This window comes from Pelophylax lessonae (genome assembly GCF_965119305.1).
Source record: "Pelophylax lessonae genome assembly, chromosome: 4".
NCBI classification, from domain to species: Eukaryota; Metazoa; Chordata; class Amphibia; order Anura; family Ranidae; genus Pelophylax; species Pelophylax lessonae.
Genome location: NC_138771.1, coordinates 315,083,094 through 315,371,451, shown reverse-complemented (window position 1 = coordinate 315,371,451; position 288,358 = coordinate 315,083,094). Strand labels below are relative to the sequence as shown.

At 44.5% G+C, this 288,358-nt stretch overlaps 3 protein-coding genes across 4 annotated transcripts in view; 1 reads left to right on the top strand and 2 right to left on the bottom strand.

Annotated features, from left to right (window-relative positions):
• PRELID1 (PRELI domain containing 1) overlaps positions 1-7,599 on the bottom strand; it is a 13,839-nt gene extending 6,240 nt beyond the window's left edge. Inside the window, exons 1-3 of the mRNA XM_082253573.1 lie at positions 7,466-7,599; positions 4,635-4,866; positions 434-659 (exon numbers count right to left, since the gene is read on the bottom strand). Coding sequence (XP_082109699.1) covers positions 434-659; positions 4,635-4,726 — 318 coding nt within the window. The 5' untranslated portion in view covers positions 4,727-4,866; positions 7,466-7,599. The remainder of the gene's footprint in view (positions 1-433; positions 660-4,634; positions 4,867-7,465) is intronic.
• A 150-nt stretch (positions 7,600-7,749) lies between these two features.
• LOC309554269 (ras-related protein Rab-24-like) lies at positions 7,750-58,336 on the top strand. 2 transcript variants are annotated; one of them, XM_082255912.1, is made up of 9 exons: positions 7,750-7,863; positions 7,988-8,169; positions 11,481-11,549; positions 26,978-27,056; positions 28,619-28,686; positions 28,763-28,862; positions 33,270-33,320; positions 55,464-55,526; positions 57,552-58,336. In XM_082255912.1, the coding sequence occupies exons 2-9, from the start codon at positions 8,053-8,055 to the stop codon at positions 57,614-57,616; spliced, it is 612 nt and encodes a 203-aa protein (XP_082112038.1). In that variant the 5' UTR covers positions 7,750-7,863; positions 7,988-8,052; the 3' UTR covers positions 57,617-58,336. The 2 variants fall into 2 exon arrangements, with proteins under 2 accessions (XP_082112038.1, XP_082112039.1); XM_082255913.1 differs by having other exon boundaries at positions 7,815-7,900.
• A 15,210-nt stretch (positions 58,337-73,546) lies between these two features.
• On the bottom strand, positions 73,547-221,433 carry NSD1 (nuclear receptor binding SET domain protein 1). Its single transcript, XM_082256085.1, has 23 exons — positions 221,251-221,433; positions 219,536-220,461; positions 187,674-187,800; positions 180,124-180,293; positions 175,541-177,473; positions 147,936-148,060; positions 144,040-144,229; positions 135,083-135,204; positions 120,599-120,653; positions 120,085-120,191; positions 118,373-118,510; positions 104,247-104,370; positions 103,377-103,577; positions 98,374-98,553; positions 97,406-97,562; positions 97,113-97,318; positions 96,915-97,027; positions 95,607-95,876; positions 95,201-95,317; positions 84,222-84,363; positions 81,536-81,642; positions 80,240-80,429; positions 73,547-75,265 (listed from the first exon to the last, which is right to left on the bottom strand). Exons 2-23 carry the CDS (start codon positions 220,442-220,444, stop codon positions 73,854-73,856), a joined length of 7,095 nt encoding a protein of 2,364 aa, XP_082112211.1. The 5' UTR covers positions 220,445-220,461; positions 221,251-221,433; the 3' UTR covers positions 73,547-73,853.
• Between the last annotated feature and the right edge of the window lie 66,925 nt (positions 221,434-288,358).

Genomic DNA, 288,358 nt, shown 5'->3' with positions numbered 1-288,358 from the left:
TGCTAAATGTTGTACCTTCATTAAATGTAACCATATTGCTACACTTAGAAGCGCCCCTCTTCTCTTTTATACTCTGTAGCTCCTGCTGGATTTTGCTTCTAATCCCCTTGTGGAGGCGCCATTTGTGGATGGACATTTTAGGATGACACAACCTATCACATTGCTATAATCTTTGTATATAGACTATAAACTGAAAGACTTATGAATAAATGGTTGTGGAACGGATCATCTGAGTTTCCATTATTTCTTATGGGAAAATTTGCTTTGATATAAGAGTGCTTTGGATTACAAGCATGTTTCCGGAACGAATTATGCTCGCAATCCAAGGTTTTATTGTATATATTTTTTTTTGTGCAAATAAAGAGCTCCTAAAACACACTAGTCCAAGCAGCAGCGATGACTGCAAGACCAAATAAACCCTGTCCTTGCTTACCATGACTGTGCTGTGGTTTATGTTCCAGGTATAGGTTGTCATGGTTCTCTTGTGAAGGTCGATTATGGAGTCTTCTAAAATGTACACAGCATGGGCCACATTGGCTGGGAGGAAGCGCTCTGCCCAACGTGGCAGGCGGTTGGTCTTCGTTAATAGCCTCCTGGTTAAAAGCTTCTGGTCACTGGTTACCTCACGGTACAGAATGTCTTCAGTCAGGACATGTTTGCTTTAGGACCAAGAGAAGAAGAAGAAGAAAAAAAAAAAAAAAAATAAATAAAAGCTATAATCTGTAGGAACAGAACATACAACGTATATTTTAAAAACGAAATATCTGTGGAGATTTAAAATACATGTAAAAGATTTTATAAATATATACCAAAAAAAAAAAAAAAAAATGAAAAAAAGGTCACCAAAAGAAATGATAGTTTCCCCCATAAAAGAATATAGGCACTTTCTGCTATACATACACATTCATATATTTTCCAAAAGAGAGGGATTACAGCATGGGAGCAGTATTTATTGCATAATAAAGTAAAATTTCAGGTTTCAAGTAATTTTAAATACACTAGATCGATCGTTTGGGTCAAGCTGGCACAAACATTTTCCATTAGGAAACAATGTGGCTGCTGTGTGCACTGTACTATACTGTAGTAGTCTTCGCTACATACAGTAAGTGACAATGTGTTCCGCAGTACAGGGGACATCCTGTCTGCTGCAAAAAAAAGGGGGGGAGGAGCAACCTGAATGCTTCTCCACCATTCAGAGGACTTTTATTTATATCATTGTATACAAGACTTCTTTTCATTTGTGAAGTGGAGTGTCATTCGCTCGGCTTTCCAGCTCAGCCAACTAGAGGGAACCTTGTTCTGACTAATACAAAAAACATTGCATCTACTGAATGGTGGAGAAGTGGGCAGGCTGGTTATGTATTTCCGTTAGCAAATGTGAAGTCAAGTCACCCAAGCTGCTGCTGATCACATGCCTGATTAAGAGGTCCTGTGAGGCTCCGAAACGTTGCGGTTACGATGTGATCGCTGAATAAAACTTTGGACCCATTTTTTGAAGACTCATGGTGTGCTAGGGACATTCCTCGTTCAAATTTCTGCTGGAACACAGTACAGCATAACTAATGCCATTACAGTAGATTGTAGCATATACAGTGGCTGCATCGCAGTTTGGTGCAAACACACTATTTAAAGTGACATAATCAGCTGGATCGTAAAAGAATTCCAGGTTTCCTTTTGCATTTAGGGAGCAATAAACACCTCTTTCTATGCTGCATTACCTCTTTTTTAAATGTGTTTTTTTTTTTTATTTGGTGGTTACAAGGAATCCAGCTAGTTGCATGCATGGACTACTGTTTTCTACTTGAAAAAGAGCAGGGATTTCCCCCCAAAACCTATACTGACTATTCTGTGTAAAATGTATAAGCTTACTCCTTTTCAGGCTGCTCTGGTCCAGTGATTCCCTGTGTCAGTCAGGGATGAGGAGAGAGCACTTTACAATGGCTAGTAAAGCCTGGAGTGGGGACGTCAACTATAGACTCCTATAGCTCATCTGTTGTCGGCACTCCTTCCTCTCCCCTGCGGTCACTGCTGACTGACACAGGAGAGCCAGATCATGTAACTGGAGCAGAGTGGCCTGAACCCCCCGTTAGACTTACCGTTAACGGTATTTCTATGAATCTTCCAGGACAGCTACCTGGAGAGACGATGGGCTCCGCCCTTAACAGGAAACCCAAATCAGACATCATTTAAAAGGCCATCCCTTTCTTCTGACCCTCAGTTGTTTTGAAGATCAAGTAAACCTCAACCAATGTGTACCAGGCAGAGGAATAACAGAACCATTCAAAATCACCACCAAGGTAAATAAGGCGACCAGTGCATAAAAGAATAGGGTGGGAATCTAGACCCTGTCCTGGAAGATTCATGGAAATACCATTACCGGTAAGTCTAACGGGGTTTTCCCCCGTTATATACCTTAGGGAGGGATGACAGCCTGTAAAAAAACTTTCCTTCCAAAAGGAGAGGTCCTGGCTGGAGAGCAGCTGGACTCTGTAATGCTTGATAAACACATGAGAGGAGGACCAGACAGCAGCCTTGGATATTTCTTCCTATGATGCGCCTGCGCTTTCTGCCCATAATGTGGCCAAAGACCTTGTGGAATGAGACCAAACTCTGGTAGGAGGGGCCTGACCTAAAGACCTGTAAGCTTCTTCAATCCATCTGGAGATTGAGCCTCTGGAGGCCTTGGTCCCTTTTTTACAACAGTTGAGATGATTTCCTGAAACCGGTAAACAACGCAGAACACATCTTCTCATATCCAAAAAGCTAAACCTCTCCTCCAAATTTCTGGGGGAGGAACAAAACCTAGGAAGACTATGTCCTCAGATCTGTGAAAACCAGAAGAGACTTTGGGTAAGTACAAAGGGTCAGGTCTAATTACTACCCCATCATCTAAAATTCTTAGGAAAGGGTCTTTTACAAGAGGGATTCCAAATCCGAAATCCTTCTCCCTGAAGTGATGGCTAAAAGAAAGGTAGTCTTTAAAGTAACCAATCTTAAAGAAGCCTCATCCAATGGTTCAAAAGGAGCTCTGGTAAGAGCATTTAAAAACTAAAGACAAGTCCCAAGGGGGAATCTGTTTAATCAATCTGGGAGTTCGTCTAGCTCTTGCTAAGAGAAATCTTTTAATCAATGGCTCTTCAGCTAGCCTGATCTCCAAGAAAAGCGAAAGGGCAGCCATCTGAACTCTAAGTGTACTAACAGAAAGGCCTTTTTCTACCTCCTCCTGTAAATAAAAATCCAGTATACAAGGGATAGCAAAAGGGAGTCAAATCCGACTTTCTTCTGCCAGGAAACAAAAGTCTTCCAAACCCTACTGTAAATCTTTCTTGTAAGCAACTTACGGCTGTCCAGAGTTGTACTAATAACCCTTTCTGAACACCCCTTTAGTTGTAAAAGGCACTGCTCAGCCTCCAGGCCATCAAAAGGTAAATGTGAGGGTCTGGATGGAATACTGGTCCCTGTTGGAGAAGGTCCCTTCGATCCCGCAGGGACCAGGGGGGGAGCTATTGAAAGCTTTTTCAGAGCGGAAAACCCAACTCCTCCTGGGCCACCAAGGAGCAATCAGGATTACCTCTGCTTGTTCCTGGACAATCTTTTGGACCACCAGTGGTAACAGATGAAAGGGTGGAAAGGCATAAGCCATACTAAACTTCCATGGGTAAGTCAGTGCATCCATCTCCCTTTCTAGAGAGAAGAAAGCCGGAAGCCGCTTCTTAAACCCAGGACCCTGCATTAACTATATCTGGTCTCATACAGTACACAGAACATGAAAATGCAATTGTTTTAGTAAATATAAACTGCTAAATACTTTTTATCAGCAGTATATAGCAGTCTTATGATATCTATCAGTGTCTGGTTAAAGCTATTAGGAGGAGTTTTCATTCTCCTGTGACTGCCCTAGGAGGCTGCAGGACCCCTGTTCCTCTCTATGGATAGTGCTAATCACATTGGGGGGGGGGGGGGGGGGGGGAGGAGAAACACACCACTCCAGCGATACACATCAAACTGAGCATGTGCAGAGTGCCCCCAAGGCTCTGTACTATCAGCAGATGGTTTGGGGACTGTGAAAGGGGAGGATAAGAGAAGACAGGATCAAGCAGCTATTTTACACAATGTGCAGGATTAACTGCTTAGGTTCCACGGTGAATCACAAGTCATGCTTTCCTGCATAAACAGATTTTACGGTTGTGGGTTTAGGAACACTTAAAAAAGTAAATAAATAAATTTAAAAAAAAACACACTAGTGAGGTGGTTTTTAGGAATTCTACTTTAATCTTCGCTGCTGTGATTTATTCACGTGGTAGCAATAAATTGAGCTCCTTTGTGCTGTTTTTTTGTTTACTTTTGGTTGTCACTAGGGCATTAACTGGCAGTGTACCCAATCCTTTGCCAACGGTGCTGTTCTCCCATTTAGTATATTATATACACACACAAATTTATAAATAATTTAGACTATTCCTAAATTAAAAAAGGGAAATAGTATGTACATGGTTTTGTGAAATGGTGAACTGTATGCTGAGTTGTTATACATTTATTAAAAAGGGGAATAGGAAATACTGGGTGTGGAAGACCAAAGCTTCCCTTTTCACTTCCAGCTTACAGAAAATAGTTTATATATAATAGAAAGAGCTTACCTGTATGGGTTTGGGTAGCGTTGCCAAAAAGCAGTGAATACTTGGTCCCAGGAGCTCTTCAGCTCATTCAAGCCTAGAAAATACTTCACCATTGTTCCCAAAAGAATCACTGCATCAAACTAGATGGACTCAGGAAACCATCGGAGGACGGCAGTGATGGGGTGTAGAGGTCACCTGGAGAAACTGTCTGGATCCAGCGTGAAGCCGGAGTGCCTCTGTCCTGGTGGAGGGACTGCAAAGGAAATATGAACACACCTGTGCGTTAAACTAGACATTTCTGTATCTTTTATATCAAACCACAGCTCAAAACAGAACAGTGTGATGCATACAACACCTTAGTAAGCCACTTCATCTGTCATTTGTGATAATAGCACTTTACTCTATAGCAGGGATCCTGAAAAACTACGGCCCTCCAGCTGTTGCGGAACTACACATCCCATGAGGTATTGTAAAAAACTCTTGACATTAACAGGCATGATGGGAATTGTAGTTCCTGAACAACTGGAGGGCCGTAGTTTGAAGACCCTTGCTCTATAGTGTACATGTACAAACTATAACAATCATGAACAGCAATACAATGTGACTTTTTTGAACATAGAGCAGCTCTTTTCAAACAGCAGAGAACCGATTGTAATATGTCTCCTATAGGAAAGCACAATGAAAACGGGCTGTAATTACCTATCTAATCAAAAATCAAACCCAACATTTTCAACCTTTCGGTAATAAAAACACCGGTGTACACAGTGTACAAAGGAAGCGGGGGGGGGGGGGGGGGAGCACATATCTACTACCCAAAGCAGTGCGATTGATGATCATATGAATTAGAACAACTTTTTTCACCCTGAGGTGCCTTGAAGTTTCTTCAGTGGTGCCTTACCAAATTGCCTTAAAAATTGTATACAAGTCAGCAGGTGGATAAAGCCTTCCTTATAGTTACACAAAGCCACAGGTTTTCATTGTGCACTATTACGACTTTCTATCTGCGAACCTCCTAACGACCAATGGCAAAGCCCCATTGTTTTACCCTCCTTTGCCCCTCTCCACCAGCTTTGGGGGGGGGGGGGGGTCACATTACAGGAGTGATGGAGAAAAACTGAGGAGGAAGAGAAATATTGGAAAACTGGTCAGTATCAGTTTGCTTTGGAAGAATAAATCCCCTCCAACGTTGGGTGTCCTACATGTGTGGATGTTGCTGCATTATGTAAAACTATTAGAATCGTTTTTACATTTTGTAATAGGGAGCCTCGACTGAAAAAAGGTTGGGAAACACTGAATTAGGACATCGTCATTAGATGAGAATATGAATTAGAACAACGTTTTTCAACTAGGGTAATTGTATTCAAGCCAGCAGGTGGATGAAGCCTTCCTTATAGTTACAGAAAGCCACAGGTTTTCATTGTGCACCAATACGACTTTCCATCTACCGAACAATAGCATCATCAGTTGATAAGGAGGATGATAATCGCCTGCATAGCATCATTGTTTCACCCACCTTTGCCTCTCTCCATCAGCTTTGGAGGTCACATTAGCGGAATGATGGAGAGAAATATTGGAATACTAGTCAGTACCAGTTTGCAAAATTGTATTTGATTTGGAACAATGAATCACCTCCAACGTTGGGTGTCCTACGTGTGTGGATATTGCTGCGTTATGTAAAACTATTAGAATGTTTTTTTGTAATGGGGTGCCTCATCAAGTTCCATAATTTTAAAGGGTGTCTTGACTGAAAAAGGTTGAAAAACACTGAATTAGGACATCGTCATCGCTAGAGGATCGTCTATGAATTAGGTCATCGCCGCTAGAGGATCGTCTATGAATTAGGTCATCGCCGCTAGAGGATCGTCTATGAATTAGGTCATCGCCGCTAGAGGATCGTCTATGAATTAGGTCATCGTCGCTAGAGGATCGTCTATGAATTAGGTCATCGTCGCTAGAGGATCGTCTATGAATTAGGTCATCGTCGCTAGAGGATCGTCTATGAATTAGGTCATCGTCGCTAGAGGATCGTCTATGAATTAGGTCATCGTCGCTAGAGGATCGTCTATGAATTAGGTCATCGTCGCTAGAGGATCGTCTATGAATTAGGTCATCGTCGCTAGAGGATCGTCTATGAATTAGGTCATCGTCGCTAGAGGATCGTCTATGAATTAGGTCATCGTCGCTAGAGGATCGTCTATGAATTAGGACATCGTCGCTAGAGGATCGTCTATGAATTAGGACATCGTCGCTAGAGGATCGTCTATGAATTAGGACATCGTCGCTAGAGGATCGTCTATGAATTAGGACATCGTCGCTAGAGGATCGTCTATGAATTAGGACATCGTCGCTAGAGGATCGTCTATGAATTAGGACATCGTCGCTAGTGGATCACATGAATTTGGACGTCGTCACTAGATGATCACATGAATTCCTCATATTTCTTTGGATGAGTACACAGATTAAGTGCTCCCCCGGAACTCATACAGGCCAGGGATAGGTCCAGATAGAATATATTGCTGTGATGAGTGGCCTCTATCTCAGCACACTGGAGGAGACGATGGGAAAGCACAGAGCAAATTCCATGAATACAGTATAATATATTCCCAGGAGACACAGCTGCATGGTAAATGCACCGAACAATGCCCACCATGCTCAGCTGAGCCATCCCACTATTATATACAGTCGGTATGGCAGGTTCTCTTTACTCCCTGCCATTGCCCTTGAAGTGTGTCAGGCCAGCTGCTAATAGAGCACTCCTAAATGACTGAGCACATTTCCTCATGCAGTACAATGCGAAGTGTCCGTAATAAAATAGCACAGTACATTCAGACTCATCCCACCCCCCGCCTTACCCGCTCCATGCAAGGAGTCAGCTCTTTCCAGCCGCCATGAGGATGGTACAGGACGCCCCTAACTTCCGGCAGCAAGCGTAACTTCGCATGTCACGCGACAAGGGCTTAGCTGCCATTTCCGGAGTCACGTTCAGCAACATCCCCCCCATCCCTTGCTGCGACCCAGGTCAAGGGCGGGGCTAGACTGAGAGGGCGGTGATAGGTGCTAGAATGGGCTTGGCTTATAATGGGATAGGCGTGCTCCAGACTGGGAAGGGAGGGCGCTAGACAAATAAACACTGACTTAATGCGCTGGGTGTGGCCAGGAGCCGCTGGGCGGTGTCAGCGTAGAACAGTGACAGGCCAGAGGTGGCCTGGGGGAGTGAGAGAACGACGGATATCATGACAGAGACTTACGGGTGAGCAATGCCCGGCGGAGGAGCTGTGTGTGTACAGGTGACAGGCCGCTGACCCCACTCACCTAATACCACGTGAGCCGCCTGTCACCTTCCTCTATGACTCTGTGTGTGCTTTGTCTGCCAGGTGACGTTACCACTGCTGGCATATCATCGTCTTATCCCGGCCAGTACTAGGAGCCGTACACAACCATGAGCGGCCAGAAGGTGGACTGCAAGGTGGTGATGCTGGGGAAAGAGTCTGTGGGCAAGACCAGCCTGGTGGAGAGATATGTCCATCACCGCTTCCTGCAGGGGCCCTATCAGAATGTGAGTGATCAGATCCTGTCTTCTCCTACGTCCTCCTCTCCTACGTCCTCTTCTCCTGTCCTCTCCAACATCCTCCTCTCCAACATCCTCTTTTCCTGTCCTCTTCTCCTGTCCTCTCCTACTTCCTCCTCTCCTACGTCCTCCCCTACATCCTCTCCTACATCCTCCTCTCCTACATCCTCTTCTCCTACATCCTCCTCTCCTGTCCTCTCCTACGTCCTCCTCTCCTGTCCTCTCCTACGTCCTCTTCTCCTACGTCCTCCTCTCCTGTCCTCTCCTACGTCCTCCTCTCCTGTCCTCTCCTACGTCCTCCTCTCCTGTCCTCTCCTACGTCCTCCTCTCCTGTCCTCTCCTACGTCCTCCTCTCCTGTCCTCTCCTACGTCCTCCTCTCCTGTCCTCTCCTACATCCTCCTCTCCTGCCCTCTCCTACATCCTCCTCTCCTGCCCTCTCCTACATCCTCTTCTCCTACATCCTCCTCTCCTGTCCTCTCCTACATCCTCCTCTCCTGTCCTCTCCTACGTCCTCTTCTCCTACGTCCTCTTCTCCTACGTCCTCCTCTCCTACGTCCTCCTCTCCTACGTCCTCCTCTCCTACGTCCTCCTCTCCTACGTCCTCCTCTCCTACGTCCTCCTCTCCTACGTCCTCCTCTCCTGTCCTCTCCTACATCCTCCTCTCCTACGTCCTCCTCTCCTGTCCTCTCCTACGTCCTCCTCTCCTGTCCTCTCCTACATCCTCCTCTCCTACGTCCTCCTCTCCTACGTCCTCTTCTCCTACGTCCTCTTCTCCTACGTCCTCTTCTCCTACGTCCTCTTCTCCTACGTCCTCTTCTCCTACGTCCTCTTCTCCTACATCCTCCTCTCCTACGTCCTCCTCTCCTGTCCTCTCCTACATCCTCCTCTCCTGTCCTCCTCTCCTGCCCTCTCCTACATCCTCCTCTCCTGCCCTCTCCTACATCCTCTTCTCCTACATCCTCCTCTCCTACATCCTCCTCTCCTACATCCTCTTCTCCTACATCCTCTTCTCCTACGTCCTCTTCTCCTACGTCCTCTTCTCCTACGTCCTCTTCTCCTACGTCCTCTTCTCCTACGTCCTCCTCTCCTACGTCCTCCTCTCCTACGTCCTCCTCTCCTACGTCCTCCTCTCCTGTCCTCTCCTACATCCTCCTCTCCTGTCCTCTCCTACGTCCTCCTCTCCTGTCCTCTCCTACGTCCTCCTCTCCTGTCCTCTCCTACGTCCTCCTCTCCTGTCCTCTCCTACGTCCTCCTCTCCTGTCCTCTCTTACGTCCTCCTCTCCTGTCCTCTCCTACGTCCTCCTCTCCTGTCCTCTCCTACGTCCTCCTCTCCTCTCCTACGTCCTCCTCTCCTCTCCTACGTCCTCCTCTCCTCTCCTACGTCCTCCTCTCCTCTCCTACGTCCTCCTCTCCTCTCCTACGTCCTCCTCTCCTCTCCTACGTCCTCCTCTCCTCTCCTACGTCCTCCTCTCCTCTCCTACGTCCTCCTCTCCTCTCCTACGTCCTCCTCTCCTCTCCTCTCCTACGTCCTCCTCTCCTCTCCTCTCCTACGTCCTCCTCTCCTGTCCTCTCCTACATCCTCCTCTCCTACATCCTCCTCTCCTACATCCTCCTCTCCTACATCCTCTTCTCCTACATCCTCTTCTCCTACATCCTCTTCTCCTGCATCCTCTTCTCCTGTCCTCTCCAACATCCTCCTCTCCAACATCCTCCTTTTCCTGTCCTCTCCTACGTCCTCTTCTCCTACGTCCTCTTCTCCTACGTCCTCTTCTCCTACGTCCTCTTCTCCTACGTCCTCCTCTCCTACGTCCTCTTCACCCTCTTCTCCTACATCCTCCTCTCCTGTCCTCTCCAACATCCTCCTCTCCAACATCCTCTTTTCCTGTCCTCTCCTACATCCTCTTCTCCTACATCCTCTTCTCCTACATCCTCTTCTCCTACATCCTCTTCTCCTACATCCTCTTCTCCTACATCCTCCTCTCCTGTCCTCTCCAAAATCCTCCTCTCCAACATCCTCCTCTCCTGTCCTCTCCAACATCCTCCTCTCCTGTCCTCTCTTACGTCCTCATCTCTTACGTCCTCATCTCTTACGTCCTCATCTCTTACGTCCTCCTCTCCCACGTCCTCCTCTCCCACGTCCTCCTCTCCCACGTCCTCCTCTCCCACGTCCTCCTCTCCCACGTCCTCCTCTCCCACGTCCTCCTCTCCCACGTCCTCCTCTCCCACGTCCTCCTCTCCCACGCCCTCCTCTCCCACGTCCTCCTCTCTTGCCATCACTGTCTGAACCCACAGGTTGAATGAAAACAGAGCTCTGCTTAAGTGTGACTGCTCAGAATTGCAGATCCATTGACAGAAAACGTTGTATATATTTCAGCTGTATATTTTATACCTGGAGTAGAGCTATAAGGTAAACCTGTAATGAGAAAACAAGCTACCATCACTAAAGCAGGCCATGGGATGTGTTTCCTTTGTTCAACCAGTGGGTTGAATGGAAAAAAACAGATATTCGATTACCCCATCAACCTTCTGGTTAAAGGGAGAAGCCCTCCCGGGGAGCTATTGTTTTCTGACAGCGAGGAGATTCCCCACCACCACAATACAAAGATCAGTGTTGCCGGCTATAGCTGGCGGCACTGATTGAGTGAAAGAAGCCAGCAGGCTGGTTGTACAGAAGTCCATCGAGAGATTGATCTAATGTACAGCCAGTTTGCCCATAGATTGAAATTGGGTTAGTCCCTCTGCACCAGCTGAATTTCAATCAATCTATGACTGGCTTTACTTCTCCTTCTGAAAATGCAATTCTGTCTTTCTGATTCTCTTTCTTCCCTACAAATATTCTGATGTTTCAGATCTCTGTACTTGCTGCTTTATTGTGGCAAAGAACAGTTAGGAAAACATCCTTGCTGCCACCATCCCTTTCTCTCTGTAGCTGCCAGGTATATTGATGAGTGTAGGATATGGTCTCGTTCTCTGAATGTCCTGGACTCTTCCTGTTGATAAAAGTCTCTGTATCCAGGGTGCTGGTAATTTGTGTAACTGCATTAAACATTATGTTTAGCTGAGATTTTATATTATTGTTAAATACGTCATATAAAATGTTTTGTGAAATCAGTTTTTACAGTGTGGCATTGTATGTCAGTACAGAGCTTTAGATTTATTTGTCTTTTCACCTTTGTGTCTTACACTTGTTTCACATCTTCTTCTTTGAAAACAAAGTATTGGTTGCTATCAGGAAGAAATCATTTGCTTATTACATAGCATATTAACCTTGTCTTGGACTATTTCTGCTTTGTTTTAGACTATTGGTGCAGCCTTTGTTGCCAAATCCATGAATGTGGGAGGTCGTGCAGTGACACTTGGAATATGGGTATGTGGTAATGCTGGTTTTTAATTTTGTAACAATGTTACAAGTTTACCCAATTGGTAAAGCAATAGGAATTTTTATACTTTTCTCCTATGCAACCTCTTTCAGTTGACTGCTGGGCTGCCTTTCTGGTCTGTCAGATAAGCAGCCAACAGCCACATGAAGGCACTCACATGGCAGGCTGACAACACTCGGAGGCTTAAGCTGGATACACACTATCCAACTTTTGTTGGTAGATTTCCTTCAGATTTACCTTTTCTATGTAGTGCAAGGGCCTGCCAGATTGCATACAAATTGAAAGTGTTTAGGTTTGACCTCATATTATATGGTTTTGGTAAGTCTAAAGGAAAAAGTCTTCAGAAAATCTTATAGTGTGTATGGCCCATTAGTGTTGTCAGCCTGCAACAGCAAGTGCTGTTACTGGCAATATCTACCAGGTAAAAAAAAAGTTAGCAACAGATTAAAAAAAATAAAAATTAGCTTGAAGTGAATCTGTGTTCAGATCAGGTGCACTTAGCTAGTTGGCGCCCGCGCTATAGCTGGGAGGGCGTACATTGACATCCTCCCATGCATGAGCGGCCTGCGCGCTCCCTGCAGAGCGGCCCGGCTCAGTCTGTGATCAGCGATTCCATGTGACTCGCCTGCTCACAGATCAGAGTAAGGGGCGGTTCCACCCCCTTACCACGTGATCAGCTGTCAGCCAATGACAGCTGATCATGTAAAGTAAACAGCAGCCGGCGATCAGTTTTTATTTATTTTTCTCCTCACACTGTCAGGCTGCATTCACATGTCAGCGTATTGATCGCGGGCAGAATCGCCGCGATTCTGCCTGCGATCCAGGAAATCATTGCAAATCGCAGGACGCCTGTGCGTTGCCTGTGATTTGCAATAGCACCCCAAACGCTGGGCGATGTTGCCGCGATTTCCGCCTGCCGAATCGCGGTAACATCGCACAAAAAAAAAATTGCGGGACGCATTACGCTCCAAAGAAGCTCTTGTACTTTTTTGGGCGTAATGCGTCCCGCAATTTTTGCGTGATGTTACCGCGATTCGGCAGGCGGAAATCGCGGCAACATCGCCCAGCGTTTGGGGTGCTATTGCAAATCACGGGCAACGCACTGGCGTCCTGCGATTTGCAATGATTTCCGGATGGCGGGCGGAATCGGGGCGATTCTGCCCGCGATCAATACGCTGACATGTGAATGCAGCCTTAGTGCGAGGAGTAAAAAAAAAAAAACAATCGCCGGCTGCTGCCAGAGGGACATTGGTCCTAAAGAGGAAAGGAATTATTTGTGCCCACCAATGTCACCCACTAGTGCCATCTGCCAGTGCCACCTATCAATGCACCTGTGCCAATTAGTGCCCCATCATAAGTGTCGCCTATCATTGCCCATAAGTGCCGCCTATTAGTGCCCTTCATTGCCACCTTATCAGTGCAGCCTAGCAGTGCTTATCAGGGCCCATCAGTTCCGCCTCATCAGCGCACATCAATGAAGGAGAAAAATTACCTGTTTGCAAAATGTTATAACCAACTATAAAAACTGTTTTTTTTTTTTTTTTCTTTTCAAAATGTTCGGTTTTCTTTGTTTGTTCAGCAAAAAATAAAAACCCCAGTGGTGATTAAATACCACCAAAAGGAAGCTCTATTTGTTTGAAAAAAATGATAAAAATTAAATTTGGGTACAGTCTTGCAAGACTGCGCAATTGTCATTCAAAGTGCAACAGCGCTGAAAGCTGAAAATTGGTCTGGTCAGGAAGGGGGTTTAGGTGCCCTGTAGGCAAGTGGTTAAGTAATTACATAGTCTGAACAAGTAGCAAAAGCACTGAAAAATAAGCCCTTATTCACCTCTGTAGCTCTGGACATTGTTGAGCAATTCATTTTCAAACTTCAGAACAGAATACCATAACATGGCGTGTGATTCCCTTGCAGTGCCTGCAAATGCACTAAGTTTGCAATCTGCAGTTTGGGGTGCCGCCAATCAGCTGAGCCATAAGGCAGTAGTGCTTATACAGCTGACAGCTAACAAATAAGCAATTTTCTAAGGTCAGTCTTCAGTTCAGGTCTAAGATCTGCAGTTTAACCCCTTCATGCCTAAGCCTTTTTCTGACATGTTGCCTACAAGTTAAAATCCGTATTTTTCGTTAGAAAATTACTTAGGACCCCCAAACATATTCTACTATTTATTTTTAGCAGAGACCCTAGAGAATAAAATGGTGATCGTTGCAATATTTTTTTGTCACGCAGTATTTGGGAAAAATACATTTAATGAATAAAAAAACAAAATGGTAATGTTCTCCCAATTTATGTTTGTGTAATGTGAAAGACGATGTTACCCTGAGTAAATAGATACCTATTATGTCATTCTTGTGTGTGGAATAGCAACAAACTACGATACTTTTAAAATCTCCATAGGCGACGATTTAAACATTTCTACAGGTTACCAGTTTAGAGTCTTGTGCTAGAATTATTGATCTTGCTGTAACTATTGTTACTCACGTGTGGTTTGAACACTGTTTACATTTGCGGTTGCGACTTACGTATGCGTTCGCTTCTGCGTGCAAGCACAGAGGTATGGGGGAGCTTTAAATTTTATTTTAATTTTACACTGTCCCTTTTTGGAAAAAATAAATAAAAATCGAATCACTTTTATTGCTGTCACAAGGAATGTAAACATCCCTTGTGACAGTATTAGGCAGTGACAGGTACTCTTTATGGAGGGATCAGTGACAGGTACTCTTTATGGAGGGATCTACAAGACCCCCAAGTCCCTTCTATGCGCATAAAGCATTTAAAACGCAAAGTTTGCTGTCATTTTTATAAATCTGGTGCCTTCAGGTCCTCTGTAAACCAGGTTACTAACTTGGAGACCCGATCAAAGCTGATTCAGGCTTCGTTCGGGTCTTTGGCCAGCCGGCGGACTAGCCTGCTGGTCGCTCGGGCCTCCCAGTGGGACAGGAGAGCTCAGGCAAGCTGCGTCCTCCCGCTGTTTGGGATAACAGCCGAGTGGCTTCTTGGCTGCATCGGTTGTTGTCCCAAGAAAGCCGACTACCATCTCTAAAAAAAACGGTACCAGGGTGATGCTTGCAGCTGCAGACATCACCCCGGTACAACCTCTTCAAGCTGAGGCCCTATATTTGCATACAGTTGGCGTAAAGGGGTTAATCGATCATCATCTCCTGAGTTTTTGATCTTTAGAAAACACTATATACCAATAATGCGAGATCACCGCTCAAAGTGTAAGTGCTGCACGCCTTGTATAGCATCAAAGATAGAGGTGTTCGCCTCCGAGATCAGCAGGAAAGAAATAGATGAATGGCTGCACACTCTGGATCTATGTCAAACTCTATTGTAGTATATCAAAAAAATAAAATCATGACATCACAGCGACCACCAGGAGATAAAAAGTTATCGTGTTTCACACAGGTAACCGGAGTGCAAGACCATCATCCATTCTTCTTTTTTTTTTTTTCTGCAGAAAACACTAATAGAATACTCAGTAGCTCAACAAAAACACATAGCTTCTGCTTTGTAGTTGAAAGGGGAAATCCAGTAAAACTATCCATGACATCAGGAGGATTTACGGTGTGCTCTGAGGATCTTGGAAAAAGCAAAGTTGATCCACAGTAAAAAGTCACTGTATAGTGATCTATTGCTTGCTAGTAACTGCAAGAAATAAATCGCCATTATCTGTGACCATTTCTGCAAAGGTCTATGGGGAGATCTTGTTAAGGGAGGAAAAAAAACAAATCAATAAGCACAGCCTCTGCTCCAACAACAAGAAAACCACCAATTCTGCTGCACAATGTATCCCCTCTCCTATCTCCACTAGAAATTCTGCTCACTGCTATATACCCTTTTCTGGCAAACTTTTCAATGAAAAACAGGGATTTTTTTTTTTTTTTTAGTTTACACATATTGCAATACATGTCTAACCACTTCAATACCGGGTAGTTTTACCCCCTTCCTGCCCAGGCCAATTTTCAGCTTTCAACGCTGTCGCACTTTGAATGACAATTGCGTGGTCATGCAACACTGTACCCAAACTAAATTTTGTTCACACAACTAGAGCTTTATTTAAATACTGCACCATCATTTAACTTTGTGTGGGGACACTGACTGGTGACAGTATGGGGAAAAAAAATTTATTTAGATTTTTTTTTTTTTTTTCTCTTTCGTTCATTGACAGACACAGTTCTTCTTCCTCTTAACCAGGGTTATACTGCCCCCTACAGGAGTAGGACACTAGGCAGAGAAAAAGCTTGAACACGCCTATGGGGCAGTCCCTGGGGGGATATACTCTCACTTCCTGCTATAGGTATTCAGTTTATTTCTGCCTAGTTAGGAGTAAGGACCTAGTTCCTTTCTGGGTTCTCTGGTCCTGGCTTTTTTTTCTTTTTACAGTACATAGAATTTTTTTTCCTCCTTCCAATCAAGTGCTGGACTGGGCGACGAACTGGATAATATAGATCCTTAGGGTCCCCCCAGTCCGGCCAGCGAGCGTGTGCAGACTGCAACTCCGTGCTAGGTCGGCAGCGAAATAGCCCCACTGGACATGGCTGGCCTGCAAGTTAAACGTCTTGTGAGGGCGCACACGAACTGGCTTCGGCCTAAGAGGCAGCGTTCCTCCTGGTCGACCGCACCTTACATTACAATGGAGCAGTGTCCTGTCTGTAATGGTTCCCACCCTGTAGCTGTCACCCCCCCCCCCCACTACCCCTGGAAGGTTTTGGGGTTGACGTGGCCCACTCCCTGGGATAGTCAGTCCCCCTGGGTTCCCATACTCTCCCCCCCCCCCCCCCCCCCAGCCCCTCTAAAATTTTGGTCACTTTGGGCTAGGCCATGTGGTTAGCGTGGCACCTCCCTTGGAAGGGGTAGTGCTGTGGGGGTGTTTTTTTTTTTTTTTTTTTTTTGACAGCCTTGCCGCCATTATTGTGTGGGACACCTGCCCTGTTTTAGTGAGAGTACCCTGCCTGCGCTTTCGTTCAGACAGTGAAGATGCTTCCCCTGCTCCTCTAGCCGCTCTTAAATAGGCGCTTGTGGATATACTGTTTGTTTCAGTGCGTGAAACTTTAAAAATGGAGGTTGAGGCCAATGCCGCGTCAGAGGCACCGGTTCCTTTTGGCACCGACATGCCCTCCAAAAGGAACCGGTGCCTCTGACGTGTTGGGTTGTCCAAAACGCAGTGGTTGCTAAGCGTTTTTTTTTACTTATCTACTCGGGGGCTTTGTGCCTCCTGGGCCACCTGTCATCCGTTGTCAGTGATGCAGGTTTGCAGGCGGCTACCTGGTCATCTGTACATACATTCACAAAGTTCTATAAAGTGGACGTGTTAGCATCTGCGGATACTTCTTTTGGCCACAAAGTTTTTCAGGCTGCTGTTTACAGGACTTGTCCTCTTTGAGGGTGTTTTTTTCAGGTGAGCTCCAGTTGTTGACAGTTGAGCTGACAAGTTACCTGGTTGGCTATGTTTAGCCTTGGAAGTTTGTTTTATTTCTTGCTGTTCCCACCTCTCATGTTTGACACTGCTTTGGGACATCCCTACGGTCAAGAAGATGAAGAGCTGTGTCCGTCAGTGAACGAAAGAGGAAATTAGATTTTAGTCTTAATGTAAAATCCATTTCTCTGATGTTCATTGACGGACACAGCACCCACCCCTCTATGGAGTTTGCTTTTTTTCCTTCTGACACTGCTTGTTACAAAACTGAATACCTATAGCAGGAAGTGGGAGTTTACCCCCCAGGGTAGAGCTGCACGATTAATCGTATGAAAATCGCGATCTCGATTCACCCCCCCTGACGATCTAAACCTGAAATTTGCTCTTCTTTGCATAGCTGCATAGCAGAGAGAACAGCTGTGGGAAAAAAAAAAAAAAGCTTCCCGGCAAACGCCTATCAGCAAAGTCTCCCAGTAACTATAAACAAAAATGATTACATTGTATCTTTCCTCCTGCAAACGCCTATCAGCATTAGTCTCCCAGTAACTATAAACAAAAATGATTACATTGTATCTTTTCCTTCCCTCTGCCAGGGAGAAAGGAAGTTTAACCTCTTAAAGACTGGACCTTTCTCTGACACTTGTTGCTTGCAAGTTAAAATCAGTTGTTTTTTTTTGCTAGAAAAGTACTTAGAACCCCCAAATATTTTATATATTTTTTATAGCAGAGACCCTACAGAATAAAATGGCGATTGTTGTAATATTTTATGTCACACTGTATTTGCGCAGCAGTCTTTCAAACGCAATTAATAGACTTTAACCGCTTGCCGACCGCCGCAAGTAGATTTACTGCGGCGGTCAGCCCCTGCCAGGCAGAGTGACGTTAATTAACGTCACTAGCCTGGGAGGGTCTGGGGAGCGAGCGCGCGCCCGCGGAGGCGCGCTCCCGCGCGGTCACGGACCCCCCCGCGCGTGTGACCAGTGGACCCGATGTCCGCCAGTCACTCCGCGATCGGCGGGGGAGAAGGAGAATGTCAGGCAGCTTGTGTAAACAAGCCGCCTGTCATTCTCCTCGCTGTAAAGACACTGATCACATGGATCTACTATGTAGATCCGTTGATCAGTGTCCTTACAGCTCAAGCCACAGCCAATCACAGTAGAAAGCACGCCCCTAGGGACACACACAGCCCCTCCCTCCCAAATAAAGTTAACCCCTTCACTACCAGTGTATTTTTACAGTAACAGTGCATATGTATAACACTGATTACTGTAGAAATGTCACTGGTAACCCCAAAAGTGTCAAAAATGTCAGTCAAGGGTCCGATCTGTCCGCCGCAATGTCGCAGTACCGCAAAAAAAAATCGCAGATCGCTGCCATTACACGTTAAAAAATAAAACAACTAAAATGAGAAAAAATTTTCCCTTTGTTAGTAAACGCGATAACTTTTGCGCAAACCAATAAAAATATGCTTTTTGCGATTTTTTTTTTTTTTTTTTTTTTTTTTTTTTACCAAACATAGGTAGGATAAAACATATTGGCTGAAAATGTTAAAAAATTTAGATTTTTACATTTTTTTTTTGGGGAATTTCATATAAAAAAATGTGAAAAATATTGCTATTTTTGCAAAATTGTCGCTCTTTTTTTGTTTATAGCGCGTGATCAAAAAAATCGCACAGGTGATCAAATACCACCAAAAGAAAGCTCTGTTTGTGGGAAAAAAAGGACGCCAAATTAGTTTAGGTACAGCGTCGCACGACCGCGCAATTGTCCGTTAAAGTCACGCAGCGCCGAATCGCAAAATACCCCCTGGTCTTTTAGCAGGAAAATCCTCCGGGGCTTAAGTGGTTAATGAATAAAAAAAAAAACGTAACAATAAAGTTATCCCAATTTTTTTTTTGTTACACAGAGAATCGTGAGAGAATCGTGATCTTTATTCCAAGCTAAAAAATCGTGATTCTCATTTTGGCCAGAATCGTGCAGCTCTACCCCAGGGACTGCCTCATAGGCGTGTTCAAGCTTTTTCTCTGCCTAGTGTCCTACTCCTGTAGGGGCAGTATAACCCTACGGTCAAAAAGATGAGCTATGTCTGTCAATGAACATCAGAGAAATGGATTTTACTTTCAGACAAAAATCCCATTTATAACACACTGTAACCAGAGCAATATAATGTTATCGTATTAACATTGTACTATGGGAAAGTGATCAGCAGTTATTTTTTTATTTACACATTATGCTTGCTTATAGCTGTGAATTACATTGCTTAAAGCACGCATTTTACTGAATGAAACTGATTTTCAGTTTGTTTTGTTGTGATTAGCTGTGATTGGTCAAAGCTAATCACATGGTACAGATGGGCTGTGATTGGTCCTGTCTGTATCATGAGATCATATTGACCAATTACAGCTAGCAACACAATGTCATGTGACCTGCTGTGATTGATCAGTGGTCACATGGCACTGGAATGGAGCCGATACACTAATCAGTCATCGGCTGTGTCTGGTGGACACAGCCAGTGACAGATTGCAACGCTGATGAATTTTCATGGCATCCCAGTCTTAGTCCGTAGGGTTCAATATTGTGTTGGCCCACCCATTGCAGCTAGAACCGCTTCAGCTATTCTGGGAAGGGTGTCCACAAGGTTTAGGAGTGTGTCAATCAAGTTCCTCCACTCCAAACTCGCTCCTCCATGTCTTTATGGACCTTGTTTGTGCACTGGTGCGCTGTCATGTTGGAACAGGAAGGGGCCATCCCCAAACTGTTCGCTCAGAGTTGGGAACCTTTAATTTTCTAAAATGTCTTGGTATGCTGATGCCTTAAGAGTTCACTTCATTGAACTAAGAGGCAAAGCCCAACCCCTGAAAACAACCGCACACCATATTCCCCCTCCACCAAATGATTTGGACCAGTGCACAAAGCAAAGTCCATAAAGACATTGATGAGTGATTTTGGGGTGGAGGAACTTGACTGGCCTGCACAGAGTCCTGACCTCCAACCTGATAGAACACCTTTGTGATGAACTAGAGTGGACACTGCAAGCCAGGCCTTCTTGTCCACATCAGTGCCTGACCTCACAAATACGCTTCTGGAAGAATGATCAAACATTCCCATAAACACACTCCTAAACCTTGTGGACATCCTTCCCAGAAGAGTTGAAGATGTTATAGCTGCAAAGGGTGGCCAACTCCTTATTGAACCCTACGGACTAAGACTGGGATGCCATTAACCACTTCAATACAGGGCAATTTCACCTCCTTCCTGCCCAGGCCAATTTTTAGCTTTTAGCGCTGTTGCATTTTGAATGACAATTGTGCGGTCATGCAACACTGTACCTACACCAAATTGATGTCATTTTCCCCCCACAAATAGAGCTTTCTTTTGGTGGTATTTGATCACCGCAAGGTTTTTTCTTTTTTGCTAAACAAATAAAAAAAAAGACGAAAAGTTTTAAAAAAAACGTTTTTTTGTTTTATACAATTTTGGAAATATTTTTTCCTGCACTGAGGAGGCACTGATGGGGTGGCACTGATGGGTGGCACTGATATGCGGCACTTATAGGCGGCACTGATAGGCACTGATATGTGGCACTGATAGGTAACACTGATATGCAGCATTGGTGGGCACTGATAGGTGGCACTGGGCACTGATAGGCGGCATTGATGTGCACTGATAGGTGGCACTGATAGGCAGCACTAATGGGCACTGATAGGTGGCACTGGTGGGCACTGATCGGCACTGATTGGCACCATTGGGCACTGATAGGCGTCACTGGTGGGAAATAATGGGCACTGGTGGGCGGCACTGATAGATGGCAATGAAGGGCACTGGTGGGCAGCACTGATGGGGAGGGCACTGGGGGGATCCCTGAGCCCTGATTGCCATCCCTGGGGTCATGGGTGGGCATCCCTGGGGTCATGGGTGGGCATCCCTGGTGGTTCTAGTGGCACCCCCCCCCCGAGGGTCTGCACTGGTAATCAATGATCCGATTAGCAGTGCAGACCCCCCCCCCTGTCAGGAGAGCCGCAGATCGGCACTCCTTTACTCGTGCCTGTCAGGCACGTACTGAGGAAAGTCGATCAACGGCTCTTCCTGTTTTCTATGTGACCAGCCGTGATTGGACACGGCTGGCCACATGGTAAAGAGCCTACGTCAGTAGATCGGAGATGCGGGGAGTCAGACTGACACGCCGCGTCATCATCATATGACGTCCGGTCAGGATAATGCAACCACATTCTCGCCGTCATTTGCCTATAGGGCGGGCGGGAAGTGGTTAAAGTTCTTGTGTGTAAATTTAGGCGTCCCAATACTTTTGGTAATATAGAATGTGCATGGGCATAAGCTGTTGGGATTTGAGCACAGGTATATCTTGTTCCTCAGCTGTCTCCATCTACTGCACACTGTACTGTACTATAGCAATTTATTCCAAAAACATACTGTTTTGGAACAGGTTTACTTTTGCATCTGTCTGTCTATCCATCTATCTTTAACAAGCATACACAATGTCATTTATAGTTTTTGCATATATCTTGAATATTCTAAATCGCATAAGCCTGCATGAAATTTTTCTTAAAACAGCTCTGTTGCTAAAATAAATGTGTGAAATATGTAAAGTAGATTTTTGAAAAAACATAACTAAACTGTACAACTCCCAATCAGTCTCTCAGACCCACACTGACAACTATCGGTTTTATCTTTTTTAATCTTCCTAATATTTCACAACTTCTCTTTAACATGTTAGGACTCCCTTTTTACTACCTGAGAAGTTTAGCTCCCTATAAAACAAATGAAAACTATTTTAGTCAAATAAATTACGATTAAAACTAAGGCAATTCAGATCACTAAAACGAAATCAAAATTTGTCAAATTAACACTGCCCCCCCAGTCCCTGTTATACTTTCCTCCAGGGATGCTGAGTTGTCTGGACCCTGGCAGCAGGTCCAGTGGTCTGGGGTTATAAAGTCCCTGCTGTTCTCCCTCTTCCGTGCAGTGCTTCTGAAAGAGAGACCAGAGCAATTCACTGTGCCGGCGCTGATCAATCTGAATTGCTCTGGTCTGTCCCAAAAGAATATTCACCTAGATCTTAGCAATCTGACTCAATACAAAGATTGGTCATTTGACTCATAAGGACCAAGTGGGATTCATACCCACAAGACAAGCCAGTGAAAATGTACATAAACCTACCTTATTGATCCATGCAGCCAAGGCTAGGCAACTTCAGTCTATGTTTCTCACTTGTATGGGAGGCCCTAGACTCTGTGTCATGGCCATACCTGTTTTATGTCTTAGCGGAATGGGAGTTTTGGCCCAAATTCTGCAGATTGGTAGCAGCATTATACTTTTCTCCCTCTGCCTATCTACGTTACTCTGGCTTTAAATTTGCTTCCTGTCTGATCCAAAGAGGAACAACACAGGATTGCCCTTTGTCTTTCCTCCTATTCACTCTTGCTACTGAGCTGCTAGCAATCCTAATACTTGGCAACCAATATAAAGGCCTATTAAAAATGATGTTCTCCCAATCTCTGCCCTCATAACCACAAAACTCAACCAGCGTAAAACTTCAGACAACTTTGCTAAACTCTCTGAAGTTTGCCAAAGTGCACTAAGACTAGTAAGTGCCGGTATATTTTTAAAAATTTTCTGGAGATTTAGGGGTCCCAAAAATAGCTAAAGATTATTCAGCTTCCAGTTGGTGCAACTAATTTTCGCACAACGACACCACTTTGGGTAGATCTAGGATCCTTGGATATTGATCCTGTTAATTTAATAGTCTCTTATGGTTCCTACCAAACACTAGTCCTAATTTATCAAACTCCTTCACTACCCATTTAATTATAATTGTGGCGTAGCATAAAATTCCCCTGGTAGTCTTTTTTCTCAACCTAGTTACCCCTACATTCCTTCTTGTCTGACCCTTTCTTTGTTCTGGGTTGGGTCTACTGGTCTTTTTACGGTTGGCAAAGTATAGGAATATACCATCTTTCTTATTAATATGGTAACAAGGAAGTTAAACTTTCGGTGTCAGTGCGTGAAACTTTAAAAATGGAGGTTGAGGCTGATGCCGCGTGTCACGTACCTGGTAGGTAGAGCCTGAATGTGCAGAGGAAGGCCTCTCTTACACCTCTGACTCGGAGCCCCTGATAGAGTAAACAGGAGGCGCAGAGTGCAGAGTCGCATGAGTGCCGGTGGACGTGCAGGCTGCAGGACTGCTGGTAGCGTAGAGTTCCAGAAGGTGGCAGGTGTCCTGGGAGTAGTTGGACCAATGCAGCAACTAGGAAGCCTCGGGGAGTACTGGAAGGTAAGCAGAGTCAGACAAGACACGTCCTACACAGAGAGGTCAGATCAGGTACAAGTGGAGAGACTGGAGAATGGTCAAAGAACAGGCTGGGGTCGGTGCAGGCAGAGAACTGGAGTAGTCAGAGGCAAGCCGGGTCAAGATTTCAGGAACAACACAGGTAACAGGACTGGCACGGAACGTTGTAGACAAGACAGCACTGATCCTGGGAGCAGATCCAGCCTAAATAGCCCTTTTGGCGCCTAAACTGTCATGAGATGCCCCGCGCACATTAGCGTGCGCATGCGCACTCAAATTTGCATCCCATGCGCCAATTAGGGCGCGCTAACACGTTGGCGTTAGCTAAGTGCACTACTTCCTTGGGAGGTTCGAGGGGCGGGACCTTTCCTGCGGTTGCCAACTTGTCTTCTGGCAGGACCTTCCTGACACCGCGTCAGAGGCACCGGTTCCTTTTGGCACCGACAGGCCCTCCAAAAGGAACCGGTGCCTCTGACATGTTGGGTTATCCAAAATGCAGTGGTTGCTAAGTGTTTTTGCTTATCTACTTGGGCGCTTAGTGCCTCCTGGGCACTCTTCGGGACGAGCTGAATATAAACAATGATGAAAATATCAGCGCTCCTCCCTAACTGCTAGCAGCTGAACACTAAAACAGGCACAGAAACAAACCTGAGTGACAAAGATATAAAAACAATAGGCAGTGCAGCGCTCTCTGAAAAACTAAATAAAATAAACAACAGTAAAACCAATGACACATGCACAGTCCATAGGAAAGAAACTAATGCAGGATCAGATAAAAGGTGTGATATTCCTTAAGTGCAAGAGTTCCCAATGTATTCCAAAGGAGCCAGGTGCAGACAGCCAGAAGAACACCACACACTCCCTCCACCTTTCAGAGTGGCCTCTCACCTTAATGAATATAATACGGGCATTGCACACTTGAACAGATCACTGGCTCCGACCTCTTATTAATCCTCTCACTGGTCAAACGATGGAAAAGGCAATCTCCCGTTCAACATAAGCCTGCTCCACTTAAAAGCTAAACACTCCTGTATGTCTCCCCAATGAAAGGGTAAGGAAGGAAAGAGATGCCAGGATAGTGTAATAAAGTCTTTAATCAGGCTAAAAACATATAACAGAGTGGCCTCTTACTTGAATGGATGGACATCGGGCATAAAACAGCAAACAGACCGGGACAGCGAGACAAACTCGGTGTCACTCGGTCTCCTCCGTGCCAGCAGGTGACGTCAGACGCTATGGTTCCTCCTCCCTCCGCACGCGTATCGCCTCCGTGGGTGGAGGCTTCGTCAGCGATGAAGAGGATTGGTCCAACGTCACCATATCTTGAGCCGGTATTTTTTTCTAGTTCCGGAGTTAGGGTAACTATAGGAACGTTTCAGAAATGACCGGCCAATCAGATTAGGGGGTGTGTCTATTTATATGGTGACGTTGGACCAATCCTCTTCATCGCTGACTAAGCCTCCACCCACGGAGGCGATACGCGTGCGGAGGGAGGAGGAACCTTAGCATCTGACGTCACCCGCTGGCACTGAGGAGACCGAGTGACACCGAGTTTGTCTCGCTGTCCCGGTCTGTTTGCTGTTTTATGCCCGATGTCCATCCATTCAAGTAAGAGGCCACTCTGTTATATGTTTTTAGCCTGATTAAAGACTTTATTACACTATCCTGGCATCTCTTTCCTTCCTTACCCTTTCATTGGGGAGACATACAGGAGTGTTTAGCTTTTAAGTGGAGCAGGCTTATGTTGAACGGGAGATTGCCTTTTCCATTGTTTGACCAGTGAGAGGATTAATAAGAGGTCGGAGCCAGTGATCTGTTCAAGTGTGCAATGCCCGTATTATATTCATTAAGGTGAGAGGCCACTCTGAAAGGTGGAGGGAGTGTGTGGTGTTCTTCTGGCTGTCTGCACCTGGCTCCTTTGGAATACATTGGGAACTCTTGCACTTAAGGAATATCACACCTTTTATCTGATCCTGCATTAGTTTCTTTCCTATGGACTCTTCGGGACGAATATTCTTTGCCTCACCATAAAACTTTGTTATTTTTAAGTTAAACATTATATAATGCAGATTACTTGGCCAGATTTGAATGTCCCTAATTCTATTACATCTTTTGAAACCAAATGTCTGAATGACCCATATTCTGGGGGTTTGATATCTCTTCTTTAGGCCATATTGCTCAAAACTGGCTTTTTGCTACCCAGTTTTATTACAAAATGGACAGAGGAACTGAAAGTAATCCTAGGAACCAGGGTACTGGAAACAAATATGACAAACCACCAAGTCATGTTCCAGTAATGTCTACACGTATGCGAGACTATAAGCTACTTTCAAAAAGGTATCGCCTCCCATTCTGCGTATTTGAATTTATAAAGACCAGAAGAAAAAATAACCGTGCGCTAAACAGTGCTTTTTCAAAGTGTAATTAAGACAGCAGCCCTCACAAACATTTGCTTAAACATAAATTCAAATTAATACGCAAGTGTGTAGCGCTGTCACTGTTAACAAAGCAATACATTTGTGAAAAATTCATACAGTAAACCCCCGCACCATCGCGGTTCAGTTTTTGCAGTCCCGGTATATTGCGTTTTTTTTTGTAATGTTATTTTACTATATAAATCATTAAAAATGAAATATTTTTGTGTTTTCCATTGCTCTTGCTATGTCTCTCAGTATCTTTTATGTGTTTAAATGAGTTTCTATTGTTTTAAAAGTGTGTTTAAAGACCTTAAAATGCTTTTACACGTACAGTGACAGTAAAAAAAACATGCCTACAATGCATTTTAATAGGGTTTTTCTATTTCGCGGATTTTCACTTTTCGCGGCTGGGTCCGGAACGTAACCCCCGCAATGGAGGGGGGTTTACTGTACCAATAAATGAGTGTTAAAAAAAAAAAAAAAACACCCACAAATATACATATAAACAAACCAGCAAATAAATCAATAAAAACATGAATGTCAATGAATTAAATCAAGTGCAAGAGAGTGCACCAAATAAATAAGTGTCAGAAAGCCCTTTTATAAAGTAAGAGACTGGAAATCCACCAGAAGAAAAAAGTCTATTCACAAACAAAAGTGTATCAACCTTCCTTCACTGCACCTATTCAGTGTACTAGCCACCACTTAAAACATCTGCTTACCAGAAAATTAGACCTCAAACACAGGGTCTAACAGCGCTTTATAGGAGAAATCCCCGCGGATGGATGGTGGGTGATGGATTTCTAGCAACCCTTCCTGCGCTCACCCCACTTCGGTCCATTTTCGCTCAGGTCACAAATGATACACACTGGAAAGAAGAGGTAGGGAGATTGCTATGGTGCAGTAACTAAAAACACACTTTATTTAAAACAGACATATTCCCATAAGGACAATAGTATTTCACAATATCCAATGAACACTCTGGCGGGCGTGTTAGACTCATTTCATCTAAAAGGATGTCTTTACTGGGCTTACTATTCAACATTAGTCAAGTCATCAAATGTACTGAGAATTTTGTATGAATATTCTTACGAAGTTTCATACAAACATTTAATTTGAAAATCTACTAGTGTTTGGCTAGCTTTATACAGATTTGTTCTATAGAATATCTGAAGGTTTTGCAGCAATAAGTAAATATTTATTGCAGTTGAATAAAGTGGGTACTTCCTGCTTTGATGGGACATTCCTGATTGTCTTTATTTTTCTCTTTAGGATACTGCAGGCTCGGAGCGATATGAAGCCATGAGTCGTATCTATTACCGGGGTGCCAAAGCTGCAATTGTTTGCTATGGTAAGAATTTTTTTTTTTTTTTTCAGTTTTTAATTTTTTTCTTTTTGTTAATTTTTTTTACTGTGCCCTGTATAGAAACCCTCCTCTTTTTGGGTACAGTAGTATTTGGAAAGCATTTTCATTTGGTGCATTTGCTTTAAGTGGGCCATTCATTAATTGCCTGCAGGTCAAAGGGGAAAAAAAAAAACGATTACTCCATACACACTATGTAGCGCAGATTGATGAATCCCCCACTATTACTTATTGTATTTTAACAGCCGGCCCTACTGGCAGTCAATATACCCAAACAGCGGCTGCTTCTGAATGGGTGCAGCTGCTTTTTACCCAACTTCTTTTTTTTGCCTGGCCCTTTGATTTTTCAATTGAGGGATGTTGAGCGGAGGTGGATGATGTTCACACTGAAATAATTTTGTCTGGTTCTCCAGAAACCAGCCCAAATTCGTAGTGTATGGTGTTTAGTGATAATTAATCACTATTGTCATGCACATTGCACTGCAGTTACTTTTCAACAAACACATCCAAATAGAACATGTGCATGTACACCAGCTGACCTAATAAAAAAAGCCCTTTACCTGCTTTGCTTGCACTGCCATCATGATTAGCATTGAAAGACCTCAGATTTGAGGACCAGCAGCATCCAGATAACTGTACAGACTGGGAGTATTGCAGCATTGTAGAGAATGAAATTGGAACTACAAAATGTAACAAAATGTATTTTTACAATTGGTTAGAGTGAGGATAGGCTAGAGCACATGTGTCAAACACAAGGCCCGCGGGCCGAATCCGGCCCATCAGGCCATTTTATTAGGCCCTTGCCCCCAGGGCTTTTTTTTACACCCAGAACATTGCAGAACTGTTACGCCACCACCGGTTCTCACCCTCTGTTCCCCACTCGCCACTGTCACTTCACTTCACACCAAATCCTTTTGAGTTTACAACAACGCTTTCCTCTCAGCGGCTCTCACAGATCCTTGCCTGCCCGGGGGTTCATGGCAGGGAATAGGGAGATGCAGGTGCAATGAGGAATGGGGCATCACATGATCTCCATCTGTGTCTGGTGGTGTACTAGAGCCGGGCTGAGTAGGTGAGATCCGAGGAACCTTTTTTGGGGTTGAGGGGGGAATGAGGGCTGTGGAGGAAAATGTGTGCAGAGATGAGGGAGAGTTCAGATCCAGGGAAGAGTGAAAGTAAGATGCGGACAGCCTGTAGAAGAGTTGAACCCTGCACACTAAGCATAGCACTCTGTGACGTTACCCGACTGTGAACTTTAGCCCACTGTTGGCTGAATCTGGGTCACAGGAGTGAGGAACTAAGTGCACTCCTGTGACCCAGAGGAGAAGTATGTTCAAAAGCACTTTGGCCATACTCCTATTTTTTAATAATCATTTACATGTATACAGTAAGTGAGTTTAGCATTCTGGAGTTTGTGCTATGTTTTGTCTTTACAGGCCATCATTAGCAGTGTTGTGATCACCTCTGCAGCAATATGTCTATGCCATTCTAAGGTTTATATGTGTGTAAGTACATTGACCACATACTAATCAGTTTTTCATATGTCACAGATATCACAGACCCCAGTAGTTTTGAAAGAGTGAAATTTTGGGTGAATGAACTGCAGAATTTTGAAGAGGTTTGTATACATAAACTCTGCTAAATATAATATAAAAATGCCCCTGTGGTCCTAATAGTTTTTTTTCTGTTACCAGCATTGTCAGATTTACATTTGTGGCACAAAGACCGACCTAATTGAGATTGACAAGAATAGACGACAGGTTGATTTCCACGATGTGCAAGATTACGCGGATGGTAAGATTTTAACATTTGGCATGTTCTGATTTTTAACAATAGCTATACTAGAAAAAAATCTTTCTGTTCAATTTGATATACATTAAAAATCTTTGGTAAAATACTATGCACTGGGTGGGATGTAATTAAAACCCAGAATCTTAGCCAGTTGCACATATACCCAAAGTTAAAGCGTATCGAAACCCAAAAACAAAAATATTCTATTGCAGCTTAACAATTCTAAAATGTTTTCATAACCTGGTGGTCCAGCCCGTAACACACTTCTTATCTAAAGGTATTACAGTTTGTCTCAACACTAATGGCCGGAATACACGATTAGAATATCGCCCGATCATTCGACCACCGACTAATGAAAAAGTGTTCGTTGGTCGAAAACGTTGCCAACATACATGGGCCGAATATCGCCCGACCGTTGACCGCCGACCATCGAAACAGTGTTCAGCCTGATGATCTACAAATTGCAAATGAACGACCTTAACACCAACGTATAGAATCTCGTTCATTCGCAAACGAGACGACAGAATTTTTCATTTTTTTCAAACGGTAATTTTCGTTCACAATTTTCTTATCGTGTATTCCAGCCATAAGTTCCAATTTTGCTGGATAGCTTGGTCTGTTAAAGAAAGTTGAATAAAATAGACTTACTGACTGGATCACAAGGTGAAAATAAAGAGGGGGTGCCTAACATGAAAAGTATTAAAGCCATCATATTTAAGGATTAGCTAGTGTCAGTTTGTTTACTTCTTCCTGTTGGATTTAGATATGCTTGTAGTTGACATGAACATTAGAGTGCATCTAAACCCAAGATTAAAATACATCTTAACTGCAGCTTACCAATCCTTGGATGTGGTGTCGAGTATTTTTTTGCTTTTTATATCTAGGCTTTTTCACATAGTGGACTAGCCAGTAAGTCTGTTATGTCTCAACTTTCTTTAACAGACCAAACAGTCCAGCAAAAGTGTCAGAGGGTTGAAACAAACCATTTAACACTCACAGAAGTGCTCACAATGGTCAGCAGTTCTTCATTTATGTAAACCGTTTATCTCAAAAGGAAAAAAAAATGCTATACCAGCTTAAAAAGTATTGGCTGCTGTTCTAATTTGATAGTCAAGTCCCTGTAAATCTGCTAGAGCATCTAATGCTACCCTTTCCCTGGGTTGGCAATGATGGGTTCTCCTCCAAGTGTGGTACATTTATCCATTTTATCCTCTGTATATACACTGGGGAAGTGAGTGTAGCCACCCTAAGACAGGAAAGGTATTACTGACTGGATCCCTAGGTGAAAATAGAGGGAAAAAAAAGACTGGTAAACTGTATAGTATATTGTTTTTGGGTTTAGATATACTTTAGAAAGAAAGATGATAGATCAATGTAAAGCGATAACAAAACTATAAGCATTCTGAACTACTGTATGTGAGTGGTTTCAACCTCCATCCTCAAGTATCTCCAACAGGCCATGTTTTTGGAATTCCCCTAAGATAAAATAGCTACCAATCCATTGGCATTGATTTTAAATCAAAAAATATATAGTATAATAAATTCTATGTTTGAGGTAAAAGGCTTATGGTCCCATACATTGCTTCTGAAGTGGTAGCCTACATTGAGTGAGTGAGTGAGTGTGGAGTGTATCTGGTCCTGGGAGCTGCAGTGGATGACTTAGGCTCGGGTCACACTTATGCGATGCGGGAAGGCTGCGAATTCGCAGCCTGTTCCCGCATCGCAAACGCACCCTTGGCAATTCACACTGCCATATGCGATACGCTGGGGGTGTCAATGTAATCTTAACGACACCCCCAGTTTGATCACATATCGCAGTGCGATCTTACAGTTCGCACAGGATCGGATTGCACAAGTGTGAACCACTGTGCGATCCGATCCTGATGCGGCTCAAAAAAAGGGTCCCGTGCGTCTTTGCTGCGGGTGCAGTGCGAATTTAGCCATACAGAGTGTATGGCTGAATTCGCACCGCACACCCGATCGCATATAATGGAGCAGTGCGCTCCGATATAATATGCGATCGCCGCAGCCGCACATATGTGAACCGGCACTTGGTGTGCATCTGGCCCAGCTGCTGATCTATCCAGCCTTGGCTTTATACATGCAGTCATTGACCTCTCTATAATTTGAGGGTCAACCTCATTTGGATTGCCCCTCTTTCCGTGGTGGTGACGTGTGCACTTTATTTCACAACAGTTGGTGTGGGGATTTCCTTTAACATCTGTGCCATCTTCAATGTGTGGACTTTATACAGTGCTATATCAGGACTTTGTTTATCTAGTTAGCGCTGCCCCCCCTGTTTTTATATTTGTATTGTGGGTGTGTGATCAAGCCTGTTGGTGCTGGCTGCCAACTTTATTTTTCTTTAACTAACCGCAGATATTTAATTAGTTTTTTTATATTGATTTTAAATGAACCTCTGCAAGGTGAAGAAAATCCTGAAAACATGACCTGTTGAGGGTACCTGAGGACTGAGTTTGGGAAACACTGTCCAGACCATTTACTGTTCTGTTACAGAACAGGCATTGGCTTTGCAAAGTGTTTGAAAAGCTTCAATTACAGTAAACATTTGCTTGTTTTTTTTACACCCTTATGAACAAGCCTTGTTCTATCAAGTATGAAGTCACACTGTAAAACTGGATTCCCTGCTACTTCCTGCTTTACAACAAGGCCAGGGACCAGAAAAGCAACATAGAGAAAGCCAATCGGTGCCTCTGCCTTTCACTTTTCTTTCATTTATTCAGCTTGTGTTGTGATCCGTGTGCCCTTGGCCACACACCTACAGATATTTTTACAGTATAGAAAGATGGATATTATCCATATCTCTTGACCTAAAAAAAAATTATATAATATTTTTCGTTCCTTGACAGACAGTTGGGTTATCCTGCCCCTTACATGAGTAGGACACTAGACAGGAAAATAAACTTGACTACGCCTATAGGGCAGTCCCTGGGGGTATACACCCACTCTCAGCTATAGGCATTCAGTTTTTTTTCTGCCTAGTCAGGAGTAAGGACACAGTTCCTTGCTGGGATCTCTGGTCCTGGCAATTTTTTTCATTTTTTAGATTTAACTTTTTTCCTATCTTTGTTATTCTGTTCCTGAGAGGCTCTTCAATCAACTGCCGGACTGGGCGACGGACTGGATAATCTAGATACAGAGGGTCCCCCCAGTCTAGCCAGCAAGCACGCGCAGGCCTCAGCTTCGCGCTAGGTCGGCTGCGACATAGCATCACTGGACGGGGGCTGGCCTGCAAGTTAAACGTCTCGCGAGGGCGCATATGACCTGGCCTTGGCCTGAGTCGTAGCGTTCCTCCTTGCCGACAGCCCCCCCATTCTGATGGAGCGGTGGTCTGTCAGGAGCGGTGCCCACTCTGTTCCTGGTATGGTAAGTAGCTGTCCCCCCTCTACCCCTGGAGTGTTTTATGGTAGATGTGGGCCCTTCCCTGGGATGGTGGAACCCCCGGGTTCCCCTCGTCGCCCCACCCTTCTAAAATTTCGGTGGTCACTGAGGTTTTGACCTCAAAAAGGGTTGGATGCTTCTGCTGCAAACATTTCCAGATGGATCAGACAGACGGTGATTCAATGCTATTAAATTAAGGCTCAGGTTACTCCTTTCCCTGTGAAGGCGCACTCTACCTGGGTGATTCGTGCCTCCTGGGCCTTCCGTCATCAGGCTTCAGGGCTGCAGGTTTGCAAGGTGGCCACCTGGTCGTCTGCGCACACTTTCACAAAGTTGAGGTTGATGTGCTGGCATCTGTGGATGCCTCCTTTGGCCGCAAGGTTTTGCAGGCTGCTGTTTAGAGGAGTTGATCCTCTTTGAGGGTGTATTGTTTGTTTTTTTCAGGTGAGCTCCAGTTGTTTATGGTTGAGCTCCATGTTACTTGGTTGGCTACGGTTTAGCCTTGGGAATTTTTTCTTGCTGTTCCCACCCCTCATGTTTGACACTGCTTTGGGACGTCCCCACTGTCAAGAAGATAAGGAGCTGTGTCCGTCAATGAACGAAAGAGAAAATGGGATTTTTGACTTGCCGTAAAATCCATTTCTCTGATGATCATTGACAGACACTGCACCCACCCCTCTGACACTGCTTGTAAAAAAAAAAAAAAAAACGGAATTCTTATAACTGAGAGTGGGGGTATACCCCTGGGACTGCCCCATAGGTGTAGTCCAGTAGTGTCCTACTCCTGTAGGGGCAGTATAACCCAACTGTCAAGAAGATAAAGAGCTGTGTCTGTCAATGAACATCAGAGAAATGGATTTTAGGGGAAGTCAAAAATCCCATTATTTTATTTTATTTTTTTTATTTTTTTGTGTGCAAGGTCAAAACCTCTTAAACCTTCTGGATGTTACTTAGTATGCTTTGTCTTATGCTGCAGGAGTTCTAATAATGTTTTATCTCTCTCTGCAGAGATTAAAGGTCACCTTTGTGAGACATCTAGTAAAACAGGACACAGTGTGGGTAAGGACATGTTGTTTTATCATCAGCACTTTATCTATGGTACTTTTAAAGTGTAAGTTCACCTGTTTAGAAAAGAAAAGGTGAACTAACACTCTACACTAGGGTTTCTAAACTGGGTTTTTTGGAACCCTAGGGTTTCTCCAGAGGTTGCTAGGGGTTCCTTAAACAATGAAAACTTTCTATCTCTCAGGTAAGTTCCCACTGACACCATTGATCTTTATAGCTATCTGTAAGGATATAATTCTTCTTACCACCAATGTAAGGAGCATTCTTCCCACTGACCATCACATTAATGTATCGTTAGTTGGAAAGTTATTTCAAGGGGTCCTTGTTGAGAAAGTCCTGCTCTACACCCTAAATTCACCCGACACCCCCACTCCCCGCTGTATTTGCCTCCATGGCTATTGAGCTGTCAGTGCCTTGGTCTTCTCCCCCCTTCTTTCTGCAGTGCTTCTTAGGCTGATTGGAGCAATTCTGATTGGTCCGTGCTGGCACAGAGAATTGCTCTGATCTGTCCCAGAAGCCCTGCAGAAACCAGGGGGAGAAGAGCAGTGATTTCAAATCCCTGGACCACTATATCAGCTGCATAGGAACAGAAAGCTCATCACCAACAGAGGCAAGTGCAATGGGAGTGGGGGAATGAGGAATGCGTAGTGTTAGTTTAACCTTTTTCATTTTTTCCTGAAAAAGTGAACTAACCCTTTTAAAGGAACAGTTTACTTAAATTAGATTTCTAGGAATTACTGCACTACTTTTTTTTTTTTTTACTCTAACCACAGTGGCATTGTGGGAGTTCCTGTTAGTGACTAGTGCACACTCCTTGTCTGGATGGATGGAGCACTGAGTGGAAAAAAAAAATCTGGCTAAGCAATGGCACAGCTGTTGGCAAACAGTTTCCTGTGTGTGCAAGCCTTCTCATGTTTAACCACTTGTCTACTGGAGTAGTCATTAAATTTTTGCACATGTTAAAATCTGCATTTATTTTTTTTTTACTAGAAATTACTTTAAGCCCTTAAACAATTTTAGATTTTTTGAAAGCAGAGACCGTGAAGAATAAAATGTGGTAGTTACAATTTTTTATTTCACAGCTATTTTATCAAATTATTATTTTCAGGAAAAATAAATGAATTTTAGTGCAAACACAATATTATACCCAACTGTTTGATAAAATATAAAACATGAGGTTTAGTTGAGTACATAGATACAGAACATGTCAAGCTTTATATTTGCTTGGGCTGGTGAGATTGCGAAAAAATTATGGTACCCCAAATTCCTTTTACAGGTTTTCAGTTTAGAGTTAACTAAGAATTATGGCCCAGAATTATTGCTCTCACCCTGTGCTTTGCGGCAAAACGTCTAATTTGTGGCCCAATTTATGTAGAATTCTACATGCTCACCCTACGCAGCCCGGTTTGAGTGTGTACAGGGGTGCTTTTTTTAATTTTTTTTTTTTTTTTTTTTATTAGGAATTTTTTGTTTTTATGTGCAATAGTGATGAGTTTTGTGTTTATGTGCAATAGTGAGGAGTTTAGAGTATTGTTATTTGTTTGATAAACATTTTTTTATTCTACTAGTCCTATGCTTTCAGATAATGTTTAGGGGTCTTTTACCAAAAAAAAGGTGAAATATTGCAAAAATGGTTTGGTCACCCTTGGTTAAAAGTAGACCTTGGGACCTGGAAATAAAAAGGGTTAAAGACTAGGTTTACCTTTAGTGTGAAATATAATAAATGCACATGTCTTTGCAAGTTAAAAAAATGTGAATTTATTATTTATTTTTCTAAGAAGCCTGCAGAGCATTGCATCCACATCCAGTGGATGGCAGGTACAATGTCCAGTTCTTGCATACACTTCATACAGCAATCTGCTCATACCTTTTGTACAGGCAGACAGTTACTGAGCTGCAAGAAGTATCAAAGGACTATGAGAGCACTGATCAGTGCGCTTGTAGTCCATTGAGAACATCCAAGTCCATCTGCCACACTGACTGATGGGACTTTCTCTATCGTTCATTGATGGTTGCAGTTCTCTGATGCATATCAGTAGGATAATGCCGCCCCCTACAGGAGTAGGACACTAGGCAGAAAGAATTTCTGGCTATGCTTATGGGCAGTCCCTGGGGGTATACCCTCTCTCTTCCTGCATAGGATGTCAGTTTTAATCTGCCTAGTCAGCAGTAAGGACCTAGTTCCTTGCTGGGATCTTGGTGCTGGCATAGAAATCATTTTTTTATGTAGATTTTATTTATTATTTTTTTTTTTTAGCTAGTCTTTTTTTTTTTTTTTCTCGAACGTTTTTTTCTTGTGAGATCTTCAAGCAATTATGCCGGGCTGGATCCCTATATCCAGTGGTCACCCCAGTCTGGCCAGTGAGCGCATGCAGGCCTTAGCTCCGCGCTGGGTAGGCCGCGACATAGTCCCACTGGATAGGGACTGGCCCTGTGAGTTAATCGCCAGGATGCACACGACCGGGTCTAGGCTTATGTCGCAGCGTTCCTATTTGGCTGACAGCTCCCCCACTCCGGTGGGGAGATGGCACCCGCCTGTGTTCCCGGTATGGTGAGTAAACATCCCCCCTCCCTGGCGGATTTTGGGGTGGATGTGGGCCCTCTCCCTGGGATGGTCGGACACTCACACTCCTGGGTTCCCTCGGTCCTGTCGTAACCCCTTTTGAGGAGTCTCTGGTGAAGAAGTGGTCGGTGCCACCTTAGGTGGATCCCCCGTTCTCCAGACCTAACAAGGCTACCGTTCTTCCGGTAAAAGATTCCTTGTCCTTTAAGGACCTAGAGGATAGAAGGGTGGAGGCTGTGACCCGCAACATATACGCTATGGCGGGGACTGCACTACGGCCTGCTTTTGCAGCAGTCCTTGTCACCCAAATGGTGACTGAATAAGCGAAGCTGCTACGCCGTAACGTGGAGGGGAAAGCCCGTCCCTTCTGAATTTGGGGAACTGTTGGACCAGATGGTGCAGGGGCTGCAATTTGCTTGCGATGCTGCACTGGACATTGCTTCACTGTTAGTTTGCCTGTCGTTTTCGGTGGTGGTCATGAGGCATATGCTCTGGCTGAAGTGTTGGACTGTGGATCAGGCTTCTAAGAAGGCCTTGACGAAACTCCCCTTTCAGGGGGACCGTCTGTTTGGGGCTACCCTGGGCGACATTATTTAAGGTGTTACGGGGGGTAAGAGTATCTTTTTTTTTTCTCCCGCAGTCTTCCAAGGGTAGGGACTCTCGCCGTAGGCCGGGTCCATCCTTTTCGGCTCACAAAAAGTATTCTCGTTCCTTGGGGGCAGCCGATAAGGCGAAGCCCTTCAAGGCTCCCTCGGGTGGTTCCAAGCGTTCCTGGTCTGGAAAACAGAAGTCCGGTTCCGCCAGACCTGCGGACAAGGCCCTGTCAGCCTGAAGGTGTGCCCTCACCCGTGACTGGGGTGGGGGGATGCTTTTGCCGGTTCTCGGACTTGTGGCTGGCCCGGATCCCAGACAAATGGGTCCGGGAGGTTGTGCGGTCCGGATACAAGATCAAGTTTCAATCCGATCCTCCGGTCACGTTTTTCCCTTTTAATGTCCACCTATCCCCGGATCGCTTGCGAGCGCTCTATGGGGCAGTGCAGGACTTGCTATATATAACAGGGAGTGATAGTGTCTGTTCCACAAGCGGAAAGCTTTCACAGGTTTTATTCCAACCTGTTCACAGTTCCCAAGAAGGAGGGCAAGGTGCGTCCGATCCTGGACCTAAAGGCACTGAATGTGTTCCTGTGTGCTCAAAAGTTCAAGATGGAAACTATTTGCTTGGTGGTGGCTTCCCTATATCAGGGGGACTTCCTGGCCTCAAGACATCAAGGATGCCTACCTTCACATTCCAATCTGTGCTGCTCACCAACAGTTTTGCCGTGGGAGAGGATCACTATTAGTTTGTGGCATTACCCTTAGGTCTCACCTCCACTCGGGTCTTCACAAAGGTGTTGGCCCACGGTCCTGGTGCTGTTAGGAAAGCATGAGATATCGGTCCTGGGTTACCTGGACGATCTGATTCTCCATGTGGAGTCCCCCAAGTTGCTGACGAAAAACTTGGGGGTCACCATGAGCACTCTGGAGGAGTTCTGTTGGATTGTGAACCTTTAAAAGTCGTCTCTGACCCCTTCCATGAGACTGGTCTATCTCGGCCTGACTTTGGACTTGTCCATTGCCAGGGTGTTTCTTCCTCCGGAAAAACTCAAGAAGCTCCAGCCAGCGGTTCATTTGTTGAGTCCGACGACTGGCCGTGCCTTCGGACCTGTATGAGAGTAGTGGGACTGATAGTGTCCTCCTTCGAGGTGGTCCCATTCGCTCAGTTCCACACGCAGGTTCTTCAAAGGGAAATTCTTCTCAAGTGGAACAAACACCCCAATTCTCTGGATACTCGGATTCTGTTAAGCCACAGGACCAGAGAGTCCCTGGTCTGGTGGCTTTGGTCCCCGATGCTTCAATCGGGGAAGTCCTTTCTCCCTATATACTGGACAATTGTCACCATGGATACGAGTCGGGGGGGGGGGGGAGTCCTCAATCAGGACTCAGCTCAGAGAGTCTTGTCCCTGGAGGAATCTCGATTGCCGATCAGTGTCCTGGAGCTGAGAGTGATCCGGCTATGACTGACTGGACAATCCTCCAGACGGTCGGTCCAGTGCGCATTCAGTCGGACAATGCCACGCCCGTGGCTTACGTCAATCACCAAGGGGGCACCAAGAGTGTCCTTGCGGCCCTGGAAGTGGCAGACATTCTACGTTGGGCGGAGCGCCATGTTCCAGCTCTCTCCGCAGTCCACATTCTGGGAGTGGAAAATTGGCAGGTGGGTTACCTCAGCCGCCAGGCCTTGAATGCAGAGGAGTGGTCCCTGCATCCGGAGGTGTTTAAACAGTTGTGCCTTCGCTGGGGCACTTTGGACGAGGATCTGTTGGTGTCTCGAATCAACAGGAAAGTACAGAGGTTTGTGGCCCGCTCTCTGGACCCTCTGGCAGATGCGCTGGTGGCTCCCTGGGGCCAGTACCGGCTGATGTATGCCTTTCCTCCTCTCAAGTTGCTGTCAAGACTTCTTCGCAGGATAGAGGCGGAAGGGATTCCGGTCATTCTTGTGGCTCCGGACTGGCCTCATCGCGCTTAGTACGCCGACCTGGTCAGGCTTGTAGCAGACGCCCCATGGAGACTTCCTCTCAGGGAGGATCTACTATCTACTTTCTCAGGGGCCAATCTTCCATCCTGCTTTACAGTCGCTGGCTTTGACGGCTTGGCTGTTGAAAGCCAGGTGCTGAGGGACAGGGGTTTATCTGCTTCAGTGATTCCCACTCTGCTTAAAGCAAGGAAGGCAACCTCCAGGAAGATTTATCATCGTACGTGGAGGTTGTACATTGCGTGGTGTGAGTCCCTTGGGACCCACCCTCGTTCCTGTTCGGAAGCTCGGATCTTGGCTTTCCTTCAACGGGGAGTTGATCAAAAGTTGGCCTTGAGTACTATCAAGGGTAAGGTCTCGGCCTTGGCTATTTTCTTCCAGAGACCATTGGCCGAGCATTTTCTGGTGCGTAGCTTCATCCAGGGGGTGCGACACTTGGTACCTCCGGTGCGACCTCCGCTACCGCCATGGGACCTTAATTTGGTGCTGTCGGTTCTCCAGAGGCCTCCCTCCCTCTGAGAATATTCAGGAGGTTCCCCTGCTTACCTTGTCCCAGAAGGTGGCTATCACTTCTGCGTGCAGGGTGTTGGAACTGGCGGCGCTGTCCTGTCGTTCTCCCTATCCGGTGGTTCACAGGGACAAGGTGGTACTTCAGCCGGATCTTTCTTTCCTGCCGAAGGTGGTTTCCAGTTTTCACTTGAATGAGGACATCGTGTTACCTTCCTTGTGCTCTAAGCCTAAACATCCTAAGGAATTTGCTCTGCATACCCTGGATGTTTGGGCAATCAGGGAGTATTTGGCGTCTACCCAGTCTTTTCACCAGTCTGACTCGCTCTTTGTGCTCACGGATGGCCCGAAGAAAGGGCTGCCTGCGTCTGCTGCGACTATTTCCAGATGGATCAGACAGACAGTAGTGCAGGCTTATTCCATTAAGGGTCGGGTTCCACCTTTCCCTGTCAAGGCGCACTCTACTTGGGCGCTTAGTGCTTCCTGGGCTTTTCGCCATCAGGCGTCAGTGCTTCAGGTGTGCAAGGCGGTGACTTGGTCGTCTGTTCACACCTTTACCAAATTTTATAAGGTGGATGTGATGGCATCTGCTGTTCCCACCCCTCCTTTGGGTACTGCTTTGGGACGTCCCTACTGATATGCATCAGAGGACTGCGTCCGTCAATGAACGATCGAGAAAACTGGATTTTTGACTTACTGTAAAATCCTTTTCTCTTAGGTTCATTGACGGACGCAGTACCCACCCCTCAAATTTTTTGCGTGGGTTGGTGTACTTTTTTTCTGACACTGCTTTGATACAAAACTGACATCCTATGCAGGAAGAGAGAGGGTATACCCCCAGGGACTGCCCATAGGCGTAGCCAGAAATTCTTTCTGCCTAGTGTCCTACTCCTGTAGGGGGCAGTATTACCCTACTGATATGCATCAGAGGACTGCATCTGTCAATGAACCTAAGAGAAAAGGATTTTAGGGTAAAAAAACTAGTTTTTCTTCATTTACAAATGTGATCGCAACTGTGGGGGAGAAGAACCTCCCACCTGCTGTCATGGGGGTGAGGACTGGTGATAAGCAACATGGTAAACCTTTAATATGTACCCCAATTTTATGGTGAAATATAAAAGCCAAGGTTGCACCGAGTAAATTGATACCTAACATGTCAAACCTTAAAGATGTCAGTACCCTATATTTTCCATAGGTGCTGCTTTAAAAGCCCCCTTCGGTCATCAGTTTGGTGTTATGAAGGAGATCTGGTGTTAGAATTATTGCTCTCATTCCGGCGTCCTCAGCAATATGGAACGTGTATCGCAATCAAAGTTTTCAGCCATAGGTGCCCCACTGCGCGTGTTTGCATTTGTACGTATAAAGGGAGGGGGGGGGGGCATGGTGTGCTTGAGTGGAACTTTAATATTTTACAATTAAAAATCAAATTTTTTTTATTCACTTTTTTTTCCCCATCAAATAGGGGACAGGTTCTCTTTAATGAGACATCCAGGGTCTAAAAGACCCTGCATGTTTTCTATGTGCTCCAGTGAATGTAATGCAATGCACATGGTACTGCATTACATTCTTTCCAATCCTTCATTGCCGGGGGGGAACTGTGAATGGGGACCCAGAAGTGAAAACTAGAAGGGGTGGAGAGTGGACGTGTCCGCTCTCCTTCCTCCCTGCACCTGCTATGCTGGTCCTGTGCCCCAGCACGAAACTTCTGGTGGCAATGACGACCTGAGGTTTGTCGAGCCCAGGAAAAGGGTATTCTTTTTTTTTTTTCCACTACCAGCAGGCCAAAGGTGGGGGGTTTAGGTTTAGTGGAATATCAGGGCTCTGAACAGTGGCAAGTCTCAACAGCAGGAGGGTTGACTTTTTTTTTTTTTTAATGAATTGCTATGATTAGCAGCTTGTCAGCCACCGATCATAGCTATTCATTTAATTAGCAAAGTCAGAAAGACCATTCGGATAGATGTTAATGGTCAACCATGAGCTTCTAACAGAGTGGGTAAGACATACGGACCTGGCCGGCTGCACTCTGTCCTGTGCCACCATGTGCCTTATGTCGGTGGCAACGAAAAGGTCTAAAAGGTATACTAAAGCGAACTTTTCACTACTAGAAAGCAAGAAATATCTCTATATGTTATACATTTTAAATGATTGAGGAATTAGTAGCTGTTTGGGATTTGTTCCTCTCACTTCCTCATCTGTTCACTTGACTTTAAAAAATATGCAGATAAACCTGTTAAGACTACGCGAGGAGGTCAAAGCTCACAGAGGTTGGCACTAACTAACTAACCACTCTTCCTGTTATGTGAAGGAAATGCTGATCAGTTATAAAGTAGTAGTTCTACTAATATGGGACATAGAATTTTGTATTTATAGAAATCAAAAGCCGGCACACGATCACTCCTTCTTATGAAATGTTATTTTGCACTGAAGCAGTTCCAACATCTTGGAAATGCTAACACGCTTCGGCCTAAGCCTTCCTCATAGCATACCAAACTAAGGAACCAGTAGAGCAGTTCTAAGACTTTTTGATATAATACTGCATTGTGTGAAGGAGAAACATCTTGCAATTTTCTAAAAGACTTCATGTTCACCTGTTATGAGAGCAATTTTGGACTATTATGCTGACCCTTAGGCGTCCATGTTCTGTAGAAAGTACATAGCTCGGGAAAGTCTCCCACTCTCTCTCTGGTTTTCTGACTCAGTCTACAAGCTAAAGTGTCAGTTTGATAGCAGGGCAGCTAGCAATTTCAGGAGAAGCCAGGAACAGCAGCCTCCATGTTTTTTGTCATGACGTGTCCTTTTACCTCTTAAGTTGGGTCAAAGCTAAGTAATTTAAATTAGAATTCTCAGTGGATTCAAAGAAAAGGCAGTTAGATGCAGTTATGAATTCATGTAAAAATATACAGGCATTTGAACAGGTAAACCTACGGATAAAATGCATATATGGGAGCAGGGGTGTTTTCTGGGTTGCAAATGATAAAATGGGAATGTTTCTAATTGCGCTAAATATTGGGCATTTCTTAACCCTTTTGCTGCTAGGGCTATTTTTGCCATTTTGTTTTTTTTCTTTTGCACACATGGCGTCAATTATTTTAGGCCTGAAGAATATGTAATTTTCTAAAACATTATATATTTTCTGAAAGCAGATACCCTAGGCCTAGAGAATAATATAGTGGTAGTTCTAATTTTTTATATTACACGATATTACCGCAAAGGTCTAGGAATTTCAAAATTTCAGTAGAAAAAAAAAAAAAGCCTAAAGGGCACACAAACGCAACAACTTACCAAATTCCTTTGGTAAAATGTACAGAGTAAATAGATACCAAACATGTCAAACCTTAGCCAAACCCAGCGTGGAAGCAATCGGGCGGCAGCGCAGATAACTGAATGCTTTCACTTGACAGGCAGGTAAATGTGTGGGAAAAAAAAAATCCACGCTGTCAGGTTCGTACAATGTACGGATCTGGCAGTTAAAGGGAGATAGTTACATAGGGGTTTATTTACTAAAGCTAGAGAGGGAAAAATTTAAAAATTTGTCACAGTTTTGCAGATAAACCAATCATCTTCCAGGTTTTATTGCTAAAGCTTAATTAAACAAGCTGAGGTTAGAAGCTGATTGGTTTTTATGCAGAATTGTGACTAATTTTTCCCTCTCTAGCTTTAGTAAACAAACCCCATAGAGTCTTGAGTTTATTTACATAGTATACAGTGACAAAAAGTTTTGAGACTGACAATTTCCTAATTTTCCCAAAAGTCTGCTGCTTCAGTGTTTTTAAATCTTTTTGTCAGATGTTACTTTGTTAAACTGAAGTATAATTACAAGCAAGCATTTCATAAGTCGCACAGGCTTTTGACAATTACATTAAGTTTTATGCAAAGAGTCAATATTTGAATTGTTGACCCTTCTTTTTTTTAAGAATTCTCTGCAATTTGCCCTGGCATGCTGCCAATCAACTTCTGGGCCACATCCTGACTAATGGCAGCCCTATCTTACATATTCAATGCTTGGAGTTCGTCAGAATGTGTGGCTCTTGAGGATTGACCACAGGTTCTCGTTGGGATTAAGGTCCAAGGAGTTTCCTAGCCGTGGACCCAAAATTTCAATTCATTATTAGTTTTGCCTTAGGGCAAGATGCTTCATCATGCTGGAAAAGGCATTGTTCCTCACCAAACTCTTCTTGGATGGTTGGAAGAAGTTGCTGTTGCAGGATGTTTTTGTACCATTCTTTATTCATGGCTGTGTTTTTAGACAAAATTGTGAGCCCACTCCCTTGGCTGAGAAGAAACCCCACACATGAATGGTCTCAGGATGCTTTACTGTTGGCATGACACAGGACTGATGGTAGCGCTCACCTTTTCTTCTCCGTTTTTTTTCCTGGATGCCCTAAACAATCAAAGGGTATTCATCAGAGAAAATTACTTTTTACCCCAGTACTCAGCAGTCTAGTGCCTGTACCTTTTGCAGAATATCAGTCTGTCCCTGATGTTTTTCCTGGAGAGAAGTTCCTTCTTGACAACAGCTCATCATCAAAAAGTCTTCACTTAATTGTGCAGATGCACTCACACCCATCTGCTGCCATTCCTGAGCAAGCTCTGCACTGGTGGTGCCCTGATCCCGCAACTGCATCAACTGTAGGAAATGGTCTGGTCGCTTGCTGGACTTTCATGGGCACCCTGAAGCCTTCTTTCCAAAATGCAGTAAAAATGTTTTTCATGGCAAAGAGAGACTTTGATCACTCATAACATTCTGGAGTGTGTATATATAATATTATATATATATATATACAAATTACCATCATAAAAATGGAGGCAGCAACTTTAAAGTTATTATTTGTGTCAATCTCAAAACTTTTGGCCATGGCTGTAGAATGAGAGTGTTTAATAGGGAATGTACAGCACAGTATGTGTGGAGGAACAAAGGAGGGGCCAGGCCACAACACTAGACATTGGGGCAGTGCTGTGATTGGCCCACCAAATGCAACCCCCCTCTTCCCGGCATTGACATGTTTCTGGGGGAAAAGAAACAGTGTTTCCCCACATTTGTTGTGCAGTGTTTGGGACTACAGTGGTCCCCACTTGCAAACAGGGAGGATACACCACCGTGTGGGAGCTATTATACCTGTTAAAGGATCTGTATGTTGTCTGTCCAGTCTGGAGATAATGACAACTAAATAGTGACAACTCCAGCTAATGTGAAGAGAGACTTGTTCCATTTATCAGAAAAGACTTTAAAAAAAAAGATACAGCAGTTATTTTTTTTTTCTTTTTGTAGGTAAACTCTAGTCATCTTATCAGCCTTTCCTTTAAAACATTCACTACACCAATATATAATATTGGTGGCCTGTCAGATTTTTATTTTTTCACTTGAATTTCGGGCTACTTAATCCCTGCTGTAGTGCACATTAGCTCCCAGGTTACATACAGTGGCAAGAAAAACCGGATTTTTGTAAGACCATACCGTAAAATCCTTTTCTCTGGAGTTCGACAGGCGCAACTCCATCTTTTTAGACCAATGGGTTATGCTCCTCCAATCAGGAATAGGCACTAGGCAGGAAAAACATTTAACCACTCCTATGGGGCTGTCCCTGCAGGCATAACCCAACACACTCTGCTATCAGCAAGCAGCTTAGTTGCAAGTAGTGTTAAGAATACAAAAAAAACCCCATTCACTCAGAAGTAGAGGGGCGGTTGCTGAGTCTGTCGAACTTCAGAGCAAGGGATTTTACGGTAAGTTCTTACAAAAATCCAGTTTTCTCTATCGTTCATCGACAGACGCAGCTCTATCTTCTTTAGACCAATAGGATGTTCCAAAACAGTATAATCTTGAGGAGGTGGGAAGATATCACAAGAAGATGTAATTCCCTGAAGGTTAAACCTAGCCAATCAGGTAACATGGAGCTCAATCAGGAACAACTGGAGCTCACCTTGAAAAAACATACACCCTCAAAGAGAAACAAAAAAATATTCTCTTTAAACAGCAGCCTGCAAAACCTTGCGGCCAAAGGAAGCATCGGAAGATGCCAACTTTGTAGAATTTTGTGAACGTATGCAAAGACGACCAAGTTCCCGCCTTGCAAGATTGCAGCACTAACGCCTGATGGCAAAAAGCTCAAGAGGCACTCCGCGCTCTAGTAGAATGCGCCTTCACTGGGAAAGGAGGAACCTGACCCTTCAGTGAATAAGCCTGTACCACCGTCTGTCTGTCAATTTTTTTTTTTTTTTTTTTTCGAGGTCCTTCGGTAAGAACAAAAAGTTTCTGATTTTCTAAAATACTTAGTGACCTCCAGTAAACCCTGATTGCCTGCACCACAGCCAAAGAATGCAATGCCATTTCCTTGGAATGCTTGGGCTTAGGACAAAGTGAAGGCAGGACAATCTCTTCATTGAAATGAAATTTAGAAACCACCTGAGGAAGAAATTACCGATTTAGGTCAGAGTATCACTTTATCTCTGTGAACCCCCAGATAAGGTGAACGGCAGGACCACTTTGCCAATTCAGATACTCTGCAGGCAGAAGTAATAGCCACCAAAAAGGCAACCTTCTGAGACAAGGCAGGCAGAGTAATCTTTCCAATGTTCTCAAAGGGAGATTTTTGAAGAACAGATAATACCAAATTCAGATCCCATGGAGGTAACGGGGATCGCCTTGGGGGAGCCATATGGTGAATCCCCTGAATAAAAGTGCGAATCGGGGCATGCGTAGCTAAGGGGCATTGGAAAAACACAGCCAGAGCCGACGCTTGGCCTTTGATATTGACCAAAGCTGTTCAACACCTTTTGAAGGAAAGTCAAAACCCTAGTAACCGAGAACAAGTGAGGGTGCACCTTCAATGATTCACACCATGAAAAGTAAGATTTTTCATGCACAATGATAGATCTTCCTGGAAGTAGACTTCCTGGCCTTCAGTAGTGTAGGAATCACTGAATCAGAAAACCTCTATCCTTCAATACCTGGCTTTCAACAGCCATGCCGTTAAAGCCATTGACTGTAAAGCAGGATGGAAGATCGGTCCTTGAGACAGCAAATCTTCCCTGAGAGGAAGTCTCCAGGGAGCATCAGCAACCAACTTTATCAAATCTGCGTACCAAGACCAGCGAGGCCAGTCTAGGGCCACCAGAATGACCGGAATCCCTTCCACTTCTATCCTGTGAAGAAGCTTCGGCAGAAGTTTTAGTGGAGGGAACGCATTGATCAGCCGATACCGACTCCAAAGAGCCATCAGTGCGTCTGTGGCGTCAGCCAGAGGATCCCGAGACCTGGCTACAAACCTCTGAACCTTCTTGTTGAGTCGAGAAGCAAACAGTTCAACGTCGGGTGTCCCCCACCGGACACACAGGAGATGAAAACACCTCTGGGTGTAGGGACCAATCCCCCCCTGATCCAACACCTGACGACTCAGGTAATCCGCTTGCCAGTTCTCCACACCTGGGATGTGCATAGCAGAGAGGGCTGGAACAAACTTTTCCTCCCAATCCAGGATTTCGGCCACCTCGCGGGCCGCCAAGACACTCTTGATGCCCCCATGATGATTGGATGTAAGCCACGGCCGTGGCATTGTCTGATTTGAATCCGGACCGGACAATCTTGCTGACTATTTGTCCAGGGGCTCCGGCAAAGCTTTATCGCTCTGAGCTCAAAAATATTTTATTGGAAGTTTTGGACTTTTCTACTGTCCATGACCCTTGGGCACAGAACTTCCCCAGCCTGACAGGCTGGCGTCTGTGGTTACCACCGTCCAATACAACAAAAGTGAAGACTTTGTCCTGGCGTAGTGCTAACGAGTGAAGCCACCATAGAAGAGCAGTCTGCGTGTTGTGACTCAACCGAATCAAAGCGTCCTAGGACTTTGGATCTTTGTTCCATTTGACGAGAATCTCCCTTTGTAAGGGTCTCGTGTGACACTGAGCAAACTGACCTGCCTCGAAGGTTGACACCATCAGACCCAAGGCCACACAGAGGACAGATTGCTTGCCAACCGCAAACGGATTGCCCCCTGTAACCTTGGTAAAGACCCTAAGGGGTAGAGGCGAGACCAAAGGGTAATGCTACAAATTGATAATGCTCCTCTCCTACAGCAAAGCAAAGAAAACGCTGGTGTCCAGCGTAGATGGGGACATGTAGATTTGCGTCCTTGATATCTATAGAGGCCAAAAATTCTCCTTGGTGTAGAGACACCACTACCGTTCGAATGGATTCCATTCAAAATGTCTGTACCTGGGTTCACCTTGAGGTCCAGAATTGGATGTACTTTGCCTACTTTTCTGGGCACAGTAAACAGGTTTGAAAAGAATCCCTGAAAGCATTCCCGAGAGGGAACCGTCACTATCACCCCTTGCTCCTGCGTGCCGAAGGCATGAAGAGGCCGCCAGTGTGCTGAAAAATAAGGGCCCGTCTATTACGCGGTGACTCGCCCTCAGCAGGTTCCAACAAGGACCCAAATAGGCGGTCCCCCATAAAGGGGAGATCTGTAGATCCTTTTTAGAAGCCTGGTCCCCAGACCAGCTTTTTAGCCACACCAAGTGTGGTTACCATTATTGCGTTTAGAACAGTGCCACTGACGTGTGACAATTTTGTCACAGTAGGCGGGAAAAGGGAGTAACCCTTGCCGCCTTTAGGGAATCCGCGGGCTCCGAGGGAACCGACGCCCCATGTTAAAATTTTCTGCATCCATACAATCAGTGCATCCTCCAGTGCTCTTGCATGCGCATGTGCACTAAAAAAAGGAATCATCCTCACTGCAGAGCACCCGAAGTGCGTGGACGCAGACCCATTAGAGTCGCTATATGCTAAACTCACCCTGGGAGCATACCAAGCAGGGTAGGTCGCTGAAGGCAGTCCGCAAGGAGATGCTGGCTAAAGACCATAAATGACATAAGAGGACACAACCCCCTATAAAGGGGAAGAGGGGGCCAGACGTGACAGACGCGCAGGCAGAGTACCCTCACAGAACAATGTTCCCACAGCGCCCCCCGGTTTAAGGGGGGGTGCCAGACAGTCCATATGTCCACCCCCCTGAGGAGGAGGAGGGGCAGGGCAAGGGCGGATGCCCATCTGCTGCTCTATCACCCTGGTCAGCAGCTCGGTCAGCCAGCCTCGGGCAGGCCCCAAAGCCGCGGCCTAAATTTGGGGCCCAATCCGATCGCGGGTCCGCCGTCAGCTCTTATCACTTTGATCAGCCGCTTGGACAGCCTGACATGGTACCCGGACAGCCGTGAGAAGGCCGCAAGCTGCGGCCTCAATTTTCAGCCCAATCTGGCCGCGTGAGTCGATCCGTCGGCATCCGCGGGTCAGCTCAGTCAGGCACTTTGGACAGCCAGGCATGGTACCTGGACCGCGAGTAGGCTTGCAAGCCGTGGCCTAAATTTTTGGCCTGATCCGCCTGTGTGAGGTGATTTGTCGGCATCCTCCGGTCAGCCCAGTCAGGCACTTCGAATAGCCTGGCATGGTACCCGGACAGCTGCGAGTAGGCCGCAAGTTGCGGCCTCAATTTTTGGCCCGATCCAGATATGTGAGGTGCAGACCCGTGGATGAAGAAACAGCCACTAAAGCCTATAACCGCTGCAGGGAGCCCAAAAGACATCTGCCCCAGTAACTAATCCCCAGGGGGCCAGGAACTTGCTCAAGACCCCCTGTGCAATCTGGTCAGCAACAACCGCATCCATCCCCCCCTTACTGGATCAAGTGGCAAAGCCAGCTCCTACCTAACCCCTGGGGGGGGGGGGGGCGTGGGGGTAGGATGGAGCCAAAAGACCACCATGACTGTTAATGAATGGAATGGGATCAAATGGGAATGGAAGAGAACCCGGGGGTCTGACCATCCCAAGGAGGGGTCCACGTCCACCCCAAGACCGTCAGAGGTTTTGGGGGGACAATCTACTCACCATACCAGGTGGGCGCCACAACGAAACAGAACACCTCCCACCCGGGATAGGGGTGCTGTCAGCCAGGGGGAAGCTGCGACTCAGGGTGTTCCAGGTCATCGCATCCCAGCGAGACGGTCCACTCGCAGGCTCGTCCCCATCCGTTGGGGCACAGTTGTGGCGAGGCCTAGTTCTGGACTATAACTTACTCATGCTCGCTGGCCAGGCTGGGAGACCTTAAGGATCTGGAAACCACAGCCGGCTGTTGCTTGTAGTTCCTCCTGGATCTTGGTCTTTCAGGAACTAACTTGTGTAAACACTAAAAAATACCAACTAACACAAATTTCCCTGTTTAAAAACTAAGACCGAAGTCCCAGCAGGGAGCTAGGTCCTATTCCTAAAATTAAGCAGAAACAAACTGTTTGCTGATAGCAGAGTGTGTGTGTGGGGGGGTATGCCTGCAGGGACAGCCCCATAGGCATGGTTAAACTTTTTTCCTGCCTAGTGCCTATTCCTGATTGGAGGAGCATAACCCATTGGTCTGAAGAAGATGGAGCTGCGTCTATCGATGAACGATAGAGAAAAGGTTATGAACCCCCTGAAATTAATTGGTTTTCTGCAGTAATTTGCCATCAAATGTGATCTGATCCTCCTTGAATTTGTGACAATAGACACGCACAATATGCTTAACTTTTGTTGTTCGATTTCCTTTAGATTTACCTTCAATTATGCAGTTCAAGGACCTGCCTGACTGCATACAAATTGAATGTGTTTAGGTTTAACCTCCATATTATATGGTTTTGGTAAATCTAAAGAAAATTGTATAGTGTGTATCGAGCTGTAAGCTGACAACCAACAACTCTAATGTCCTGTGTCTTGAACACACCCAATAAACATTGAAAAAGATTGAGGAATAAAGTTAGTGAACCCATAGCCTAATTACTTTTAATAAAAGCTAATTGGTGGTGTTGGTAGTTTGCACACATGGAGAAAAAAAAAACAAACCAACACATACTTGCCTGGGGTTATATAGGTACATAGTCTGGTTGAAAAAAAAAAAAGTCCACCCAGTTCATGCCACGGTGAGGGGAAAAAAAGAAAAACACTTCCATCTACATAATCCTATACCCATGGCTGATCCAGAGGAAGGCAAAAACAAACCCTGCAAAGCATGATCCAATTTGCTCCTTCCTGATTCCCCAAGAGGCAATCTAAAATACCCAGGATGAACTTTACCTACAAATAATAGTATCCAGGTATATTTTGTGCAGAATCTAGGCCTTAAAAAAAAAAATGCCCCCTTGCCCTCTGTGATGACCTGAAAGTAAGTAACTCCCCACCAAGTTCACTATATGGTAGGGCTGCAACTAACGATTAATTTGTCTGTCGACTAATCTATCGATTATTTTTACGATTAGTCGACTAATCTAACGATTATTTAAATTTTTTGTTTTTTTGCTTAATCTAGTGTTCTTTCTTTGATTAGTTAAATAATCCTTTGAATAACTTTACAAAAAATTATACGTACAACTTCTAATATAATATTTCAACTTTTATTAAAGTTTTTCCAAAAAATACTTCAGTGTGGTTGAAGTTTCAGTGGCAAAAATAAAATGTAAACAACACTTTAACATCAGGCAGGAATAATGCCATTAATTCAAAACCAAAAGCATTCAAAATGCCATATAAATTATAAAGCACTGCAGTGCTCAACAACACTAACTTGTGCAACTGTGCAAAAATACAAGAGACACATAAAGTGCCAAACACTTTAGGGCATCAGGCATGAAAAATGCCATATCTGCCTAACACTTTAACTTCTTTAAACTACAAGTCAGCTCTCTGCCTTCAGGTAATCTTTTGCTGTATTGGCCATTATTTTTGGCCATTACTTTTGCACAGTGTTGAGCAGTGCTTTTGTTGGACTAGTTGGCTCCTTTAAAACTTGGTTACTTTTTAGGTATGTTTTCCATATACAGTGTTTGACCAGTATTTTTTTGGTGTGTGTGTTACTTGTAAATGTAAAACATACCTAAAAACTAACAGTTTTAAAGGAGCCAAGTCCAACAAAAAGCAAGCACCGCTCAACACTGTGCAAATTATAATGGCCAATACTGAGGAAAGATTACCTGAAGGCAGCCAACAGCCATCTTGTAGTTTAAAGAAGTCCAACAATACAACCCAAGAGAGTGCAATAGGTACAGGTTGGGGGCCTGTACCTATAATATAGCATTGCAATGGAGGAAGGTTAGCATATCGACATGCTCTGCAGTTAGGCTTGCTCTTTTTTAGTCACAATGTTGCCAGCAACTGAGAAAAGCCTTTCAGATGGGGTTGATGTTGCAGGCACACACAAGTAACTCTTTGCCAGCATGGCCAAGATGGGAAACCTCCCTTCATTTTCCTTCCACCATTTCAGTGGATTGTCTTCCTTTGGAATGGCCTGCTCACTAAAGTACATGTGTATCTCATTCCTCACAACTTCACTGTGAATTTCTGGATCTTGGATGTGACCAGTGTCATCCTCACCATTACTGTGGTGTTCATCTGAATCTGAACCGAGCAAAGAGTCCAACATAGACACTTGCCTCTTTTCTGAAAGTTTCATGTCTGGACTCATTGCACTGGCTGACTGAACCTGTTCCTCACATTGACGTTGATGTGTTTGCTCTTCCTCATATCTTCTTTTCTCTTCAAGAGCAAGAGCTTGGACCTTGAGGTGAACTTTTAAACTATCCTCTGCTGCCAGGAATTTTAGCTTGCGGAATCTGGGGTCCAGGGCTGCTGCAATAAGACATATATTTTCTCCTCCGTCATCTCTGAATTTAGTTTCCCTCTCCCATCTTGTGGTCATCTCCTGTGCAGCAACATTTTGGAAAGCCTTGACTGCCGCTATCTCGCAAATTGTGCTCTGTATGGATTTCTGGAGGCCTTTTACCAAAGGAGGTAGAGCGGAACCAGTCACATAGGACTCTCCACTCAAGAAAACAGTAGCACACTCAAAAGGCTTCAAGACTTGTTCCACTTCCTCAAGTAAGCTCCACTGATAATGTTTTAAATCCAGGAAGCGCTTCCCTCGTGGTGTGACATCAGGATCGGAAAGTGTGGCAGTCACAGGCCACCTCTGTTCAAGCAGGCGACTGATCATGTGTAAAGTACTGTTCCATCTTACAGATACATCATTTATTAGTGCATGATCAGGGGTACCCATTTGTTGTTGCTTTGCTTTAAGCTTTGTAGTGGCCAGCTCACTTTTTTTAAAATGTTCCACAAGGCACTTCGCAGCCCTCAGTGTCTTGCTGATCTGGGGATCCCTCAGGGCATGGTTGACAACTAGCTGCAATGTATGACCAGCACACCTGAGAGAAGAGATGCCAGGATGCTTTTCTTCCAAAATACACAGAGCAGCGACAACATTTGAAGCATTATCATGAACAACTGCAATTACATTGGCCATGGATATCTCAAACTTCTCAGCTGCTTTTTCCACCCAGTTAGCAATGTTTTCAGCTGTGTGGCGATCTTCAAGTGGCATAGTGGTCAGATTGTAGGATGTAAGCTTCCAGTCTTCATTAATGAAGTGGCATGTGACACCCAAGTATGCCTCTGTGGCAATACTGGTCCATGCGTCTGTGGTGAGAGCTATTTTGGATTTGACATCTTTGATTGACGCTTTCAATCTTTCAAAATTCTCCTCATATTTCCTCTCCATCAGCTTCGTGAAATGGGACCTGGAGGGAAGTGTGTATCCTGGGTAAAATGTGCTGATCATCTCACGAAATCCTTGACCGTCTACAATAGAAAGAGGTCTCATATCTTTTACAATCATGTTGAGTATGCTATTGGTAAGTGTAATGGCCACTTGGGGTGTGCAAGCAGTGACATCCTTTTTATGAAAGTAGAAATCTTGTACACAGCTTTGCCTCTTCCTGAGGAAAAACAACAATAATAATAATAATAATTAATAACATTACCAATTTACACATCTATGAATGCTCAGCCTCAACGCTAACAATATTAATTGTATTTTTTCTAGTAGAATTTTGAGATATCCATGGCCAATGTTGTAATTAATAATGCTGCAGAGTGCAGTCACAGTCAAAATAGCTCTCAGGTGTGCTGGTGGTCATGGTCAGATCATTGCACTTGTTGTCAATCATGACCTGAGGGATCCACAAGACAGACACTGAGGGCTGCAAATGCAAAATGCCTTGTAGTCCATTTAAGAAAAGTGAGCTGGCCCGGCCTAAGCAATCATCAGCTAGCAATGCATTAATTATATTGTTGAAATTAGTAGTACTAGTACTTACAAAGATGGCTCGTCCTTTGTGGTCAGTGCGCCAGGATGCTTTCTTCTGAGGTGCTCATGCATAGCAGTTGTGCTGCCGTGGTATGCCATTTCACTTTTGCAAAGGGAACAGAGGACCATTTTCTTTGGCCTCTGCTGAAAGTATTCCCATACCCTTGATGACCGTGATCGGGCTCTCGCTGTCTTTTGTGCTGGTGGTGTGCTGCTGGAACTGCTGCTGGAAGCCTTTTGTACTCTGCGGCTGGACGTGGAACCGCTGCTGCTGCTGGCTTTTTCTCCCCCAGGATCAGATGTCGCCATTACCGCTGCTGTTCCGCTATTTTAATGCAACTCGCGCGAGATGCGTGTGACGCCACGTGCTGACGCGTCGACGCTTTTTTCGCACGTCGACGATTTTTTGTAGTCGACTACGTCGACGCGTCGTGGCAGCCCTACTATATGGACCCCTTATATATATTTGTACATGTTGATCATATCCCCCTTGATCTCTTCTTCTCCAGAGAGAATATATTTCAGTTCCTCTAATTCCTTGCTCCCCCCCCCCTCCCCAGTATGTATGATGCATTCAGGTGGATGCAATATCACCCCCCCTCTACAACAAGAACTAAGTGATCAAAGACTGCTGATTGCTCAGTTCTCAGGCTTTGGTGAGCAGAGGGCTTGTGACTAAGTCATCGGCTCTCTGGTCTGCCCCTAAAGCGCTCACTAGAGCACTGGGCTCTGTAGGGGAAGGGAGCAGCTGGCTCCGCCTCTCAGCAGCATGCTTGAGAGGCTGAGTCAGCTGCTGGTCAGGCATCTGGGGGGGATTAAAGTTGGGATCGCTACAAAGTCTAGACGGGGTGACGTCAACCAACAGTGGTTTTTATAGCCCACTGTTGGCTGAATACGGGTCGTAGGAGTGCAGAGCAAAGTGCAATCCTGTTATCCCAAGGAGAAGTATGGCTAAAAAGCGGCCCTGAATTTGGAGCTACTTAGAGTGCTAAAGGACATTTAGATATTAGGGTTGCTGTTCATAAGAAGCATCTGCTAATGTTACCCATGTCTCTCAAAAAGGAGCACTCTCAAGACCTATGATCAAGTGTAGTTGATCTGCATAAGGCTGGAAAGGGATGAAAAGCAATCTCAAAGTGTTTAGGCATCCATTATTCAACAGACAAATTATCTATAAATGGTGATAGTTTAGTACTGTGGCTACTCTTCCTAAAAGTGGGTGCTCAGCCAAGATGAATCCCAAGGCACAACCCAGAATCCTCAATGAGGGAAAAAGGGCACAGCATACCAACATCAAAACATTATCCCAATGGTGAAGTGTGGTGGAGAGAACATCATGATTAAGGCTTGCTTTTCTGCCTCAAGACCTGGACCACTTACCATCATCCAAGGGAAAATTACTTCCCAAGTTTACCAAAATAATCTACATGAACATGTCGGGGTGGCGGTCCGCTCATTGAAGCATAGAATTTGACTGATGCAGCAGGACAATGACCCTAAGCATTAAAGTGAATCCACCACAGACTGGTTTCAGAAAAAGAAAATGCATCCATACCATAACCCATGAGGATGCAGACATCCCACAAATGTGTCTAAGCTGAAGCAGTTTTGTAAAGCAAAATGGCCAAAAATCTCTCCTGAACGTTGTGCAGATCTGATCCAGGACTACCGAAAGTGCTTGCTCAAAGTCACTGCTGCCAAATGAGATTTGACCATCTTTTAACTCCAAGGTTTCTGTTACTTTTTCTTTCAGCACTATGAATGTTGAATGGATGTGTTCAATAAAGAGACGAGTACCTAGAATGATTTGTGTTATCAACTTAAGCACATCGTGTTTGCCTATTTTTGTGATTTAGGTCACGGTGTTTAGATCCCATTTTATGGAAAATTACAGCAGAAAACCACCAGTTCCAAGGGTGTCACATACTTTCTTTTGCCATTGTACCAGCAGGAGGAGTAAGCTGAATTAATGTCTCTTTCCTGTCCAGTCAGCAGCCCAAACTGTGCTGGTCAAGAACCAGGCTGTACTCTTTGATATACAAGATTTACAAATCCGGCAGGTAGAACACTTCCCTTTTACAATTCTGCATTATAAGGTTTTTAGTGCTAGGTCGTCAAAATGCTGAGGATTGGTTAAAATGGGGGAAAAAAAATAAAATTTAGATTTTCCATTTAGCAAACATTTTATTGCATCTGCTGCCTTTTTGCATTCTGTACACTTTAGGACAGACTAGAGTTCTGTATTTGTATACAGTTAGTAAAAAACTTTTGTGATTGCACTGCTCTTCTCTTACATCTGCATTTTGTGTGTGTTTTTTTTTTTTTTTTTTAAACCAGATGAACTGTTTCAGAAGGTTGCAGAAGACTTTGTGAACTACAGCAGTTTTCAAGTTCATACAGGTAGGTTAAACAGTGAAATATTTCCCATATCAAGTGCCTCTAAGGCAGATGGAGTATCAAAGTTTAGTGGACAAATCGAGACTTTAGTGAAGGTCCTGGAGAAGTTAACCTGATCCTAGGTCAGCATTTCTCAACTTTTTTTTTTTTTTTAAGAGGTTGTAAACTCAAAAAAAAAAAAAAAACCCTGTAAGACAAAGGCATAATGAGCTGGTATGCATCGCATACTAGCTTATTATGAAATACTTACCTCGGTTCACACTACCGCAACCAGAAGGTGGCCCCATGAAGGACCGACTTTTTAGTTTGACTTTGAAGAGAATTAAATGATAGGCGACTTTGTCTGTGGGGAATGCCTGGCTAATCTTTTTCTTCTTCCTGGAAAGTCTGATCAGTCGCTTGAAAATAGATAAGGATCTGACTTAGAGGCGACTCCCATTGAAGTCTATGTGCACAAGTCGGATAGAGGTCGCCTTGAAGCAGTACAGGAACCTTTTCTGAAGTCGGAGCGACTTCAGTGGTGCATATTAAGACGGCTCTTATTCATTTACATTAAATTTGTAATGACAAGAGACTTGGACGACTTGAGGGCACACAAGTCGGAGTAGTGTGAACCGGCTCTTAAATGAAGCCCCTGCAGTGCCGCCCACTCAGCAGTGACACGGCCGACATGTTCGGCCGTCCTGCTTCCTGGTTTGTGTCCTCCGGCCATCTGATTGGCCGGAGGCACGTTGACGTTCACGGCACAGGGCTCTGAAGGAACAGCACAGGTGGCCGTTCCTTCAGCGTGCATGCACCGATGACGTCATCGGCTGCATGAAAAGTAAATATCTCCTAAACGGTGCAAGTTTAGGAGATGTATACAGTACCTATAGGTAATTCTATAATAAGGCTTACCTATAGGTACAAGTGATGAGTGTGTTTACAACCTCTTAAAGTAAAGGCACCCTTTAGAATTGTGAACTTTCTTGGTGCGCATCAGGAGGTACATCCAGGCACACATGAATTTCTTTTTTTTTTTTTTTTTTTTTTTTGCGTTTCAGTGCGTCACATTTTTTTTAATGGGCTTAAGAATTATTGGCACCTGCCTGGGTCTGCAAAAGGTAGCACATTTTTGTGCTGTGCAGGAAAACATGCAGTTTTAACTGCATTACTGCACTGCAGCTAGTGTGAACATGCCCTAAAATATAGGCACTGTTCAGTGTTCTGTAGTCGTCTCCCACTGTAGGGAAGCAGCAGTCTCATTGTAGAGGTCTGACTGGCCTCTTACTCAATCAGACCTATAACCATATTGGTTTGCAGATCACAGTGCAAACTGTAAAATGGTGTAGGAATCTTATCGCATAGGTGTGAACACCCATGTGATCTGATTTCAGTGTGAACCAAAAAAGGGTCCTGTATAATTTTGGTGCAAATGCGATGAGATTTCAACCATACATTTTGTATGGCTGAAATTGCATCGCACAGACATTGCATGTGATCTGCACAGCAATATAGTGCGAATCACATGCCATGTCTGGCATTGCATTAGTGTGAACCTGCACTTAAACTGTAAGACTTTTACACACTTTTTTTTTTTTTTTGATATGCCTGAAATGTATTTAGTTGGTTTAAACTTAAATTGTAACTAAAAGATAATATACTTCTTATCTAAAAGTCCAGGTCCCATGCGCTGGCATCTTCTCCCTAGGTATTTCCATTGGCTTACAGAGGATGATGTAATTAGTGTGCATGCGCAGAAGTCAGTCATCATAGCACACAGAGGCCGTGCTGGTGATGTGAGCTGCATATGCACAGCTCAGTTTACATGCTACAGCGGACTGAAAGCAGTGTCGTAGGTGTATTTTTTTTTTTTTTTACAGAAGAGACAGTGCAAGTCTCTTCTGCAATCGCAGCATACCTGCTTGCAGTCTTTAGTAAAATGACATCAGTTCCTCTTACAGTTCAATTGGGCTTTCATTTAAACTAGACCTCAGTTTTCTTGTAAACCATTTTAACAATCTTCTACATTGTTCCCCACCTGCACAGAGCCTAAAGGAGTGGACTTGACACAAAAGAGAGATGTTACTTCATATGCCTGCTGCCATCACTAGAGAAGAAATATGCCTGTGGCCTGAACATCTTCCTTCTCTTGGACTGTCTGTGCTATATTTTGTTTTTCCTCCTTACAAGCATTGACAAGGACTTATGCTCATTGGTTTGAAGATGTCATGCCTGTTTTTGGGAATGATTACCTTCCAGGTATTCTCTATATGCGACAGATGCACAATAACTGATATAGCATAAAAGTGACAGCAAGCACGAAGGAACTGCTGAAATAAACATGGATGTGCTTCCCTGGCATTATTCCAAAGTAAAATCCCTTTCCTCATTTAAGTAGTAGTGGGTTATGAAGGATTTCACACTGCAAAAGTGGTTCATACACTTGGTTCCAAAAGGAACCGCTTGTTAATATTAAAAAAAAAACTTATTTTTTTGAGGAATGCTTTTCCTTTATCGGAGAGAAAATAAACTAGTTATAAAGCCCTACAGTTCAGTGGGAGACCTTCCATTGCACACATTATCAGCTTGCACTCTTCTGTACATAAATGCAGTATGCCTAAAATGTTGTGACTACTGAACTGCAGCATTCACCAGTGACTCAAACACTAGCTACGCTACAGTAGCACTAAATACAATGTTTTTAAACTTGTAAACCTGCTAAGCTACCCCAGTCATGACATCTCATTTTTACAGTTCTATGTGAAGAAGGTATTTTTAAACTATGATCTGTTGATTTATTTTGTTCAGAAATAAAATCAACTTAGTAAGAATTTTTTGTGTTGACTCATTTTAAGTGTGGTCTTCAACTGTAATGTTTTATTTTTAGTCGCACTGCTTAACAGGCTATCATCAACTTTTATTTAAAAAAATGCACAATTTTGGATACTGGATATAGGGTACAATGCCAGGCTCCTGCAGACTCTTCCTTCAGCTCCCTGGCCACAGCTTTAAGTGGGGCGCTTTCACATAAGCATTGAAAATAGGCAGCTGGGTAATGTTTTCAACACTTCCCAAACACGCTTATCAATGGGACTCAAAATTATTACAATAGAGAGCGGATGGAGGTGTTCATACTGCAGCATTACCGGTGTGGCCAGGCCTGCAGTTTACGCTTTGCGACTGCCTCCACACACTTTTGTTGAAACGCAGCTTAATGCAGTAGTAAACCACTGTTTTTTGTTTAAACCTGCAAGGCAGTTATAATGTGCTAGTATGCATCACATACTAGCACATTATTTGAAACTTACCCTAAAACGAAGCCCTCCAGCAGTACACTGACAGTGCTTCCATCTTCACCCAGTCTTCTTTCCAGGTTGGCAGGCTTCATTCCTTTTGACTGGAAGGGTGCAGGAACCACTCTTTGCAGTAAATGATTCTGAAGAAACAGCCCATTTAGGTGATTTTTATGGTACCTATAGGTATGCCCTATTTATATGTGGCAGACATTTAAAGAATGGTCAGATTACTTTGCTTGGTAATCCTTCTGTGTGAGCTATAAAAAGCTTATGTAATACTTGTAACCAAAAGTGTGAAAATAAAACCTATCTGTATAGAACCACACAGTCAGTCAGCATCCATTAGTACCGTCATAGTCTCAAGACAGGAAATACCACATTTGCATACCATAAACCTACATAGCAGAATTTGTCACATTTTGTTTTGTGAAAGCTGTACTGAAGGAAATACAGGGGTTGCCAGTGCTGACCTCCTAAGAATACAAATTGTCGAACTGTCCATCTTAAGTACTTTCCAGGTCATTGATATGAAGAAAAAATAAAAGCATACAGATAAAGGCAAAGTGAGGTAAACTCCTGCTCAGCATACTTGTTTCAGGCCAGTTCTTAGTGGTTTAAGTAAAACTAAAGGCAAAATATTTTTCCCATTTTGGAGTAAGGAAGCGTTATAACCAAATCGGGTGTTTTTTTTTTTTTTTTGCCTTTAGCACCCCCATAGTAGAGATTTCCATTCACTTCCCATTGCCAAAACAAGGAAGAGGCAATCCCTTCAAAATTAGAGGAGCCCAGATTATCGACAGAACTAACATACCTATTGGAATATTTCCTTTAAAATTACTGTTCTCTGGACAATTGAAAATATGGGATTTTTGACTTACTGTAAAATCCATTTCTCTGATGTTCATTGACCGACCCAGCACCCACCCCTCTGCAGAGTTGTAATTCCTCTGACACTCCTTGTAACAAACCAAGTACCTATAGCACAGAGAGGGTATATGCCCCCTGGGACTTTTTTTTTTTTTTTTTTTCCTTCTCCCCCTCTGCCTAGTGTTCTATTCCTGTAGGTGGCAGTATAACCCAATGGTTAAGAAGAGCAGGTGCTGTGTCTGTCCAATAACATCAGATGGATTTTATAGTAATGCCCCATACACACGTGCAGATTGTCTGCAGACTTACCAAAACCATGAGGTCAAACCTAAACACTTTCAATTTGTATGCAATCCGGCAGGCCCTTGCACTACATAGAAAAGGTAAGTCTGCAGATAATCTGCACATGTGTATGGGGCATTAGTCAAAAATCCCATTTTTTTTCCCCTTTCCTTCATTGACGGACACAGCTCCTGATCTTCCTAACCATTGGGATGTCCCCAAACTAGTGTCAAACATGGGGGGGTGGGAACAGCCAAAAATAAATGCCCAAGGCTAACTATAGGCAACCAGGAGCTCAACAAAAACAATACACCCTCAAAGAGGACCAGATCCTCTAAACAGCAGCCTGCAAAACCTTGCAGCCAAAGGAAGCATCCACAGATGCCAACACATCCACTTTATAGAACCTTGTGAAAGTGTGTACCGACAACAAGGTGGCCGACTTGCAAAACCTATGTCCCTGATGATAGAAGGCCCAGGAGGCACTGAGCGCAGTAGATTGCACCTTAACAGGGAAAGGAGGAAGCTAACCCTTGATGGAATAGGCCTGAATCCCCGTCTGTCTGATCCATCTGGAAATGGTGGCAGGGGAAGCAGACAACCCTTTCTGAGGCCCAGCCATAAGCACAAATAGCGAGTCTGTGTAAAAGACTTCATAGCTGCCAGGCACACCCTAATCTCCAAGGCATACAAAGCAATTTCCTTTGGATGTTTTGGCCTGGGACACAGGGAAGGCAACACAATGTCTTCATTCAAATGAAAATCAGAGACAACCTGAGGAAGCATGAAGACCCACCTCCTCACTGTGAACCACCAAGTAAGGAGAACGAGAGGGTAACGCCGCCAATTCCGACACCTTGTGCGCAGAGGTGAAAGCCCACAAAAAGGCCACCTGCTGGAACAGCAGCGTAAGCAGGGGAATCTCCCAAAGATTCTCAAAAGGAGGCTTCTGGAGTACTGAGAGCACCAAATTAAGGTCCAAAGGAGGCTCAGAGACTGCACGGGAGGGGTCAAAGTGCTTAAAAGCAGAGTTCCAGCCTCAAAATCCACTTTGCACCATCCGCTTGCTCAGTGTCACCTAAAAAAACAAATGGATAGTCCCAATTCTTTTTTTAATTACTTACCTTGATATTGAAGAAAATATACTTACCTTTCTTCCACTTCCTCCCTCTGCAGCCACAGCCCGCGCCGTCACTTCCTGCTTGCATTGATTCCTGGGAGCTGAACGTCATAACTCCCAGGAATTAATGCACCTGCACTGGCCCTGCTCGTCAGTTCCGGTGCAGGTGCATCATTCCCTGCTAAACAGCTTCTGGGTATGCCCAGAAGCTGTGCGGGGATGACGCGCCTGCCCCGGAAGTGACGAGCGGAGCTGGTGCAGTGTATTGTATTGTAGGACCGAAGAGGACGCGCTGGCTTCAGTTGCCCACACCTGAGATGGCAGCGCTGGAGAAGAAATTTTCAAGGTAAGTATTTCTTCTAAAAAGGTAAGTGCGACCAGGGACAGTTCAGAGGCTATCCATTGTGGAATGCACTAGCTCTGACTGTCCCGGGGGGTATTTTTAGTGAAAAAACATATCCAAAGCCGGAACTCCACTTTCACTTCCTGAAGAAAAGTACACACAAAAGGAGTATGTGGCCAAGGGCTGTTGAAAGAAGACCACTAAAGCAGACACCTGACCCTTGATAGTACTCAGGCCAGTTTCTGCTCAAACCCCCGTTGAAGGAAGGTCAAGATCTGAAAAAGAGCGAGGATGAACCCTAAAGACTCACACCACGCAATGTATGTCTTCCACGTATGTTATATCTTCCTAGAAGTAGATTTCCTAGCTTTTAACAGCATTGGAATCAACGACTCCGAAAAACCTTTATCCATCAGCACCGGGCATTCAACAGCCAAGCCTTCAAAGCCAGCGACTGTAAAGCAGGATGGAAAATTGGTCCTTGGGAAAGCAGATCCTCCCTGAGAGGAAGCTTCCAGGGAAAGCAGATCCTCCCTGAGAGGAAGCTTCCAAGGAAAGTCGGCAACCAGCCACACCAGATCGGCATATCAAGCCCAGCGAGGCCAGTCTTGGGCCACTAAGATGACCAGAATTCCATGTGCCTCGATCCTGCATAGAAGTCTTGGTAGAAACTTGAGATCAGACGATACTTACCTCAACGGGGTCACCAGTGCATCCGTGACATTAGCTAGAGGATCCCATGACCAAGCCACAAACCTCTGCATCTTTCTGTTAACCTGAGACGCCAACAGATCCACCTCAGGGATGCCCCCACTGGAGACACAAATGATGAAACCCCTCCCAATGAAGGGACCACACCCCTTGGGCCAACATCTGCCGACTAAGGTAATCCGCTTGCCAGTTTTCCACCCCCGGGGCTGTGTATGGCAGAGAGGGCTGGCATGAACCTTTCTGACCACCTTAGAATCCTGGCTACCAGCAGGACGTTTCTTGTGCCCCCCCGGTGATTGACATAAGCGACGGCCATGGCATTGTCCAATTGAATGCACACTGGACATCCCTGAAGACGATCCGTTCAATGTTCCAGACGCAGTCTGATCGCTTACAGTACCAAGACATTGGACACTGGAAGAGTCCAGCCTACCGATCAGACTCCGGAGCAGAAATTTTGCTGAGGACGCCTCCCCAGCCAGACCGGCTGGCATCCGTAAGGAGCACTGTCCAATACAAGGGGAGGAAGGATTTGCCCAGCTGATGTGCCAAAGAACTAAGCCACTATATCAGGCACGCTTTCATTCCCTGGTTTAGCTGGATCTGATTGTCCAGAGACTGTGGATTCTTGTCCCATTTGGCCATATTCTCCCTGTGCAGGGACCTCGTATGAAACTGTGCAAACCGAACCGCCTCGAAGGTAGACCCCATCAGGCCCAGCACCCGCATGCAAGGCCGGAGGGATTACTATCTGCTGGACAGTAAGAGACAAATTACAGGCTGGAGTTTGTTCAGAGGAAGGAGCATTCTGGCAGAGTCCAGAGTCAGGCCCAGATAGTCCAGCTTTGTGGACGGAACCAGGCCCAGATAGTCCAGCTTTGTGAACAGAACCTGAGCAGATTTCTGATAATTCACAATCCAGCCAAACACCCTCAAGCTCGTATGGCGAGTTCCAGGTTTTCCACTAGAGCAGTAGGAGACAACTCACAGAAAGAGGTCGTCCAAGTTGCCCAGTACGGTGATCCCCCATTGGTGTAACAATGCTAGCACTTTCATTTAGACCTATGGAGCAGAAGCGAGACCAAAGGGTAACACCCCAAACTGATAATGCTCCTCTCCCACAGCAAAGTGGAGGAAGCGCTGGAGACCAACACCTATTGGAATATGAAGTTAAGCGTCCTTGATGTTGATGGAGGCAAGAAAAAATCCCCTCTGATACAGGGAAGTTACCACCGTGCGAACGGACTCCATTCTTAACTTCTGTACCTGCACAAAGCAGTTCAGGACCCTGAGGTCCAGAATTGGATGCACATTGCCTTCCTTCCTGGGGACTGTAAACAGGTTTGAGTAAAAACCCCTGAAAACGTTCTGAAGTCAGAACCAGGACCATCCCCCTTTAAAGTAAAAGGTCTTGCACTGCCCCAAAAAGAGCCTGTAAGTGGACCGGGGACAGGTGCACGTTGGAAGTAATGGTAAGAACGAAACTAGATCTTTGAGCCTGACCAAATGACCTCGTGGACCCACCTGACTTGAACCAGGGGAATCCACAGGCCTGAGAACCAGCAAAGACATCTCCCCCACCCCAGATACAGGTGAGGGCGCACCTTCATGCTGAGGGGGCTTTGTCCGGGGGCTCTGTAAAAGCCTGCTCTTGACTTGCTTGACCAAGTTTGCTTAGATCCTCCAGAGGCCCCGAACAGCTCCAATCCCTTGTCAGTCGACCCTAAGAGACTAAAAAAAAAAAAAAAAAAAAACTTCTTATGAACCGAGAAGCAGGGCCCACGTCTACGATGAGGGCCCTTGCCCTTAGTAGTCTGCGGAAGAAAGGTACTCTTCCCCCCGTAAGACCTTTATCGTCATCCAGGGTAGCACCAAATAGGCAATCTCCTTGAAAGAAATGATCAGTCAAGGCCTTTTTAGAAGTCTGGTCCACAGACCAGCATTTGAGCCAAAAGACACGCCGAAGGACCACTGCTGAAAGAGAGCCGAGCCAATAGGGGAGCCACAACCAAAAATACATCACAGCTAAACTGCAGCCCCTGGAGCAGCTGGTCTGCCAGCTCATCAAAGGCAGGGGGAGCTACACCCCTCCAGGTCAAGGCACAAAAGCCTAGCCCATTCAGTCAGAGTGTGCGACACTAGGGCAATGGTGTATATCGGCCTCAGTGCCAAACCAGCCAGAGTGTACATATCGCAGGCCACAGCCTCTGCCTTCCTGTCAGCCAGGGACTCTTCAACCAGAGTCATGAAGGCCTTGTTCAATCTGGAAAACAGGAGGGTCCACCACCAGTGGAACAGTCCACTTCTTAAAAAGGGACTCCTCATAGGGGTATCTCTTGCAAAATCACTTCGGGACCCCAAGGGGACACTTTGGTCATCCTCAATATTTAGGGACAATGCTGTGAAAATATGAGGGGGAAAGGGAACCTCTTTTCCACTCTGGGTGGCTTCAGCTGCGTCCTCCATCTTTAAGGTCTTACACACAGCTACAAACAGTGCGTTAGCTAGCGCCTTTTCATACGCGGTTGCAGAAGTGGAGGACTCCTTCACTATCTGAGGATTCAGGGCACATGGTCGCAGACCCCAGCAGGGTGATCCACGTCCGCAGTGGCTTAATCAGATTTAGAATCTGATGAGGTGGGGGGGGGGGGCACATTTTGCCAGCCCATCGCCCAAAAGCCACCTTCACCCGGGACACCAAGGATTTCAGGACTGCCGTCGATAGATGGATGGGACCCGGAAGCCCCGGAAACCTCAGAGCGGGGATCAGGTGGGGTGATGTGCTCTAAAGACTCCATGAGTCACCAGGGGGACCCCACAAAAAAAAAGTAAAAAAACACTGCTAAGGGACAACCCCCACTGTTCTAGCAGCCCATCCGGTTCCCAGCCACAGAGCACCACTCCATCCACAGGAAAAAAAAATGGATTTTTGTAAAATCTTACCGTAAAATCCTTTTCTCTTAGCTCATTGACAGACGTAGTCCTCGGTGATACACCACCTTCGGGTTATGTTGCCTCCACAGGAGCAGGACTAGACAGGAAATTAAAAAGCTCTGGCCACACCCTAGGGGCAGTCCCAGAGGGTATATCCTCTCTCTCTCTGCCTCAGCAAATCAGTTATGTGAAAAAGCAGTCTTTAGAGATTTTAACCCAACCCAACTCAAAAACAGAGGGGCGGGGACTACGTCTGTCAATGAGCTAAGAGAAAAGGATTTTACGGTAAGATTTTACAAAAATCCATTTTTCTCTAGCGCTCATTGACAGACGTAGTCCTCAGTGATACACCACCTTCGGGATGTCCCAGAGCAGTATCACAAATGAGGGGTGGGAAAATGGAAATCAAATCCCAATCTAGAAGGCCCAACCGGTGCCAACTAGAAGTTTACAATGCTCATCCTTAATGATGAGACTCAACAAAAAAGAGAAAAAATGTTTTTTTTTTTTTTTCAAACAGAAAAAAACCCTCGAGGTAGACCACCGATCTCCTCAAATTGCAGCCTGCAAAACCTTGCGGCCAAATGAGGCATCCGCCGATGCCGTCACATCAATTTTATAGAATTTTGTAAAGGTATGTACCGACGACCAGGTGGCCGCCTTACATACCTGGACCACTGACGCCTGATGGCGAAAGGCCCAGGAAGTACTGAGCGCTCGAGTGGAGTGCGCCCTAACAGGGAACGGAGGACTCTGACCCTTAATAGAATAAGCCTGTACCACCGTTTGTCTAATCCATTTGGCAATGGTCGCGGCAGATGCAGGCAAACCCTTTCTGGGGCCATCCGTGATCACAAAAAGTGAATCCGTCTTACGGAATGATTCCGTAGCTTTCAGGTATACCCTGATTGCCCGAACCACATCTAAGGAATGCAACGCATGTTCCCGATGATGCTTGGGCTGAGGACACAAGGAAGGTAGTACAATATCTTCATTCAGATGAAAATCTGAAACCACCTTAGGAAGAAAGGATGGCTTAGGATGAAGTACTACCTTATCCCTATGAATCACTAGGTATGGGGACTGGCATGATAATGCAGCCAGTTCTGACACCCTGCGAGCAGAAGTAATAGCCACCAAGAAGGCCACCTTCTGGGATAAAGTAAGCAAGGGAATCTCCCTGATGTTTTCAAAGGGAGGTTTCTGTAGAACCGACAAGACCAAATTAAGATCCCAGGGCGGTAAGGGCGCGCGGACTGGAGGAGCCAGGTGCCGCACCCCCTGGATGAAATTCCGCACCAAGGACTTGGTAGCTAAAGGTTTCTGAAAGAAGATTGCTAATGCTGAAACTTGACCCTTGATGGTGCTCAAGGCTAGCTTCTGCTCAACCCCTTGTTGCAAAAAGGCCAATATTCGAGTCACCGAATAGGTACGTGGAGGAAATCCTAAAGATTCGCACCACGCAATATAAGTCTTCCATGTGTGATAATAGACCTTGCTGGAAGTCGCTTTCCTTGCTTTAATAAGGGTAGGAATGACTGAAGTAGACAAACCTCTGTCCTTCAGTACTTGGGTCTCAATGGCCAGGCCATTAAACCCAGCGACTGTAAAGCATGATGGTAAATTGGTCCTTGAGACCACAGACACTCCCTGAGACGAAGTTCCCACGGAACGTCTGCGACTAGCATGTCCAAGTCGGCCAGGCCGGCTTGAGGAGGCCAGCCTAGAATTTCTAGGACCACTGGCACTGATAGAATCTGAACCAGGCGTCCCTAGAGGTATCTGGCCCCGACCATCCGAGAAAGTCTGGTCGTTTTCTGTTCCCACACATTTATCAGATACCTGATTGTTATCAGGAAGGGTGATCTTTTCTGGTTGAACCTCAGGGACCGAAGTCACCCGACTAGAGGCTACTTGGCCTATCTGGTCAACCAGATCCGATTCCTGTGAGGTATAGGGACTAATCTTAGGAAAAGGTAAAGGAAAAGATCTATTCAGGGAACGGTAACTACCGCTTCCTGTAGTACTTAAATGTTGGAAGGGAAGAATCGCACCGGTAGTAGTGGTTGAGGCTCGATCTAATGTCCTGAATACTGGTGAAAACGTCCCCTGGATCACCTCAAACATGGCCGCCCCCATGCTGGAGACACGAGGCTACGCCAAAATGGCGGCTCGTGCGATCCAGCAAAAAAAATGGCGGCCTGTACTGAATAGCGGTGTGCTGCAGGGCACACAACACTCTCTCTGCATGGGGATTTGGCGTGGTTGGCGGTACCGGCCCTGGCGGACCGCATGGCCATTCGGGAGGCCTGCTAATAGCTGGAGATCTGATTAGGAAGGCAGTCTACATGTCCGTGGCTTCTGACTGGTAGGTAGCTTATTCTTATCACCGTAAGATTCCCAGAATGCCACAGATTGTATACATGTTAAAAAGATTATAATTAGATTGTTAGCTCCCAAACCAAGCCTCCTGGCTTTTTGCACATAAAATCACACTCAAAGTAGGATGATCTGTGTCATTTATAGGATAGAGAGGGACTCTATCTTACCATACAGAGAGGGGCCCGCGTTCACCACAAGACCCGTCAGGGGAAAAGGGGGAACATACTACTCACCATACCGGAACCAGGCGGGCACCAACTCCTGACAGTACCCCTCTCCACCGGGGCGGGAGGGCTGTCGACCGATATGGACGCCGTGACTCATGGTCTTTGGCGTTTCAGCGAGACGTTTAACTCGCGGGGTCAGTCCTTTAATGGGACTTTGTCGCGGCCGACCCAGCGCGGAGCTATGGCCTGCACGCGCTCGTAGGCTGAACTGGGGTGACCACCGGATCTAAACATCCAGCCCGTCGCCCAGTTCAGCTTTCTTGCTTGAAGATCTCACAGAAACACTGGAGAAAAAAAGCTGTCTAAAAAATCCTTTAAGAAAAAAATCTTGCCAGGACCTAAGATCCCAGCAAGGTATCTAGGTCCTTACTCCTAACTAGACAGAAAATAACTGATTTGCTGAGGCAGAGAGAGAGAGGATATACCCTCTGGGACTGCCCCTAGGGTGTGGCCAGAGCTTTTTAATTTCCTGTCTAGTCCTGCTCCTGTGGAGGCAACATAACCCGAAGGTGGTGTATCACCGAGGACTACGTCTGTCAATGAGCGCTAGAGAAAAAAGCTTTACCTTGAGAGTTCACACATACTGCAGCCACAGCTAACAGCAAGGGGTCCAGTGCGAATTGGGCCCCTTTCCAAATGTGGACTGCGGCTGCCCTGGAGATATGAGCCCATTGAGAGCCGGTCACACACTCCTGTCATGCAAATTGGATGCGGGTAAACCCACATCCAATTCGCATAAGTGTGAACCCAGCCTTAGTTATATTTAAAATACTGAATCTTTTTAGATATTTTCTTTTACTGAATATTTCCTTAAAAGAAAACATACTGAGAGAATATGAAGGCTCCTATTTCTGAATTTCTTCTCCCTCTCTGAAATGCTAGGTCCCTGGCTTCATAACTTTTGGAGGTATTAAGATCAAGCATGCAGATCACAAAGCCAGAAATCCTGATCTGCACAATTTCTCAAGGTCATTGAATAAAAAAAAAAAAAAAAAAAAGTGCTAAAAAGGAAAAAAAAGTCAGCAACTGAAACCTTCATACTCCTTCACTACAGTTTTTACTTAAAAACAGGGCAAGACTTAGAAATGAAGGTGTCCGAAACAAGAATTTCTGGTGCTCACCAGCATCCAAAGTGCCGATAGCCTCTCTAATTATTATATAAAGGGGAGGGGGAGGAAAAGGGGAGGAAAAGGGGGAGGGGGAGGAAAAGGGGGAGGGGGAGGAAAAGGGGGAGGGGGATTGGGAAAGATAAACTGGCCACATCTCATATAAAGTCCCAAATATTTTTTGAACACTATGTGTTCTATACTTTACATAGCCTAATTATTTGGCAACAGGCAGCACAACAAAAAGCACCCTGAGGCATCAAGGGCCAGTAGTGGGTAAACCATGCCAGATTCTCACCAATGGTTTTTGAACTGTTAACTGCCCTCATTGCCATAGCAACCACAACCCTCTACCCCTCACATACACCTCTGGAGACATAAAAGTATAATCACTGTATTTTCTGGCGTATAAGACTACTTTTGAACCTCAAAAAAATCCCCCAAAAATGGGGGGTCGTCTTATACGCCGAGTATAATATCTCCAAGGTAACCTAAGTATAAGTATTACTGGTAGATGAAAGTTAAGGGGGTCGTCTTATACGCCCAGTCGTCTTATACGCCGGAAAATACGGTATTAGTTCTTTCTTTACCCTTTATCACAAGCTCCAGCCTTTCAATGCTAGAGTCACCCAGGCCAGCCTCCTCCGTAACACACATCAAGATTATATACACTCCCAAGCAGAATTTGTTCAGAAGAAGTAAAACCCAGTCAAGCTCCATACTCCTATGCATGTTTTCTAGCTCTTTAGTAATGCATCTTCAACGACCAACACAGCAGACACTGTAAACATATTCGGTAAAGATCACTAGAAAAATGTGGAGCCTGTCACTACTGCTGACTTTGTTCCTGGAAAAGTTAGCAGCCTGGATGTCATGCATGTCATTCAGCGAGTGGACTAAACTCCCAATTCACATACATATTTTAGGTGACTCAAAGTACTTTGTTCTTTTTCATTTCTACACATCAAAACCAGGGCTGCTACGATCACTACAGGTTACAGCACAATTTGTTTTCTTTATTTCTACAGAATGCATGTGTTTCCTGCCAACTTTAGGCTATGTACAAGTCTTTATTTTCGTCTTGGCTAGCAAAAGCCAGTCTGAAGAACATCAATGTTCGCAAGCCCTCACATGCTTAACCACTTCAATACCAGACACATTCACCCCTTTCCTGCACAGGCCAATTTTCAAATTTCAGGGCTGTTGCACTTTGAATGACAATTGCACTATCAAGTAACACTTTTCCCATGTAAAATTTTTATCATTTTAGATAGAGCTTTCTTTTGGTGGTATTTAATCACCACTGGGTTTTTTATTTTTTGCTAAACAAATGAAAAAGACCAAAAATTTTGAAGAAAAACATTTCTTAGCAATCTGCAATCTTGCAAATAAGTAATTTTTCTTCTTCACTGATGGGCTTCACTGATGATCAGTGCCCTGATTATCAGTGTAAACAATGCACTTACTGTGCTCAGACATCAAATCTCCTTTCTGGGTGAGGAAAGCAATACCAATAACCGACAAGTCTGTTTACATTTGACCAGCGGTGATTGGACACAGCTGATCACATGGTAAAGGACTGCTGTGATTGGCCCTTTACCGTAATCTGTGATCAGCTGTGTCCAACTGTTATACCTGTAGAACATTTGGGCCCCCCCCCCCGAAACAAGGCTGAGAAACTCCCGGTTAGCAATAAAAAATAAAATAAAAGCCAGTTTACTTTGATTATAAAAACATGATTTTTAATGATTTGCGCTTGTACCTGTGCACTTTCCTAATGATTTCTACTTTCCTGTACACATGTAAACACAAACAAACCTGTAAAATTGTGGTTAAAAGACCACAAACAAAAATCTAAAAAATGCACATACGGACTCATGTGACCCCTTATTGAGAGCTAGCAGTAACCTATTGCAGAAGTATATCAGTGATCAGTTAGCAAAACTGGAATCTGAATGGAGCACCCTTCGCTGTTGGACACTTCGGACAGAAAGGTGATTTCCACTGTTTATTTGAAATTGGAACATTTCTTTAAAGTGAAGATACTGTAGTGTAATGAGATACAAGTCTTCCTCCAAATGGATTACCTGCCGCAGGCTGCAATAATCCATTTTCTTCAGCCACACAAACACAAATCAGTACAAACAGGAGGCAAGAGTAAATTTAAACTTTACAGTATTGTGTTTTCTTCTATTTACAAAGAATTACAGTACATATTCAGAGAAGGGGCATGACCACCTTCTGCTAGTGACAGGAAATGCAAGAACCTAGTTACACAGAAAAATAAAAAGGTACAAAAAAAAAATGAATAGTGTGAGAAAACTTTTAACATCATACATGCCGCCATCCCAGCAAATTGACAGAACTGTATCCCATATCCAGTCAGCTATGCTCAACTTCCATTTACACAGCTGGATGGTGTAGGTGGTCAGTGAGGAACTTCAAGAGATGGGTAGCACCAGTGAACGTGGAGTGATGGACATGGTGGTACACTGAGCCGGTTAGTTTGAGAGTTCAGTCCTTAAATCCATGACAGTATTCATCTCTCAAGCCAAATAGGGTATGCAGAAATACAGACTGGAATATTCAGATGGCAGGGACCATGGAATGTCTTCAGTGCCTGGATGTGTGGTATCTGGATGTATGGTACTGTAGGATTAATCACCGGTATAATCACAAGTAAAGTCAGTCAACACAACTTTTCTGCTAAGAGCTATGTATACTTATCTCTATAAAGTTAGCCAACCCATAAGGGATCTCTTATGCGTACTTGTCACAATTTTTGCTGCATGATAAAGAATGCAAACTAAAATAGATGCAATTAGCATAGCTATGAGACTTTCTTTTTTTTAAAAAACTTCAAGCTGACTTCACAGAAGTAATGATTTTACACTAGAATTCTGAGTCACTTGACAAGACTCCAGTCTCAAACCATTGACATGCTCTCAGACTAAGACAACAGACAAGATATCGCCTACACACAGCAAAGCACACACATACACTGAACAATGGGAACCCACACCACCTACATGACTGAATTGTGATCAGTGGTTATAGCTTATCTAACAGCTCTGCTGGGGGCAAGAGGTGGACACGTCAATGGTTGAAACAAAAAAAAAAAACACACACTGTGTGAGCAATGCAACTAAATTGGGGGGGGGGGGGGGGGAATAGAAAAAGAAAAAAAAAAAAAAAAAACACAAAAACATGAAACGAAAGCCCTGTCAATTCATGCACTTAATAAGGGTTTAAAATTGTAAGTCTACTTTATTTCAAAAATAATAAAGTGAGTCCTTTGTGCTCTGACCCATATTACTAAACAAACATATAAAAAGTTCACAGAACTAAAAGGGCAGAACAATGGAAAAAAAAAAAGTAAAGACTTAGCTCATGTCATGGAGGCACTGGTACAAACACCAACACCATGACTCACAAAGGTGGTTTAAAAACAGAATACAGTAAAAACACGAAGCACAGCTGCCGATAGCACCATGGTTCCCAGCTTAACATTGCTCAGATTCAACAAAGGCAGATGTAAGTTTAATGTGCAGAAAGGAGGTTGACACAGCACAATGTGCACTTTGAACTGGGGCTGGCCCAGTCATTGGCTACTGCCAAAAATGCCTGTAAAAGCAGACAAGTTATTTTTTCCCATTTCTCTAGACAGCTTCCCTAGCGCTCTATTAAACATGTCATATGGTCTCTTACATACAGCCTTGAGAAATCCATTGGCTTAGTATCACCAGCCTACTTAAAATCTGTCACAAAGTGTGTACTTCATTCAACTGTAATGATGGGAGAGAAAAATAAACTGCAAGTAACTGGATGTCACACCAAAACAAGGGATTTAAATCAATACGCAGTTGGAAGGCTCGACCTGCATTATATTTAATACTGAAAGATTATCCTTTCAGTTAAAAGGTTCCCACACCTTGTTGCAAAATGCCCATCCAATGAAACAATTCCCTCCTTCTAAGCTTCACCCACCCATTCCAACCATTGCAAAGGGTCTCATTTTAACTGCTTCTCAATCAATTCACTTAATCGTATCTGCAGAATATGCAGGCTGAAAGACAGACCTATTTGATTGGCATTGCAATGCCTGGAAGGGCTGAGAAGCAAAGTCATGAGCTGAAGTGCACATTATAAGAGAAGCTCCACACACAAATAGTAGGGATTTAACTCGCCAACATTCTTCCATAGCTGAAAAATTATATTTGGCTGGAGCTACTGGAAAACCCAATTACCCAGGCTATAGTTTCTTCTATCCCCTATGTATTTTATTGTTCACTACTAGTTTAAAGTAAAAATCAGGCAACCTTTGTTAAAAGGCAGAAAAAGGATGATTTCTGCCCAGTTCAATAGAAGGACTCGTGTTAATGCTTAATACTGCAGTCCCATACTTCAAATGATCCAAATAAATGTAACTAAGCATTAACAGTAAAAGTATGCCTTACACAACATCCAATTTTTGTAAAGTAAGAAAATCAGGCATGCAGTGACAGATCAAGAAGAGACCAATACTACTCAGCAAACAATGGAATCCTCACCCACAGAGCACACATCCAATTTTGAGGTCCCATTGGCATTAAAAGTTTCCTACAAATCCTCAAAAACACTACACATCATTGTAATAAGGCACCTCTCTATTTCTCTGCTGCCAAGCTCCAGACTATTGTTTGTAGACTCAAAACATTGCCAGAAGTGCCTTATTGCTGCTTTTTTTTTTTTTTTTTAATAGGCTACAGCCTTTTTAAAGGACAACAGTTGTCATTTCACAAATACATAAATCCTTATTGGTGACAAGAATTGAGCAGTTCGCTCTCAGCGATGTAACGACCAAGTCTAACTGCAAAACGTCATCAGCTAAAAGCAAATCAAAAAATGTAACAGTCTGCATGCTGTGTTTACAGTGCAATAACACTGCATCTATTTTCTATACAGCCATGGCAGCTGAATCCACACAATGCTTTGCACTTTTCGATACGTGATGAGGCACAAGTTCAATTTGAAGTTCTACATGTCACTTCTTTTCAGGTGCAGTGCACACAGCAAGACCTTGAGAAGCCCTAGATGGGGTTTACGCCTGGCACTCTGTAGAAAGTTCCTGCTCAGCAGAAACACCTGCCCCTTGTTGATCAGAGAGAGACGTTTCTTCAATGCAGTCTTTAGATGGCAAATATTCATCTTCTGAATGGTTGTCAGGTACTAGAATAAATGTTTTGCCAGATGCAGAGCGAAGCCTCTCTTTGGCAATCCTAGTTTGGTCTTTTGAAGTAGTGGGGGGTGTTTGTCTACAATTTACACTCTTCTCTAACTGTTCTGAGCTTTCAAATTTCTCTTCTGTTGCTGCCGTAGACAATTTTCCTTCAAGGGTGCTTCGTTTCTCCTGAGATATATGAATGGGCGATCTCTGAGAAGAAGTCTTAGACTGCTTTTTGCGGTCCAAACCATTGTGAAGATCATTAGCACGCCCAGGCCTCTCTTTCATTAAACGAGTGCTCGCTTTTTGGCAGGGAACTTTAGGCTCCTGTTTAGATGTGACCGGGGTCAATTTTTTCTGCAAAGGAGTATTACATTTATCTACAGAGGTATTCAGGAGTAGTGTCTTAGGAGGTGGAGGTCGTCGGTCAAGCTGGTTTTTTTTCACATAATCAGATTTGCCAGCTAGGACTTTGTCATCAGCCAAAACAGGTTTGCCTGCAACAGCCTGGTGTTTTACAGCAGCAGTCAAATACACCTTCCCGGCCTCTGCTGGTAACTTTCCAGCTGAAGCCAACACAACTTTCCCTGCGTGTTTTCCTGTAGGTGATAGCAGCACTCTACCAACTTGTGAAGAATTCTTTCCTACAGGGGCTAGCAGTACCTTCCCAGCAGACAGACTTTTCTTTCCAATAGAGGCCAGCAAAAGCTTCCCAGTAGATAAAGATTTTTTCCCCAAAGAGGCCAACAGCACTTTTCCAGGGGGCAACGCCTTTTGTGCAGGAGAGGCTAGAAACAGCTTTCTACCAGTGGACGACTTCTGGCCTGCAGAGGTCAAAAGTATTTTGCCAGCAGACAGAGACATTTTATCAGAACACCCAACTAAAACCTTTCCAGGAGGCTTGGTATTTTCCTCTAGAGCCAGGAATACAGGTTCTTGATTACCAGTTAAAGAAGGACTCAGCAACACTTTTGTTAGTTTGCTTTTCTTCTCGACTAAGGAAGGGCTTTTTTCCTTGGCACTGTCTTCTGCAGCTTTTGTGGCAGAAGGTGGCTGGATAGGATCGCTCTTTTTGCTAGAAGGGGATTTCGATTCACGAATTTCACCAGGCTCCAAAGGATTAGGCCCACATGGGTCATGCTCAGTGCAGGATAATCGTCCGTCAAGCTTGGAGATGAATAGCATGCCCTCACGGTGACCTTTGCAAAAGGAGCTGGGGCACATCTCACAGAAAGAAGCTGCCTCTTTGCTACACACATCACATTGATGCCACGGACATTCCCACTTGCCTATTAAAAAAAGAAAAAGAAATCTGTCATCAACAAGTTTATAAAAGGTTGTGTGCACCTAAATAAAAGTTAATTGAAGGGTACCTGAAACTATAGATGGAGCAGATATACTGTAGATTGCCAAACAAACCCCATACAGTGCAAAAGCTTTAACTGAAACTGTAATTAAAGCAGATCTTCACCCTCATGAGACACTTCCCTCCTTCCCACCCCTCCACTAGCAGAAAAAAGTGTTTATATAAAAAAAAAAAAAAAAAAAAGCAAAAAAGCGTGGCCCTGCCCCCTTGCACACTCCTCCCTTTGGATTCTGGAATATGCACGTTGCATATACCAGGAAGCAAAGCCCCTCATTCAGAAAGGAGGAGGGTGGGCATGCCTAGTGCTGCATTATCAGGAGGTGTGTCGGCTGAACCAGAAAGAGCTGGTGGGCGTCTTGATGATGCACTCATTAATATGGTGGCGTGGGAACGAGGGGTGGTAGACGACAAGAGGATCTAAGTAGGAAATCACTGGATCCTCTGGGTGGGTAAGTATCGACAACCGATTTAGGAAAACATGATATTTATGCGCCAGCACATAGATAGTAGTGATCTGTCACATTCGTCGCTCATCCTAATTTCTTCCTCAGTTTAAAAGGGTCATACCCCACCTTTTGAAACGCCAACACCATCTAAATACAACTGGCTTTTGTATTCTTACTAGAATCTGTGTCCTTTTTGAATTTGTTCCAGATCAGTGCAGTAATCCAGTATGGAACAACTCATGCTCTTTGTATCTGTGCAGGAGTTTGCCATAATAAAGACCCTTAAGAGCCAGTTCACATTAGCGCGACTTGTCAGCCTGACAAGCCGCGCTCCCTCGCGGTCCATTGACCGCTACAGGACCCATTCTAATAGGAGCAACACAAGTCACTCCGACTTAGAAAAAGGGTCCTGTACTATTTTGGGGCGACCTCAGAGCGACTTGCATAGACTTCCATTATGTGAAGTCCCTGCAAGTCGTGGTGGCAATGTAATGCACAAGTCGCCCCTGAAGTAGTAAGGAGTCGTGTCGCCTCAGTGTGAACCAGAAGTTAATTTTTATTCCAGTCACTATAAGGTTAGGAATTGTGTGTCAAGGTAGTCGATTGTCTAAGATCATGGCGGGAGGTGTTCAAGGTTGTAAAATGTAATTATACCAGAGTGGTTTCAATAGATTTCTGTCGCAATAATATATATATATATTTTTTTTTATGTAAAGAGTATAATAGACTACAAAGAACAATGTACAGGCAGTGATTGAAAGAACAGTACAGGCAAATCAGTTGCATAAGATATAACGGGTACAGTTAGAATTACCTCCAATACCTTTACAGTTTACAAACATCAGATTATTTCTTAGTAGAGCTAGAAACCTTTATTCATTGGTCACCACATAACCACATAAGTACAAAGAAAAGATCAGGTTATAGAGATAGAAGAAAAAGATGGAGAGGAGGTAGCTGTAGGGAGAAGTAGATTGAAGTAGGGAGGGGAGATGTCAACACATTTTCCATTTATCCAGTGTTAGGTTACGTTTACATATATGCAGGTGCAGAAATGCGTGTAAGTCGCACATACTCCCTCACCCACAGGCAAACCTTGTTGCTATTTAGCAGATGCACACTGCTGCCATTAATTCTTAATGGCATTCCCACGCATGAAAGCGCAGCACATTTTTGGACCATGCAATTTCAATGTGGCTGCAATTTAGAAAAAATGTGCATAGAACTTTTTTTCTGTTTCCTACAGGTACAGCAGCCCCTTTAAATGAATGGGCTGTGCTTGCGCAAACACGAGTTGCAACAATTGCATAGGTGTGAACCTAGCCTTAAGGTTGGCAATGTCAATTTTCATGCTTTTTGCCAAAGTATGCTTGGCCACAGTAAAAATAGAACTTAAAAAGTTTAAATTGTTGGTTACTACAGCCCCCTTTTCTGTTGATCCACATATGGAAGAAATACTGGGCGCTGTTCTATCATTAGCAAAGATCAGTAAATAATATAAATCATCCACTGAGGATTATGTAGATCTAGGCGCATTGGCTTAAAGACCAGGCCTATTTCTGACATTTGTTGCTTACAAGTTAAAAAATCTGACTATTATTTTTGCTATAAAATATCTTAGAACCCTCAAACATTATATATATTTTATCAGAGACTTTGAAGAATAAAATGGTGGTCCTTGCACTATTTTATGTCACACAGTAATTGTGTAGCGGTCTTTCAAATGCAATTTTGTTTTGGAAAAAAATACACTTCACTGAATTAAAAAAAAAAATAAAAAAACAGTAAAGTTAGCCCAATTTCTTTTTACATTGTGAAAGATGATGTTATGCCAATCAAACAGATACCCAACATGTCACACTTTAAAATTGCATGCACTCTTGGAATGGCGACAAACGACGGTACTTAAAAATCTCCATAGGCGAAATTACCAGTATAGTTACAGAGGAGGACTTTTGCTAGAAGTATTGCTCTCGCTCGAACGATCGCAGCGATACCTCATGTGCGATTTGAGCGCTGCTTACATTTTGCAGGCACAACTTGTGTATGCGTTTTCTTTGGTGCGCGAGCATGCACACTTTAAAAAAGAAAAACACATCCCTTGTGACAGTAATAGGCAGTGACAGGTACTCTTTATGGAGGGATCAGGGGTCTAAAAGACCCCAAACCCCTCCTCCGCACTTCAAAGTATTCAAAACGCCTAAATCGTTTCTCTTTTAAATCGCCACTGTTGGCTTCCGAGCAAACCGGAAGGGACATCGCTTCTGGGTTACTACAATCAGAGATCTGATCGAAGCCAGAACTGTGCCAGCTTTTCGCTCGGGTCTCCTGGTGTGGGACAGGAGACCCGAGCAGAGTGGCAGAAGATTGGGGAACGTCCCTCCTGCTGCTTGTGATAAGGGCCGAGCAGCTGCTTAGCCACATCGGTTGTTATCACATGAAAGCCGACCGTTTGCTCTAAAAACATTACCGGAGTGATGCCTCTAGCTGCAGGCATCACCCCAGTACAAAACAGCAAAAAGCGTATTTGGTGAGAACCAAAGAAAGTCCCAAAAAGTGATAATGAGGGTTCAAAACCATAAGTATAATAGGTGAATAGTCCAAATAAATTCTTCAGATCCAACACCACCAGGGAAGTGTAGGTAGAAGGACGACACGAAGTGAAACTAATGGAGGGCAGCTTACCAGAACACTTTGGTCATTCAAATTAATGAAATGACCTCGCCAAGCCTTTTAATCAATAGGATGTAATCCAGCCCAAACAAGGAAAGCAGGCAATGAAAGAGGAAGCTCCGGTCTCCACAGTAAGTATGTTCGTTAGTGGTCACATATACATGGAGATATAGGATAAAAGAACATAGCGTGATAAATGTTTCGATTGCACCTTACAGTATCACGCTATGTTCTTTTATCATATATCTCCATATATATGTGATCACTAACGAACATACTTACTGTGGAGAGCGGAGCTTCCTCTTTCATTGCCTGCTTTCCCTGTTTGGGCTGGATTACATCCTATTGATTAAAAGGCTTGGCGAGGTCATTTCATTAATTTGAATGACCACAGTGTTCTGGTAAGCTGCCCTCCCTTAGTTGCACTTCGTGGTGTCCTACCTACACTTCCCTGGTGGTGTTGGATCTGAAGAATTTATTTGGACTATTCACCTATTATACTTATGGTTTTGAACCCTCATCATCACTTTTTGGGACTTTCTTTGGTTCTCACCAAATATTTATAACAGTTATTTGCACGTTTTTTATGCCATGTAATTTAATTTTTCATTTGTGGTTTTTTATATTCAGGCATATTTTTTACATTTATGATTAGCGCTACACTTTTTGCTGTTTTATATTTTTGGATCTTTGTTTGTGGGTCTTGTGTATGCAGCTTTTCCCGTTTGCATATTTAGTTTAGCGCAGAAATTTTTCTAAATTTTTTCTTGATCACCCCAGTACAACCACTTCCTTAAAATGACGTACAGGTACGTGATATTGCGGAAAGTGGTTAAAGAAAAGGCGTTAAAATTTAAAAATGTGGTGAAGCTTTTCATTTGGAGGTAAGTAAAGATTTCCAATAGTGATAGCTTGTGGGTTTTTGTAGAATTTCAAAGCTAAGGATTCCATTAGAAGTAAACAGATCGTAAATCTGTCTCAAGCCAGTTGGTTTCACTGATTTTCTTACCTCCTGTGATCTTGGACAATGAATTAACTGCCTTGGCGCAGGCAAATTATAGATTTTTAGTACAGGTTAAAATTTAAAAGCACACCTGAAAACCTTAAACGTTATAAAACCTGTCTCAGCATTAAAGGAGATGTACCGCCAAAGCTTGTTTGGCTGTACATCTCCTACGGATCACAGGAGTGCAGATCGTTCTGCACTCCTGTAACACGTTTTCAGCAGAGAGCTGACTGAAGTCCACTCTATGCTGATGTCACAGATGTCGGTCCAGGCACCGCATCATCATGAGCTCGGGATCCCCCAGGTGCCTGGATCAACACCCAGTTCAGTCTCTCAGTGAGCCGCTAAGAGCCTGAGCTGGCCGCTCCCCATCCCTCCACAGCTCAGCGCTCCAATGAGCGAGGAGGAGGCAGAGCAGAGAGCTGCTGACTGACAGCAGCTCTCTGCTCGGGAAGCCGTCAGAACCGAGCGATCGAAGGTTAGCGATCACTCGGTTCGCAGTGCAGAGGCGCCGGGGGACAGATGCAGCGCCAAACTAATGCTACATCCACCTAGGTAAGTATAACTAGGAGAAAAAATGTAATACTATAAATCTCTTTAGACAGACACCTAGTGGTGTCCTCCATCTGACTTTCCTCTCGCCATTTGTGTTATGCCTATCCACCATCTCAGAGAGTATGGCAATCACTGACATTTTTCCCCCCACAGTGAAGTAACTTTAATACTTTATATGCAAGCATCAATACAATACCTTTCAGCAATGTTTACTTACCAGCAGGCCTACGTGTTAAACTTAAGCAGTCAGCATGATAAACCTTGGGGCAACCTGGTCTTTTGCAAGTAATAAGCTGTCCTCCATCTCCACAACTGAAACATTCATCTTCATGCTCCTTAACCACCTCAGTCTTTGTGCGCTTCACATACTTTCTCCTGGCCCGGTCTTCAGAAGACACTGGCTGGTTCTTAAATACAACAAAAACAAATAGGCAAGTCAGTCAGCTTTTGTCACTATGGTAAAGTTAGCTTTACAGAAAAGATACAGAGGGCCCACGACTGCAAAAAAAAACGGAAAAACTAAATATTACTAGAATTCTGATAACTGAATTAAAACAAAGTGTATAAAGAATGGAGAACCTTGGTAGGATGTCTTGTCTTCCACCCATATATTTAAAGTAGAACTAAAAGCAAAACTTTTCTTTTTCAATTTTGGATAGAGTAAGTGAGGGTTATAACCCGACAGTTTCTTTTTGCCATCTGTTTCCCATAGGGGAGATTTCTCTTTTTTCCTGTCCCAAAGCCAAAACCAGAAGTGAGAGGAATCCTGGGGTGTCACGAGAACTAGTGTCCCCATTGGAAGGTTTCCTCTCTATTATGATTCTGATGTCAACCCAAACTTTAAGATTCTTTTTTACTTTTGAGAATGTTAAATAGGACAAATAAGGAAGGTGAATCTTCCCAACAGGTACAAAGTTTTGCCTTTAAATTTTTTTTTTTCCCCCCCAAACAGTGAGTTTATTGAAAACTTTAGTGCAGTACAATTAAAATAGCTCAGTAAAAGAAACTGAACAAGTACAACAATACACATAGTGTACAGTAAATAAAGATTGGGAAGGGCAACAGACAAAATGCAGGTATACAGAGTACAACCGGTTAGTGCTAGCCAATATAGGTCGGTAGTGGTGCATGAAGATAAACAAAGACAGAAACCATGTAAGGCGGGCAGCGTTCAGAACAAACTTATACATTAGTGTCTGGACAACTCATCCACCTGTCCCAAATTTTATCGAACTTGGCGGGACATCCCCTGTGTTTATAGAGCAATTTGTGAAAAGGGAATAATGGCCTTTAATTACATTTTAACTGCACATGCAATTCATCTACATAGCAAGTGACCAAACAATAATTGCTCGCTCTCTCAGACAGCTGGACATGCGACTTGTAATAAAAGTTATCAATCTAACTAAAGTGTGTTGCATGTGTGAATAACAGATTTGATAAGTAATGGGGGATGGGGGTGACCCATACAATTATGCCATTCCCTTGCACGCCAAAATTAAAACACACACACCTTTGGTCTGACTCCTAGAAAACCACTGCAGTTTGGTGCACCACATTTACACACGGTCTTTCCGTTTCCCAGACATTCCAAGTTATAGTTGAATGTTAATTCTGTTCCTGAAAACAAAAGGCAAGAAAGAATTAGAAATTGGGAATTTTGACATCTCTGTAAATTTCTCATCTTTGAGTACAGCACAGGACTTGTATTTACAGATCATGTTACCTACACGCCTTGCAATAAGTGTCAAAGTAACCACCTAACACAGGATCCAATGTCCATACCAAACACTACATGTTGTCTCCACACAGTTTGGTCCAGGTACAGTCCCCAAGGTACACACTGATGGTAACGGATACAAAAACGGCTAAATAGCATGAGGGTAGTATAGAGTCAGATCTTGAGAAAAGCTTTAGAGAAAAACTAAAACCATTTAAAAAAGAAAAATACTTCTACAGAACATGCCTATCACCCAAGGATACTAGCAAAAAAAAAAAAAACGCAGTCTCTCAGTGTGCGCGGGATTTTATTGCTAGGGGGTCACCCTAACCTGTGCCCTACATATTTCCCATGGTCAATAAATACAAGACCCATGTCCTGTATTGTAAGATTAACCTAGGCCATTTACTGTTTTATTTGCATTTTTTATTTTATAGCATATTACTTTGTTTTAGTTTTCCCACCATTTTTAAATGTACGCAAAATGATTCAACGAAAACCATGCACCCCATCAGGTCTTTTAGAAACAAAAAAACAAAACAAAAAAAGCATTCTCTGCAAAATGTGCAACTTATATTATTATCAGGATACCCTGCTTACCCAACACACAGTTAACAGACATTTTAGTCAAATGCAAAGTTGAAGTTGAACCTGCTTATATTTTGCATTTACTGGTTTTTCTTTTCCCTTGACTACAGGCTAATGAAATGTGAGGAGAGGACATTTAGTAAGCTGTTCCAAAAGTGTGTACTTTGTATCCAAAATATTATTCCCCACAGGATGCAAGTGGGATAGCATCTATAAGTCTATGAAAATGTTATAGTGTTACTAATGTAAATTTAGAGGGGGTTTATATAAATTTGGAAGTTATAATAGGCCCTTAATGTATATGGATGTTTCGCTACAGCAGAATCTGAACGAATTTGTTTTTTCTTTAAAGCTGGTGTTTAATCTGCTTATATTTTTTTGCCTTCTATGCTCACCTCCCTTTTCCTGATCAACATGCTAATGAACTTTTTAAATAAAACCTTTCCATTTTCACTATATAAAACTTATATTGGATCCAGTGAAGCCACCACTGGGGCTCTATGCTTCTCTGTACAACACATATCATGGCTGGAAGGAGGGGCTGGCAGTGCGTTGTATACATAGCTTCTTAAAATGAAGCACATCGTCTGAGTGCTCCTTTCAAGAGACCTTAGCCCGCGTGCAAGTCGCGAGATGGCTCCTGGGAAAAAATCTGCAAATATCAAAATGCCACATTGCACTCCAAGGTACACTGCATTTGTATACAGATTGCATTAGGTAATGTCCATGTGATACTCACAGGGGCCTACCCAGAGCATTTGGCACCCCTGGCGTATCCTATATCTGGCACCCCCCCCCCCCCCACACACACACACTAGGCGGGCAAGCAGCGACAAAGTGACGACACATGTAGTGCCTCCACTCACTGTGGCTCGGAACCTGGAAAAATCTTCCTCCCTCTGCTCCCCTGGGTGGCCAGGACCCTCTTCGTCCTCTGCAAAAATGGCACTGACCCAAGAATTGTCACCGGGCAGCCGGCGCCAGACAGAAATACATGTAACTGGCAGTGGCACACTATGTGCTACTGGCAGTGATGTCACTAGGGTTGGGGTCATCTGGTGCAGTAAACCATGTCCCCCCCCCCCCTGTATGTAGTGACAATGATCACTGCTCAGTCACTTACAGCATAGCAGGTGATGAAGATTCCTGGGCTGCTGTGTTTTCTCCTCCTTCTCCTTTAGATGCGGGATCAGCCTGAGGGAAGGAGTCTGTAGGAGTGGAGGAGGCAGCCACACCCCGACCCCGCCCCACCAACTCTGGCTGCCTCAGGAGATAGTGAACATCCCTCGACAGCCTAACTTGCTCAGAAGACAGGGGAGTGTTACTGACAGCCTCCCCCACACTGCTGGACTCGCTGCTGAGCCAATTGACTTTTTTAAAACGCTGCAATGACAGGGAAAGTGTAGGGGCCCCACATGCACCAGGGGGTGCCCGCTCATTAGGGTGGCCCTGCCTGACAACCCCCCCCCCCCCAGTGTGTGACACCCGGGGTGGACCACCCCCCTGCAGCCCCCTTGGTACGGCACTAGCTACTCGGACTTCAATCCAATTAAAAAAAGCAAGGGAGAATGTGGGGTTATGTGTTCCTTCCTTCCGAACTACTCTATTACTGTGGCAATCTGATGATCGAGCACAGCAAGTGCTGGGTCACTTTATGGAATTACTTGTAAAATTAACTTTGCTATACTGGCAAAGTGAAGATTTACAACTATCTATGGCTGACCACATGTAAAGACGACTTGATTATCATTAGGGAGGATAAGCTTTTATCCATAGTGAGAAAAATCACAAAGTTTTAGGGATAACTGAAATAAAAAAAAAAAAAAAAAAAAAAGTAGTATTATTAGGAACTCAACAAAGAAAACAGCTATGCAAAATTCCATTTTCTTACCAGCTTTAATGTCACACAAGGCAAAAAGTCCAACTCGAGTGTCACCATTAACAGTCCATTTTTGAGTCTCGCAGTTTGGCTGACAGCAGTGGTTCATGAAGCGTGCAAAATTACCCTTTGGCCCAGCATCAATGATACGGTCCTAAAACAAGGTGTACACAAAGTAAGCATGCAGACATATATCATCTTTTCTTTTAAGATTTTCTCCTCCAAGTTTACTTTTCAAGTTTTCCTGGCTGTGCAGACACTCCCTGTTCTATGTCTCCCCACTGTGCTCCCAGGCTCATGGAGTCCCAGATGAATCTCCTGTATGTGTATGCTCCTGCCCTATACTACAACTCTACGTGCAGCCACTGCGAATTTAGCACAAACAGGATGCATAAGAGGGACACGGACACCAGTGACCAAGAAACCAGGTGATAAACCGGTCCTTATGACAGAAAATCTGGGCAATCTGGGAGGGCCTGCGGAGAGTGTGCAAGGAGTCTGACGAGGTCAGAATACTACGTCTCCCTGGGATAATTGAATGAGAATCACCAGAATGCCAACCATTTCGATCCTGCGGAGCAGGGGAGGTAAAATTTAAGAGGAAAAGCTTTGATTCACATTTATGCAATCCTACAGTTACCAGAGCATCCACTGAGAAGGCTTGAGGATCCCTGGACCTGGAGTTAACCTGCTCAGTTTGTGGTTAAACCCAGAAGTCAGGTGGATAACATCAGGTGTCCCCCACCTATGATAGAGGTCTTGAAACACCTTTGGGTGAAGTGACCATTAATGGGATAACAATCACTCTCAGCTCTTGGATACTGATCAGGAGACAAACTTTCTCCAGGGACAAAGTCCATCGCGGACGTTTCTGATTGAGGGAAGGATTTCCCTGGAATCCAGTGCTGGATTCAAAATCGCCCAGACTAGACAAGTTTGGTTTTGTGGGCCTAGCATAAGCATTGATCCAGAGGCTAAGCCTGCTTGTCCCACACTGCCAGAATGTTGAGTTGCAAGGGTCCGCAGAGAAATTGGGCTTGTGTAACTACTTAAAAAAAAAAAAAATCCTTTAAAAAACATGAGCACTCAAACAAAAAGGTGGGCTTTTGCTCTGTGCAAGAAAAAGCTCAGACAATCTGTATACAGAACCAGAGACTACAAGTAATGTGGAGGCTCAAGCACTGACTTCTGAAGATCTAGGGCCCACCCAAACCTATGTAGGGTCTGCTTGTTCGGACTGTCTGTTGGACATTGGGATTGGGGTTCCTGGGTCATCGGCACTAGCCAATGTCTGTTGGACATTGGCTAGTGCTGATGGCCCAGGAACATAGGGACATGCCAGAAAACATTACTGATATCCACAGAGGTCAGAAGAACTGACAGAGGGAAGCAATGACTGACCTGTCAGATTTCATGTTGAATGTTTTACCCAGAGGAAGCTGTTGAGCATCTTCCGATCCAGTATGAGGCAGATGCCTCCTTTGGCCTTGGGGATAGTGAACAGGTTTAATTAGAAACCTTTGAACATTTCTCTTTACGGGGCAATGGCAATGACCCCATGAGAAAGGAGCTGTGCTGAAGCAGCCTAGAGGCCCCCCAATCTCTGCAGGGACATCAGCATGTTTGACAACACACTGTGGGGTGGAGGCAGAGACCAAAATTCCAGCTTATAGCCTCTAGATATAAAGTTCTGGACCCAAATGTCTGAAATTTTACTGGGTACAGATGGCCAAAAAGGGCAACAGGCATCCTTCGGCTGGAGGGGCTCCCCACCATCCTGAAGATGACTTGCTTGCAGATTAGGGTTCAACTCTGTCAAAAGGTCCAGTACTTCAGTACAAAACTGAATTCCAGGCTTTGCCTTAGAGGGTTGAGAGAAAAGACAGGGACTTTTCCAGAAGTAGAGAGAGTTTACCAGACAGAGGTTATGCCTCCTTTTTATGTAGCAAAGGGGGACACGTTACTCCAGAGACCTATTAGATAAAGTTGTCTAGGGATATATTAAAGAGGCGTTCCCCATCCAAAGGCATATGCAAGAAGCATTTCTTATAAGGTAAAATCCCAAAATATTTGGGGTTTAGTATAGCGCTTGCTGATAAAAAAAACCAGGGATGGACAACTGCTTGTCAATATCCTAGGTTAAAAAATGGTAGGCAAATATGTGGAGTGATTCTGAATGGATAATAGTGGGTAATATATCACAATATAAATATAAATAAATATATAAATCACAATAAAACCAAAAAAGTGAGTTTGAGTGCGAAATAGTGCCAAAATTGTAGTCCAGGTAAAAAGTTCATATGTGACTTGGGTGAATATACAGATAAAACTCGAGTGCCAAATATAGGAAAAAGTGCAGGTGCTCTGTCCTCCAATAGTCCAAATGCTGGAACTTGTGGTGTCAACTGTGAGGAATAATGGGGGGTATGCACTCACCAGAAGTAGTGGGTCTTAGATACCATACAGTATTAAGACCTAATGAGCCTTATGGCCACCTAGGCCGGGTAGGTAACTGCTGGGCTTTGTGGTCCCATACGATCCCGAATCCATCTATTGGATGGCCTGGATCCTCAGAGTCCGATCAGGGCATAAAGTAAAAAAGTTCCCAATAGTGCAGTACCGTTAAAGTATTCTTTAATGAAGTATTGCAGGTTCACAGTATATAAAATCATGAAAAAACGAGAGAAATGTCAACCAAAATGGTGCCTGCGAGTGGAGAGTGGTAACTACCGGCTTGCGTTCCACCTAGGCTCCCGTGACGTGCAGCGTGCGTTCCACCTTACGTGCGTTTTGTCAGTGCGTATGACGTCTTCAGAGGTGGAGCAGCACACTGACTCGGGACCTTAAATGTGGTAGTCGCCGCCCCTCACTCCTCCCAAACCAGGAAGTCTGCATGTTTGAAGCGTCCTTTGTTGCCGGGCAACATATATGGAGAGGAAAACATTGCAGAGACTCCATGGTGGGGATTAATCATAGCGTTTAAAAGCGGCTAAAAATAAATAAATATGTTGGCATCTGAATACATAGCGAGCAAGTTTAAACTGAAAATCCATGATCCTAAATATTGAATATAATCCATATACAGTACGAATAAATACAACAATGGTTATTATAAAGTGCAAATAGTGAAAATAAGAGGTGAAGTATAAATGAATAAATAAGTACAAATTGGTAAGTTAAAGCGGTTGTAAACCCGAGAATTAAAAAAAAAAAAAAAAAAACCTGCAAGACAAAGGCACAATGAGCTAGTATGCATCGCATACTAGCTCATTATGTATTACTTACCTTAGAACGAAGCCCCGACACGGACCCCCGGACATGGCTGCGGGCGCTGCCATGATCCCTCTGCGTCTCTTCCGGGTTCGGTGGCTCCGGCGCTGTGATTGGCCGGAGCCGCGATGACGTCACTAACGCGCATGCGCGCGGGAGTGATTTTCCGGCAAGGAAAACTGAAGGTCCCCCCGGACCTTCAGAGCGCATGCGCCGCTCGCGTGAGCGGCTGCATGCACTGCAAATATCTCCTAAACCGTGCCGGTTTAGGAGATATTAATTGTACCTACAGGTAAGCCTTATTATAGGCTTACCTGTAGGTAAAAGTGTCAAAAAGCGGGATACTACCGCTTTAATAAATTGTGATAAATTATTAGGGACAACGTGGTATAATAGTGGACTAAAATGATAACTATATATATGTGCTGATTCTAAATAAAATTGTATTAATAAAAATATTAGTTTGATAAAAATATGTATATATGGTAAAGATTTCATATTTGTATTTCATGAGGACATAAATTAATTATGATAAGAAACTCGCCCAACAAAATGTCAATAAAAATATAGTATATGTGAAGTATATAACATTTATAATAATTTATAATAGAATTGTTTATAGTAAATATATTATACGATGTAGGTAGAGAAGAATGGCATCAAAAAGGGTGAGATCTATCTAGCCTACTCTTAACCGGCTTGACGTGCCTGCGGATGGGACGGTGCGAACTCCCACTCTTCACTTTTCTGTTTTTTCCTTCCTCCTCCCTCTCTCCTTTTCCTTCCTCCCTTTCTCTCTCTCCCTTTCTCCCCTCTCTTGCATCTCTTCCCCTCCCTCCCTGACTTAGGGCATTGTGTTTGCCCTATCCCTACCATTAAATCATAAAATGCCACTAGGTGTGCTCCAAACAAAGGGTGGGGGATGGTCCCGGGGTCTTCTCCGCATATGGTAGGGGTTTTGGTGGGCCCCCTTGCCGGCCGAGTGATAGATGCCGGTGGGGACTCCTATCCCCCTCCACTTGGGCGGGTGGCGCTGGACTTCCCTCCACACAAACTCTTGTTTACAGCAATGTTGCACATGAATGAATATGTACGAAAGATAAGACGACATTCGAACCCAGGTTGCAATATATGTTTATGCTTTGCGATAGTATGTTTTACACGAGGTTGTTCCCTGTACAATGTAGTCCACATTTCTACTACCATCATGCAAATGTTTGTAGCATTGTTATTCCTTATTGTTCATGGCATACCTTTAAAAAAAGAATTAAAAAAAAAAAAAAAAAAGGGTGAGATCTTTAAGAACATAGAAGTATGAATTATGGATCTGAAATAAAGCAATTCAGATCCATGTCTATGTTCATTCTGAATGGCTGTAACGTGGATAATTCGTATATCCACCTGGACTCATTTTGGGATACAGCCAGTCTCGTATTTTTACCTCTCCAGTTGAGTTCCATTTTATCAATCCCACACACAGAGGAGGGTTGGATCCCTATTGTGTGCTATTCTGAAATGGTTAGATACACTATGGTTTTTAAAACCCTTTTTAATATTATCAATATGTTCGCCTATCCTTACCCCAAGTTTTCTAGTTGTACGACCCACATACTGAAGCCCACATGGGCACATGAGCAGGTAGGTCACGTGGGTACTGTCACAGGTAATACATTTTTTGATATTGTAGATCTTTTTTGTGGTATTGGATTTGAAATTAACTGTTTTACGTTTTCGACTTTATCATTTTACACGTCTTGCATCTGCCACAGGAGAAGAAACCTTTTAGATCAAAAAAGGTTGTTAGTTTTTTGGGGGGTCAGGTAAATTCTTTACTACAAGGTCCCTCAAGTTTCGTCCTATTCTATAAATAAATTTGGGGCGAGTCGGTAATACATCCTTGAGTTTGTCATTCCTTAGTAATATGGGCCAGTGTTTGAGTATGATGTGTTCGACTTCCTTGTATCCAGTATTGAATTGTGTGATGAATGTGAGCGTAATCTTCGTTATTTTGTGCTTCTTTTCTAGTAATTGTACTCTGTCCATGTTTTTAACTTCTTCCTTGACTTTGCTTAATGTGCTGTGTTTATAACCCTTTTCTCGGAATCTTTGAATTAAAATGTCACTTTGTAGTTCAAAATCTTCTTGTGTTTTACAATTTCTCCTCATATGCATAATCTGTCCTTTAGCCACTTTACTACGAGAGCATTTCGCTGTCTTACGTCTGGGCCACTTTTTGCGATTCGGCGCTGTGCGACTTTAACTGACAATTGCGCGGTCATGCGACGCCGTACCCAAACGAAATTTACGTCCTTTTTTTCCCATAAACAGAGCTTTCTTTTGGTGGTATTTGATCACCTGTGCGATTTTTACTTTTTGCGCTATAAACAAAAAAAAAGCGTTTATTTTGAAAAAATAATATTTTTAACATTTTTTTATATGAAATTCCCCCCAAAAAATATGTAAAAACCAATTTTTTTTTAATATTTGGCCAATTTGTTTTTTGCTACCCATGTTTGGTAAAAAAAAAAAAAAAAAATCGCAATAAGCGTATTTTGATTGGTTTGCGCAAAAGTTATTGCGTTTACTAACTAAGGAAAAGATTTTTGTCATTTTTGGTGTTTTTTTTAAACGAGTAATGGCGGCAATCTGCGTTTTTTTTTGCGGGACTGCGACATTGCGGCGGACAGATCGGACCCTTGACTGACATTTTTGACACTTTTGGGGGTACCAGTGACATTACTGCAGTAATCAGTGCTATAAATATGCACTGTTACTGTAAAAATGACACTGGCAGGGAAGGGGTTAATTTTATTGGAGAGGGAGGGGTTAATGTATGCCTGGTGCTTACTGACGTGTGGGGAGGGAGGTGACTGTGTGAGACAGGGACAGATCGGATGTCCAGCTATGCTGAACACTCCGATCTGTCACTCCCTGTCACTGAGGAGATCCGCCCGCTCTGTTTACACAGGCGGGCGGATCTCCAAACTGGATTCCCCGACGATCGCCGCTGCTCCTCCCCTGGCCCGACTCCCGCTGTGAATGAAAACAGCGGGAGCGCCGCCTACAGGGGGAGGAGTCTGGCGACGTAGGTCTACGTCGCCAGACCTACAAGAGCCACTTTGCCGCAGTAGTACTACGGTACTCAGCGGTAAAGTGGTTAGGGATTCCTTTTATCCAATTAGGATGATGACAGCTGTGAGTAGGGATGTAGCCATGTAGTGGGCTTGAAATAGGTTTTTGTATAAAGTCCATCTTCTTTTTGGGATATAGTGAAATCCAGGAAATTGATTTCCTGTTTATTCCAGGAGCCTGTAAATTTGATTTGATATTTGTTGATATTGATTTCTTGTAAAAAATGTTTTCAGGGATTCCTCAGTTCCTTTCCAAACAATGAATATGTCATCTATAAATCTTTTGTACATCTTCAGCTCTTATCTTTTTTCCAAAAATGTCCTCACTCTCCCATTTGATTAAGGAATAAGTTAGCTACGCTCGGAGCATAACGTGCGCCCATGGCTACTCCTTTGTGCTGGCGGTAATAGGATCTTTGATGCCAAAAATAGTTTTTTTACATAAAATTGAAAAATAATCCCCTAACCAGATACAGAAATAGACTAAAAAAGCATCTGAAAAAGGCACATAAAAAAGGTATATTAAATAATAAAGAATTCAAATATCTTCTTCCAGAGGCACCAAGGCTGCCAATTATATACCAACTCCCAAAAATACATAAAAATGCTGAAAAACCACCCGGACGACCAATAATCAGTGGAATAAACTCCCTTTTTTCTCGGTTAGGTGAGTATCTTGACACTTACCTCCAACCTATGGTGGAAACCTACCCATCACATTTGAAGGATAGTAGGCATTTGATTAATTTATTGGACTCCACACAATGGGATGGGGAAGTTATCCTTGTCACTATAGATGTAGAATCCCTCTACACTAACATTTTTCAGGAGGATGCATTGTCAGCTATTGAATGGGCCTTAAACGATCAATCACAGATGGGAAAAGAACAGAAGACATTCATCCTCAAAATGCTGAAAATGGCAATGAAGAAAAACTATTTTTGGCATCAAGGATCCTATTACCGCCAGCACAAAGGAGTAGCCATGGGCGCACGTTCTGCTCCGAGCGTAGCTAACTTATTCCTTAAGCAAATGGGAGAGTGAGGACATTTTTGGAAAAAAGATAAAGCTGAAGATGTACAAAAGATTTATAGATGACATATTCATAGTTTGGAAAGGAACTGAGGAATCCCTGAAAACATTTTTACAATAAATCCATACCAACAAATATCAAATCAAATTTACAGGCTCCTGGAATAAACAGGAAATCAATTTCCTGGATTTCACTATATCCCAAAAAGAAGATGGACTTTATACAAAAACCTATTTCAAGCCCACAGATAGGAATGGCTACATCCCTACTCACAGCTGTCATCATCCTAATTGGATAAAAGGAATCCCTAAAGGACAGATTATGCGTATGAGGAGAAATTGCAAAACACAAGAAGATTTTGAACTACAAAGTGACATTTTAATTAAAAGATTCAGAGAAAAGGGTTATAAACACAGCACATTAAGCAAAGTCAAGGAAGAAGTTAAAAACATGGATAGAGTACAATTACTAGAAAAGAAGCCCAAAAAAACGGAAGATTACGCTCTCACATTCATCACACAATTCAACACTATATACAAGGAAGTCGAACACATCATACTCAAACACTGGCCCATATTACTAAGGGATGATAAACTCAAGGATGTGTTACCGACTCGCCCCAAATTTATTTATAGAAGAGGACGAAACTTGAGGGACCTTCTCCTGTGGCAGATGCAAGACGTTTAAAATGATAAAAAAGTCGAAAACGTAAAACAGTTAATTTCAAATCCAATACCACAAAAAAGATCTACAATATCAAAAAACGTATTACCTGTGACAGTACCCACATGACCTACCTGCTCATGTGCCCATGTGGGCTTCAGTATGTGGGTCGTACAACTAGAAAACTTAGGGTAAAGATAGGCGAACATATTGATAATATTAAAAAGTGTTTTAAAAACCAGTGTGTATCTAACCATTTCAGAATAGCACACAATAGGGATCCCACCCTCCTCTGTGTGTGGGATTGATAAAATAGAACCCAACTGGAGAGGTAAAAATAGGAGACTGGCTGTATCCCAAAATGAGTCCAGGTGGATATATACGAATTATCCACGTTACAGCCATTCGGAATGAACATAGACATGGATCTGAATTGCTTTATTTCAGATCCATAATTCCTACTTCTATGTTCTTACAGATCTCACCCTTTTTGATGCCATTCTTCTCTACCTACATTGCATAATATATTTACTATAAACAATTCTATTATAAATTATTATAAATTTTATATACTTCACATATACTATATTTTTATTGACATTTTGTTGGGCGAGTTTCTTATCATAATTAATTTATGTCCTCATGAAATACAAATATGAAATCATATATCAATACATATTTTTATCAAACTAATATTTTTATTAATAAAATTTTATTTAGAATCAGTACATATATATATTTATCATTTTAGTCCACTATTATACCACGTTGTCCCTAAAAATGTATCACAATTTATTAACTTACCAATTTGTACTTATTTATTAATTTATACTTCACCTCTTATTTTCACTATTTGCACTTTATAATAACCATTGTTGTATTTATTTATTAGTACTGTATATGGATTATATTCAATATTTAGGATCATGGATTGTCAGTTTAAACTTGCTCGCTATGTATTCAGATGCCAACATATTTATTTATTTTAGCTGCTTTTAAACGCTATGATTAATCCCCACCACGGAGTTTCTGCAATGTTTTCCTCTCCATATATATAGTGCCCGGCAACAGAGGACGCTTCAAACATGCAGACTTCCTGGTTTGGGAGGAGTGAGGGGCGGCGACTACCACATTTAAGGTCCCGAGTCAGTGTGCTGCTCTACCTCTGAAGACGTCATACACACTGACGAAACGCGCGTAAGGTGGAACGCACGCTGCACGTCACGGGAGCCTGGGTGGAACGCAAGCCGGTAGTTACCGCTCTCCACTCGCAGGCACAATTTTAGTTGACTTTGCTCTTGTTTTTTCATGATTTTATATACTGTAAATACTTCAATTAAAGAATTAAAGAATACTTTAACGGTACTGCACTATTGGGAGCTTTTTTACTTTATGCCCTGATTGGACCCTGAGGATCCAGGCCATCCAGGAGAGGGATTCCAGATCGTATGGGACAACAAAGCCCAGCAGTTACCTACCCGGCCTAGGTGGCCATAAGGCTCATTAGGTCTTAATACTGTATGGTATCTAAGACCCACTACTTCTGGTGAGTGCATACCTCCCATTATTCCTCACGGTTGACACCACAAGTACCAGCATTTGGACTATTGGAGGACACAGCACAGAGCACCTGCACTTTTTCCTATATATGGCACTCGAGTTTTATCTGTATATTCACCCAAGTCACATATGAACTTTTTACCTGGACTACAATTTTGGCACTATTTTGCACTCAAACGCACTTTTTTGGTTTATTGTGATTTATATTTATATTGTGATATATTACCCACTATCATCCAATCAGAATCACTCCACACATTTGCCTACCATTTTTTAACCTAGGATATTGACAAGCAGTTGTCCATCCCTGGTTTGTTTTTATTAGCAAGCGCTATACTAAACCCCAAATATTTTGGGATTTTACCTTTTATCTACCTCATATCCTATAGCAGCTGCTATCATTTTTTCCCCTCCTCCACGCATATTCATATAATTATATTTATTTACTCACCCCCCCCCCCCCCCCAATAGGACATCCATAGGCCCGAGGGATATACACACCCAATTTTGGAGTATATTTATTTCTTTAAGAAGCATTTCTTGCACTGATGCCCTGCAGACCAACATTTGAGCAAAAAGGAACCTCTGCACGGTGTACTGAAAGCTGGCAATCTACGGATATTTTACTTAAAATGTCTGCTAGCCTATCAACACAGTATAGCAGGGCCACAAGCATGAGTTTCAGTTGTTGGGAGGATAGAAGGATTTATTAGGGTAGATTCAGGATCCAGAGACATATCCTTGGACCAGACAGCTAAGGTCTGGCAGATTGATATGGCAGCAATGGTCAGCCCTGCAAGGTAAGATAATGCCTTAGGAAAGGGCTTCCAGCCAATTATACACAGGGTTTTTAAACACCAGATTCCCTCCATAGCATAGTCTTGATAACGCAAGAAATGTCAGAGTCTGCTACAGGGACAGCCCACTTTGGAGTTATTTCTGTGGATAGAGAGATGAACTGAGAGCATGTGAGTGAACTTTTGCAACTTCTGTTTTCTGGGTCAGCTAACATGGTTGGAATTTTTTACATAAATACACTAGGCAGTCTTCACAGCTTTGTTGGCCAGTGTCCATTCTCTTGATATCAGCAGCACACCCAAATGTTCCTGAGTTAACTCATCCAGTGTTCCTTGTTGTATGATTAATAATTGACATTTTTGGGTTTAGACACACTTTAAGAAGTCTATTCCAACCTTCTGACCTAGAGGAGGTTCTGGTTGACAATGGAGCTCTACAGAACAATGTATTATAGTGGAATGTTGCAAATGTCAGTTGTTTAAACTAGGAAGGGAAAATTTAGAAAGATGGACAGTCTTTCAAGTTGTAAACATTACCTTGTCTAGGGTTAGCATGTAGAAATTTGAGATATCATGCTCCTGAGCATAGTGGATGCGAGCTCGACATTCCTCTTCATCAATCATTTCTCCCACATATTCATTAACAAATTCACCCTAAAATAGAAACAAGCATAAAAAAGTGGAATTTGACTGATCACTGTATCTTCAAACGCAAGAAACCATTACATATTCCCCAGGAAATTTTAAAGTTGAGATTTACAGAATAATCACACTTGCTCAGAGATTTACAGAATAAACATAACTCTCACCTTGAGCAGTTTCTGAATCCTACAAGTATTAAAATATGGAAGGGTGTCACCAGACTGCACCCTCCTATAAAAACAGAAGAATCTTCATTCCAGAATAATCCAACACCACCAGCCACTTTGAAAAACAAGCTCACCTTTTTAATATCAGTTTTGCAGCGTAATCCCCAGCCTCGGCTCAGAGTTCGGAAGATCTCCACATCTGGGTACTGGCGTTTGGAGAAAGCCTGATTCTGGCAGCCCTCACCAGCTGGGCAAACTGAAGGATGGCATTCGTATAGCAGCATGCGGTTAATGCATTCAGAGTCCTGGCCACACGGGTGATCATCTGCTGCCTTGCAGTTGCAACGAGGGATTTCTGACAGATCAGCTGTAAGGATTTGAACCTTCCCAACTGGCCTGTTTACCTGCCAACGAGAGTAAACCAAGTTATATTGATATTGGTAAAAGATTTCAACTTAAAAAGTGTACATCAGGGGAAAAAAGCATCAGATATGCAGTACATTTTCAATTAATGTACATGCCCCCCATGATATCCCTTTAAAGATCCTACAACTAGAGAAAAATACCTGTTATCTGTGAGACATGCTTCTAAATCCTGTTGGGGGATGACAACACACAGCATGTGGACAGAGTGGTGCTAGCACTTCCAGTTGTCCATTGCAACTACCAAACTTCTCAAATCCCCTCATTTTTCCATGTCTACAACATAGACTCCAAATATTTTGTAGTCCAAGATAAGAATTAGACTTGTTGAGAACACAGGACAGCTCTGCATATTCGACATAATCAACAGGTATTTGAAATGTTTTAAATAGTATACTGAACAGACCAAAAGGCAGCACAAAACAGAAGCTTATTGTTAGGGTTGCATACATAAATAATATGTTCAACATGTGTTACTGTTACAAAAATATTGTATTCATAGTTTGTAATCGTATTTGAACTTGGGGAAAAACAAAACTTGCTCATTACATACACAAAAGGATTCCTGTAATTTTCAGCAATGCTCCCTATGTTGATTTTTTAGCCAAATCTTTCAAATTTTAGCAGAAAGAATCACACCAGGGCTGAAAGAACACGCTTGCCTTTGAGCAGGCATAAAAGTATATGCTATTCCCATTATTGGCTAGCCCCTAAACATATTTTTCAGATGGCTTTAGTTTACTACTAGGGCCTTACATTTCCTGAGCACCCTTACTGGCAACTAAAGCACTCTCACAAGACAGGTGAGGGCATCCTAGTCTAAAGACAGAAGCAAATCCCTAAGTAATTCAAAATCTGCGTCCCAGGAGGATGTCCATGGGCACCCTCCTGGAACAAAAGAGCCGCGCTGCAGTCTTTTGGCTATGGCGCGGTAATGCAGTGGTTAAAAGTTATGTAAAGCGCTAAGAAAGAAAATTTTAGGATAATCAAAAATACATTCAAAGGAGATAAGTACTTACTTTAATGTGCTTATATGGTGGAGGCTTTTTGTCGTTTTTCTTTTCCTCTTGTAGCTGCCTCATCTCTTTCTGTGCTTTTAGTTCTTCAAACCTCTCTGCAGCTTCCATTAGCCCTACATAAAATCAAAATCAATTAGAAGGCAAGGAATGTACATCAGGTGTCACTGTATACAAACCATGAGAAATCATCTGAGATACCCTTTTTGTAGACGGCATCCACCCCTTTGCTCATTTTATCTTTGTTGAGGGCATCTCCTTCCATATATGGAAACACTCTGGCCTGGTGTGTCCACAAATAATCCTTTGACCCAAAAAATAAAACCGGAAACTCTCCAATATCATGCTTCATCTTCATAATGTTTGTAGGAATGCTCTTTGGATGACACACCTCAGCTGGCCACCACCTAATAAGGAACAGAAAACATCTGGTTACCAAATCCTACATGACAAATGAAAAGAATGGTTTGCCTATTCCCATTCAATTTCTTTACCTGTATCTCCCAACTTTGACCCACACCACTTCCTTATAATGAGGCTTTTTGCCAGCTTTACAGTCATTGCAGAACCAATTGCCCTCTGGCATTTCGATGTTAAGACACTCACGGTGAAAAGCAGCTGGACAAGATTCACAACAAAGGAGACTTCCACCTAATGAAAAGGCAAGAAGAAAATTAAAAAAAAAAAAAAAAAAAAAAAAAAAAGCTCCAAATGAGCTAATGTAACTCCTAACTTGCCCAAATATCCCCTCGTTTTGTACAGACAATTCAGTGAGAAGAATAGAATCAGGAGTCCTTCACAATGCAAAAAGCGCAGAACTGCCTGTCTTATAATTGACTTGTTACCAAGAAAAACACCTTCTCCTAGTAACTACTAGTTAATGGTTAGTCATAGACAATTCTTTTTGTAGAGCCTTTCTGGGCAATGCATCCCATGTACCAGCATTTATTCTCCTAAAGACATTAGCAAAAAAATAAAAAATGCTGGTTGTGGGTGGACCATGGGACTGGCCTGTTTTTTTCCTTGTAATGTCCACTACTTTTGTAGGCAGCAGTATACCTCAGTTGACTAAAGAATCCTCTGCCCCTTAATAGATGGAAAGAAATTAAGGTTGTTTAGCCCATACTAATAAGCCAGTAAATATAAATCTACCTAAGAAGGTTAGAATTCTGACATGTTTAGAGGACCTGGCCGAGATTCCAACTATGTATGGACAGGCTGAATGCCCCAAGTTGATCAATCAACTTGGGTAAAACCTGTCAGCAAGGATTTTACATGCGATTATCGCTAGCGGTTTGTATAAACGCTAGCAATAATCACTGTCTTCTCCCGGCAGGGACAGCTTCTCCTGCCAACTCTGTCCGTGTTGGTTGGGCAAATTTCTTTCCATTTACGACCTGCCTTACTGAGAATACATATTTCACTGTTACTATAGAATAAGATGACAGAATTAGGTATTTACCTTCAGAGCACACAAAGCACCAGCTAACATTGATATGCTCATGGTTCTTGCATCCTCTACGTGGAGTAAAGTGGTTGGGGCAAATAATGCTATTAGAAGCAAGGGTAACTGTTCCTGCAGCCAGACAAAAGTCGTTGGCATGATATGCAACCGGGCAACGAATACATCTCATCAACCGACCTGTTGTGAAAGAATAAACTTCAATTAGGTCTTGATTACAGTTCAATATGAGGTTTGCATGGAAAAAAAGCACACACATTTACAGAAAGCTCAGACCCCCCCCCCCTTTTTTTTTCCATCAGGATTACTAAATTGAATCTGCAAAGACCAGCACAAATGATTTGTCACCTTCTCAAACAGAACCAGTTATGAATATGTAAAAATCGAAAGACGTATTGAAGGCCAAGAAAAAATAAAACAAGTGTTCTGAAATACTAACACTTTCCAATAACATTGAGAAAGCACTGCAAACTGTATAGATTTCTGGCAGAATCAACGTTTTATTTTTTCCCCCCCATTTATTAACCTCCCTAGCGGTATGATTCTGTCAGGAATTCTGTTCCAAAAGCGGTACAATTCTTTCCATGGAAATTTGGCGTTATGTATTAAAGGCCTACAATTCTTAGTAATTACTGACTTAAAACTTACCAAAACAAGACTCTAGTACACATCCCAGATGTAATGAATTTGAAACACAAACACATGAATTATAATCCAATCAATAATAGAATTTTATTCAAGAAGGCAAGGAAAAATAATGAAATTTGTCAAAGAAATTCAATACACATCCTGAGTGTGAAAAAGTTTAAAGCAGGGCACTAGACAAAGTCCGACATTGCAATCTGGGCAAAAGTACCGTGTTTCCTTTCGGACTTTTCTTCCATTGCCATCCTTTTTAGAACTACAGACGACGCACATCCTGGTAGGCGCCAACTTTTTTGGGGTGGGCGGTACAAAGTCCACAAAATGACGGCCTGTCAGGCGCTCTGGATTGCCAACATCAACAGCACGTCGTCCGGGTCTGTTTGCAGATACTGATGATGGTGTCGGGTGGTTGATGAAAATCTGCTCAGCCACCTTCCAGACAAAGTCCGAATGAACGAGCGGTATGGCAGTGTTGGCTTTGTAAAGAATATAGGCGTTCCAGAGGCACTGTTCTAGGAGATGCCTAAAAATCTTTTTATAATACTTTTTTTGTTGCTTCCGCATCGCCGGGTAAAAGGTCATTGCCTGATCGGCTCGATCAACACCTCCCATCGTGTGATTGTAGTCGATCACGACTTGCGGCCTCAGCATATCTGCTCCCTGTTTTGTGCGGACCATGGCAGTGGTGGTGTTGTGCATGGTGCTCATGAGACACACGTCCTTTTTGTCTCGCCACCGCATTGCCATCATTTTACCCTTTTGAAAGGCAACCATCTCTCCTTTTTTTAGCTTTTTCTTGCTAAACATGGATGGCATGTCCCGCCGGTTTGGCCTAACAGTGCCATACACATCTGTTTTGTTTCGGATCAAAACTTCAAATAGTTCCGGAGAGGTATAAAAGTTATCTGTTGTAACACAATATCCCTGGTTCAAAAGGGGGTCCAGCAGTGAAAGGACAGAGGATGTGGCCATCCCATAGCCGCTGTACTTGGGATCGAACTTTGTACCTTTCCCGGTATAAATTACAGCATTCCATATGTATCCTGTGGACGACTCACAGAGCATGTAAGATTTGATCCCGAACTCTCGCTCTCTCCGCGCTCTTTTCGATGCAATATATTGGATCCAGCTCAGGCGTCCCTTGTAGGCCATGAGACTTTCGTCCACACAAACATCCCTGTCTGGCACATAGGTCTGCTGGAAGTTTTTAACGATCGTTTGGTACACCTCCCAGATTTTCTTGAGTTTGGGCGCAGGATGCGTGGCCTCATCAAACTCCTCGTTGTTTGCAAAATGCAAATTTTTCATAATCAGAGAAAATCGGTACTCGGACATCACTGTGCCAAAAAATGGAGTGGCCAGCATTTTATTCGTGGTCCAATACCATTTTTGGAGTGGTTTTCCCACCACCCCCTGAAGGATGATGAGTCCTAGAAACTTCCAGATGTCCTCGCTACTGACTGGTTCCCATTTTCTGGAACGGGAAAATTTGGCGCGCAGCGTAGCGCACTGCTGCTCCTGGTAACGATTGGTTTCAGCGACTATCTTTAGAATTACCTCCTCCGTTAGGAATAACTTGAGGTACGCCAGGGGGTTGTCTCTCTCCACGTCAACCTTTATCCCCGGAGAACCAGTGAAAGGGAATCTCGGGGGCGCTGCCTGGTCCGCGTCGCTGTCCAAAGGGCACCAAGTGCGCACATCACCTAGGTCAGGTGCGGGATCATCGGCGTCACTTTCGGGATCCGTGTCGGTGCCAGAGTCAGATGACAGATCTCCGCACGACTCACTGTCGCTCTGTTCTGCGAGCAGCTCCGTGACGCTGCCGCTGTCGCAGTCGCTCAGCTCATCCAAAAGCGCATATGCGGGACAGCGCTTTTTTGATGCCATTTTCCAATTATTTTTATTCACGCAAAGGACAATGGCAAGGGGGCACTGAGAGGGCACTGTGTCTTTTACCACTTTTAGCAAAGTGATACAGTGTAATCCTCTCAGATTACACTGTATCACCTCCCTTTTATATGTTTGTGTTTTGGTGTTACTTTAATTTTTACTCCCAGTTCCGCTCCCATGCAGCATTGCTGCTGCAGGGAACGGAACCAGGAAGTCCTCCTACCGACAGACGAGCGGCGGAGATCTCACTGGCGGTCACAGCAATGAGAGCTCATCGCTGGATCGCCAGGATAAGGTAAGAGAAGCTCCGCTGCGCTGTCTGCACGCTCTGCCATTCACCCCGAGCGTGACTCGGGGATACCGCTAATAGCAGAAAATTCCTACCCCGAGTCACGCTCGGGGATACCGCTAAGGCGGTTAAACAGATAACTGAACTTCAATTTGTATATTTACCAGACAAAAAGGAGAGCAAACAAGGAGTTCATGGTTATGGTTTCTACATAATTTAATCTCAACTGTCCCTGATCTGTATATACCAGCCATTTCCAATATTTTTTTTTTTTTTTTTTTTTTAGCAAAGAAACTCTTCAAAAAAAACGTTCCTATCTGAAGGAACAGCTCACAGTAGTGTGATGGTCACAGGGAAGAATGGTCCTTACATTAGTGGTCAGTAGAGAGAACCCCTTACAGAAAAAAAAAAAAGCTGGTGTCAGTGGTTTCCCACCTGAGAAGCAGAAAATGCTCTTGGCCCAAGGAACCTCTAGGAACCTCTTAGCCCTCATGCACACTGGGCGTCAGAAAAAACAAGCTGCAGAGCCACTTCTAACACCAGGAAAAAGCAGCTGTAAAAACGTGCTTTTAATAGCTTTTACCATTTGCGTTATTGCACGTTTGGCCACGTCGCTTTTGCAAGCGTTTTTTCTGCCTCCATTCAAAATTAATGGTTCCCTATGGAAGCCTATTGATTTGAATGGAAGGGGCACCGCAACTCGGATGATCTAACTTGCGCTGTGAGAATCTTGAGTGGGAACTTTACGCCAAAATGGGGAAAAAAACGGCGTGGAGTCCCCCCCCCCCCCCCCCCCCAGGTTCCAAACAAGGCCCTTCGGGTCTGGTATGAAATTTGAGGGTAGCCCCACGACGAAAAAACAGCGTGGGGTCCCCCCCAAAATCCATACCAAACCCTTATCCGAGCATGCAGCCCAGGAAAGGGGAGGGGACGAGCGAGCGGCCCCACCCCCCCTGGACCATACCAGGTCACACGCCCTCAACATGGGGGGTGTGGGTGCTTTGGGGCAGGGAGGGCTCTGCACCCCCCCACCCCAAAGCACCTTGCCCCCATGTTGATGAGGACAAGGGCCTCTTCCCCGACAACCCTGGCCGGTGGTTGTGGGGGTCTACAGGCAGGGGGCTCATCGGAATCTGGAAGCCCCCTTTAACAAGGGGGCCCCCCAGATCCCGGACCCCCTCCCTATGTGAATGGGGTAAATTGTACCCCTACCCATTCACCCCATAAAAGGCAGTGTATGTAAATAATGACAGGAGACGTTTTGAAAAGTTTATTAAAAATCTTCATCCGCTCTTCTGGTCCTCTTCTTCCTCTGGTCCTCCTCCGACGCTGTCCCGGTGATTATGCCGGTCTCCAGTCTCTGCAGCTTATTATATAGCCATTAGGAACGTGGCCTCCCGGTGACGTCACCGGGAGGACCCGCCCCCTTATGTCACAGACGAAGAAGAAAAAAAAACGCATAACATGGCTTAACGCACGTTAAGCAACGTTATTCAGCCTTTAGCAGCGTCAGACGTTTTTACAGCTTGACGATGCCGCTGCAGAACGCACTGGTCTTTTTTTTTTTTTTTTTTGCAGCTATTAAACGCCTATGCCACTTGGAGCTCCTAAAAGCTCTATGTGTGCATGAGGCCATAGAATAACATGGATGGGCATTCTGCAGCCGCAAAAAAAAAAAAAGTCTGACGCTGCGCAGCTGCAAAAACGTCCTGTGTGCATGGGGCCTTAGGGTTCCATGGATCCTTGGTTGAGAAAGGCAGGCATATACACTCAACAAAAACACACTCACAACTGTTACAATGTTTTTAATCAATGAAACCTGCAATTACGGTTTCAAGCTTCATTCATGCTGGAGCTCCTGTCAGTGATCTGAAAACAGAGGGAGATTTAGTAAAACTGGTGTACACAATCTAGTGCAGCTGTGCATGGTAGCCAATCAGATACTAACTTCAGGTTGTTTAATTAAGCTTTGACCATAAAACCTAGAAGCTCATAGGCTTCTATGCAGAACTGCATCAGATTTTGCACTCTCCAGTTTTAGTAAATAACCCCCATAGTGTGGATTTTGCTGTCAAGCTGGGGCAAAGTATACTTAACGTCTTTAAATGGTTAAGGTTACTGGTACTAATTTTAATCAGCAATTGAGAATCTCTCAGCATTACTTACAGTCCTGACTTACCCTTAGAAGATGATGGGTTGCTGGGATTGTTGGAATGGCAGGTGATGCAGACATGCAAGGAACAGCGGAAACCTTTACTAAGCTGTAAAGTGGGGGGATAATTAAAAGCACAGCTTTCATGATAATATTTCCCACACAAAGCTAGAGAACAACGTTTCACCCCAGAATCAGAGGTCTTGCACACAAAGCATGAATGGACACCTAGAACAAGAAGAAATTAATTCATTTAGGTAGCCAAGTGAACATTGACAGAATACGGTATGTGAGATACAATCAGCGCTACCCTTCACTATCCAAATACTGTGCTAATATTTCAATATACTCTTTCTTTAATTCTATAAAATTACTGCTGTACACTCCTAGTGATTCAACCACAATACAAATAAATATTTTTACAGTGCAGCACAACCAAAAATCACCACAAAAAGAAATAGAATAAAAAATAATAAAATAAAAAATTGTGTCTTTAATTAAAATCCTTTATAACCAACAATACATAAAACTACCCCCCAAAACACAGAGTCCATGTGTTTTTTTTTTTAATTATATTTTTTATTCTATTACTTTTTATGGAGATTTTTGGTTGCGCTGCACTGGAAGAAAATTTATATTGACAGAATACAGATTATCAGCATATTTGTAATTTAGAACACTGGTAATAATTTGGTGAGCTAGTTTAAATTGGATCCTCTATCTTAATCTTCCCACTTTTAATAGTGCTCACTTATACCATGTATGGCCATGCAGTATATTGTTTCATGTAATTTGCAGTATGAAAAGCCGGGATTAAGAGTTGTAGCATTTTCACTTTGGACATATGGGACACAGAAACTCGCCTTGCCGAATGTTACAGAACAATCCTACACTTACCTGAAGAACACCCAGTACAGATGAACTTTCCCCGAGGCATGCCACTCAAACCAAGGCACTCCAAGTGAAATGCTCCACAACACTGGGCCTGACACAGAAGCAGTTCCCCTGGCTTTTCGCAGACCTGTGAGGGTAGAGATGAAAAATACTCCATTATCTATGGGAAAAGCTGTCGACCACATGAAACAAATGTATTTCCACTTTTAAACTCAAGTATTCATAACCAACAGTAGCAGGAAGGCTACTGCCACAATACAGACAAATACACACACTAAACAGACCCATTATCAAAGAAATAATGCATCAACTGTGGCTACAGGGAGTACAAAATGTCCCAGAACCAGTGGGAGTAAACAATTTCTCATTGTTGGTGTCAGTGTGAGGAATCGTACCCAATCGTTGCTGTCATTAGGCCCCATTGTTGGTATCCTAGGGAAGTACTGTGCCCCATCAATGTCATTAGGAGGAATTGGACTCTTTATTGGTGTCAGTGAATAAAATAATGTCCCAAGGGCCGGATAAAAGCAAACAAAGGGCCACAGTTTGGAGACAAATACAGGAATCCCTGGAGGAGGGCCACAGTAAAGGACGTCACCCGCTGCTATCCCATCCAGCTGACAGAGGATCAGCGCTTCAGTATATGGATTGTTTGGGTTGCCGTTATCCAAGAGGATCGCATTGTGAGTGCATTTTTTAAATAAATGTTATGGTTTTACTCACAGTGAGCACTTTGATCCTTTTTGTTTATCTATGCACATGGATTGAGCCAACTCCCGGGAGTCTAATATCTCGCCGAGAGGACAGGAGGTTCTGCTTGTCCGGTTACACAAGAGTTCCTTCACACAGATGCTGGGATTAAGCGGAGGGTTTGAGAACTTTCCACTGCTACACCTCATGTATTTCCCTATCTTGGGACAAAAGCATCTAGGACCTGCTGGTAATACCCCCATTAAAGTGAGGCTAGCGCAATAATTGTCCTGTTGGTGAAGGGGATCATCACCTGAAGTGGATTCTTTCTAGTTTCTTCCCTCACTTATGTAGCACCCTCCTAGATAGGTGCTAGGGAAAGTATAATTTTTGCTCTGCCTGCTCATCGGGGGGAGCCTGATCAATAGGACTGTTGCATGTGTCCATGTGTGATTCACCTGGTTTGAGGGAGTGTCCCCATTGTATCCAATAGGGGAGCCTGTTGGACAGTGGGGGAAACCCAGCCAGTGACACACAGGCTTTTGTAACTATCTCAGTGGGTTGGCACAAGCAGTGGTGCATTTTAGGATACGTTCTAAAAGCCAAGGGCACATGTGACAGGGTGTCTTTGGGTAGGAAGCCAGGTCCCAGGAGGAGGGTGACGGCCGTCTCTCCTCCTGTCAGTATGGAAGATGGTCACAGGCAGTCGGCCTGGTGAATTAGAGGTGTGGTGCTGAACCGGAAGGTCCAGTGGATGCTGACAAGGTAGTGGAAGGCAGAAGCAACCCAAAGAAAAACAGTGACCGTGAGTACCAGGAAGCTTGCCAGGGGTCTGCCCAGGAAGGGGACCACTCCAGTAGAGTGTCAGTGGACAGGAGGTCAGCACACACAGCAAGAGAGAAAGGGGGTGCCAAGTTAGACCCTGAAGAGTAACCTAAACAGTTCAGATTCTTCACTTCAGTGGCAAAGTGAAGCAGCAGCCTTGCCACACAAACTAGTTAGTTGTCCTCAGGATTGTGCATAGTTCTAGCTGAAGTATCCCACTCATCCCTTCTCCTATCCCAATTTCAAATAAAACACAAAAAACAAATCCCCTGGACTGTTCATCGACTGAGCCAAAGATTTAAAGTGATAAGTTTAACAGACTGTTGCTATGGGTAACCCAGGGGAATCCAATCTCAGCAGCTCCCTAGGGGGCAGTGCTGCACTTATTTTTTGGAACTGTACCTGTTTAACAAGGGACTTTTAGGCTTTGCTTATATTGGTGTTTGAAACTGTCCAAAGTTTGGAGACCACTGACCTAGAGATTGCAACAAAATCCTTAAAGAAATTCTACACTTTCCTCTGTCTACAAGGAGATTTTGTTTTTATTTTTCCAGTGCCTTATTGAGGGGATCTCTCCTCACTTCCTGTTCTGTCAGATACCCATTACATAAACAGTAAGTGAAAAGAAATCTACCAAGCTGGGGCAAACTTCCAGTTGATAAATGTTGGCTTGACTGGGGCTTTATTGCTTGTGTCTCAGGGTCCAATTGGTTTTCAGCAGTTTCATTTATTTTACTTTCATGTTAATGGGTCATAGGGAGGGCACAAAACTGACCAAAATGCATCACAGTTTCCCTTCAACAAACCAAAAAACAGTTTGCCTTCAACAGTTTTCTCAAATAAAAAAAAATAAAAAATGTTTACAAAGTTTACCCTCTAGAATTGCATATATTTAGGTACTCATCCAGATAGAAATCAAATAAGGTATGCACACTCTAAACATGGGCAGACTGTTAAATCAATGACATTATCTAGCTCTTATTTGCAAGGAATTTTCTACAGCCTCAAATTTAGGTGATCCTTCCACGGCTTTTTGGAAATTGCCTTCAAGGAAAAATACTCCTCTTTAAAGTGGAACTTCACTTTTCCAATCAACATTCATTTTAATCCTTGTGCTGCTAGCATTAGTAAATAGATAGGAAAGTATAGAATTCTTAAAGTAAGGGCAAATTAATTCCAGGAAGTAAATGCTACATGAATCCTTTGCCCTTACGCAAGATGGCCACGTCCAGAAAGGCTAGGGGATTGTTTTTCAAAATGGATGGATGCAGGAGTTTGCTTTAAATAATAAAAAGGAATTAAATAGTGTTTTGGTTAGTGGCGTTTAGATGGAGAGAAGATCCATTTTAAGTACAAATATGTTCATTAGATCAGTATCATTTAAAATTTTAATGTAAGCAAATATTTTCTTTAGAATTTTATTTCAGTGTATAGTTCGTATTTATGCATACAAGTCAGCCTTATTTAGTATATCTTAATGCAAGGAGATCAGATATTTATGACTAGCGGAATCACTTTAGTAGGCAGCAAGAATGCATTTTATACTTGCCAACCAGAGAGAAGCCTACAATCAGTAAAATATCAAAATGTATGATGTATCATCTTCTATGCTGCCAAATTTCTTCTGTGTACAAAACCCAAAATTCAGTATCTCAGAAAATTAGAATATTGCATTACATAAGACCAATACAAAAAAGGATTTTTAATAATACAGAAATGTTGGCTTACTGAACAGTATGTCCATGTACAGTATAGTATGCACTCAATACTTGGTCGGAGCTCCTTTTGCATGAATTAGTGCATCAATGCGGCCTGGCATGAAGGTGATCAGCCTGTGGCACTGCTGAGGTGTTATGAAAGCCCAGGTTGCTTTGACAGTGGCCTTTAGCTCCTCTGCATTGTTGGGTCTAGCATCTTTCATCTCCCTCTTGACCATATCCCACAGATTCTCTATGGGGTTTAGGTTAGGAGAGTTTTATAGCCAATCAAGAACAGTAATACCATGATCATTAAACCAGGTATTTGTACTTCTGGCAGTGTGGGCAGGTGCCAAGTCCTGCTGGAAAATGACAACTCCATAAAGCTGGTCAGCAGAGGGTAGCATGGAGTGCTCTAGAATTTCCATGTAGAGGGCTGCGCTTTATAAAAAACACAATTGACCAGCACCGGCTGATGACATGGCTCCACAAACCATCATGGCCTGTGGAAACTTCACACTGGACCTCATGCAACTTGGATTCTGTGCCTCTCCACTCTTCCTCCAGACTCTGGGACGTTGATTTCCAAATTAAATGCAAAATGTATTTCGCCTGAAAAGACGACTTTGGACCACTAAACAGTCCAGTCCTTTTTCTTCTTAGCCCAGGTAAGACATTGTCCTTCAACGTCCCGGATTCAGGAGTGCCTTGATGCAAGAAACCTAACAGTTGAAGCCCATGTCCTGGATACGTCAATGTGGTGGCTCTTGAAGCACTGACACCAGCCTTAGTCCACTCCTTGTAAATCTCCTCCTAAATTATTGTAAGACCCTTGCTTCACAATCCACAAAGGCTGCGGTTATCACTGTTGCTTGTGCACCTTTTTCTACCATGGTTTTTCCTTCCTTCAACTTTCCATTAAAATTCTTGGATGCAGCACTCTGAATAGCCAGCTTCTTTAGCAATGACCTTTTGTAACCTACCCTCCCCTTGAGGTGTCAATGACTGTCTTCTGGAGAACTGTCAAATCAGCAGTCTTCCCCCCATGATTGTGTAACCTACTGAACCAGACAGAGACCAGTTAATGGCTCAGGAAACCTTTACAGGTGTTAAGTTAATTAGCTGATTAGAGTATGAGACCATAAGTCTACAATACTGAACTTTTGTACAATATTAAAATTTTCTGATGCACTGAATTTTGGGTTTTCACTAGCTGTAGGCCTATTTATCAAAATTAAAAGAAAGAAATGCTTGAAATATATCACTCTGTGTGTAATGAATCTTTTGATTATTTCACTTTTAATAGGTTTCACTTTTTGAATTAAGGGTTGCCAACTCATCCTTTTAAACCCGAACACACATGAATTACACAGGGTTCTGAGGCCATTTTAAAGCAGATAAGGCACCGAGTTTAAATTACAACCTTAATTAGCCACAGAACCTGCATAATTAATGTGTGTTTAGGTTTAAAGGGATGAGGTGTCTCATTACCAAGGTGTCACACAAGAAACCTCTCATGATTGGTAAAAGCAAAGAGCTCTCTCAAGAAGTTTGCAACCCTATTGTTGCAAAACATACTGATGGCATTGTTACAGAAGGATTTCTAAACTTCTGAATGTTCCAGTGAGCACTGTTAGGGCCATAACACAGAAGTGGAAAGAACATAAATTTCACCATAAACCGGCCATGACCAGGTGCTCCTAACAAGATTTCTGACAGGAGTGAAAAAAACAATCAGAAGATTTGTCTAAGAGCCAAGGACCACTCGTGGGGAGCTTCAGAAAGACTTGGAATTAGCAGGTACAAGTAATGCACTCAACCGCCATGACCTGCATGCACGCTCACCACACAAGACTCCAAAGCTGAAGAAAAGGCATGGTGAAGCTGGTTTAAAGTTTGCTACACAATATTTAGACAAGCCTGTGAAATACTGGGAGAATATAGTCTGGTCAGATGAGACCAAAATTTAACTCTTTGGATGCCATAATACACACCATGTTTGAAGGTCAAATGGCACTGCACATCACCCCAATAACACCATACAATAGTGAAGTTTGGAGGTGGGGACATCATGGTGTGGGGCTGTTTTTCAGCATACAATACTACCAAACTTCATGTCATTGAAGGAAGGATGAATGGAAAAATATACAGAGACATCCTTGATAAAATTCTGCTGCCATCTACCAGGATGATGAAGATGAAACGAGGGTGGACATTTCAGCAAGACAATAATACCAAGTAGAAGTGGACCAAATCGAAATTTTGGTGCCGGAAATGAAATTGAAGGGAGCACTTGGCCAAAAACCGAAAATGACAGTTTTAAAAAATAAATGGATTTTTGTAAAATCTTACCGTAAAATCCTTTTCTCTTAAGCTCATTGACAGATGCAGTCCTCTTGATTAATATCAAATTGGGTTATACTGCCCTCTACAGGAGTAGGACACTAGGCAGAAGGAAAACGTTCTGGCCACACCTTAGGGGCAGTCCCAGAGGGTAAATCCTCTCTCTCTGCTACAGGATGTTAGTTATGTCACAAAGCAGTGTCAGAGAATTTAACCCAACTCAAAAGTAGAGGGGCGGGTACTGCGTCTGTCAATGAGCTTAAGAGAAAAGGATTTTACGGTAAGATTTTACAAAAATCCATTTTTCTCTGTTGCTCATTGACAGACGCAGTCCTCTTGATTAATATCAAATGGGGACGTCCCAAAGCAGTGCCACAAATGAGGGGTGGGATAACAGAAAACAAAATCCAATCTAGAAGGCCCAACCGGTGCCAACTAGAAGTTTTAAAGGCTCATCAGACAAAAGGATGAGACTCAACTGAAAACCCAACAGAAAAAAACCCTCGAGGTAGACCAACGGTCTCCTCAAATTTCGGCCTGCAGAACCTTGCGGCCAAAAGAGGCATCCGACGATGCCATCACATCAACTTTATAAAATTTTGTAAAGGTATGAACCGACGACCAGGTAGCCGCCTTGCAAACCTGGAACACTCGACGCCTGATGGCGGAAGGCCCAGGAAGCACTAAGCGCCCGAGTGGAGTGCGCCTTAACAGGGAACGGAGGATTCCGACCCTTAATAGAATAAGCCTGTACCACCGTCTGTCTGATCCATCTGGAGATAGTCGCGGCAGATGCAGGCAACCCCTTTTTGGGGCCATTCGTGATCACAAAAAGTGAATCCGTCTTACGAAACGAATCCGTAGTTTTCAAGTATACCCTGATTGCCCGAACCACATCAAAGGAATGTAACGCAAACTCCCGAGGATGACTGGGCTTAGGACACAGGGAAGGCAATACAATGTCCTCATTCAGATGAAACTCAAACCACTTTAGGAAGGAAGGATGGATTCGGACGAAGAACCACCTTATCCCTATGAACCACCAGATATGGGGAACGACAAGATAATGCGGCCAGTTCTGACACCCTGCCTGCAGAAGTAATGGCCACCAAGAAGGCCACCTTCTGGGATAACGTAAGCAAGGGAATCTCCCTGATATTTTCAAAGGGATGTTTCTGAAGAACCGACAACACCAAAGATCCCAGGGCGGTAAGGGCGCGCACACTGGCGGAGTCAGGTGCCACACCCCCTGGATGAAATTCCGCACCAAGGAATGAGTAGCCAAAGGTTTCTGAAAGAAGATTGCTAACGCTGAAACCTGACCCTTGATAGTACTCAAGGACAGTTTCTGCTCAACCCCCTGTTGCAGAAAAGCCAAGATTCGGGTCACCGAATAGGCACGTGGAGGAAATCCAAGGGATTCACACTACGCAATATAAGACTTCCATGTGCGATGATAGACTTTTCTGGAAGTCGCTTTCCTTGCTTTAATTAGAGTAGGAATAACTGAAGCTGACAATCCCTTGTCCTTCAGCACCTGGGTCTCAATAGCCCGGCCGTTAAAGCCAGCAATTGTAAAGCAGGATGGAAGATTGGTCCCTGAGACCGCAGATCCTGAAGTGAACTGATGAGCTGAAGTCTCCAAGGAGCGTCCGCGACCAGCCTCACTAAGTCGGCGTACCAGGCTCGACGAGGTCAGTCCGGAGTTACCAGGATAACTGGGATTCTGGGAAGTTTCGGCAGTAACTTGAGAGGATGGAAGGTATACAGTAGCTGATACTGCCCCCACGGGGCGTCCAGCGCGTCTGCTGCGTCCGCTCGAGGATCTCGGGAGCGGGCTACAAACCTCCACACCTTCCTGTTGAGCCGAACTGCCAACAGATCCACCTCCGGGGTGCCCCAATGAAGGCACAGCTGGTGAAATACCTCTGGATGAGCGGAGAGAGCCGGAACAAACCGTTCCGTCCAACGAAGGATGCTGGCCACTTCGATGGCCACCAGGACACTCTTGGTGCCCCCTTGGTGATTGACATAGGCCACGGCCGTGGCCTTGTCCGACTGGATCCAAACCGGGCTGCCCTGAAGCTGCTCGGTCCAGTAAATCAGACAAAGTCTGATCGCTCTCAGTTCCAGAGAACCTGGATTCTATCGGAAGAAATGACTTCTCCTGGCTAAGCATCAGAGACCGAAGCCACCAGACCAGAGACTCCCTGGTCCGGTCGCTCCACCAGATCCGATTGTCCAGAGAATCGGGATTCCGATTCCATTTGAAAAGAATCTCCTTTTGGAGAATTCGGGTATGAGACTGGGCATACGGTACTGCCTCTAAGAACGCCACCATCAGTCCCAGGATCCTCATGCAAGTCCGAAGGGAAGACCAGTTGACGGACAGTAACATCCGAATCGTTCACTGAATCTTCCCGGAGCTTCTCCGTAAGGAGACACACCCTTGCCAAGGATGTCTCCAAAGTTAGGCCCACCTATGTTCAGATGGACTCCATCTTGAATTCTTGTACCCGGACAAAATGATTGAGTGCTCTTAAGTCCAGAATTGGACGCACCTTGCCCTCTTCTCTGGGTATTGTGGATAGGTTCGAATAGAACCCCTGAAAACGTTCTGCTCAAGGAACGGGAGCTACCACTCCCTGTTGCATCAAGTCCATTACTGCCCCCCGCAAAGCTTTTAAGCGACCCGGGGATAGTTGAATGTTGGAAGGGAAGAATCGCACCGGTGGAAGTGATCGAAACTCGATCTTGTATCCCGACCGTATGGCCTCGCGAACCCCTTTGTCCGGGATTCTGGAAAGCCATGGATCCGGAAACCGGTGAAGACGTCCCCCCACCCCAGAGATGGGTGGGGGCGCACCTTCAGGCTGTATTGGTCTTATCTTCAGGTTTAGCTGAGCCAGACTTTTGCTTACCCGACCAGCGCCCTTTGAAACCCCCTGAAGGGGCTTTGGAGGGCTTCCCCTTATCGCTCGCCCCAGCGGAACAAACAAACTTTTTATGAGTGGAAAAGGAAGGTCCTCGCCTGTTACGAGGTCCTTTACCCTTAGCAGTCTGTGGCAAAAAAGTGCTCTTGCCCCCAGTGAGATCCTTTATAATCTCATCCAAGGTGGCCCCAAACAGGTGATCCCCTTGAAAAGGAAGATTAGCCAAAGCTTTTTTGAAACCTTGATCCGCCGACCAGCACTTTAACCACAATACGCGTCTGAGGACCACTGCTGAAACAGATGCACGCCCTAGTAAGGGAGTGGCGTCCAGGGCGGCGTCACAGATGAACTGTAGCCCTTGTATAATCTGCTCCAGCAAATCTGATGTTGCCGGGGGGGATACTTCTCCCCTTTATGTCACGGCGTAACAATTTGGTCCATTCTGTCAATGTTTGTGAAACTAAACCAATGGCAACCACTGGCCTAAATGTTGACCCTATCAGGGAAAAAATGGAGCGGGATTCCGCTTCCACTTTTCGATCCACCGGATCCCTAAAGGACGGAGCGTCCTCCAACGGGATAACAGTGGCTTTATTTAGTCTGGAAATCGGTGAGTCCACCACTGGTGGTACCGTCCATTTTTTAAGGAGGGATTCCTCAAACGGATAGCGCCTAGCAATGCGTTTGGAAATAGCAGGGGTTTCGTTTCGGACGATCCCATTCTTCTTTAATTAGATTACCAAAACATTTGGGCAAGGGAAAAACCTTCGCCATTTTAGTAGGCTTGCTGGTACCAAAAGGGAATTTCAATGTCAGCTACCTCTGCTGGTGTAACCTCAAGACTTAAGGTTTCCCGGACAGACATGACTAGTGCGTCCACCAACGCTTCTTCTTGCGCTATAGCGGAGGCAGAAACGTCCTCCTCACTGTCTGAGGAGACCGTACCCGGGACCGCAGCCCCAGAAGAGGGACCTGCAGCTGCAGTGACCAGCTCCGAATCCGTATCTGAAGTGTCAGATGAAATAGGGGTAGGCGGGGGTCGCTTTCTTGACCCCCGTCCCTGACAGGCCACCTCCACCCGGGATACCAAAGACTCCAAAACTGCTGATAATGCATCAATCATAAGTGGGGCACTGGAGGGTCCTGCGGCCACCTCGAGGGGATCAGGTGGGGATACATGTGTGGCAGGGTCCATGATTAATCCCAGACACTTGCCAGCAACCAAAAAATAATTGCAAAGAAAAAAACTTTTTTTTTTTTTTTGTAATCCCCCAGCGCAACAGCGCCCCTCAGTGTTACCTGCTTTGGACCCCACAGAGAGAGAGAGAGAGACCCCAAGGCTCACCACCTGATGCACAGAAGTTTCTATCAACTTGCTCTCAGCGCTGTCTCTTACAGACAGGAAGTCTTTTGGATCGTTTTCCCGGGTAAAGGAGGCGGCTCCGCCCCTTTACACGCCTTCCGGCGCCTCCCATGCTACTCCTCGAGGTAGCTGGTAATCTCCAAAATGGCCGCCCCCCATGCTGGAGACACGAGGCTACGCCAAGATGGCGGCCGCGCGCGACCTGCGGATGGCGGTAGTCTAGGCACAGGCATCGGCCTGTATTGCAACCTTATGTATAAGGTAGGATGCTATCACCCTCTTACATGGCCATCCTTAACAGTAATGCCAGCCACTGACTTCAGTCATGGTCCCTTTACAGTGTCCCTCATACAGTGACTTCCGATAGTCAGCTCCCAAACCAAGCCTCCTGGTTCTTATTCACTAAATCACCCTCAAGAGGGGGATCTGCGACACCTGTTATAGGATAGAGGGGGGATCCAGGATCATGAGGATCCGATCATCCCAGGGAGGGGCCCGCGTCCACCCACAAACCCGTCAGGGGGAGAGGGGGAACATTAAACTCACCATACTGGAACAGGCGGGCGCCAACTCCTGACAGAACCCCTCTCCGCCGAGGTGGGGGGCTGTCGACCAATACGGACACCGTGACTGTTTCCAACTGGTCGTCGGCGTCCCGGGGAGACGTTTAACTCGCAGGGTCAGTCCCCGTCCAGTGGGACTATGTCGCGGCCGACCCAGCGCGGAGCTAGGGCCTGCACGCGCTCATAGGCTGACTGGGGTGACCACTGGATCTCAACATCCAGCCCTTCGCCCAGTTTCAGCATACTTGCTTGAAGATCTCACAGGAACAACTGGAGAAAAAAGCTACCTAAAAAAGAAAAAAAATTTCTAAAAAATCCTGCCAGGACCAAAGATCCCAGCAAGGAACTTAGGTCCTTACTCTTAACTAGACAGAAAAAAACTAACATCCTGTAGCAGAGAGGATATACCCTCTGGGACTGCCCCTAAGGTGTGGCCAGAACGTTTTCCTTCTGCCTAGTGTCCTACTCCTGTAGAGGGCAGTATAACCCAATTTGATATTAATCAAGAGAACTGCCTCTGTCAATGAGCAACAGAGAAATTTATATTTTTATATATAAATGTATTATATTCGACTTTTTAATTATCACCACCAATTTAAATAAATATGAATTTATCGTTGGCCATTATTGGCACCATTAGCGCAAGAAAAGCTTAAATGTATCCCTTTAAATTCTATGTATGTCTCCATACTGGTCCGCTGCGCTTCCATTGTGGTGTTAAAAATCCTGCTCTCTGAATTTTTGGTCTGAAAAAATAAAAAAAACCCACAAGAAAAAAAAAAAAAAAAAAAAAAAAAAAAAAAAAAAAACCACACCTCCCCATTTAAATTAATTGAAAAACGCAGCAAGAACGCATCATTAACGCACCCATGTTGAGTTCTTGATGCGGTTTTTGAGTCGCATGACCTATGAAAAGCACACCTTAAGCGCAAATCATGGTAAAATCAGTGCAAAATTGCCACAAATTAGTGGCAAAATCACTGCAAATTCATGACAAAATCACATGTGTTTGACGACATTATTTGCACCTTTCTCTCTTTCTTTTAGGTCGAATGCCGATAACACCATTTTCGACCAATATGCGTCGGCGGCTGAAATTTCAGTGCATCTCTAATCCCAAACCAAGGAAACTCTCAACTGGTTTCAAAGAAAGAAAATAAAGCTGCTAGAATGGCCCAACCAATCACCTGACTTGAATACAATAGAAAATCTATGGAAAGAATTAAAACCAGAATTCATAGAAGAAGCCCAGGGAACCTTCAAGATTTGAAGAATGTGTAGAAGAATGGGCCAAAAATCACACCTGAGCAATGCATGCGACTAGGTTTCTCCATACAGGAGGCATCTTGAAGCTGTAATTACCAACAAAGGATTTTGTAAGATGTATTAAATACGTTTCAGTTAGCGGGTTCAATACTTTTTCCCTGTGTAATTACATTTTATTACACATAACTCAATTTCTGAACGTATTTGTTTTGGTTTCTTTGTATGTATAGATTACATGGGTTGTTACCGACATGTAGTGAACATTTCATGTCAATAGCATCTTTAGAAATATAATTACCTACAAAAATGGTGACATGTTCAATACTTATTTTACCTGCTGCGCATATATATACACACACATTATATATATATATATATATATATATATATATATATATATATATATATATATATATATATATATATATATATATATATAATGTATATGTGTATATATATATACATATACACACACACACATATATACATTATATATATATTATATATACACACACACACACACACACACACACACACACAGTGCCTTGCCAACTTTGTGACCTTTTGCCACATTTCAGGCTTCAAACATAAAGATATAAAACTGTAATTTTTTGTGAAGAATCAACAAGTGGGGCACAATCATGAAGTGGAACGAAATTTATTGGATATTTCAAACTTTGTTAACAAATAAAAAACTGAAAAATTGGGCGTGCAAAATTATTCAGCCCCTTTACTTTCAGTGCAGCAAACTCTCTCCAGAAGTTCAGTGAGGATCTCTGAATGATCCAATGTTGACCTAAATGACTAATGATGATAAATAGAATCCACCTGTGTGTAATCAAGTCTCCGTATAAATGCACCTGCACTGTGATAGTCTCAGAGGTCCGTTTAAAGCGCAGAGAGCATCATGAAGAACAAGGAACACACCAGGCAGGTCCGAGATACTGTTGTGGAGAAGTTTAAAGCCGGATTTAGATACAAAAAGATTTCCCAAGCTTTAAACATCCCAAGGAGCACTGTGCAAGCGATAATATTGAAATGGAAGGACAATCAGACCACTGCAAATCTACGAAGACCTGGCCGTCCCTCTAAACTTTCAGCTCATACAAGGAGAAGACTGATCAGAGATGCAGCCATAGTCACTCTGGATGAACTGCAGAGATCTACAGCTGAGGTGGGAGACTCTGTCCATAGGACAACAATCAGTCGTATACTGCACAAATCTGGCCTTTATGGAAGAGTGGCAAGAAGAAAGCCATTTCTTAAAGATATCCATAAAAAGTGTAATTTAAAGTTTGCCACAAGCCACCTGGGAGACACACCAAACATGTGGAAGAAGGTGCTCTGGTCAGATGAAACCAAAATCAAACTTTTTGGCAACAATGCAAAACGTTATGTTTGGCGTAAAAGCAACACAGCTCATCACCCTGAACACACCATCCCCACTGTCAAACATGGTGGTGGCAGCATCATGGTTTGGGCCTGCATTTCTTCAGTAGGGACAAGGAAAATGGGTAAAATTGATGGGAAGATGGATGGAGCCAAATACAGGACCATTATGGAAGAAAACCTGATGGAGTCTGCAAAAGACCCGAGACTGGGACGGAAATTTGTCTTCCAACAAGACAATGATCCAAAACATAAAGCAAAATCTACAATGGAATGGTTCACAAATAAACATATCCAGGTGTTACAATGGCCAAGTCAAAGTCCAGACCTGAATTCAAGCGAGAATCTGTGGAAAGAACTGAAAACTGCTGTTCACAAACCCTCTCCATCCAACCTCACTGAGCTCAAGCTGTTTTGCAAGGAGGAATGGGCAAAAATTTCAGTCTCTCGATGTGCAAAACTGATAGAGACATACCCCAAGCGACTTACAGCTATAATCGCAGCAAAAGGTGGCGCTACAAAGTATTAACTTAAGGGGGCTGAATAATTTTGCACGCCCAATTTTTCAGTTTTTTATTTGTTAAAAAAGTTTGAAATATCCAATAAATTTCGTTCCACTTCATGATTGTGTTCTATATATATATATATATATATATATATATATATATATATATGCGCAGCGGGTAAAATAAGTATTGAACATGTCACCATTTTTGTAGGTAATTATAATATTTCTAAAGATGCTATTGACATGAAATGTTCACTACATGTCGGTAACAACCCATGTAATCTATACATACAAAGAAACCAAAACAAATACGTTCAGAAATTAAGTTATGTGTAATAACATAATATTATGTGTAATATATCTATCTATCTCCAAAATATTTAACGACAATCCCATAAAATGTGAACTAAACATCTTTCAGATGACCTTAGGAACAACTTAAACCAAACCCTCAAAATGCATTATAGCTTCTCTAAATTGATGTAGAATAAGATGTACTATAGTAAAACTAGGCATAGCTTCTTAGGGTTTACTCAGGGCTTTAACAGTTACCTGGCACACATTCTCTTTCATGGCTGCTCCCCCTCCACCTCGTTCAAAGCTCTTCTTAGAAGATCCTCCATGCTCTTGATACAGTCCCTCCTCAGCAGTGTCACTGGGACTGACTGCACCGATATCATTATTTTCACCCTACACAGAAACCCCACACGATTTAAACCGCAGCATCACATTGTTATTTAAAGCAGTAATTACACATGCAGTTTTTTTTAACTCCAGGATCTGGCATAAGTTAAAAAAATAAAAATAAATAATGCCTAGACCAAAGTTATCAGCATCAGTTAATTTGACAATAGCCAATTAGCCCACATAAATAAATACTTAATACCTGGAGTTCATGCAATTAAGATTTTTAAAGCTGGTTACATTAGTTCAGCTTGGACCAAAATATGCAAATGTTCACACCAATTTGACTGCGGGGAAAGCCATTACTCACTGTAGTAGCTAGTACTACTAGAGTGATCAATGTGATCTTCCAGATTCTGTGCTTTGAAGCCTCACCACTTACGGTATATACTCAAGTATAAGTCGACCCGAATATAAGCCGAGACCCCTAATTTTACCACAAAAAAGTGGGAAAACTTATTGACTGGAGTAAAAGCCTAGGGTGGGAAATGCAGCAGCTACTGGACACAACTGGACCACCACGAGACACAAAACAGGGGCTGCGGGCATGGTACAGGTCGTGGTACAGGCATGGCACAGGTCGTGGTACAGGCATGGCACAGGTCGTGGCACAGGCCAGGGTACAGGCATGGCACAGTAGGTACAGGCATGGCACAGTAGGTACAGGCATGGCACAGGAGATGCAGAGCTGCGGGCATGGTACAGGAGAATGTCCTGTACCATGCCCGCAGCACTGCATGAGGAAATGCAGGGGCTGCGGAGGAGTCTCACTTACCTGTCGGTGAGGCGCCTTCGATTTAAAAATCACGCCGCCGGACGCCAATACGTCACTGCAAATGCGATGTCGATGCTCGAGAAAGCCCGAACACGTTTGGCTCTTCCCGGGCATGCGGCACATGCGCAGTGACACGTCGGTGCCGAGCAGCGCCATTTTTAAAAACACAGTGAAGCCAGTGACTCGAGTATAAGCCGAGGGGGGCATTTTCAGCATGAAAAAACATACTTAAAAACTCGGCTTATACTCGAGTATATACGGTAATACTAACAAGGTGTAACTTGATCAGCACCATTACAGTTCACAGAACAATATTTTTTCAGTGAATACAAGGCATTCTCTGGTTGGATGACGTGGAGTGGTGGGGTAATGGCATCACAATCGCCACCTCATCCAGAGAAAGCCTTCCCTTCACTCAAAAAATACAGGGTGTTCTGTAAATGGCTGTGGTGCCAAGCGGCACAGGACCCGAAAATTTGTTATCGCTGTAGTAGTGGCAACTATTATGATTATTGTTAGCTTCCACAGATGTCCATCAGGTATGAAATATGCATAGTTACATTTTTAAAGCTGGATCAATGTAAATATACAATTAAAATCAGATATATATATATATATATATATATATAAAAACTTTTCTTTGTGTACCCAATACATTTTCTGCCCATGTTATTAAAGTGGACAAAAACGTCAAATGCATTTTTGGCAATTTTACACTTACAAAAAGGTGTGCGTGTATGATGGGTACTTAACCCACTATACGTATGTACACAAGATAGGGAAAAAAAAAAAAAAAATTGGTTACCTCAGAATTTGAAGATTCCCTAGAGGACAGGTGTTTTTCCTTCTTGATCCTGCTAGCAAGCCTTAACCGTTTTCGCCTCTTCCTATTTTCAGATAGCTTACGGGTTGCTGGGTGGGGGAAGAAAAAAATTTTTTTTTTTTTTTTTTTTATGTTTGAGTTTGATTATAGACCCATAAGCAGTGCAATGCAGTGTCTAACTGGAACAAAGCCTGAGCCCCCACAGCTTTGTATTCCTAAAAATCTTGCATTAGTGCAGATAACTTGTAATCCCTCCATTGTTGAAGTCTTACAAAATTCCATCTCTGACAGCTGTTAAACAGGTATAGATGAACATTCAGCCTGAAGTTCTGGAGGTATTACATGCATCCACAATTTAGAAAAGAATTACTTAGCATACATTGTAAAAAAAAAATCCATATGTTCAGGACACCCCAGAATTATTCTTTTGTACATGTCAGTTTTATCCCAATGAATAAATTACAACAAAGACCATAAAATGTTATTATGACCTTACTTTTTCGATACCGGATACGTTTCAGAGGTTTCTTCACAGGCAAAACAATAGCAGGCTGAAATAAAAGAAGCACAAAGATGCGATCGATCAAGAAAATCGTACATGGGTCAAAATGCATGAAGGTAACGGATTTATAGTTTTAAATCAATCAGTTTTTCTGCAGTCGTTAACAAGTACATGCTGATACAAGGAGTTCTCCTGGCAGAGTTTGATATATCGGACTCAAAGTATACAACCTCCTATAGCCTACACATATATAGATGTACGCTGTAGCCAAAAGTGGGCTGTACAACTTTCAGTAAAATTTCCTTCAGTGAAGTCTAAGAGAAAGTGTATTAACAGATACAGCTACCCTGTCTAGAAGCTTTATGGGAAGGTGAAAACATGAATCTGACACGTCACTGAAGGTATCAAAACCCATTTATGTATAGTTTTACCCAGCTTTTACAAAGAGGGCCCAAATGTAACATTCAATAACACTAACTCTTGCATTTGGGGAGCCCCTCTTGTTGGCCCACTCTGCCCTGTACAGCATTAGGCATACATTTTTTACCACTTTGCATCCTGGGCAATTTGGTAATTTTTTGCATAAAAATTTTAAAAATAGCGGGGGGGTTTTTTTCAGCTAGAAAAGTATCTAAAACCCCCAAAAGATACTTTCAGAAAACATAGACCCTATATAATGAAAAAGTGGCAGTTGCAATTTTTTATGTTGCATGATATTGGCAAAATTGTTTATCAAAAGCATATTATTTTCAGTAAAAAGATATACTAAAATGAACTTTAATGCATACAAACACAATGTAATACCCATTTTTTGGTAAAATATAAAAGGGACTGTGTAAAGTAAACAGATACTAAGCATTAAAGTTAATTATGAATGATGTCTCTAGAATTTTTGTTCTTTCGCAGCCATTCTTGGCAATCTCACGTGTAATGCTGAAAAGTAATGCTGAAAAACTGGGCACCGCTGAGGAAAAAACTATTTTTGTCTTACCGTAAAATTGTTCTCTCTTCATTGACAGACGCAGCTCCATATAATTCTTGACCATTGGTTATGCTGCCCCCTACAGGAGTAGAACACTAGGCAGGAAAAAGCAGCTTTACCATGCCTATGGGGCCGTCCCTGCAGACATACACCCACACTCTCTGCTAGAGGCTTCAGTTTCGTTGCAAGCAGTGTTTAGAGGAAAAACCTCAACCCACTCAAGATAGAGGGGTGGGTACTGCATCTGTCAATGAACTTCAGAGAAAAGGATTTTACAGTAAGACAAAAAAACAGTTTTCTCTAACGTTCATTGACAGACGCAGCTCCATATAATTCTTGACCATTGGGACGTCCCAAAGCAGTATTTGCATGTAGGGTGGGAAAACAACGCAGAAAAAGAACGCAATTCCCAACAAGGCTAAAACTTTAGCCAATCTGAGAATATAGAGCTCAACCAGGAACAACAGGAGCTCCCCTGGACAAACACCATCAAAGAGACCAAGTCTCTTTCAAACAGCAGCCTGCAAAACCTTGTGGCCATAAGAAGCATCCGAGCATACCAACACATCTACTTAATAAAATTTTGTGAACGTGTGCAGAGACGACCAAGTTGCCGCCTTGCAAACTTGTAGCACTGACGCCTTATGGCAAAAAGCCCAAGAACTCAGCGCCCTAGTAGAATGCGCCTTCACAGGGAAAGGTGGAACCTGACCCGTCATTCAATAAGCCAGAACCACCGTCTGCCTGATCCACCTAGAAATGGTCACAGCATACGCAGCCAATCCCTTTCTAGGTCCTTCCTTAAGGACAAAAGGGGAATTCGATTTCCTGAAAAATTCAGTAAACGCCAGGTAAACCCTAATCGCCCAAACCACATCCAAAGAATGCAAAGCAATTTCCTTAGGATGCTTGTGCTTAGGACATAAAGAAGGCAGCACAATGTCTTAATTTAGATGGAAATCAGAAACCACCTTAAAGAGGTTGTAAACTCAAACATTTTTTTTCTTTTTTAACCTGAAAGAAAAAAAAAAAAACACAATGAGCTAGTATGCATCGCATACTAGCTCATTATGAAATACTTGCCTTATAACGAGCCCCCGCCGTGCCGCCCGCTTACCTCTGACAGGCGACATGTTCAGTCGCCCGTCTTCCGGGATCGCGGCATCCGGCCATCTGATTGGCCGGAGCCATGGTGACGTCACTCCCACGTGCGGAAGCCAGCGGCCGTTCCTTCAGAGCGCATGCGCCAGTGATGTCACTGGCTGAATGTAAGGTAAATATCTCCTAAATGGTACATGTTTAGGAGATATTTACAGTACCTATAGGAAAGCCTTATCATAGGCTTACCTATAGGTAAAAGTTGCAGAGGAGGGTTTACTTCCTCTTTAAGAAGAAACGACTGACTAGGTCGAAATACCACTTTATCTCTGTGGACCATCAAATAAGGCGAACGGCAGGAAAGCGCAGGCAATTCATATACTCTGAAAGCAGAAGTAATAGCCACCAAAAAGGCAACCTTCTGAGACAGTGTAAGCAGAGTAATCTCCCCAACGTTCTCAAAAGGAGGTTTTTGAAGAACAGACAGACAATACCAAATTCAGATCCCACGGAGGTTAACAGGGATCACCTCGGAGGGGCCACACGACAGGCCCCTTAGATAAAAGTGTGAATCAACGCATTCGCGAGGCTAAAGGACGTTGGAAAAAACACAGCCAAGGCCGACACTTGGCCTTTATTAGTAGCCAAGGCCAACCTCTTTGACACCTCTTTAAAGGAAAGCCAAGATCCTAGCCACCAAAAAAAGGTGAAGATGCACCTTCATGGATTCACACCATAAAATGTACGATTTCCACGTACGATAGATCTTCCTGAAAGACTTCCTGGCCCTTGAGACATCAGATCTTCCCTGAGAGGATCGGCCCTTGAGACATCATATCTTCCCTGAGAGAAGTCTCCAAGGAGCATCGGCAACCAATCTTACCAGATCTGCGTACCAAGACCGGCAAGGCCAGTCTGGAGCCAACAGAATGACTGGAATCCCCTCCACCTCTATTCTGCGCAGAAGTCTCGGAAGGAGTTTCAGCGGTGGAAACGCATATATCAGCCGATAATGACCCCAAGGAGCAACCAGTGCATCTATGGCATCGGCTAGGGGATCCCGTGTGACCTGGCTACAAACCTTTGAACCTTCTTGCTGAGAGGCCAGCAGGTCGACATCGGGTGTCCCCCCACCGAGCACACAGGAGATGACACACCCCTGGGTGTAGAGACCATTCCCCCTGATCCAACCCCTTACGGCTCAGGTAATCTGCCTGCCAGTGGTCCACATCTGGGATATGTACCGTGGAAAGAGCCGGAACAAAATTCTCTGCCACCTCCCGGGCCGCTAGGACACTCTTGGTGCCCCCTTGATGATTGATGTAAGCCACGGCCGTAGCATTGTCCGATTGAACCCTGACAACCTTGTAGACAATTTGTCCAGTGACAAAGGCAAAGCTTTATTGCCCTGAGTTCCAGAACCTTAAAATCAGTAGTCTGGACTCTTCCACTGTCCAAGACCCCTGGGCACACAGCTTTCCCAGCACTCCTCCCCAGCTGGACACGCTTGTGTCCGTGGTGACCACGGTCCAAAACAATGGAAGGAAAGACTTGTCCTAGCGCAATGCCCACGAGCGAAGCCACCATAGAAGAGCAGTCTTTGTGTTGTGACTCAACCGAATCACAGAATCCAACGACTTTGGATCTTTGTTCCATTTAACCAGAATTTCCCTCTGCAATGACCTGGTGTGGAACCTATACAAATGGGACCGCCTCGAAGGTCGACACCATCAGGCCTAGGACTCTCATGCAAGTTCGCAGAGAGGACTGCTTGCTGGACAATTGCAGGACAACAAACAAATCGCCCCCTGCAACTTCTGCAGCTTGTCCAGGGGGAAAAAAAAAACCTTTGCTGAAGCGGAATCCAGGCAGACGCAGGTAGACCAGTCTTGAGGACGGTACTAGGGCTAATTTTGCAAAATTGATGGTCCAGCCGAACTCTTGCAGAGTCCTTATAGTGATTGCCAAATCCCCCAACAGAGCTGAATGAGGATCTGCTCTTAACAGGAGATCGTCCAGGTACCCCAGGACTGCATTCCCCTTCTGACGTAGAAGTGCCAATATCGAAACCAACACTTTTGTGAAGACCCTGGGAGCAGAGGCGAGACCAAAGGGTAACGGCACAAATTGAAATTGCTCCTCTCCCACAGCAAAGCAAAGGAAGGGCTAGAATCGAGCGTAGATAGGGATGTGTAGATATGCGTCCTTGAGATCGATAGAGGCCAACAGGTCTCCCTGATGTAGGGACGCCACCACCATGCAATTAGACTCCATTCGAAACTTCTGTACCCGCACAAAGTGGTTCGGAGCTTTGAGATCCAGGATTGGAAGCACTTTGCCACCCTCCCTGGCCACAGTAAACAGGTTTGAATAAAACCCCTGAAAACGTTCCCGAGAGGGAACCGGCACAATCACTCCCTGTAAAAGCAGATCTTGCACCGCCTCTCGTAAGTCGGTTAACCGATCTGGAGATAGGCGGAGGTTGGATGGGAAGAACCTGTCTGATGGTCGGGACTTGAATTCAATCTTGTAACCCGATTGGATTAGTTTGTGAACCCATTTGTCCTAAATCAAAGAAGTCCATGTTTCCGGAAAGAAGCGAAGATGTCCCCCTCCACCCCAGAAACGGGTGAGGGCGCCCCTTCATGCAGTCCACAGATACGGATTGGCCTGTTCTCAGCTTACCCGACCAGGTCTTCTGGGGGCTTAGCTCCTAAATGGTTTAGCTCTTTTGTTCTGCGACCCGGAGGTACGAAAGGGACGCCTATGAGCAGTAAATAAAGGTTCCCGTCTATAACGCGGTGCCTTGCCCTTGGTGGATTGGGGAAGAGTGCTCTTCCCACCCGTAAGGTCTTTGATCAACTCATCCAGGGAGGATCCAAACAACCTGTCCCCCATAAAGGGAAGGTCAGAAAGAGCCTTTTTGGAAGCCTGGTCTGCAGATCAGCTTGTTAGCCACACAATGCCTCCAATAGCAACCCCCAACGCAGAAACTCTGGCTACCAGTGGAACCGCATCCAGCGACGCATCACATATATATATATACAGAAGCGCTTGGACCATTTGGTCCGTTAGCTCTATTAGGCCCGACGAGAGCTGCTCCATTTCCAAGTCACCTTTCAGCAACTTTGCCCAGTCCGTTATGGTCTGTGACACCAAAGTGATCACAAAGACCGATTTCAGTATTGAGCCCGCTATCACATGCAAATGGCGGGACAGAGACTCAATCCATCTATCCACGGGGTCTGTAAATACCGGGGACTCCTCCACCGGAACCAAATTAGACTTGTTTAGTCTGGAAACCGGATCATCCACCTTTGGTGGTACAGTCCATCTAGCGGATACCGCGTCCGCGAAGGGGTAGCACCTTTTAAAGTGCTTAGGCACCACTAACATTTGTTTGATGCGTCCCACTGTTCATTGACTATGTTGTCAAAAAGTTCCAGACAGGGAAAAACCTTGCCGACTTCTGGGATTTGTGGGTGCCAAAAGAAACGTGCGTCCCTGACGCTGTAGGATCATCCGCCATTTTTAGGGGTTTACCGCACTGACACCAAGTGCCTCCTCTAGCGCGCTTTCCGACGAGGATACATCCTCCTCGCCATCAGAATGCGAAGACGCAGATCCACCAGGATGGCATGTGTCCGCGGCAATCATATCTACCTCAGAATCGTTGGATACTAGAAAGGCAGGGGAAGGCATAGGGCGCTTTCTACTAGTGGTATTTTTTAAAACGAAATCCACTTTTGACACCAGGTTTTCCAAATACAAACAGGGGCTGCAACCCGGAGGGACCTGCAAGCGCGCTGAGGGGGTCTGTGGGTGAGATTTGGTCCTGGGACTATATATATATATATATATATATATATATATATATATATATATATATATATATATATACACATACACACACACATACATACATACATACATATACACACACAGTGCCTTGCGAAAGTATTTGGCCCCCTTTAACTTTGCGACCTTTTGCCACATTTCAGGCTTCAAACAAAGATATAAAACAAATTTTTTGTGAAGAATCAACAAGTGGGACACAATCATGAAGTGGAACGAAATTTATTGGATATTTCAAACTTTGTTAACAAATAAAAAACTGAAAAATTGGGCGTACAAAATTATTCAGCCCCTTTACTTTCAGTGCAGCAAACTCTCTCCAGAAGTTCAGTGAGGATCTCTGAATGATCCAATGTTGACCTAAATGACTGATGATAAATAGAATCCACCTGTGTAATCAAGTCTCCGTATAAATGCACCTGCACTGTGATAGTCTCAGAGGTCCGTTTAAAGCGCACAGAGCATCATGAAGAACAAGGAACACACCAGGCAGGTCCGAGATACTGTTGTGGAGAAGTTTAAAGCCGGATTTGGATACAAAAAGATTTCCCAAGCTTTAAACATCCCAAGGAGCACTGTGCAAGCGATAATATTGAAATGGAAGGAGTATCCGACCACTGCAAATCTACGAAGACCTGGCCGTCCCTCTAAAATTTCAGCTCATACAAGGAGAAGACTGATCAGAGATGCAGCCAAGAGGCCCATGATCACTCTGGATGAACTGCAGAGATCTACAGCTGAGGTGGGAGACTCTGTCCATAGGACAACAATCAGTCGTATACTGCACAAATCTGGCCTTTATGGAAGAGTGGCAAGAAGAAAGCCATTTCTTAAAGATATCCATAAAAAGTATTGTTTAAAGTGTGCCACAAGCCACCTGGGAGACACACCAAACATGTGGAAGAAGGTGCTCTGGTCAGATGAAACCAAAATCGAACTTTTTGGCAACAATGCAAAACGTTATGTTTGCCGTAAAAGCAACACAGCTCATCACCCTGAACACGCCACCCCCACTGTCAAACATGGTGGTGGCAGCATCATGGTTTGGGCCTGCTTTTCTTCAGCAGGGACAGGGAAGATGGTTAAAATTGATGGGAAGATGGATGGAGCCAAATACCATTCTGGAAGAAAACCTGATGGAGTCTGCAAAAGACCTGAGACTGGGACAGAGATTTGTCTTCCAACAAGACAATGATCCAAAACATAAAGCAAAATCTACAATGGAATGGTTCACAAATAAACATATCCAGGTGTTAGAATGGCCAAGTCAAAGTACAGACCTGAATCCAATCGAGAATCTGTGGAAAGAACTGAAAACTGCTGTTCACAAACGCTCTCCATCCAACCTCACTGAGCTCGAGCTGTTTTGCAAGGAGGAATGCGCAAAAATTTCAGTCTCTCGATGTGCAAAACTGATGGAGATGTACCCCAAGCGACTTACAGCTGTAATCGCAGCAAAAGGTGGCGCTACAAAGTATTAACTTAAGGGGGCTGAATAATTTTGCACGCCCAATTTTTCAGTTATTTGTTAAAAAAGTTTGAAATATCCAATAAATTTCGTTCCACTTCATGATTGTGTCCCACTTGTTGTTGATTCTTCACAAAAAATTACAGTTTTATATCTTTATGTTTGAAGCCTGAAATGTGACAAAAGGTCGCAAAGTTCAAGGGGGCCAAATACTTTCGCAAGGCACTGTGTGTATATGTATATATATATATATATATATATATGTATATGTATATATATATATATATATATATATATATATATATATATATATATATATATATATATATATATATATATATATATACACACACACACACATATATACATATATATACACACACATACATATATACACACACACTTAATACAAAAAACTGTCACTAAGGAAAAACTGCAAAAAACGCGATCAGCACCGCTGCACCACAAGTCCCAGCCTAGCACAGCATGCAGCAGGGTGAATGAGAAATACCTACAGGGACCCCAGTAACATACCATCAAAATGATGATCGAGGGATATAGAAATATTCTGTGCAGAAAGAAAAAAACGATCTGACACAGGAACAGGGACTACCTGGGTCATGTCTAGTCACCCTAGCTTCTCTCCCTGCTGTCCAGCGATCGTGGACCCCAGAAAATGGCTGCCCCATGCATTCCTATGGTGGAACTACCAAAACATGGCCGCCCATGCAAATCAATGGGAACATTTTTGACCCCCAGGGGGGTAATTAGACAGTGGCATCAGGGCGGTCCCCAGGAGGGGCCCGCAACAGGAAAAACCTCCCCCCCCCCCCGCAACGGCCACAATACATCTGCCACCTTGAGGTAGGAACCTGCTTGTGGGGAATGTGGGGGGGGGGGGTTTGGGGGGAAGCCTAAGGGCCGGCCTGGTATTACCGAGAGGCCAGGGGAAAAAGGTCTGAGACTGCTGCTGAATACCGCCATCTGAGATGCGATGTCTAATCTCCAGCAGGCTCAGAGCTGAATAGTGAAAATAATGGGATTTTTAACTTACTGTAAAATCAATTTCTCTGTTGTTTATTGATGGATACAGTGGGTTCTATTGCCGCCTACAGGAGTAGGACACTAGGCAGAAAAAAAGAACTCAACTATGCCTGTGGGTAGTCCCAGGAAGTATACTCTCCCTCGTTGCTATAGGTACTCCGTTTTGTTACAAGCAGTGTCAGAAAAATTACAACTCCATAGAGGGGCGGGTGCTGTAGCCTGTCAATGAACATCAGAGAAATAGATTTTATGGCAAGTCAAAAAAAAATGATGGACAAAGCTTCTTAGGATTCTTGACCCATGGCACGTCCCAAAGCAGTGTCAAACATGAGGGGTGGGAACAGCAAAAAAATTCCCAGGGCTAAACCATAGCCAACCAGGTCACAGGAGCTCAACAAAAAACAACTGGAACCCACCTGAACAATACTCCCCCAAAGAGGGAACAGACCCCCTTCTAATCAGCAGCCTGCAAAACCTTGCGGCCAAAAGCAGCATCTTCAGAGGCCAACACATCCACTTTAGAGAATTCTGTGAAAGTGTGCAGCGAAGCCCAAGTGGCGGAAAGCCCAAGAAGCACTAAGGATTTGAGTACAGTGCGCCTTTACAGGGAAAGGAGGAACCGGATTCTTAATCGAATAGGCCACAGTCTGTCTGATCCATCTCAAAATGGTCGCAGAAGAAGCAGACAGTCCTTTTCGAGGCCCATCTGTGAGCACAAATAGGGACTCCGACTTCCGAAAAGACTCCGTAGCCGCCAGGTACACCCAAATCACCCGAACCACATCCAGGGCATGCAACGCAATTTCTTTAGGATGTTTTGGCCTGGGACACAGGGAAGGCAACACAATGTCTTAAATTTAAAGGGAAATCAGAGACCACTTTTGGAAGGAGCAACGGACAGGGGTGAAGAACCACCTCATCTTTGTGAACCAACAAGTAAGGGGTGCGACAAGATAACGTCGCCATTTCCGACAACCTGCGAGCAGAGGTGGTCGCCACCAGAAAGGCCACCTTCTGGGACAGTGTAAGCAGAGGAATCTCCCAAATATTTTCAAAGGAAGGCTTCTGGAGGACTGAAAGCACGAAGTTCAGATCCCAAGGCGGTAGGGGAGACAGCACCGGTGTAGTCAAAATGTTCAACCCCCTAAATAAAAAAAAAAAAAAAGGTACGCCAATTTCTGCTCAACCCCCCCTGTTGAAGGAGGGTCAAGACCTGAGCCCTTGAGAAAGAGCGAGGGTGAAAACCAACCGACTCACACCACAAAATGTACGGTTTCCACGTATGATAGTAGGATCATCCTAGATATAGACTTCCTAGGTTTCAGCAGTGTCCGAATCACAGACTGAAGTAAATCTCTATCCTTCAGCATCTGGCTTTCAACAGCCAAGCCTTCAAAGCCAGTAACTGTAAAGCAGGATGGAAGATTGGCCCTTGGGACAACAGATCCTCCCTGAGAGGAAGTCTCCAAGGGACTACGGCGACCAGCTTCACCAGGTCAATGTACCAAGATCGGCGAGGCCAGTCCGGGGCCACTAGAATAACCGGAATACTTTTTGCCTTGATCCTGCGCAAGAGCCTCGGCAGAAGCTTGAGAGGTGGAAAGGCGTAGATCAGACGATACTGGCCCCACCAGCGTGTCTGTGGCATCTGCCAGAGGATCCCTGACTGTGCCACAAACCTCTGAACTTTTATGTTGAGTTGAGATGACAGCAGATCCACCTCGGGGGTACCCCACCGGAGGCATATCTGATGAAACACGTCTGGGTGATGGGACCACTTCCCTTGGTCCAATGCCTGCCGACTGAAATAATCCGCTTGCCAGTTTTCCACCCCTGGAATGTGTACGGTGGAGAGGGCCAGAACAATGCGCTCTGCACACCGTAGAATGCTGGCTACCTCCAGAACTGCCAACACACTTCTTGTTCCACCCTGGTGATTGATATAAGCCACATTGACCGACTGAATCCATACTCCATATGACGTCCAGGACCTTAAGTGGGGATATCTAAATAATACCTGCAGCTGCAGGCATCAGATATTTTTTTCTACCAGCAATTCCTTGCACCATAAGAACAATCATAGTGGCTGTTAAACCGCTTGATTATTTTTACAGGCGGCGGGGACATCCGCCCCCCCCCCCCCCCCACCGCACTCGGTGCGTCTACCGGCTCGCCCATGCGATTGGTGAGCCGGAGAAGGAATCTGCCGGCGCTTGAAGTACACTATAGAGTCTGCCGAGGACCAGATGGTCCCCCCCCAGCAGTCTCTATGACTCCGATTCCCTGGCGCGACGTGACGACATCACGCCCAGCCTGGCAGTTATCAATACTGCCGTGAGCTTGGCTGGATAGCCGAGATAGCCTGAAATAAACAAACAAAAAAAAAAAAACCTCTATCCTGTAGGAGAGATCTGAGGTTTTATTGACCCCAGATCTCCCCATAAAGAGGACCTTTCATGCACTATTCCTATTACAAGGGATATTTACATTCCCTGTAACAGGAATAAAAGAAAGGGAAAGTGTAAAAAAAAAAAAAAAAGTTTTAAAGTGCCCCCGTCCCCGGGTGCTCGCATGCAGAAGCGACCGCATGAGTACGTCGCTAACACATATGTAAATGGCGTTCAAACCATACATGTGAGGTATGGCCGCAAACAGAGTGAGCGCAACAATTCTAGCCCAAGACCTCCTCTAACTCTAAACTGGTAACCTGTCCAAATTTGAAAGCGTTGCCTATGGAGATTTTTAAGTACCGAAGTTAGGCGTCATTCCACGAGCGTGCGCAATTTCAGAGTGTGACATGTTAGGCATCTATTTACTCGGAATAACATCATCTTTCACATTATACATAAAAATTGGACTAACTTTAGGGTTTTGTTTTTTGTTTGGTCCTTAAAGGCCGGCAATTCCTCATCCAGGATCATGGTCGCCTAATTTAAACTGGAAACTGGGGGGTCCGCCACCGGTGGAACAGTGCACTTTTTAAGGAGCAACTCTTGAAAGGGATGCCTTTGAACTAGGGATAGACCGATATGGTTTTTTCAGGGCCGGTTCTGATATTTTGGAAACAACGTATCGGTATATTTTTTTACACAAATCTGGTACTGAACATGTTCATTTTTGTTTAATGCTTAATGGCTGGCTTGCTGGCACCCTGGGGTGGGTGGCTGGCTCCCTGTGTTGGGTTGCTGGCATCCTGTGCTGGATGGCTGGCTGGTACAGGGCCTGTGGGTGGCTGGCTGTCAGGCACCCTGAGGTGGGTGGCTGGCTTGCCCTGGGCCTGTGGGTGGCAGGCTGGTTGGTACAGGGCCTGTGGGTGGCAGGCTGGTTGGTACAGGGCCTGTGGGTGGCAGGCTGGTTGGTACAGGGCCTGTGGGTGGCAGGCTGGTTGGTACAGGGCCACTCTTGCCACAAATCTGTCAAAAGAGGAGGGAAAAGGAAACCCCTTTGCCGCCCTAGACGGCTTGTGAGTGCCAAAGGGGACCAGCGCCTCCGCTTCAGCTGCATCCTCTATTTTTAAAGTTTCACGTACAGACAGACACTGTGTCCAACAGCACCTTTTCGTGCGCAGCTACAGGAGTGGAGGAAACATCCTCACTATCTAAAAAGTCAGGGCGCGTGGCTGCAGACCCACAGGGTGGGCCACGTCCGCGGCGGCCAAATCAGATTCAGGATCTGAGAAGACAGATGTGGCAGGGGAAGGCGGAGGGGGTTTTTTTCTAGACCGCCACCCAAAAGCCACCTCCACCCGGGACACACAAAAGACTCCAGGACCGCCGTCAGTGCATCAATGGATGGTTGGGACCCGAAGGGCCCGCAGCCTCTGAGAGGGGGTCAGGTGGGCAAACGTGCTCCAAATACTTCATGAGTAAATAAGGGGACCCCCACAAAAAGTGTCAAACACTGCTAAGGGACACCCCCACTGCGCTGGTAACACCACCCGCTGGCGGCCAGCAACAGAAACCTCAAGATCCTGTAGCAGAGAGAGGGAGGACCCCATCAGACTCACTATCCCAGCAGACAGACGCCGCCAGCACCAGGATTAACTGCACTCCACGTGCAGCACACAGGGAAAGAAGAGACACAGGAGTCCGCACCAGAGGGGCTCCCACAGCCGAAATCGCTACACAGAGGCTCCTCTGTAAGGGCCACTGCCGATTCCAATGCCGGACTAATGAAAAATGGCCGCTGACCTGTACACAATATAGGCCACAAGCAAATGGCGGTCCCCCGCAGCTCCATGAGGCTCCCAGGGACCCAGAAGGGATCCCTGGGGCCCAGGAAAGGGCATCAGAAGGAAGGGGGGGCCAGGCAGGAGCCCCCACCAGGTACTGCCCCCCCCCCCATCAACTGATAGCCCAGTCATCAGCAGCGCACCCCCCCCCACCAGTACAGCACCAGCCCCAAAACGCCACACTACGGGGGGGCTAGATGACCCACAGGGACCACCAGAAGACAGGGGGGTCTAACGGGAAGGAGGGGAAGCAGAACCCTCCGGAGGGGGTGAAGCTACGGATCTTACTGGGAACCAGGTGGGCACAGCTCCAGACAGAACCCCTCGCCATCAAAATGGGGGGCTGTCGGCCAGGAGGAACGCTGTGACGCAAGCGGAGGGCTGGTCGTATGTGATCTTGCGAGGCGTTTAACTCGCAGGCCCGCCCCGTGGGGCTATGTTACAGCTGACCTAGCGCGGAGCTGCAGTCTGCATGTGCTCGCTGGCCAGACTGGGGTAACCACTGGATCTAGATTATCCAGACTGTTGACCAGTCTGGCAGTTGATTGTAGATCTCACAGGAAAAATAAGGGGAGAGAAAAAAAGCTACCTTTAAAAAGAAAAAAATAGCCAGGACCAGAGATCCCAGCAAGGAACTAGGTTCTTACTCCTTACATACTAGACTGAAAAAAAACTGAGTACCTATAGCAGGGAGAGAGTATACCTCCTAGGACTGTCCATAGGCATAATCAAGTACTTTTTAGTGTCTTCCTAGTGTCCTAATTCTGTAGGGGGCAGTATAACCCACTGGTCAAGAATCCTAAGGAGCTGTGTCCGTCAACGAATGAAAAAGAAATTCCCCTTTCTTTCTCCTATGGTAGCTACAGTACATAAAAGTTATGTAGGGAAATAAGGAACAGAGTAGCTGGGCCTGCACAGACCGCAATTACACTCCCCAATAGCGGAAAGGGGTATGACGTGCCAAAAGGGAGGGGAGGGAGGGGTTGGGACTGTGGTTGTGCAAGGAAAAAAACTCTTCCTGAATTGGTTGATTTTTCCTAGCAGGTTCAAAATTACATTACACAAACTTATGGAGAGAGAAAACACCCCCAAAAATGAAATCCAAATAGGATTTTTTTTTTTTTTTTTTTTTTTTTTTACTCACTGTAGAGCCCCTCGATAGATAAATAAAAAAATTTGTTGCTTTTAGCTGCAATTTTTTACATTTACTGATAGGGTCTCTATAAACCAAGCACCAGAAGTACCAGAAGTACATTAGCCTTCGCTTTTTATTGGGCATCATGCCTAATAGTTGACAGTTTCCTAAGAAAACCATTTGGTAGCAAGCAAAATCAGAGCAAATTAATTAGAAAAACTATTGAACAAAGAGAAAGATTAAGCAACTGACATAGCAGCCATCACAAAAAGCTTTGTCACAATTCCATTTCTTAAGCTGGCTATAAATGGGTAGAATTTCGGATGAAAAGAACCTTCTAGGAAAGCTTGTTTGCTTTTATAACCATTAGTGGGTCAAATCCACATTCATTTTCGACCGCAGTGACAAGAAAATTTGAAGGACCAGGCTGGACAATTCTTTTAGAACAAACACATTACTAACAGTTTGTGTGGTTTTTGTTCAGCAAATTAGTTCATTCCAAAAACAAATGTTAAAAGCAAATGAAAATCTTTCGAACGAAATTCAAATGTTCCGAGAATTTGCGCCTGAATTTTTCCGAGACTTTCCGAAGAATTTTTGGTTAGAAATTCTATCCATCTATGGCCAGCTTTAGTCTAGGCAGTTAAACAGTTAAAGAAAATCACCTTAGCTTTAGGACAAATAGTCTCTTCCTCCTCTTCCTCTTTAATACCAAATTGTGCATCCAGGTCATCAAAGTCACACATTCTTGGAATAAGTTTACTTTTGCGTCTATTTCCACAGTTTGCTTTCATTTACAAAGAGAAAATAGTTTCATTAATAATGCATGTAGAATAGAAGCAATATCACAATCAGGATTACATTGTTAAATGGTGCAAGCAGATCAGAAGCAATTGTGTAACCTTGTGCTCCATTTTAAAATGTATGAAAATAAACATTTGGCCTCAAAGCACAAACAACTGCCTACTCTGTTTTATTGCCATCTATGTTCCTAAGAGATTGCTTTACTTCATGTCTTAGTGACCACTAACACTGGTACAAGAGAACTAGGGGGAAAAAAAAAAAAGTTTTCCGTACTTCTCTTTTCTGACTGTTTTTCACTAGTTTTGCATTTGTCTAGGGTCAGTGTCACTAACCTGGTAGCATGAGGCGATACCAGGACCCTATAGAGATTGCACAGGCAGTCCAACTCCTGCAGGATGGCACATCAATATGAGCCATTGCCAGGTTTGCTGTGTCTCCCAGCACACTCTCAAGGGAATGGAGGGGATTCCAAAAGACAGGCAGTTATTCTAGGAGAGCTGGACAGGGCCATAGAAGGTCCTTTACCCATCAGTGGAAACGGTATCTGCTCCTTTGTGCGAGGAGGAACAGGATGAGCACTGCCAGAGCACTACAAAATGACCTCCAGCAGGCCACTGGTGTGAATGTCTCTGACCAAACAATCAGAAACAGACTTCATGAGGGTGGCCGGAGGGCCCGACGTCCTCTAGTGGGCCCTGTGCTCACTGCCTGGCTCCGTAGAGCTCAAATGGCATTTGCCATGGAACACTAGAATTGGAAGGTCTGCCACTGGCACCTTGTGCTTTTCACAGATGAGAGCAGGTTCATTCTGAACACATGTGACAGACGTGAAAGGGTCTGGAGAAGCCGTGGAGAATGTTATGCTGCCTGTAACATCATTCAGCATGACTTGTTTGGTAGTGATGGTCTGGGGAGGCATATCCATGGAGGGACGCAAAGACCTCCACATGCTGGACAATGGCACCCTGACTGCCATTAGGTATCAGGATGAAATCCTTGGACCCACTGTCGGACCCTACGCTGGTGCATGACAATGCCTAGCCTCATGTGGCAAGAGTATGCAGTCAGTTCCTGTAGGATGAAGGAATGGATACCATTGAATGACCCCCCCCCCCCCATGCTCATCTGACCTAAATCCAATAGAACACCTCTGGGACAATATGTTTCAGTCCATCTGAGGCCGCCAGGTTGCACCTCAGTCTGTTCAGAAGCTTAGTAATGCCCTGGTCCACATCTGAGAGGAAATACCCAGGTAGATACATATTCGCCAGCACACCATGGATCTTGCAAAAGCAGTCCTAAAGCTTTATTGCAAAAAGGATCACATCACTGTTTTTTTTTTTTTAGGTGATCCTTTTAGCAATAAACACAGAGCCAGTGTCCAGCTGGTGATCGCTTCAGCACCCAATATATATGTACCTATATACCAGGAAGGTGTGCGATAGGAATATGAACTTTAAAAGGAAATACCCAAGGACGCCATCTGCCGTCTCGTTAGGAGCATGCCCAGACGTGGTTAGGCATGCATACAAGCATGTGGGGGCCATACAAATTACTGAGTACCATTTAGAATTGCTGCAATGAAAATTCAGCAAAATGGACCAGCCTTATGCATCATACTTAAGAGGATTGGGTGCTGCGTCTGTCAAACTGCAGAAAAAAGGATTTTACGGTAAGTCAAAAATCCAGTTTTCTCTATCGTTTATTGATAGACACAGCTCCATACCTTCTTGACCCTTGGGATGTCCCAAAGCAGTATTTGCATGAGGGGTGGTAAAAACCAAAACAATGCAAAAAAGAACCTAATTCCCCAAGGCTAAACTTAGTCAACCAGGTAACATGGAGCTAAAATTCTCTTTTAGACAGCAGCCTACAAAACCTTATGTGCAAAAGAGGCATCCGAAGATGCCAACACATCTACTTGTAGAATTTTGTGAATGTGTGCACTGACGACCAAGTTGCCGCATTGCAAACTTGCAGCACTGACACCTGGAGGCGAAAAGCTCAGGAAGCACTCAGCGCTCTAGTAGAACGTGCCTTCATAGGGAAAGGTGGAACCTGACCCTGCAGCGAATAAGCCTGAACTACCGTTTGTCTGATCCATCTGGATATTGTCACAGCCAATCCTTTACGAGATCCTTCGGTAAGGACAAATCGAGCATCTGATTTTCTGAACAACTTCGTAGACGCCAGGTAAACTCTAATTGCCCGCACAACATCCAAAGAATGCAATGCCATTTCCTTGGAATGCTTGGGCTTAGGACAAAGTGTAGGCAGCACAATGTCTTCATTCCACCACATTAGGAAGAAACGGCTGATTAGGTCGGAGTATCACTTTATTTCTGTGGACCACCAGATAAGGTGAGTGGCAGGACAGCGCCGCCAATTCAGATACTCCGCGGGCAGAAGTAATAGCCACCAAAAAGGCAACCTTCTGAGACAAGCCAAGCAGAGAATCTCTCCAATGTTCTCAAAGGGAGGTTTTTGAAGAACAGATAATAGCAAATTTAGATCACACGGAGGTAACGGGGATCGCCTCCGGGGAGCTATATGGCAAACCCCCTGAATAAAAGTGCAAATCAACGCATGCGTAGCTAAAGGGCGTTGGAAAAACACAGCCAGAGCCGACACTTGGCCTTTGATAGTGACCAAAGCCAACAGCTGTTCAACACCTTTTTGAAGAAAAGTCAGAACCCTAGCCACCAAGAACAAGCGAGGATGCACCTTCAATGATTCACACCATGAAATGTACTATATTCATGTACGATGATAGATCTTCCTGGAAGTAGACTTCCTGGCCTTCTGTAATGTAGGAATCACTGAATCAGAAAGACTTCTATCCTTCAATACCTGGCTTTCAACACCCACGCCCTTAAAGCCAGCGACTGTAGCCTGTAAAGCAGGATGGAAGATCGGTCCTTGAGACAGCAGATCTTCCCTGAGAAGAAGTCTTCAGGGAGCATCGGCGACCAACCTTATCCGGTCTGCGTACCAAGACCGGCAAAGCCAGTCTTGAAACACCGGAACCCCTTCCACTTCTATCCTGCAAAGAAGCCTCAGCAGAAGTTTTAGCGGAGGGAATGCATAAATCAGCCGATATTGACTCCAAGGAGCCGCCAGTGCATCTGTGGTGTCGACCAGAGGATCCCAAGACCTGGCTACGAACCTCTGAACCTTCTTGTTTAGTCGAGAAGCAAACCGGTCGACTTTGGGTGTCCAGACACACAGGAGATGAAACACCTCCGGGTGTAGGGACCACTCCCCCTGATCCAACACCTGAAAAGTCAGGTAATCCTCCTGCCAGTTCTCCACACCTGGTAGGTGTACAACAGAGAGGGCTGGGGAAAAAAACATTTCGCCCAATCCAGGATCTCAGCCACCTTCCGGGCCGCCAAGACAATCTTGGTGCCCCCATGATGATTGATGTAAGCCACGGCTGTGGCATTGTCCGATTGAAGACAGACCGGACAATCTTGCAGACGATTTGTTCAGTGGCTCAGGCAAAGCTTTATCGCTCTGAGCTCCAAAATATTTTAAATCAGTAGTATGCACTCTTCGACAGGCTGGTGTCCGTGGGTACCACCGTCCAATACAACAGAAGGAAGGAGTTGCCTTGCGTATTGCTAACGAGTGAAGCCACCATAGTAGAGCAGTTTTTGTGTTGTGACGCAACCGTATCAAAGCACTTTGGATCTGTGTTCCATTTGACAAGAATCTCCCTTTGTAAGGGTCTCATGTGGTACTGAGCAAACAACCGCCTAGAAGGTTGATACCATCAGACCCAAAACCCGCAGAGAGGACAGATTGCTTGCCAACAGCAAACGGATCGCCCCCTGCAACTTGTGAAGCTTGTCTGGAAGAAGAAAGACCCTCGCCAAAGCGGAATCCAGGCCCAGATAATCCAGTCTTAATGAAGGTATCAGGGCAGATTTTTTAAAATTGATGTTCCAACCGAACGCTTAAAGATCCGTACAGTGATCGTCAAGTCGCCCAACAGAGCTGAATGAGAGACCACCTTCAATAGGAGATTGTCCAGGTATCCCAGTAATGAAATCCCCTGTTGCGCAGTAATGCCAACACCGGAGCCAGCACCTTGGGAAAGACCCTAGGGGGCGGAGGCGAGACCAAAGGGTAACGCTACAAATTGATAATGCTCATCTCCTACAGCGAAGCGAAGAAAACGCTGGTGTCCAGCATAGATAGGGACGTGTAGATATGCGTCATTAATATTTAAAGAGGCCAAAAAGTCTCCTTGGTGTGGAGAGGTCACTACCGTTCGAATGGATTGCATTTGAAACTTCTGTACCCGCACAAATCGGTTCAGAGCCTTGAGGTCCAGAATTGGACGTACTTTGCCTTTTCTGGGCACAGTAAACCGGTTTGAAATAGAATCCCTGAAATCGTTCCCGAGAGGGAGGAGAAGGAAAAAAGCTTGGGACTTTACATGAGACATAATAGAGAAGTCTCCATTCCTGGATCAATATGAAAAGTAAGGAGAAGTCCCAAGCTTTTTTCCTTCTCCTCCATGACCATAGGGATGGAGGCATGCATGGTCGTTATATTACATAGGACTCCACACCATTATTCTATATTTTTTTACATGTTAACAGTTAGCTGCACTGCTGGGGCGCCCCTGTCTGGTTCAGGAGCTGCGATGCGCTTAAGTGCATTCCCATTTCCTCCTCGTTGGGCACCCTGTTGGGTGGGGGCGGATCTGCCATGATCACATCGGCGCCACGCCCTACCTCTGACGCCCACGGCATCCTCCTGCCGGTGTTTGTCTCCATCATATAAGCTGACATAGGGGAGGTGCACAACCTCTCCGAGCAGCACGGGCTGCTCATTTGAGGCTGCTCCTGCCCCACTTTGTCATGCCTGCGTGACCCTAGGCGGGACTTTTGGACTGCTCAAAGCTCATTCGGTCTCCATGCTACACCAGCCAGTCCTTCTGGCGTCTTGCACAGTACATATGCTGGGTTATGGTTTCCTGCTGAGGTAATCCACCTTTTTTTCAGCCATTCTTGTTCAGTTTAGCACAGCACATTGGTGTCTACCTTTTATCACCTTTCTTTTTCCACTGGCGGGGAGGAGCCCATTAATGCAGGTTTATACTTATATTGCCTGCTCTTATACTTGCATTCACTTTCACCTATTTTTATTTATCCCTTCACTACTTCCCACTCCATATATATATATATATATATATATATATATATATATATACATACACACACACATATATACACATATATACATACACATACATATATATATATATACATACACTTTCGCCCTTTTATTTTTCTTACCATTTCCTTTTATATATGGGGTCCCTTCAATAACTATTATATGGATTATATGAGCTGTTATAATTCATTGCTACCTCTCTGTTATCTATTTACTATTAGTCCTACTGCTGGGGCCCATCCCTCACTATCGTTATTTACCCATCTCTTCCCCTTTCTTTTTGGATGTGCCTGAATGCGCTCTTGGCTCATATCCTCAGTCCCCACACTACAGCTCCCGTTGCAGACCTTATGGGGGTCCCTGTCTGTGTGACGGGTTACCGTCTCATATACAGTGGCTATGCAAGTACTTTATAGGGGAGGATCACGTGTCCCCTCCCTGGTTATGCCCCCCCCCCAGTGTGTGGACCTATCAGTTACTCTAATATGTTCTTTTGTAGATCTACGATGCATTCTCCCTGAAGAAGTGATGATTATCACGAAACGCATAGGGCTTCACGATGCATCTGAATTTTATTATACTATACCATTTTTACCACGATGGCACACTTTTATGCTTTATGATATGGATGTATAAACAGCATTAGAATTTATCATTGGAATATGTTATGTCTCTGCTATTACTCAATGGGCTCTCACTATGTATCCCAATTTTTATACATTGTACTATTTTGCTTTGATTGTCTACTGTTTTGCTGTGTGTTATGCATGTGTTACTGCATATGGATGTTACCATCGGTATATGTTTTGTACCGGTTACTATTTTAAAAACATATGGTTTTAAACCATGACCAGTTTTTCAGACGCCATCTTGCCTCAATTAAAGTTCCAGAGAGGGAACTGTCACAATCACCCCATGCTCCTGCTTGCCAAAGGCACAAAGGGGCCGCCTGTGTGCTGAAAAATAAGGGCCCCGTCTATTATGCGGTGACTTGCCCTTAGCGGATTCCAAAAAAACCCCCCAAATAAGCGGTCCCCCCATAAAGGGGAGATCTGCAGAGCCTTTTTAGAAGCCTGATCCGCAGACCAGCTTTTTAGCCACACCATGTGTGGTTACCATTATTGCGTTTAAAACAACGCCACTGATGCACAACAAATTTTGTCAAAGTAGGCGGTAAAAGGGAGTACCTTTGCCACCATTAGGGGATCTGCTGGCCCTAAAGGAACCAGGCGACCCCCATTTTAAAATTTTCTGCTTCGATACAATCAGTGCATCCACCAGCGCCCTCGCATGCGTATGTGTAGGAAAAAAGGAATCATCCTCACTGCAAAGCACCCGAAGTGCGTGAACGCAGACCCAATAGAGTAGCTAAATTCTAAGCTCACTCAGAGCATAACAAGCAGGGGAGGTCGCCGACCTTGGTCCCTCAAAGAGACACCGGCTAAAGACCATAAATAACATAAGAGGACATAGCCCCCAGCCGTGACTCAAGACATGCAGGAGTATCCCCCCACAACAATGTTCCCACGGCGCCCACCGGTTCAAGGGGGGTGCCAGGCAGTCCATGCGTCCACCCCCCTGAGGAGGGGGTGGGGGGGGCAAGCCCCTCCCCGGTCAATTTTCGGCCCAATCCGGCCACGTGAGGCGATCCTTCGGCACCTGCCGGTCAGCTCAGTCAGGCATTTCAGACAGCTTGACGTGCTACCCAGACAGCTGCGAGTAGGCTGCAGGCCGCAGCCTCAATTTTCAGCCTGAACCGGCCGTGTGAGGCGATCCGTTGGCATCCCCTGGTCAGCTCGGTCAGGCACTTCAGACAGCTTGACGTGGTACCCAGACAGCTTGATATAATGCCCGGACAGCTTCACATGGTACCCGGACAGCTGTGAGTAGGCCGAAAAGCCACAGCCTCAATTTACGGCCTGATCCAGCCACGTGAGGCACAGACCCGCGGATGAAGAAACATCCGCTCCCCCTCAAGCCTTTAACTGCCGCAGGGAGCCCAAAAGACATCCCTTCGCCAGTTACTAATCCCCAGGGGGCTGGGAACCTGCTCAAAGACCCCCTGTGTGCGATCTGGACAGCCCAGTCAGCAACAACCGCATCCATGCCCCCTTACTGGAGCAAGGGGCGGGCGTGGGGGAAGGTTGGGGCCAAAAGATCACCGTGACTGTTCGAGAGGCTGGGGGAATGGAAGGGAACCCGGGGGTTCGACCATCCCAAGGAGGGGCCCACGTCCATCCCGAGACTGCAAGAACTATGGGGGGGGGCACTACTCACCATACCAACGACATCAGGTGGGCGCTACTCTGGATAGACTACCTCGAGGTGGGGGTGCTGACGGCCAAGGGCTATGCTGCGACTCAGGCCAAACCAGGTCGTTACCATCCCAGCGAGGCATTTCACTCGCGGGCCAGCCCCCGTCCTTTAGGGCTCTGTCGTGGCGAAGATTAGCGCTGGACTATAACCTGCACACACACGCTGGCCCGGCTGGGAGACCTTGAGGATCTAGCATGTCCAGTCCAAAACCCAGTCCGGCTGTTGATTGCAGTTCTCTCAGGAACATAACTAGCTAAAAAATTAAATTTTTAACAAAGGTTCCCTTTAAAATAAAAAAGACAAACTAAGACCGAAGTCGAGTCGGGAACTAGGTCCTACTCCTAAACTAGGCAGAAAAACTGAGGACTATAGCAGAGTGAGTGGGTGTATGCCTGCAGGGACTGCCCCATAGGCGTGGTAAAGCTTTTTCCCTGCCTAGTGTCTTGCTCCTGTAGGGGGCAGAAGACCCAATGGTCAAGAAGATATTGAGCTGCGTCAGTCATCGAATGATAGAAAAACCTATGTTCCTGAGAGGGTTTGGGAACACAAGGACTCTAGGAGCCTATTCACAAGGGCACGGATGCCTGCAGAGCATGCAAGAAGAGCTTATGTATGCGTCTAGAGCTGCCCAGAGCCATGCGCAAGCAGCCTATGTTAAGTCACTGGAGACGCAGTTGATATATGGACTCGTTTGCACATCCAAGTTTGACAAGTACACAGGGACAGGTGCAGAATAGAATGCAGACAGCGTGCATCCCTGTCAAATCTAGATTTGTGGGAGAGTGCATTCAGACAATGATTCTTTAATGACTAATAGTGCCCATACACTAGACGAAAAATCAAATCGAAAATCTGTCATTTGGACAGTTCGCTCGTTTTCGGCCAGTTAATAGGGACAAATCGGTTTTGAACGTTTTTGAGCCAAAAAAAAAAAAAGAAGAGTGGCAAGTTTGGAAAATGTCTGCCTAACAATAAATTGAAAGGTTAATGCGTTTCTCGTCCAAACTGTTTTCACTAGGCATATGTGACAAAAATAAAAAAACTGATTTAAGTCCATTGAAAGATTTAGCGATCAAAATTCAGTCATTAGATTGTGGCAAATTAATTTGCTCTCATGGACGAGATTTTGCTATTTGAAAACAAGTTTGAATGATTTTTCGTATTGTGTATGGCCAGCATATCATAAGCTGACTGTACATCGTCCCCCACTGCTCAAGGTGCATAAATAAACTGCTCATGCATGCTGTAACTGCATTTGCACCTGAATGAGCGTGAGCCCTTAACCATCATCAGAATATTCATGAATAATCTTCACCTGGTTTTGCTGGAGTAGTGCTGCCACTAGATTCTTCAATAGGTTCAGTTTTTATGGTGACCTGGGTAGCCATTCCTGAAAACTTTCCATCTTCTGCAACCTCATTTGAATGTTTAGTGGTATTATCAGCAGGCTCACTCCCGATTTTATTACTGTGACCCAGCTTGGCTTTCTCTTTGGTGGGTGCATGCTGCCATAAAAACACATTTGAAAAACAGAATTAGTAAGCGAATGTGCAACACAAACACTGCCTCAAATACAAGCAGGAAGAAGGGTCTGAATTAAAATAGCTAAAACGGTTTGTTCCTTTAGTGCCAGTTCACATTAGTGCGATCACAGAGATCGCATGTAATTCGGAGTGCACTGCTCCTAAATTACATGCGATCTCTGTGCGGTGCAAATTTCAGCCATACAGTTTGTATGGCTGAATTCGCACCGCAATCGCACTAAACACGCACATGACCCTTTTTTTATCCGCAGTAGAATCTGATCGCATGGTGGTTCGACTAGTGCGATCCGATTCTGTGCGAACTTGCAGATCGCACTGCAATATGCGATCTCAACTAGGGGTGTCGTTAACTTTTAATTGACACCCCCTGCGTATCGCATATGGCAGTGTGAACTGCCAGAGGTGCGGATACGATGCGGGAACATGCTGCATATTCGCAGCGTTCCTGCATCGCAGAAGTGTGAACCGGGACTCATACAAGATTAAAATGCTACGCAAACTAGATATTTTTTAAATACCTGATATATATTTATACCTGAGCCTCTGTCTTACCAACAGCATACGCTAACAGGTACACAAAAAAATAAATAAATAAATAAACCGAACTGGGGACAGTGAAAAAGCACAAACAGCTCAAGGAGGCTCCTGAAGAATATTACACCCAAAGTTGGAATTCGATGAGACCTGAACATCCAGCTAGTAAAACTTAGAGAATGTGTAAAACGGAAGACCAGGTGGAAGCTTTGCAAGTCTAGGAAGCCGTAACCCAATTCTGAAGAGTTAAAAAGGCACCTACAGATCTAGTGGAGAGTGTCTCAACAAGCACCCTATTCTTGAGGCCATAAGCTTAAATAATGGTCTTCCTGAGCCACCAAAATATGGTTGAATGAGAAGTTGGTTCACCCTTATGAGGACCAATGGCAGAGTGTCTATTTTTAAGAAAGCAGTAGTTGCAAGGTAGGCTCACAGCATAAACTACATTCTGGTAAGGAAAGGAAATCTCCCTTAACAGGGGAAGGAAGAACAACCACCTGGCGGCAGGCAAAGACTAGGTTAGGTAGGAAGGAAGTTCTGGGCTGCAACAACACCTTGTGAATGGCCAGAAAAGGATTCTTTAAGTTTACAAGATAAGGCTGTTTAGAGATGCCTGTCCCTCAGGACCTAGGCTTCAACAGCCATGCTGTTAAAGCCAGTGACCGTGACGCAAGATAAAGCAGTCTTTGGGACAAAAGATTCAAGCATTCTGGAAGAGCACGCATAGCGTGCACCAAGAGTCTTATCAGGTTGGAGTAGCACATGTATGTCACGGCCTTCCTGTTTGACTGAATCCAAATCGGATAAGCTTCCAACCAGAGGTCCAGCACTGCATGGACAACCAAACTGCCTGAACACAGAAGGTTGATTCAAACAGGAGATTCCGTCGATATCCAGGACCCCTGCACTGAGGGTCCCCAGGACAACTCAGCTCAAAGAGGCTAGCAACAAAATATATATTTTTCCCCCCTGGAGACTTTTGAAGGCTATTTATAGCATACATTGTGTCAACTCCCAAAGAAATGGTAGAGAGGCCATTTGTATATTATCTTAAAAGTCCCCAAGGGGAAAAATATATGTTGCTAGTATTATATGGGCTGTTGGTAATTAGTGGAGTGCTCTACATTTCTGTTACAGCCTAAGAGGTTAGCATCCTTCCTGTGGATCTTCCAGAAATCAGGAACCAGTTATTTGATGCCAGATAAATCGGTTTGTCCAAGGATAAGATAAGCTTAGACACAGGCTAGTACTGGGGCCAGCACCTTGATAAACAACCGATGTCCAGAAGATAGGTCGAATAGCAGGATCAAACTTGAACGGGAGAGGAAATGCAGCAAAGCACAGGAGTCACTGCTGTTCTGGAAACATAGGACATGCAGGTATAGCCAAAGAGGTCACAACATCTCCCTGATAAGAGGAGGCTATGACAGACTGGTGAATTCAGTTCAGAATATCTAGCCATGTGATGGCGCTGACCAATCAGAGTCCATCTTGTCCGTCCTGGCAGTGCAGGATGGAAGAGAGAGGAAACAGCTGGAACTTCAATTTCCCGAACGATGGGAGCAGCTGCGGGAGCCCTGACAGCTAAGGATTGCCAGTGGTAAGTACAGAGGGGACAGGGGGATGGTGAGTGAGGAGGGTCACGCGTTTGGTTATCTTTAAAGTTTTTCTGTAAAGGTGAACTTACCCTTTAAGCCGGGGAGTAATGGCCCACAACTCCCCAGGGGTAACATCCATTAAGGACCTCTGTGGCAGGAGGATCACAGGCTATGGGCAGATCAGAGATAGATTTTGCAGAGGAAGCAGTGAAGTGCTCTTTTGGCTTTCACAGTCAAGAGTCTACAATCAAAGCAATAATTTTGCCAATAAAATCATGCATTAGAGTCCTTTCACACCGAGGAGTTTTTCAAGCACTTTGGCGTTCAACAAAGCGCCTGTAAAGCTCACAAAAATTGCTTCCCATTAAAATCAATGAATGCTTTCACTGGGGCGGTGCACTAGCAGTGTGGTGAAATAAATGCAGCATCTTTGGAGAGCTAAAAAAAAGTTCCTCAAAAGTGCATCTATATTAAAAATGAATGGGAAGCACCTGAAAAGCGCCTCAAAATGTTTTTTGGAGAAGTTTTTGAGTCACGTCCATTAAAAAGCATACCGTAAATGCCTGAAAAGTGCCGCAAAAGCGATCAGAGTTTTATGAGCAGTTTAGAAGCGCCTCAGTGTGAAAGTGCTATTACTGTAGCGAAATTGTCCTGGGATATGACCAAGAAGGGGGCAATGCCTGACTGAACTAAAGACTCAGCGGACAGCAGGGACTCAAATAGAGGACAACATTCCAGACTGTCAGGCTGTTCAGTGGATGCACTGCAGGCAATACTGTGCATCCACTGGAGTTAGTGGACTGTGAGCTGGAGGGACTGCTCCCCATGCGCCCGGGTTCTGATAGGTCCTGCAAAGTAAACACTAACAGTCATTTGCGATCTGGAGCATTCCTCAATGCTGACTGGTAGAAAAAAAAAGTGGACACTTCACCCATCAAAAAGGCATTTTATTGATGCCCACTGGTTTTCTTACCTGGTGCTTAAATGACAATTACTGGAAAAACAACCAAGAGACTACATCTGTAACTAGGAGTCTGAATGCCCACCATGCATGCTTGCTTTGGGTCATTAACTAGGTTGAAAAATCAGGATGGCAATCCTGATACCTGCATAAAGGAAATGATAGAGAATCATGAATGTCATTATGGCTAGCCTCTCCTGAAAATTGTTAACTGCCTGGCTCCCATGTTGAGCCTTAGGCCTTCATACTAGTTTGACCTGGAAGAAGTCTAGATTGTGATTGATTCTCTTTTTCATGCCTGATTTTCATACTTGTTGTGGATCATGGACTTGATTGAAGCCAGCAGGTAAGTTCCATCAGCCAGCCAACTAGCATTTTCAGAAGTAGGGTAGGACAAGCAATGACAGCTCCTTTATTTTATCATCAGTTCCTGGCTTGGCTATTGGCACCATGGCAAGATAAAATGTAAACGTACATTTAGCAAAAGAACAGTTTCAAAAGCGTTTTAAAATCAAACCAGCTGTTTTTCTTCTCTGTACAATTACACTACCAAGGAAAAAAGTTAATTGCTTACCTGTGAAGAAGCTAAAGGCTGTCTGCAGTTCCTTTTCTTTGGGGCACCAGATGTTCCGTGCTCATCTGCAACATTTCTGACTCTCTTTCTGGATCTCTTACGATATTTCTTACCCCAGTTATTTCCTATCGATGAAAGCAACATGATCACATGTATGTAACTAATGTGGGTGATAAAACTGCACAACACAAGCAAACAAATTTTGTGGACTAAAGATGACAAGGCAAACAAGGATGCTATTAAAATAATTTTTTTTTTTTTAGTTAAGTGGTGCTTTTGGTGGAATGTTTTGTCCCTTTACATAGTAGTTGAGGTTGAATAAAGACATCAGTCAATCCAGTTCAACCTGTACGTGTGTGTGTGTGTGGCCTGATCATTTCCCATAACCATGAATGTTGTGATCTGTGAGATGCACGTCCAAGAGTCTTTTAAATGTAGCCATACTCCCGCAGCTACCACCAATTGTGGAAGAGTTCCACATTCTCACCGCCCTTACCGTGAAGAACCCCTTACGCAGCTTAAGGTTAAACCGCCTTTCCTCTAATCTCATTGTGTGGCCACGTATCCTCTTGCACTCCTTGAGACTAAATCGTTTTTTTTACCTATGCTGGGATCGCCATTGAGGCATTTGTAAATCGCTATCATGTCCCCTCTCAGGTGTCTCCTCTCCAAGGAGAACTAAGTGCTTGTAATCGCTCCTCATAATTAAGGTCTTCCAAACCCCTTATTAGTTTAGTTGCCCTTCTTTGTACTCTATTTAGTTCCAGCACATCCTTTCTGAGGATTGGCGACCAGAACTGGACAGAATACTCCCGGTGTGGCCGGACCAGAGAGTTTTATAAAGCGGTAGAATTATAGCTTTGTCTCTGGAATATATCCCCTTCCTTATGCATGCTAATATTCTGCTGGCTTTGACAGCTGCAGCTTGACATTGCATGCTATTACTTAGTCCATCTTCCACTGGAACCCCCAAATCCTTCTCCATTCTCGATTCCCCTAGAGGTTCCCCCCCTAGAGCATAATTTGCATTTGTTATTTTCACCCTCAAGTGCAATATCTTACACTTCTCTACATTAAATCTAATTTGCCATGTAGTTGCCCACTCTGTTATTTTGTTCAGGTTATTCTGTAAAATTTCTATCTCTTGATGAGAAGTATTGCCCTGCATATCTTTGTGTCATCCGCAAAAACGGAGATTGAGCTACTGATTCCATCCTCTATGTTATTGATGAATAAATTGAACAAAATTGGTCCTAGAACTGAGCCCTGGGGGACCTCACTTACCACTGCAGACCAGTCTGAGTACGCGTTATTTATCACCACCCCCTTTGGACACGCCCATGTAACCAGTTTTCTATCAAAGAAAAAACCTTGGGAGGTTGATGCCTGCAGACCTTAGGTTTGTAGATTAAGCGTTTGTGGGGAAACAGTGTCAAATGCCTTAGCAAAATCCAGATACACCACATCCACAGGTCTCCCCCTATCTAGCTCACAGCTCACCTCCTCGTAAAATGTTAACAGATTGGTTTGGCAAGAACGTCCTTTTGCGAACCCATGCCGATTACTGCTGATGATACTGTTGTTCTTAGCAAATTCTTCGATATAGTTCCTTATCAACCCTTCCAATAATTTACATACAACTGATGTCAGGCTGACTGGTCTATAGTTTCCCAGAATATCCCCCCTCCCTTTTTTAAAATATTGGTATCACATTAGCTTTTCTCCAGTCACCTGGTACAATTCCTGTCAATACACTGTCTGTGAAGATTACTACCGAGTTCCTTGAGTACCCTCGGGTGCAAGCCAACCGGTCCGGGCAATTAGTATTAATGATATCAAGTCTTTCCTTGATTTAGCCCTCTAATAGCCACTGCGGCAAGTCTTGCAATGTTGTGCTAACCAGACAGTCCTGGTCTGTATACCCCCCTCCTTTTCGTGTGTAAAAACCGAGGAGAATAAAGTATTTAGCACAGTTGCCTTCTCTGTGTCCTTTGTAACCATCCTCCCATCATTGTTAATTATGTGTGAAACATGTTCTGACCTCGCTTTTTTGCTATTAATGTATTTAAAGAATTTCGTTTTTTTTTTTTTTTTTAAACTCCTCTCTCTGCTATAGGTCTCTCAAAGTAATTTTAGCCGTCCTGATTCCGTTTTTACATTTCTTGTTAGATTCCTTGTATTGGTGAAAAGCAGATAATATCCCCTTTGATTTGTATTTCTTGAAGGCCACTTTTTTTGCTCTAATAAGCATTTTTACATTATGGTTTAGCCATCCTGATTTGACCTTGGCTCTTCTAAATGTATTCCCCATTGTAATGAACTGTGCGATACTTTTGTTTAATATGTTCCTAAAGCATTCCCATTTTTCCTCGGTGTTCAATGTTCCTAGGGTTAGGTCCCAGTCTATGTTCTCTATTATGGAGCACATTTTAGGAAAGTTTGCCTTTCTGAAGTTGAGTCCTTATATTCCCCTCTTGTATTATTGTTCTATGATTTATAAATGTAATCATCCTGTGATCACTAGAGCCCAAGTAATCATGTACTTCGACATCTGAGATTAGGCCTGAATTGTTCGTAATTAATAGATCTAGCAATGCATTCTTTCTAGTAGGAGAATCTACCACCATCTGTGACATGTAGTTGTCCGGTAAGACATTCATGAAATGACGGGCCTTTATTGAGTGAGCTGTCCCCTCTTCCCAGCCAATGTCGGGATAATTGAAGTCCTCCATTACGATGACTTGTCCCTGCTTAGCCGCTATTCCCAACTTTGAAAGAAATTCCAGCTCTACCTCCTCGCTTTGGTTGGGCAGCCTATAACATACCCTCACTATTACTTTCCCCCTTCCTTCTGGAGTTCTACCCACACGGATTCCACCCCCGCCCTCATCCCTTCCATAATGTCACTCCTCTCTACCAACCTTACGTTATTTTTGATATAGAGACATACCCCTCCCCCTCTTTTGCCTTCCCTGTCCTTCCTATACTACACAGAATACCCTTCAATATTTGCCAGCCAGTCGTGCGACAGGTCAAACCAAGTTTCTGTTATTCCTACCAGGTTTAGGTCCTCCTCAAATAATAACAGTTCCAATTCCTCCATTTTATTTGCTAGGCTCCTGGCATTTATGTATACCCCCCTTAGTGATGTTGGGAGTTTATACTGATTTATTATTACGTTTATTCCTACCAAGTTTAATTATGAAAAGAACAGATTTTCTGTTCCTTAGGGGCTATGCTTTTTCCACCATTGGATCTACCAAAAGTAGCCACCCATCCTGGATAGGATTAGTAGTTTACATCTATAAGATAACATTGTTTTATGCTTCCAGGCCATCTCACAGAAGTGACAAGAACACTCCATTTCTGGCAAGATCAGCAGGTACTTTCTATACCTGCTGAAAATGCATTATCCTGAAAAAGGAAAACTAGTGCAGCCACCACATATAAGCACTGATAAGCTTTAAATGCTTATTTTTGTTCTTGGGTTTAGTTATGGTTAAAGTGTAACTAAACCAAAATCATAAAAAACTATAAATAAATGCTGTATTACATGCTGTTCAAACTCAGTCACTATGAAATCTGTTTTCTGTATTCAGCCGAAGAAAACCTGGTTGCTTCGGCTGTTCTCCATCTCCACCTTCTGTTCGTGTCCCCAATTCAGCTAGGGATTTTGCAGAGCAGTATTGGAAGCTCTGCACATGCTGTTTTCAGTGTGTTTCTATGCTGAGCATTTCCGCCCTATCACATCCGAGCAGCCCACGTAACTATAGAGTCATACACGTGGGCATATACACAGTGGTAAATGATAGCCCACTAACCAGATAAACACAAAGGTGGTGGGATATGACATCTTGATTGGTGGAGGCTTCATCTCCCTCTTAGAATAAGACACAGGGGAGGCTGGTGACACAGCCTGTTACTGGCATATATCCACCCACACTATGTTATTGCCAAAAAATAATAAAGATATGATTTCAAATATATATTTGCATGACAATTTAAAACAGTTTCACATTTTTACTCTGTATTACAAAGGATGTTTTATTTTTATTTTTTTTTAAACATGTGACCAGCAGCAGAGGACTAGAATCTCCTCTTCCTCATGTTTCCCTGCTGACAGGCTGGGAAAGAGCTGGGTTATGCGACAGCTGTATATCGATTAAGAAAAAGATACTTTGATTTTATTTTTTTTAATTCAAATAATTACAGCGCTATCATCCATATACAGAAATAGAAGGCACAATATAAAATTAAAAAGTGTGTGTTCAGTATTATTTTAACACAGTGTAACCTGATGCAATCAGTAATACAGGTTTAAAAAAAAAAAAAAGGGAGCTGCCCATGGATTGCATATATTCATCCAACATGAAGACTTGAACTGCTGCAGCTATGGAGTTTCGGGGAAAACAAATTCATAAAAAAAAAAAAAAAATGCTGGCCAGGAACTCATTTGTGCAGACATACGCTAGCCACAGTCATGCCAGCCACCATCAGGCAAAGTTTATGGCAAGCACCCCTTGAATCTACATTTTTAAAAATAGGTATAAAAGGTTTTTTTTTTTCCTCTAAAAAGCTTCAGCCATTAGCATATGTACTTAAGCTCATATTAGCTTGAAGATTGTCCACTTATGTCCGTGGGCACAACTATTTAAATCACAGGAGCTTCATCAGATAAGAATGTAGCATGTGTTAGGCTACAAGCAACTTGTACAAGGATTCAGTATTGTAATGTAGCACCAATAGGAGACATCAAGGTATGGGGCCACATATACAGGTGCATCTCAAACTTAGAATATCATCAAAAAGTTAATTTATTTCAGACTGCAGACGATCCGTCCAGTGATTACAGTTCGTAATGGAGCCATGTCATCTGCTGTGTTGGTCCACTGGGTTTTATCAAGTCCAAAGTCAGCGCAGCCCTCTACCTCATTCCAGAGTACTTCATGCTTCCCTCTGCTGACCAGCTTTATGGAGATTCAGATTTCGTTTTCCAGCAGGACTTGGCACCTACCCACACTGCCAAAAGTACCAATAGCTGGTTTAATGATCATGCTATCACAGTGCTTGATTAGCCAGCAAACTCCCCTGACCTAAATCCCATAGAGAAATTTGTGGGGTATTGTCAAAAGGAAGATGAGAGACACCAGACCCAACAATGCAGACATGCTAAAAGCTGCTATCAAAGCAACCATAACACCTCAGCAGTTCCACAGGCTGATGCCGTAATTCATGCAAAAGGAGCTCCGACCAAGCATTGAGTGCATACTATACTAGACTACAAATGTTGCCCACTTTTCAGTAAGCCAACATTTCTGCATTAAAAATGTTATTTCATTTTTATTGGTCTTTGGTAATAATGGGATTTTTGACTTACAGTAAAATCCATTTCTCTGATGTTGACATTGACAGACACAGCTCAAATGGAGCCCACCTGAACATTACTCCCCCCAAAGAGGGAATGAACCCTCTAAAACAGCAGGAAGCATCCGCAGATGCCAACACATCCACTTTTTAGAATTTTGTGAAAGTGTGCACCGATGACCAAGTGGCTGCCTTGCAAACCTGCGTCACCGACGCCGAAAAACCCAGGAAGCACTAAGCACCCTAGTAAAGTGCGTCGTTTCAGAGAACGACCCTTGATCAAATAGGCCTGAGTCACTGTGTCTGATCCATCTTGAAATGGTCGTGGAAGAAGCAGACCGTCCTGTTCTTGGCCCATCCGTGAACACAAATAGTGAGTCTGACTTCCAAAAAGACTCCCTAGCTGCCAGGTACACCCGAATCGCCCGAACTTCATCCAGGACATGCAACGCAATTTCCTTCGGATGTTTAGGCCTGGGACACAGGGAATGCAACATAATGTCTTCAGTCAAATGGAAATCAGAGATTACTTTAGGAAAGAATGAAGGCAAGGGGCAAGAACAGCCTTATCTTTGTGGGCCACCAAGTAAGGGATGCGACAAAATTCTGCCGCTAAATGAGACCCCCTGTGAGCAGAGTTGATAGCCACCAAAAAAGGCCAACTTCTGGGACAGCGTAAACCGGGGAACTCTCCCGAATATTTGCAAAGGGAGGCTTCTGGAGGACTGAAAGCACCAAGTTCAGATCCCAAGGCGGTAGAGGAGACCGCACTGATGGGAGTCATGTCGAACCCCTTGAAGAAAGGTATACACCAGGCAGTGCCTGGCCAGGGGCCGTAGAAAGAATATCGCCAAGGTCAACACCTGGCCCTTGACAGTACTCTAGGCCAATTTCTACTCAAACTTTAGTTGGAAGGAAGGTCAAGAGCCAAGCCACTGAGGAAAAAATGGAGGATGAACACCAAGTGACTCACACCAAAAAATGTATGTTTCCCATGCACGATGGTAGATCTTCCTAGAGGTAGCCTACATAGCGTCTATCCCTCAGCACTTGGCTTTCAACAGGCAGGCCATCAAAATCAGCGACTGCAAAGCAGGATGAGAGATAGGCCTTTGGGACAGCAGATCCTCTCCAAAAGGCAGTGTCCAAAGGACATTGGCGACCTATCACACCAGGTCGGTGGACCAAGACCAGCAAGGCAAGTCTGGGGCCACTAGAATGACCTGAATCCCTTCAGCCTTGATCCTGCGTAAAAGCCATGGTGAGAGGAGGAAGAGTGTAGATCAGACGATACTCTCCCCACGGGGCCACCAGAGCCTCTGTGGCATCCGCCAGATGATCCTGTGACCTTGCCACAAACCTCAGTACCTTTCTGTTGAGCCAGGACACCAATAGATCCACCGAACACAAATCTGATGAAACACGTCCAGGTAAAAAAGGGACCACTCCCTTTGGTCCAACGCCTGCCGACTAAGATAGTCCGCCTGCCAGCTTTTTCACCCTGGCATATATACGGTGGAGAGGGCCAGAACGAAGTGTTCTGCCCACCAAAAGGATGTCGGCTACTGCCAGTGCTGCCAATACACCCTTTGGTCCGCCCTGGTAATTGACATAGGCCACGGCCATGGCTTTGCCCGACTGGACTTAGCTCCCGGAGCCGATCTGTCCAGTGATCCAGGCACATCCTGATCACCTGAACTTCCAAGACATTGATCAGTAATCTGAACTCTTCCAGCGTCCAACAACCCTGAGCAGAGCTCAGTCCCAGGACACCTTCCCACCCAGACAGACTGGCATCTGTAGTGACCGTTGTCCAAGACAAGGGGAGAAAGGATTTGTCCTGTGGAAGATCTGAGTAACGAATCCCCAACCAGGGACTGGTTGCCCGGCGCAGCGGGATCTGAATATCCAAGGACCGCAGACACTCGCCCCATTTTACCAAAAACTCCCTTGGAAGGGACAATGTATGGAACTGTGCAAACTTAACCACCTCTAAAAAAAAGGTAGATACCATCAGGCCCAGCACCCGCATGCCAGTCCGGAGGGAGGACAACCTGCTGGACAGCAGTAGACGAATCGCAGCATACAACTTCTGGAGATTGTTCAGAGGAAGGAACACTCTGGCTATAGCTGAATCCAGAGTCAGACCCAAAAAAATCCAATTCTTTGGATGGAATCAGAGCAGACCTCCAGTAATTCAGAGGCCAACTGAACCCTTTAGGGTCAGTATAGTGATCCCTGCGTTGTTTATCAGGGCCGCAGAGGACTCCGCTCGTAAGAGTTTGTCCAGGGAGCCCATTACCGCAAACTCCTGCTGAAGTAGCAATGCCGGGACCGGGGCTAACACTTTGTGAAGACCCGAGGAGCACAGGCGCGACCCAAAAAGTAACATTACGCTAGAGTCGGGGACACATTGGAATGTGCAGGGAAGCATCCTTGATGTCGACAGGGGCAGAAGTCCCTTATGAAGGTGTGCCACCGCTGTACGAATGGACTTCATTCTGAACTTCTGTACTCGCACAAACAGATCAGAGCCCCAAGGTCCCGAATTGGACGAACCTAGCCCTCCATCTTTGGGACCAGGAACAGGCTTGAAATAAAAAAAACCTGATAAAAGTAACAGCTCACGCACCGCACCAAAGAGAGCTTGCAAACGGTCCGGAACACAAATTGGAAAGGAGAACATTTCCCAAGGGCAAGAACAAAACAAACTTGTAACCAGACAGTATCCCTTCATTGAACCATTGGTTTATTTACCAGAGAAAAATGCCCCACCACTCCAGGCCTGGGTGGAGGCACACCTTCAAGCTGAAGGAACCTTGTCTGTAGATCTTGAAAAAATCCTGCACTCGTCCAGTTAGACCTGGGTCGCTTGGAACCTCCCGAGGAGGACTTAAAAACCTCTTGTAGGCCACGTCTGCGACAAGGTTCTCTTTCCTACCCAGACTGTGAAAGAAAGATGCTCTTCCCCCCTGTGAGACTCTTAATGATGTAATCCAGGGTAGTCCCAAACAAGCAATTGCCTTGAAGGGGGGAGGCAGTCAGAGTTTCTCTAGAGGTCTGGTCCGCAGATCAACACTTAAGCCACAATACACGCCTAAAACCAATACACGCCTAAAACCTACTGTCGAAACAGCTTAGAATCAGGGGAGCCCCGTCCAAAGAGACACTGCAGCCTGGACCAACTGGTCTGCCACTCAGCAAGGCAGGGGGAACCTGCTCACCCTCTAGGTCACAGCGCAAAAGCGTAATCCACTCAGTGTTTGTGAAACTAGGGCAATGACCAGGACTAGCCTAAATACAGAGCCAGCAACAGGAAACCTAAGGACACAACCATTTATTCACAAGTCCTCCAGTTTATAGTCCATATAAAAAGAATATAGCAATGTGATATGTTGTGTAACCATAAAATGTCCATCCACAAATGGCAGCCTCCACAAGGGGATTAGAAACAAAATCCAGCAGGAGCGAAAAAGAGTATAAAAAAGAGAAGAGAGGGCCTCTAGGTGTAGCAATATGGTTATATTTAATGAAGGTTTAACATTTGGCAACTTGCATGGTTGATGATTAAAAGAGGCACATCTAAGAATACAGGCATCTGGAGTAAAGCTGTCCACATGGACCATCCTCCTCACCGCTGACTCTCACTGCCGCCAGTCTGCAGTCATGACTGGGAAGACTACCCTGCAGTAGAGCGATCTGCAAGGGAGGCTTAAAGCGCAGTGTGAAAGGGATGACACTAATGGCGGTGCGGAGGATGGTCTACGTGGACAGCTTTACCCCTGATGCCTGCATACATAAATGTGCCTCTTTTAATCATCAACCATGCAAGTTAAAATGTTGTACCTTCATTAAATGTAACCACATTGCTAAACTTAGAGGCGCCGCTTCTCTTTTATACTCAGTTGTGACATGAAGCTACTTGTAAAATCAAGACATGGTTTGTTTACCAAGGTTTTAATTCATACATACATACATACATACATACATACATACATAGATTTATAATACAATATATAATTTAAAAACAAAGGGGGGGGGGGGTGAGAAATTTATGGAATATTTTACACAGATATCTCAGGTCAAAACAGTCTAACTGAAAAAGAAATGAGAAACGTCGGACATCAAGGATCCTAGCATTATCTACCCATGTGCTGACCTGAGGAGGCAGCAAGTAATCTTGGTTGTAGGAACATATTTGAAGGACCCCGAGCTGGATGTAACTATTGGACCCTCTCTAGTGCAGATTTGCTCAGTTTTTAACAAAAACAATGGTACCTGTTGTAGTTGGGGGGTCTCACACCAACCTATGGATTGCATAGTAAAAACAACCCTAGCCCCAGAAGACGTCTTGATGAAAAAACGCATCGGGTGGAGCCTCGAGCAAACATCACGCTCTTGGAATGGTTGATCCATTGATTTTACTATCTATGCGCATTTGTTTTATATGTTTGTAAGTGCAGTTTTCTAGTGATACCCTAGGAGCTGAGAGAGTGGTCTGGGAAGTGTAATGGCGATTTTGAGTGATTACACATGCCTTATGCAACTTTTGTAATAAAGAGGGTCATGGTAATTTGGTAAGCAGACACTCCTACTACACTGGGTGATTGCGAGTGTTGGTGACACTTCTGGAGTGGAATTCACTGAAGAACACTTTATCATGATTTAACTGGATCTTTTTTAGTGGACTGTTTATGGACTTTATTTCACTTATTACGAATTATAAGTGATTAATAGGATTTATACATTTATTGTTCTCTTTTTTTTCAGCCCAACACTACTTTACTGTATTCACTGGGAAGGATACCCTCTAAGTGTTTGCAGCTATAAGAATTAAACATTGTTGGTGTACTTTGGGGTCCACACGTGTGCGGTTATTTTATATGGATTGCATAGTCAACAAGATTAAACACCCCTCTACATTATGCTTTAAGCCTTACCCAAACCTGCAAAAAAAAAAAAAAGAATTTGACTGAACCCTACAAGAGGCCAGAACTGTCAGCACACAAAGACTGGAGTGCAGCTTTAGCTTATACTGACACAGCAAATCCATTTTTTCGCATATATGACTATGGAGAGCAATTGTGTACATAAATTCCATTCCACTGTATAGGTAAAGGAAAGAGAACCTAAGCTTTTCTTACACATACACACAATGGGGAAAAACTGGATTTTTGTAAGAACTTACCGTAAAATCTTTTTCTCTGAAGTTCAACAGACGCAGCTCCTTATCTTCATAATTCAAAGTTATGCTCCTCCTAAGAATAGGCACTAGGCAGGAAAAAACGTAACCACGCCCATGTGGGCTTTCTCTGCAGGCATAACCCCTCAGACTCCGCTATCAAACTGTTTAGTTGCAAGCAGTGTTTTGAAGACAAAAAACCCCATTCACTCAGAAGCAGAGGGGCGGGTGCTGAGTCTGTCGAACTTCAGAAAAAAGGATTTTACGGTAAGTTCTTACAAAAATCCAGTTTTCTCTATCGTTCGACAGACGCAGCTCCTCTTCATGACTCATAGGGATGTCCCAAAGCAGTATTATCATGAGGGGAGGGAAGCAACACAGAAACAAAACGTAAGTCCCCAATGGCTTAAAAAAAAAAAAAAAAAAAAAAAAAAAAAAGGAGCCCTCAAAAGAGAAACTAAACAGAGTTCTCTTTTAAACTGCAGCCTGCAAAACCTTGCGGCCAAAAGAAGCATCCACGGATGCCAACAAATCTACCTTGTAGAATTTTGTGAATGTATGCACAGAAGACCAAGTTGCCGTACTTGCAAACTGTAGCACCGAAGCCTGATGGCGAAAAGCCCAAGAGGCACTCAGCGCTCTCGTAGAATGAGCCCTCACTGGGAAAGGAGGAACCTGACCCCTCAGTGAATAGGCCTGTACCAACGTCTGCCTGATCCATCTGGAAATAGTCGTAGCAGACGCAGCCAATCCCTTACGAGGTCATCAGCAAGGACAAAAAGAGCATCTGATTTTCTAAAGGTCTCAGTGGTCTCTAAATAAACCCTGATCGCCCGACCAACATCCAAAGAATGCAAGGCATACTCCGTTGGATGCTGAGGTTTAGAGCAAAGTGAAGGCAACACAATGTCTTCATTCAGATGAAAATCAGAAACCACCTTAGGAAGGACTGATTAGGTCAAAGTATCACCTGATCCCTGTACCACCAGCTAAGGTGAGCGACAAAAGAACGCTGCCAATTCAGATACCCTGCAGGCAGAAGTGTTCGCCACCAAAAAGGCACCCTTCTGAGACAAAGCAGCAAAATCTCTCGCATTTTTTCAAAAGGAGGCTTTTGAAGAACAGATAACACCAGATTTAGATTCCATGGAGGTAACGGGGATAGCCTCGGAAGAACCATATGGCACACTCCCTGGATAAAAGACCAGATTAACACATGCGTGGCTAACGGGTGTTGAAAATATATAGCCAAAGTCAAAACTTGGCCTTTGATAGTACCCAAAGCCAACCGCTGTTCAACCCCTTTCTTCAAAAAAGGCCAAAACCCTAGCGATCAAAAACGAGAGGGTGCACCTTCAGCGATTCACACCATGAAATGTAAGATTTCCACGTACAATGGTAGATCTTCCTGGAAGTGGACTTCTTAGCCTTAAAGAGTGTAGGAATCAGAGTCAGAAAGAACCCTATCTTTCGACACCTGACTTTCAACAGCCATGCTATTAAAGCCAGCGACTGTAAAGCAGGATGGAAGATTGGACCTTGAGACAGCAGATCTTCCCTGAGAGGAAGTCTCCAAGGGGTATCGGCGACCAGCGTTATCAGGTTTGCGTACTAAGTCCGGTGAGGCCAGTCTGGAGCCACCAGAACGACCGGAATGTTTTCCACCTCTATCCTGCGAAGAAGCCTCGGCAGGAATTTCAATGGGGAAAATGCATAAATCAGCCAATACCGACGCCAAAGACCAGTGCATCTGTGGCGTCAGCCAGAGGATCTTAAGACCTGGCTACTAATCGCTGCACCTTCTTGTTGAGGCGAGAGGAAAACAAATCGACCTCTGGAGTCCCCCCACCGAACACACAGGAGGTGGAACACCTCCGGGTGTAGGGACCACTCCCCTTGATCCAACACCTGATGACTCAGGTAATCCTGCTGTCAGTTTTCCACACTTGGAATGTGTACAGCACAGAGGGCTGGAACAAAAAGCTTTCCGGACAGAATCTCGGCCACCTTCTTGGCCGCCAAGACACTTTTGGTGCCCCCTTGGTGATTGATGCAAACCACAGCTGTGGCGTTGTCTGAATCTGAATGAATCTGAATCGGACAACCTTGCAGACGAGTGGTCCAATGACTCAAAGCTTTATTGCTCTGAGCTCCAAAACATTTAATCGGAGATTCTGACTCTTCCATCGCCCAGGTACCCTAGGCACAGAGGTTCCCAAGCACCCCGCCCCAGAACGACAGGCTAGCGACCGTGGTTACCACTGCCCAAAACAACAGAAGGATAGACTTGCCCTGGCACAGTGCTGGAGACTGACTCGACCACAACAGAGCAGATTTTATGTTGTGGCTCAACTGAATGACAGAATCCAAGGACTTTGGATCCTTGTTCCATTTTACAAGAATCTCCCTTTGCAAAGGCCTTGCATGGAACTGAGCAAACCGAACCACCTCGAAGGTCGATACCATCAGACCCATGGCTCGCATGCAAACTCGTAGAGAGGACAGATTGTTGTCCAACAACTCAATCGCCCCCTGCAACTTTTGCAGCTTGTCCAGGGGAAGAAAAACCATCACCAAGGCTGAATCCAAATTCAAACCCAGATAATCCAGTCTCAGAACCGGAGTCAGTGCCGATTTCTTGAAATTGTTGTTCCAACCAAACTCCAACAGGGCTGAATGAGAGTCTGCTCTCAACAGGAGATCGTCCAGGTACCCCAGTACTGCAATCCCCCGCCGCACAGCAGTGCGAACACCGATGCTAGTACCTTGGTAAACACTCTTGGAGTGGAGGCGAGACTAAAGGGTAACGCCACAAATTGATAATTAACCTATAATATGTTGTTCTGCAAGCTAACTATCGATATAGGCAGTGGTAATGCTGCTAGCACTGGTCACAATTGTTGGGTGCTTACAGCGCACCATTGACAGGCAGATCAATGATATGAGCCCGGGAATGCAGGATCCCCCATGAGGATACGCAGTGCCCTGCGTCGACACGCGTAGGGGAGGGGCCACAAGCCAGAGAGAGAGCGGCAGTCAGCGTCAAACAGTCTCATCACGAGCAGCTAGTTGGAGATAAGCGCCCAACAATTGCAAGTGCAATTTTAGATTTTTTAATAAAGGTAATTTTACAATAAAATACTTGCACTGTGGAAAGCTTTCTTCCCTTTTACGTGAGTCACTTGCGAGTGACATGGCTATCGGGACCATTCAAGAAGAAGGAATCCAGCTACCCCAGATTACTTAAAGCTGTTATTGACCGAGCTTAATTGCAAGGTCACACACCTGAAGGTGTTACCCACCTGAAGGGGGAAATCACAGGAATTGAGGTGGCACAGTAGTTTTCCATCATCAGGAAATCTCCAGCACTGATGATTGGCACCATTCCTAGCACTTTAGAAGCACTACTTTGCACTATCAAATACGGACACCACTAATCCAGCACTATACCTTACCAAAAAAGACTTTTAGTTTAATTATATTGCATGTGGTATTGTCATTATGTATTAGCACTATTGCTACACTATTTATGGATTGTTTTTTGCACGAATATTGGATTATATATTTATGAATTATGATTTACTGTAATAAAACTATTGTATAAGAAGATTTTACATATAATCATCTAAATATTTACTCTACGCACAATCTACCTCACAATTGGAATATTTATTGCATACATTTCGAATACACTAGCATTCACACTTAACCATTAGTATTTTTTATGGTTTTTCGCAGCACATTGCAATCGTATACACAAATTGATAATGCTCCTCTGCTACCGCAAAGCAAAGAAACTGCTGGTGTCCAGCGTAGATAGGGATGTGTAGATATGCATCCTTGATATCTATGGCGGCTAAGAAATCTCCCTGATGCAGAGACGCTACTACCGTGCTCCCTCCAAAACCTCTGTACCCGCACAAAGCTGTTAAGGGCCTTGAGATCCAGGATGGGACGCCTTCTTTTCTGGGCACGATTAATAGGATTGAATGTTAACCCTAAAAACGTTCCTGAGCAGGAACTGGCACAATCACTCCCTGCGACAGCAAGTCGTGTACCGCCCCTTGCAAGTCCCTTAACCGAAAATATATATAAATTATGTAGCGCCAAAGAATAAATAAATTCAATATACACAAAATGTGTCAATTAACCAAAATGTAAATATCTGTAAATGAATACTGTAAATACATATAACAATGTATCACAATCAAAGTGCAAGTGCTCTAAATTAATGTGATAAAAAATTCCAAGTGATAAAAACTATATCGGTGGATAAAACAATAGTTATAATAAATGACTGATGTCACAATAGGTGCTCCTGCAAATATAAGTCACACATATGCATATACTAGTGTGAATTAGAAATAGGTGCACAAAAGTCCATAAAAAAATGGGTGATATCTTCTGTGTTCGTATCAAAAGACCAAGTGCTTGAATAACTAAAATTGCCTTAGTGCATAAATGGTAATGCCTCCTGGTTTGGCTCACAAATTATAATGAACCAAACCCGCTTTTGGTTCTGCGTAAAATGCAATTTTCTCTGACAGATTTCCTATTTGAATCCCCTGTATCTCCGTCGAGTTCCTCAAAGCCATCGCCAGCGGTTCTATCATTAAAGAAAAGAGACCCGGGGATATCGGACAGCCCTGCCGTGTTCCCCTCTCTACAGGGAACTGTTCTGAAAGCATCCCATTTAATTTTATCGCTGCTGTAGGACGCTTATATAAAATATCAATCCATTTCCTAAATTTAGGCCCGAACCCAAATTCCTCTAATACCGCTCCAATATACCTCCAGTCTATAGAGTCGAATGCATTTTCGATATCTAAAAAACCAATACACCAGCACTGGAGATATCTGGTCCCAGCTGGGTATGTGTAAATATTCTTCTGAGATTTATATCCATTGTTTTTTTTGGCATAAAGCCTGTCTGATCAGAAGAAACCAACTGTTGAACAACCTTCATCAGTCTAATAGCTAGGGACTTAGCAAGAATTTTAGCATCAGCATTGAGTAATGAGATGGGTCTATAAGAGGTGCAGAGTGTGGGATCCTTATCCTTCTTGGTTACTAGCACAATATGTGCTTTGTACATAGAATGGGTTAAAACCCCCCCTGAATGCAATCCATAAGCAACCCCTGCAACTTCGGTATTAAAGATACCGCATAGTGCCTATACCACTCTACCGGCAGACCATCAGGGCCTGGAGCCTTGTCACTTGGTAGTAAATCTTTGGGCCCATCATCAGTTTGGGGTGGCATCTTCCTGTTCCAACATGACTGCACACCAGTGCACAAAGCAAGGTCCATAAAGACATGGATGAGCGGGTTTTGGGTGGAGGAACTTGACTGGCCTGCACAGAGTCCTGACCTCAGCCCGATAGAACACCTTAGTGCAGAGCCTGCGAGCCAGGCCTTGTTCAACATCAGTGGATGACCTCACAAATGTGCTTCTGGAGGAATGGTCAAACATTCCCATGGACACACTCCTAAACCTTGTGGACAGCCTTCCCAGAAGAGTTGAAGCTGTTATGGCTGCAAAGGGTGGGCCAACTCAATATTGAAACCTACGGACCAAGACTGGGATGCCATTAACGTTTGTGTGTGTCTAAAGGCAGGCTTTCCAATACTTTTGACACTATATTGTGTGTGTGTATTATATATATGTATGTATGTATGTATGTGTATATACTGCCTGATCAGGTCCGCCTGTCAGTTTCTCAGGCAGACCTGATCGGACCCTTCAGTCTCCTCTATGGAGCGGTAATCTGCCGCCATCTGATCCTGTCCGCCAAAAACAGACGGATGGTGGTTCTATTTTCTGTCCATCCCGTGGATCGGATCAGATGGCATCGGATGGAAACAGACAGACGGTCTGTTTGCATCCGATTGCCCTACAGAGGAGAGCAGCGGGGTTCTAGTCGTATTTATGTGTAAATTTAGTATCTTTTTTTTTTTTAAATAAAGCTTGGTTGTTAGTTATAAAAAAATAAACTTGCGCCTAACTTTTTTAGCCGGGTCCTAGATATCAGGCAAATTTGTCAAGCCCTGGTTGGGAGCATAAAATTGTCCAAAATGTCTTGATGTGCTGACGCCTTAAGAGTTCCCTTCACTGGAACTAATCCCCCTTCCACCAAATGATTTGGACCAGTACACAAAGCAAGGTCCATAAAGACATGGATGAGCTTACTTTGTCAATATAGGGTGTGTAAAATATATATTCTACATATACATACACACACAAAAGAAAGAAATCACCTAGTGTTGGCAGCCAACATCTCGCCCTAATTAAAAAAAAAAAAAAAAAAAATTTCCACTGTTGGCCGACAGGGTTTTAAATTACATACAAGCACCACAAACATTAACATTGTCCATTATATACCACTATGCAAGTCAGTGAAATTTGGGTTGTTTGTTTATCAGTCTTAAAGGCCTTTCAATTGCCACAGCAAAAGCCCTGCAACACTATCAGCACGGGGTTGCTCTAAGTGCCTCCAGCAGTTTATTTTGTCTTGCGTTGGCAAGATTTAATTTTTAAAAAAAATCTGTCAAACGAGTTTAACTGGTTCCCAAAAAAAGAAAAAAAAAAAAACCTAATGCCAAGTGTATGCAAAGACCTGTTATTTACAATAGAGAAATGGGATTTCATATACGGACACAGCGCTCCATAAATCATAACCACTGGGTTATATTGCCTCCTGCAGGACTAGGACGAAGCAGAACAAAAAACACCCGGCTATGCCCATGGGCCGTTCTCAGCTGATATATAACCCCCCCCCCCCCTCTAGGTAATCAGTTTAGTAGCAAGCAGTATTAGAAGTATCAGAACTCCATAGAGGGGTGGGTGCTGTGTGTCAATGAACTCAGAGAAATTGATTTTATGGCAAGTACAAAAATCCCATTTTTGCTTTCGCTCGGCAACGGACAAAGCGCGACATAAATAATAAACTACTGGGACGTCCAAAAGCAGTGCCAAAAGAAGAAGGAGGGGTGGGGAAAAAAACCCAAGGCTAAACAAAAGAGCCCTTAACCAGGACACAGGTGTCTTAACCTGGTAGAAAGGAGCCCAATCTGAAAAAATTTGTGAAGGTATGCACCAACGACCAAGTGGACGCCTTGCAAACTTGCTATATTTGTGCCCGATGACGGAAGGCCGAAGAAGTACTCAGCGCACGAGTAGAATGCGCCGTGACAGGGAAAGGTGGAAGAAGCCGCGCTGTCACTCCTCGCTGCAGAGTGGCCGCGAACATCTGATTCATCAATTCGCCCTTTATTTTCAGCCCACATGTAAGTGCTTTACTTTCAATAAAATCCTACCACTATTGCCTGCCTTTACTTTCTCATATGGGGAGCATCACTGCGGACATATACCGGAAGTGACCCAAGGAGGAAGTCTACATCTTTACTGTAAAGGAGCCACAGTAGGATCATTTAACCGCTTCCATACAGAGCAGTTAGATCCCCTTCCTGCCCAGACCAATTTTCAGCTTTCAGCACTCTCACACTTTGAATGACAATTGCTCAGTCATGCTACACTGTAACCAAACAAAATTTTTATCATTTTTTTCACACAAATAGAGCTTTCTTTTGGTGGTATTTGATCACAACTGGGTTTTTTTTTTTTTCGTGATATAAGCAAAAAAAGAGCAAAAATTTTGAAAAAAAAACCCCTTTTTTTTAGTTTCTATTATAAAATTTTGCAAAAAATAAATTTTTCTTCATACATTTGGGCCAAAATGTATACTGCTACATATCTCTGGTAAAATTAACCCAAATTACTGTATATTATTTAGTCTGTGTGAAAGTTATTGAGTCTAGAAGCTATGGTACCAATTACTGAAAACTGATCACACCAGATGTACTGACGGCCTATCTCCTTTCTTGAGGCCCTGAAATGTCAGGACAGTACAAATACCCCCCAAATGACCCCTTTTTGTAAAGTAGACAGTCCAATGTATTTAGTAAGAGGCATGGGGAGTTTTTTGAAGTTATCATTTTTTCCCACAATTCTTGGGAAAATGAAGAAAACATTTGTTTTTTCTTTTTTTTCCCACAAAGTTGTCAATTTATAAGCTATTTCTAACACATAGCATGTACACAGCAAAAATGACACCCCAAAATACATTCTGCTACTCCTTCTGAGTATGGTGATACCACATGTGTGAGACTTTTACACAGCCTGGCCACAAAAAGAGCCTCCACGTCCAAGTAGCACCTTCAGGCGTTCTAGGAGCATAAATACACATAAAACTTTCTTCCTACCTATCACACTTTTGAAGGCCCTAGAGCACCAATACAATGGAAAAGTCCACAAAATTACCCCATTTTAGAAAGAAAACACTCCAACGTATATTTTATGAGGCATTATGGGTCGTTTGAACATGCCATTTTTTTCCACAAGTTTTTGGAAAATGTGGGGAAAAAATAAAAACTTTGTTTTACACAAAGTTGTCAATTTATAGGATATTCCTAACACATAGCATGTACACAGCAAAAATAACACCCCAAAATACATTCTGCCACTCCTCCTGTGTATGGCAATACCACATGTGTGAAACTTTTTCACAGCCTAGCCATATAGAGGGGCCCAACATCCAAGGAGCACCATCATGCATCCTAGCCACTTGCCTAGGCCTATTTTTGACATTTGGTGTTTACAAGCTAAAATCAGTTGTTTTTGCTAGAAAACTACTCGGAACCCCCAAACATTATATATATTTTTTTAGCAGAGACCCTAGAGAATAAAATGGAGATTATTGCAATATTTTTTATCACACCGTATTTGTGCAGCGGTCTTCCAAACGCAATTTTTTTTGGAAAAAAATTCACTTTTTTTAATAAAAAAAAATAAGAAACCAGTAAAGTTAGCCAAATTTTTTTTCATAATGTGAAAGATAATGTTATGCCTAGTAAATAGATACCAAACATGTCATGGCGTCAAAATTGCGAACGCTCACGGAATGGCGACAAACTTTGGTATTTAAAAATCCCCATAGGTGACATTTTAAAAAATACTACAGGTTGCCATCTTAAGAGTTACAGAGGAGGTCTAGGGCTCAAATTATTGCTCTTGCTCTAACGATCGCGGCGATACCTCACATGTGTGGTTTGAACACCATTTACATATGTGGGCGGAGTTTCCGTGTGCGTTTGCATCTGCGCGCGAGCTCACGGGGACAGGGCGCTTTAATTTTTTTTTTTTCACTATTTATTTTATTTATTATTTTTTATTTTTACACCATTTTTAAAAAAAAAAAATTGATAATTTTTATTTCTATCACAAGGAATGTAAACATTCCTTGTAATAGAAAAAGGCACGACAGGACCTCTTTTTTGTGAGATCTGGGGTCAAAAAGTCCTCAGATCTCACAAGTACACTAAAAGATAGAAAAAAATCAAAAAAAAAAAAAAAAAAAGGGACCTTTAAACCGGTTGCTAGGCAACGACGCTTGCCCTCACTCGACATCCTGTCTGAGGATCCGGGACCGGATCGTTTTCCCCACTGCCGGCGGGTCCGGTAAGCGGGGAGAAGGACCGGAACGTGGGGGGGGGGGCACCTCTTCCGCCATCCTGGAAGGGTGAATCCGCCGCTGGGACCACCCTTATCGGAAAGCCAACCGTCCACCGTTTAAAAAAAATACCAGGGTTATGGCAGCTATCTCCTCCCATAACAGCGGTATTTAGGTTTAAACGGAGGACGTATATAAACCTTTTTGGACTTGGACATGGTGGCTGCATGAAGGGTGACAGGTACTCTGGTACTTTGCTGGGCAGGTGACAGGCAGGTGACAGGTACTCTGGTACTGATGAGCAGGTGGCAGGTACTCGAGTACTCTGATGGGCAGGTGACAGGCAGGTGATGGGTACTGATAAGTAGTACTGATAGGCGATACTGATACTGTACTGATGGGTACGGATGATCAGTACTGATACTGATCGATACTGATGGGTACTGATGAGCAGGTGGAAGGTACTCGAGTACTGATGAGCAGGTGGAAGGTACTCAAGTACTGATGAGCAGGTGGAAGGTACTCGAGTACTGATGAGCAGGTGAAAGGTACTCGAGTACTGATGAGCAGGTGGAAGGTACTCGAGTACTGATGAGCAGGTGGAAGGTACTCGGGTACTCTGATGACAGGTACTCGGGTACTCCGATGACGGGTACTCGGGTACTCCGATGACGGGTACTCCGATGACGGGTACTCAAAGTACCCGAGTACCTGTCACCGGAGTACCTGTCATCAGAGTACCCGAGTACCTGTCATCAGAGTACCCGAATACCCGTCATCAGAGTACCCGAATACCTCTCTGTATCCCATCAGAGTACCCGAGTACCTCTCTGTATCCCATCAGAGTACCCGAGTACCTCTCTGTATCCCATCAAAGTACCCGAGTACCTGTCACCTACCCATCAGAGTACCCGAGTACCTGTCATCAGAGTACCCGGGTACCCTTCAGAGTGCCCGAGTACCTGTCATCAGAGTACCCGAATACCCGTCATCAGAGTACCCGAATACCTCTCTGTATCCCATCAGAGTACCCGAGTACCTCTCTGTATCCCATCAGAGTACCCGAGTACCTCTCTGTATCCCATCAAAGTACCCGAGTACCTGTCACCTACCCATCAGAGTACCCGAGTACCTGTCATCAGAGTACCTGATGGGCTGGTGACAGGTACTCGGGTACTTTGATGGACTAGTGACAGGTACTTTGATGGGCTAGTGACAGGTGCTCTTTATTGGGGATGGGGGCAATCAGTGTGTTTGGGGTGCACTGTAATTGGTAACTAGCTGTTACCACAATCTCCTCCTCACACAGGATCAGTGTGTGAGGAGGAGAACACGGTGACAGCTAGTTACCGTGTTCTCTGTTGACATTTGTGACCGGCTGTGATTGGACACAGCTGGTCACATGGTAAAAAGCAAATTTCATTGGCTCTTTACATAGATCGGGGATGGGCTCTGTCCGAGGGACGAGCCTCGTCCCCGATCGCCGCGCTGTGCGCCCCCGTCGGGGCGCGCATTGAGGAAGGAACGAGCGGCTCGCGCTGGAGCCGCTCATGTGATCGGCTGTGATTGACACAGCCGATCACGTGGTAAACAGCCAATTTCATTGGCTGTTTACCGTGATCGGGGTTGGGCTCAGTCCAAGGGACGAGCCTCACCCCCGATCGCCACGCTGCGTGCCCGCGCAGTAGCGGCGAGACCGGGCGGACGTCATATGACGGCCGCCCGGATCGAAAAAGACTTCCTGCCGCCGTCATTTTACTATGGCGCGGTATGGAAGGGGTTAAAGAGCGCTTGCTTGGACAGCAAAGAGTCTGGAAATCACTGCAAATTCCCCAACCTGATTTGTGATAATCCAACATCTGGTAAGAGTCCTTAACATACTTTTACACAAGGTGAAGGATTGGGCAGTGGGAAGATTTTTGCTGTGCCAAACTGATCTGTGTCATCTTCACAAGGTAAGGGTACCTGGTAAGGGAACCTTTTCCTCATCCACACTACTTGGTGCTGTGAGGGATTCGAGTATGCATATAACCTGCACCTTTATTTATTTGCACATGTTTATGGACTTTATTGGGACTGTTTATTCATCACTTATTTACTCTATCTGTACAGAGTGTTTTACCTACACATTGCATTTTTGTTGCACATTATTTATGTACTTATTTTTGGTATATAGGCATTATACATTTTTTTCATTTAGTGGTTTTAGATTCACAGTGACGATTTTTGTGTACATATCAAGCGCAGCCATAACTTTTTTCAAAGGTGGAACCTGACCTTTAAAAGGAAAAGGCTTGAGTCACTGTCTGCCTGATCCATCTGGAGATGGTAGCAGAAGCGGCCAGCCATTTTCTTGGTGTGTCCGTAACCACAAGAAGCGAGTCTGACCTCCGGAAGGACTCAGTAGCTGCCAGATACACCCGAATCGCAAGAACCACATCTAAGGTATGCAAAGCAAATTCCCTGGGATGAGCCAGCTTGGGACATAAGGAAGGCATAACAATGTACTCATTCAAATGGAAGTCAGAGACAACTTTAGGCAGGAATGATAGACAGGGACGAGGTAATCGCCACCAAGAATGTCACCTTCTGGGATAACGTAGGGGGTGTGATATTAAACCCCCCTGGACGGGCCGTGTCCACACGCCACTTCCACCCTGGACACTAAGGACTGCAGGACTACCGTCAGCGCAACCATGGGAAGCTGGGGTTCCGAGGGACCCGCCACCTCCATGAGAGGGTCAGTGGGGGAGATGTGCCCCTGAGGCTTCATAAAGGAAAGGAAGACCTTGCAGTACAAAAATTATCTTTTGGTACCATTAAAGGATCCCCCCAAGGCTCAGGGTACTTATCAGCAGAGAGATAACAGGGACCCTCAATGACTCACCCTACTGATCTGTGGAGCGCAGAGAATTCGGAGCCAGCATCACCATGGGCGCCATCCCTGTTCATATGTCCTGGGCACAGGAAGAAACTGAGGAGGAAGAGGAGGAGCTTCGGCATCCACACGAGGCTTTGGTAATCTCCAAGACAAAGGGAAAATGGCCCCACGTGACAACGGGCTACACAAACATGGCTGCTAGCTGGAGACCTGCCAGACTAAGGAAAGATGGCCACCATCAGCTACAGATGCTGAAGCATGCAGCCAGGATCTTTGCTTCGCCCTCTGCAACGCTGCACCCTCGGCAAGGGGACCCCCCCCCGAAGGTAGGACACACGTTAGGGGAGACTCAGCTGCACACTCTGCACCGGGACGCCCCTGCACTATACCCACATTGCAAATAGGGCATGCACCCAGGGGTCCTCTACACTGGGACCCCTCCAGACTACCAGGGCAGGACGTATACTATCCCACGACCCTTACAGAGTGGGGATAGTGGGGGAGACCCAGGGGTCTCCACTGCATCCTCCGCGCTGGGACCCCCACCAGACTCCAGCTCCAGGCAGGGGGGAAAGGGAGTGGGGGAAGCCCAGCTCACTGAGGGATTTAAGTATGGGAGTAGGGAACCTGCAGGCAGGGCCGACTGTCCCTGGAGGTTACCCACGTCCACCCCAGAAAACCGTCAAAAAGAGGAGGGGGGGGGCTGTACTTACTCTTCCATGGTGCAGGTAATGCTCCAGACAGAAACCTTGCCAAAGTAGAGGAGCCGTCAGCCAAGGGACCGCTGCGACTCAGACCCATGCCCGGTCGTATGCGACCCTACGAAACGTTTAACTCGCGGGCTAGCCTCTGTCAGTGAGGCTATGTCGCGGCCGACCTAGCGCATAGCTGCGGTCTGCACGTGCTCCCTGGCTTGGCTAGGGGGACCACTGGATCTAGACGATCCAGCCCGTCGCCAAGCCTGGCAGTTGAGTGTAGATCTCCTGAGAGTAAAAAAAAAAAAAAAGAAGATGTAGTGAATTAGAAAAAAAATTGCTAGGACCAGAGATCCCACCCGGGAGCCTAGGTCCTTACACCTGACTAGACAGATTAAAACTGATTACCTAGCGCAGAGAGGGGGGTTATATACCAGCGGAGAATGGCCCATATTTTTTTGCCTTGCCTAGTCCTACTTCTGGAGGAGGCAATATAACCCAGCAGTTATGATTTATGGAGCGCTGTGTCCGAACGAAAGAGAAAGTGCTGCACATCTAAATGGCGGGCACCTAGAGGCGGCTGCACATACGTGCAGCAGCTTTTAAAATACTGATGTTATGACTAAATGCTGGACTGATCTAGAAAACTGCATTTAAATTCTGGGTAGCATCAAAAGTTTTCCACTAGTTTCTGACCCCCATATTCCTATTGACCCATCACCAAGAGGGGCTGCCTTAGGGCGGCCATGCACGGTTCGAATCTCAGCCAGTTCAGCAGGAACCGGCTGGGGTTTAAAGTAGTAATGGGCAGGCTGAATGTACCAAGTTGATTGATTGGTACAACCAGCCTGCCAGATCCTCTTGCGATTAGCAGTAGCGGCTGCTATAGCCACTAGCGATAATCACTGTCTTCTACCGGCGGGACAGCTTACCCCTGCCGGAAGACAATGGCCTGGCAGCAGAGATTCCCACATCAACACTGTCTGTGTTTGCAGGAAAGAAATTTGCTCTGTGTATGGCTGGCCTTACTGGACAAAAAAAAAATGTGCTGGAGGCAAGGAGAGTTTCAGTGCAATCAGTAAGCTCCAACACTTTGCCTGTCAAAAGTACTTGGACTCAAAACACACACACACACCCCCCAGAGAAGCTTTGGAGCCAGGAATAGGTAAGTACATCTTACTGCAGTTTACATTTTCTTTAGCTTGAATGCCCATTTAAAGTGCATATATACTAAAATATGAAACAAACCTGTTCAATACAGCTGGGGGGGATGAATAAGAAGAATAGAATGGCTAAAAATTTAAAACACAGCCTTCTTTTTAGCCAAGATCAGATGACCAACTTCATGCCTTCAGATATCTTTCCAACACAGATGAGAACAATGATTTGCCTTTTTCCTCAATAGACAAGTACCTTCTATAAATCGTTGTCCATCCAAGGAAGACAATTACCATAGATTTAGTTTAGCATTCATGCTTTGATTCACTTTTAGGATCAGGAGGGGACTACTACAATTGTTAGCCGTCTTCTACGGCTTAAACATTGGAATTTGAGTTAATTCAGAAAACTACCACACTTCTTTGAGGAAAAAAAAAAAAAAAAACGTGACACCCAAGATACTATAAAGCAAAATGACTGACTGAATCTCTAAAGCATTTAAAGTAGTAATCTGCCCAAAATGGAATGCGAAGTGTGGCTATACCTTACATATACATAGTGGAATATCTGGCTTCAGGTGATAAACAGATAAAACTGATATAGGAGGGTTTGTTTTATCTGTGTATCTGCAGTTTTCTCTACATTGTTCAAAGTCCAGATTTTATAAAGCTTTTCTGAGCTGTCATTGGAGGGAAAAGACACCCCTCCACACAGCTCACAGGAACAAAGATAAGGCTGTCAATCTGCTGGAAGTCCCTCCACTGTCACCATTTTTCTCCAGGTGTCAGGGAAATTTGTCAGAAGTGACTCACACTGACAGCAGAGGAAGGAGGCAGCAGACAGAAATGACACTTCATGCCCTTAACTAAGAAAAGTACATACTATGAGCAATGGTCTCCAAACTGCTGCCCAGGGGCAAAATGTAACCCTTTTCTTGCTTTTATCTGTCCCTTGGGGCATTATTCCCCCAACTGACACCAGTGACGGGGCACTAGTCTTCCGGCAGACACCAGTGACGGGGCACTAGTCTTCCGGCAGACACCAGTGACGGGGCACTAGTCTTCCGGCAGACACCAGTGACGGGGCACTAGTCTTCCGGCAGACACCAGTGACGGGGCACTAGTCTTCCGGCAGACACCAGTGACGGGGCACTAGTCTTCCGGCAGACACCAGTGACGGGGCACTAGTCTTCCGGCAGACACCAGTGACGGGGCACTAGTCTTCCGGCAGACACCAGTGACGGGGCACTAGTCTTCCGGCAGACACCAGTGACGGGGCACTAGTCTTCCGGCAGACACCAGTGACGGGGCACTAGTCTTCCGGCAGACACCAGTGACGGGGCACTAGTCTTCCGGCAGACACCAGTGACGGGGCACTAGTCTTCCGGCAGACACCAGTGACGGGGCACTAGTCTTCCGGCAGACACCAGTGACGGGGCACTAGTCTTCCGGCAGACACCAGTGACGGGGCACTAGTCTTCCGGCAGACACCAGTGACGGGGCACTAGACACCAGTGACGGGGCACTAGTCTTCCGGCAGACACCAGTGACGGGGCACTAGACGCCAGTGACGGGGCACTAGTCTTCCGGCAGACACCAGTGACGGGGCACTAGACGCCAGTGACGGGGCACTAGTCTTCCGGCAGACACCAGTGACGGGGCACTAGTCTTCCGGCAGACACCAGTGACGGGGCACTAGTCTTCCGGCAGACACCAGTGACGGGGCACTAGTCTTCCGGCAGACACCAGTGACGGGGCACTAGTCTTCCGGCAGACACCAGTGACGGGGCACTAGTCTTCCGGCAGACACCAGTGACGGGGCACTAGTCTTCCGGCAGACACCAGTGACGGGGCACTAGTCTTCCGGCAGACACCAGTGACGGGGCACTAGTCTTCCGGCAGACACCAGTGACGGGGCACTAGTCTTCCGGCAGACACCAGTGACGGGGCACTAGTCTTCCGGCAGACACCAGTGACGGGGCACTAGTCTTCCGGCAGACACCAGTGACGGGGCACTAGTCTTCCGGCAGACACCAGTGACGGGGCACTAGTCTTCCGGCAGACACCAGTGACGGGGCACTAGTCTTCCGGCAGACACCAGTGACGGGGCACTAGTCTTCCGGCAGACACCAGTGACGGGGCACTAGTCTTCCGGCAGACACCAGTGACGGGGCACTAGTCTTCCGGCAGACACCAGTGACGGGGCACTAGTCTTCCGGCAGACACCAGTGACGGGGCACTAGTCTTCCGGCAGACACCAGTGACGGGGCACTAGTCTTCCGGCAGACACCAGTGACGGGGCACTAGTCTTCCGGCAGACACCAGTGACGGGGCACTAGTCTTCCGGCAGACACCAGTGACGGGGCACTAGTCTTCCGGCAGACACCAGTGACGGGGCACTAGTCTTCCGGCAGACACCAGTGACGGGGCACTAGTCTTCCGGCAGACACCAGTGACGGGGCACTAGTCTTCCGGCAGACACCAATGCTGGGGTATGGTTTACCTGCACTAAAACCAGGACATTTTCAACTCCCACTGGCCACAGTCTGGCCCCACTATAGACTGAAGGACAGCAAACTGGCCCTTTGTTTAGAAAGTATGGAGACCCCTGATACACAGGGATATGCTTAGTTTAGATTTCATGTCTGAGGTTTACAACCACTTTAATTTATTAAGTCAATAGAAAAAAAAAAAAAAGTTATGGGTCGTCGTATTTAACCTAGCCTTTAAACAACCAAAATGCTGTCAACCTATCAGGACAGTTGCACAACAAGACCCAAACAAGTTATTACTAAATGACTAGAAAGAAAACTATACCTCGTCGTGATGGGTTGGGTTGTGCTGTGACAGAACTGGAAACATTGCTTTTCTCACTCAGGTCAGCGATCGGTGGGGTGCAGTCCTTTGGAGAACCTCCACTGTGGTTTTCTTCACTAGAATGGTCAAATTTCTGCCAGCGTTTTTTTGGTGCAACAAAATTAGTATCATCTGACTCATCCAACCCTGAGCACCCTCTATTAAGTCCTGAATCTGCTTCAGTCTCCTTGTCATGGGGTTTAATTTCAGTTGTGTTCATTTGGAGAGTTTGTGCATCATTTACAACATTGGACTGTGCAAAAGGATTGCTTGATAATGTTTCCATATTGTTTATTAGTGTGTCATTCTGAGAAGATGCAATACTGTGGGGAGAAGAGCCCAGCTTTGTTACATCAGGCATTCCTCCTACCAAAGGCTGGATCATACTTTCTGAAGACACATTCTCTTTCAGAGGAGAAGGGGTTTTATTTGTATATACCTCTTCCATTGTCCTAATTCGTCTTTTCTGCAGAATGCAGGGCTTTGTAAATCTTTTTTTTGGGCGAGGTACTGTAGTATTAGGATCGGATGACTCATCTGAATTACCTGTGGAACTACACGGGGTCTGTGCACCAGTCTGAGGAAATGAAATATCTTTTGCTTCAGCATTGGTATTTTCAGGCTCTGGCTTCAGCCCACCCTCTAATGATGCCTTTGATACCTTATCTGACCCACTTTCTGAAGAACATTCTATAGGGCTACACACGGAAGAAGTTTTTGTTCCAGTCATAAGAGGTCTTTCCTTTGCTTTGGTATCATGAAGATCTTTAAGCATCATTAACAGGCTGCTGTATTTGTAATCAGGCTCCATAGGGATTCTACTTTGACCAGGAGCAGACGGGAAAAGTAATGGTGTAGAAGGTTTTGAAGTTGTGTTTTCAGCATGGTCTCTGCTTATCCTACCGGATTGTTCTTTCTCCACAGAATCATATAACATTTCCGTGCATCCAGGCTTAGTAGGCGATTTAGGAGAGTTTGTGGAGCACATACTTAATTGTTCATGCATGTTTTCACCTGCTGTGCAGGATTGGCTTTCAACATTTAGAGGCCTACTTAAATTATTCAGAGAATGATGAACTTGGCTAATATGATTCGCAAATATTTGCTTCTGGGATTCCCCAGGAGACTCTGGTGCAGCCGATTTATTTGGTGACATATCTTTGCTGCAGACTGAATAGTCTTTGGATCTGGAAGGTTTTTTATTAGCACTTACTGGACTGGATAATGAACAATCTCGAACGCGCTTCTTGTTTTTTAGATTTTCTGCAGAAACCTCTGCTTCTGAGCCAACACTTTGCTTTGGAGACTGATTAAGAGGGCTCAGTTCATTTTTATATATATCAGTTGTTGAAGACACAGTTGGTTTTAATAAAGACTTTGCAGTCTGATCATGATCACTCATAGACTGCTTGTCCATTAAACACGTGTCTTGCTCCACTAGTCCAGTACTGCTGCTTTCTCTACTAAGGCTATGGGGATTGTTAACTATTTGCTTGAGATTACTATTTTCTTTCAGAGCTGGTGCCATTTTTATCTTCTCATCACTGGTTTCATTAGACCAATAATCAGGAGAGACAGCTTGTTTAGAGGCAACAAAGTCTTCTCCTAAGTATTTAGTTTTAGGAGAGTTCCTATTTAAAGGCTTTCGGCTTATACCTTGTTTTTTCTTTGCAGAATCAGTGTTCGTGCAAGGAGATGGGACACTGTTAAGCAGTTGAGGTTTTACAAAACCATTCAATACACTGATTGTCCCAGTAAAATTTTTTCTGCCATAATCTGTCTGTTTCTCTGTTGGACTTGCAAACTGTACAACATCTCCATATTCTATCTTGGCAAGGCAATCCAGGGCATGAGTAATACTTGACTGCCATAGTGGTAGAAGTTTTGATGGAATCTGGAGAAACGAAGAAAAACTCAGTCAACTGAAATAAAAAGCCTCATTCAGAAAAAACATTTTCAAGAAAAATTACCTGGACGTATTTATGGATGGGATATTGCCCACATTCTCTGTACATAAAAACATTCACATAAAAACATTCACATTGGTCTCCTTCCTTGATGGATGGTAATAACACAATGTCCCTATGGCACATGTAGCACCCTCCTAGCTAGGTAGGTGCTAGGTAAAGCATTTATTGCTCCTGCTGCTTTATCAGGGAAGCCTGATCTATTACATGTCACGTTTCCAGGTGTGATTCACTGGGTCTGAGGGAGTGTCCCCACTGCATCCAATGGAGGGAGCTTGTTGGACAGTGGAAAAAACCTAGTCAGTGACATGTTTTATGGCAGTCCCAGTGGGAGGGCATTCTGCAATGCATCCTGGGATTAGCCATAAATACTGAGGGGACATGTGACAGGGCGTCTTTGGCTGGAAGCAGAGTCCCAGGAGAAGGTGGAAAGCTGTCTCTCCTCCTGTAGTGTGTGAGGAAGGTGTTCTTAAATGGTCGGCCTAGTGAACCAGGTGTGGCGATGAGCTGCAGAGGATTTGGTGTAACTGACGGTGGAGCTGCTTGCAGAGTTTTTTGGGAAAAACCGTGTCCGTGAGTACTGAGGGACCTGCCAAAGGGTCTGGCCCAGGACGGGGGACCACTCCAGTGAAGTCAGGGAATCAAGGAGCTAGCTAACACAGAGTATGAAGGAACAAAAGGGGATGCCAGGAAGGACCCTAAAGTGTGTTCTACAGTACAGCTCATCTAAAGCGGTTCATTTATCACTCTTTCATCGCCATTGACAAGGTGAAGCAGCAGCCTTGCCACATTCAAGTGCAGTTAAACATCTCAGCAAATTTTGCATAGTGTATTCAAGTTGGAGTATCCCACTCATTCCCTTCTATTAAAATTCTCAATAAAACAAAAAAAAAAACCCTAGACTGACTGAGCCAAGTACTTTAAAGTCGCTAAACTATTGTACTGTTGCTATGGGTAACCCTGTCACCAGCAGCTCCCAAGGGAGTAGTGCTACACACATAATATCTCACAAAAGTGAGTACACCCCTCACATTTTTGTAAATATTTTCATCATATCTTTTCACGTGACAACACTGAAGAAATGACACGTTGCTGCAAGGTAAAGTGGTGAGTGTACAGCTTGCATAACAGTATAAATTTGCTATCCCCTCAAAATAACTCACACTGTCATTAATGCCTAAACCGCTGGCAACAGAAGTGAGTACACCCCTAAGTGAAAATGTCCAAATTGGGCCCAAAGTGTCAATATTGCGGCCAGCATTATTTTCCAGCACTGCCTTAACCCTCTTGGGCATGGAGTTCACCAGAGCTTCCACTTCCACTACTCCATGACGACATCACGGAGCTAGTGGATGTTCGAGACCTTGCGCTCCTCCACCTTCCGTTTCAGGATGCCCCACAGATGCTCAATAGGTTTAGGTCTGGAGACATGCTTGGCCAGTCTATCACCTTTACCCTCAGCTTCTTTAGCAAGGCAGTGGCCGTCTTGGAGGTGTGTTTGGGGTCATTATGTTGGAATACTGCCCTGTGGCTCAGTCTCCGAAGGTAGTGGGGAATCATCCTCCGCTTCAGTATGTTACAGTACATGTTGGCATTCATGGTTCCCTCAATGAACTGTAGCTCCTCAGTACCGGCAGCACTCATGCAGCCCCAGACCATGACACTCCCACCACCATGCTTGATTGTAGGCAAGACACACATTTCTTTGTACTCCCCACCTGGTTGCCGTCACACACACTTGACATCTTAACCAAATAAGTTTATCCTGGTCTCATCAGACCCCAGGACATGGTTCCAGTAATCCATGCCCTTAGTCTGCTTGTATTCAGCAAACTGTTTGCGGGTTTTCTTGAGGGATGACAGCCATGCAGACCAATTTGATGCAGTGTGAGGCGTATGGTATGAGCACTGACAGGCTGACCTTCCACCCCTTCAACCTCTGCAGCAATGCTGGCAGCACTCATACGTCTATTTCCCAAAGACAACCTCTGGATTTGACGCTGTGCATGTGCACTCAACTTCTTTGGTCGACCATGGTGAGGCCTGTTCTGAGTGGAACCGGTCCTGTTAAACCGCGGTATGATCTTGGCCACTGTGCTGCAGCTCAGTTTCAGAGTCTTCGCAATCTTCTTATAGCCTAGGCCACCTTTATGTAGAGCAACAATTCTTTTTTGAAATCCTCAGAGTTCTTTGCCATGAGGTGCCATGTTGAACTTCCAGTGACCAGTAAGAGAGTGAGAGTGATTACACCAAATTTAACACACCTGCTCCTCATTAACACCTGAGAACTTGTAACACTAACAAGTCACATGACACTGGGGTGGGAAAATGGCGAATTGAATCCAATTTGGACATTTTCACTTAGAGGTGTAAGGAGTTATTTTGAAGGGACAGAAAATTTACACTGTTATACAAGCTGTACACTCACTACTTTACATTGTAGCAAAGTGTCATCACATGAAAAGATATGATAAAATATTTACAAATATGTAAGGGGTGTACTCTTTTTTTTAGATACTGTATACACATACAAAACTTCTAATGCATTATGTTTTTTAGTTATAAATCAGAACGAACCTTAGGTTTGCTACAACCTTCCTTCTGAGATGGCCTTGAATCAGGTAATTCTTCAAACTGATAAACTCCTTTGAATTGAACAACTGCTTTCGCTGTCACCCAAACTTTTTCAGTTAGTTCCCCCAGTGTTTCCACATAGTACCGTCGTGGTGACTTTGCAGTAGATGCACCTGGGAAAATTATAAAAACATGATCAAAGTTGTTAGTATACTTTTTTAAAAGAAATAAGATATGCTTTTAGGTGCTTTGATTTGCATTGTAATAGCTGCAAACAGCTTATGAGATTCTTACTTGCCCTTGGGAAGGTTTATTTTAATTTACAATTGCGTGGTCATGCAGCATTGTACACAAAATGTATATTAAATTTTCTTTTACACAAATAGAGCTTTCTTTTGGTGGTTTTTGTTTACCATCGGATTTTATTAATTATATATAAAAAAAAAAAACATTTTTTACTTTCTGCTATAAAACATTTAATAACAAAAAAATATATATAAATCTAATTTCTTCATGAATTCAGTCCAAAGTGTATTCTGCTACATGTCTTTGGAAGAAAAAAAAAAAACCCAATTAGGTGTATATTATTTGGTTTGGGAGAAAGTTAGAGTCTACAAACTATGCTATACACTGTATGTTGTACAGATTATGAAGCCAACAAGGTGCCACAGCGAGTGTTGCAATCTCTGGGAATACGTGGCAGATCAGGTGCTAAACTGAAAATGTAAAAGGCTCCATCCTAAATTCAATCCAATCTCAGGGAACTAAGGGCTCTTTCACACAGGCGGACCGTTCAGATTGGCAGATCTGAACGGTCCCCCCATACATCCCTATGGGGCATCGGATGTCAGCGGAGACATGTCCGCTGACATCCGATCCTTCAAATCTGGTCAAATGGAAACCCTATTTGCCATCCGTCCAGTGGATCGGATGAGAACGGACCGACGGTTCCCAGCCGATTCCCCCATAGAGTTGTATGGGGAACTGACAGCTGTGTCTCCGCACACAGCGCGGAGAAAAGCTGTCATCCTCCTGCTCAGCGGGGGATAGGCAGATCGATCCCCAGCTGAGATAAACGTCCATCCAACGGACGGTGTGAAAAGGGGCCTTAATCTTTGACATACAGGCATTTAACCCATTTAGTTTTGGCTGCCTACTGTCCTCTTATCCCCTGCTAGAAGCCTTGGATTAGATTAAAGGTCTAGATTATTTTCCAAGTGCAACAATTAAATACTATATACTTTTTAGTATACTATTGTAATTACCATGAACCCATCAGGTCTTTAAAGGGTGTATTCACAAGCAAAGCTAGTGATTTGCAGGCAGGTACTGGAGTTTTTCCTAAAATCCTTATTTATTTACACAGAAAGTCCTTGATCTCAGCCAAATGCTGTATACTCCACAGCATGCCAATGTCTCAATTACCTATTTTTTGAACATAGGACTGTTGAAAAAATAGAAGGCCTTGTGGTCGAGTGGGCTAGTGTCCTGTGTACAGTGTGTGCTTAAAGCATAACTCCACTTTTGTTGAGAAAAAAACATTCCCCTCTGGGTAATTATGTACATTGCAAGTATTATAACAATCTTTGTTGCAGATTCCTACCTTATTTTAATCTGAAGAAATCCCTCTGTCTCTCTGTGCCTGTATGGGAAAGGGAGTCTAATGGGGGTGGTTTCCATATTATCAATCAGCTGTGCAGCTGCAGAGCAATAATAAGGAAGTCTGCTGAGCCTGCACCCCTTTAGAAGTGTTCCTATGTGGGGATTCCAGAAATCTTACTTGTATCTTAGTGCAGACTTCTGGGATAATCAGTGAGCCAATCACACAAGCAGAAAATTAGGTTTCTGGGATGTGTTCAGCACACATTCTGTGTACAGAACACCTCCAGGTAGCCATATTGCATTGCAGTTTACAGAAAATTACAGAGCTGCAGATTGAAAAAGAAAGGTAATTTAAATATTCAATTACAATATGAATTGTGCCACAATTGTATACGCTATATTTTTTTCTTTATTTGCCAATTTTGTTCCCCCACGAAAGTGGAGTTACCCTTTAAGATTTATTGCTTCCCCCAGAACAAAACAAAAGTTGATTTTATGGTACCAGCCTGCATCACAAGGTTTTATCAATAATTTAGACACTTTTTAAAAACTTGACAATTTCGCTGTATTTAAAAAATAAAACCTGGAGACATGAATGGACGGGCAAGTTTGCTTTGAGTATTAAAAATAGAATTAATCAAGATTTCATGCGTTGTAATGTTTATGGGATTTATGCCGTGTTCTTCTTGCTGACTATGATCTGTATTACATCTTTGTTTGGTATATATGATGTGCGCTTTTTTAAATAAAGAATGTAAAAAAATATTAAACAGCATTTTCAGTTTGTGGTGCTTAGATACAGTTTAGGTGTGCTTTATATAAACTTAGGAAAAACTGATGAAAACAAGAAAAGAACACACACACACACACACACACACACACACACACACACACACACACACACACACACACACACACACACACACACACACACACACACACACACACACACACACACACACACACACACACACACACACACACACACACACACACACACACACACACACACACACACACACACACACACACACACACACACACACACACACACACACACACACACACACACACACACACACACACACACACACACACACACACACACACACACACACACACACACACACACACACACACACACACACACACACACACACACACACACACACACACACACACACCTGAAAAAATGCATGAAAAGCATGTAAAAGAAAAGCACACAAGCAGAAACTCCTCCGGTGAAGGGACCACTCCCCTTGGTCCAACGCCTCCCGACTGAGGTAATCCACCTGACAGTTTTCCACCCCAGGAATGTGTATGACGGAGAGGGTTAGAACGAGCCGTTCTGCCCAACTTAGAATACCAGCTACCTCCAGAGCCACCAGGACACTTTTTGTGCCTCATTGGTGATTGACATGAGCCACGGCCGTGGCATTGTTCGATTGAATGCGCACTGGACAACCCTGAAAACGATCTGTCCAATGGTCCAGGCACAGTTTGATCGATTGGAGTTCCAAGACATTGATCAGTAGTATGGACTCTAATGGGCCATACACACTAAGATTTTCAGAAGACTTTTTCCTTTAGACTTACCAAAACCATATAATATGAGGTCAAACCTATACACTTTTAATTTGTATGCAAACTGGCAGGCCCTTGCACTACATAGAAAAGGTAAATCTGAAGGAAATCTAACCACAAAAGTTGGATAGTGTGTAGCCAGCTTTACAGTGTCTAGATCCCCTGAGCAGAATGCTTGCCGAGAACGCATCCCCAGCTGGACAGGTTGGCATTCGTGGCAACCACTGTCCAATACAAGGGGAGGAAGGATTTGTCAAGCTGAAGCGCCAGAGAGCGAAGCCACCATATCAGGGACTCTTTCATTCCCCGACTCAGCCCAATCTGATTGTCCAGAGACCCCATTTGGTCAGAATCTCTCTTTGCAGGGACCTTGTATGGAACTGTGCAAACTGAACCGTCTCGAAGGTAGACACCATCAGGCCCAGCACCCACATGCAAGTCCTGAGGGATGACCATCTGTTGGACAGCAGGAGACGAATTGTAGCCTGCCATTTTTGGAATTTGTCCAGAGGAAGGAGCACTCTGGCTAAAGCCCCGTACACACAATCAGATTATCGAACAATCTGTCGTCCGTTTTTTGTGGCATGCTAGTCTGATGTGGAAAGTGAAGAGGTTATTTTCATACGAATTTTCCTGTACGACAGAATTCTAATTCAGAAGTGATGTCATGAGTTGGATTGTTTTGTATGTGTTCTTTCGTCTCTGAGCAAGCCTAGTCTTGCTCAAGATTTTTTTCCGTCTAAAACTGTACAAATGAGACGAAAATTGGACGTTGTGTTGACGAACGATAAAAATTTTATAGCCTGCACATCAGGATTTTTTCGGCCGAAAAGTCGGAGTCGGCTGTCGAAAGCACCATACTAACAATCCGAAAATCTGCTGATTTTCTTATCGTGTGTACAGGCCTTAAGGCCGAGTCCAGAGTCAGGCCCAGATAGTCCAGCTTTGTGGAACGGAACCAGGGCAGACTTCTATAAATTCAGAATTCAGCAGAACTCCCACAGAGTTTGTACTGTGATCTCCAGGTTTTCCACCAGAAGGAGACTCGGCTTGTAGAAGGAGATCTTCCAAGTAGCCCAGTACCGCGATCCACCGTTGGCGTAGCAAAGCTAGCAGCGGGGCTAACACTTTTGTGAAGACACGAGGAGCAGAGGCAAGACCAAAGGGTAACGCCACAAACTGATAATACTCCTCTGCCACGGCAAAGCTGAAGAAGCGCTGGTGACTGGCACATATTGGAATGTGAGGGTAAGCATCCTTGATGTCGATATAGGTGAGGAAATTTCCCCTGACGCAGAGAGAGATACGGTGCGAACGGACTCCATTCTGAACTTCTGCACCCGCACAAAGCAGTTCAGTGCCTTGAGGTCCAGGATTGGATGCACTTTGCCTTCTTTCCTGGGAACTGTAAACAGGTTTGAGTAAAAACCGTAAAAACACTTTGAAGTCGGAAATAGGACAAACTGCTCTTGATGCAACAGGTTTTGTACCGCCCCAAACAGATCCTGTAAACGGTCCGGGGAGAGGCACAAGTTGGAAGGAAAGAACTTTGCCGGGGGACAAGAGCGAAACTCGATCTTGTAGACGGACTGAAAGACTTCATGGAATCACTTCTCTTGCACCAGGGAAGTCCACAGGTCCAGAAACCAGCGAAGACGTCCCCCCCCCCCCCCCACTCCCGATACAGGTGAGGGCGCACATTCATGCTGAAGGAGTCTTGTCCGCGAGTCTGGAGAAGCCCGCTCTCGGCTTGCCAGACAGGTTAGTTTGGATCCTCCAGAGGAGGCCCTGAAAGGCTTCGAGCCCTTGTCAGTCGACCCTGAGGGTCAAAAAAAACTGCTTATGAGCCAAAATGGAAGGCCCGCGTCTACGACAAGGTTCTTTGCCCTTAGTAGTCAGTGAAAGAAAGGTACTCTTCCCCCCGTGAGACCTTTTATGATGTCATCCAGAGACAAGCGATCTCCTTGAAAGGGAAGATCAGTCAAGGCCTTTTTAGATGTCTGGTCCGCAGAGTAGCATTTGAGCCAAAATGCCGAAGGACCACTGCCAAATCAGAGAACCGAGCCACTAGGGGATTGCCACAGCCTTCGCCTTCCTGTAAGCTGGATCCTTAAAGGCCGGAATAATGATTGCCTTGTTCAATCTGGAAACCGGATGGTCCACCGCCGGTGGAACAGTCCACCTCTTAATAAGGGACTCCTCATAGGGGTAACGCCTAGTAAATCGCTTAGGGACCCCACAGGGATGCTTTGGTCTTCCCAACTCTTTAGCAGCAATTCTGTTAAAATAGGCGGGGAAAGGAAACCCCTTTGCTGCTCCGGATGGCTTGCGAGTGCCAAAGGGAACCTGAGCCTCTGTCGCAGCTGCATCCTCCATCTTCAAGGTCTCAAACACAGATACAATCAGTGCTTCCACCAGAGCCTTTTCGTGCGCGGTTGCAGACGTGGAGGAACTTTTCTCACTATAAGAGGATTCCGGGCGCGTGATCGCAGACCCAGCAGGGTGACCCACGTCCGCGGCTGCCGAATCTGATTCAGGATCTGATAACACAGGTGAGGCAAGGGAAGGCGAGGAGGGGCGATTTTTGCTAGCCCGTCGCCTGAAGACCACCTCCACCTGGGACACAAAGGACTCCTGGATCGCCATCAGTGAATCGATGGATGATTGGGACCCAGGGGGCCAGCAGCCTCAGAGAGGGGATCAGGTGAGGAGACGAGTTTCAAAGACTCCATGAGTCACCAGGGGGCCGCACAAAAAAAGTAACACTGCAAGGGACAACCCCCACTGCGCTGGCAGCACCACCCGGTCGCCAGGCACAAGCACCAAGCGATCCTCAGAAGAGAAGGAGAGAACCCCACCAGCCTCACCACTTAGCAGAAACAGGCACCTGCAGCCACCAGGATAATCTGCACTCCACACACGGCGATAAGGAAGTGAAAGGATCCAGGAGTCAACACAAGGGGGAGGTGAGAGGAGGGGCTCCCACCACCGAAATCGCTGCCCACAGGGCTCCACTGTCATAGCCGCCACTATTTTCAATGGCAAACCACTGCTAAATGGCCACTGGACTAAACATAGAAACACACAGGCTACAACAAAATGGCAGCAACACGAGGGTCCCAGGGGCCCAGGAGCGATCCCTAGGCCTCAGGACAGGGGGCCCTGGCAGGAGCATTTACAAATCCCCCCCCCCCCCCCCCGCACAACCGATCGTCCGGTCGCCGGCAGCCCCCCCCCCCATCCCTACCCCACACAGCCCCAGAATTAGTGGAGGAGGGGTGGGGGGTAGGATGGGGGGAGAAGGGCCTAAGTCCACCCCTCCATGGGGAGAGGCTACTCACTATACCAGGAACCAGGAGAGCACAGCTCCAGACAAACCCCTCTTCACTGAAATGGGGGGGGGGCGCGGCTTTCAGCCAGGAGGAATGCTGCGACTCAGGCTGAGACCTGGTCGTATGCTACTTTGCGAGGCGTTTAACTCGCAGGCCAGCCCCGTCCAGTGGGGCTATGTCGCAGCCGACCCAGTGCGGAGCGGTGGTCTGCGCACGTTTGCTGGCCAGACTGGGGTGATGACTGGATCTAGATTATCTATTCCTTCCAGTTCAGCATTTGATTGTAGATCTCGCAGAAAAAAATCCAGGGAGAAAAAAAAAAAATTAACTAAACAGAAAAAATTGCCAGGACCAAAGATCCCAGCAAGGAACTAGGTCCTTACTCCTGACTAGGTAGAAAAAAAACTGAGCGCCTATAGCAGAGAGAGGGCGTATACCCCCTGGGACTGCCCATGGGAGTAGCCAGACTTTTTTTCTGCATAGTGTCCTACTCCTGTAGGGGTCAGTAAAACCCAACGGTTATGAAGATCTGAAGCATTGTCCGACAATGAACGAAAGAGAAAAAACTGTTTTGTATAAAATGAGAAATATTTTAAATTGGACTGAGAGCTGGTTCACACTGAGGCGACACGACTCCTTACTACTTCGGGGGCGACTTGTGCATTACATTGCACCCCGACTTCGGAGCGACTTGCAGGGACTTCACATAATGGAAGTCTATGCAAGTCGCTCCGAGGTCGCCCCGAAATAGTACAGGACCCTTTTTCTAAGTCGGAGCGACTTGTGTCGCTCCTATTAGAACGGGTCCTGTAGCGGTCAATGGACCGCAAGGGAGCGCGACTTGTCAGGCTGACAAGTCACCTGACAAGTCGCGCTAATGTGAACCGGCTCTGAGTCTTGGCTGAACCATTGCTGTTAACTGAGGGGCATTCTTGGCTCTTTTACACGATCAATTGCTGCATTGCTTTGTCCTGGTACACAAGCCATTTGAATTTGTCTTCCCATAAATTATAGCAGAAAAACCTCTACTCTTACCTTTTTCTTCCTGAGGAGGTACTGCACAAATCTTACATGGCCACCAAGGGCGTCGACTGAACTTTGCCCACACAATGTCCCCTTCTTCATAGATAACAGGAGCAGCTTTTTTCCTCCTCGGTTGTCGCTATAAGAGAAGAAACAAAATAAATAGGTTTACTGCACAACTCCTCCTACACACCTCAGACATCCTCTAGAGGGAATCACAGAACAGGTTAAATGAGGACATTGCTTTGAACATGTACATTGTAGGCAAAAGCTATGGTAGAAAACCGTCACTGTTATTTACATCTGCAGAGCTCAAGCTGGTCTTCACACAGAACAAAAAACAACAATTAAAGGAGGAAGGGAAAAAAAAAAAAAGACATTAGCTTAAAGCAGATTTAATGTGCCGAACACGCTTAAAGGGAAAGTGTATTGTTCATTTTATATTTACCAAAAAAAAAAAAAAACAACATCTAGTACAACTTTATACTCGGGTCCCTAAACAGACAAAGCTCTTGCACCAACTTGTAGTTAAGGAACTTGTCTGCTTCCTCCTACTTCCCTTACATGGAAGCTAATGGATAAGTACACAGCCCATCAAACCCCAACAGAAATGTAGAGGGTGGGAGGAGGCTGCTCAAATGGGTCAGCACCTTGGCTATATAAACACATTTTTTTCTTAAATAAAGTGATAGGGTTATCTGAAAATAATTTTACTTTCACACTCCTTGATAATTTTTTTCGGTTATTTATTCATTTACCACTTCAATCTCGGCACTTTCACCCCCTTCCTGCCCAGGCCAATTTTCAGCTTTCAGTGCTGTCACACTGTGAATGACAATTGTGCAGTCATTCAAGACTGTACCTATATGAAATTTTATCATTTTTTGGGACAGACGGAGCCTTTTTTTGGTGGTATTTAAGCATCACTGGGTTTTTATTTTTTGCTAAACAAAAACGAAAAAAAAAAAAAATTCTTAGTTTCGGTCATACAATTTTGCAAAAAAGTAATTTTTCGTCTTCACTGATGTGCGCTGATGGGGCTGCACTGATGGGCAATGATGAGGCTGCATTGATGAGCACTGATAGGGCTGCACTGATTATCAGTGTAAACAGTGTGTTGACAGCCTTGCCTGTTCTCAGCACTTCTTTCCTTACACACAGACAGTGCGTGAGGAAAGAACTGCCGATAACTGGCAAAGCCTGTTTACATGTAATCAGCTGTGGCTGGACACAGCTGATCACATGGTAAAGGGCTGCTGTGATTGGACCTTTACCTCGATCTGTGATCAGTTGTGTCTGAAGGGGGTGGGGTTCTGGGAGGACATCTATGGATGCCATCCCAGAACCACAGTATCGCGTGTAACTGTCTTTTGGCTATAACACGGTACTGAAGTGGTTGAAGTGGTATTAAACCCAAAAGCAGACATTATATTGCAGCTTACCAGTTCTTAGATGCGATGACTACACGGATTTTCTTTTTTAGACTTTCAATCCTTTATTTTTATCTGGTGATCTGGATAGTAAATCTGTTTCCCAACAGAATAAACTGTCTGCATATGTATCAGTTGTAGGGTTGAGATAAACCATTTACCATTGACAGAGGTGCTGACAATGATCAGCTTTTAATAATATATATATATATACACATACATACATACACTTTTTTTTTATCCCTAAAGAAAAAAAAACCTGTTGCTGTAACTGCAGTGTGAGCTGGAGCTTGTTAGTATACTTAAATCTGCTAGTACATCTAACGCTCATCCCCCCCCCCCCCCCCAAGACTGACAATGCTGCTGTCCAAAGGTGCCCCTGTGCTCCCTCATCCAGAGTGGGGGAACTCTAATAAATGGAGGTGTCTTACTGGCCAGAACACTAGGGGAGGAAAAAAATAAAAACTAAAAAAATGCAGCCAGCTAGATTAGATTACAGGTTTGGCTTTGGATTTAACACCACTTTCATTTTATTGCATATAGGGATTTGTAAATTGGCCACTAGGGATGAGTAAATTATCTAGAACGATGACTCCTGAATCCTGTCCTACAAGTTTATGAAAAGACATTAGCCACACAGGAAAGGCTTGGTTTTCAGCAAAACGGCCAATTATGAACTGTGTACATGGGAACTGCCATCAAACATTTGAATGCATGTGTGTTTGAACACCAAATGCTGCCATCCTATCAGCAGCTTTCTTGTCAGCACATGTACGGATTGGATTCTTGTACTGCTTTATCCTCTAAGCGCCCATTCACACTGGCGCGACACGACTTGCTGGGACGAGCTGTGCACCGCGACCTCGGCGTGACTTGCACGGACTTCATATCATTGAAGTCAATGCAAGTCGCCCCAAAGTAGTACAGGACCCTTTTTCTAAACTTGTGTCGCTCCTATTAGAACGGGTCCTGTACTATTCAATGGCGAGCGACCCACCGCGACTTGTCAGGCGACCAAGTTGCCTGACAAGACGCGCTAGTGTGAATGGGGTCTAAAAACTCCAGCTCTGCTACACAGGGACTACAAGAGGCTAAAACCAGATCCACTTCTGGAGTTGAGCTTTGACTACAGAACGGCACTACATTTTTCTCTCCTATCTGCCTAGAGTACAGCTTTAAACTGTGCTCCTCTTGCAAAAGTAGGCATAGCCATCTTAAAGGTGGCCATGCACGGTTCAAATCTCAGCTGGTTCAGAAGGAACCGGCCGAGATTCGAACTATTAATGGGCAGGCTAAATGTACCAAGCTGATCGAGCAATTAACTTGGGTACAACCAGACTGCTGAATTCTCTTATGATTAATCGCTAGTGGCTGCTATAACCGCTAGCGATAATACCTATCTTCTCCCGGCGGGGATGGCTTTGCACACCACCACGGCTAGAAGACAATTGCTCGCCTGGAGGATTTCCCAGTCAACACGGTCTGGGTTAAAGGGTGAATTTGTTTAAATTTCTTTACTGCAAACCATGGTTGCAGGAAATAAATTTGCACAGTGTATGATTGCAGCAGGAGCCAATGGTTCCCACTGCTATTAATCTGCCCAGTGCAAACTTCAGACATGAAATATGAACAAAGCATTTCCCTTTATAGAGCTCTCCTCACTAATGTTAACTTCAGCTCACAACCCCCTGCTTTTCAGTGCAGAGAAATCCTGTGTTAATTCTGCACTTTGAATGGATGTAGGGGAAATAAGGCTGCAAATAGATACAACTTATGCAGGATTGGTTCATCTCCATGTATGAGCAGTGAAGTGAGGCCAGTCACTTCACTGGGTATAGGTAAGGGTTTACAAAAACTTTAAAGTTATAAAAAAATAAAAAATAAATATCTTTAGGCTTTAGAACCACTTTGAGCATTGGTGAAAAAAAAATTAAAACGAATTAGGTCTTAAGAAAGAAAGAAAAGTTTTACATTTTGAAATGTGGGTAGGGTAAGTTTATAGTGTTTTCTTCTTTTTAATGCTATTTCAATGCGCATTTTGCACATCTGTTTATTCACATTTTTAATGCGTTTTCATGTTGGCCAATAAAGCTATTTTAAGGCTCATTACGGCATAATACATGTGTTTCAATCCATTACCATTGACTTTTATGGGCCTCAAAATGCATGAAAGCAGACAAAAAAAAAAAAAAAAAAAACACAAAACAAAACCCAGGTTCGAGTTATGTACAAAAACACGCTGCACTGCAACACGGATATGGACAAGCTCTTAAGACTGCCTTTTAACATGTTCCAAGGCACACAATCAACTATGAATGTGTGAACAGGTGCTGGTAAATTTGCAACATGATTATCATCCTTCATTACCTAGAGTAAAAGGAGCCAAGCTCTGCCAATTAATCAGGGATCTCTTGATAAATATTGGTGGAGCCATATGAATGCCAAGTTGTTGACAGAAGAATAGTCTCCCATGGTCCCTTACCCCCAGCAGGAACATTTCAAACCTACACTGGGAAAAAAAATGAAGCCCTTATTTTCTCTGGTGATCTGTCCAGTTGTTGCTGCAACTAGCTATAGAGCTAGTCTCACTGACCATCTGTCCTCATCTTAGATAACGTTACCATTAAATTAGTCTTTGGAAGCATAGTAGTCATGTAATGCACCTGTAGCCTATGCTTTATGATTAGATCGTGTATCTTATCTTTATGCACAACTTTGTATTGGGGCTTCTATCCAAAAAAGGGGTATATTCCCACTCCTCGCTATAGGTATTCAGTTTTGTTACAAGCAGTGTCAGAAGAAAAAAACCCAACTCCATAGAGGGGTGGGTGCTGTGTCCCTCAAAAAACATCAGAGAAATGGATTTTACGGCGAGTCAAAAATCCCATTTTCTTTTTCATTCATTGACGGACACATTATCATGAATATTTGGAACGTCCCAAAGCCGTGTCAAACCTAAGGAGTGGGAACAGTAAGAAAAAAAACCTTCCCCAATGCTAAACATAGCCAACTATTAACATCTGGAGCTCACCTGAAAAAAATGTAAAAACCCCCTCAAAGAGGACAAGTCCTCTAAACAGCAGCCTGCAAAACCTTGCGGCAGAAGGAAACATCCGCAGATACCAACACATCCACCTAATAAAACGTTGTGAACGTGTGCACAGACGACCAGGTGGCCGCCTTGCAAACCTGCATCACTGGACGCCTGATGATGGAAGGTCCAGGAGGCACTAAGCGCCCGAGTAGAGTGCGCCTTAGGGAAAGGAGGAACCTGACCCTTATTGGAATAAGCCTGAACCACAGTCTGTCTGATCCATCTGGAAATGGTCACAGCAGAAGCAGTCAGCCCATCCCACGGAAGGCAACATGATGTCTTCATTCAAATAAAAATCAGAGAGTCGACCTTCGGACATGGACGAAGAACCACCTTATCCTTGTGAACCACCTTATCCTTGTGAACCACCAGGTAAGGTGGACAAGACAGCGCCGCCAGCTCCGACACCCTGTGTGCAGAAGCGATAGCCTTCAAAAAGGCCTCCTTCTGGGATAACGTAAGCAGGGGAACCTCACAAGTATTTTCAAAGGGAGTCTTCTGGAGAACCCACAAACCAAATTGAGTTCCTACGTCGACAACGGAGACCACACTGGAGGAACCAAGTGTCTCACTGGATAAAATTACGCACCAAGGAATGCGTGGCCAACGGACGTTGAAAGAAAACCGCCAAGGCCGAGACCTGGCCCTTGATTGTACTCAAGGCCAGGTGCTGCTCGACCCCTCGTTGGAGAAAAGCCAAGATCCGGGTCACTGAAAAGGAGCGAAGGTGAACCCTGAGAGATTCATACGACTTCCAAGCAGGATTTTAAATCTTCCTAGAAGTAGATTTTCTATCTTTAACAGCATAGAAATCACTGATTCAGACAACCCTCTATCCATCGCCACCTGGCTTTCAACAGCCAAGCCGTCAAAGCCAGCAACTGTAGAGCAGGATGGAAGATTGCCCTTGGGACAGCAGAATCGGCGACCAGCCGTACCAGATCGGCGTACCAAGACCGGCGAGGCCAGTCTGGAGCCACGAGGATGACCAGAATCCTGCCTCGATCCTGTGTAGGAGCCTCGGCAGAAGCTTGAGAGGCGGAAAGGCAGGAATTAGACGATGCCGACTCCAAGGAGCCACTAATGCGTCTGTGGAGTTGGCTAGAGGATCCCGAGAGCATGCCACAAACCTATGCACTTTCCCGTTGAGGCAAGAGGCCAACAGATCCACCTCGGTAGTACCCCCCTGGAGACACAACTGATGAAACACCTCCGGATAGAATGACCATTCCCCCTGGTCCAACGCCTGTCGACTGAGGTAATCTGCCTGCCAATTTTCCACCCCTGGAAAGTATACAGCAGAGAGGGCGTTAAGACGTTTCTTGTAGTTGGGGACCAGGTTTGCACTCATCTCAGGAGGGATTTTGGTCCACTTCTTTACACATCTTCTCTAACGATTTGTTCTGCCGAATGGCGTCATGCAATTTCTGAAGTTGTTCCTGAGGAAGAAACACTCTGGCTGAGGCAGAGTCCAGCGTCCGATCCAGATAATCCAGACTTGTGGACAGAACCAGAGCAGGATTTCTGAAGATTCAGAGTTTGCAGAGTAATCTCCAAGTTGTCCAACAGAGCAGTCAAAGGCTCTGCTCGCAAAAGCAAATAGTTCAGATACCCCAGTACTGCTACTCCCCCACTGACAAAGCAATGCTAGCACCGGGACAATTCTTTTGTGAATACCCGAGGAGCAGAGGAGAGACCAAAGGGTAACACCACAAACTGATAGGAAGCGCTGGTGGGCGGCACAAATTGGGATATGAAGGTAAGGGGGGGGGGTCACTGAATATAACTAACAGACAAAAAAGGTATCTACATCCTATCAAATTCGAAAGTTGAAGAAAAATTGAGGCCTATACGGATTTTAATAGAACCGTACAAGAGTTTTAAAAATATTTTTAACAAATATTATTCAGAAAACATGTAAACATTTCAATTCCAAAAAATGTATACACATAGTTGTCTGCTCTAAGACCGTGAATACATGGATCAAAGATGGAATGACCTTAGAAGGATTATCCTGTCAATTGTAGTGAATACCGTCTGGATTTTACATGTTTCACAGTAGATTAGTCTTCTTCAGGAGCTTTTAGTGTATAATCAGGTAGAGCAGAAATCAATATCTTATTGTGTATCACACAGGTGAAGCTATATCAGCAGAGCCCAGGAACAAAACTCTCCCCCGGCGGATGCAAGAGCCCACCCTCAAAAGGAGGGGGAACCGATACGGGGTTCCTTTTCGTGCTGGTAAAACTGGACAGATAACCAGTTCTCCAAAAAATAAAAAATAAAAACTGCAAAAAGCCTAAGATGCTTTCAAGGCTGACGTGACGCTGCAAAATGATTTTTTTAATATATGTAGATGAAGATAATTCAAAGATGGGAGGCCACGTTGTGGAACTGCTGAACACCTGCCTTTGTCTAACTTTAAAAGAGAGAGTTCTAGGACGCTGAATGCACCAAATCTTGATATATTATATCCATCTTTGAATGATCATCTACATTTATCTAAAAAATCATTTTGCAGCATCACGTCAGCCTTGAAAGCATCTTAGGCGTTTTGCAGTTTTTTTTTTTTGGAGAACTGGTTATCTGTCCAGTTTTACCAGCACGAAAAGGAACTCCGTATCGGTTCCCCCTCCTTTGAGGGTGGGCTCTCGCATCCGTCGTGGGAGATGTTTGTCCTTAGGCCCTGCTGATATAGCTTCACCTGTGTGATACACAATAAGAGATTGATTTCTGCTCTACCAGACGATACACTAAAAGCTCCTGAAGAAGCGGCAAAACTACCACGAAACATGTTGAGCATGTAAAATCAAGATAGATAATCCCTACAATTGAGTTAGGATAATTCTTCTAAGGTCATTACATCTGTGATCCATGTATTCACTGTCTTAGAGCAGACAACTATGTTTTTTTTTTAAAAAAAAATTGAAATGTTTACATGTTTTCAGAACAAAATTTGTTAAAAATATTCTTAAAACAGGTTGTCTTGTCAAACTCTTGTACTGTACCATTAAAATCCATATAGGCCTCAATTTTTTTTCCACTTTGGGATGTGAAGGTAGGAGTCCTTGATGTCGATGGAGGTGAGGAAATCCCCCTGATGTAAGGGACGCCACTATCGTGCAAATTGATTCCATTCGGAACTTCTGTACCCGCACAAAAGCAGTTTAGCGCCTTAAGGTCCAGAATGGGAGGCACCTTGCCTTCCTTCCTGGGAACTGTAAACAGGTTTGAGTAAAAACCCTGAAAACATTCCGATGTCTGAACCGGAACAATCACTTGATTGTTGAAGTAACAAGTCTTGCACTGCCCCATAGAGATCCCCTAAGCGATCCAGGGACAAGTGAAGGTTGGAAGGGAAGAACCTTTCCTGAGGGTACGATCGAAACTCGATCTTGCAGCCGGAGCAAATTACTTTGTGTACCCACTTGTCCTGAATCAGGGAGGTCCACGGATCCGGAAACCAGTGAAGACGCCCCCCCCCCCCCATCATAGATACGGATGAGGGCGCCCCTTCATGCGGAGAAAGTCTCGTCTTTAGATCCGGCAGAACCCGCTCGGTGCTTGCCGGACCAAGACCTCTTAGAACCCCCGGCGGAGGACCTAAAGGGCTTAGATCCCTTGTCTTGAGACCCTGAGGGACGAAAAGGCAATTTGTGAGCCGAAAACAAAGGCCGTTGTCTACGACGTGACTCCTTACCCTTGAAGGCCTGAGAAAGAAGAGTACTTTACCCGTGAGGCCTTTGATATCATCTAAGTAAGCACCAAACAGGCAATCCCCCACAAATGGAAGATCGGATAAGGCCACCTTAGAAGCCTGGTCTGCAGACTAGCATTTTAACCAAATACACTGCACGACCACCGCTGACAGTCTAGAAATCAAGGGAGTGGCATCCAAAGAAGCCTCTCAAACTGTAGCCCTTGGACCAACTAATTTGCCAGCTCTGCAAAAGGCAGGGGGGAGCCGTTTCCCCTCCAGGTCCCGGCCTAGAAGTTTTGCCCACTCTGTCATAGCTTGTGACACAAGTGCAATAGTAAATACCGGTCTAAGTGCCGAACCAGCCACAGTGAACATTTGGCGGGTCAAGACCTCCGACCTATCAGCTGGCTTTGTGAAGACCGGGGACTCTTCAACCAGGATTATGGTTGCTCTATTCAACCTGGAAACCGGGAGTCAACTACAGGAGGAACCGTCCATTTTTTAAGAGGGAATCCTCATAGGGGTACTGCATTGCAAAACACTTTGGAATATTGTCAAAGAAGGTGGGAAAGGGGAACACCTTCCCTGCTTTGGAGGACCTGTGCCTCCAATGCTGCGTTAGTCGCATCCTGCATCTTTAAGGTTTCCCGCACTAATACAATCAATGCATCCATTAGCGCCTTTTCATGTGCGGCTAGAGGAGCAGAGGAATCATCCTCACTATCTGGCTATCTGATGCGTGGAAGCAGACCCTGAAGCGTAAATCGCATTTGCGGTGGCCGGATCAGATTCTGGATCTGATGAGACAGAGGAAACCGGTGAAGGCGGGGGACTCTTTTTGCTAGCCCGTTTGCCCAGGACCAAATCTACCTTGGACACAAAGGACTCCAGGACCACCGTCAGTGCAGTCAGCTGTTGGGACCCAGAGGGCCCAACAGCCTATGAGAGGGGATCAGTTGGTGAAATATGCTCCAAGGACTCCATGAGTGGAGAGGGAAACCCACAAAAAAAAAAAAAAAAAAAAAAGTGTAGAACACTGTAAGGGACACCCCACCGCGCTGTGGCTCCACAAGGCCCAGCACAGAGCACTACCGCTGCAATAGAGAGGGAGGGAAAACCCCATAAAAAGGACTCACCACCACCGGTCAGGTCCTCACAGCACTGGACAAACTGCACAGCATGCGGCGCTCAGGAAGAGGAACGTCAAGGGATCAGCACTAGAGGCTGAGTGGCTCCCATTGCCGAATCCCTGCCCATCTGGCTCCAAAAATATGGCTGCCGCTATTTTCAAATGGGAAACCACAAGAAAATGGCCGCCGAGGCTACACAAACATGACCACCAATCTGTAGCAAGAAAACCTACAAGAAAATGGCGGTCCCACGCGGCTCCCGGGGGGGTGAACCCCGGCTGTCTAAAAAACGATCCCAAACGAAAGGGGGGGCCCTTGCCAAGCTGCAGTCAGCACGCCCTCGCTGGTCTTACTGGGGGGACACCAAGGATCTAAATGATCCAGTTCGTCACCCAGTCTGACACTTGATTGTAGATCACAAAGGAACAAAATATTAAAAAAGAGGAAAAAAAAAATCAATTTGGAAAGAAAAATTGCCAGGACCAGAGATCCCAGCAAGGAACTAGGTCTTTACTCCTGACTAAGCAGAAAAAAAAAAAACGTAATACCTATAGCAGAGAGTGGGAGTATACCCTCTAGGACTGCCCCATAGGTGTAGTCAAGTTTTGTCCACCTAGTGTCCTACTACTGTAGGGGGCAGTAAAACCCATATAATCAAGAAGACGAGGAGCTGTGTCAGTCAATGAACTAAAGAGAAACCTGAAATGAACATTATGCAAAACCAGAAATGGTTGCTTGCAAGATAAGGCCACAAGTTCAGACACTCGCCTCACAGAGGTGATGGCTACAGGGAATGGAATGCCTCTAATGGGTTCAAAAGGCAGTTTCCTGAAGCACAGAAAAAACAAAATTCAGATACTACCAATTAACAAGGGAACAAACAGGATAAGCTACATGACACAAATGTCTTAAGCAGAGAATGAGAGGCCAACAGTCTCTGAAGCAAGATATCAAGAGCTTATACCTGCCCTTTGGCAACAGTAATAGCCAATCATTGATTCTGTGGGGGGAATTATGCCACACAGTTAAGTGTCAGTGGCTGAAATAGTGCCCAAGGGCCAGGTAAAAGCAAGCAAATGGCTGCATCTGGCCCCCGAGCCGCAGTTTGGAGACCACTGTCCTAGAGGATCTCTATACCTGGAGACAAACTTATCCAGTTTGTTGTTCAGGTCTATAGCCAATTGCCCCCACCAGTAACATGTGCTGGAAACACTTCTGGGTATAGGGACCACTTCCTTGGGTCCAGACGCTGCCGGCTGAAGAAATCTTTGATCTGAAATCACTTGTCCCAGGCAAGGACATTAGGCACCGAGGACCCTCCTGCAAGATGGTCCACTGCTGTAGAGGCAGCCAAATCACACGAAGCTCCAAGATGTTGCTTGGGAGACTATATCCACCAACAACCAAGTCCCCTGCACTGACTGGGTGCCCAGGACTCTTCTCCAGCCCAACAAGCTGGCATCAATTGAGTATCTTCCAGAAAACAGGAAGGACAGACAATGCAGAGATTCCTGAGCCAACAAGCCAGAAACACTAGATTCCTTAGTGCCAAACAAATTAGTCTATTGGACGACTGGACTGACTTGTCCCACAAAAGAATGTCGGTTGTAGAGGTCTGGAGTGGAACTGGGCAAAACCAAATGCCAAGACAAAAGATTAACATCAGACCCAGGACTCTCATGCAAAAGCAGATTGTAAAGACAACTTCAGGACTGGAGAGTACGAGTCTGGTAATAGTGTTTGGAATTTCTCCTGAGGGAGAAACACTCTTGAATGAGCAGCGTCTAGAAGTAGTCCCAGATATCCAAATAATGAGTCAGTTCGAACGATTTCTGAAGTTCAGTAGGATCAATTTAAAACATTGCAATGTCTGGACTTTCAAGGTCACATTGTCTGACTGAGGCTGCAACAGCGGTTTCCTCAACAGGAGGTTGTCAAAAGTGTCCCACAATGGGAATGCCATAAAAGCATAGCAGGACTAGTACTGGGGCCAGCACCTTAGTGAACAGGTGCAGACCAAAGGATGAAGGGCAGAGCTATGCACAGGCATTGTATAGAACCTAAAAAAAAAAAAAAAATCTTAGGAAATTATGGCATGAAAAGACTGGAATGCCTCGATCTTCAAAGAAGCCAAAAAGTCTCCCTGGTTAGGGGAGGCAATGGACAGAGTTCAGGCATGTTTGGATCCTAGTCTGAACCCTCGAGGAAACTGTAACCTGTACTTGGCCAATCAGCTGTGACTGGGGCATTTCCTGCCCTGCTGGTTAGGTGTGTGGCTGCAGGGCAGAGTGTGCCACTGTTGCCCACGATTGCCCCAGGACATTAACAACTTCCTGGTGGGCCCGCTCAAGTGGGTTTGGATTTTGGATCAAAAAACACACCCATACTTATCTCTATGCAGGACTTTAAGATTTAAGATGGAGCAACTGAGCCCTTTTTGTTTGGGAACTGAACAGGTTGGAGGAAACCTCATAAAAACAAACATTCTGCCACAGAAATTTTGGACTATGACACATTGATCCAGAAGATGTGAGTTGCCTCGTTAGAGATCCCCAAATCTGTGCAGTGACACATGAAAGTCAGATACAGCAAACCACAGGGTGGGACAGGGAGCTAAACCTTTGCTTTTAGCCCCTGGAAATCCCCTTCTACACCCAAGCATTTGAGATGCAAGTGGTCTAAGTGTTTGCAAAGGTTAAACAAATGTTCCACCACTTTAGCAGTGAGAGCAAACATTCATGCAGAAGAAGTTTTTTCTGCGTAGAATTCCAGCCCCAGGTCTTGCAGGTAGACTGGGTGCCAACATTTTGAGGGTGTGCTTAGGTTTCCTCGGCAAGGAAGATGGGTGTTAATGGCATCAAGAGTTGGTCTGAAAATGTGTTCCTTAAAAGGCAATGCAGATCCACAACTTTTTACACACAGGTTCTGCCCTATACAGTACTGAAAAAACATGAAAGAGATGGGAAATGTACAGCAGATTGTGGAAAATAATTGTAAGCAGTGGAAAGCTCATGATACCAGCTTTCCCGGTGCAGAATAATGCTTGTACAATGCAAAATAAACTCTGCCATACACAGCTTGAATTTCAACCAATCCCCACTGAATAAGCTGAAATTCGAGCCATGGGTGGCTGTGTAGACAAAACCTGGCTCAACAAAAAGAGGAATTTTTGACTAACCTCCAAATTCCAAATCTTGGAGTACAGTACAGGACACAGGCATAGTATTCATAGAACCTGGGATATAGACTCGTACCTTCATGTGACTGGACACTGGCAAAGCTCTTGAGGTTACGCCCTCTTGGGGTGCCTCCCCTATAAACCCACCCTCACTCCGTAAGTGCTCAGTTTTGTAGCATGCAATGTATCATAACCAAGGAAGAGGTGAGGGTGTCCTGTACTGTATTCCAAGGTATGGAATATACAGATACAGAAGTCAAAATTCCTCTTACCTTAATCATATGCAATGGTTTAGGAGTAGAGCATAGTACTCATACCATAGGATGTCCCCAAGCAATGAATTTGGGGGTGGGTAAAACTCAGGCAACAGGAAAGTGCAACAGGTCCCCACACACATGGGTTGACCAACAACTTCAGAAGTATTCAGAGCAACCGCAGCCACCATTGTGCAGAATCAACATCCTCTAGGACAGGAATATGCAAACTGTGGCCCTCCAGCTGTTTCAAAACTACAAGTCCCATCATGCCTCTACCTCTGGGTGTCATGCTTGAGGCTGCCAGAGTCTTGCTATGCCTCATGGGACTTGTAGTTCTGCAACATCTGGAGGGCCACAGTTTGCATTCCCTGCTCTAGGATAGGAGAGGATCATAAGCAGGTAAAAAAATGGATTTGCAGCGTTTGTTCGAAAAAAAACTTTTGTGGTCATACGACCCACCCAAAAGGGGAAGCTCTGCTTGTCTGCCTTCTCAACAACCCCCTCAGCTGCCACATTTGGCACATTTTGGGGGAGCGGGTACTGAATTTGACAGGTGCCCACTCCCACTTGCGACAAACTCAGACAGAGATTCGGCCCCCTCCTCCCTCCCCAGCAGCCAGTCCAATCAGAGAGCGCAGAGCGCTTCCCGCAACGGGGGACCGGCTGTGAAGCTACAAGTCTTCACTGCGAGTTTCCCTTAGTGGAGATGGTGGCCACAGCACCTGATAGCCAATTGAAAAATCAACTAGGGTAAAGACACCGCTGGATTCCTGGACAGGTAAGTGACCTAATATTAAATGTCAGCAGCTACAGTATTTGTTCTGCAGAAGCCTGGAGCTCCTCTAAGTAACCTCCCATATAAAAACTTTGCAACAGGTCCATTAGGGAACCAGAACTTTTCCCTAGAATAGAGTATGGCATTCAGTGACCGTCTTGGCAGATAAGGAGAGGAAAAATAAAAAGGAGGTAGAACTGTAACTCTACATAATTCTCCAAGTTCTTGCTGAAAAATCCAAGTTAGGAGTGCCTGTGCCATAAGGGCACAGATATTTACCCTCCAACCTTAAAGTAGTTGTAAAGTCTCGGGTTTTTTTTTTTTTTTTAAAAAACAAACATGTTATATTGACCCGCTCTGTTGCAGTGGTTTTGCACAGGACAGCCCGGATCCTCCTCTTCTCTGGTCCCTCTTTGCAGCTCCTGGCCCCTCCCTTCAGTCGAGTGTCCCCACAGCAAGCAGCTTGCTATGGGGGCACCCAAGGCCAGCTGCAGCTCCGTCTGTCCATTCAGACATGGAGCTACAGTTCAACCCCGCCCCCCTCTCCCGATTGGCTAACTGACTTTGATTGAAAGCCGCGGGAGCCAATGGCGCCGCTGCTGTGTCTCAGCCAATCGGTAGGGAGAGTCCCGGATGGCCGAGGGACTCGTGGACATAGCTGGACAGAGATCAGGTTCAGGCAAGTATTAGGGGAATAAAAAAAAAAAAAAAAAAAAAAAAAAAAAAAAACCTTCTGACTTTAAAACGTTTTTAAGAGTGAGAAAGGGACTGTAAAAGACTTGTTAGGTCTTAGCACCATAGATTTGTGTCTAAAAGAATAGGCAAATCTAGATCTACGTGTTGCAACCCAAGTGGAAACACTAAGGCCTCTGCACTATGGGGGGGGGGGTGGGTAGAGGTTTTTGAGAACGAGACTCTTGGGTGCTTCCTCTGTTTAGGATTAATGCTTTTTACATGTGATATTTCTAATAATAGTGTCCAAAGTGTCACCAAAAAGATGGTCCCTCTAATAAAGTAAGCATACGAGGAGTCTTTTGTGTGCAGCTTTAGCTGACCAGGCTTTAAGCCACAAATTCTACACATGTAAATGGAAATCAAAACCATCCTGGAAATGTTATTTAAAGACCACTTTGTCTGCACTTAGAGTGCTTCTCTTTTTTGTTTTTTTCTGCTTCAGAGTCTTCCTCACTTCTGAGAAGAGCTGCTCAGTGCCATTGGACATCCAGATTTGAGACATATTCATTATCTACTGGTATTTATTTTATATAGAAGTCCCTTTTCTTTGAGATTTCCCAAACCCCTGCCCCCCTCCCCCCCGTCTGGTAGTGTTGCATTCACCCTTCATATGCCAGTGGTTTTTTAGCGCTCTACATTTGTGTGCTTTATTTATAAACTATCACAGTGAGGTTAAAGATAAGGTGAAGGCACTCCATTAAAACTGGATTGCATTGGATGTTCCAGGTTTAGGCAGCTGCAGTCTGAAAAAGTGAGAGTTTTACCCAAATATAAGATGGTTGGATTCACTCTCAGTACTGCCTGTTTTACTGTAAACTCCATTTGTCAGATGAAGTTTTGTGCTATTTGGAGAAGAGAAATCTTTCCTGGATTGCACCAATCTTCATAGACTGTTCCTTTTGTTTGTGAACAGCGCACACAGTTTTACATTTTGCGAGTCTCTCTATTTGCAAAGGGATAGGACAAGCCAGGAAGAGGTCAAAAGCAATACGCTAAGGCCCTCTCGAATAGCAAAGATATGTAGATCCAGATAGGAAAGCTGATTGTGTGAGGATATAGTAGCCTGTACATTTGGGCCGGGGAGAAATATCTTCCAATAGCCTGACTAAAAGTTTCTCTGTGAAGTCATTAGTTGCAAGAGTGAAGAAGGTAAAGTGCATAACCCATGGTGTGAAGCAAAACTTGGTTATCCACCTGAGCCTAAGCTCCAAGTCAGGGGCGTCAAACTCAACTTCATTGAGGGCCGCATCAACATTATGATTGCCCTCAAAGGGCTGGTTGTATCTGTAATACTAGAAGTCCAGAGTTTTCCAACCCACTTACATCAGATGTCAAGAGTCCCCCACCACCCCCTACCCTTACATTAAAGTGCACCCCCTTACCTTGTGTTTCTGCTGGGAAGAAGCTGGGAGCAGAGCTAGGAAGCAGAAAGTGAAGGGTCTGGCCCAAAGGAGAGCTGGAGCTCTATTGAACCTCTAGGAGAGGTGTGAGGGCCACATGAAATGGCCTGGAGGGCCGGATTCGGCCCACGGGCCTTGTGTTTGACACGTGCTCTAAGTGGTTAGGTTTTAGCACCAAGTTTCAAGAAGTTTACAAAGATTTGAAACACATTTCAAACATGTTAGCTATGACAAAGTCATACATTACATGAGTAATTGTTATAATACAGGGCAAGATTTTCTATACCGGTCCCTGTAAAACAGGGGTAGGCAAAACTTTAAGAGGTGGAGATCTACATAACCATGAAGAATCAAGGATCACCAGCCTTTTTTTTTGTCCCCTAAGAAATGAACTAGAAAGGCCTAACTAAATGGCAAGGGAAACTTAAATAAAAATCTAATAAAACAAATGTCACTGGAAATCTATAAAGTTTGATACTAGCCTACCTTAAATGTGGACAGTGTCAGTCAGTGGAGCAATAGAAGGTCTGTTGACAGTGTCAGTAGGACAGAGGATGGGGTCAGTAAAGCAGTGTACATGTCAGTAGGGCAGTGGACAGTCTCAGTCACTTTGTTTTGTTTTTTATTTTTTTTCTTACATTTTTTAAATTATTTTTTAAGCAGACCTCTGAGGTCTCACTTTTGAGACAGATGACCATCGATGAATGAACAGGAAGAGCTCTGCATGGTCTCTCTGTTCATTCACAAACACAAAGTTTACTATGCTTCAATTATGAATGAACTCACTGTGTTCATTCTGAAAAGGAAGGGGCCAGTAAAAAAAGACATTTACCAGTCCCTTTCCCTGCTCTCCATTCTGAAATGATCCCCTACAGCAGTCAGGAGTGGATGGTGGGGGGTACCCGGCTGCGATATGAGGGGGGACCAGGGACACACAGGGGAGCTTGGGCAGCAGAGGGAAGGGGAACCAGGACATGAGGGGCAGCATTTACTGGAATCAATATTTTCCCGTGCAGAAGCTAAAAGCTGTATGGAGAGAAGAAGCCAGCTTTCAGTTGCTGCAGGAGAACCCCAAGTTCCAACGGGTCAGCAAGGAAGGGGTGCAATCTTCCTGCTGCGTGCCCATGAGCGACAGGTTGCTAATCCCCATTGTAAAAAGTGTCCAGGCTTCCCCCATCACAGTGGGCATACCCCCTAAGGGGTCTTCAGGGATTGAGCTCCATTATGATGAACTATGCCCTGGACCTGTATAGCACCCTGTGACTGACAACAGCATATTGCACCAATGCAGAATCCAGTGCCTGAAGCAAAATTACAGGCCATCCCCACAGCGTGGGGTCCGTGTATAGTTCCCAAGGTTTTTGAAACAACCTGGAAGCGTTGTTCCTAATGCAACATATAGAAAAAGTGAGGAGCAGACTGAACAGTTGATAAGATACCAAAAAGTAAATAAAGTTATGAGAGATTTCTTCACAAGGAAGGCAAGGTCATCCCCTGTGGACATTTGCAAGAAACTGAGGGCACATGAAGTGAGAGAAACTGAGGGCACATGAAGTGAGAGAAACTGAGGGCACATGAAGTGAGAGAAACTGAGGGCACATGAAGTGAGAGAAACTGAGGGCACCTGAAGTGAGAGAAGGTTAAAGAGGAGGCACCCCAGGAGCTTTGTCAGTAACCAGTTACTTGAAAATATAAGCCTATAACCAAGGGTCTATGAATACTATGCCTGTGTCCTGTACAATTAAGTCGATATTTCAATCAACATTTATTCAAGCAAGTTGGAAAACCGTGGGCCTAAAGTGCTTGTTCACACCAGATGTGTTGAAGTCCTGTAATAAGGTGGTCATACACACTAAATGGCTATTGCATTTTGTATGGTGCAAGAACAATTTCATATTTAGGGAGACTACAGTCTATATGACAAGAGAAAGGGCATACATGTTTATCCTGGTGAGAAAAAAAACTGTGAAAATGGAACCAAATCTTTTCCCTTACAAGCAATGTAGATAATGGAAAAGCACATTTGGTGTATGGATGTCTGTTTGTGGTTCTGAATCCGCTATGTTCAACCAGGGTGCCTTGGCAAAATGGCTAAAAATGTCCCAACATTGTATACTAGCCAACAGGTGGATCAAACCTGCCTTTTAGTTAAAAATAAGCCACAGGTTTTTATTGTGCACCATTACAACCTTCTAGCCGCTGATGTCCTAACAACTAATTAGATCATTGGTTGAGGACGACATTGGGCACCTGCACTGCATCTTTGCTTGCCAATCCCCCGCCAGCTTAGGTTTTTAACCTAAGGGCCATACACACTATACAATTCTCTTTAGATTTTTTCCTTCAGACTTACCCAAACCCATATAATAATATGAGGTCAAACCTAAACACTTTCAATTTGTATGCAATAAGGCAGGACCTTGCACTACATAGAAAAGGTATATCTAACAAAAAAAGTTGTAAAGTGTGTATCCAGCTTTAGACTTGAAACAATTTCATTTTGGATAGAGCAAGGGAGGGTTATCAGATTTTTCTTCGCCATCTGTGTACCATTGGAGAGATTTCCCTTCAGTTCCTGTCCCATAGCCAAACAGGAAGTGAGAGAAAATCCCTGCAAATTAAGGCAATCCCTAGGGGACCCCCAGGTCACCAGAACTAATGTCCTTATTGGAAGATTTCCACTTTATTAGTTTTCTGGGGACAGCCCAAAATGTGGGGATTTTCTTTTACTTCTGTTGTCAATGATAATAGTAAATAGGACAAATAGAGAGGGTGAATCTCTTCAACAGAGGCACATACAGCAATACAAACTGACAGGGGTCCTAATCCCTCTCCACTCTATCCAAAACTAAACACTAAATAAAAAAAAAACAAAACAAAAAAAACACCCTTTTGCCTTTAGTGATACTTTAATCCAGGGATTCTAAAACTACGGCCCTCCAGCTGTTGCGGAACTACACATCCCATGAGGCATTGTAAAACTCTGAAATTCACAGACATGACTAGGCATGATAGGAATTGTAGTTCCTGAACAACTGGAGGGCCAAAGTTTGAAGACCCCTGCTTTAATCCTTAAAATTGGTGGCTGCATTTCTTTTCTTTTTTTGTTTCTACCTGGTGTCCTGGCCAGTAACACACCTCCTGTATTAGAGTGCTCCCACTTTGAATGTAAAAGCACAGGGGCAAAGCAGACAGCAGCATTGTCAGTCTGGAGGAGGGGAGTGTTCAATGTAGATTTAGATACATTAACAAACTTAACAAACTGAAGCCAAATTCCAGCTCACACTTTATAAGCAGTTGCAGCAAACTTATTTTTCTTTCAGAATATGAATAAATAAAAGCGGATCATTTTAAGCATCTCCAGGAAAAACAAAAGATTTACTGGCCAGATCACCAGATGAACCTAGAAGAAAGCAAGCCTAAAAAAGAAAAAACGAATACAGCAGTCGCATATAGGAATCGGTAAACTGCAATATAATAAAGGTTTGGGTTGAATACGGCTTTAAATGCTGAATATAAAGTTCTAGCATATGCCTGCCAGTAAAGTAAAATCTGTGCAAAATACTGCCAATATTTTTTTTAGAACAATGGGATTTTTCTGTTTAAGCACATAATTTAACACCTGTGTGGAAATCAATCCAATAATAAAATGCCCACACAAAGACTCTTCTGACACTTAAAGCGGAGTTCCACCCTGGGAAAGCTTTTTTTAATAAAAATACCCCCGGGACAGTCAGGGCTAGTACATTCCACAATGGCGAGCCTCTGATCTGTCCCGGGTTGCACTTACCTTTTAGAAGAAATACTTACCTTGAAAAAGTATTGTCCAGCGCTGCCATCTCAGGTGTGGGCAGCTTGAAGCCAGCGCGATCCTCTTCTGTGTCCTCTTCGGTCCCACGATGCACTGCACCGGCCCCGCCGTCACTTCCGGTGCCGCAGCGTCATCCCTGCACAGCTTCTGGGCATGCCCAGAAGCTGTTTAGCAAGGTATGATGGCGCCTGCACCGGAACTGACGTCGGGGCCGGTGCAGGCGCATTGATTCCTGGGAGCGATGACGTTCAGCTCCCAGGAATCATTGCAAGCCAGGAAGTGACGAATCGCCGTTGCCGCCGAGGGGAGGAAGAGGAAGGTAGGTAAGTATATTTTCTTCTAAACCAGGTAAGTAAAAAAATTGCGACTATCCATTTGTTTTTCAGGTGACCCCGGGCATGAAGATGGAGGTAAGTTTAATTTTAGGGTGGAACTCCGCTTTAAGGCCATACACTGATCGAAATTCAGATGTGTTTAGCGTGTGGTCAGCCCTCTTTAGTAGGCGTCAATCATTTGATCGACTTCAAAGAGACATGCACGAGAACTTCTCAGTCATCGTCTGCAGCCACTGATTGGTGTATTCTGACAGCTGTAGGTCTCGCTGTCAGAACACAATGTCCGGGGGGAGGGGGATCTGTATTTTTTCATTTAGTTCGCTGGCTAAACAAAATGAAAAAAATAAAAATAACTGCCTATGGCTAGTTTAACTTCAATTCTATGACAGGCAGGCACGGGACATACTGAAGTCGATAAAAAACATACTGCTGAAGAACATTTTCCTACCGAACACCCTATGAATGAGCAAGGGGAACAATTTCCAGATTGGAACATCTTTGAACTATAAACTTCCCCAGCACTAGATACGAAATACCAGCACATGCATATTATGAAAGTTAATGCCTGTGCAAACTAAGCAATATTATTTAGGCCCCTTTCACACTTGGGAGCCCGTTGGCACACTCCGTTTTTCTCAGCGGGAGATCGATCTGCCGATCCCCCGCTGAGCAGGCGGAGAATGAGCTGTCAGGTCCCCACTCTTCTCTATGGGGGAATCGGATGGGGGGATCTGGTCTGTCAGACAGATGGAAAATAGGGTTTCCATCCGTCCGGAGTTTTGGACAGGTTCGGATGTCAGCGGACATGTCTCCGCTGACATCCGATGCCCCATAGAGATGCATAGAGATGCAAAGGGCATTAGTTCAGATCTGCCTGAAAAACTGGCAGATCTGAACGGTCCGCAAGTGTGAAAGGGGCCTTAGGCCTCAGCGTTTCACCTGCAGTAAGATTTTGTGTGTGGTCCACTTGGTAGAGACCACTGTATGAGCGTCTAAATATATTAATGCTAAGACACTGTCACTATCATCACTGCAGCTACTAGAGAGCACACCCTACAGTAGCCACTCTCAACCATGGCTCCTTGACCTCCCATTTGATGGCACTTGCATAGCTCCAGGACCAATGCCACCTGGCAAAGCCAGCAGTATGATACCAACTATCATTTTAGCTGCCTGTGGCAGTGGCATTCTGACCACCTTTGCATTCTTCCTGCAACCAATGTAAGGCCCCTTTCACATAGGGCAAACTCTGCCAGGAGTCTGCCTGCTCAGTGGAGAATCTGTCTGCTAATCCCAGCTGAGCAAAAGGATGGCTTGTCTGTGTCTGCTGCGCTTATGTGGAGTGGATACAGGGACAGCTTGCTTTCCTATATGGGTGGTCAGATGTAAACGGACCTCCTGTCCGTTTACACCTGACAGCCATCCAATTTAACCCACTAGATGGTTTGGGAATGGTTCCCCATCTGTCCGTTTTAAGCGGATAGGATCGGATGGCGACAGGTGTCAACGGACACATGTCCGTCCCTGCAGTCAGAACACAATAGCTCAGCTAGGGAGATCACTGTACTAACATCAGATTGATTGTTCGTATAGCGGCTCCTCCTGAGCTCTTCAGTTTTTTTTTTTTTCCCCATTCAGCCCTCTGGGTTGAACGGGGCAAAAAAAAATACTAGTGTGAAACAGGCTTAAAGGGACATTTTTTGTCATCGACTTCTAATGTATTGGTTTTAGTAGGTGTTCCTAGAAAATGTTAGGGGTTTCTCTGGGGTAAAAAGGGTTGAAAAAGGATGCTCTATAGCAGTGATGGCAAAACTTGGCACCCCAGATGTTTTAGAACTACATTTCCCATGATGCTCACGCACTCTGCAGTGTAGTTGAGCATCATGGAAAAATGTAGTTCCAAAACACCTGGGGTGCCAAGGTTCGCCATCACTGCCCTATAGTTATAGTACATATAAAGTGACAGGGCAGTGCATATTTTACTGTGATGTAAGCAGAAAAAAAAAAAAAAAAAAAAAAAAAAAGAAAAAAGGAAGAAGGAGCAGGGCAGCAGACTTGTCACTCCAACACACACACGCAACCTAAACTGCCACTAAACACAAAGCCTGGAAATTGTTGCATAAACTGCATCCAATTGCAATGATGGGATAAAAAAACTACGCAGTAACATGGACATAGTGAGCAGTCCCCATGCAAATTTGGCTGCAAGGGGACTGAACACTTAAGCATGTACACAATATGATTTACTAGGAACATGGTGACACCATGCATGTTAGCGCACAATAACGCTAGGCGCATAGCACATTAATGCATTCTAATAGCCAGAATCCTGCCTAATAGAATATATTACCGCCAGACGCGTGAGCATGCATTAATGCACATTTACAATGCAAAAAAGCAGCTTTTTACAGCGTTTTTGAGGCTGCAATCTCCTGTAGAAGAAAAAAAGATTTTTAAGCTTACAGATGTGCATGAGGCCTAAATGGCATACTGGGATGCATTCCAAATGGACAAATTTGGGCAAGAAAAGTGTGCAAGTCCTTTTGCAATCTGACCTCACAGATATGAGTGACATGGTTCTAGAACTTGAACAAAGCATAGTACAGGGTCCATAATGACCTGCAAAGTAGTGTTAGGGTGCCCCTGGCTGTTATACTGGAATGTATATAAGCGGACACTGAAAGTAAGTAGTCTGCTGTAGGTGCAGGATGAATGATCAAACCACAATTAGTATTTCAGCTATCTAAAGAGCACATTTTGCACTGCATACTGTGCCCTTAGGAGGGGGAGAGATAGTGATGTCCCCTATTGCTCAGAATGGCAGCTAAAAGGAAAAAAAAAAAAAACAACCTCATAAGTAGAGTGCCATTCAGATTCACTACTGGGCACACAATATACCAGTTGGTTCTCACCAAGTAGAGTAATTGCATTAGTTACTCAAGAGATATACAGATGTTCTAGGGTTTCATCGCATTTGTGAGATAATAAATGTTTACATCACAGCCTAATTATCAAAAAATGTGAAGCACCTGGGGATTGCACCAAACAACATTATGAATACTGGCTAGTAGGCCTGCACGATATTGGAAAAAAAATATATTGCGATATTTTTTTTCCAACGATATATATTGCGATATTGTGGGACCCGTCCTTTATATGGAGAAATATAAAGGAGGTTGACTGCAGCCCACTTCAGAATATAACCCTGGAAGGGGTTATATAATAGATTATAAAAAGGAAGAGGAAGTGATTGGTGCTGCCAGTATATATGTGAAATACAATAAATAATCTATATTGACATGGTGTGTATACAAAAAGGGAAAAGTAGATGTATGTATGTATGTATATGTAGAGGAAAATAAATTATTAATATATAAATATATAAATGACCTCTGAATTATTAATAATTTATTTTCCTCTACATATACATACATACATACATCTACTTTTCCCTTTTTGTATACACACCATGTCAATATAGATTATTTATTGTATTTCACATATATACTGCTACTGGCAGTGGTGGTAGGAGGCTGGAGCGGTGGATTAGAAAGGAGCACAGCCGCATGCCATACATTACATTACTCACTCGTCTCGTGCAGGCTGCAGCCCGCCCCACACTTTAAGTGAGTCTCACTCTCTGCCTTAGTTTTCTCAATGGCACATTCAGGGAGCCAATCACGCCGTGAGTAGCGGCACAGCGAACCAATCAGGTGTGCAGGCACGCGTGATTGGTTAGCTGTGCAGCTGCTCACGGCGTGATTGGTTGCCTGAATGTGCCATTGAAAAAACTAGGGCGGAGAGTGAGACTCACTGAACGTGTAGGGCAGGCTGCAGCCTGCAGTGGATTGGATGTGTGAGTTCTCCTCCGACCTAACACGCCTAACACGGAAGTCTGCGAGTCCTCCTCCGAGTCCCTCCCCCTGCCTATGCAAATATCGTGACCTCGGTGATATGAATATCGCCTACGGCCACAGAACGATAGTCGATATATCGACTATCGTTCAGCCCTACTGGCTAGGCTTTTTTCATAAATGTGATAATTAGGCAAATGCTGTGAATCCCATCCTTCAGCAGAGAAACTTTATCAAAGTTTGATAAGCACAGCAGCTTTGTGTAAAGGTCAGGCTGCATATGGCCTAATGGGTCATACACACTAAGATTTTCTGAAGTCTTTTTCCTTTAGACTTACCAGAACCATATAATATGGAGGTCAAACCTAAACACTTTCAATTTGTATGCAATCTGGCAGGCCCTTGCACTACATAGAAAAGGTAAATCTGAAGGAAATCTAACCACAAAAGTTAGATAGTGTGTATCCAGCTTAAGTCTCCAAACTTTCTAAACAAAGGGCCAGTTTTTTGTCTTTCAGGCTTTAGGGGGGCCAGATTGCAGCCAGTGGGAGTGGAAATATTCCAGGCATCAGTGGGAGGAAACATCCTCACCTCACCGTTAGTAGACCGATAACGGTGTTTCTACGAACCTTCAAGGATGGCCAACGCATGAGAGATGATAGGCTCCTCGCTACCGGAAACACAATCCAGATACAATTTGTTAAAAGGCCCCACCCTTCCCCTTGTCCTTCAGTTGTAAAAGTATCTTCCACAACCAATTCTCAAGGGAAGTGTTCTTACAATTCTATAGGTACTTACCACCTATGTTCTACATTTCTTACCACACCCTTTTAACAGGGTGGGAAGTAGGCCGGCCGTCCTGGAAGGTTCGTAGAAACACTGTTACCGGTCTACTAACGGTAGGTTTTCTCACCTCACCTTCCAGGAAGGCCAACGCATGAGAGGATAATAGATCACCCATAGGCCTACCTTAGGATGGGAGCACTGCCTGTAAGACCTTTTCGGCCAAAGGCTAGGAATGTTGAGACAGAACTTCTACACGGTAATGTTTCAGGGATGTGTCATGACTGGACCAGGTGGCTGCACTGCGGATCTGTTCCCAGGATGCTCCGGGCCTTCTCGGCCCAGGATGTTGCCAGGGCTCTTGTTGAGTGTGCTTTCAGTTTTGCTGGTGCAGGAACACCTGAGACCCTCGTCAGGTCCCAAGGAGGGAACCTGTTTCTAACAGGGGTAGCCCTCTGTCTAGCAAACAAAAATCTTTTGACCAACGGCTCTTTTGCTAGACTTGTATCCAAAAATACTGAAAGAGCCGCCTATTTGTACCCTAAGGGTGTTCGTTGCCACACCCTTATCTACTCCACCTTGTAAAAATACCAAAATCATAGGAATAGAGGTGGAGGCGAAGTTTCTTTGCCTACGCTAGGGAAATTTTTTTTCCAAATTTTAAAGATATACATTTCTAGTGACTGTTTTTCTGCTCAGTAAGAGTATCTACCGCTCTATCTGAGCAACCCTTCATTTTTAGGATCTGGCGCTCACTAACCAAGCTGTCAGATGGAAGAATTCCGGTTTTGGATACACAACCGACCCCTAAGACAGCAGGTCTGGGAGATTTGGGAGTTCTTCCGGGTACCCGAACCTTTGGACCAACAATTGGAAGATTTTGGGATTTAGCTCCCACTCTCATCTTATGGGAGCGACGACTGAGGAAGTCCGCTTGCCAGTTGTTCTTCCCCCTTATATGAATGGATTACCTTCCCTTTCGGCCCACCCTAGAATTTCCTTGGACAGTGCTAAGAGGGAATTTGACCTGGTACCCCCTTGACGATTTATATAGACCACAGTTGTGGTGTTGTCGGACAGGATCTGAACTTCCCTGCCTAAGATGGAGCTTGAAAGCTTTCAGAGCTTCTCCCACTGCTTTCGGCTCCCTGAAGTTGGATGAGGCCTGGGCTATTTGCTTGTCCTAGACCCCCTGAGCTTGGGCCCCTTCCAGGTGAGCCCCCCATCCCCACGTGCTCGCGTCTGGTGATTTTCACAGGGTTCCACTGACCCCATGGTCTGCCTTTCCCCAGATTGCTTGGGTCCAACCACCACTCTAGTGATGCCTGGACTTTAGGTGTTAGGTTGACATTCTCGTCTAGTGACTCCAACTTCCTGTCCCAGGAGGACAGGTGGAAGAACTGCAGGTCTCTTGAGTGCAGCTGAGCCCAAACAACCGTTGGGATGCTGGCTGACATGAGTCCCAGGACTCTTAGGATTTCTCTCCTGGAACAAGAGGATGCGCTCTTGAGAGCTCCTACTGAAGAGACTATTTTCTCCACTTTTTCCACAGGAAGAAAGAGCCTTTGTACCTTTGAGTCTATACGGTACCCCAGATAGGTTTGCACCTGGGTTGGTTCCAGGAAAGATTTTTCTAGGCTGATTAGCCAGCCTAGTTTTTGTAGGAATCTTATCACCTGCGGGGTGTCTGGAGTTCACCTGATCTGCTGACATGCCAAAAATCAGCAGGCCGTCCAGATAGGGGATTAAGGATATACCTTGAAGATGGAGATGGGCCACTGCATCTGCTAGAGTTTTTGTAAAGATTCTTGGGCTGTCTGCTAGCCCAAAGGGAAGTGCCCTGAACTGCCAGTGCCTCTTTGGTAACTACCGCAAATCTCAGAAAGGGATGATGTTCCTGATGAATAGGAACATGCAGGTATGCATCTCTGAGATCCAGGGTAGTCATGAAAACCTCTTTCAGCAGGTTTTTTCATACTGAATAAATGGTTTCCATTGAAAACTTCTTGTATAGTAAAAACTTGTTCAAGTTCTTTAAGTTTATTATGAGGCAATGTTTTCCCGAGGGTTTAGGGACCACAAACACATGGGAGTAGAAACCTTGGAAGAGCTGATCTTCCAGTACAGGAACCATCACTAACTGCTCTGCCAGTTTTTGAATTCCTTGTAACAGGGCTTCCCTTTTTTGAATTTCCAAACGAGGATGGGTAAGGTTTATCGTTAAGGGGGAGTATTGATGTAAATTGCAGACGATAACCTTTTATGAGGGAGTGAATATAAGGGGTCACTGCAATTTCTTCCCATTCGGACAGAAATTGGCTTAGTCCGCCCCCCCCACTTTGATTCTGGCATCACTTATTATCTCTTGTGCCAGATGAGGGAAAAAGCAAACAGTTTCTTTGCCTCCCTTTTCCAAAGCCCCATCTTTTAGAAGGTTCTTTCCTGTTTTTTTGCTGCCTTTGTCCTGGGGGGGGGGAACCACGAAAAAAAAATTTCTGCCTCTGTCCCTCAAGAGTTTGGCAGGAAACTTTTTCCCCTTTTCTGAGGATCTGGTCAGAACTTTGTCTAGGCCTGACCCGAAGACTAATGACCCCTCAAAAGGCAAACCACAGAGCTTGGTTTTTGAAGTGAAGTCACCTTCCTATTCCTTAAGCCAGACGGCCCTTCTGGCTGAATTCAGAAGAGCCCACGCTTTAGCTGAGGCTATAACTGATTCCACTGCAGCGTCAGCCAGATAGGCAACCGCTTTACCTATAACTGACAGGGAGTCCTGTAGGTCTTGGGTTTTAACCTGAGACAGGTGTTTAGTCAGTCTTTCCACCCAACAGTTAGCGTTTCTTGCCACACAAAAAGCAGCTAGGGCTGGGGCCATTACTGAAGCATTGGCATACCAAGCCTTTTTTAGTAAGGACTCTGCCTTCCGGCTTATGGCATCTTTAAAGCGGAGTTCCGGGCACAGAAGTTAATTTTCAATAAGCATACCCCCGGGACAGTCAGGGCTAGCACATTCCACAATGGCTAGCCTCTGATCTGTCCCGGTTCGCACTTACCTTTTAGAAGAAATACTTACTTATAAAATTTCTTCCACGGCGTTTGCATCTCTCTTGTGGGCAGCTGAAGCCGGCGCGGTCCTCTTCTGTGTCTTCTTGTCCCAGAATGCGCCTGCACCGGCCCCTCTTGTCACTTCCGGTGCGGCGCCGCATTCCTCCACAGATTCTGGGCATGCCCAGAAGCTGTTTAGCAGGGGAATGCGGCGTCGCCCGGAAATGACAAGCGGGGCCGGTGCCGTCGCATTGATTCCTGGGAGCTATGACGTTCAGCTCCCAGGAATCATAGCGAGACAGGAAGTGACGGGGTGAGCCGCGGCTCCGAGGGAGGAAGTACTCTGAGGTGAGTATTTACGATCTTCAATTAAAAGGTGAGTGAACAAAAAAAAAAAAAAAAAAACTATCCAATTCCTTTTCAGGTCAGGTCTACCTAGCGGAGGGGCACAAAAGATATTGTTTTTGTGCCCGGAACTCCGCTTTAATATTGCCTGTATCCACAAAGGAGAGGTCAGACCTCTTTGTTACTTGTGACAGTGGGGCATCCAGTTTGGGGTTTTTAAGAAACCTTTCCACATCTTCCTTCTTAAAAAGGGAAATAATCTTTTCCATGACTTTGGTTTGACTAGCATGCTTTCTGGAAACTGCCACTCTTGATGGATTAATCTTTTCAAGGACTGATGCACAGGTACAACCTTTGAAGGGTTCTTTCCTAGACCCTTATACATTCTGTACTGTGCTGAAGTTTCCTTCGGGGGTTCAGGGATATCTTCTGAGGCATAAATGGCCTGAAGGAGTCCCTGCATATTTTCCAACCCGAATAAATTTCTATTTACTCCTGAGTCCTAGGCTTCACTTTCTGAGTCCCTTTCTCCCTGAACTGGTTTGGGAGTCTGAGCGCTTTGCCTCAATTGTCAACCTTTCTTCCTCCCTGGGCTGTGCTGGGGGGAGTTTTTGGGAAAATGATAACAACCCTGAAGGACCTGCCCTGGAAGCTGAACTTTCCTGGGAAGAAACCCCCTGCTTAAGGGTAGGCTCAGTGGATTCTATGACTTGGGGGGGGGGGGGGGGGGAACCACCAAGGAACAAAATGACTGAATTGTAGCCAGCATTTCTTCCTGGACAGATATTAAAGAATCTTTCATTAATCCAGATGCCTCTTCACCAGCTAATTTATTGATGCATTTATAGCAGAAAGGCTTAGTGTGGGAGCTAGTCTGTCCCCGCAATTACCACACTTTTTTGAGGTACTGGCACCTGTAGATAAGGGGGGTACAGTACTAGAGGTTTCTTGTAAACCGCTCTGGGACTCTGGAAAAGAAGATACAGACAAAAAGACAAAATGTATCACTCTTCCATAGGAATAAAACCTTAGAAAGGACAAAATATGGGTCCGACTATGGTCCGGGGAAAGGACCTTCCAGGGTTCTTGTTAACACCAACAATTAACATTTGCAATCAGACAGTCAGCACTTACCCGGTTCCGACCTGGGTTGGGCTGCAGTCACCTGGACCGGCCTTCCCTTCTTCTCTGCGAGGTGGGTAGTAGTAGGCTTCATTTCCCCTGCAGCTGTCCGGGCTCCTGGGGCCTGGAGTCTGCTCTCCCACTAGCAAGCGGGTCCGGCGTCTCCTCCACATTGCTTCTCCTCTTCCGTGCGGCGCTGCGCATTCTCCGCCTCTGACGCTACGCCGGAATTTTCGGTTTCACAGTGAGGCTTGAGACGCCCGTCCGGCGGGCTTTTCGAATTCCTAGCGTGGAGGAGACTGCTGGATAGCCGGAGACAGGGCTAGTGGGCCCTTGTGACCGACGGCCTGTGCAAAATGGAGGCGACCTGTGAGAAGCCTAAGGAGGCGGCAGGTAGAGTGCAGCTCTCACCAGCATTCCTGAACCTGGCTCGCAGGGGGACCATCAGACTTCCAAGTCTTCAGGTCAGTGAAAACAACAAACGTTTTTCGCTGTAGGAAGAAACACGATCTAAACTGGGGGACAAGGGGAAGGCTGGGGCCTTTTAACAAATTGTATCTGGATTGTGTTTCCGGTAGGGAGGAGCCTATCATCTCTCATGCATTGGCCTTCCTGGAAGGTGAGGTGAGAAAGTGTCTTGTATGAGTGGGAGGAAAGTAATAAAGTCATGTTTTTTTCTTTAAAATAATAAACAGGTTTTTACTTACCTCTTCTGTGCAATTGTATTGCATAGAGTGTCCTGAATATCTCCTTCTGGGGTCACTTGCTGGTGATCTTGGCTCCTCCTCTTCTGTATTCGCCCCCATAGCAAGCCGCTTGCTATGGAGGCAGAAGTGAGGGCTCGCTTCCGAGTCAGGCTGTGTATGTCCCTTGACACATAGTGCAGCTCGGCCCTGCCCCCTTGGTTTGATTTACAACAGCAGGAGCCAATAGCTCCTGTTGCTATTAGCAAAGCCTGTGAGACCAGAAAAAGGGGAAAGAAGCCGGGCACAGTACAGGATGGATAAAAGACTTCCGTATTAGGGACAGGGAGGTGGAACTGGCTGTGTAAGGTTTTTCAGCTTAATGCAGAAAATGCTTTAAAGAGCTCCAGTCTCCCCCCAAAAAATTAAAAGTCAGCAGCTACAAATACTGTCCAAGGATCAAGCGCTGTCCTCACCCGAACCAAGTCTTCAATTGGCTTTGGGTCCAGGCGCCAGCATCTTGACTAAGGGAAACCAGCAGTGAAGCCGTGTGGCTTCACGGGCAGTTTCCCATTACACATGCCGCACTTTGTGAATGGTCCCAGAAGGATGCGAAGGAGGGGTGGCGAAATTCTGCTCGGATTGTTGCTATGATCTGACCAGAAGTGGAAGCAGGTACCTGTCAAAACCAGGTACCCGCTCCCCCCTAAAAGTGCCAAATGTGGCAGAGGAGGGGGGGGGGGGGGAGATGTAGATAAGGTGGAACCTCCCCTTTTGGGTGATGTTCTGCTTTAAAGTAAAAAACAGTGTATTAGCGTTTAGAACCACTTTAATTTAAAACCACTCTACACCACACAGATAGGCAAGATTGTCAAATGTAGCTGCTGCATTCTAACAGCCAGCTCCAGAATACCCAATAAATGCCTGCACATAACTGGATGCAGCCGTAGCACATCAGCCAATTTATCAGGCACCAGTCAAAATTTGCATAGTGTATGGCCCACATTATTCTTGCAGTACAATCTAGTCACACAGTGTAAAAGCTGACTACTTTCAACTTCACTCTGATCTAGTTTCATCCAACTTACTGTAGATTAAAGAAGCCCAACTGTCCATCTTATTCAGAGAGAACAAAAAACACCAATGATTTGCCCAAGGACCCAGAGGTGCTGGTGCAATTTAGTTGTTTGCAAAAATGATCTGCATTAAATAGATCATAAAAAAAAAATCTTCTAAAAAAAAAAAGTCAAAGGCAAAGCTTTACATTATATATTTCTTTGATTTCAAGTTTGTTCACACAATGAACACTGAGCTCCATTGCCCAATGCAGTCTCAACACAAGGACAAGGCAAGCAGACTTATTTCCTATTGTCACAACAATGTGCTGCGTTGTGAGTTTTTGAAAAAAAAAAATGTTAATGTTAAAATGCATGCCAGTGGTGTGAATGGGACTTAAATAAAAAAGGGAAGATAAAAGTATACATTGTTAGAATTACTGTTTCTACTAATGTAGAGAAAATAGACAGTTAATTTAGACCCCGTTCACACTGGGGCGACCTGTCAGGCGACCTGGTCGCCTGCCATAGAGAAGCTGTGGACCCGTTCTAATAGGAGCGACACAAATCGCTCCGACTTAGAAAAAGGGTCCGGAGATTCTTTGGGGCGACCCGGAGCGACCTGCATTGACTTCAATGATATGAAGTCCGTGCCGGCCGCTCCGAGGTCGCCCCGGCAAGTAGCGTTGCCCCAGTGTGAACGGGGTCTTAGGAGCCAGAGACCATTGTTTTTGCGCAAAAAAAAAAAAAAAGCTGGCACACCAACTTCCAACCTCCTGGGATTTGCCCAATCTCTTATTAAACCAAGCTGAGGAAACCACATTCTAGAACACATCTACCATGGTCACATGACCAATTACAACAACAAAAACAAGCCATGACACCTTTTAGTCAGGCTTCCATGGATGAGAAAACTCAACAGGCCGAACATTTTTCTTTGCATCACAGATGGCAAACTGAGGGAATAAAGACTGTTTTTGGTGGTCCACTGCATCTAAATTCCAATTTAACTCTGCCTAAATAGATACAGAAATCCTGCTTAGATTTTTTTTAGCAACTGTGTGCATTTCTGCCCAAAAGAATGTGTGCAAAGCACCCCCCACCCCCTCCAAAAAAAAACAAAAAAAAAAATCAAGCTTGCTTACAACTTGTAATTCCGAGGAGTTTGGAGAAAGCTCATGACTGGTATCAAAATCTTCTAGTTCATCGTCGAAAGACAAGGATTCCTCTTCGGGGCTCATAATTGTTAGAGGCCCTTGTCCACTTAGCCTATCATCCACCTGTGACAGTGGACTTTGTTCCATTTCCCCATCTAGAAGACTATCTGAAATTGTACTGGAGTGGGCTCCATTTGATATTTCAGGATCTTGGATCATTGCTAAGAAAGAGTTTTTTCTCGGAAGAGTTTTATTTTCCATTTGATTTTCACCATTGTTTGCCCAATCTAGCTGAACCAAATCCTCCAAATCAGATCCAAAGTCTGGAGGTGCATTTATTTTTGTAGGTACCCCAATATTATCCAATGCCTGGGGGGGTTGTCTGTAAACAGGCAAATGCATGCCAAAGCCAGATTCAGCCAGTCCATAATTTAGAGGTTCCACATTATATTCAGATTCCACGTGACAAAACGTATTAAAAGGGTGCATTCCATTTTTTAAAGGTTTACATGATTTCATAGGAATGTCTGGAGTATAGTGGCGTGGGGGATCAGGTCCCGTGGCATGAATCGCCGGCTCGCTCTGATTATAAAAGTAAGACTGCGGACTTGGCTCTGACGCGCGTCTGTCCATGTTGTGCGATCCGTTCACGCCATCCATATTCATCATGGAGGCGATGTCTTGGAGCCGCTGCAGCGGATTATAATGGGAAGCAGATTCCTGACCATAACCTGGCAAGTTAGTCTGCAGTGGCTGATTGCGTGGCACCGGGCACCCGTTCACCGGCTCCAACATGCTTCGATCCGCCAAGTACCGTTTGCGCTGGGCATTTGGATCCAAGGTGTTAAAATAGGCCGGGCCGCTACCAAGCCTGTCTAGATCACAGGCTTCATCCATCCTGTGCAGGCACTGACCTGAAGACAACAAAGATCACATTAGAGGGAGAATCTAAAACAATGTAACCATGTAGGCACTATAAAAAAAAAAAAATCACTGTAGCTTTTTTTTTCCTTAAAACTCCATAGATACAAGAAACAATTTAAGAAGCCAAGATTTCTAAGTCATCGAGCCAGATGGAATGGTCAGCAATCAGTGAATGATGTCCTCTGGGCAAAATGGCAGCCAGCAGCAGAGGCCTACACTAGCAGGCTAATGTGTGTGGCTGTGCCGGTGTGCTCACACTTCCAGTCTCTCCCCGGCCGTGGAGTGAATGCTCAAAAAGAAAGGGGGGGGGCACGATCTATGGGGCAGATCAATCAAAAAGAAGCCAGATCCCCTCCCCCATCATACCATGTGAACACAGGTCAGGATATGAAATACATAAACATTGAATGAGTCGCCCCCCCCCCCCCCCCCCATCAATCCCAGCAACACACAGGTTAAGTCATGCTAAGTCCCGTGTACCGGCTTTGTCCCCGATTGCACAGCCCCGGCCTTAGCCTGTCGTATGTAAACATGCACAATTGCACATACAGCCTGGATCCCCACTGCATGCAATCAGCCAATGCAAAAACCGCCAAGCGATCAGCAGTCAGAGTCGGGAGATCGCAGCCGTGTAACGTGGAGGTCAGCATGCAAAAGAGATCTACTTAAAGAGCTCAGGCTCTCCTGAGTTGGTGTGAAATATTAGAGCCGATCAGCGGCTTCCCTCCCCGCTACATAGCAATGGTGGAGAGATAAAGCGGCTCCTGCCCCGGCCTTACCGTGCGCCTGCCCCTCATCACACACAGCGCTAGGCCCGGAGCCCGCGGCGGTCTGCACTGCCTCCCCCCCGACCGCACAGCACACAGGAGGGGAGAGCTGCTGTGCCTCGCTATACCACAGGAGGCGTGCGGAGCCTAGCGTGGGGGAGGGGAGGATGCAGTCAGGATGGGGTACTTGCTGGAGGTGGGGGACGTTAACACTGCAATCCCGGGGTTAGTCTGAAAGGGCAGTGGGGAGGGGTGAGTATGAGAGGGAAGGGCAATACTGAGCATCTACTTATAGGGTCAGGGCAGGAGGAGATGATGCTTGTCGCCTCTATACCCCTTTGCTGGAGTGTGGGGAAGGATGATTGACAGCACAGATAATACGAACAGACTGCAGAGTCACACACAACACAAAGAGCAGCGCAGAATATTACAACAACCAATCAAACTTCACTTCCGGTTCACTCAGGTTGCCATGGGTTATTGCTTACAAAGGGAAGTGCAGAAGCTCACAGCAACCAATGACAGTTGACTTCCGGTTTAGTCAAGTTGTCTTGGGGTACTTCACACACAGGGCAGTGAAGTAGCTACCAACCAATGACTTCTGGTTCAGTCAGGTTGCCATGGGTTATTGTTCACAGAGGGCAGAAGCCCACAGCAACCAATGACAAGTGACTTCTGGTTCAATCAGGTTGCCATGGGTTACTGTTCACAGAGAGCAGAAGCACACGGCAACCAACAACAAATTACTTCTGGTTCAATCAGGTTGCCATGGGTTACTGTTCACAGAGAGCAGAAGCACACAGCAACCAATGACAAATGACTTCTGGTTCAGTCAGGATGCCATGGGTTACTGCTCATAAAGGTCAGTGCAGAAACCCACAGCAATCAATGACAGTTGACTTCTTGTTTAGTCAAGTTGCCTTGGGTTACCGCTCACACAGGGCAGTGTAGAAGCTTCCAACCAATGACATGTGACTTCTGGTTCAGTCAGGTTACCATGGGTTACTGTTTACAGAGGGCAGAAGCACACAACAACCAATGACAAATGCCTTCCGGTTCAGTCAGGTTGCCATGGGTTACTGCCAACAGAGAGCAGAAGCACAAAGCAACCAATGACAAATTATTTCCTGTTCAGTCAGGTTGCCATGGGTTACTACTCACAGAGGGCAGAAGCACACAGCAACCATTGACAAATTACTTCCTGTTCAGTCAGGTTGCCATGGGTTACTACTCACAAAGGGCAGAAGCACACAGCAACCAATGACAAATGACTTCCTGTTCAGTCAGGTTGCCATGGGTTACTGTCAACAGAGAGCAGAAGCACAAAGCAACCAATGACAAATTATTTACTGTTCAGTCAGGTTGCCATGGGTTACTACTCACAGAGGGCAGAAGCACACAGCAACCAATGACAAATTACTTCCTGTTCAGTCAGGTTGCCATGGGTTACTGTCAACAGAGAGCAGAAGCACAAAGCAACCAATGACAAATTATTTCCTATTCAGTCAGGTTGCCATCGGTTACTACTCACAGAGGGCAGAAGCACACAGCAACCATTGACAAATTACTTCCTGTTCAGTCAGGTTGCCATAGGTTACTACTCACAGAGGGCAGAAGCACACAGCAACCAATGACAAATGACCTCTGGTTCAGTCAGGTTACCATGGGTTACTACTCACAAAGGGCAGAAGCACACAGCAACCATTGGACAAATTACTTCCTGTTCAGTCAGGTTGCCATGGGTTACTACTCACAGAGGGCAGAAGCACACAGCAACCATTGACAAATTACTTCCTGTTCAGTCAGGTTGCCATAGGTTACTACTCACAGAGGGCAGAAGCACACAGCAACCAATGACAAATGACCTCTGGTTCAGTCAGGTTACCATGGGTTACTACTCACAAAGGGCAGAAGCACACAGCAACCAATGACAAATGACTTCCTGTTCAGTCAGGTTGCCATGGGTTACTACTCAAAGAGGGCAGAAGCACACAGCAACCTTTGACAAATGAAGTCTGGTTCAGTCAGGTTGGCATGGGTTACAAATCACAGAGGTCAGTGCAGAAACCCAGAACCAATGAAAACTGACTTCCAATTGTCAGGTTACTATGGGTAACTGCTCTCTGCAACGCCATATTTAGTACTGCTACTGGCCTTTATCTGTAAGGTTCTGCCCTTAACCTCAGCAACCACGTCCCACAGAAAGGGAATTTAGGTTACATAATTCCCTGAGACTCTTACACATGCGGGCAGTAATCAGCCAACAATGACCCGAGTGGTTCTCTGTCCTGCACTGTGCAATCAATGTTTAGCCATTTGTGTGAGCTATGAGGAGAGAGAGAGCACACAGGGGGATTGGTGTGGCTGGTGACACAGTGGGGGTGGCTAGACTCCGGTCTTTCACAGACTTACTAAGGCCCGGTGCACCTAGAAAACATGGTGGACACACAACATGGCTGGCGCCTGCAACACACAGGCCCTACCAATAACGTTATACTAGAATGCCTGAAGGAAAAATAAAAGCACACACTTGAGGTTCGGGCAGTAAACAGGAGGCTCAGTCACCGTCTGCCCGGTCCTCCTCACGTCATAACACTGCCCCTGTCACTCACAGCCCTGCCCCCACTGTCTCCATCTTGTCAGCCTCCTCCTCCATGTCCTGGAGGAGGACACCACCGAGGGGGTGGGGGGACACAACACGGCCCCCGATATACCCGGGACGGCTACTTGTCTAATAATGAAATGTGCTCAGTATGTAAAAACACCGTCCCCATTATACACCTGGGCTGTCATGACAGGCCGTGAACCAGAGCACAGACAATATCAAAATGGCGGCCCGGGCGCGGCCTGCCCTCTCTAATTGATCCTAAAATGCTCGAGTCATGCGAATGTGACAAAGCCTTCCCCGTTATATGTGTGTGCAAATGTCTCATTCAGTGTGAACATGCCTGGCTAGGAATAGTGCTCACAATGGGCTAAAAGTGTGGGGAGAGGTGTGAGGAGACATAATACTTCTACAGGACGTTACATGAGGGAGAATGGCTCTGTTAGTACAGGGACACCTCACACTGACAACTCGGGAACCCCATATAAGTTAGCCGCACATGTGTCTGTCTGTGTGCTGCTCTCACTGACTAATAGCAATACATAAACATGAAGTCAGAGCTGTGCTGTGCATCGATACACAGCTTCCTCTCTCAGCCCCCTACAGGCAGAGCCATGCATAGCACCCAGGCTGCTAGGCCTACTCAGAAACAGACAATTATGAGGCAGCATCAGCCAGTACTGTGTGTGGATTCAGTTTACATCTCTTAATTTGTATTTCCAGCAATATTGTATGAGTTTTCACACATACCTTTGTGTATTTATTTTTACTGGCCAATATGTGCCTATTTCTTCAATGCTTAAAGGGTAACTCTACTTTCATGGGGGGGAAAAAATAGCAAATAAAGAAAATAAATAATATAGCATATACAGTTGCAACACAGGTCACATTGTAATTGAATGTTATAAAAAATAACATGCCTTTATAATCTGAAGCTCTGTCATTTTCTGAAAATGCAATGCAATATGGCTACCTGGAGGTGTTCTGTACAGAGAATGTGTACTGGCCACACCCCAGAAACATCATTTCCTGCTTGTGTGATTGGCTCACTGATTTTCACAGATGTCTGCAGTCATTTTATCCACTTCTGGACTGGAAGATTTACCCCCTTAAAGCGGAGTTCCGGCCTCAAAATCAACTTTACACGATCCGCTTGCTGTACTGTACTGTATTTACTTACCTTGTTATTAAAGAAAACATACTTACCTTCCTTCCTCTTCCTCCCTCTTCGGCTGCAGCCCACGCCATCTCTTCCTGCTTGCATTGACTCCTGGGAGCCGAACGTCATCGCTCCCAAGAGTCAATGCGCCTGCATCGGCCCCACTCGTCACTTCCGGTTCATGCCCATTATTCCCTGCTGAACAGCTTCTGGGCATGCCCAGAAGCTGTGCAGGGATGACGCGACTGCACCAGAATTGACGAGCGGGGCCGGTGAAGGGCATTCTGGGACTCCGATGTCACAGAAGAGGACGCTCTGGCTTCAGCTGCCCACACCTGAGATGGCAGCACTGGACAAGACATTTTCAAGGTAAGTATTTCTTGTAAAAGGTAAATGAAACAGGGGACAGCTCAGAGGCTATCGTTGCTGAAATGCACTAGCCCTGACTGTCCCGGGGGTAGTAATTTTATCTAAAAAAAATTTTGGGGGCCGGAACTCCGCTTTAATGACCAGGCCATTTTTTTTGCGATTTGGCACTGTGTTATTTTACCTGACAATTGCACAGTCGTGCGACTCTGTACCCAAATAAAATTGATGTCCTTTTTTCTTCTCACATATAGAGCTTTCTTTTGGTGGTATTTGATCACCTGTGTGGTTTTTATTTTTTGCGCAATTAACAAAAAAAGAGCGACAATTCTGAAAAAAAAATGTAAAATTAACATTTTTTCATCATTTTAGGCCAACTTGTATTCTGCTACATATTGTTGGTAAAAAAATCCCAATAAGTGTATTTTGATTGGTTTGCGCAAAAGTTATCGTTTCTACAAACTACGGGAAAGATTTATGTCATTTTTATTTATTCTTTTTTTTTGTACTAGTAATGGCGACGATCTGCGATTTTTAGCAGGACTGCGACATTGCGGCAGACAGATCGGACCCCTGACTGACATTTTTGATACTTTTGGGGGACCAGTGACATTACTACAGTAATCAGTGCTAAAAATATAGCCTTATAAGCCATACTGACCCCCAGACTGAAACAGGTGGGGGTCCATCATTTCTGGTGAGTGGGGATACAGGAGGGGAGTGAGGCACCCGGTACCACATGATTTGTCTTGTAGCACCTCAGCACTTTTTATACTTGAAGCACTTTAGCACATTTTTTGGATCTTTTGGAGCACTTTTAGTACTTTGATTAGGAACTCTATGAGATTTTTTAGAACATTTGAGCACTTTATTGATGTCAATGAATTGTTTTGCACATGAACTCTTTACTAAATAATATTTATGATTGTTATTGATAGTAAATATTTTTATCTGACTGTGAGGGCAATATTTATTTATTTATCTTTATTTCTGAGTTTTTCTACTTGATGAACAGCAGCTGCACTTTATTGTATTGTTGTATATGCCTAGCGCGGGTTAATATTTGAATAAGTGCTAAACATTTGCACTGTTACTTTACTAATGGCTCTGGCAGGGAAGGAGTTAACCCAGGGGTGATCAAAGGGTTAAATGTATGCCTAGGGGGTGTTTTCTAACTGTGGGGGAAGGGCTTATGGAATCATCACAGGGACCTGTGTTCCTAAATAGGAGGAACACAGGAGCCCTGTGTTAATTACTGAGAGAACAACGGTCTGCTGTGTTTACAACAGCAGACTGCCGCTCTCTCTCCAAGAGGAGCAATCGCGGGTGCCCGGCGGCAATCGTGGCCGTTGGCCCCGTGCCTCAGCTTCTCCGCGGGTGAATGGGCGTGCGCGTGCGCGCCCCCAGCATCGCTCCCGCGAACCGCTGTACAGGTACTGGACCTGCCGCTGTACATAGGCGGTGGCTGGTCGGCAAGTGGTTATTGGACTTTGTAGGCACTGAGATACAGAAAGGTAAAATTAATCTTCTTTATTACTGTAGCACCCTCCTAGATAGGTGCTAGGATAAAAGCATTGTTATGCTCCATCTGCTTATCAGGGGAGCCTGATCTGTTAGTTATGCCTGTTGCATGTATCCAGGTGTGAGTCACTTGGTCTGAGGGAGTGTCCCCTCTGTATCCAATGGGCCAATAGGGGGGCCTTTTGGACAGTGGAGGAAACCCAGCCAGTGAAACATGGTTTTGTGGCAGTCCCAGTGGGAGGGCACCACCGCAGTGCATCCTGGGATTGACCATAAAAACTGATGGCTCATGTGACAGGGTGTCTTTGGCGGTAAGCAGAGTCCCAGGAGGAGGGTGACGGCTGTCTCTCCTCCTGCAGTCTGAGGAAGGTGGTGACAGGCAGTCGGCCTGGTGAGCCAGGTGTGGAGCTGAGCCTTGAGTGTCCTGGAAAGCTGACGGTGGAGCTGCAGGCAGAGTCACCTTGGAAAAACAGTGTCTGTGAGTACCAGGGGGCTTACCAAGGGGTCTGCCCAGGAAGGGGGACCACTCCAGTGAGGTCAGAGGACAGAAGGTCAGCTCACACAGTTAGCAAGAGTAAAGGGGGTGCCAAGTAGAACTTTGAAGAGTAAAGGGGGTGCCAGGTAGGGCCCTGAAGAGTAATTCAAATGCAGCTGGAGACCATGCAGCCTGTCGGTGGTCCAGCATGCACATGGAAGGAGACCTGAATGTCCAAGCCAGGTTGCTTGCAGGTAGTGCGGGCTGGGGAGTGGCCACCTGGTGCATTGAAGACTGCAGCGGCAGAGACCAAGTCTGCTCCTATACAGGCAGAGGAGAAAAGATGGCCAGCGGTGACCAGGGCTGCTAGAGTGAGTGTGAGCAGCGAGGAAGAGGCCTGGGTCATCAATGTGGGGTCTCCAAGATTCCAGAATCGGTTTGGGTGCTTGGAGGAAGGACTAGATGTCTGGAAGTCTGAGGAGGAGACTGAATGGGACTGGGGGTCCAAAGAGCAGAGCAGTCCAGCCAGTCTTGATGTGCCAGATGAAGAGACTAGGGATTCTGAGGTGCGAGGTGAGTGCACCAAGAATCTGGGGTTCTGTGAGGCCTATGTCTATCGAGTCCCAGACCTAACCCCACCTAAGAACTATGCCCGGGCTCGGGATCAGAATTGAGTCTCATCAAAAGAGAAGAGACACAATTTTCTCCAACTGGGAAAGGAAACCGGAAAACCCTTCCCAGATTTTCCAGGATGCAACGGTGGTTGCAGAAGAAGGTGGCCATGGAGTATGGTTACGATTATCCCTACGCTTCACGGGAGGTCATGCTTGAGATTGAAGCTAAGAGAGAATCCTGGTGTGATGAGGCCATATGGGACTTTCTCTTTGTCCCCAAACCGTATCGAAACCAATCCAGGATGGATCGGTTGAAGGCATTTCAATCCATCAGGATCCAATGGAATCTCGGGCAGTCCATCTACCTAGACTGAGTGGAGGGCCGCTGCCCAGATGGATCTGGCCAGGCCTGGTCGATCCGCATACAGGACAAGGATGGGAAGCTTGTGAGGATTCCCCATCCTGATTTCTATTGTTGAAGAAGAACTCTCCAATTTCAAGTAAGGCTGGCTAGCCTATGTCTAAGTACTAAAACCAATAAGAAAGAATTTTTTTTTTTCAAGCTCAGTTGTTGGGGCGCATGTCCCCTTTCCATTACCCCTTCTTCTTCTATCCTTGCAGAAGGAGTTTGGAAACCAAGAGACACCAGTGAATGGACTTACATTAGAGGGCTGTCCCTCTCAGGAGAACTTTGTAAACCCTATGTAGCTGTTCCAGAGACCCTTTGGGCCATCGGGCCGGGGTCACGGATTACAATTAAAAGTTTGTGCCAAGTTCCAGATGAACTACTTGGGCCAATGGGCCAGAACTGGAACTTTGAAAGTGGCTGCCTGAAAGAAGTGGGCGGCATGCCAAGAGTCTTTTGGTGGGGGGTGCCCTGGTGTTGTCAGGGGCCCCTGAGAAGACCCTTTGTTTCCCACGGGACTATCGGGTTGCTCAGGCTCCAGCAACTGAATTCCTGTGGAGAAGAAAGAATGGATGGTTATAAATAGTCAGTGATAGGGTTCAGGATCACCTTGGAGGAGTGAATTGATCGCCGGGTCAAGACTGAAGATGAAGCTGATCGTTTAGTCAGGGATGTTGGATGAGAAGGCCACCCCCAGGAGGAGGGTCTTCTCATCATCCTGAGTTAGAATGTGGATGTGCAAAGTATGTACCTATGAAGTGCCTAACCTTTTTCTTCTTCTTTTTCAGGTTGTATAGAATTTTAGCGTCCGTTAGTTAGGATGCTATATATATATATATATATATATATATATATATATATATATATATATATACTCACCAGAGCAGGATTTGCTTGGTGGGGGGGGGGGGTGCATTGCCTAAAAATGCACTCAAATTGTATTATATTGTACAGCAGAGAAATATATATATTTCCACTTAATTTATTTCTTGTATATTGATTCTTCACTTTTCCCCCTTTCCAGGTTTGTGGGATACTCCTAGTTTTGTAGGATTTTTTTGTAGGGGGCGGCTGCTCCAGAGCCAAGGGGGACATGGCTAGTTTTGGTGGGGGGTGGATGTAGCACCCTCCTAGATAGGTGCTAGAATAAAAGCATTGTTTTGCTCCAATGCGCTGGCTTCAGCTGCCCTCAGTTAAAATGACCACCGTGACATTTATAATCAGTGTGTTTACAGTATGCTTTTTACACTTACAAATAGCAGATTTAGAACAAAAAAGTAGATAAATCACATTATCAAAGTTTTTACATGCTGCATGTATTTTTTCTACATTTTTTAAAGTCTGACTAAAGTTCCTCTTTTAAGAGGAAGTAAAGTCTTCTTTTTTAATTGTACCTACAGGTAAGCCTACTGTATAAGGCTTACCTGTAGGTACTGTGAATATATCCTAAACTTGCACAGTTTATGAGATATTTAGAGTGCATGTAGCCAATGACGTCGTTGCATGCATTTTGAAAGTCTAGCTTACTGTTCTGGACCTTTAGTGCCCGTGCCATAATGTGATCATGCGTGGGAGTGACGTCATCGCGGCTCCAGCCACTCACAGGGAAGATGTCAGCTGTCTCAGTGGTGTGTGGGCGCCACTGGAGGGCTTTTTTCTAAGGTAAGTATTTCATAACTTACTGACAGTCACCAGCTCTCTGCTCAGGGAGCTGTGAGAAGCGAGCGATTGGTGGTGTTCGCTCGGTTCTCAGTGTTAGAGGCGCCGGCAGACAGATGCAGCATTGGACCGATGCTGCATCAACCTAGGTACTGCAAGTATAATTCTTTATTATACCATATTTTTCTATATTATTTTATTACAGTCTCTCAAGATAAGGATAGTTTATCAGATTCCCATTTCAGTTTGATAATAGATGAATTTGAATTAACATGTGTTTGTGGTTTTTAAATAGACATTCTAATAAATGTAGTGATTTTATATGAAATAGGACAACTGATGGATGGTTTTTTAATCAAATAACTTGGTCTTATTTGATGTTATAATGTTTTGGGAGATAGTCCTCATTGATATATGGGATTATAATTGTCACATATGATATAATAAAATATTTACAAAAATGTGAGGGATGTACTTACTTTTGTAAGATACTGTGTGTATATATATATATATATATATATATATATATATATATATATATATACATATATATATATATATATACATATATATATATATATATATATATATATATATACATATATGTATATATTTCACTGTATCTCACAAAAGCTACACCCCTCACATTTTTGTAAATATTTTATTTTATCTTTTTATGTGACATTTTATCTTTTTATGTGAAGAAATTATACTTTGCTACAATGTAAAGTAGTGAGTATAAAGCTTGTATAAAAGTGTAAATTTGCTGTCCCCTCAAGATAACTCAACACACAGCTATTAATGTCTAAACCACTGGCAACAAAAGTGAGTACACCCCTAAGTGAAAATGTCCAAATTGGGCCCAATTAGCCATTTTCCTTCCCCGATGTCACGTGACTCGTTAGTGTTACAAGGACTCAGGTGTGAATGGGGAGCAGGTGTGTTCAATTTGGTGTTATCACTCTCACTCTCTCATACTGGTCACTGGAAGTTCAACATGGCACCTCATGGCAAAATAACTCAACACACAGCCATTAATGTCTAAACTGCTGGCAACAAAATTGAGTACACCCCTAAGTGAAAATGTCCAAATTGGGCCCAAAGTGTAAATATTTTGTGTTTTTGCAATATTTTTGTTATTGCCTTAACCCTCTTGGGCATGGAGTTCGCCAGAGCTTCACAGGTTGCCACTGTAGTCCTCTTCTACTCCTCCATTACGACATAATGGAGATGTTAGAGACCTTGCGCTCCTCCACCTTCTGTTTGAGGATGCCCCACAGATGCTCAATAAGGTTTAAGTCTGGAGACATACTTGGCCAGTCCATCACCTTTAGCCTCAGCTTCTTTAGCAAGGCAGTAGTCCTCTTGGAGATGTGTTTGGGGTCGTTATCATGTCGGAATACTGCCCTGCGGCCCAGTCTCCGAAGGGATGGGATCATGCTCTGCTTCAGTATGTCACAGTACATAAACTCAAAAATTATAACTGCGCTAGTGGGATATAAAAAGCAGCAACCTCCAGTGTGACAACACAGTAAACAGTAAAAATATAAAGAAGTTGCGCTAGAAATGACGTGATGTATTATGCAAATAAATACACCTGTGAACGTGACTATAGGAGTGTATAGGTCAAATACACAAGTTAAAATATATGAAATATAAATATGGTACAGAAAAATATTGGCATAATAGGTGCCCATGCAAAATTAAACAATTAATATGAGTGCAAAAGAGCATACATTTAAATCAATAATACAAAAACGTTTTGCATATAGAACATGCAAAATAGACAAATGGCATTAGTGAAAAATTGTGCATAAGAATAAAAATAAACATATAATCCAGTGCAGGTGATAAGAAAAATCAAAGTGACAATAGTGACAGTCCCAAAAATTGTGAGATGATTGCAGGAATCTCAAACAGTATCTACCGCTGGTGTGACAGTCCCCCACCGCATGCAGGTCTGCTTACCGAAGGACAGGAAAAATACAGACAGACGTCAAGCATCCAGGACAGCAAAGCTTCCGACCAGCGATATGGATGTAATCAAAGGGGGGTCCACCGCCAGGGAGGAGAGACAGCTGATAGCCAAAGATCCTATCTCACTATATGACAAAACGCGTTGGGTCAGGGCGTGAAGTGGAGCCGGCCGGCTCGTTTGTTTTTTATGCTCATTGTGTCTGCGACTCTGTAAGTGTTACTCTTCAATTTAATAAACTGTTTAGATGGTTTTACACTATGGAGCATTACTGTTTTTTACATGGCGGCCCCAATGTTAACTCCAGTTGAATGAGAGTGATATAGGATCTTTATATTTTTAATGTCACAGTACATGTTGGCATTCATGGTTCCCTTATTGAACTATAGCTCCCCAGTGCCGGCAGCACTCTTGCAGCCCCAGACTATGACAATCCCACCACCATGCTTGACTGTAGGCAAGACACACTTGTCTTTGTACTCCTCACCTGGTTGCCACCACACACGCTTGACGCCATCTGAACCAATTACGTTTTTCTTGGTCTCATCAGACCACAGGACATGGTTCCAGTAATCCATGTCCTTAGTCTGCTTCTCTTCAGCAAACTGTTTGCAGGCTTTCTTGTGCATCTTTAGAAGAGGCTTCCTTTTGGGACAACAGCCATGTACACCAATTTGATGCAGTGTGCAGGGTATGTTCTGAGCACTGATGGGCTGACCCCCCCACCCTTTCAACCTCTGCAGCAATGCTGGCAGCACTCATATGTCTTTTTCCCAAAGACAACCTCTGGATATGACGCTGAGAACGTGCACTCAACCTCTTTGGTCGGCCATGACGAGGCCTGTTCTGAGTGGAACCTGTCCTGTTAAACTGCTGTATGGTCTTGGCCACTATGCTGCATCTCAGTTTCAGGGTCTTGGCAATCTTCTTATAGCCTAGGCCAGTGATGGCGAACCTTTGCACCCTAGATGTTTTGGAACTACATTTCCCATGATGCTCATGTACTCTGTAGTGTAGCTGAGCATCATGGTAAATGTAGTTCCAAAACATCTGGGGTGCCAAGGTTCGCCATCACTGGCCTAGGCCATATTTATGTAGAGCAACAATTCTTTGTTCTCAGATCCTCAGAGAGTTCTTTGCCATTAAGTGCCATGTTGAAATTCCAGTGACCAGTAAGAGAATGAGAGCGATAACACCAAATATTAACACACCTGCTCCCCATTAACACCTAAGAACTTGTAACACTAACAAGTCACATGACACTGGGGTGGGAAGATGGCTAATTGAACCCAATTTGGACATTTTCACTTAGGGTGTACTCCCTTTTGTTGCCAGCGGTTTAGACATTAATAGCTGTGTGTTGAGTTATTTTGAGGGGACAGCGAATTTACACTGTTATACAAGCTGTACACTCATTACTTAACATTGTAGCAAAGTATCATTATATGAAAAGATTTGATAAAATATTTACAAAAATGTAAGGGGTGTACTCATTTTTATGAGATTCTGTATACACATACAAAACTTCTAATGCATTATGTTTTTTAGTTATAAATCAGAACTAACCTTAGGTTTGCTACAACCTTCCTTCTGAGATGGCCTTGAATCAGGTAATTCTTCAAACTGATAAACTTCCAGTGACCAGTAAGAGAGTGAGAGTGATAACACCAAATTTAACACACTTGCTCCCCATTCATACCTGAGACCTTGTAATACTAATGAGTCACATGACACCGGGGAAGGAAAAGGAGGTTTGAAGGAAAATGGCTAATTGGGCCCAATTTGGACATTTTCACTTAGGGGTGTACTCACTTATGTTGCCAGCAGTTTAGACATTAATGGCTGTGTGTTGAGTTATTTTGAGGGGACAGCAAATGTACACTGTTATACAAGCTGTACACTCACTACTTTACATTGTAGCAAAGTATAATTTCTTCAATGTTGTCACATAAAAAGATAGAATAAAATATTTACAAAAATGTGAGGGGTGTACTCACTTTTGTGAGATAGTGTATATGGAACCAGGAAGGAAGGTAGAACTTAAAAAAGTCTGGGAAACAAGTGATCCAGAACTTAACCCTTTCCTAACCTGGGCAGACTACTCTTGCCTCCTAGCAACAACATTCCCCTAGTAAAATCCTACAGTCCTTTGTTTTTTTCTTCAAGCAAGTCACTGGCCGGGCAACAGGCCAGATAATACACATAGATTCTGGTAGCCCCCAATTACAAACATCGAGTTCATGCAATTCCTTGGCATGCATGGTCCTGATGTGATGGCCCAGTTTCCTAACAGGCAGCTTATTGGATTTTTTACTCCAGTCGAGAAATTATGACGAGCCAAACTACTGGTTTGTCTCAATGTCCCCTTTACAGACCTGCAGCACCTAGGCTCTAGCCAATGATGGTCGGCAGTACAATGGCTGAGGGCTGTGGCTCCTGGCAATTGTTGCCAGATATACTACTTACTGTCCACTCCCCCATTCTTTTTTAAACCCCCCCCTCTATTTTTATTGCACTGGAGGTTAACATATGGGCTTGGATTAGGGGTCACTGTACTTTTGGGATCTCTGTTCCTTATAGAGACAGTGATATGTCAGAAAGAGCAGACACTGCTGAATGAATCTCCTAGAGGAGTTAGTTTTGGGACCTGGTGCGCTTTGGGGTGCCTGCCCCTTTAAGACTATGCTGTACAGGCAGGAAAAAAAAGCTCTTGAGTGTTCAGTTCAGAGCAATTTGTCTTGTGTATTGATGTCCACAGGCTCTATTTTATCGAACCCAGTTGTGCTGTGCCTCTTTGTAGGTTTTCTGGTGCTGCCAATGTGTAAGCCACGGCTTCTGGGAGTGGTATGTTTGTACAGAGCTCTTGGCATTAGTACTAATTTCCTGTGTGCTGGGGGAGGAGGAGGTCCTAGCAAAGTGCGTGTGGGGTTTTAAGTCTCCTGACATACATGCCCAAAGCCTAGTCTACTTAAATGCAGCAAGCAAAAGGAGCAGGAGCATCTGCACAATCTTGCTCATGCCAGGGTCTCAGTAACCTGGCTGGTCCCTCAGTAAACACTTATAGGCCGCTCAATATGGCCGCTCCAGCAGACGTCCTCTGACGAAAGGCGTAGGGTGGATTCATACGTCACTACGTCACTTCTGGTATTTGGAGCTAGGGCCGTGGAACGCGGAAGCTTCCCGGCTTCACTACTGATTGTGGACAGCTTTACTGTGAGTTACTACCTCCGCTACTTTCGATTGCGCTTTATACTACACCAAGGGGTTCCCGCTCTCTCTTTTTATCTTTGAGGAACTAAGAGGGTGATTACATCGGAGGAACCCCTGGATATTACTACCTTTGTCCCATGGCCAGGGCAGCCATCAGGGGGGGACAGGCCATACACATGTAGGGGGCCCAAGTGTTCCGAGGGGCCCGGCCACCCACGCCCCAACCAACGAGACCGAGTTGTTGCTGCTGTAGTAACTAGCAATTGCTAAAGCAGGGCAGCTGCAGAGTAAGCTGATGCAGCTGAAGTGATGTCTCTTTGCAGGATTGGGATGTTTCTTTGCTGAATATATGAGGCTGTCTCTTTGCTGGATTGGGATGTTTCTTTGCTGAATATACGAGTCCAACTCTTTGGATTGGGATGTCTCTTTGCTGAATATATGAGGCCGTCTCTTTACTGGATTGAAATGTCTCTTTGCTGAATATATGAGACCATCTCTTTACTGCATTGAGATGTCTCTTTTCTAAATATATGGGGATGTTGCTTTGCTGGATTGGATTCATTTTCATGTAGAAGTGGGTTCACTATAGGACTTGGTGGAATGGCAAGCGGGCGGATTTGGTGGGACGGCCAGAGGGCAGGCCCTGCAGAATTTTGATGGTCAGGCCCGGATGGGCCCAGGCCTAAAGCTGTGTAAGGGGCCCCAAAATTTCTGATGGCTGCCCTGCCCATGGCATCTACTATAAAGCAGGTTGTATAAGAGGTGCGACACCTAGTGGTCACACTGATGAATGCAACCAACGTTTTTTTTCACTTGTCTATTCACTCATATTTTTTATTTTGGGTTGGTTTCTTATTTAAATCTTTGGGTAATCTTTACCAAGAAGAGCTGCATTTCATTTATTAGATTTGATTTTACGAATAATTTACCACAAATTATCACTGGTGTAACCACACTGTATAACATAAGGTTTCTTTTGAAATAAAACTCACTGTCTCTTTATCTATTTTTCTTTATTGATTTATTTGCACTAGCACTTTGCTCCCCAATATTGCACATTATTCTGGGGCAAGAAAAATTGGTTACTTCACTGACCACAAATCACTTGTGCACTTTAGACCCCGTTCACACTGGGGCGACGCTACTTGCCGGGGCGACCTCACAGGTCGGAGCGGCCGGCAAGGACTTCATATCATTGAAGAACGGGTCCACAGCTACTCTATGGCAGGCGACCTACGGCGACCTGTCAGGCGACCAAGTCACCTGACAGGACGCCTCAGTGTGAACGGAGTCTCATATTTATATTTATTTTTACCTTTACGATATAAGATATAATAGTACCACTATTTATTTATTTATTTGGCACTCTATCACTTGAAAGGTAGCGCCATTTCAACCGCTTGCACTTATTTTACCTTTTTAACCCTTAGGGTTTGGTTGTTGGCAGCTTACACCTTATAAATAATATAATATATATCTATCACAAACTCCATAGCGCTGGTCACTTCCGTTCATCTTACTTATAGGCAAGTGCAGTCTGTTTTCTCGAACTTCAGGTGGTGCTCAACCGCAGAGGCAGTGAAGAGGGAGTCAGGAGGAACATGGTTCCTCTATGGTTTCCTGGGTCACTGGGGCAACGATCTGGTTGGATGCTGACAGCCAATGTGACCCTGGTGGCCATCTTGGGTCAAGCAGAGTCTATTTAAGAACCTGGCTTCTGGGTTTGGTGTGCACATTCAGAGTGTGTATAGTGTAATGACAGGTCACCTGTCTGTAAGGGACAGTATTAGTACATTCTTGGAATCCTTCCAACTTGAGTTTGGACTGGCCAGGCCACATTTCACTCCTCCAGACAGATGCTGTTAGCTCTGTTGAGACCTACTCTGCACCAAAAGGATCAACCCTGGCCCTGGTGCCTAAGTTCAATGACTCCAATATGCCTCTGACAGAGTGGGAGGACAGACTAGAGAGGGATGCGTGCCTGTACCAGGTTCCTGCCCAGCTGATTGCAGAGCTAGCCATTAACTCCTTGCAGAATGAAGGGCAACAAGAGGACTAGGCCACTCTGAAGTAAATAGTAACATGCCTAGAGGGCCTGTTTGGAGAAAACTTGAAAATCCCAGAGCTGAGACGCAGATTCTTTGTCCGGAGACTACAGGAGGATGAGAGTATTGCACACTTTGCAGTGACATTCCAGGACCTCTGGAAACGACTGGAGAAGGAGGGTGCATGTGGCTAGACAGAGATCACAGATTCAGGCCACATACTGGGACTGAATGAAAGCAGGCCCAAGCAGGGGCTCTGCGGGAGCGAATTAGAGCACAATCCACCATCTATTTCCATTAATTTGTGGTGGACGCGATTTCACTGGAACAAGAAGATACGGAGGCAAAGGTAGCAGTAACCAAAAAGCATGATCTGTTGCATATGCTGTTGGAGGCCTTGGCCCCTTCACAGCTGTCTGCCATACAGTCAACACTAAGGGAACTCGCCTTGGATGTGGCCTCCATGAAACAACAAGTGTCAGCACTTTAATGGGATTCAGCCCTTCCCGCGAAGTGCAAGAATCCACTATGGAGGGATCCAGAGGAAAACTTTTGGTGCTGGTGGTGTGGTCTTTATGGGCATGTGAGCAAGAACTGTGGCAGGTCTGAAATTAAAAGCACAAGCAGACTGCTGTTAAACTAACGGCTCCCGGGCAGAGGGATGATCACCAGGACCAGCAACGCAAGGTCCCAGTCAACCATAGATCATGGTTGCCCCAAGCCCAGTGGTGTCCATCATTGTCAATGGACTGGAGGTCCCATGCCTAATTGATCCCAGGTCTGAAATCACAGTTATGGAGTATGACTTCTACATTCATTGGTTTTGGATGCAAGACCAACTGGACTCCTCCTGCCTGTAGTGCACCCCACGTAGGAGCCACTGATGAAATGGGATCCCCCAACCTGCACAGCCAGGCACACTGAATTTCACAGGTTTCCAGAGTCAGAAAACAGTCCAGTGCTTGTTTTGCTTGGATGGGGAGTAGGGGTATTATGGAATGCCCACTTGACTTAGAACAACTCTTCAGGGACAACTTTCCCTATTTACAGTCTATATACACTCCACTGCCTCCTCCAGTACACTTGCTTGCAAAAATCCTGGCTGGCCATTTACAGGCAGCTTATATCCCTGTGGCTACTGATCCCAGCACTACCTCTTCAGACACTGCCAGCTGATCTGGCTGCAGCTGCCCCTTTCAGTAGTCCCCCTGGCTACTTATCCACCACAGTCCTCCCAGACAGCACACTCACCAGCCCATCTGGCTCACTTCTCCTGAAGATGTCCTGGATGTGCTGACTCTCTTCTACCGTCCTGACACCTACTCCCTTGCATCCAGGAAAAAGTGCTACTTGTGTTGTAGAGGGTCCCTCGAGCACCTGAGCCCCAGGCCTGAGGTCAACCCCCCAGACTAGGGGGATCCTTTGAGGATCACCGCCAGCCTCCTCAGCACTCTACCTTCATCTTCCACCCGGCTGCTCCTGCTGGCATGACCCAGAGTAATTAAGAAGTGCCCACCCCCTGCCAGACCACTTTCTGGGGATTGACTGGGCCCTCTACAATACTCCAAGCAGCTCCTCCTAACCCCTCACCAATTTTTCTGGAAGCTTCTCCAAGGTTTTAGCAAGTAGGGGGAGGTATCAGACGTACTGCCTGATGAGTCATCCAGCCTCCCTGAGTTACTCATCCCTGGCCCAGATTCAACCCACCCTGGCTTTCAGCCAGGCTAAATTTACCTACACTACAGCTTACAAACTATGTACACCTAGCCCACTACATAAGAGGGTGCTACATGGCTATCCCTTGAAGCAGTCAAAACTTGCCCATCCTGGTGGAAGGTATCATTTGTGTAAAGACCCAGATTGTCGACCAAGTGGTGAATTGGAGAGGCAGGCATGCTGATTGCACAGGTGTGGTCTGGGTTCATATTAGTCCCGTGTTAGAGCTTAGGGCTCCCAGTTGGAGACGGCTCCACCCAACAGACATGAGGTCTGTGCATGGGAGTCAGGAGGACTCCCATCCTCTCTAGGAGTCAAAGGTTGCATGGGGTAGCCAGAGGGTGCATGTCTGCAGGAGGCAGATGTTGTCCGTGATTGAGCAGTGAAGAGCTGATTCCGAGAAAGCTATGAGAGAGCTTAACTGAAGCATACCTTTGTGTTGGTCTGAGAAGCAGACCCAAGGCCAAGGCGTGAGGCCTGAAGCAGCTGTATGGCAATTGAGTCAGCCAGGAGGCTAAAGCATTGTGCAAGTTACATTAATGGTGAAAACCCTGCGTGGGAAATTGCTGTCTTTTGGGAAATTTTTCATTCCTTTAAATAAAAGTGGGCTGCCATGCCGTTAAAAATGCAGTTCTGGACTGGCGCAACTTCTTGAAAACGCATGCACAACTTGAGTCTAATCACGTCAATCTTTACAGCATGACCATGTTAAAAGACTTGGATTTGCCCCACTTGCTGACCAGGTTTGAACATTCTGGTCAGTGTGCCCAGGGCTGTGGTCTGCGAGCTGCATGGCTCAACATCATCGGGGCTTGTAAGGTTCAACAGAGAGTGGCCCAGAAACAGCCTGAGCAGGTTTTGGGGTGTCTGTACAGATCCTAAACAGAAACTGCTGCTGGCACACCTTCAAGAGGTAGTCTGATTTCTCCCCATTGGAGCCCACAAGAAATTTCAAGGGAACACAGTGATGATAGAACCTGCAAGGAGAATGGTTGGTCACACGCACCTTATCCAAGGTTCACAAGTACCCTGCTTCAGGCAGCCATGGCCTGGTAGGATGAGTCACAATACAAGCTGTGTGCGCTACCCTTTTAGCTAGTGAACAGCTCTTGGTATGGGTTGTTAATTAACAAAGTGCAGTATGGTGAATAAAAATAAATAAATAAGTAAGTATGGATCACTCCAAACTCAAATGTAAAGTGCAATAATACCCATATGAAATAAAATGAAATAAATATCAAAGAATGGTGCAACAACAGCATACATTAATAATATGACTTAAATAGTGACAGTCCGTTTATCGTGACTAAAGTGCAAAGTGCTGGATAAAAGTCTCTTGTGCAGATTTCAAACGGTGGTGACTCCTGTGACCCTTTGATCACCCTCCAGTGCTCGAAGGTAAGGTATCCCACTTACCAGATATGGTGGATTCTTATGGCGTACGCCAAAAAAGAATCTATAAACGCTTGTGTGTTTCTCCTAACCTCGGATGGTCCGGTTCTGTGTTTGGCCCATAAGTACTCGGGATAAACAAGAAAGAGAAATGCTCCTCATAGTGTAGAAAGGTAACGACCTTTATTACTCGAACACATGCATAAAAACACACTCTTCATGTAAAAAACACATCCAATAAAAGTCCTTAAAGACTGTGATGAAAAAACTCCAGAAACTCTTGTGCAAATATCGCAAAGGAAAACCGTGATAGGTCACAGCAAAAAGTTTGGGGTACCCATATGGATTCTAGTACCGCTGCTGAGCTTCCATAGTGCCTCGCGGCACGGTAAGTCTGGACGCTGTGTAATCACCGCTGGGTTCGCCGTACCCGGAAGTGGTGTGGCGGCGTGCGGTCCAGCGATAGCTATCGCTGGACCGCACGCCGCCACACCACTTCCGGGTACGGCGAACCCAGCGGTGATTACACAGCGTCCAGACTTACCGTGCCGCGAGGCACTATGGAAGCTCAGCAGCGGTACTAGTATCCATATGGGTACCCCACACTTTTTGCTGTGACCTATCACGGTTTTCCTTTGCGATATTTGCACAAGAGTTTCTGGAGTTTTCTCATCACAGTCTTTAAGGACTTTTATTGGATGTGTTTTTTACATGAAGAGTGTGTTTTTATGCATGTGTTCGAGTAATAAAGGTCGTTACCTTTCTACACTATGAGGAGCATTTCTCTTTCTTGTTTATCCCGAGTACTTATGGGCCAAACACAGAACCGGACCATCCGAGGTTAGGAGAAACACACAAGCGTTTATAGATTCTTTTTGGCGTACGCCATAAGAATCCACCATATCTGGTAAGTGGGATACCTTACCTTCGAACACTGGAGGGTGATCAAAGGGTCACAGGAGTCACCACCGTTTGAAATCTGCACAAGAGACTTTTATCCAGCACTTTGCACTTTAGTCACGATAAACGGACTGTCACTATTTAAGTCATATTATTAATGTATGCTGTTGTTGCACCATTCTTTGATATTTATTTCATTTTATTTCATATGGGTATTATTGCACTTTACATTTGAGTTTGGAGTGATCCATACTTACTTATTTATTTATTTTTATTCACCATACTGCACTTTGTTAATTAACAACCCATACCAAGAGCTGTTCACTAGCTAAAAGGGTAGCGCAGTAAGCTTTTCTGTTCACAATCCTAGATCACTAATCTTTAGTGCACCTGATTACATTGCAGCTTCCCACAGACATTATTTTGCACTCCTTGGCGCGAGTATTTCCATATCACATTGCACAATACAAGCTACTGCGGGAAAAGCTGGACATTCCTTTCCAGGACTACCCCCTGCCACAGCAATGGTTGCTACACCAACTGTTAGAGAAACAACTTTTAGTCTTTGCCACCAGGACCACAGGTACACAGAGCCCATTGACCACCCAGTTCATACAGAGGATATTCCACCAATCCAGGACTGGTACCATCACATTCCTCCAGGTCTGTGCCAGGAAGTCAAGGACTTACTTTGCAGCATGTTGCAAAGCAGAGTAATCCGGGAGAGCCACAGCCCCTGGGCTGCTGTGGTCCTGGTAAAGAAGAAAGACAAAAGCCGGCAGTTCTGTGTGGACTATCACAAGTTGAACTCCTCCACCCAGCTGGATGCCTACCCGTTACCTCGGGTAGAGGAATCACTAATAACGTTGGGGCAGGCCAAAAACTTTTCTACCCTCAACTTGGCGAGCAGCTACTGGCAAGTCCCAATAAGAGATCAGGATTGTGAAAAGACTGCCTTTATCATGCACTTTGTACTGTTTGAGTATAAGACATTTAATGGAAAGGTGCTTGGGAGATTTCAATTTCAAGACTGCGCTAGTCTATCTGGACGATATCATCATTTTCTGCAAGACTTTTGAGGACCATTTAGGGGTATTCCCTTTATCGCAGAGATAGAGAAGGTAAAAAAGGGGGAGGGGTATGTCTGTATATTAAGAACAGTATACAGGTAAATATGAGGGATGATATTAATAATGGAGCCATGGAGGAGGCAGAATCCCTATGGGTAGAACTTCAAAGGGAAGGCACTGTGGGGAAGGTAATATTAAGCGTATGCTATAGGCCCCCCAACCAGAAGGAGGAGGGGGAGGCGAACCTCCTTTTACAGATAGGATTGGCAGCAAGGATGGGAAATGTCATTATAATGGGGGACTTTAATTATCCAGATATAGACTGGGCAGAAGGAACCGTGCATTCAGCCAAGGCTCTGCAGTTCCTAAATGTTTTGCAGGACAATTTCATGGGTCAGATGGTGAATGCACCGACAAGAAACAATGCAGTACTTGACCTACTGATTACCAACAATGCAGACCTGCTCACGGATATAGAAATACGGGACAACTTAGGAAACAGTGACAATAGGTCAATTAGTTTCAGTATTAATTATAGTAATAGTAAACACAAGGGCAATATAAGGACACTGAATTTCAAAAGAGCCAATTTCCCAAAACTGCGCTCTCTGCTAGAAAATATCAAATTGGATAGAACCCTGGGAACAAAGAACACGGAGGAAAAATGGGAGTGCTTCAAAAGCATACTTAACAAAGGGATTGACCAGTTCATTCCAAAGGGAAATAATTTTAAAAGAGCAAAACTTAACCCTGGGTGGCTAAACTCCAACATAAAAATGCATATTAATGCTAAAGGAAAGGCCTTCAAAAAATACAAGACTGAGGGGTCATTGGCAGCATTCAAGCATTACAAAGAGTGTAATAAGAAATGTGAAGACGAAATCAGGGCGGCTAAAATAGAACACGAGAGACATATAGCGGAAGAGAGTAAAAAGAACCCCAAGAAATTCTTTAAGTATATAAACAGTAAGAAAGCGAGGCCAGAACACATTGGCCCCATAAAAGACGATAAGGGAGTTTTGGCCACAGAGGACAGGGAAAAGGCGGTAGTGTTAAATAATTTCTTCTCTTCAGTCTTCACAAAAGAATTGGGGGGCTACACTAACCCAGCTTGTAAGGCCAAACTAAACAACACACCTCAGGAAATACCGCCATGGCTAACAGAAGATAGACTTAGAGAAACTTAACATAAATAAATCACCGGGACTGGATGGCTTGCACCCGAGGGTTCTTAAAGAGCTCAGCCAGGTGATTGCCAGACCATTATTCTTGATCTTTAAGGATAGTTTACAGACGGGTATGGTGCCAGCTGATTGGAAAAAAGCCAACGTGGTACCAATATTTAAAAAGGGGCCGAGATATATCCCGGGTAACTATAGGCCGGTCAGCCTAACATCAGTAGTCTGCAAGATTTTGGAGGGGATGTTAAGGGACCGCATACAAGACTTTAGTAATGAAAACGGTATTATTAGTAGTGGATGGATTCATGAAAAATCGTTCTTGCCAAACCAATTTATTAACCTTCTATGATGAAGTGAGCTGCCACCTAGATAAAGGTAAGCCTGTGGATGTGGTGTACCTGGACTTCGCAAAGGCCTTTGACACCGTTCCCCACAAACGCTTACTGTTCAAACTAAGGAAGGTAGGTATGGACCATAAGGTGAGTACCTGGATAGAGAACTGGCTCCAGGGGAGGTTGTTAAGGGTGGTGATTAATGGGGAGTACTCAGATTGGGCGGGTGTGGAAAGCGGGGTCCCCCAGGGTTCTGTCCTGGGGCCAATCCTATTTAATTTATTCATAAATGATCTAGAGGAGGGGATATCGAGTAAAATCTCAGTATTTGCGAATGATACTAAACTAAGCAGGCCAATATCTTCTGGGCAGGATGTGGAAACCTTACAAGCGGACCTGAACAAAATTATGGGGTGGGCAACTACATGGCAGATGAGGTTTAATGTTGAAAAATGTAAAGTAATGCACCTGGGTGCCAGAAACCAGAAAGAAAGCTACTCACTGGGGGGGGGGGCCTCTGGGTGAGTCTAGGATGGAAAAGGACCTGGGGGTACTGGTAGACAACAGGCTTGGCAGTGGCATGCAATGCCAAGCCGCTTCAAGCAAAGCCAACAGAATACTGGGATGTATAAAAAAGGGGATTCACTCCAGAAATAAAGAGTTTATTCTCCCACTCTACGAGACTCTGGTCCGGCCACATCTGGAGTATGCTGTCCAGTTCTGGGCACCGGTCCTCAGGAAGGATGTGATGGAACTGGAGAAAGTCCAGAGAAGGGCAAGAGAAATAATAAGGGGAATGGAGGACATCAGCTATGAGGAAAGACTACAAGCACTGAACTTATTCTCTCTGGAGAAGAGACGATTGAGGGGGGATATGATATCAATGTACAAATATTGTACTGGCAACCCTAGCATATGGAAAAACCTATTCAGAGAAAGGAAATACAATAAGACACGTGGCCACTCACTAAAACTAGAGGAAAGGCGGTTTAACCTTAAAATACGCAGGGGGTTCTTCACTGTGAGAGCAGTAAGGATGTGGAATTCTCTTCCACAAACAGTGGTATCAGCAGGGAGCATTGATAGTTTCAAAAAACTATTAGATGGGCACCTTAAAGACCACAACATACAGGGGTATACAATGTACGGTTAACAGCAAACACACACACACACATCATAGGTTGAACTGGATGGACTGATGTCTTTTTTCAACCTCACTAACTATGTAACTATGTAACTATGTCCAACAATTAGACTGGGTGATGGTGAAAAATACCAAAAATGAGAGAGGCAGCAAACTTAAACCGACATGGTACCCCCTATCAGGTAGAAGAGCAGCCTTTCTCTCTATCTCCAGTGTATGATGTAGACTTGGAAGGGTCTAATCCCATTAGAAGACATCTTCATCCACATCTTCATTGCAACCTGCTGAGGCCTTGTGTGTTAAGTGGCTATTGCTCTACCAAGCCAGCTGGAGACAGTGAGCCCTTCAACTTTGTGCCGATATCCCACCAGTACAGGAGGTATCAATGGAATTGTACCTGCCCTCTCTAATGCTAGAGCCTCTGGCTCCTGACACTTCAGAGGTAAGAAGCCCCAGCACCACAGGCACAGACAGTCCAGCTACCCTAGAGTACCATAGACTGTCAAAATCTGTCTGAAGAGTAATTTTTGGCCCAGAATGAAGAGGTTATGGGGGATGCAGATAGCTCTCACCCTCTTGCAGCCCCAAAACCGTAACCAGAAGATGATTACTTGCAGCCTGATTCCCTACAGGACACTGTTGCTCATTGCCCTTTGTGGTCTAACCATGGGCATCTTCCTGCAAGATACTCTGATTATGTTGTTTGAACTTTTTCCTATTGTGCCTTAAGTATTTTCATTGTTTTACTCATGTTGTTCTTTACTGTGCTGCAATGCCAAAGACCGCATCTGTTGGGGGAGGGGGTGGGGGGTAATGTAGGCAGGTGCAGTCTGTTTTCTCTACTGCAGGAGGGGCTTATCCGCAGTGGCAGTGCAGAGGGAGAGGAAGTCAGGAGCAACTTGGTTCCTCCTTGTTTTCTGGGTCATTGGGGCAGTGCTCTAGTTGGATGCTGACAGCCAATGTGACCTTGGTGGCCATCTTAGGTCAGGCAGAGTCTATTTATGACTCTGGCTCCAGGGTTTGGTGGGAAATCAGCACATCTGGGTAATGTAGGAACAGGTCAGGTCACCTGTCTGCCAGGGACAGTATTAGTGGTAGGGAAAGGTTCCATACAAGTAAGGAAAGCTTAGGAGTCTACCACTCTTCTTGGAATCCTTCCCACTTTGACTCGGACTGGCCAGGCCGCACTCCACCCATCTGCACAGATGCTGTCAGATTAGCTGAGACCTGCTCCGCTACACGCTGCTGTCATCCGTGAGTGTTTTCGGTTGGGCTTCCTTTCACTGGGCTTGTTGTAAACTATTTTTCATTGACTTCAATACAAGTTTTGTTATTTGCATCAGGACTAAGTGTGTTTTATTGCCGACGCACCACGTTGCACCAACCCATATGCTGCTACCATCCGAGTCTCTGCAATTCAGAATGTGCCATTGCTTCTACTGAAGTCCGCAAGCCACTTCTATTGCTGGGTAGTTACCAGCTGCTGTGGTCAGGGAGTGCTGCACTTGGGATTGAGAGTATTCCAGTTTGTAGCAAGGGCAAAGGACCCTTGGGTAGCTCTGTGGTTGTCCCACCACCTAAACAAGTACATTGTGTTTCTATCACTATATTTCGAAGCCAGTTCACACTAAGTAAGTAGCCCCACACTGCTAGTTAGGACAGTTATGTATTTGAATAACACAGCTGGGTTTCGAAGGCCAGACTGTCTCTTTATGGTTATAGAGGGCTCAAGTAAGGGTCTTGCAGTATTTACTGCTACAATCTCCCAGTGGATTTGGGAAAGCATTGTAAAAGCATGCCATCAAGCACCAAGAACTACCATTTTCAGTAACAGCACAGTGTACCAGGAAGGTAAGTGCATCCCCTACACAACACACACCAGCTGGTGTAAACGGCCCCTTAATATAGAACTGACACTTTGTCTACACCTGCCCTAAAACAGTAGGGGACTACTTGGCAACCAGCAACTACTAAGACAATAAAATCTGTGGTAAGGAGGATGTAACTTACAGTACAGCTCACAGAATAAAAGGAGTCCAGCCTGTGTAACATAAAAAAAGCGTGTAGGGGGTAAACATTACATAATAAAAAATGATATACTGAATGCCTAGGCATTAACCTTCAGTGAGGAGGAATGGCACTGGTGGTCAGTGGAAAAAAAATGCTCTGGAATCAGTGCACAGTGAAAGAGAAAAAAAATCCCTGGCATCAGTATTCAGCGAGAAGAAGAAAAATGGCATTGGCAATCAGTGAAAGAAAGCTTGCTCTGGTGTTGGTGGTCAGTAGGATAAAAATCACGGACAATTGTTGCTGTCGGTGGGATGAATCTCCCAAGCAAACGCAAGAACTGCCCCTTGGGGACTGCCTTTAACCAGGCCTCGTGATTACAACTATCTGTAAGAATAAAACCATTACGATCATTTTTTTTTAAATGTGTGGTGGTAATTAACCGGTCTGGGCTAAGCAAACTCCCCTTCCTTCGTCAATGTGCCAGTGGTCCCTTTCATTGGTGTTAATAGGGGCCCAATCAGAACATACAGTATCAATGGTGTTTAGTGGCATAGTTACTTCAGACTCAATGGATCCCTGTCCCTTGTGGTTGGCTCCATACTCTAAGAAGTATGTTCTGTGCAAATGGGGAAAAATCTAATTTTCCAGGCTAAATTACCTGCAGATTGAATGTTATTCAAAAAAAATAAAAAAAATTGAATGAGGAAAATATCACATTATGGCCACTAGATAGCACTGAGGAAATAATTATGCTTCTCAGCTCCATCTAGTGGCCATAATTCAGTATTTTCCCCATTCACACTTTTTCCTCCAACTAACATTCAATCTGCAGAAAATATAGCCCGAGTTGATTTTATCTCATTTTCACAGAATTAATTTACATGCAGTTTTGGAAAAACAGATACAACCTTAAATTAGCAAATTAGGATTTTCTTGCTTAATAGCAGGCATCTGTTGAAGTCAAAGACTGATATATCTAGGGATATACAGCGGGTAAAAAAAAGATGTAAACACATCACCATTTTTCTAGGTAAATATATTTCCTAAGGTGCGTTTGGCATAAAATTCTAACAACATGTCGGTAACAACCCATGCAATCCACACATATAAAGAAACCAAAACAAATAAGTTCACAAATGAAGTTGTGCATAATTAAATGGAATAACACAGGAAAAAGTATTGAACACGTTAAGAAAGGGAGGTGCAAAAAGGCATTAAAAGCCACGATAGCAGCTGAAATCTATCAGTAATTAGAAAACAATCCTGCTCCTTGTCAGTGCAAATAAATGTTACTAAACCCAGGACCCTGCATTCACTATATTTGGTCTCCCACAGTACACAGAACAAGGAAATGCAATAGTTTTAGTAAATATAAATATAATATAAATACCTTTTTTATCATCTGTATTTAGCAGTTAGAGCAATCTTGTGACAGTGTGTGCTGACTGCTGAAAGCTTTTTGGAGGAGTTTTCATTTCTCCCACGATTGTCCTATAAGGCTTCAAGACCCCTGACCCTCTGTCTGAACAGTACTGATGGGCCCTGTGCTGATCACATGCACCCTTTTCAAGAAAAAAAAAAAAAACTCTCTAGCATTACACACCAAACTGAGCAGCCTGACTCCATAGACTGTAAATACCAGTTTATTTTTTGGAGTCTGTGGAAGAAGGAAATGATCAGAGCAGACAAGATCAAGGAGCTTTTTTAAACAATGCTGAGGCTTAACTAACCCCTTAGGTTCCACAGAGTATAACAAGCATGCTTTACTGCATATACAGTACAGACTGATTTTATTGTTGTGGGTTTAGTAACATTTAATCATTCACCTGGAGTGGCATCTTTATTGTTAACATAGTGTTCTATATTTCAATAAGCCCCCGTCCACAGACCATGTTACCTGCCACAACACATTTGTGGGGAAGAGACCCTTGTCCTCTCAACACTGGAATAAGCTGCTTTGTCAATGCAGGTGTTTGGAACCTGGCAGTGGGTTATAGGCGGGGGGATGGGGATGACAGATGGTAGGGTGTTAGCAAGGTGGCAGTGGGGTGCCAGGTGTGATGAAGATGTGGATGACAGGGAGTAGTGTATTAGGAAGGTTGCAGTGGGGTGCCAGGTGTGATGAGGATAACAGGGGGTGGGATGTTAGCAAGGTTGCAGTGGGGTGTCAGGTGTGATGAAGACGAGGAAGACAGGGTATAGGTTGTTAACAAGGTTGCATTTGGGTGCCAGGTGTAATGAACATGAGGAGGACAGGGGGGTAGGGTGTTAGCAAGGTTGCAGTGGGGTGCCAGGTGTGATGAGGATAATAGGGAGCAGTGTGTTAGGAAAGTTAAAGTTGGGTGCAAGGTGGTGGGAAGATGAGGATGACAGGGGGCAGTGTGTTAGCAAGGTGGCAGTGGGGTGCCAGGTGTGATGAACATGAGGATGACAGGAGGTAGTGTATTCGGAAGGTTGCAGTGGGGTGCCATGTGTGATGAGGATAACAGGGGGTGGGATGTTAGCAAGGTTGCAGTGGGGTGTCAGGTGTGATGAAGATGAGGAAGACAGGGTATAGGCTGTTAACAAGGTTGCATTTGGGTGCCAGGTGTAATGAACATGAGGAGGACAGGGGGGTAGGGTGTTAGCAAGGTTGCAGTGGGGTGCCAGGTGTGATGAGGATAATAGGGAGCAGTGTGTTAGGAAAGTTAAAGTTGGGTGCAAGGTGGTGGAAAGATGAGGATGACCGGGGGCAGTGTGTTAGCAAGGTGGCAGTGGGGTGCCAGGTGTGATGAACATGAGGATGACAGGAGGTAGTGTATTTGGAAGGTTGCTGTTGGGTGCCAGGTTTGATAAGGATAACAGGGTGTGGGATGTTAGCAAGGTTGCAGTGGGGCACCAGGTGTGATGAAGATAAGGATGACAGGGTATAGGTTGTTAGCAAGGTTGCAGTGGGGTGCCAGGTGTGATGAACATGAGGATGACAGGGGGTAGGGTGTTAGAAAGGTTACAGTGGAGTGCCAGGTGTGATGAGGATGATAGGGGGTAGTGTTTTAGGAAGGTTACAGTGGGGTGCAAGGTAGTAGGAGGATAAGGATGACAGGGGGCAGTGTGTTAGCAAGGTTGCAGTGGGTTGCCAGGGGTGAAGATGAGGATGACAGGGGGTGGGGTGTTAGGAAGGTATCAGTAGGTGCCAAGTGTGATGAACACGAGGATGATAGTGGGTGGGATGTTAGCAAGGTTGCAGTGGGGTGCCAGGTGTGATGAAGATGATGACAGGGGGTGGAGTGTTTGCAAGGTTGCAGTGGGGTGCCAGGTGTGATGAAGATGAGGATGACAGGGGGTGGGGTGTTAGCAAAGTTGCAGTGGGGTGCCAGGTGTGATAAACATGAGGATGAGGATGACAGGGGGTGGGGGTGTTAGCAAGGTATCAGTGGGGTGCCAGGTGTGATGAGGATGATAAGGGGTGAGGTGTTAGCAAGGTTGCAGTGGATTTCCAGGTGTGATGAAAATGAGGATGAGGATGACAGGGGGTGGGGTGTTAGCAAGGTATCAGTGGGGTGCCAGGTGTGATAAACATGAGGATGACAGGGAGTGGGGTGTTAGAAAGGGATCAGTGGGTGCCAGGTGTGTTGAGGATGACAGGGGGTGGGGTGTTAGCAAGGTTGCAGTGGGTGCCAAGTGTGATGAACATAAGGATGACAGGGGGTGGGGTGTGATGAAGATGAGGGTGACAGGGGGTGGGGTGTTAGCAAGGTGGCAGTGGGTTGCCAGGTGTGATGAACATGAGGATGACAGGGGGTGGAGTGTTAGCAAAGTATCAGTGGGGTGCCAGGTGTGATGAACATGAGGATGAGGAGGACAGGGGGTGGGGTGTTAGCAAGGTATTAGTGGGGTGCCAGGTGTGATGAGGATGACAGGGGGTGGGGTGTTAGCAAGGTTGCAGTGGGTTGCCAGGTGTGATGAAGGTGGGGTGTTAGCAAGGTACCAGTGGGGTGCCAGGTATGATGAATATGAAGATGAGCATGACAGGGGGTAGTGTGCTAGCAAGGTGGCAGTCGTGTGCCAAGTGGTATGAGGATGACAGGGGAGAGAGAGAGACAATGATTCTGAACACAAAGCCAAGGAAACTCTCAATGGGTTTCAAAGAAAGAATATAAAGCTGTTAGAATGGCCTAACCAATCACCTGACTTGAATCCAATAGAAAATCTAAAGATCAGAGTTAGTTCATAGAGGAGGCCCACGGAAACCTTCAAGATTTGAAGACTGTAGAAGAATGGGCCAAAATAACACCTGAGCAATGCATGTGACTAGTTTCTCCATACAGGAGGCATCTTGAATCTGTCATTACCAACAAAGGATTTTGTACAAAGTATTAAATACATTTTAGTTAACGTGTTCATTACCGTACTTTTTCCCTGTGCCATTCCATTTTATTACACATAACTTAATTTCTGAACTTATTTGTTATGGTTTCTTTGTATGTATGGATTACATGGGTTGTTACTGACATGTGGTGAAAATTTAATGTCAATAGCATCTTTAGAGATTTATTTACCTAGAAAAATCGTGCTGCGTTCAATACTTATTTTACCCACTGTATATAAAGTAGTAAATCTAAGATTCCTAAAAACTACTAAATTTAAGTCTTCCTTGGTGTATGTGTTCAATGACAGTGATGGATTAACAACCAGTGAATGTTTTCACTGCTTTATATACTGTATATGCCTCATAGTATCAGGCTTGTCTTTATTTATTTATTTATTGTGCTGGTTTGTTAAGGCTGTGCATATTTAAGCAACCTAAAGTTGTTCAGAAATTATGTTTAAATAATCTGACTACAATAGTCTATAAAAAATATAAATTCTCATTAGGTGCTCAATTCTGATTGGGATTTTGTTTTTGCAGGTTACATGCTGTGAATTGTGTTTTCTGAGTTTAGAGCACCATCTACAGGTGAAAATAGATAACTACTTTAACCTAAAGCAGGTCTTTTTTATTTTTCTGCTATGTACGAAAGCGATTAGCTTAATTTTATGTGTGTTAACATTTTTAAAGAGCTGCCTAGCTGGACATTTATGCTGTGACAGTGCAGCTCATAACTAGTACCGTACCGATACTGTACCTTTTTTCTCTAGGAATTTTTTGAACAACTAGTGGTATATTTATAAAGCAGATAATCTGATATTTACTAAACATTCACGACACGTGACTTTTTTCTGTTTTAAGCTAGAACTAATCATAGCTATCAGTACACCCTCATGATGTTGAGAGAGGGAGGTGTTCTGTAGTCCCAACAAGCTGATCCTGTCAGTAATACATTTGCTGCCCTAGGATGACCACTTTGCTCCTCCATAGATGCAGTGCAGTGAGTAAGCATTGTCACCCTAGGACAGGGAGTGTGTTACTGGTGGGATCATCAGGTGAATAAAAAGTAAAGCCAAGGTAAAAAAAAAAAAAAAAAAAATCCAGCCACTACATACAAGGACTGGCAAAATGCAATAGACTACATTTTTGTTTTTGGGATTTTGTGAAGGGAAGGCTGCAGTACAGTACCAAATCTTCAGGGAGGGGATTCATTTGAATCAAGATAGAACAATATGTATATGCTTTTTTTTTTCAAAAATATTTTTTATAGAGTGATGTATATGCTTTATAGAGTGATGTATATGCTTTAACATTATCAGTACCTAATGTTTAATGGATCTGGGTAACAGTTATTCTACCAGTGGCGGCTGGTGCTCAAAATTATTTTTTGGAGGGGGGGGGGGGGCGCAAACAGCAAAATGTAATAGGCATTGCTTTGCGGCAAGCAACGCTGTAAAAAATTGTGTGCCTTTGGGGTCTTAAAAGTGTGAAAGGGGCCTTCAGTAATTAAGGTATAGTGTGCCCCCTTTCAATGCAGAGAGGCCAGCGTGCCTCCTTTCAATGCACAGTGACCATCGTGCCCCCTATTAAAGCACAGTGACCAGCGTGCCCCCTTTCAATGCACAGTGACCAGCGTGCCCCCTTTAAATTCAGTAACCAGTGTACATGCCCCCTTCAATGCAGTGACCAGCGTACATGCCCCCTTCAATGCAGTAACCAGCGTACATGCCCCCTTCAATGCAGAGATCAGCGTACATGCCCCCAATGCAGAGACCAGCATACATGCCCCCTTCAATGCAGTGACCAGTGTACATGCCCCCTTCAATGCAGAGATCAGCGTACATGCCCCCAATGCAGAGACCAGCATACATGCCCCCTTCAATGCAGAGATCAGCGTACATGCCCCCAATGCAGTGACCAGCGTACATGCCCCCAATGCAGTGACCAGCGTACATGCCCCCAATGCAGTGATCAGCATACATGCCCCCAATGCAGTGACCAGCGTGCGTGCCCCCTTCAATGCAGTGACCAGCATACATGCCGCCAATGTAGTGACCAGCATACATGCCCCCAATGTAGTGACCAGCATACATGCCCCCAATGTAGTGACCAGCATACATGCCCCCAATGCAGTGACCAGCATAGGTGCCCCCCAATGTAGTGACCAGCATACATGCCCCCAATGTAGTGACCAGCATACATGCCCCCAATGTAGTGACCGGCATACATGCCCCCAATGCAGAGATCAGCGTGCGTGCCCCCAATGTAGTGACCAGCATACATGCCCCCAATGCAGAGATCAGCGTGCGTGCCCCCAATGTAGTGACCAGCATACATGCCCCCAATGCAGAGATCAGCGTGCATGCCCCCAATGTAGTGACCAGCATACATGCCCCCAATGCAGAGATCAGCGTGCGTGCCCCCAATGTAGTGACCAGCATACATTCCCCCAATGCAGAGATCAGCGTGCATGCCCCCTTACTTACTTGGAGCAGCAGCGGCGGCGGTCGGCTTCTCTTCAGTCTCCTGAACGGCTTCTTCTCTTCGGTCCCGGCACGTCTCCTCCAGTCCTTCCGGTCCCGCCTCCTCCTCGGCCAATGGCATGGGGTTTGCCTTGTGGCCAATCAGGAAGCGCGTATCGGACGCACAATGGGTGGGCTCGGGACGCACTGCTCTGCGCCCCGGGTCCACCCTTTGCATCGCCTGATTAGAGCCTCTGGCTCTAATCAGGTGATGAAAAAAAAATCCCCATTGAACTCCATGCGTTCGGCACCCCTGCATGTAGATTAGGGGGCCAGACGCATGGATGGGGGGGGGGGGCGGTGCCCCTGCGCCCCTAACGAGCCGTCCGCCACTGTATTCTACAGATGAAAACACACAGTTGGATCATACAGTCTATGAAATTTAGAATCATACAGATGTCTTCTACATGGTCACACTGGGGTTGATTACTTGCATTTATTCTGGATGAGATTCTGTGAAACACTAACTGGCTACACTGGAAAGTATTGATGGCCTCTAGGCTCTAGCTAAACACAAATTCTAATTTACTTTTAATCAGATGCACTGTATTCCCTTTTTGGAAACACAGTAAAGCTGGCTGCGCATGGTACAGTTGAATTGCGCAATCTGCTAAGTTTAGGATAAACAGTTACCAAAAGATTGTATCCTGTTATTTGTGTATGATTGGGAATGATATATTTCCTTTATAGAATTCCATTTATAGAATTTGCCTATTTATTAAAGTGATATTAAAGTGAAACGAACTAGACTCTGAGCACCACAAACCAAAAATGCTATTTATTAACTTTTAATATTCAAAGCAAACTCCCCCATCCACTCATGTCTCCATGTTTTATTTTGTTGGGAATTCACTTTGAAAAACACCCCCCAAGCACTTCTGGCTGCAGCTGTCTTGACTAATGGCAGATGATTTGTGTAGGCTTTACTATTTTACACAATGGGTTGTAGGCAGGTGCGGTCTATATCCTTCACTGCAGGTGGCGCTTGTTCACTGCAGCAATGCAAATAGGAGAGAAAGTTTAGACAAACCGTCTTCCTTTATGATTTCCTTGGTCACTGGGGAACAGGAATGGGCTCTGGCGTGTTCGGGATACCACCTGCTCGATCCCACCAGGAAGCCGACACTGCACGCAGCTAATCGCAGGCGGTGAGACATTTCCTGGCCCCCAGCTGCACAGACTGGGAAATGTCTCACTGCCTGTGATTAGCCATGTGCAGTGTCGGCTTCCTGGCGGGATCGAGCAGGTGGGATCCCGAACATGTCCAAGCCATTTCCTGGAGAATGTATCCATTTGGATGCACATGCCCGACGTGATCCTGGCAGCCATCTTAGGTCAGGCAGAATCTATTTAAGACTCTGACCCCTGTGTTTGGCGTGCTTCATGTAAGTAAACAGGTTAGAGAGAGGTTACCCTTCTGACAGGGACAGTGGCAGTGATAGAGGTTCCAGAGGAGTAGGGAAAGTGCAGGGACTACATAGTCACATATTTACATAGTTAGTGATGTCAAAAAAAGACACCAGTCCATCCAGTTCAATCTATGATGTGTGTGTGTGTGTGTTTAATGTTAACCGTACATTGTATACCCCTGTATGTTGTGGTCTTCAAGGTGCCCGTCTAATCATTTTTTTAAACTATCAATGCTCCCCGCTGATACCACTGCTTGTGGAAGAGAATTCCACATCCCCATTGCTCTGACAGTAAAGAACCCCCTACGTGTTTTAAAGTTAAAGCCTTTTTCCTCTAGTTTTAGTGAGTGCCCATGTGTCTTATTGTATTCCCTTTCTCTGAAAAGTTTGTTCCTTATGCTAGAGTCATCATCAGTACAGTATTTGTACATTGATATCATATCCCCTCACAAGCGTCTCTTCTCCAGAGAGAACAAGTTCAATGCCTGCAGTCTTTCCTCATAGCTGAGATCCTCCATTCCCCTAATTATTTTTTCGCCCTTCTCTGGACTCTCTCCAGTTCTAACACATCCTTTCTGAGAACTGGTGCCCAGAACCTTACAGAATAATCCAGGTGTGGGTGGACCAGAGTCTTGTAGAGTGGGAGAATAATCTCTTTATTTCTGGAGTGAATCCCCTTTTTTATACATCCCAGTATTCTGTTGGCTTTGCTTGCAGCGGCTTGGCATTGCTTGCCACTGCCAAGCCTATTGTTCACTAGGACCCCCAGTTCCTTTTCCATCTTAGATTCACCCAGAGGTTCCCCCCCTAGTGAGTACCTTGTGTTCGTATTTCTGACGCCCAAGTGCATTACTTTACATTTTTCAACATTAAACCTCATCTGCCATGTAGTTGCCCACCCCATTTTTTTGTTCAGGTCTGCTAGTAAGGTTTCCACATTCTGCATAGAAGATATTGGCATGCTTAGTTTAGTATCATCCGCAAATACTGAGATTGTACTAGATATCCCCTCCTCTAGATCATTTATGAATAAATTACACAGGATTGGTCCCAAGACAGAACCTTGGGGGACCCCACTTTCCACCCTCGCCAAATCCGAGTACTCACCATTTATCACCACCCTCTGGACTCTCCCCTGGAGCCAGTTCTCAATCCAGGTACTCTCCCTATGGTCCATAACTACGTACCTTAAATTGTACAGTAAGCGTTTGTGGGGAACTGTGTCAAATGCCTTTGCAAAGTCCAGATACACCACATCCACAGGCCTTCCTTTATCTATGACAACTCATTTAATCGTAAAAGAATAATAGATTGGTCTAGCAAGAATGATTTTTCATGAAACCATGCTGATTACTGCTAATGATATCGTTTTCATTACTAAAGTCTTGTATATAGTCCCTTAACATCCCCTCCAAAGTTACCTGGGATATATCTCGGCCCTTTTTTAAATATTGGTACTACGTTAGCTTTTTTCCAATCAGCTGGCACCATTCCCGTCTGCAGACTATCTGTAAAGATCAAGAATAATGGTCTGGCTATCTCCTGGCTGAGTTCCTTAAGAACCCTCGGGTGCAAGCCATCCGGTCCCGGTGATTTATTTATGTTAAATTTCTCTAGTTTAGTTTTAAGTCTATCTTCTGTTAACCATGGGGGTACTTCCTGAGGTATATTATTTAATTTATCATTACAAGCTAGGTTAGTGTAGCCCCCCAATTCTTTTGTGAAGACTGAAGAGAAGAAATTATTTAACACTTTCGCCTTCTCTCTGTCCTCTGTGGCCAGATTCCTTATGTCTACCTCTTTATAAAGCTTCCAATTTGGATTGGACCAGCCAGGCTGCACTTCAGGATGCTCGTGGCATCTCTGAGTCTTCTGATCATTGTCAATTCGCTACAGTTATAAGCGGGCCTGTTTGTTCTGTTGACCTGCTGTTTCAATACAATGTTCTTTGCAAATCAGGACTCTGAGAGTTTACTGCCTACCGCACCAACCCTAATACAAAAATCAATCAGTGCAGACAGATGATGTAAAATTAAATAAAATATTGCAGCTGAACACAAAAGATAAATAACTGCTATATCATAAAATATTCCATAAACAATAAAGTGCAGAGCAAGATTAAAGGATAAAAAGATAGTCCATAAACAGCAAGATCCCAATCCAGTTCAGGAGGTGCAGGAAATAAGGAAACAACTCAGTCCCCTCCACCAGTGAATACACCGCGCTCACATAAAAATGAAATAAATAGCGCTTTCCCCAAGGGGTTAATCACCAGGAACACTCCTTAATAATCACTGCTCAGGCAAGGGATTCTATCAGCTGCTCAGATCCGGACTCATCAATGTGCATACCATATAAGAAAGAGAGATACTCTAAGTGTTCTCTGTAACACACTTTATTTTTAAACATAAAAGGTATTGCACTTACATGCAGCTTGAAATAAAAGCACATTAGAGCATAGTGTTCTCTTCATGTCACCGTGCCTCTAGACCAGAGAGACACGGTGCCAATGCATACAGCACAGCTTCAGGATGCAGCTGATCCAAAGGATGGGGGCGGGTGACGAGCGGCTCCACCTCCCGTACGCGTATCGTCCAATAGGGGACTTCGTCAGCGGGGGTGCAGTTTGACTGTCACTCACTTCCTTAACCACTTGCCGACTGCCGCACGACTATGTACTGCGGCAGTCAGCCTCTCCTGGGCAAAGTGACGTATGGGTACGTCACTCGCCCACGAGCCTGTAGGGGGCAAGCGCGCTCCCGCCCCCGCTCGTTCCCTACCTTCCCTGCGCGTGTGACCGGCGGCTCCGATATCCGCCGGCCACTCGCGATCTCGCTTAGGAGAGGGAGAAAGGCAGACGGCTCATGTAAACACAGTCGTCTGTCATTCTCCCTTAGATCATCACTGAAGCTATGCGATCCTGCTATGTCTCTGTGATGATCTAACAAGTCACGCCCCCTGGCAGTTAGAATCACGCCCCTAGGGACACACTTAACCCCTTGATCACCAATAAATGTAACCCCTTCCCTGCCAGTATCATTTTTACAGTAACAGTGCATATTTATAGCACTGATTACTGTAGTAACGTCACTGGTACCCCCAAAAGTGTCAAAAATGTCAGTCAAGGGTCCGATCTGTCCGCCGCAATGTCGCAGTCCCGCAAAAAAAAAAAAAAAAAAACGCAAATTACTAGTTTAAAAAAAAAAACCAATAAAAATGACATAAATCTTTCCCGTAGTTAGTAAACGCAATAACTTTTGCGCAAACCAATCAAAATACGCTTATTGCTATTTTTTTTTTACCAAAAATATGTTAAAAAATTTGGATTTTGATTTTTTTTGGAGGATTTCATATAAAAAAATGTGAAAATATTGTTATTTTTTCAAAATTGTCGCTTTTTTTTGTTTATAGCGCAAAAAGTAAAAATCGCAGAGGTGATCAAATACCACCAAAAGAAAGCTTTGTTTGTTAGAAAAAAAGGACATCATTTTCATTTGGATACAGCGTCGCACGACTGCTCAATTGTCCATTACAGTCACGTAGTGTCGAATCGCAAAATAGGGCCTGGTCTTTGAGCAGCCAAATCCTCCGGGGCTTAATTGGTTAAATAGCACCAGATAATAATTGTAATGTGCACTGCTGAGACTGCAATGTCTCCCATCGCCATCTAGCGGCTGATGTAATAATTACATTCTAGAGAAACTTGCTCAATTCACATATATCAGACTATACTGAATACATTATATAAAACGCAAACATTTTCCTAATCACCTGCCATCCTTATAGATCCTGCACCCACAAAACAAATCACAACATATATATTACAACAAGATAGTAACAGAATCCATAATAAATTTATAAATAAGATATCTAAAAAATTTTTTTTAAATAAATAAAAGATTTTATCTATCTGAAATAAAACAATTGAGGTCAAATTCAACATTTAACCCCATTGGAGATAATTTTCAAAGATCCAAAAGGATTCTCATTGACTAAGCCTCCTAATAAAATTACCCCCTCTCCAGTGTTTTTTAACCCGTTCTATGCCCCAGAATTTTAATTCTCTGGGATCTCTGTTGTGGTGAATACGGAAATGTTTTGATACACTATGTGTTACTTTTCCTTTTTTAGGCTCCGTTCACATCTAGGCGTTTTGGGGCGTTTTTGGGGCGTTTTTCTGCTCTAGGATCAGCTCTCAAAACGCCCAACAAGACAAATCCTATTCATTTCAATGGCCCCTGTTCACATCTGAGCGTTTTGACGCTGTATACAAAACGCCCAACGCTCAAAAAAGTACATGAGCTTCTTTTTGGGCAGATTACAGGCGTTTTCCATTGATCTCTATTCAATCTAAAAACGCCTGCACAAAAATCGCGGTAAAAATCGCGGTAAAATCGCGGTAAAAAACACCGCAAAAATCGCGGTAAAATCGCGGTAAAAAACGCGCGAAAAACGCTACGCTCAGGTGTGAATGTAGCCTTAATGTTACCGATATGCTCGGCGACTCTCACATGCAGGGCCCTTGATGTCCGGCCAACATACTGGAAGCCACACTTGCATTGCAGCATGTAAACGACCCCTTCTGTGTTGCATGTGATAAGGTCTCTGATGTTATATTGTTTACCTGTACTGTGAGCAATAAACTCCTTCCGTTTTTTATTATTATGTTTGACCTGTTTGCATGCGGAACATCTCCCACACTCAAAAAAGCCAGAAAGGAAAGAAAAAAGTTTATTCTCCTTTTGGACAGGTGGGTCAACCACCCCTGGTGCGATAATGTCCCTCAAAGTTGGTGCTCACTGGTAGATAAACTGTGGGCGTGAAGGTAAAACAGGCCCCAGTATACGATCCCTAAGGAGAATTCCCCAATGTTTAGAGATGATCTTTTCAACTTTTTTGTGTTGAATTTTGTAATCAAGGATGATTTTAAATTCCTGTTTACCTGACCCTTTCTCCTTTTTAGAATCCCTAATAAGAACATTCCTATCCATATCTTTCACTTTCTTCATTTCCGCCTCTAGACTATTCTGTTTATAACCTTTTTCTACAAACCTTGTAGTAAGAATCTGGGATTGAGAGATGAAATCAGCCTCCATGAAGCAATTCCTCCTAAGGCGGGTATACTGGTCCTTTGGGATATTGCCCAACCAAGAGGCATGATGACAACTCTCTAACGGAATGTATCCATTCCTATTGGTGGATTTGAAATGGTTACATGTGTGGAAGGTCCCCCTTTCCTTGAAAATTTCAAGGTCCAGAAATACCATCTTTTCCTTGTCGATGTTCCATGATAAGGAAATATTCCTCTGGTTACTATTAAGTTTATCCATGAAACTTTGTAAACTGGCATAGTCCCCTTCCCAGACCATGAACAGGTCATCTATGTACCTTCGGGAGCATGTGAGCTGTTCAGGGCGCTGTTGAAAAACTGTATCCTCCTCCTAGTGTGCCATAAAGAGATTGGCAACACTGGGAGCGAAGCGAGCGCCCATTGCAACTCCCATGGTCTGCAAAAAGAATTGTTGGTTATACCAGAAGTAATTCCGATTTAGGCAAAACTTCAAACAACTCACTAGATATCTTTTATGAGTATGGGACATTTGAGATCTTTCAATGGCCCATTTTACAGACAATACGGCATCCTGATGGCCTATTATCGTGTAAAGAGAGCTGACGTCTGCTGTTATCAAAATACTATCTGGTGAGCACTCCAATTCTCCAAGGACTTGGATAATGTGCTTACAGTAGTATCTCTGAGATAAGCCTGAGTTTCAGAGACCAGGGGTTTAAGGAAATGATCTATATATTGGCCCACCTGTGCTGTAATGGACCCAATCCCATTAACAATGGGCCTCCCTGGTGGTCTCGTGGCGTCTTTATGAATTTTAGGAAGGAAGTATATAATGGGGGTCCAACAAGAAATGGGGTCTAAATATAATGCCTCCTTTTTGTTAAGAACCCCCAACTCCTTCCCCTTTTCCACCAGACAGTGCAACTCCTCCTTAAACTCAAAAACAGGGTCCGATCTCAATTTCCTATAGGTGGACTCGTCATCACTAAGCAACCTGGCCATTTCACCCCTATAGTATTCTTTGGACATCACAACCAGCCCCCCTCCTTTATCCACAGGGCGGATTACAAGTTTATGTTTTTTCTCTAAAGATTGAATACCTTTCTTGATATAAGAGGGATCAGAGACCTTTTTAAAATTTAAGTCTTCCATGTGTTTTAGCACCATACTTTTAAACACTTGCATATGTCGGTTATCTTTATTCAGTGGATTAAATACCGATTTGTTATATTATGTACCGCACCAACCCAACAGGGGAATTCATAAAGAGTGTCATAAGCACACTTTAGCATTTCACAGGGCTGTCACAATGACAGGTGCACAGCCAAGGAGTTTTGTAGTGCAGTGCTCAATCAGGTCTACTTTGCTATTGATTGACAGTTCAGGGCAATGGGCGAACCCATAGCTGCTACTCAGTCCAATAACAGATTTTGAATCCACCCACTGCCATCTGTAGGTAATCAGAAGTAAAGCAGACCTGATGGGGAACAGGTCTCTCAGGCTCCATTCACCAGCGACTCAAGTATATTCCCAAACATGGGAATTGTCCTATATGAGTAATGAAACCACCAGTATCCCTTGCACGTTTCCATACATTCAGCTTTGGAATGGGGAATCCCCTGGCTGACACCTGAATGGGGACGAAGATAGAGCCCCAGCTCAGACATGCCACACTCTGTTATGAACAGTCCTTGAGGGCAGGGACTGATGTGAATGTAAAATATACTGTATATTTAAAGCACTGCGCAAATTGTTGGTTCTATATATATCCCACTAATAAATAAATCAACCAATAAATAAAATATCCCTTTTTAGAAGGATGAGCCAACAGTTCAGTCTAAACCTAGGTTTGGACTGAACTTTGGTTGTTTGGGCGTTCAAATAAAAAGACAAATTTGTGCCTGTTCGAACCCCTGTTTGTCAGGAGCTGAGCATCATTTATAGAAGTGGTATTTCTACTGCTTCTACATATGACAGCTTCCTGCTGTCAGTGGCTCCTAAGGAAGCAGCAGGTGCTGGGCTTGTAATATAGGACTGGTTTGGGTGTCTATATTTCTAGGTTACATTCTACTCATTCACGCAGGGGGAGGGGGGGGGTGGACTGATATCAGGGGACACCCTTATTTTTAAAGGGTACCTCAAGATTCTGCAAGGCACCCCCCCCCCATGTTGAGAGCATATGGCCTGGTAAGGCCTGGTATGTTCGCCTCCCTACATGCTCTGGTTAAATGTCTGGTATGTTTTTTTCGGGGCACCTCACAATTTTTCTTTAGATGAGAAACCCCGTTAAAATCCAATGCAGGGTCTGGTAGGGGTTTCCTGGGAGACTTTAAACATTTTTTTTTGTTTATTTGCATGGGGTCTCCCTTACAATTTATACCAGGCTCAGAGGATGTGCTACAGGAAAAGTGAAATTTGCAAAGAAAAAAAAGGATACGTTTAAATTGCTTGAAAATGACATAGCAGACTATGCATCTATAGCATTTATTTAGGGTGAGCATGGGGCCATGAGGCAGCTGGTGAGAGGGAGCTATTTCTCACATACAAGAGATCTGGTGAGGAGATCACGGTGTGGACTGAACGGTGACCTCTACCTGCCAGAAAGCTTCACCTCTGGACGCTGTTTACCAGTAGCAGACCTTTGATCTGCTGTGTGGACATCTATTCAGATACCGCTGGGCCTTCAGGTTGCCGGGTTGCCAGTCGGCCATTCCTAAAGAGCCTGTTCAGGGCATCTTCCTTGAGGCTCGGTGTCGCCAGGGCTGGTGAGCTGGCAGAATTCCACCTTGTGCGAAGCCCTTTAAAAGAGACACTGCATGCAGACACCTTTTCCCTGTCTTTTGTCAGAGCCTTTACAGGAGACCAGTGGCGTAGCGTGGGTTGTCATCATCCGGGGCAAGGCAAGTAATATGCGCCCCCTAACCTACAGGATTTTAGCACTCGAGTCACTTCCACTAGATTAGTTAAAGATACCCCCTTACCTTACCCCCTAAGCACATGTATTGTTTGTTATGAAAATACTGATGTAATTAAAGTAAAATGCATCTAAATACAAGTTTGAATGATCAGCGTGCCCCCTTTCAATGCAGAGAGACCAGCATGCCCCCTTTCAATGCAGAATGACCAGCGTGCCCCCTTTCAATGCAGAATGACCAGCGTGCCCCCTTTCAATGCAGAGAGACCAGCGTGCCCCCATTCAATGCAGAGAGACCAGCGTGCCCCTATTCAATGCAGAGAGACCAGCGTGCCCCCTTTCAATGCAGAGAGACCAGCGTGCTCCCTTTCAATGCAGAATGACCAGCGTGCCCCCTTTCAATGCAGAATGACCAGCATGCCCCCTTTCAATGCAGAGAGACCAGCGTGCCCCCTTTCAATGCAGAGAGACCAGCGTGCCCTCATTCAATGCAGAGAGACCAGCATGCCCTCATTCAATGCAGATAGACCAGCGTGCCCCCTTTCAATGCAGAGAGACCAGAATACCCCCTTTCAATGCAGAATGACCAGCGTGCCCCCTTTCAATGCAGAATGACCAGCATGCACCCTTTCAATGCAGAGAGACCAGCGTGCCCCCTTTCAATGCAGAATGACCAGCGTGCCCCCTTTCAATGCAGAGTGAGCAGCGTGCCCCCTTTCAATGCAGAATGACCAGCGTGCCCCCTTTCAATGCAGAGAGACCAGTGTGCCCCCTTTCAATGCAGAATGACCAGCGTGCCCCCTTTCAATGCAGAGAGACCAGCATGCCCCCTTCAATGCAGAGAGACTTACCTGCAGCGGCGGCTTCTCCTCAGTTCCCCCGCTTCTCCTTGAGTGCTCCCGCCTCCTCCACGGCCAATGGCATGCGTTCGCCTCTCTGACCCACTTCCTGATTGGCCAGGAGGAGGATCCGTGTAACAATAGTGAATTTTCATTCGCTATTATCACACAATGGGTGGGCTCGGGGCGCACTGCTCTGCGCCCCGGGTCCACCCTTTTTTGAAGCCTATTAGAGCCTCTGGCTCTAATCAGGTGATTAAAAAAAAACCCCACTCTGTGACAGCGCCAGGCTGCTGACAAACTCGCTGCTAAACTGACTGAGCAGTGAGGTGAGGCGGCATAGGCGGGGCTTGGCTTGCATGCAACGCCACCCCACTCTACACCAATGGACAGGTGAGGCACAGTCCAGCCCCGTCCCGACCCGCTATTTTCAGCCATAGGACGGCCACGCTGGACATTTCCCAGCCTAAAGATGGAGGCAGCCGCAGACAGTGTGTGAACTGTGTATATCAGAGTCAGACAGACAGAGTGACACTGCGGATGCGCCCCCCCAGATGTTGCGCCCGGTGCGGCTGGCCCCCCCTGCACCCCCCACGCTACGCCACTGCAGGAGACACTTTACCCTAGTTACTCTCTATTACTGAGTTTCTTTTAATAGAGATATTTCTGGGCCTTTAAGCTAGCTGAAGATACCGAACATCTCGACTGTAAGGGCTTTCTTCTTTTACTTCTTTTCCTCCCTGATACTTATCAGGGAGGAACACTAACTTTAAGGTATAAAGTTGATATTGCATGTTGTTGAATATTGTTCAATGCATTTATATTCAGGGCCTGTGATTTCAGGATTTTAGGGAAATAGACTGACTTGCAACAAGCCATCTCTATTCCCCTTCTTGCCTGAGCACATAGGTCATATTTGAGCAATTTGAGTTAGCTGAAACTGTGCTCTAGATATCTAGATATTTTGCATGTGTTTTCATGTTATACTGTTCAATGCCAGAGATTGCAATATTTAACTACCTAACGTATTACTATTTTCATGAAAAAGTATTTCAGTAAAAATACTTATTGGTTTACTACAGCTTGTTGCCCATTACTATTGTGTCTGCAGTAACATTTGTTTACTAGTTGTGCCAGAGGGGCTGAGACTATTCTTGGGGTTAAGAGGCAGAACATAGAACCTAACATTCTCCAGGGGCTCCTTCGGGGGTGGTGCTACATGTGGAACAGTAATAAAAGTGTTACTAAGGTAATTTTTTAAATTCAAATAATAACCATGATATACTCACCTGCTCTGCGCAGGTCCCGAACCTTCTCTTCTTATCCTGGTTCCTCCTTTTCTTTGTGCGCCCCCCTATAGCTAACCACTTACGTCCAAGCTGTGTGTTAGAAATGCTCCCTGTGCACACTGAAGTGCTGTCATGAGTCTGCCACCTAAGGGTTAACCTAGTGCAGACTAATTGCAGTAATTGGCAACAGGCTGCCTTATTTAAACACCTCAGCGGCACTGTGTCTTTGCTGTCTTGTCTGCAGCTTTACCTGTACTTCTGATCCTGAACCTGCTGTTTCCTGTTGACTTCCTGATCAACCTCCCGGTTTGTCCACTACTTCGTCTGCTTGCTGCCCGCCCTGACCTTGGCTCGTTCCTGTGACCACTCTCCTGCCTTATCCTTCTAGGCTTATCTGCTTCCGATTCTGGACTTGTTTACCTCCTGATGGGGCAACCCTGAGGACCGCGACCTGGTGTTCAGCACGCAGCAAAATCCATCTTCACCATGAGAGGCTCTGGTGATGACCTGTTTAGACTCCGCACCTCGGGCAAGCCCGTGTCTACCACCAGTGTGACGCGTCCGTGTTCCTGTTTTACCGGATTCCACCAGCCACCAGCACCATTATACAGTGTGTGTCTATGGAGCCATGCTCTATAGACATACACAACAGGACTTAGCACCGCCCTCACTTCCTCCTTTACTGTATTTGATTGACAGTTGCAGGAGCCAATTGCTGACAAAAAGGTTTTGGCTTTAGAACCACTTCAAGGAGTATGTTGTGGGTACAAGGACTGCGGCAAATGTGTGTAGTATATACAGTACTTTGAGTAGACTCAAGCTCTGTTTAAAGACAAACCACAAACAATTTTTTTTCTTTGTGTCCCTGTTGGATAGATTTGCCATCATATTATCTTCGAATCAAAGTGTACTAAAGTTGGGAGCTACGTAATAGTATTACATAACATGACCCTGTAGTTAAGGCGAATATAACCCATTATAGGGCTGTGTTTTACACTGCTATGGTAATCTATGAGCTGGAAGACACAGTGTTATCAGAGTTTGTTCAGTAACTTCACAATCACAGCCCTCATTTCTATTTCTTAGGTAAATATAAACTTTTTATAGGCAAGCATGCAGAATTATAATAGTTTACATTGTATTTAACCACTTAAGCTCTCACACCTTTACACTGCCTTTGGGCCAGGGCAATTTTTACATTTCTGCTAATCGGCCTATCGATTCATTATGTAATATAACAAAATTATACCTACAGGCGGTCCCCAGGTTACAAACATCCGACTTACAAATGACTCCTACTTACAAATGGAGGAAAACAACAAGAAGTGGAGAGGAAATCTACCTCTAGGAAGGGAAATTAACTCCTGTAAGAGTTATTATGGGAAAAAGGTGTCTCCACTGAAAATTTATCACAAATCCTTGTTTCCACAACAACCCAAAATTTTCAAAATGCAATTGTCACAGGGACAGAAAGTGAGGTGAAATCTTCTGAACAGGGGCACAGACAGCAAAACAAATGTTATAGGGGTGGTAACCCTTCCCATGCTATCCAAAATACTTAAAAATGATTTTTTTGGCTGGAGCTACACTTAAAAAATGTAAGTTTTCCAACTTACAAACAAATTCAACATAAGAACAAACCTACAGACCCTATCTTGTTTGTAACCCGGGGACCGCCTGTCTATAGTTTTTTTTAGGACAAACCAGGTGCAATTTTGGTGATATTGGAGTTTATTTACTAAAGCTGGAGAGTGAAAAATCAGGCTCACTTCTGCATGAAAACCAATCAGCTTCCAGATTTCATTGCCAAAGCTTAATTGAACAAGTTTAGGTTAAAAGCTGATTGGCATATATATATATATATATATATATATATATATATATATATATATATATATATATGTGTAGCAATGTTTCCAGGCCTGAGGTGGGTCTGCCATCAGTACCGGTAACACTTCCAAGACATTTAAGTTGTGAACCCAGGTGTGAGAACTGAGCCAATGACCATTCCGGCATCTTTGGTTTGTTTTGTTTATTGTATATTGGGGATGGGAGAAGGGAATGAGTGGGATCCTCCTCTGGCTCCTCTAGGCTTAACTGGGACTTTGTACACAAATGCTCACTAGCGCTGTCTTGGCGCCAGCTAAATGCCGACCAGCGCTTCCTGACGCTTGCAAATACTGCTTGGCTGAATTAGTGCTGGAACCTCGACTTTAACTTGTTTGTTAACTCAGAAGATCCAGGACTGTAGAACTCTTGACACCTGACACTCAATTTAGCTCAAAAGTCACTGAACAGCTCCCTCCAACCCTTCACTGACTGAGGTAGCTCCTTGTCACTACTTGTGCTGCTGCAACTCTTAACTCTGTACACTGCACACTGACTCTTCAGGGGCCAACCACTGGTGCCCCCTTTACACTTCAGGGTCCTCTGACTAGGTACCCCCTCTAACACTTCAGGGTCCTCTGACTAGGCACCCCCTTTACAGCTAGCTAATTTCTAGATCCCTGGAACATTCTCTGGAGTGGTCCCCTCTACACTTGGCAGACCCTTAGGGGCAGTTCACAGTACTCACGACTTTGGCAGGCTTTCCTGAAACTGGAACCCTCTTCCTCCACTGGTCCTCGGCACACCGAATCCCCTCTGCAGCTCAACTCAGCACTCTCTGGATTCTCAGGCAGCCACCCGGAACACCCAATCCTTCTGACAGGAGGAGAGACAGCCGTACTCTCCCTCCTGGGACTCTGCTTCCCGCCAAAGACGCTGCTTCATGCGTTCCCTCAAAACTTATACCCACTCCCAGAATCCTCTGCAGCAGAATCTGCCTTCTGTGGTAGATACAGTCCTGAGTGTGTCTCTGATTGTGTTTCCTCCACTGCCCAATGAGAACCCTCTCATGGAGCCAGTGGGGAGACTCCCCTCTCAGCAGACACACCTGGGAGACATGACAGCCAGCTGAAATCATGGCCCTGCTGTTAGGCAGCCAAGGCCCACTATACTTTTACCTAGCACCTACCTGTAGGGTGCCACATACTGTATATTTATATATACAGTATCTCACAAAATATTTTATTTATATCTTTTCACGTGACAACACTGAAGAAATTACACTTTGCTACAATGTAAAGTAGTGAGTGTACAGCTTGTATAACAGTGTAAATTTGCTGTCCCCTCAAAATACCTCAACATGCAGCGATTGATGTCTAAACCGCTGGCAACAAAAGTTGCTGGTCTCATACGGGTCACTGGAAGTTCAACATGGCATCTCATGGCAAAGAACTCTCAGAGGATCTGAAAAAAAGAATTGTTGCTCTACATGAAGATGGCCTAGGCTGTAAGAAGATTGCCAAGGCCCTGAAACGAAGCTGTAGCACGGTGGCCAAGACCATACAGTGGTTTACCAGGACAGGTTCCACTCAGAACAGGCCTTGCCATGGTCGACCAAAGAAGTTGAGTGCACGTGCAGGTGAGGAGTACAAAGACAAGTGTGTCTTGCCTACAGCCAAGCACGGTGCTGGAAGTGTCATGGTCTGGGGCTGCATGAGTGTTGCCGCCACTGGGGAGCTACAGTTCATGGAGGGAACCATGAATGCCAACATGCACTGTAACATACTGAAGCAGAGCATGATCTCCTCCATTCGGAGACTAGGCCGCAGGGCAACATTCCAACATGATAACGACCCCAAACATGTCTCCAGACCTAAACCCTATTGAGCATTTGTGGGGCATCCTCAAACGGAAGGTGGAGGAGCGCAAGGTCTCTAACATCCACCAGCTCCGTGATGTCATCATAAAGGAGTGGAAGAGGGTTACAGTGGCAACCTGTGAAGCTCTGGTGAACTCCATGCACCAAGAGGGTTAAGGCAGTGCTGGAAAATAATGGTGGCCACACAAAATATTGCCATTTTGGGCCCAATTTGGACATTTTCACTTAGGGGTGTACTCACTTTTGTTGCCAGCGGTTTAGACAACATTGGTTGTGTGTTGAGTTATTTTGAGGGGACAGCAAATTTACACTGTTATACAAGCTGTACACTCACTACTGTACATTGTAGCTAAAGTGTCATTTCTTCAGTGTTGTCGCATGAAAAGATATAATAACATATTTACAAAAATTTGAGGAGTGTACTTACTTTTGTGAGATACTGTATGTCTATGGACGCAGGCAGCGTGGCTCGGGATCGAGCCTGCCAGTTTGGAACATTAGGAATCAGCTTCCTAATGTGGCACAGCAAGAAGAGGAGGAGCCAGAAGCGCCAGCGGGGTACCCCGGAAAATCAGGATCTGTGCAGTTCTTTTGCACGGAGCAGGTAAGTATACCATGCTTGTTATTTAAAAAAAAAATTAATTCAATCACTTTAGGCTCATAAATGGCTGGTTCTTGTTAATGCATATGTGAAGGTGTATTTGGTTTCAGCCATCTACATTTTTAACCACTTGCCGACTGCCTAACGCCGATCTACGTCGGCAGTCAGCCCCTCACAGGCAAAGTGACGTAGGGCTACGTCACTAGCTTGTGAGGGTCTAGGGAGCGAGCGCGCGCCCCCGGAGGCGCGCTCCCGCTCCCGCGTGGTCACGGACCCCCCCGCGCGTGTGACCGGCGGACCCGATGTCCGCCGGTCACTCGGCGATCGGCGGGGGAGAGGGAGAATGTCAGGCAGCCTGTGTAAACAAGCTGCCTGTCATTCTCCTTGCTGTTAGGATACTGATCACTCGGATCTAGTATGTAGATCCGTTGATCAGTGTCCATACAGCTCAAGCCCCAGCCAATCACAGTAGAAAGCACGCCCCTAGGGATACACACAGCCCCTCCCTCCCAAATAAAGTTAACCCCTTCACTACCAGTGTATTTTTACAGTAACAGTGCATATATATAGCACTGATTACTGTAGAAATGTCACTGGTAACCCCAAAAGTGTCAAAAATGTCAGTCAAGGGTCCGATCTGTCCGCCCCAATGTCGCAGTACCGCAAAAAAAATCGCAGATCGCCGCCATTACACGTTAAAAAAAAAAACAACAAAAATGACAGAAATCTTTCCCTTTGTTAGTAAACGCGATAACTTTTGCGCAAACCAATCAAAATACGCTTTTTGCGATTTTTTTTACCAAACATAGGTAGCATAAAACAAATTGGCCGAAAAAGTAAAAAAATTTTGATTTTTAAATTTTTTTTTGGGGAATTTCATATAAAAAAATGTGAAAAATATTGCTATTTTTGCAAAATTGACGCTCTTTTTTTGTTTATAGCGCGTGATCAAAAAATCGCACAGGTGATCAAATACCACCAAAAGAAAGCTCTGTTTGTGGGAAAAAAAGGACGCCAAATTCGTTTAGGTACAGCGTCGCACGACCGCGCAATTGTCCGTTAAAGTCACGCAGTGCCGAATCGCAAAATACCCCCTGGTCGGAATGGGGGTAAAATCTTCTGGGGCTTAAGTGGTTAAATAGTTTCTTCAATGGTATACACATTCTTTCTCCCTTGAGCGTACAGTTTACTTATTCAGACTATTCGGAAGGCAGTGTTCCTAAAAATTATTTTTCTCCCATTCATTGAAGTTGTGAAATGACAGACTAGGAATCATGGACAAGAAACTATGAAAATAATTATTCCCCAGTAGGCAGTCCTGAGTTCTCCCCATCTAGGTCAGAGGCCAGAGGTAAAGACTTAATGACAACATGCAGAGCAAACAAGAAGAGGAAAGCAGGAAGCCAGTATTTCAGGGGTCAGAGGTGTTAACACACAAAGCACAGGAAGGGTAGGCAGATGTAGAAATAATAAGTGAAAGTGTGCTGAAGAATGTAGGAATGAGTAGGCTCCTATTACACAAATAAGCACATTACCTACATTTTAGCAAAATAGAAACATATCACATGGTCAACATTTCACAAGTTTGCGTGAATCTATTTGAAAATTCATTAAACTTAAACTATATCCTTCTTTTTTCCTTCCTATTGAGTCAAATTCAGGGCTCTCTTTTGGCAAATCTACAATTATCTATTGGGGTTACTTATGTAGAAGTGGCATAATAAAATCTATATGCTATTTCTGCATAAACCACTTTTATGTAACAAAATAGCTGTCTTTTTCATAAAAAAAATAAAATATTGAATATTTATTTCGAAAGACAAACACACCTGCCAAATAGAAGTAAACATGCAGAACTTAGAGCACAAGTTGAGAAGTTGTAACTACATTCATCCTCATCTTAAGAGTCGGTTCACACTAATCCGACTCGAAGTCGCCCCGACTTCGGGCGACTTTGAAGTCGCCCGTGCAGCGCGACTTCAGCGCGGCTTGCAAATGACTTCTCATAATAGAAGTCAATGCAAGTCGCTCTGACTTTGCCAAAAAATAGTGCAGGACTTGAGTCGCTCTGATTAGAACGGTTCCATTGCACAGCATTGGGAGCTACTTGTCAGGCGACCAAGTGGCCTGACATGTCGGATTAGTGTGAACCGACTCTGGATCATCTATTAAAAAAAAAAAAAAAAAAAGTAGGAAAAAAAAACTGTGCATTTATATTTTTTTACTAGGAGATCTGCTGATCACAGGTGCAATGCAGGACTCCTGCAGACTGTCTGTGTAACCTCATATGAAAAAGCAGTTACACACTGACAGGGAGCATCAATCAACTACCTAGAACACTCAACATCACCCCTGGTAACGCTGTCGGTACCTGTAGTTCTCCCATTCACAGAACTCTGTGAACGAATGACGCTGTCGGGCGGGCAGAACATTTTTTTTATTGTGAAAGCAAGTTTGGGGAGAAGATCCCCGGCTCGCTGTCACTACATTCAGCTGATAAGGGAGTCTCTGCAGCAGTGGGAACATGTTACATGTTCCACCCTAAAAATGGGTGGAACGTGTAACATGTTCTTAAAGGTGAAGTTATCCTTTAAAGCAGACCTTCACCCTAAGATCCCTTTCACATGAGTCAGATTCTGTGAGCTGGTCCTCTGATGATCTGAGCAGAGTAGGCAGGTGACACATCCGTGTCAACTGAGTATTTGCAGAGTGGACGTGGGCATAGCCCGCTCTGCTCCTTGGGTGTTTAGAAATAAATGGAGTTCCGATATCTGTTTACACCTGTCTACCACCCATCCACTCCACCAAAACGGAAGAGTCTTCTCTTGCTTTTTTTTTAGTGGGCATAATCGGACCCAGAGGTTGGCAGGTGCAAACAGACAAAAGTCCATTTACACCCACCTGTTCATAGGGATAAATGGACCTTTAGATCAGAGCTACCTGAAAAACTGCCAGGTGGACCTGATCGGAATGCCCGCCTGAAAAGGGCCTAAAAGGGATGTGTCTCCCAGTCTCCACCCCCCCTCCCTTTCTTACAAATGGACATTTTTTTCAACAATATGTAATTTATTCATTTTTGAAAGAAAGAGATTATTACAATAGTCATGGTATATCACTGTTGTAGAGTCTTATCAGTACAGCAAGTATAATCATGCATGAAATTTATAAAGACACATATATTAATTTTAAATATTCTTACACAGACTATAGAGAGTGACAATTGGTACCAACACTACAGGGACTATGAGGGGTCATCTCAGGAGTGACTATTTTGAGTTTTTTATACATTTTTTTTTCGTATTCTAGTTTTGAAGAATATGAAAACAGGTGGAGGGAGGGATTTTAGATAAAGAGGAGGAGAAGGAGAGTAAGCAATTTAGATATTGGAGTCAAAAAGAAAGGTTGAATAGTAGAGAGGGTGGGGATGGTAGGAGGGTATGAGCAGTTTCTCTGGTGTTTGGTTAGTTAGGTGGTCAGTCCATTGACCACCCAAGAGCTTAATGTGATAGGTGATTTATTAAATAGGAGAATAAGGATTTTTTGCTTAAGCCCGCCATAGATGGTTCAACCCTTGCTGATTGACCAGGGACCGGCCAAGATTTGATATATCTATGGGCAGGCTGATTGTACCCAAGTCATTCAATTAACTTGGGTACAATCTGCACATCCGATTTCTAGCATGTGATTATTGCCAGCGGCTATAGCCACTAGCAATAACCATTGTGCTCTTCCAGTAGGGACGGATCCACGTGCCCCCCGTTTGGGAGAACACAATAGCTCTGCGGAGGGATCCCCCCATCAACACTAACTGTGTTGAGGGGGGAATCAAGCGATTTTCCTTCCTGCAACCACAGAAAGAAATATTTCCTATGTCCTGCCTTTGTTTACAGAATTGTTTGTTTCGTTTTTGTAATGCAGTGATTATCAACTCATCAGTTAAAGGGAGCCTCAAATGTGGCCCTTGACAACACGAAAGGGCCACACGTAATATTCAATACATGTAATGCTTGAGAAGATTGTCAGAAACTGCACACCCAATAAAGAAAATGAGGGTCAGAGATTGTGGAAATGGTAAATTTTTGGCTGGAGATATGCTGCAGAAGACAATATGAAACTGGGAACACGTTACATGAGGCTAGTAGATATCAATGGTATTACCCTAAATAATTTCTGTTGGCCCAAGGGCCACACATCATTTACCAAAGGGCTGCATGCGGCCCTTAGGCTGCAGGTCTGGCACTAGACGTGTGCAATTAGTTTCGGTCCGAATCTACATTCAGACAAATTTTTGGTTATTTGGATGTCTGAATTTCCGAATAACGATAGTAACAAATTTCATTAAAATTTGTCTTGTTTCATTTATTAGTTTTCTAATGAATTCCAAATTTTCAGAACAATTCTAATTCAAATCGGTTTAAAAGGTATCCACCAATCTGAATTCTGTATGAAGAATTGCTGGTTGTTCAAAAGCAGGTCGGGAAGCTGGCTGCCGCGTCCTTAACAACTGTTGGCCGGCGTTAGTGCAAGTATTTCAGCTTCAAATACGGGGCTATTTGTAAAGCATTGATTAGCTGTGTACTGTAGTTCACCATTTGCCAATCTGTTTCAACAGTTTTTAGCCTTTTTCGTTGTGTTGTATCTTCCCAAAATACACCATATTAAAAAAAGGTATACATGGATTTGAAGACAAATTTTGCAGGTTTGGTACAGATTTAAGGCAGAATTTCAGTATACCTCTTTTGGTGGAAATACAAACACTCTCTGAATAGCCATATGCTGAATGCAGCCAAATCTCTAATTCCACAACACTGGAGATTGACACTACCTCCCTCAACCAGGGAATGGCTGTACATAATAGTGGATACTTTTAATGCTATGGAATTAACAATAGCTAGAGACACAACAACTTTGTTTCACAAAATATAGTTAATTGGTACCTATTCAAACACTCTAATTTATGAATCGATGATGAAAGTATAAATTAAATTACAACCCTGGTGCCCAATAGACACGTGCAGAACGGAAAAATTTGTTTAGTCTCAGATAAATTTGTTATGTTACTAAATTAGTCCAGTGAATTTGTTTCAGAATTCATTTAGTTTAGGTAAATTTATCCACAGATCCAAATTCTGTGTAAAGAATAGCTGGTTGTTAAGGAGTGGGCTGGGGAGGTGGCTGCTCCTTAACAACCAATGACTTATCAGCTCTCAGTGGGTTTCCCAGTGTAAACAAAAGAATGCCGGCAATGAATAATAAAGAAAAAAAAAACAGCCCCCCCCCCCATTTATACCAGGCTCTTTAGGTCTAGTATGGATTTTAAGGGGAACCCCACGCCATAAAAGAACCTTATCCGAACGCAGGTCAGGAAACAAGGGGGGAGGGGGATGAGTAAGCACCCTCTCCCTCCTGAACCATACCAGGGGCTTATTGGAATCTGTAAGGGGCCCCAGGGGCCCCCGGATCCCAGCTCCCATGTAAAAGAGTATGGGGTGCCTCTACTCATTCATGAAAAAAAAGTGTAAAAAATAAATAAAAACACAGAGACCGTTTTTGAGAATTGCTTTTTTTTTAAAAAAAACAAAACAATGTCCCCAAAGTAAATCCAGCATCAATCACGATGAATGAACCAGCCACTGCCAACTTTAAAAAAAAAAAATTCTGCATCCGACGAAGACTTCCACCATCCGACAGTTCTTAAATAACTAAGGGACGGGGGCCAACCAATGACATTGTTGGGTGACCCTACCCTCTTGTGACGTTATCAACCCAGCATGCCCCGGTCAATGACATCACAAGAGGGCGGGGGTCACCCGATAACATCATTGAGTGGCCCTGTCCCTTAGTTATGTAAGAACTGTCATATGGTGGGAGCCTTCATCGGGTGTGGACCTTTTTTTTTTTTTTTTTAAATAATTGTCAAAAATTGTCTCGGTGCTTTTATTTATTTTTGACACTGCTTTTGGTGAATGAGTAGGGATACAATGTACCCTATACTCATTCACATGGTGGGGCTAGGATCTGGGGGCCCCCTTCCACAACCACCGCTACCTCAAACCTTATGTTGAGGGCATGGGACCTGGTATGGTTGAGGGGGGGTGCTCGCTCGTTCCCCCCTCCCCTTTCCTGATCTGACGGGCTGCGATTTGTTAGAAAATGAATAAACAAAACGAAACTAATTATGAAACAAATCCAGTAAACAAAATTAGTAACATAATGAATTTATCCGAAACAAAACAAAATATATTTTTCCATTCTGCATTAATGGGCACCAGGGCTGTAATGGGTTTTAGACTTTCCTCAGTGATTCATGGATTTGAGTGTCTGGATAGGTACCAATTTAACTATATTTTGTGAAATCAAGTTGTCATGTCTCTGGCTATGGCTATTGTTTCTTCCATAGCATAAATAATATCCATTAGTATGTATAGCCATTCTCTGGCTGAGGGAGGTAGTGTTAATCTCCAATGTTGTGGAATTAGGGATTTGGCTGCATTCAGCATATGAATAATCAGAGAGTGTTTACATTGGTGTACTGGTGGAGGTGTACTGAAATTCTGCTTTACAGGGAGTGCAGAATTATTAGGCAAATGAGTATTTTTGAGGATTAATTTTATTATTGAACAACAACCATGTTCTCAATGAACCCAAAAAAACTCATTAATATCAAAGCTGACTATTTTTGGAAGTAGTTTTTAGTTTGTTTTTAGTTTTAGCTATTTTAGGGGGATATCTGTGTGTGCAGGTGACTATTACTGTGCATAATTATTAGGCAACTTAACAAAAATCAAATATACAGTATACCCATTTCAATTATTTATTTTTACCAGTGAAACCAATATAACATCTCAACATTCACAAATATACATTTCTGACATTCAAAAACAAAAACAAATCAGTGACCAATATAGCCACCTTTCTTTGCAAGGACACTCAAAAGCCTGCCATCCATGGATTCTGTCAGTGTTTTGATCTGTTCACCATCAACATTGCATGCAGCAGCAACCACAGCCTCCCAGACACTGTTCAGAGAGGTGTACTGTTTTCCCTCCTTGTAAATCTCACATTTGATGATGGACCACAGGTTCTCAATGGGGTTCAGATCAGGTGAACAAGGAGGCCATGTCATTAGCTTTTCTTCTTTTATACCCTTTCTTGCCAGCCACGCTGTGGAGTACTTGGGCGCGTGTGATGGAGCATTGTCCTGCATGAAAATCATGTTTTTCTTGAAGGATGCAGACTTCTTCCTGTACCACTGCTTGAAGAAGGTGTCTTCCAGAAACTGGCAGTAGGACTGGGAGTTGAGCTTGACTCCATCCTCAACCTGAAAAGGCCCCACAAGCTCATCTTTGATGATACCAGCCCAAACCAGTACTCCACCTCCACCTTGCTGGCGTCTGAGTCGGACTGGAGCTCTCTGCCCTTTACCAATCCAGCCACGCGCCCATCTATCTGGCCCATCAAGACTCACTCTCATTTCATCAGTCCATAAAACCTTTGAAAAATCAGTCTTGAGATATTTCTTGGCCCAGTCTTGACGTTTCAGCTTGTGTGTCTTATTCAGTGGTGGTCGTCTTTCAGCCTTTCTTACCTTGGCCATGTCTCTGAGTATTGCACACCTTGTGCTTTTGGGCACTCCAGTGATGTTGCAGCTCTGAAATATGGCCAAACTGGTGGCAAGTGGCATCTTGGCAGCTGCACGCTTGACTTTTCTCAGTTAATGGGCTGTTATTTTGCGCCTTGGTTTTTCCACACGCTTCTTGCGACCCTGTTGACTATTTTGAATGAAATGCTTGATTGTTCGATGATCACGCTTCAGAAGCTTTGCAATTTTAAGAGTGCTGCATCCCTCTGCAAGATATCTCACTATTTTTGACTTTTCTGAGCCTGTCAAGTCCTTCTTTTAACCCATTTTGCCCAAGGAAAGGAAGTTGCCTAATAATTATGCACACCTGATATAGGGTGTTGATGTCATTAGACCACACCCCTTCTCATTACAGAGATGCACATCACCTAATATGCTTAATTGGTAGTAGGCTTTCAAGCCTATACAGCTTGGAGTAAGACAACATGCATAAAGAGGATGATGTGGTCAAAATACTCATTTGCCTAATAATTCTGCACTCCCTGTAAATCCGTACAAAACCTGCAAAATTGTCCTCAAATCCATGTACACCTCTTTTTTAATGTGGTGTATTATACTAGCCAGTGTCCCCTTTAGTTTTTACCCAGTATACTGACTTCTAGCACCAAGAGGGGGGATTTAGCAAAACCAGTCTCAAGGATCCCTTTAGGGGGTCTGTACTCACAAGGCCCTGGCCACAGGTCACCTTCCTCCGTGATACCAGACAGGATCCATGGACATCCTCCCTCAGTCAGCTTGCAACCATGGGTTTTAGCTTCAGTGTTTCAAGCCCTCATGTCGCCCGCCTGAGGCTGCATGGTAGCCTGTGCTTGGGAGAGGCAGCAGCCCCTTCCCCACCTGGACCTCTCTCTGTAGAGTAAGACCCAGAGCCCATGCACCCTTCAGATACAAATACAGTTACCCAGCATGCCTTGGGGCACATCCCCTTCTAATTGGCCAGGGCTGTGTAGACATCAAATGGTCTCATCTGCAAGGTTTCCTCCCACTGTCCAGTACATCCCATAGCTACCAGACCAGGGTGAAACTTACAAGAGGGCATGAGCAGCACCAGAACATGCTGACCAGACTCCACCAATCATTCAAAGCTCTCTGTTAAACAGACAGCACATACATTTGTCTTGCTGTCTCCCTGTTAAGCAGAGAAACCAAAAACTTTGTACACTCACTCTAGCACCTACCTTGGAGGATGCTACATCTGCAATTACTGCTAGCAGCTGTTATAGCCGCTAACAATAATCACTCTGTTCTACCAGTGGGGAAAAAACCTTTATACTCACCTAGGTGGGTACGGCTTCCCCCCACCCTGGAGAACACAATGGCTCTACAGGAGGGATTACCCCCATCAACACTAACTCTGTTGCTGGGGGAATAGAGCAATTTTCTTGCAGTGGTTGCAGGAAAGAGAATGGCTCCACTAATGGCTGGCCTAAGAGCTCATTTAGATTCAAAGCACACAGGAACATTGCAATGTCATTCAGTGCCAATGGAACTCTAACATGCTGTACAGTAGCAGACAATGTGCAATGTAGCAAAGCAAATATTTTGTTAAAAAAGTTTTTTTAATCTTAATGCCTTCTATACATTATGATAAAAAGCCTTCTGTGTGTAACAGCCTCCCCAGCACCCCCTAATACTTACCTGAGCCCCCTCTCTATCCAGCGTTGTCCATGAATCCCTCGGCCGTCCAGGACTTTCCCTCCTGATTGGCTGAGACACAGCAGTGGTGCCATTGGCTCCCACTGCTGTCAATCAAAGTCAGTTAGCCAATCACGAGAGAGAGGGGGCAGAGACGAATGTCAGCTCCATGTCTAAATAGACACATGGAGCTGCAGCTCAGCTCGGGTGCCCCAAAAGCAAGCTGCTTGCTGTAGGGGCACTCAACAGGAGGGAGGGGGGCAGGAGCAGTGAAGAGGGACCTGAGACGAGGGGGATCCAGGCTGCCCTGTGCAAAACCATGACACAGAGGAGGTAAGTATACCATGTTTGTTATTTAAAAAATGTTTTTGCCACATTTGGCATGTCATTTTTTTTGGAAGGGGGGGGGGGGGGAGACAGGTACCTAGTTTTGACAGGTACTTTCTCCCATTTCCGTTTAAGCCTCCTCCTCTCCCCCTCCCTCCTTGCAACCTTCTGGGACATGTCATAGGTCCCAGAAGATTGCCTGCCCAATGGGGAGGCGCTGCGCGGCCGCGACGCCTCCCCATTGGTCTGAAGGCTGAAGCCTCAAGCTGTCACAGCCAGGTGCCCACACTTGCAATGCCAGCGCCGCAGAGAGGAGAGGGAGAGAAGAGAGGCTTCGGGTGGCCGCATCGCTGGACCGTGGGACAGATGAGTGTCTGTTTATTAAAAGTCAGCAGCTACTCTTTTTGCACCTGCTGACTTTCAATAAACACAAAAATTAGTTGAACTCCGCTTTAAGGTGTGCTGCCAGGCCATTAAAAACAAATAGCCTAAACATTTTATTTTTTTATTTTTTTTACAACCTCCACCCTTCCCAGGTATAAAAGAAAGGTTGCAAAGCAGTTGGAAAAATGAGTCCCCATTCTCTCCATGCTCCAATATGTCAAAGCAATCATTTGAAAATGTGAAAATTACATAAAAATAACCTTGGTGTAAACACTGCAATAGTAACTTCAGGAGATTCTCCACTTTTCAGTTTTGGAGATTAGTAATGCCCGTTACCCTTATTGTACAGTGCAATTCCCCATTTTTGAGCTCACGTTTTAAGGTCTGGGCATTGTCACTTGGTTGACACATCTGTTGTTATGCAAATAGTGACTTTATGAAGTCATTATTGGCATAGCTGGCAGGTTCTGGGCAGCACCAAATTGAGAGTTCCAGCTGCAAAATTTATGAGATTATGTGTAAAAAATTAGGCTGTGCTAAAGTGAATAAATTAGTTAAATAAATAAAAAATAATAATAAATGAAAACATCTCCCTTATTCAGTAGTGAATATATACCAAAATAACTCAAATGCATCAAAATAAGCAACATCTGCTTCAAAATGAATACAATGGGGGTATATAAATATACTGTATATCTAAAACAGAGAAACTCATCAAACTCATCACAGTGAATATGCATCAAAAACAAATAAATTCACCAAATAGAAAGTGAGCAATGGAGTTTTTATTCAATTAGTATTGTTTTTTTTCTTTATTTAATGCCTGTATTTACTTGCACAATATTTGACATATATTTTGATGATTTATATAATTGTGGTGCTAGCAGCTTAAGTTTACAAAAGTGTGATTGGTAAAAAGTAACATTTATACAACGTATGGGATCATAATTTACATCTTAAATTGCCTGTTGCTACTTTTATTTTATAGTTTTCATTTAACTGCAGGTTCATTTCAAAGGAAGCCAGTACTGAAACAAGTATGTAGGCTGCCATTGCTGAACTTAAAATGCAAATTGTCTGTCTGTCTTGATTCAAAGGCTTTAATATTTTATTGACCACTGACTCGGGGCAATTATGCAGACTTCAAAACAACAGAAAGAGAATTGTAATTGTCGTATATTTTACTATGTATATGCACTGTATAGGTTGTCTTTAGTAAAAGAGCTCTGGTCTACCACTAGAGGGTAGTAGAAAACTATGTACCATCATGCATATGATAGCTGAAGTTTAAAAGTTCAGTTATGTGCCAAGGGTTTCCAATCTTTTCTGACAAGGGCCACATTGCAATTTTTTAAATCAAATAGAAAAATCAGTTTTATAAAAGAATGATTCAAATTTAATTGAATAAAAACGCTCCATGAAATAACTATACATTATAAGTTCACCCTTTCCCATCTGAAGCCCCCCATCACATCAGGGTCCCTATTTCACATTAGAAGATCCCATCACATCAGAAGCCCCTTCTTTCTCGTCAGAGCCCCATTTAGTATTGGAGCCCTCCCTTCACACGGGAAGACACCTCCATCATTTCCATTAGAGTCCCCTTTCCCATCATAAACCTCCCATCACATCAGAAATGCTGCAAGCTGGGTAAAATCTTGTAGTAGGCCAGATGTGGCCCAGGGGCCATAGTTTGGAGACCCCTGTCCTACAGAAAGATAAGCACTTTGTTTTTTTACAAGTGTAGCATTACTACCTTGGGAGCTGCTGGTTACGGGTTCCCCTGGGTTACCATTAGCAACAACATGATAGTTTGACATTTTCCCAAGTGTTTTAGCTCAGTGAGGAAACAGTCCAGTAGCTTTGGTTTTTGTGTTTTTATTTGGAACTTGGATAGGAGAAGGGAATGAGTGGGATACTCCAACTTATACAACTATGCACAATTTGCTGGGATGACTTAATAATGCTGAGTAACGCTAGTCACGGCAAGGCCGCTGCTTCAGTTTGTCACAAGCTGTGATGCAGGACTGAATGAACTTTCTGAGGTAATCTGTACTGTAGTGCTGAACAACTTCAGGGCCCTTCCTGGCACCCCCTTTGTTCCTGATCTTCAGGGTCAACTACACGGCACCCCCTTTACTGTAACATCCCCAGTGTGAGCTAGCTCCTTGATCCCCCGGATCTCTCTGGAGTGGTATTCTCTCTTAGGCAGACCCCTAGGCAGAACTCCTGGTACTCACGATACCATTTTTCCCAACAGTCTCTGCCAGCGACTCCACTTGTCAGCACTCTGGATCCTCTGCAGCTCAGCTCCACACACCTGGTTCACAAGGCCGACCGCGTGAACCACCTTCCTCACACCTGCAGGAGGAGAGACAGCCGTCCACCTCCTCCTGGGACTTTGCTCCTGCCAAAAGACCCCCTGTCACATGCTCCCTTCAGGTTTATAGCCAATCCCAGGATGCATTGCAGCAATGCCCACCACTGAGACAGCCATAAACCCTGGTGTGCCACTGGCTATGTTTCCTCCACTGTCCAACAAGCTCCCTCATTGGATACCAGTGGGGACACTCCCTTAGAACCAGTAAATCACACCTAGAAACATGTGACAGGGAAAACTAACAGAACAAGCTCCCCTGATAAGCAGAATGGAGCTAATAGATGCTTTTACCTAGCACCTGTCTAGGAGGGTGCTACACAAGACATGAGTATGTACTCAGTTAAACAGACCTAAAGCATATCTAAACCTAAAAACAAAAATTGAGTATATTAACAGTTCCTTTTGGGGCTTTTTGCCCTTTATTTTGCTCTGGTAATTTTGCAAATAACATACTTCCTGTCTTAGTATGGCTATACTCACTACTTTATTGTATCTATGAAAAAAAGCTATGGTAGTCACCCAGGCTGGAATCCTAACACGTTTGCCTTTGTTCATCTCTATTACATTTGGTAAGATGGGATTAGTAGTTCACACATAGCTCCCAACTTACCCTGATTTCGAGGGACTGTCCCTGATTTGGAACAAAGCCCCTCTGTCCCTCTTTCCTCCTCATTCGTCCCTTTTAAATATTTCAAAAGTGTTTCCTAGTGCTAAATTTTTAAAAGCCAGTATAAAGAAATAGTAGAATAGTAGCACTTGTGGGTTTAACAAATATTTTTTTGTATAATTCTCCTTTTAAGGGGGGCATGTCCTATGCCTGCATACTTTTGCTAATAGGTGTCCCTCGATTCCATCTCAAAAAGTTGGGAGGTATGGTTTACAGAATGAAGATAACATTATGTTTCCAGTTCAGCTCACAGAAAGTGACAAGAACACTGCATTTCTGGCAAGATCTATGGGAATTTTCTGTACTTGTTGCAAATCTTCTTAGCTAGAAAACGAATGTGACAACCACATGTAGAGACTGTTAAAGGAGAAGAATAACCAAAGCTCTTTAGGCCCTATGTCTCTTGTGGGTCAGAGGAATGCACTTAGTTCTGCACTCCTATGACCCAGATTCAGCTGTCAGTGGGCTAAAGCCCGCTGTCAGCTCACGTCACAGAGCTGGTCCAGGCTTTGCAGGGATCGCAACAATAATGTCCCAAACAACCCAGATGCCTAAAAAAACAGCTGGCTTAGTCTTTCAGTGTGCGGCTGAGCCAGCTTCTCCCACCCCCTCCACAGCCTTGTGCTCCAGAGAGCAATAAAGGGGTACAGCACAGAGCGGTGACCGACAGTCATTACTCTGGTCTTTGATCGCTCAGTTCTAAGTGTAGAGCCGGCAGGGGACAGCTCCAGCACCGGATCGAAGCTGCACCCATCTAGGTGAGTATTAATGTTTATTTTTTTTTTTTAAAAAGTATTTTTTCCAATACTTTTGACAATATAGTGTATATGTACACTATATTACTGAAAGTATTGGGACGCCTGCCTTTATATGCACATGAACTTTAATGGCATCCCATTTTTAGTCCTTAGGGTTCAATATTGATTTGGCCCACCTTTGCATCTATAACAGCTTCAATTCTGGGAAGGCTGTCCACAAGGTTTAGGAGTGTGTCTATGGGAATGTTTGACCATTCTTCAAAAAGCGCATTTGTGAGGTCAGGCACCTATGTTGGAGAGAAGTCCTGGCTCGCAGTCTTCGCTCGATTTTATCCCAAAGGTGTTCTATCGGGTTGAGATCAGAACTCTGTGCAGGCCAGTCAAGTCCTTCCTCCCCAAACTCGCTCATCCTTGTCTTTATGGACTTTGCTAACTTTTTTCATCTTTTTTTTTTTAATAAATGATCACATTCCCTCCGTTCTCAGCTGCATAGGAGCTAGGGGGAGGAGAAGCGCTCTGAACTTCCCAGTGAATGGCCGTGCTGCGAGGGGGGGGGCGGGACAAGTCTGATCATTTGAGGAGAGTTCACTGAGTTCCCAGCATAGCTAGAACTGACTATGATGTGTTCTCCTGCTTAGTGTGGTCAGTTTTTAATAGGAAAGCAGAGGTACTGGCAGGAACACCAGGGGTTTCACACAAAGGAAACATGCAAAGAGAACAGGATACATTCTCATACAAGTACATGGTACAGCAGGAACATATTAGGAATAGGAGCAGTTGGGCATTTTTTTAAACAGCCCCTGATTTCTCCTTAACGTTATCTTATGGGTACATGTACACACTCATTTATAGTAGTTTAGAGGCAGTTAAGGTTACAGGCATTTTTTTTTTTTTGAACGCACAAAAATCACATTCAGGACTGATTTTTACTGGCCAAGCGCTTGTGACCGCATATAACCGTGGTAAACCACGTTTATCTGCGTTTGCATTTAAAGGTGTTTTTAAAGGGGAATAAAATTCTTGTAATTTTTGAACATATGAAAAAACAGACATTTCACCACATGCTGTTGCCTGCATCAATGGATGAGTTCAGTAGTAACGAAATCTGGTCCTCTCTTGCAATTTTCTACATCTTCAGAGCCTCAGCAACATCAGGAGCATTTCCTCACTCATGCTCATGATAGGATTCATAGTGAAAACACAAAAAAATAAGACCGCTGTCTACAAGCTCATTGCTCTCTGCTGCTCTCTCTTCTCTTACAGAATGGCTGAAATAGTTTATAATCTACTTGTTTTTCATGCATTGTGGGTATTTGGGAAGGATTTCTGACGTTATCTTTAACCACCAGGACCAGAAGGTTTTAACCCTTTAATGACAAGGCCATTTTTTGCAATTTGGCACTGCGTGACTTTAACTGGTAATTGCACGGTCATGCAATGCTGTACCCAAACAAAATGTATGTCCTTTTCTCCCATAAATAGAGCTTTCTTTTGATGGTATTTGATTACCTCTGCAGTTTTTATTTTTTGCGATGTAAATCAAAAAGGCTGAAAATTTTCTAATTGTTCTTATAAAAAAATATCCATTAAACTCTATTTTTGTCATACATTTAGGCCAAAATGTATTTAGCTACATATCTTGAATTAAAAAATCTCAATAAGAATATATTTATTGGTTTGCGCAAAAGTTATAGCGTCTACAAACTATGGTGTATATACTGCAATTTACGCAGCTTTTACTTTCTGACTGCCTATCTCATTTCTTGAAGTGTTAAAATGGCATGTCAGTACAACAACCCCCCCCCCCCCCCCAAATTACCCCTTTTTGGAAAGTAGACATCCCAAGGAATTTCCTAGGAGGCGTGTTGAGCCCATTTAATATTTAATTTTTTTGTCACAGGTGTTTGAAAAATGACAACATTTTTTTTTTTGTTGTCACTTAAATGATATAATGTTTAAACATGCCATGGCTATATGTGAAATGACACCCCAAAATACATTTTACTGCTTCTCCTGAGTACGGAAATACCACATGTGTGAGACTTTTTAGCAGTCTAGCCACGTTCAGGACCCCGAAAACCAATCACCGACTTCAGGCTTTCTAAGGGCGCAAATTGTTGATTTCACTCCTCACTACCATTTACAGTTTTGGAGGCCATGAAATGCCAAGACAGCACAAAACCCCCCAAATGACCCCTTGTCGGAAAGTAGACATCCTAAGACAAGAGGCATTTTGAGTATTTTGCAGTTCTCTCTTTTTGTCACAAAGTTTTGAAAATTGAAAAATGAAAAAAAAAAATGTTTTTTTCCTTTTCCTTCTTTAATTTCCAAAACAAATGAGAGCTGCAAAATACTCACCACGCCTCTTAGCAAATACCTTGGGGTGCCTACTTTCCGAAAAGGGGTAATTTGGAGGGGGGGGGGGGGAGAGGGGTTGTGCTATCTTGGCATTTCATGGCCTCCGAAGCTGTGATAGGTAGTGAGGAGTGAAATCAACAATTTTACGCCCTTAGGAAGCCTAAAAGCTGTGATTGGTTTTTGGGGTACTGTACGCAGCTAGACTGCCAAAAAGTTTCACGCATGTGGTACCCCCATACTCAGGAGAAGCAGCAGAATGTATTTTGGGGTGTATATTCACATATAGCCGTGGCATGTTTGAGCAATATATCATTTAAGTGATCATTTTCTCTCTTTTTTATTTTTTTTAAATAATTGGGGTCTATTAGACTTTAGATCTCTCCGATGCCGTTTAAGCATCTGACCACACCAAGATTGTTGTGATGAGATGCTTTCCCAATTTCCCAATGGCGCTGTTTATATCTGGCAAACCAAGTCATGAAATGCTCGTAGCTTCCGGTATCTTAGGCAATCGAGAGGATTGAAGCCATTCTGGTCCAATAAGCTCTATGGTTTGCGTTCTTAGGTTACCCGGTGGGACTGGAGAACCCAAGAAAAACGTAGAATATGGCGGGAGGGGGGGTCCCCTCCCACTGTTTATAAAAGCAGTCTAAAGGCTAATTAGCTGCTAGGATTGCTTTTACATGAAAGCCGACTACTGGCTGTAAAAAACGATACCAAGATGGTGCCTAAATCTGTAGGCATCATCCTGATATGACCACTCAAAGTCCAGCGATGTACCAGTACGCTGCTGTTCCTTGTTGGCGATATATTGTAAGGTTCTTTGTTCAGTCTGTGGGCTGAACAAAAAAAGAAAACCTAACAGATTCCTCTATTCACATTGATCTATGTGGATGAAGAAATCTCTGCCAGAAAGTGTTTGGTATGCCCACCATTAGACCTCCAAGCATCCACCCACTTCTAATGATGGGCATACATGCAATGTTCTTTTTTTCTGTTCAACCCTTGGGCATGAAAGAAAAAAAAAGAACATAGCAGATTCCTCTAATGGCATCGATCGATGAGGATGAAGAAATCTCTGCCAAGTAAAGTTTTAAAAAATATATGACAAAGCATAGGGGAGACCTGCCCTCTGTGTCCACCCCATCCCCTATGCTTCGACATACAGTATATGCTCTTTTTTTTTAAACTGCATTGGTGAACTCACCTCCTACAGCGCTACAATCATTGATTTACGTATATGCTGACAGCAAACACTGTTGCTGTCAGAATAAACAAATCAGTGCTGCAGCTGATGGGCGTACCTGCAAAGCAAACAATGGTTAACAATAAAACACAGTAACAATAAAACATTACAATATAATATTATACAGTGCAGTAAAACAGAAGAATAGTGGTATCTGCAAAGAAAACTATGGTTAACCACTTAAGCCCCGGAGGATTTGGCTGCTAAACGACCAGAGGGTATTTTGCAATTCGGCACTGCGTGACTTTAACGGACAATTGCGCGGTCGTGCGACGCTGTACCTAAACGAATTTGGCGTCCTTTTTTTCCCACAAACAGAGCTTTCTTTTGGCGGTATTTGATCACCTGTGCGATTTTTTGATCACGCGCTATAAACAAAAAAAGAGCGTAAATTTTGCAAAAATAGCAATATTTTTCCCTTTTTTTTATATGAAATTCCCCCAAAAAAAATGTAAAAATCAAAATTTTTTAATATTTTCGGCCAATTTGTTTTATGCTACTTATGTTTGGTAAAAAAAATCGCAAAAAGCGTATTTTGATTGGTTTGCGCAAAAGTTATTGCGTTTACTAACAAAGGGAAAGATTTTTGTCATTTTTGTTGTTTTTTTTTTTAACGCGTAATGGCGGCGATCTGCGATTTTTTTTGCGGTACTGCGACATTGCGGCGGAAAGATCGGACCCTTGACTGACATTTTTGACACTTTTGGGGTTACCAGTGACATTTCTACAGTAATCAGTGCTATATATATGCACTGTTACTGTAAAAATACACTGGTAGTGAAGGGGTTAACTTTATTTGAGAGGGAGGGGCTGTGTGTGTCCCTAGGGGCGTGATTCTAACTGTGATTGGCTGTGGCTTCAACTGTATGCAGAGTGATCAATGGATCTACATAGTAGATCCATGTGATCAGCTCTCATACAGCGAGGAGAATGACAGGCAGCTTGTTTACACAAGCTGCCTGACTTTCTCCCTCTCCCCCGCCGATCGCAGAGTGGCCGGCGGCGATCGGGTCCGCCGGTCACACGCGCGGGGGGGGTCCGTGACCACGCGGGAGCGGGAGCGCGCCTCCGGCGGCGCGCGCTCGCTCCCTAAACCCTCACAGGCGAGCGACGTAGACCTACGTCACTTTGCCTGTGAGGGGCTGACCGCCGCCGTAGATAGTCGTGCGGCGGTCGGCAAGTGGTTAACAATGAAAAACACAGCAACAATAAAACATTCCATTATAATAGCATACAGTACAGTA

Bases quoted from the DNA above. Each gene is read 5' to 3' on its own strand.
- NSD1 (XM_082256085.1), bottom strand. From the start codon at position 220,444: ATGGATGAAGCCTGTGATCTAGACAGGCTTGGTAGCGGCCCGGCCTAT. The intron at 104,371-118,372 runs GTAACTGTTAAA...CTACCCTCACAG, and splicing joins TGAAAGAGAATGTGTGCCAG to GTCTGCGAAAAGCCAGGGGA. The intron at 98,554-103,376 runs GTAAGTCAGGAC...CTTTCACAACAG, and splicing joins CAACCCATCATCTTCTAAGG to GTCGGTTGATGAGATGTATT.
- LOC309554269 (XM_082255912.1), top strand. From the start codon at position 8,053: ATGAGCGGCCAGAAGGTGGACTGCAAGGTGGTGATGCTGGGGAAAGAG. The intron at 33,321-55,463 runs GTAAGGACATGT...TTTTTAAACCAG, and splicing joins TAAAACAGGACACAGTGTGG to ATGAACTGTTTCAGAAGGTT. The intron at 55,527-57,551 runs GTAGGTTAAACA...CCACCTGCACAG, and splicing joins CAGTTTTCAAGTTCATACAG to AGCCTAAAGGAGTGGACTTG.